Source organism: Balearica regulorum, chromosome 17, assembly GCF_011004875.1.
Source record: "Balearica regulorum gibbericeps isolate bBalReg1 chromosome 17, bBalReg1.pri, whole genome shotgun sequence".
In the NCBI taxonomy this organism is placed as follows: Eukaryota; Metazoa; Chordata; class Aves; order Gruiformes; family Gruidae; genus Balearica; species Balearica regulorum.
The window spans coordinates 14,821,231-15,056,213 of record NC_046200.1 but is presented as its reverse complement, the minus strand read 5'-3'; the positions used below and the strand labels follow the sequence as shown (position 1 = coordinate 15,056,213).

At 60.1% G+C, this 234,983-nt stretch overlaps 16 protein-coding genes and 1 non-coding gene across 41 annotated transcripts; 8 read left to right on the top strand and 9 right to left on the bottom strand.

Moving 5' to 3' along the window:
• Window positions 1-1,986: 1,986 nt before the first annotated feature.
• Window positions 1,987-3,918, bottom strand: UQCR10 (ubiquinol-cytochrome c reductase, complex III subunit X). Its single transcript, XM_075769381.1, has 2 exons — window positions 3,745-3,918; window positions 1,987-2,257 (listed from the first exon to the last, which is right to left on the bottom strand). The coding sequence occupies exons 1-2, from the start codon at window positions 3,883-3,885 to the stop codon at window positions 2,210-2,212; spliced, it is 189 nt and encodes a 62-aa protein (XP_075625496.1). The 5' UTR covers window positions 3,886-3,918; the 3' UTR covers window positions 1,987-2,209.
• Window positions 3,919-3,991: 73 nt separating this feature from the next.
• On the top strand, window positions 3,992-25,437 carry ZMAT5 (zinc finger matrin-type 5). Of its 3 annotated transcripts, none has more exons than XM_075769380.1 (6): window positions 3,992-4,078; window positions 8,632-8,885; window positions 10,624-10,686; window positions 10,916-10,996; window positions 17,642-17,753; window positions 25,119-25,437. In XM_075769380.1, the coding sequence occupies exons 2-6, from the start codon at window positions 8,759-8,761 to the stop codon at window positions 25,171-25,173; spliced, it is 438 nt and encodes a 145-aa protein (XP_075625495.1). In that variant the 5' UTR covers window positions 3,992-4,078; window positions 8,632-8,758; the 3' UTR covers window positions 25,174-25,437. The 3 variants fall into 3 exon arrangements, with proteins under 3 accessions (XP_075625495.1, XP_075625493.1, XP_075625494.1); XM_075769378.1 differs by lacking the exon at window positions 25,119-25,437 and adding an exon at window positions 21,402-21,626; XM_075769379.1 differs by lacking the exon at window positions 25,119-25,437 and adding an exon at window positions 21,402-21,626 and having other exon boundaries at window positions 4,010-4,078; window positions 8,635-8,885.
• A 1,770-nt stretch (window positions 25,438-27,207) lies between these two features.
• Window positions 27,208-34,734, bottom strand: CABP7 (calcium binding protein 7). Its single transcript, XM_075769636.1, has 5 exons — window positions 33,932-34,734; window positions 30,325-30,468; window positions 28,477-28,589; window positions 27,737-27,890; window positions 27,208-27,595 (listed from the first exon to the last, which is right to left on the bottom strand). Exons 1-5 carry the CDS (start codon window positions 34,038-34,040, stop codon window positions 27,468-27,470), a joined length of 648 nt encoding a protein of 215 aa, XP_075625751.1. The 5' UTR covers window positions 34,041-34,734; the 3' UTR covers window positions 27,208-27,467.
• An 8,907-nt stretch (window positions 34,735-43,641) lies between these two features.
• On the bottom strand, window positions 43,642-91,828 carry NF2 (NF2, moesin-ezrin-radixin like (MERLIN) tumor suppressor). Of its 7 annotated transcripts, none has more exons than XM_075770195.1 (17): window positions 91,620-91,827; window positions 80,314-80,439; window positions 79,142-79,264; window positions 76,821-76,904; window positions 72,544-72,612; window positions 71,990-72,072; window positions 71,227-71,302; window positions 70,783-70,917; window positions 68,472-68,546; window positions 67,055-67,168; window positions 64,621-64,743; window positions 64,027-64,244; window positions 62,534-62,639; window positions 57,156-57,286; window positions 55,193-55,352; window positions 53,330-53,389; window positions 43,642-45,080 (listed from the first exon to the last, which is right to left on the bottom strand). In XM_075770195.1, the coding sequence occupies exons 1-16, from the start codon at window positions 91,731-91,733 to the stop codon at window positions 53,354-53,356; spliced, it is 1,773 nt and encodes a 590-aa protein (XP_075626310.1). In that variant the 5' UTR covers window positions 91,734-91,827; the 3' UTR covers window positions 43,642-45,080; window positions 53,330-53,353. The 7 variants fall into 7 exon arrangements, with proteins under 7 accessions (XP_075626310.1, XP_075626309.1, XP_075626308.1 ...); XM_075770194.1 differs by having other exon boundaries at window positions 43,642-45,103; window positions 53,345-53,389; XM_075770193.1 differs by having other exon boundaries at window positions 53,345-53,389.
• On the top strand, window positions 91,732-97,635 carry LOC142604307 (uncharacterized). The gene is made up of 10 exons (XM_075769929.1): window positions 91,732-91,941; window positions 92,728-92,877; window positions 93,414-93,483; window positions 94,350-94,465; window positions 94,993-95,065; window positions 95,426-95,523; window positions 95,642-95,745; window positions 95,983-96,163; window positions 97,046-97,139; window positions 97,221-97,635. The coding sequence occupies exons 1-10, from the start codon at window positions 91,732-91,734 to the stop codon at window positions 97,547-97,549; spliced, it is 1,425 nt and encodes a 474-aa protein (XP_075626044.1). The 3' UTR covers window positions 97,550-97,635.
• A 76-nt stretch (window positions 97,636-97,711) lies between these two features.
• On the top strand, window positions 97,712-100,727 carry NIPSNAP1 (nipsnap homolog 1). 2 transcript variants are annotated; one of them, XM_075769569.1, is made up of 10 exons: window positions 97,712-97,822; window positions 98,569-98,696; window positions 98,838-98,883; window positions 99,166-99,260; window positions 99,440-99,510; window positions 99,606-99,746; window positions 99,944-99,975; window positions 100,099-100,193; window positions 100,290-100,373; window positions 100,455-100,724. In XM_075769569.1, exons 1-10 carry the CDS (start codon window positions 97,746-97,748, stop codon window positions 100,517-100,519), a joined length of 834 nt encoding a protein of 277 aa, XP_075625684.1. In that variant the 5' UTR covers window positions 97,712-97,745; the 3' UTR covers window positions 100,520-100,724. The 2 variants fall into 2 exon arrangements, with proteins under 2 accessions (XP_075625684.1, XP_075625683.1); XM_075769568.1 differs by lacking the exon at window positions 97,712-97,822 and having other exon boundaries at window positions 98,388-98,696; window positions 100,455-100,727.
• Window positions 100,728-101,271: 544 nt separating this feature from the next.
• THOC5 (THO complex subunit 5) lies at window positions 101,272-114,835 on the top strand. Its single transcript, XM_075769420.1, has 20 exons — window positions 101,272-101,376; window positions 102,048-102,161; window positions 102,774-102,917; window positions 103,554-103,667; window positions 104,341-104,438; window positions 105,024-105,170; window positions 106,988-107,102; window positions 107,607-107,739; window positions 108,828-108,905; window positions 109,290-109,330; window positions 110,188-110,287; window positions 110,592-110,700; window positions 112,155-112,256; window positions 112,499-112,595; window positions 112,900-113,014; window positions 113,534-113,637; window positions 113,720-113,807; window positions 113,908-114,023; window positions 114,234-114,424; window positions 114,631-114,835. Exons 2-20 carry the CDS (start codon window positions 102,066-102,068, stop codon window positions 114,692-114,694), a joined length of 2,052 nt encoding a protein of 683 aa, XP_075625535.1. The 5' UTR covers window positions 101,272-101,376; window positions 102,048-102,065; the 3' UTR covers window positions 114,695-114,835.
• Window positions 114,836-115,698: 863 nt separating this feature from the next.
• NEFH (neurofilament heavy chain) lies at window positions 115,699-121,303 on the bottom strand. Its single transcript, XM_075769634.1, has 4 exons — window positions 120,437-121,303; window positions 119,044-119,243; window positions 118,306-118,430; window positions 115,699-117,987 (listed from the first exon to the last, which is right to left on the bottom strand). The coding sequence occupies exons 1-4, from the start codon at window positions 121,218-121,220 to the stop codon at window positions 116,223-116,225; spliced, it is 2,874 nt and encodes a 957-aa protein (XP_075625749.1). The 5' UTR covers window positions 121,221-121,303; the 3' UTR covers window positions 115,699-116,222.
• Window positions 121,304-122,811: 1,508 nt separating this feature from the next.
• AP1B1 (adaptor related protein complex 1 subunit beta 1) lies at window positions 122,812-148,925 on the top strand. 5 transcript variants are annotated; one of them, XM_075769300.1, is made up of 24 exons: window positions 122,812-122,860; window positions 128,314-128,427; window positions 129,807-129,869; window positions 130,897-131,002; window positions 132,755-132,890; window positions 133,665-133,910; window positions 134,414-134,604; window positions 135,124-135,345; window positions 136,743-136,863; window positions 137,065-137,160; window positions 138,187-138,302; window positions 139,132-139,297; window positions 140,191-140,289; window positions 140,685-140,944; window positions 141,366-141,567; window positions 142,507-142,527; window positions 142,861-142,890; window positions 143,005-143,151; window positions 143,624-143,769; window positions 144,353-144,482; window positions 145,073-145,157; window positions 145,584-145,670; window positions 146,373-146,527; window positions 147,751-148,925. In XM_075769300.1, exons 3-24 carry the CDS (start codon window positions 129,833-129,835, stop codon window positions 147,823-147,825), a joined length of 2,874 nt encoding a protein of 957 aa, XP_075625415.1. In that variant the 5' UTR covers window positions 122,812-122,860; window positions 128,314-128,427; window positions 129,807-129,832; the 3' UTR covers window positions 147,826-148,925. The 5 variants fall into 5 exon arrangements, with proteins under 5 accessions (XP_075625415.1, XP_075625419.1, XP_075625420.1 ...); XM_075769304.1 differs by lacking the exons at window positions 142,507-142,527; window positions 142,861-142,890; XM_075769305.1 differs by lacking the exons at window positions 122,812-122,860; window positions 142,507-142,527 and having other exon boundaries at window positions 147,751-148,922.
• Window positions 143,887-143,989, top strand: LOC142604325 (small nucleolar RNA SNORD125). Its single transcript, XR_012838201.1, has one exon. It is a non-coding gene; the product is annotated as a small nucleolar RNA SNORD125 (small nucleolar RNA).
• Window positions 148,926-149,945: 1,020 nt separating the features above from the next.
• On the bottom strand, window positions 149,946-157,562 carry GAS2L1 (growth arrest specific 2 like 1). Of its 2 annotated transcripts, XM_075769365.1 has the most exons (6): window positions 157,275-157,562; window positions 155,574-156,228; window positions 153,154-153,261; window positions 152,816-152,912; window positions 152,163-152,490; window positions 149,946-151,656 (listed from the first exon to the last, which is right to left on the bottom strand). In XM_075769365.1, exons 2-6 carry the CDS (start codon window positions 156,216-156,218, stop codon window positions 150,432-150,434), a joined length of 2,403 nt encoding a protein of 800 aa, XP_075625480.1. In that variant the 5' UTR covers window positions 156,219-156,228; window positions 157,275-157,562; the 3' UTR covers window positions 149,946-150,431. The 2 variants fall into 2 exon arrangements, with proteins under 2 accessions (XP_075625480.1, XP_075625479.1); XM_075769364.1 differs by lacking the exon at window positions 153,154-153,261 and having other exon boundaries at window positions 157,275-157,410.
• A 332-nt stretch (window positions 157,563-157,894) lies between these two features.
• On the bottom strand, window positions 157,895-179,313 carry EWSR1 (EWS RNA binding protein 1). Of its 5 annotated transcripts, none has more exons than XR_012838195.1 (17): window positions 179,181-179,313; window positions 176,042-176,078; window positions 175,741-175,792; window positions 173,859-173,979; window positions 168,350-168,536; window positions 166,816-166,983; window positions 165,851-166,065; window positions 165,419-165,599; window positions 162,522-163,820; window positions 161,939-161,971; window positions 161,026-161,144; window positions 160,498-160,627; window positions 159,962-160,084; window positions 159,718-159,877; window positions 159,216-159,313; window positions 158,457-158,727; window positions 157,895-158,300 (listed from the first exon to the last, which is right to left on the bottom strand). XR_012838195.1 is itself a non-coding variant. In XM_075770190.1 (17 exons), the coding sequence occupies exons 1-17, from the start codon at window positions 179,254-179,256 to the stop codon at window positions 158,261-158,263; spliced, it is 2,052 nt and encodes a 683-aa protein (XP_075626305.1). In that variant the 5' UTR covers window positions 179,257-179,313; the 3' UTR covers window positions 157,895-158,260. The 5 variants fall into 5 exon arrangements, 4 of the variants coding, with proteins under 4 accessions (XP_075626305.1, XP_075626303.1, XP_075626302.1 ...); XM_075770190.1 differs by having other exon boundaries at window positions 162,522-162,559; window positions 173,859-173,982; XM_075770188.1 differs by having other exon boundaries at window positions 162,522-162,556; window positions 173,859-173,982; window positions 179,181-179,309.
• Window positions 179,314-180,455: 1,142 nt separating this feature from the next.
• EMID1 (EMI domain containing 1) lies at window positions 180,456-191,976 on the bottom strand. 6 transcript variants are annotated; one of them, XR_012838146.1, is made up of 16 exons: window positions 191,754-191,976; window positions 189,090-189,203; window positions 188,851-188,957; window positions 186,401-186,487; window positions 186,234-186,295; window positions 185,956-186,082; window positions 185,351-185,449; window positions 184,992-185,129; window positions 184,655-184,741; window positions 184,487-184,539; window positions 184,333-184,386; window positions 184,139-184,183; window positions 184,015-184,059; window positions 183,255-183,339; window positions 182,318-182,408; window positions 180,456-181,058 (listed from the first exon to the last, which is right to left on the bottom strand). XR_012838146.1 is itself a non-coding variant. In XM_075769655.1 (15 exons), exons 1-15 carry the CDS (start codon window positions 191,897-191,899, stop codon window positions 180,928-180,930), a joined length of 1,380 nt encoding a protein of 459 aa, XP_075625770.1. In that variant the 5' UTR covers window positions 191,900-191,976; the 3' UTR covers window positions 180,839-180,927. The 6 variants fall into 6 exon arrangements, 5 of the variants coding, with proteins under 5 accessions (XP_075625770.1, XP_075625768.1, XP_075625772.1 ...); XM_075769655.1 differs by lacking the exon at window positions 182,318-182,408 and having other exon boundaries at window positions 180,839-181,058; XM_075769653.1 differs by lacking the exon at window positions 183,255-183,339 and having other exon boundaries at window positions 180,839-181,058.
• A 5,324-nt stretch (window positions 191,977-197,300) lies between these two features.
• On the top strand, window positions 197,301-209,301 carry DTX1 (deltex E3 ubiquitin ligase 1). Its single transcript, XM_075769619.1, has 10 exons — window positions 197,301-197,447; window positions 198,633-199,397; window positions 203,281-203,941; window positions 206,182-206,243; window positions 206,403-206,564; window positions 206,825-206,886; window positions 207,074-207,232; window positions 207,346-207,507; window positions 207,601-207,690; window positions 208,693-209,301. Exons 2-10 carry the CDS (start codon window positions 199,139-199,141, stop codon window positions 208,915-208,917), a joined length of 1,842 nt encoding a protein of 613 aa, XP_075625734.1. The 5' UTR covers window positions 197,301-197,447; window positions 198,633-199,138; the 3' UTR covers window positions 208,918-209,301.
• Window positions 209,302-209,531: 230 nt separating this feature from the next.
• Window positions 209,532-219,250, bottom strand: RASAL1 (RAS protein activator like 1). 2 transcript variants are annotated; one of them, XM_075769618.1, is made up of 21 exons: window positions 218,763-219,250; window positions 217,130-217,186; window positions 216,914-217,027; window positions 216,739-216,800; window positions 216,516-216,645; window positions 215,587-215,668; window positions 215,369-215,506; window positions 215,004-215,092; window positions 214,711-214,828; window positions 214,465-214,618; window positions 214,194-214,258; window positions 213,939-214,051; window positions 213,576-213,768; window positions 213,349-213,486; window positions 212,355-212,466; window positions 211,911-212,086; window positions 211,684-211,821; window positions 211,056-211,191; window positions 210,853-210,973; window positions 210,673-210,737; window positions 209,532-209,804 (listed from the first exon to the last, which is right to left on the bottom strand). In XM_075769618.1, exons 1-21 carry the CDS (start codon window positions 218,825-218,827, stop codon window positions 209,662-209,664), a joined length of 2,409 nt encoding a protein of 802 aa, XP_075625733.1. In that variant the 5' UTR covers window positions 218,828-219,250; the 3' UTR covers window positions 209,532-209,661. The 2 variants fall into 2 exon arrangements, with proteins under 2 accessions (XP_075625733.1, XP_075625732.1); XM_075769617.1 differs by having other exon boundaries at window positions 212,355-212,499; window positions 218,763-219,248.
• A 1,653-nt stretch (window positions 219,251-220,903) lies between these two features.
• On the top strand, window positions 220,904-225,186 carry WSB2 (WD repeat and SOCS box containing 2). Its single transcript, XM_075769419.1, has 9 exons — window positions 220,904-221,417; window positions 221,583-221,754; window positions 221,873-222,099; window positions 222,320-222,451; window positions 222,810-222,910; window positions 223,155-223,327; window positions 223,572-223,685; window positions 224,179-224,286; window positions 224,504-225,186. Exons 1-9 carry the CDS (start codon window positions 221,402-221,404, stop codon window positions 224,664-224,666), a joined length of 1,206 nt encoding a protein of 401 aa, XP_075625534.1. The 5' UTR covers window positions 220,904-221,401; the 3' UTR covers window positions 224,667-225,186.
• An 842-nt stretch (window positions 225,187-226,028) lies between these two features.
• Window positions 226,029-228,864, bottom strand: RFC5 (replication factor C subunit 5). Its single transcript, XM_075769571.1, has 11 exons — window positions 228,794-228,864; window positions 228,605-228,669; window positions 228,360-228,496; window positions 228,195-228,274; window positions 227,774-227,847; window positions 227,501-227,660; window positions 227,281-227,362; window positions 227,026-227,155; window positions 226,740-226,817; window positions 226,584-226,638; window positions 226,029-226,320 (listed from the first exon to the last, which is right to left on the bottom strand). Exons 1-11 carry the CDS (start codon window positions 228,823-228,825, stop codon window positions 226,224-226,226), a joined length of 990 nt encoding a protein of 329 aa, XP_075625686.1. The 5' UTR covers window positions 228,826-228,864; the 3' UTR covers window positions 226,029-226,223.
• Window positions 228,865-234,983: the final 6,119 nt, after the last annotated feature.

Genomic DNA, 234,983 nt, shown 5'->3' with positions numbered 1-234,983 from the left:
TCTGGCCCCATCCTCTTGACCCCCACCCTTTAGACATTGATAAGCCTTGATCAGATCCCCTCTCAGTCTTCTGAGAGGCTCAACAGCCCCAGCTCTCTCAGCCTTTCCTCATCGCTGTTTTGGGTTGGTTTAGTGTAATGAGATCTAGCCACAACCACTGAGACTAAAAGGACTTGAAAATCAGGATCAAGGCATCCTAAACAAGATGACAGTAGTATGGAAAGCAGAGTTGAAGGCAGCAGGGTCAGAGTCCCTGGGGAGCTGCCTCCTCAATAACCGCCTGTCACACTCCGTGAAGCAGAACTGCCCTGATCATCACGTTTGCTGTTGGGAAGGCTGGGAGCTAATAGTAAACAGTAGTTTGTAGTTGCTGAAAGGACTTCTCCTGAGGGCTGTTTTTTGTGATGGAGTTGTTCCCTAGGCAGGGAGACACAAAATGACTGCATTTACTTTGTAACCTGTTTGTAAGGTGCTCAGATGCTGTGGCAATGGCTGCTACTCTGTGCCCAGGCCAGCCTGGAGTATCTGCCAGCGGCTGGTGATAAAACTGTTCCAGTTGCTGTTGTCATGGAGCGTTAGCCTGTTTTTGGAGTGGTGTCCCCATCATGGAGACGAATTTTGAGGTAATTAGGCTTTGCTCGGTTAATCTGCTCCAGGTGCCATCTCCCCACTACCATGCTCTGTGTGGTGGTTTTTTCCCCAGTACTGCTCTATAAATTAGAGCAGGCAAAGCTGCTGCTGGTCGTCGTCTGCATGCTGAGGAAATTAGCAGGGGGTTGCGTGGAAGCTACCCTTCCAGGGTAGATCTAACTCCGCAGGAGCAGCGCTCTGGTAAGAAGCTCCGCAGGCACGTAGGTTGCTGCCGAGTTTTACGCAGAGGGTGGGGACAACGGGGCTGTGTGATTAGTGCTGCCACCAAACATGATATTGTGCTGGTGCCGCTTTTGGTAAGCGTGGAAACGAGCATCACCGTTGTGCAAATAAGACAAAGTCCCGAGTGCTCCGAGGACAAGCTATTTCTTTGCGTCTCGGTACTGCCCAAACCTCCCGGTGACAAGGCATAGGAAAAAGGGAAATCACCTGCTAGGATAACTAACTCTGCCCTTTTATAGCTGCTGTTCTCTGGACTAATAGCTTCATTTGCTCTCTACCAGTGTGCTGCGGTGCTGCCTCCCCCTTCCTAATACTGTATTCAGCTTTAGTTCTGGCTCCTAAGAAGCTGCAAATCTCTGCCACCTGCTCAGCATAGTGTGAAGCTGGTGGGAGAGCAGGCAGACTTACACTGTACGAGATCATCCCAAGAAAGCTTAAAAATCTATAAAAAGCACAGCTGGGACTATAGTGAGGAGGGAGAGATGTGGCTGCTGGGTTCTACAGCGTCGGGGCTGGCAGGGGAGGAAGCAGAAGTCACTCAGCCAGATCTTCCTGCAGCCCCCTGAGAACCCAGAGGAATTAAGCGAATCGTTACCCCAAGCAGCACCTGAATAGCCCTTCCCTGCGAAGGAAGATGGGAGAACAGGGGAGGGCTCTTCCCTGGCTGCTCAGAATTACTCCTTCCCCCAACAGTCAGCTGCTGGAGCCGCACGCCTGGCATAGGGCCGAGCGCTCCTCACAGAGCAGGCTTGATGGGACGGGTCTGCCCCTCATGGCACAGAAATAGCTAGGAAGAGATCTACATCCCCTTTCAGTAGGTTCTGGACACTAAAAATGTGAAGGATTTTAAATCACTTTTCTCTGAACAAGACTAGAAGGGAGCGGACGCCTCCTTGCCCCTCTCAAAGTTCTCCTCAGGCAGAAGCCCAGGGTAGTGGCAGTAGACCACAGCTGTATAAACGCTTTCAAGTCTTTCAAATCATTTTTAGGATGTTGTGATTTCTTGAAGTGTCTTGAAACTAAGGTGTAGGGCCCCGTTTAAGCATTCTCCATCTCCTGGCTAAGGAGAAGTTACGAGCAGGCCAAAGGATAACTCAGGTGAACACACAGGCATGAGACATGAACCAAGAATTTTTTATTTAACACAGTAAGTTTGAGTACAGCAGCAGAACTCCTTGAGTCCATCTTGGTTTACATCATATCAGTAGGTGGCTGATATAATCTGGCTCGGAGCTGTTCAATCAGAAATCCATTTTGACAGCAGTAGTTTCAGGAGGCTGAATCCTTCTCTGCAGTGTCTTTTGCCACCCCAGGTTGGATCTTGCTGCTGAGCATTTCAGTCTTCATTTGTCTCATACTTGTGCTTGATGTGTTTCCACAGTTTCTGTACCCAAAACAAGGAAAGCAGAATAATTTAAAAAAAAAAAAAATCTTAGCCAGCTTTTCAGTGGTCCTGGGATAGAATTTCACTTTAAAATACAAGTTACCACAAAACCCACATCCGTTAACAGGCAACAGCAAGAGGGGAAAGAAGAGTTTGTATGAAAACACAGCCACAAATATAGCTGCTGTCATCTCGCTTCCCCTGTTCTACTCTGCAAGCCAGAGCTCAAGAGTATTCCATGCCTCGGCCTCCCGCTCAGACCAGAGAGGGCATCTCTGCCCCCAGAGATACGGGATGCACAGGAGAACCCTGCTCCGGGCACTGAAACCTGCTGGCACCATCGGGACCGAGGGAAGCGCTGCGCAAGGCGCGTGCCCGGCTTTGTAGACATTGTTGTAGACAATGCTTTAGATTAAAAAAAAAAAAAGAATTTCTTCTTCCACCCTTGCTTGAGAAAACATTAGCACACAGAAAATTAATGCTACAATTAAAAAAAATTTTTGAGTGCAAAGCTAAAGTTCAGATGTGATTTTATGTCAGATTTAACAAATGACTTGCTAAAAAGGAGAAGACCGGGCCCCTGGTTTTGCTCTTTACTGTATTTCCTCAGCTCACCCCAGCCCTGGTGAGGTACTTCGGGCGGTGAAGATGTCACTTTGTGCGGTATCAGCTTTGAGCTGGTTTCATGACCTGGTTCAGGAGGCCAAAGAGGTGCTGTCAGGGAAGGCGCAGGACAGCTCCTGCCAGCACCAGAGCCATTAAAGTGCTCTGGCTGTCCAGGGAAACTGGGCACTCCGAGAGACCCGAGGCAGGTCGGTGCTGCAGGACAGATGATCCATAAGCTGAGGCTGGGAACGTGCAACACACCAAGTTTTTTTTGTACTTGGTGCAAGATGGAAATGACAGCACCTCCTGCCTTTTCTTAGGGCATGCACTGCATCACCTCATCCTGTGCAGGACACCGTTACGTGCCCTGTCCAGGTGACAGTTATTATCCCATCACAGCTCTACTTCGACGCATAAGGACGACTTGACCCATCTCATCCAACGCTCAGGCCCGGGACCGCAGACTCCGCAGTTTGGGACAGCCGTTATCCCCTCCCGCTGCTAAGGGCGGGTCCTGAGAGCCGGAGGGCTACAGACAAGCAAGCTCAATCCATTTTAACCTTCCCGCACCCCACCGTCTTCGACACCTTTTCCCCAGCGGCCTTCGCAGCCAGAGAAGCCCAAGAACACACCGAAGCCGAGTACCGAGCAAAAGCCTCTACGGACAGGGCAGCGCTGACCTGCCGCCCTGCCCTCGGGACCTCCTCGGGGAAACCAAGGTCGCGATTCAGCCGGGGGAGCACCCGCCGCAGGCCCCGGGACACCGGGGGAGCAGCCTGAGGTGCGGGCCCCGGGACCAGGCCCACACGGGGCCGGCCTGACCTTCAGGGCCCAGGTCCGTGCCCGGGGCGGCCCCACGGTGCCGTACCGCCCTTCCTTACCCCCTCGTTGAGGTGCTCGAAGATGGCATCGGCGCCCTGGTCGAAGGCGCGCTCGAAGACGACGGCGCCCAGGACGATGGTGAGGGCGAAGGTGGAGGTGCGGCGGAACAGCGCGCTGTACGCCTGCCGCAGCAGCGCCATCTTGCCCGCGCGCTCTGCGCATGCACCGCGGTGGCGCTGAGCCTTCTGGGAGATGTAGGCACCGCCCCGGCCCAGCCGCTGAGCCTTCTGGGAGATGTAGGCACCGCCCCGGCCCAGCCGCTGAGCCTTCTGGGAGATGTAGGCGCCGCTCCCGGCAGGCGCCGCGCGGCCTAGGCCTGAGGCCTGGCGGGAGGTGAGTGCGGGGCGGCCGTGAGGGGCCTTGTCCGGGCGGCGGGTCAGAGCGCCGTCCCCTGCTTGTACCCCTGCTTGTACCCCTGCTTGTACCCCTGCTTGTACCCCTTCCTTCCCCTCAGCGGCTTCCGCTGGGCAACACGCGTCTTTATTTTCTGTTTTTTTCTTTTTTTTTTCCTTTTTTTTTTTTTTTTTTTTGAGGTGAAATCAGCCCATTTAGCGCAGGCTGGTGGGCTCAGCCCTCATTCCAGCTACAGCAAAATAAGGCGCGTTGGGGGAGCCCCTGCCCGGCTGAGAGCTGTGGGGGCAGCTGGGGGCCGTGGGCCTGGCTGGGGACAGCAGGCACCCCTTGCCCGGGGTGACCTGTGAGGGGCAAAATTGAGAAGAAAGAGGGTTTTGTGTTAATGTCCTTTTCTGCTCAGCCCCTTGGGGGAGAGCTGGGGGGTAACTGGGGGTTTACTTCTGGTTTGGGCCAGCTATGGAGGGCTGTAAGTGTCCTCAGCGTAGTCCGAGCGGGAGGTGGATACTGTGGCTCCCAAAAGCCGGAGGACGCTCGGACGGCTGCTCCAGAGGCCTCGGGATGAGCGTGACGTGGCACCGTGTGGCACAGCTGACGTGGAGATGTTCCCGTTCCTGCTTGTCACCTTCTCCTTGTGTTCATCTTTCTGTTTAACGCCATCGAGGGCAAAGGGGTCCCGGGGTGGCTCAAGCAGCGATGGGGAAGAGAGGGAGGTTTGGGGTTGGAAAGGGAGGACGGGCAAGGAGGGTGGGGGAATCTTTAAATTGAAGATTAAACCCTGGGTAGAATTCTTGTTAAACAAGCATCGACGTTAAATTTCAGAACAGATCCTCCAGTGACACTTGCTCTGTCGTTTCATTTGTCTCGGCCGTTCAGGAAGAGCGTGTAGTCTGGCTGCGTAGTCATTTCTCTTAATTTATTTATGTTTGGTTCCCTGCTTGCAGCTACTGTGGAGATCTGTGGGATCTCTGGGGTAGGGCAAAGCCCGTGCAGAGCCTGGAAGGTGCCCAACACACTCCCGTGCCCTGCGTATGGCGTTATCCCTTTGAAAAGCTCAATGATCGTTTTTCAAAGTTAACTGCTAGGGATTGTCTCTAAGACAAATCTCCCCAATAGCCTGTAAACCACTACCGCTAGGATGGGTTTGTGTAATGGTCAGGTCGGTGTTAATCCCAAATCGAGCGGCAGATTTACGTTGGGCGTAATGGAAATCAGAGTCTGTCCCTGTGTCATTGCAAAGGTGCTGGCAGACTCTGCCGGTGTTTTGCGTGTTCCCGTAGAGATAGGAGCACGTTTAAATTGGCAGCTGAGTATCATAAGCTTGACACTTGGATTTAATTAACTTCGCATCTATCTGGATACCCAAAGTGGCTGAAATGGCCCCGAGCCTGGGCTATAAGAAAGCAGAAAATTGAGGTCAAGCCCCAGCAGCAATTCTCAGGGTTCGGCGTGGGGAAAAGCAGTTACGCCCAGACGAAAACAAGTCTGCCGTGTGCCCGTTTCTGGGTCACCTTCTTCCCTCCCTCCACATTTTGGGGAAGACGGTGAAAGAACCCCCGGAGAGTCCTAAATAAAATCTGTAGCTAGTCGAGCGCAGTGTGGAAGTGTTTTGGCAGCTGTTTGAGAAGGGAAAATGTAGGATGGTGCGCGTGAGGTCTTGCCTGGAGTTTTACCAAGCACCTCAGCTCGATGAGCGAAACACCTGCTAGGTGTCTTAGAACATGCTCTTTCTTATAAAACGTTGCTCCGAGAGGCTTACAACAGAGGATTTATTTGTTAATACTTTTAAGCATCGAGATAGAAGACAAAGCCCTGGATTATTTTTCTTTTTCTTTTATTTTTTTCAATTTGGATTTATGCAGAAAGACTTTTAAGCTGGTACAAAGCTCGTCTGAAATCATTTGTGGCTGCCTGCGGGTTCAGGGGTCTGTTTGCCTGAATTCAATTGCAAATTAGGGTCTAGAAATGTTAAGAGGAAATGGCTGAGCTGAAGCGGTTCTTTATAAAGCAGCTACATTTACTTTATTTCATAATGACTAAGATGGATTTAATTAGAAAACATCTCTGTTTTCAACTAAATAATGCTCTTTGTTTACTGGTTGAGCCATTTGGGAAAATGGAAATAGGTTAGCCAGCGTTGCTCGGAAGCGGCTTTTATTCCTACGTACTAGTTCAGCACAAAGCGCTGTGGATTGCTGATACTGCAGAGGGTTGTCAGAATCCAGCCAAGATAATCCATGCAATTGAATTCTTAAAAAGATGGAAATAAGTGTTCAGTGTAATCTTCGGAGGGGGGCTGTCTCTGGGAGAATCTGATGCTCCTCTAATTGCCTTTTTTTTTAATTCCATTCATCCTCTGCAGTGGGAATTGCTAGGTGAATTTGGGAGCTGGCACCTCTGGGGTTTGGGATCTGGCAGCCTGAAATCTGTAGAAGCTTTCTGCCCTCGTTGTTGGGGACGGAAGGGGAAACGAGCTGCCGCAATTATTGCCGTCGGGGTGATGAAAGGAAAAGTTTGAAATACGATTTCAAAGGCTGGCTGCTGCTGGGCTTCTGCAGGCACAATTCCGTTGAGATCTGTGGAAACTTGTGTGGGACCACTGCAGAATCTCATTTGTTTTCCCTGTTCACAGCAGACGCTTCTGCAGAGATGGAGTGCAGGAGCCAGCAGCTTGAAGCAGGAAGCTTTTATGTTGCCAGAAACTTTGGGAGACTGTGGCATAAGATGCAGAAGGGGGATTTTTCAATGCTTAAAAGCCACAGCAGTCTGCCAGCAGGCCAGAGGCTGAGGGTAAGAGCCTTCCCTCTGGATTCCAGCAGCCCCACCACAGTGCAGCAAAGCTGGCTGCAAAACTCTGGGATGATCTGGTAAAACCAGGGGAGAAAATTACGCTTTAATGTTCATTAAGCAGCACTTGAATTTGGTTTCTTGGGCTGGAGTAGGACAGTTTCAGACCTCAAGCCCTCCAGATCGGAGTTAACGCCTTCCGAGCTGGAGCCAGGTCCGATTGCGTTTGCAGCACGGCCCACCGATGAGGTATTTCATCTGAAGATCAAGGAAAGGACCTTAAAATGAAGAGATTTCAAATTCAGTTGCATCTCTGAACGTTTTACCTTCAGCGTGAATATTTGCAAGCTGATTAAAAAAAAATAATCAGAAGATCTTTCCACTGAATGTAACCAGAGGCAGATGGAGGAGGCTGCATCTTAACTTGTGTCTTAACTCGTGGTGTGAGGCCCCAGAGATTTCCAGGGACTTGATTTTGAAGCGGCGGTTCTCGGGAGTGGGGGAAGGCCGGGACGGCTGGCTGGCAGGAGGTTTGGCAGAACTGCCTTAGCTCAGCGTGCTGGGCTCTGAGGGATTGCCTGTTGCTGCTGCTCTTCCCGCTGATTCTGAGGAATCGTTAGGGAGGCTGTGATTGATTCTGACCCTGTTTTATTTATAAAATCTTTATCTCTTGTGCTGGTCTCCATGCCATTTTTTAAATGCATTTGGCTGTCAAGGTGTCAAAAACTGGAGAATTGCTTTTGGAATTTATCTCCCGGTCCATCCATCTTTGGCATTTATCAGGTACCTTTATATCACTCAGGAGAGAACTTGTAGCTCTTTCAGGGTGTCTGTTGCACCTCCAGCCAGGACAGCAGCTGGGGACGGGGCTGAGCTTCATCACAAACCCCATCTGAGCTGCTCCAGGCCCAGCAGAGACAAGAGCACCCAAATTCTGTCCTGTTACCCCTCGATACTCACTGCAGAGTCTCCGGACCACAAACACATTTTGATAAAGCCCCTCTACCCTGTGGGAGGAGAAGGACCGAGCATCTCCAGGTTGTTTTCAGTGGCTGTGGGGTTGGGGGTTCTTTCCTCCTGGTTGTAAGGCTGTTGTGATCGTAGTTACTGCCGGTGCGGTACTTGGGGAAGCGGACACATCTTGCTGCCATAGGCTGGGGAGGATGAGGAGAGCAGTCCTTGATGGACAGGAGTGAATAGGTGAACCGAACGAAATGTTACGTCCTTTAGTGTTGGTTGTGCAGCTTCCTACTCGCAGTACAGGTGAGATCAGCTGGTTTAGCATCTTTCAGGAGTTCCTGAGTTTCTTTCTTACCCCGTAGAGATGGACATGGGGGAATTTCCTCCCTCTTGCCTGGCAGCGTGTGGTGGTTGCCTGTGGTCTGGGGTTAAAGTCCTGGGGCCCCAGGTGGAAGCTGTGGTATGGACCTCGAGTTCCTTCTCTTTGAACATTGGATGGTTTGTGCTGCACCTTCCCTGATGCAGGTGGTGGCTGGGAGCCGTTGGCTCTCTAGGGTCTCTGTTTTGTGTGGTCTGAACTCCAGGGCGCTCGGGGAAGGAGAATTTTTTCGGCAGAGCTGTTGTTCCTTTGGGCAACAGAGGTAAGAAAGGGAGATCCGAGCCTGCTCTCCCACGTATACGCAGGAGGCGCTGCCTTGCCAGTCTCTGATGGACAAGAATATATACTATTGGGTCTCACCTCTTTCTCTGTCTGCCAACCCCAAATGATTTGAGCTCTTCTCCTTTAGAAGCAGGCGCTGTAAATCTTGGATCCTTCGGCCCGTGCTTCCCCGTCCCCAGGGCAGGCATGGCTGGGCGCCGAGGATCTGTCTGATGGTTCCCAGGCTGTGCTGATGCTGCTCTGCCAGAAGAGAGATGGGGAAAAGATACTTCTGTGACTACTGTGACAGGTCCTTTCAGGACAACCTTCACAACAGGAAGAAACACCTCAACGGAGTGCAGCATCTCAGGGCTAAGAGAGTCTGGTATGACTTATTCCGAGGTGGGTACCACCGACTGACTCCTACTCCCTTTCTGGGACTGGGGAGGGGATGGATGAGCTGTGGCAGGGGGGAATAGAGAAAATAAATCAGCACTGATGATTTATGTTCAGATTGTCTGTGCCGGTAAATTGTGGACTCGGTATGTTGCTGTCAAGCGGTCTCAGAGGCAAAACCCTCATGTGTCTGGATGTGGGAAGGGGAAAGTGTAGACGTCAGCTGCAACTTGAGATGAGGTGGAAGAGATAGGGAGGTCATTTCTGCGAACAGGAGTTGCAGATAAAGCTCTCTTGGCATCGTGGGCAAATCTGAGACAGGAGATCCAAGAGAACAAACTGAGTCACAGTTTCTGAAGGTAAGTTAGGTGCCTTCTGCAAACCAGAGTTGACCTCTGATGCGCAAGGAGCAAGGTGTGTATGGGTGTAGAAGGAGAAAGCAGGCTGGAAGGCAGGCTGTACGCACGTGTTGTGTGCGCGGGCGGGAAGCTGGCCGCGGTTCTCCGTGCGGGGTGGAGGTGTCGGTTCTGAGGGCGGCCGTGGGAGAGGCTGAGGGTGCGGCTGCTTGACTGGAGATCCCAAAGGGTGAGGGTTGGGGAAGCGGCTCAAAGCACGGTATGCTCAAACCTGTCTTAGCCAAGGGCGTGGAGCAGAGGGGAGGGCTAGATGCACCAGGGCTTTGGCAGGGGAGGGATTGGAGTTCTGGGGCTGGGGGCTGTGTCAGGATGTGCTGGAGGCAAGCCCTGTGTCCTCTGCCTGTTGAACGACTCTTCTCACCCAGCTCAGCGCTCTGACCTGGCTCGCCGTGCAGTTACATGTGTTTTAATACCAGCACCAGCCCGAGGAGTATGGTGGGAATGTGTGTCCAGGGTGCTGAGAGCAGGACTGTGTATTTTGGTAGGAGCAAAGACTTAGTTTGGGTTAAACTGACTGTGAAACCATTGCCCGTATGTTCCTCTGCTTCCCCCTGGTTCCTCAGGATCAGGAGTTGCAGGCTGTGTCTTGGGCTAGCTAGGTGAGGAATACCCTGCGGAGCTCTGGGTGGCTCTGCTGTCTGCTTAACCGTACGTGGAAGCTGGAAAGGACCACCAGCCGCAGCCCAGTTCTCGCTGGGTCAGTGATGGTGAGGCAGATTACCTAGCACTTTTCTCCTCACCAGGCTGCAACCCTTGATTTCCCTCCAACTGATAAAATTCTTCATCCCGTCCCTGATTAGGGGGTTCATCTCCTCTTGTCTCCAGACTCTGTGACTTGGCATCAGGCAGTGCTGGTTCTTCCACAGTCTACGGGAGCTGCTGTATCTTTGGGGCTCATTGGTTCCCCAGGACGTCTCCAGGAGGTGAAGGACCATTTCGGTGGTGTCCACCGGAGACTCGGCACAGGGTTCTGTGCGGCATCGCACGGAGCTTTTCCGAGAGCTCTGTGAGTCTGCCTGGTCTTTCTCTGCCGCACAGAAGTGCTGCAGAGTCCTTGCTTTTCTGTCATGCTTCTTCTCCCCTACTGGCATGGGGAGAAAAAAACCCATGACGCAGAAAACAGAGGAGGTGATATTTGCAAGCCAGTGAAAAGCTGAAGCCAGGGGTGCCAACAGGGACTGAAAACTCTCGATTTGTCTGTGGTTTAAGTTCCTGGTTGTCGTGTGAAATGGTTTCCCGCTAGGTAACTGACCTGTTTGGGGCCACGATACGATGGGGTGTTGCTGCGCAAGAGATCTTTACCTTGGTTTGTCCTTTGTTTCCCCAAGATGCTGCCGCTATCCTGCAAGAGGAGCAAACCAAGAAACCTTGTCGGAAGTTTCTGCAAACAGGTGAGTTCTTCTGAGGTAGAAATAGCTGCCTGAGCTCTGGCAGCTCCTTCGTGAGCCAGCCCAAGGCTGTTCTGCAGAGCCCTGGGATGCGCGTTTGTCTTGGAGGGAGCGAAGGACTTGGGCCTGTGTGTCCGGTGTGCAGGTGTAGTGGATCTTGGGTTGTGTGCGCATTTACAAGGGAGGAGCTTGCGCGTGCGGCTCTCACGGAGCAACGTGACTTTTGTTCCAGGACAGTGTGATTTTGGGTCCAACTGCAGATTTTCCCACATGACGGAGCAGGACCTGGAGAAGCTGAGTGCCCAGGTGCAAGGTGAGTCCTTGAACAAGAAAATATTCGGGGGGGTCTCTGAGGAGGGGGGAGTTGCTGCAGGGAGTGTGGGCTGCGCAGGAGGGGTTGTGCAGCGAGAGCCTGCGGTCGTGTGCTGCCTGTACGCAGCAAGCTGAGCGTGGATCCCTTCCGCCTGCCTCTCGGTGCCGTGTGAGCCTGTAGCGTGGCTGTGAGTGCTGCAGTTTTTCAGATGCTTTCTGCTCTTGATCTGCTGGCACAGACACAAACCTAGAGTTGAGCAATGCTATTACTACTTAGCAGCAAGCATCTGAAGCAGAGAGTGGGCTTTCCGAGCCCTCGGGGGTTTGTTCAGTCAGGGAATAAAAACTGTCAGCAGCAGAGGGCACTGGTACATCATTTCCCCTTAAATTTATGGATTTGATTTCCCCCCACCTCTCTACTGTTAGCAGGGAGCTGCTGCTTCCACTCTTGGGAAGAGCTAGCCTGTTGTCAGTTGGGTTGTCCTGAGGAGAGGACATGGCGTCTTGGATCCAGAAATGGCCTCTGCTCACATGGCTTTGGGTGGAACTGAAGTTTGGGCAGAGGATGGATGGCAGCTGCTTCCCTGCCGTGAGTCTCCAGAGCACTTTGGAACTTTTTCAGTCTGGGAGTAGCACCTCCTTGCCCTAAAAGTGGTGGCAGCTCTGTTTTCCCTACAGGATTCATCACCTGAGAAAATGTGAGCGAGGTGTTGGCGAGAACTTGTGGAGTGGTTGAGGTTTCCGCTGGAGATGGTCTAGTCCCAACCCTACCTTGCTCAAAGTAAGGTAAACTAGAGCGGGCTGCTCAGGACCACGTCCAGTTGTGTTCTGAATATTTCCAAGACTGGAGACTCTGCAACCTCGATGGGCAACCTCTTCCAGTGCTTGCCCACACTTACAATAAAAATGTTGTGGGTTGGGGTTTTTTTAATAGTTAAATGGAAACTCCTTTATTTTGGTTTGTGCCTGTCATCTCTTGTCCTGTGAGTGGATACCATTAAGCAGAGTCTGGCTCCATCATCGTAACTCTTGGATATTTACACGTTATAAAATCCCCCCTGCTTGGCCTTCCCATGTCCAGGCTAAGCAGTCCTAGCTCTCTCAACCTCTCCTCATCTGTCAGATGCTCCAGTTCCTTCACCACCTTTGCTGGACCCCTTCCAGTATGTCCCTGTGGTACTGGGGAGCCCAGCACTGGACATAGTCCTCAGACGTGTCCTCACCGGTGTGGAACAGAGAGGAAGGATCGCTTCCTCGACCTGCTGGCAACGCTCTTCCTAATGCAGCCCAATTTCTGAGCAGATCTTGTGCCCACACTGCTAGCTGAAGCCAACTGTTGTTTTGCCAATAGTCTGGCAAAAAGAGGCTTAAGTGTTGAAAATGTGTGTGAATGCAATGAGATTTGGGGGGTGCGTGGGGTAGAGACTCTCTCCTGGCCTTCTGAGATTTGGGGAGGCAGGGCTCTGCTGAACCTGGGCAGCAGGAGGAAGGCAGGCGCTACCGAGCTATTCCAGTCCTCGCCGTTGCTGAGTCAGTCTGCGAGTCCCCGAGGTGACTCTGTGAATCAATCGCTAAACAGCGCTGGCAGTCAATAAAACCCATCTCATCGGGCTGTGCGGGAGGCAGAGCGCTCCAGCCAGCCCTTCTCGGAGCGACAGTCGTGCTCCTCTTCCCCTCTGCTAGCCCAGAACCTCTCCCCGACCCTTCTGCGCTGCGGGGTTTAAGTGCTGGGCTCCCGAGAGGTGGCACAGGATGTCAGCCTGTTTGCAGGAACCTGTAGCGTTTCCAGTCATTGAAGGCTGTTTATTAGAGGGGAAGTGAGAGCTCTTTGGAGCAGAGCGGGGCTGCGGGGGAAGGCTGGCAAGCTCCTCTGCGCTTGGGCAGGTTTCTTTGCCAATTACACTTGTTATTGAATATTGACTTCTGTCAAATGGGTCAGGTGTAAGTGGAGAATTGGCTAGTGAGAGAGCTGATTCCTGGGAGAGTACTTGGAAACCTTGCATTTGTATTACCAAGTCAAACATTTAATTAAACAATTAGACTTAAAGGAGCGGTGGCCAGGGGACGGCAGGGTGCCTTGTCCTTGGCTGTGCTGCTCTAACACGAATGCCTGGTTGTACGGTTAAATCCTGCTCACCTCTCTCATGCTGTTGCTCTGTGGAAATCCTGCGTGAGCCGAGCGAGCAGGCTGAGCATTTTAGACCTCTAAATCTGATCGGTTGAGCCCGCAGAGTGCTTGGAGGGATTTGATGGAGGGAAGAGCTTGGCAGGGCTTGGCGGAGAAGAGATGCAGCCCATAACAGAGTAGACTGGGTGGAAGGAACAGCTGCAAAAAGCCAAGCCGCCGTTCGGTGTGCCATGGGGACGCTTCCCCACTCCCTAGGCTACTGAAGCATCGGCGTCTCAGAGGGTGAGGCTTAGGGCAGAGTTTAAGGCAAGCTCGTGTGCGGGCAGGTTGGACTGTAGGTTGTGTCAGACCTGGTCCTGGTGGCGTGTCCGTCAGGAGCGTCCCTATATGCGTTGGCACCTAGTCCCGGTGTTTGTGTGCTCTGAGGCATCGCAGGCCACAGCCAGCGAGGTGACACGGTACAGCTTGGAGCCGTGCTCTGGATCAGGCTGCCTCTCACCAAATTGTCAGTGTCCGCAGAGATTTCCCGTCTGAACCTGCAGCGTCTGGGAGATTTTGACAGGCTTGCAGCCGGCGGGGGGGGTCAGGGATTTGAGATGAGATGAGCTGAGAGGCTGGAAGCTCCGGAGCCCTCTCACCGTGTTGTGCAGAGCCTTGTGTGGCCGTGCTGGAGATGACCACGCTCTGCCTCTGGCGGGGACGGTCTCTTGGTGGGTCCACGGTGCTGCTGAACTCCGCTTTCCTCAGCTCTGGTGCCTGGGCGTAGAAGCAGAGGAGCTGTCAGCCTGTGTTGTGTCCCCTTGTCCAGGGGCAGATGCTTCAGAAAAAGGTGCCAAGAAATCCTGTAGTGAAGCAGTGTAGCCCACTCACCCATGTTCAAGGGTGGCCTTGCATCCTAACCCACAGCAAAACCTTTTATTTAAAGCTGCTAAACCGTGATGGCACTTTCTTTGTCATGTAAATATTGAACCTGTCCCTGAATCCCCGTTGAGTGTTTGGTGTTGGTAGTTCTGTGTCAGGGAGCTTCCCTTGCTAATGACGCGTCTTTATTGCAGCCAAAAGAAGCATTACCTTATTCTTAACGTTTGGCCTTTTCCATGCAGGGAATTCACCCTGTTGTTTGTGTTAGTCTTGTGGGTTAAGTAGGAAAAATTCTGGACGATTCGCTGTTCCGTAACGGCTTAGAGCGTGTCCTAGTTTGGCTTCAGCATTTCTGCACCCCGTAGAATATACTCATCAAGAAGCAACAGTTTCCACCTTCAACAGGGAGGGAGGCATATTCCCAGCTGTTACCGCATCAAGGCATTAGCCTTCTGCATCTGCTGCATCATTCATCAGCGAGACACTTCCAGGCTGTCATTTTAAGCACAGTCATGTCAGGAAAAGTCACTGTCAAACTGCTATCTTCTTGCTTCAAGTTATTGGCTCCCCGCTAATCTGCGTCACTTCTGCAGGTAGTATTGACACAACCCGGGCTCTTCGGTGAGCTCCAGCCAGCCGGAGCTGCGAGGGGAGAGTAAGGGCACGGTTGGGTGAGTGTGTGCAATATATCCGTGTGATTGAAAGAATAGGAGTGACCCTGCTGGAGGTGGCTGTAGTCAACCAGTTTAACTCGGCGATGAGCAGGAGAAGGAGCGTCCTCGCAGTCGGCTGCCGCTTCTTAAGCCACTCATATTGCGGGGCCTCCTCAACAGCATCCCTCAGCCGCAGTTTGCTGCTGTTCATGTGCTCTGGAGGAGTTTGGGCTGCCACCTCTTCCTGCGCAGGGAGGGAGCTGAAGGATTACATGGCAGTCTCTGTGCTGGGTGACCTGCTCGGTACTGGTGGTTGCATCTCGCACACAGTCGTGCCACATTCAGGAAGAAAACTCATGCTGAAAGTTGCATAGGGAGAGAAGATAAATCTGGAGTCCCACTCTGGCGTCATTAGAGAGGCATTTCATGACTACAGACACTCTTTTAATTGGCTGTAATTAGATTTGAAACAAACACCCCAGTGAGAAGGAGGGGGGGAAGCACCTTCACACCTGGCTGGCTGACTGCACGGCCATGTATGAGGAGTAAGGGCTGGTAATTGTGTTTCAGAGAGACATCTTGGAATGCTTGTTGACATTCAGGGGGTATTTCCAGTCTCATGGTAGCTTTGGTGGTCCCTGGATGGGATGTGTTCGCTTCAGAGGAGGAAGAGATGAAAGATTTGCCTTTTTGATGGGCGTGTGTCAAGGTGGACAGAGCCAGAGAGTTGCCCGTACCTGCTGCCTTGTTTCTCAGCCTGAGAGTTGGAGTGCTTTGGAGCAGTAACTCGTGGAGCTGCGCGAAGGGGGACCCAGTTGGATGTCTTTCTAACCTGGACACCTGGGGCCTCATTTAGGCCAGCGTGAGCCTGGAGTCGTTCCGCTGCAGCCAGCGAGCTTTTCTGGATGAGACAGCGAGTTGTGGCTGCTCGAGTCCGTGGGTTCCCACCTGTTCCTGGTGTGGCCCTTTGAGGCTCCCTGCTCTAAACAGAGAGGCCTTGGCAGTTACTGATCTGTTCTGTGTTGGGGCTTGAACCGGGATGAAAAGGAATTCTCAGTGGTAGGTAGAGGTGGGAGAGGTTTCTCTCTGTGACTTTCTTCCCTGCCTCATCGAAGCCTCTCACAACCCCTCGCTGAGGTGGGATGTGCCCAGGCGCTCAATAGATGGAGGAACCTGGACCAAAGGGAAATAAGGTGGTCAAGGTTGCCACGGAAGTCTAACCTGCGAGCCGAATTCGGATTTCCTGAGTTTGAGCAGTGCCCAGCTCACCAAACTGAGCTTCTTGCCTCCCCGGTGCCCTCACCTGGCCAGGCTGTCGGGTTGGCCCCAGATAGCTCTGCTGCAGCTTTGCTCCTTGGAACCAACCGTAGGAGACTCAAACAGTCCCGTCTCCAACTGTGTCCTTATCGCCGGGTTGCAGAGCAGCACCTCGACATCAGGACCGCAGCAGGCTGTCTTTGCGGTGGCAGCGAGTACATCGTCGCTCCTCCCGGCAGCGGCAGATGAAAAGGCTGGATGACAAATTATCCATCTCCGGCTGCTCATTGTGTAGCACGTTTCTGCCATCCTTATTAATATTCAACAGGCAGATGAATAATTGGTTGCCACCACGAGGATGAAGTGATCCTTCACTCTGCCCAAGCAATATTAATTTCACACCCTGTCTGGAAACGTATAATATTTTCCTTAAACGTGTGACATATGGTGGGTAGGTGTGGAGCCGGCTCCTGGTGGGTACGGCTGCAGGTGGCTGCTGCCGGGGTGGGACTGCCGGCGGGTTGATCTCTAAATGGGATCAGGGATCCCCCAGAGCGCTCGTCCCCGGAGGGTTTGATGAGCAGGGCAAAGGGGAATGATACACAGCTGCTTCGGCTTCCTTTTTATTAATATCAGTGTTTGTTTTTCAAAGTATCACGTTCCCTTTTCTGTTAGGTGGGAACTTTCCACTGGGCTGGAGATCTAACAGCTCTGAGCATCCCAGCCCGCGCTGCCTGGCGTGCTGTCAGGAGTATGGCTGTGTCGTTCGTGTCAAGGACTCGTGCTAGACCCTGTTCTCCGCTAGCATCCCTTCCTGCTGTGTCACTTTGTCACCGGGGAGCTTTGCTAACTGGGCAGCTGCGGATTTCTGCCCAGTGGGAGGGACTGGTGAATGCTGGGCTGCCCCGCTGGCTCTGAGCCCTTCTGCCCGGAGAGGACAGTGCTGCAGGACGGGGCACCTGCAGGCATCTGCCCCACGCAACCCCCCCCAGAATGATGGAGGGGTCGAAAGCTTGAAAGGACCTCAGGCTGCCCTGTCTCTTGGTAGACAGCAGAGGTTTCCTACTGGTTTCCTTGCTCGTTCCTAACTTGCATGAGAAAATGCAGGAACTTGTTCCCCTGCGTCCCTCCGCTGCTGTGCTCTGCTCTGATTTTGCACCTAGGCTGAGCTGGGCTGGGCGACAGCCTCCCTCCCCGTCTCTGCAGGGGCTGGGGACGCATCACGCGGCGTGCGCCTTAAACAGACCTGACAGCATCTCTGAAATCCCGTCTCTTGGTTGTACGCGCACTCTGAACCTTTCAGACTCTCGCGGCCTGCCAAGTCTGCATCGATCCGGACAGACGTCCCTGTCACTCCCACCTAACTGGGCAGAGGTGGCAAAGTCCCTCCTGCCAGTTGGAGGGACGTGTCTTTGGAAACAGCTCAGGGCTCAGGGCCAGCAGAGGCTGTTTCAGGCGAGGATGAGGACGATCTGCCCCGGGGGGAGATGTCAGACTCCCCTCAGCTAAGCGCCCGAACTGCCGCCGTGCTCGCTGGCTTAGTTCTTGTTCCCGGCTCTGGCTGGCTGGAGCTGTCACCAGTGGGGAGGCCAAGCATCAGATGGCAGGTGGGCAGTGGAGGAGGAGGGGCCGCAGATTGCAAACTCTCCAGCATAAGAAACTATGCAGGGTAATGAGCAGCGGGTTTAATGGAGTGAAAGGACTGCAGCGCGAGCGTCTGATAGCCCTCTGTCTGTCTCTCGACCAGGGGAGCGGAGATCCAAGGAGCTGCAGCAGGAGGGAGCAGATGTCCCGCCTGGCGCCATCGAGGACTGGCTGGAGAAGAGAGCAAAGAGACTGAGCGCGGCTCAGAGTAACAGGTACTGGTGGCTGGGGAGCATCCGTGTGAGGGCTGGCCGCTGCTTCTGGCCCGCACGATGCAGAGGGAGATCCCACAAGAGGGGTGTGAGTGGGACGGGGAAGGCGCAGGTGATCAGAGGTCCCAACTCGATGGGACCCCCCGAGCTGTCATTTAACACCCTGCCAGCGCTGCGCACCTGCTCTCGGCACACGCCACGGACACGCGTATGGATCCGGTCTCGTGTGCCCGCGCCAGAGGTGCGTGCACGTGTCCTCCCGTGTGCCTGGGGGACAAGCCAGGCCTTGCTGCCAGCGGCTGCGTCCCTGGGGGAGGCAAGCAGAGGGGTGCTCCCCGCGGGGCACACAGGCATGGCTGGAGGGACGGTGCCACCGTGGTGCTGAGTTACTGACACCCGGAGTTCAGTGGCAGGAGCCCGGTCTCATCTGCTGACAGCTTCCCCATCCTCTGCCTGCCCTGTCTGCACGTCCCTGCCAGTGAGAGGGCGGAATTAGCTCCTCCTCGCGGCATTCATTCGGATTCGGGCGCCTGCCGGTGCCTGCTGCTTCCTTGCTCACCTGACTGTGCCGCAGGCTTAATTGGATGACATTTGGGCAGGTGCCAAATCTCTCTTTTGTTCTTTTTCCTGTTTGCTCCTGTCCTCTCTGCGTTTGGTCTGGGCAGGATCTTCCTTCTGGTGCTTGTCTGGGCTCGTTGCTTTCTGTTTGCTCCATCCATCAGCTTGGCTGCCCTTAGTCTGGCAGTGGTGCTTACTGACAGCCGTAACCTTCCTACCCCTGTACACATCGTGTGCCCCGTTTTGCTTGTTCTGTCCCTGAATCCCTTGATCTTGGAGTAGACCATCTTTTCCGGAAGAGAGAAGCATCGTCATACCCAGCAGAATTTCCAGACCTCTCTAACTAGTTGGTCCCTGCTGCCTCCAGAGATGCACAAGACTTTGAATTTGTAGGTTTGTTGCTTTCTGCCCGGCCTCTCTGCCCCTGCAGGCCCAGAAACCATCTGCTACAGGAACTAAACGCCAACTATTCAAAGCTTCTCTTCCTCTGTCTGGCCTCGCTGTCTGGCCTCGCTGATGCTCGTCCCTATCATTTCTCTTCTCCCCTTGTGCTCTCCAGCCCCAGCCTTGCCCTTCCGAGCAACTGTGTGTTTTGCCTTGTCTGCCAGAGAAGGTGTTTTGCCTTCCCGGGGAAGAGGGGCTGGTTTGGGCAGGTCCTGGTGCCTGGGGAGCCTGTGTTCCTCCTGAAAATGCTTTTAAGGACAAGGAGCTGCCTCTTCCTCCTGCAGTCCCAGACCTCGAGGTCCCTGAAATGTGGCAGAATCTCTTACAGGGTCTAACGGTGCTTTGGGGAATTTGTGGGTTTGGATGATGACCTGCCCAGGGGCTGCCTTGCCTGGCTGGTAACGTCAGTAAAGACCATTAGTCTGCACAAACCAGTAGAGAACGTGCTCTCGAGGGCACTCGTTTCCGAAAGAAGATGCTGGAGACCCCGCTCCACCTGTCTTCTCTGGCAGCGCTGAGGAGGAAGGATTCAAGCTGGGATGGAAGAGGTCTTGGAAGCGTGATGGGAAGCTCTCACTGCGTTAAGCCGCAGCCCGTGAGCGTAGCTGAGTTTCTGTCTCTGCCTTGCCGGGGGCTTTCCAGCAGGATACCTGGCAGGTGGTCCCAGGTGGAGCTGCTGCCTTGCGCAGTCTCCAAGCACACAACAGCATGAAGAAAACGCCGCGCTGGACTAGAAGTGGCCGCGTGGCCCGGCGTTGGCTTGGCCGAAGGGCAGCACTTTCTTCAAGGCAGTGACTTGGGCACCGTGTCTGTCTGTCACCTAAATAAGCCCCGTGGATGGAAAATTGCCAGGCTGCTTTCCACCCGCCGTTCATGCGGCCGCTCTCCCAGCCTGGCCGGGCTCAAGGGGACAAACTTCATCTGGAAACCTCCACCCGATGCGTCTTTTCAAAGTCACGCTGTGCCGTTGCTTTCTGGAGAGCTGGGACGGAGCTGGATGGAGTTCGTGTAGTTCTCTTAGCAGAGGAGCTCTGCCGGGGTGTGATTGATTTTTAAGCTGATTTCCAACGGAAACGGAGCATGTCCGTGCGCACGAGCGTGTGCTGCTGCCATAACTGCCACGGAGCCCACTGGCTGATTTCCATCAGAACGGGGTCTGAGGCCTCGAGGATAGTGAGATAGTACAGGTTTCATCAACGGGGAAGTGGGTAGAGGAGAGGGATCCCATTAATGCCTTCGGAAAGGCAATATTCTTCACCCTTGCTAGACACCGGAGAATCCACATGGGGCAGCCATGCTGAATGCTCCAGCTGTGGGTAAACCTTTGATAGCACTCGTATCTTACAAAACCCCAGGGAGCTGAGTACCCAGACAGCATCCTCCCTATTGATTAGTTCTGCTGCTCACAGAACAGCTCGTTAGTTGATAGCTGTGCTGTTCCACCTTGCAGCGTGCCTTGTCCTGCTCCCCGCCCCACCGAACTGCTCCTGCTCCCCAGCCTGCGCGAACGACGGTGCCTGGACGTACCGTAAGACGTTGCTGCCCGAGAGCGGCTTGGTGTGCGTCCTAGCATCTTGTCTCCCCCTTGGCTCTGAAGAATCCCCGTCAAGGGGGAGAAGCGTTAAACCAAATGACTTTGCTCCGTGCTAGTTGCCTGGATAACACCGCACTCAACTTCTGTAGCTGGCTTTTGGCCACGTCGTCGGCCCTGCGGGGAGAGGAGGGTGCCGCTTCTCTGGAGCATTATGTAAAGGAGTTTGATTAGATTTCTTCTGGCATAACAATTAAAAAGATTCATCAGGATCAGAGGTAGAGGCCTGAGAAGCTGGAAGGCTGCTGTCAGGGCTTGCGCTAAAGACAGATGAGTTTCCTGCACTCAGGAATTAATGGAAAAGGTATGTTTCCCATGAATTTAAACCTGCCCCGGCCAAGTGCTTTCTTCAGCTGGAGGGAGATGAGGGAGCGATGCTCCTTGCTTTTGCACTTCTTCGGTCAGGTGTGGTGTTTGCAGTGGCCTCAGCTAGTAAACGAGAGAGACAGAGACGAAGTGTTTCCCAGGCTGTGAGTTGGAGGAGGAAGCCTGTTCCCTCTGCTGAAGGGTGCTTCTGTGAAAACACCCCGTCGTTTTGGCAGCTCCTCCATTTCCGAGGGGTCCTTGTCCTTTGGGAAGTGCACAGCTGGCTTGGGATTCAGGCTGCTCGGAAAGAAACATCTGCTGATTTTGTTTGTTCTTCTCAAAACTCAGCTGTGTGAAGAGGCGAGAGCAGCTGGGGCTGGGAGGGGACGGGGCCAGCCCTGCTCCCAGCAGCGGTGCCTGGGGCTGCCGCCCCTCTTGGGGGGCTGCGCCTGCTTCCCCCCCCCCCAGACCCCCTCACCTGAGTGCTCCCACCTTATTTTTCCACGGCGTGCACTACGTTAGGAAGCACCAGCTGCTCAAATGGGCTTGGGGGGTGGTTCTGGACCAGTTCTGCTGCTGGATTTGGTGTGGGAGGGGTGAATATATCTGCTTGCTGATAACCAAACCCTCCTCTGCTGGACCCCCCCTCTTTTGGGGGCTAGCGGAGGGGGCACAGGGAAGCTCAGGGCTGTGGTATCAAACTGAGATGGCCCCGTCTCACCGCTGCCCCTTCCATTTCCCCACCTCCGCAGTGCTCTGCCCGAGAAACCAGCGCCGTTCCAGTACCCGCCGGGCTGGCCACCAGTGCAGGATCTGCCCCCGTCCCTGCAGGCCCCCCCACCCGGAGGGTGGCCAGTGCCCCCCAACCTGCAGTGGGGCTGAGGTTGTGCTGGAGATGGACTTCTTCCTCGCTCTGACAAAGGGACAGAATTATTTATATACATTTTTATATCAATAAAAGCCTTCCCCCCGCTGCAGCCTGCGTGTGTCGTGTTATTCCTCACCGGGTGGGCGGCTGTCTCCCTGTCTCTGGAACGGGGATCTGCACTCAGCAGAGCTCCAGCCCCGTGTGGAGGGGCTGTCTGCTGTCAGCCCGAGCACCCCCCAGTTCCCGGGGCAGGATCCGTCCCCTCGGACCGCGGCTGCCTGTGCTGTGCCCTGCCGGGCTCTATGCGGCTGATCCGGACCGGGGAAAGAAGCTGTAACCAGGCTTTTAAAATTGGTGTTTATTATTTCCTCCAGTGTTCATGAGTTATGTTTGCTTCTGTTAAATTCAGGGTGTAAAACTGCTTTGGTTCAGGTGCCGGAGCTCCTAATGAAGAGCTCGGGGAGCTCCTGTAAGCCCTCCGCTCCTGCTCCCGCTCGGCTGGCGGTGAGAAGCAAGGAAGAAAAAAATATCCGGAGGTTTCTCTTTCTCCAGGAAACTAAGTAAATGGTGAGGGCAAATACCTCCGTGGGTTGCTCCCCGCCGTGGGAGCTGGGAGGTCGCGAGGAAGGACTTGGCAGCCCTCCTGCTCGCTGCGGGGCTGCGCTGGGAGCCGCGGGCCAGGCGCTCTACCTGCCTCCAGCTTCTCTTTGCTGCCCTGGAGAAGACTTTTGGGGTGCTTTTAGGGCGCAGCTTCGGTATGGCCGAGCTCTGGCAGCAGGTCCGCCCAGGACGGCTGCACCCCCTGCCAGTGCATTCCAGGTTTGGCCGCGCACGGAGGCGGTGGGGCCAGATTCATGAAGAGCGCCGGCGGCAGCCAGCTGCCTTTGGCCAGATCTCGCCTGGATCACGTCGGCGTTGGGCTGCCCGGGACGGGGCAGAGCTCCCGCCTCGGGACGCGTGGGGAGCCGTCAGCCCGAGCACGCCCCGTCCTGGGACGACGCAGCTTTCACACAAGCAGGGGCTGGACGTGACCGCAGCGTGGCTGGGTGCGGAGCTGCGGCAGCCCTGCTGTGGCTGGTTGAGCTTTAAGCGAAGCTGAAGGGTGTTTTTACCCTTCCCGGTGTGACTGCCGTGGCTCTCGGCTTGTTGGTCTTTGGAGAGAGCGGAGCCCGGGGCTTGGGCTCGGAGAATGCGGCGTCAGCCCCGTGCCCCATCCTCGCCTCCCCTCGCAGGAGCCGGCACGTGCGGGTGAACAGGAGCGCCCGCGTGGCACCTATCTGGGGGTAAATCGGAGGCCCCGAATGCAGGAGACCAAAGGTGGGAGGAACCCAAAGGGGCTGCGGGATGCTCCGGAGCGGGGCGCAGCCGCCGGGCTCTGCTCTCAGCCATCGCAGGAGCAGCTTTGGCTGCGCTCTCCACCCGGCTCTGACGCCCATCCCTGTGCCCCCAGCACGGCGCAGGGGGAGAGCCCCGGGGAGCTGGGGGGCGGCCGAGGGGGCTCAGCCCATCACCGCTCCCCTGACTTCAAGGGGTGACAAACGGCTTCGCTCCGAGTCTGAGCCGTGGCGGCCAGGCCACGCGCTGGGGCACCTTCCTACCGAGGAATTCAGGGCTGCCGGCAGAGGCAAATCAAAGAACAACCGCTCCCGTCTCTCCCGCAGACATTTTGAGGACGAAGCGTGTGCTGGCTGTTTTGCAATCGACCATCAAAATACTTCACGGTTCCTCGCCCGTGTTTGGGGACGTGCTCTCATCAGCCCCCAGATCCCTTCCCTGCTCCGTGTGCTCCGGTCCCGGTGCGTTTTGGAGCATCCCCGGGAGAGCAGCTGCTCCGGGAGGTGTTGCTTTACCCAACGCCCGCAACCTTCACGGCTCCAAAACCGCTCCCCAGATCCAGCTTAAATCTGGTGGAGAAACACGTCTCCGGCCGAGGAGGCTGGAGCACCAGGCAGCTCCCTGGACGAGCTGCAAAACCGAACCGTAAATGAAAATTACAGTTTAAAACACGAGCACAGCCGCAGCCCCTCCGCGCTTCTCCTCGCTCCCCAAGAGCCGAGCTGCTTGTGACGCAGAAACTCCCGGTAAAGCCTGAAAGCCGAGAGCGGGAGCGTTCCCTGCCAAGCACCGGCCTGTCCGGGGGATGCTGAGAGGGGCTGGCGAGGGGCTTCCACTTAAAATCGGGTTTTCCTACCAAAGCTCGTGCAATCTCCGGCCGTCGGGGCTGAATGGAGCACGGCTCGCAGGGTGTCGTGTGTTCACGGAGCCGTGTAACTCCCAGGTACTTGTAGGAGCCTGTAAATTCCAGGGGTTTATGGGGGTGTATTTTACAGCGCGGTGTCAGGAGACGTAACGATGGCATGTATCACTGCCGGGGACGCGACGCAGCCGGTGTGGGCTGACCCGGGGAGAAAGGCTGGGTGCGGAGAGCCGCACGGCGGGGAGGGAAACGCCGAAGGGGGACAGGGCCGGTACCGGGGGGGACGGCTGGTACCCGGCTCCCAAAGGATGCTGCGGGGATGTGCGCAGCCTCAGCATCCTCGGCAGGTCCGGGGTGGGCGGTGAGGAGCTGCAGCCCGTTAGCGATGGCACGAGCCAAAGTGCCTTTTATAGAGCGGGAGCGGGAGTAATTTCTCGGGAAGCTTTTAGGGAAATGAGCAGCTCCTGGGGCCCTGCCAAGGCGCAGCCCTGCTGGGCTCTGCCCGCCGTCCTCTGGCAGCTCTTGCTGGGAGGGGAGCGGGGAACGGGGACGGGGGTGGGAATGGGGATGGGGATGGGACAGGGGTGGGGGTGGGGATGGGATGGGGATGGGGTGGGGATGGGGATGGGGATTGGATGGAGATGGGATGGGGATGGGATGGGGATGGGGATGGGAAGGGGTGGGGATGGGATGGGGATGGGATGGGATGGGATGGGGATGGGATGGGGATGGGATGGGATGGGGATGGGAAGGGGTGGGGATGGGATGGGATGGGATGGGGATGGGGATGGGATGGGATGAGATGGGATGGGGATGGGATGGGATAGGGGTGGGGATGGGATGGGATGGGGATGGGATGGGGATGGGACGGGATGGGGATGGGATGGGGATGGGACGGGATGGGATGGGGATGGGGATGGGAAGGGGTGGGGATGGGATGGGATGGGGATGGGATGGGGATGGGATGGGATGGGATGGGGTGGGGATGGGGTGGGGATGGGGATGGGATGGGATGGGGATGTCTCACAGGGCTGGGAACGGGGGTGAGGACAGGGACAGGGATGGAAACAAGGATGGGAATGGGAACGGGGACTGGGGTGGGCATGGGACAGGGACAGGGATGGAGCTGAGACCATCCCATACCGCTTGCAGCACCGGAGAGAGAAAGACCCCTCACCAACTTCCCCTCCTGTCCCAAAACGCTTCTCAGTGCTGCGGCACTCTCAGCCCTGCAAACCCCAGTGGTTTTGCTGCCGGATTTGCTCTGTCCGGCGGGGACCGACGGCAGCACCCGCGCAGGGTCCTTCTCCCTCCCACGGCACCCTGCGCCTCCCCGGCACCTTCCCCTCATCCCGCTGCAGCGCTCGCGTTGTAAGATTTATTTTTTTTTTTTTCCTTTCCTAGCGAGCGTTTAATTAAATTAGCGAGGAGCATCTCTGTCTCGCGGCAGCCGCAATGAGCCGTCCCCGGCTGCGGCAGAGCGGCGTGAAGCCGGCACGCGGGGAACGTGGCCGGGACCCCGTGCTGCCCACCCGCAGCCCCGCTGCTCCTGAATCGGGAGCCGCGATCTCCAAACCTGCCTGAAGAAATCCGTTCTCCCAATTCCCATTAAAATTAATTGAGCAGCTTTGAAAAGCTGAGCTTGGGGGATCGCGTTATTCCTTTTATCTAATTTTTCTTTTATGTTATTGTATTTTCTAGCAAATTAAATTGTCCTCTTTTTGGCCCACTTATGTTTATTCACAGCGTCTATAATAGACCTGGTTAAAAAAAAAAATTTATATATATATATGTGTACACACACACGCATCTCTGAGGCCGCGTGGCTTCTTTTGGAAATGCCAGTTCATAAAAAATCAAAACTTTCCACGGGGAGATGGATGCAATTTCATTACGGGCGCAGAGCCTCCCCCACTTTGCAAGGCAGCCGAAATGATTTCATTGCCGTGGAGCACTTCCCATTTTCATTTCTCATTTGGACATTCGGTTCAATTTGTTTGATAAATTATAAGAGATTTAAAAAAAAAAAAAACCTAAAAAAAAAACATTTTAAAAAAAAAAACCCAACCCCCAAATTAATAAAATGCAGCCGATTGCTTCTGGGATCCCAAAAATGGGGTGTCCCCCGTCTCGGTGCTGGGGAGGGTGGGAAATCCGTGGGAAACGCCAGGCAGGAGCCTGGCAACGTGTTTTCCCCACGTGGGGGTCGAACAGGGCTCCGGGGAGATGACGCCCGGGGTTGCCGCAGCCCCGACGCCCCGAGGATGGTCTCCTCCAGCCCCGTTCCCCGCGGCGGGGGGAACCCCCCAGCACCGCCCGTGACGGGGGGCAGCAGCTTTGCCCGATACGCTCGCGGCACCAAGAGCTTCCCCTGGTTTTATTTATTATTTTAATCTATTTGCCATTAAAAATGCATCATTCGGGGGCTCGGGGAGGGCGAGCCATCGGGCGGGCACGGGCCCCCCCCGCGCGCACGGGGCTGTGCGTGAGCACACCGGGTTTTCACGAGCAGGACGGCGTCGCTCAGCGCCGGGGGGAATTACACCCAGGGCCAGAGCCCACCGTGGTGTAAATAAGGAGTACCAGGGGAGCTCCCCCCCCCCCGCCAGCCTCGGGGTGGGATCCCCAACCCCGGGATGCTGGAGAGGCCGCAGACCCCCGGCTATTGCCCACCCCCCTCGCCAGGAGGACTCGGCCACACGCTGGCAGCGGCTCGGCAGCGCCCATGGGTGCTCCCACGGCCCTACACCCACCTGGCACCCATCACCCCGCCCCTGCCCCATCGCATCCCCCCGCATGACCCCGCGTCGCCAGGAGCCCCAGCAGCCCAGAGCGCTTCAGAAATCCCAGTTTTATTTCAGATCGGAAACAACCAACCAGGAAGAAAGGAAAAAAAAAAACAAACAAAAAACCCACAAAAACCAAAAAACCCAAAAACCCAAAAACAATTCCAAAGAATGAGAAAACGGCCCCAAATCTGAACCAGTCCGGTGCCCAGGTGGGTGCTACATACAGGCTGGGGGGGCTCGGGGGGGTGCAGGGCGGGTGGCCCCGGCCGGCGCAGGCTCCCCAGCCTCGGGGTCACTCCAGCTCTCCCTGGGGGTGTGGGGAGGGGGTTCGGCTCAAAGTGCATCAAGCAGGAGGTCAGCGTCGTCCCCCCAGTCTGGCAGGTGGGGAAACCGAGGCATGGGGCCGGGGCGGGGGGACAGGCGGGGGGACGGGGGGTGAAATCCAGCCCTTGGCAGCCAAGTCCATGCAAACGCTCCCGTCTCAAACTAGAAACCACCTCAGGCGCGCGTATTGCTTAGGGGATGATTTGGTTTTGATCATAAATATAGAGCTATAGCCGCTAGTATCGGTGTATCCGACGGGATCCCACGCCCGGGGGGGGCAATCCGCCCCCGGCGCGGGGAGGGGGCAGCACACGGGGCTCCATGCACGTTACATGCACTTACGGGTTGGGGCGGTTTGGGGTTGTTTATTTTTCCCCTCCTGGCGAGGTGGGGGGGGGGTCGGTTTGGGTGTTCGTGTGTGTCTTTATCAGGGGTCCCACAGTCTGCAAACAGCCATGTGGGCGCGTCGCCCGGGCACAGCAGGGACCCGGCGCGGGTCTTCCCCCCTCGGGTTTGCCCCCCTCCCAGGGGGGGTTGCGTGTCCCATTTGTATATGGATATATAGATACAGATCTCTGCTCCTCGCTATAGGTGCGGCTCCCCGCCGGGGGCCGGAGGCAGGCGCTCGGCGCGGCCCCCGCTACTTCATGCCGCTGCGCAGCACCTGGTTGGCGGCGATGAGCATCACGCTGATGATGAAGGCGATGGCGAAGGCGCAGATGAGGCTCTTCCGCACGCAGGTCTGTCGGATCTGCTGGCTGGAGCAGGCTGGGGGGGGATGCGGAGCCGGAGGGTTACCCCAACGCCAGCTCCCCCCCCCCACACACACACCCCCCGTACCCCCGGTACCATCCCCGCGGCGTCGGGGCTGGGGTGCGTATTGGGCATCCCCGGCCGCCTGGCACTCACTCTCCACGTCGACGGGGCACTCCTCGGCCGTGCCCATGTGGCTCTCCTCCTCCGTCATGATGATGTTCTCGATGTCCTTCATGGAGAGGTGCTCGCAGAAGGTGTCGTACAGCAGCCGCTTCAGCTCGTCCACCGTCAGCTTCTGCATGTCGCACTGCGGGGAGCGGGCAGGGCCTGACCCCCGCGGTCGGGGGGGGGCACGGCGATGCTGTGGGGTCGCCCCGGCACCCTTGGGTGCTGCGTTTTGGCTGGATGTCCCCAGTTTTGATGGGGAAAGGGCTGGCGTCCTGCTGACGCCCTGGCAGAGCGGGGCCGGTGGCTCCCAAGAAGGGCACCCAGTGGGTGCCCGGCCTCACACCACCTGCCGCCCCGGGCCGCGGCAGCGACAGAAAAGCCTCAGGCTGTCGTATCCTAAACCTGATCCTGACCCTGACCCTGACCCTAAGCCTAACGCATCCACTAACCCTAACCTGGAGCCTGAGCCTAAGCCAGACGCTCACCCTAACCCCGACCCCGGCCCTGAGCCCGGCTCTGACCCCAGCCCTGACCCCTACACCGAGTCGAATCCTGGCCCTAACCCAGAGCCTGACCTTAACCTTCCCCCTAACCCCAACCTTGCCCCTGACCTTAACCCCGATCCTGACCCCAACCCCGACCCTGACCCCGAGCCGTCCCCTGGGGCTCTTGGCACCAGACCTGGGGGCGCTGGACCCCTGGGGGGGAGGGGGGGGGGTCCCTACCTTCCAGAAGACGGTGTCGAAATCCGTGCCGTGGAACTTCTCCGGGATGCCCGAGGTGGACAGCTTGGGCCCCAGTAACGTCACAAACTCCTCGAAGTCCACCTGCCCGTCACCTGGGGGACACGGTGGCGGCCGTCACCCCCTGCCTGGGCATGGGGACACGTGCGACTCCTCCTGCCCCCGCCCCCCCCAAAGGGTCCCCATGGGCTGTTTGGGGCGGGGGGGCGGGGGGCACCCCCCTGCCTGGACTCGGTGATGCTCAGAGGTGCACCCCTGCGCAGCGTGGGGGGCCCCACTCCAAACCTCGGTGTGGTTTTGGGGGGACCCCACTCCTGGGCCTGGCACTGCTGGGGACACCCTGCCCCGGGGGGCTGTCTGGGGGGGTCCCTGCTCCTGGGCACGGCACTTGGGGGGGCTCAGGCAGCTCCCAGAGCCCCCCCTGGTCTTGCCCATCCACCCCCCAACGGCCCGGGGCAGCAGCCGGTACTACGGGACCTTGGGCTCTCAGGCTGCAGCAGCCAGGGACCCCCAAACTGCCTGGGGGACCCCCAGTACCAACCAGGACCCCATTGCTGGCCGGAGACCCCCAAAACGAGCCAGGGACCCCAACACCAGCTGGGGACCTCCAGCAAAGCTAGGGGGTCCTCCAACATTGGCCCAGATGCCCAACACTGGCTGGGGTCCCCAGTGCCAGCTGGCACCCCAATGCCATCTGGGGAGCCCCTAGTGCCACCTGGGGACCCCCAGTGTTGGCTGGGGACCCTCAAAACCAGCCAGGTGCCTCAACACTGGCTGAGGACCTCCGACAAACTTTGGGGTTCCCCCAACAGCAGCCAGGATGCTGAACACTGGCTGGGGTCCCCGGTGCTGGACAGGAGCCCCAATGCCATCTGGGGACCCCCAGTGTTGGCTGGAGACCCCCAAAACTAACCGGGTACCCCAACACTGGCTGGGGACCTCCCACCAAGTTTGGGGTCCACCAACACCAGCTGGGATGCCTAACACTGGCTGGGGTCTCCAGTGCCAACTGGGGACCCCCGACGTCTACTGGGGACCCCCAATACTGGCTGGAGCCCCCCCAATGCCATCTGGGGACTCCCGACATCTACTGGGGCCCCCCAATGCTGGCTGGGGCCCCCCAATGCTGGCTGGGGATCCCCAACACCATCCAGGACCCCGAACACCAGCTGGAACCCTCATTCCAGCTGGGACCCCAATGCCAGTTGGGGACCCCCGTGGCGGCTGTGACCCCGGGGCGGGGGGACACAGTGGGCAGGGGCCCGGGCAGGGTGCGGCCGGGCTGGCCGTATCCTGCGGCTGCGGAGGATGCTGGTGTCGGGGCTGGCAGCCCAGCGCTAACGATGAGTAATGAAGGGAGCAGCGGCTTGGCAGCGCCGCCAGAAAGGCTTTTAAATGGGGGAGAAAAAAGGGACCCAATAAATTAACGAGCTCTTGAAGGTCCCAATGAGCGCGGGAGCGACGGAGACAGGCCGGCGGTGGCAGCGAGGGCTGGAGGTGCACGGCCAGCCTGGCCTGCTGGGTGCTGAGGGCACGGCCTGGGGTGCAGGATCCGACCCGGGGTGCAGGATGCGGCCCCAGCAGCCGGGTCCCGGCAGGTTTGCCGAGCTGGGAGAGGTGCCGTTCCCACCTCCAAGCGCTCCAGGATCATTAACTCCTGCTAAACGAAGCTGCGGTGGTGATGATGAGGATGATGATGGATGAGCCTGGATCAGGCCCCCCCCCCCCATCCCACGTCAGGTCCGGCAGCCACCCCTCGGTGGGGTGGAAACGGGGCAAACTGGGGGTTTTAACCGAGGGGGAGCAGGGGATCCCGCCCCGGGGTCCTACCGTCCATGTCGAGGCGCTGGATGATGACCTCCAGCTCCACCTCGTTGGGCATGTAGCCCAGGGAGCGCATGGCCGTGCCCAGCTCCTGCTTGGAGATGAAGCCGTTGCCGTCCCGGTCGAACACCTTGAAGGCTTCGCGGATCTCTGCGGGGGGAGAGGGGAACAGTTCGGTCACACCCCCCCCCCCAACACCACCCCCCCCCCCCCCCGGTCCCCACAGCCCCTCCATGAACCACCCGTCCCTCCGGCCATAGCGGGGTCCCCCTTACAGAGGGGAAACTGAGGCACGGCTGGAGGGGCTGCCAGACACACCCCCCCCCCCCAAAGCGTGTGTGTGCTGGGGGGGTCTTATGGGCTGGGGTGTGGCGGGGGTGCTGGGCTCTGGGTGTTGGGGGGGTGCGGGTGGGGGTACCAGGAGGGGTGTGCGAGGCAGCGCAGGCAGTGTGCACGCACACGGACACACACACACACACACACACGGTACCTCCAGCCGCTCGTGCTCCCACAACCCCCCGAAGGGTCTGACCTCCCCAAGGGGACACCGACACACCCCAAGGTCCCTGCTCCAACTCTGCCCCCCCCCCAGCACCCACCCTGCCCCTGCCACCGCCCAGCCCTCTGCACCTCAAAACCTGACATCCTGCCCCAAAACCACCCTCCTGGGACACGGTCCAGCTTGGGGCACCCACCAGGCGGGGGCTGAGGGTGGGGAGACCCCCACACCCCCCGCCCAATGCTGCAGCACCCGGCTGGGAGCATCCCCAAGGCCTGCACCCCGGGCGCTGGCACGGGGAGGGTGCTGGGTGCCGGGTGTGCCAGCACCCACGTCCTCCCTGGGGGGGCTTTGCACCCATCACGGGGGGGGGGGGTTACAGGGTGGGTGCCGGAGCTGCACCGCGCTTCAGCCAAAAACCGTACCGGCTCTCACCAGGGTTCAGCCCCCTCCTGCGCAGAGGGAGAAGGGAGGAAAGTGGGGGGATTTGGGGTTTCTGGCTCAAAACGAGCCCTGGGGCGCGGGGCAAGAGCCCTGCGGGGTGGCAGGGAGAGGCAGCGGGGAAACTGAGGCACGGCGCCTGCCACGCCGTGTGGTCATGGCCCACCCAAAAATCCTCGCGGTGCCCATCGGCTCCATCCCGCCTCCCGCTTGGGGCTTTGCTCCTTTTTTTTTGGGGGGGGGGGGGGAGTTTCTGCCTTTTTGATGCCCCCCCGACACGCGGGACCCAGCCCGGGCTGACGGGGAAGAGGGGACCAGGCGAGTTCATGGGGGACCAGCGGGGACCAGCGGGCTGCCGATGCCCTCTTCCATCGCCCGGCGGCAAACCTGCCGGCACCGGGCAGCACAAACCTGCGGGTCCTCGCCGGCTGCCGGAAGGATCCGTGTTGGAGGAGCCGGGCAGGAGAACCAGGGGCTAATTTTATTTTTTTTGGGGGGGGAACCCCCCCACTTAGGGTTGTGCTATCGAGTCCCAGCGCTTGGGGATGTCCCTGCCCGATGACGGCCCGTCGGTGACGACTTTCCGAGGTGTTTTGGGAGAGTTTTGGGGGTTTTTGGCCTGCTGGCACAACGGGTAAAGCTTTTCCGTGGCCGGCAGCGCTGCCTGGGCAAGGGGCTGCTCCTGGTCCCCCTGCGCTCGCCGGGAGCCCCGCTCCGGTCAGGGCACCCCCAGAATTCATCCGTCAGGGGTGCTCGTCCCTGTGCACGGCACCCACACCCCCCCCCCAGCCGCGCGGGTGTCCGGCACCTTGCGGGGTCACCTTGGGGCTCCCGGCGCCGCCATCGATCCCCGCGGCCGCGCGGCACAGCGGGCGGGTGGCCACAGGTGGGGTGCTGGGGGGGGGGGCAGGCTGCTGCCGGGGGAGCCCTGGGCTGGGACGGCGGCACCCATGGGTGCACCGCCACAGCGCCCCGCTGCACGCACACACACGCAGAGTGAGCATGCGCACACGCCGCAGCGAGGCTGTGCACGTGCACACGCACCAACACCTCGGGGCAACGGGCTTGCGCACGCGCACGCACGCGCGCGCACAACTTGCAGCAATGCCGTGCTTGTGCGTGGACACACGTGGACGCACGCGCAACCGCGTTGCAGCGATGCTGTGTTTGGGCGTGCACGCACAACCACCTTGCAGTGATGTACTGGTGCTTGCACACACACACACACATCCCCCTTGCAGTGATGTACTTGTGCATGCACACACACACACACACACACACACCTTGCAGTGACGCTGTACTTGTGCATGCACACACGCAGACGCGCACACACCCCCCCCAGCCCCAGTGCAGCCATGTGCTTGTGCGTGCACACCCCCCCCTTGCAGTGACGCTGTGCTTGTGCGCACACACACACACACACACACACACCCCCACCCCCCCCGCAGCAGGGCTGTGCACGTGAACCCGTCCTGCTCTGATGCCGTACGTGTGCACACACACACACACCCCGCAGCGAGGCTGTACACGTGCACACGCGCGCTGCAGTGATGCTGCTTGTGTGTACACACACGGGCTCACCCAGACGCCTTGCAGCGAGGCTCTGCGTGTGCACAGAAATGCACACGCGCACACACACACGCCCTGCAGTGAGGCTCCGCGCGTGCATAAAAACACGCGTGCACGCGCGCGCCCACCATGTGCGGTGGGGCCGTACGAAGGTGCGCGCGTGCACACTCGTGCGCACACAACCCCTGCAGTGAGGCAGTAAACGGGCACGTCAGCACACACCCCGCAGAGCTGTGGCCGCACTCCCACGCGCTCGCACCCCCAGCGTGAGCCCGTCCCTCTGGGGGCCCCTCACCCCCCGCCAGCCTTGGGGCTCCGTGCCTCAGTTTCCCCAGTTGCAGGCCTGATGCCGAGCCCCCTCCAACCTCTCCCGGGGGGGGGGGGGGGGGGGGGGGTCGCCCCGCGCCTCAGTTTCCCCTGTGGTGCCGGTGCGGGGGTGGCAGTGGGGGGTCGGGACCCATGGGTGCCGCTCTCCGCGGCAGAGCGGGGTTCCCAGGGGACACCCCGAGCCGGGGCGGCCTGGGGGGGGGACGACACACACCGGCAGCGCCCGTCCCGCCACCCCGGCAAACTTTTGGGGTGGAAAAAGCCATTCTGGTGACAGCGAGCTGAGCTCGGCCCTGCTCATCGCACGGGTGGGCAGAGCTCCGGAGGCCGCTCCTCCCGGCCGGAGCCCGGTGGCACCGGGACCGCGTGGGGCTGCCGTGACCCGGGTGGGGTGCCCCGGGTGACAGCCGCCCCCCCCGCCCCCAGCCACTGTCATATTATGACAGCGGGGGGGGGGGGGGGGGGGGGGCCCGCCACGCCGGGGGGGGGGTCCAGCCCCGCGCCGCCACCGCCGGTCCCTGCTGTGTCATTTTGTCACAACGGCGACACCGGGGCCGGGACCCCCCCCCCACTGCCCCGTTCTCCCCCACGCTTTCCTTCCTCCCCTCCTCCTCCTCCTCCTCCCCAGCCAGCCGCATCCCGTTCGCCTTCAACCTCCCCACGGCGCCGGAGGGGGGGGGGGGGGGCGGGCGGGTACCCCAACTTCCCCCCGCCCCCCCCCACGGGATGGGGTGTCCCCCCCCGGCCCGCAGCCCCCCCCCCCCCCGGCCCGCTCACCCTCCAGCTCGTCCTCGGGGATCTCCACGGGGTGCTGCTCGGCGAGGATGTTGGGGACGGTGTAGATCCCCCGGTACATCAAAGCCGCCGTCACCGGGTGGAAAGGCATCTTCGGGGCTTCCCAAAAGCCAAAGTTTCAACCCAAATCTCCTCGGGAGGGGTGTCCCAGCCGGTACCGGGGTACGCTAAAAACAAGTTACCGGTGCCCGCCGCCCCCCCCCGCCCGGCACCCACCGGCCAAGGTAGGGGGGGGGGCCAGGGCGGGCTCTGCCCCGTCCTCCGGGGCCGGTGGCGGGACGGGGCTGGCGGCGGAGCCCCTCACCGGGGAGTCAGGGCGCGGGGGGGATCCGCGCCGGAGGAGGCTGGGGGCGGCCCGGTTCCCCCGCGCACATGCCCGCCCGAAGTGGAAACGGGAGCCGAAAGCATCCAGGCACCGGCTAAATCCCGGCGGCGGCGGCGGGGACGGGGCTGGCCATGCCGCTACCGGGCGCCCCCCCCCAACCCCCCCCGCCCCGCTCCGCCAGCCCCGGGCCGCTCACAGTCCCCGGGGGGCCGCTGCCACCGGGCCACGCTCCCCGGTGGGGCCCGGCATGGCGGGGCCGAGGCCGAGGGCGGCCTCTTCTCCTTCCTCCTCCCTCCTCCTCCTCCTCTTCTTCCTCCCCGTTAAGTGTCCCGGGCAGGGCCGGGGCTCGGCTCCCCGCCGCTGGCTCAGCCCCCGGCGCCGCGCACCCGCTGCCCCCCCGCCGCCGCCGGCAGACGGAGCATCCTCGGCCGCGGCCCCGGGGAAGCGGCGGCGGAATCCGGGGAGCAGCGGCGGGGCCGGGCGGGTTTTGAATGGTCCCGCCTGGAAAATGGGGCTGGGGGGGCGGGGGGGGGTGGGGGGGGGGTGGTGCCTCCCCCCCCCCCCCATCGGGCCGGGGGGGGGGGTGGGGGGGGGCCGGGGGGGGTGGGGGGGTTGCGGCAGTGAGGGTGGCACAGGCACCCCGGAGCGTCCCGGGCCGGAGTGGTGCTGGGTGGTGGAGCACAGAGACGGCGGGTCCCTGGGGCACCCCGTGTCCGGGCAGCGGTCACCCCAGGGTGCCCACACGCACGCCCCAGGCTGCCGTCGCCCCAAAGTCCCCGCGGGCAGCACCCCAGGCCAGGGCAGCCCTCGCCCCAAGGTCCCCGCCCGTGGCACCCCATGCCCGGGCAGTCGCCATCCCAGGGTCCCTGTACTTGGCACCCCAGGCCGCCATCACCCCAAGGCCCCTGCGCGCAGCACCCCGGGCCAGGGCGGTGGTCACGCCGAGGTCCCCAGGGTGCTGCGGGGTGGCAGGGCCACCAGGGCCGGACCTCGTGCGCTGGCACCCGGGGCCAAGCTGAGCTGTGGGAGAGGAGCGAAGCGGGGTCGGGAGCAAAGCCCTTCACCCCCATCCCCCTTTCCAGTTGCCCCCCGCTTCCCCCTGAGCCCTGATCCCATTTTCCGCCTTATTTCGCACTTTATCCTTGATTATTGACGGTTGGGCTGACCATCGGGGGTGGCTCCCTGCCGTGCCACGTCCCTGCGGCACCCACGTCCCCGTCCGTGCCCCGGTACCCGGGCAGGAATGCTGCCCAGGAGCTGGGACCTCTCTCCTCCCAGGTCCCACCGTCCGCCTTGTCGGGTTTGTCTCCCTGGCTGGGGCTGGCCCCGGCAGACCCCGGCCCATTGGGAGATGGGGGGCCACGCTGTCCCCCGTGCCCGGGTGGCATCTCTCCGGCAGGGCACGGCGGCGTGGGGAGGCTGCCAAAGCCCCTGCTCCCCGCCGGAGATGCCTTTGGAGGGGCTGCGGTGGGAGGGAAGAGGGCAAATGTCCCCAGAGCCGTAACGGGGTGGGAAAGAAAAAGGGGGGGACGGTCGGCACCTCTCGGGTGCTCGTCTGAACCCCAAAGATGCTCAAGAGCAATGGGGAAACTGAGGCACAGCTGGACAGGCCCCAGATGTGCTTCTCATGTTGGGACTGTCACGAGAACCCCCAAAATTTCAGAACCAGGTTTCCGCCACTCCAACCCCACCATTAAAATCCCCCGCGGCGTCCCGCAGCCCCCCCGGCCACGTGCTCGTGAGCCGTCGCCTCATTCCTTTCAACGCCACCGGGAATTTTCGGGCAGGTCCAACCTGCCCCTGCGTTAAACCTTCCGCCTCCGGCGGGATCATCGGCCGGGACCCCGCACCGGGGCTCCCCAAAACCCGTCGTCCTTTCCCGGGTGCTCCCGGCAGCGCTGCCTGTGCAGCCACCCGTCGGTTTTAACCAGCTGGGGTCTCCTTTAAGCTATTTTTTAGCTGGGAGAAATTTCCTTCTCCGACAGCGGAAAACCACCACGGCCGCGCTCCCGAGCTGGGGAATGTCAGGGACCGTGGGATCCCCGCTGCTCCGGGCTGTCGGCTCCCAGGGCAGGATCCTTCCTCCCGGGATGTCACGGATCAGGGGTGGCTTTTGCCAGCTCCGATAAAACTCCATGCTCCGGCGGGGCTCGGGACGGTGTTGGGGTACGTGGCCCTGCACCCCCCGGGGAGTCTCCGGTGTCTGATACTGCGGTTGAGCTCACGGCCCGGCCCTGACGGGGAGGATGCTGATAATAAGAAGTGACTTTTAGGGCGAAAGAAGCCCAAAAAGGCTAAGTAGCCTAATTGAAAATCTTCTCCTTTTTTTTTTCTTAGCACATCAATTTGCTTCTTGATGTTAACGAAGTCACCCTCCCAATTAATCCTCTGTTTGCCCACCAGAGGCCCCGGGGTGGAAACTCATTAATTTCTCACCACCTCAACCCCGGCAGGAATAATACGGCAAATTTCTGGGCTTTTTCCCACAAATCCCGGCAGGAGATCTCCACGCTCCGCAGCAACAGGGACCTGTCGGAGCATCCTTCCCCGCGGATGGCGGAGGCAGCCGGTCCATCCCGGCTCCTGTTGCTTCGTCCCTCGGGACAGAGGGCACGAGCGTGCGGTGGCGCGGGGGAAAAAATAAGAATTAAACAGCCGCTTAATTGCATTTGAAGTCGTGATTGGTTTTTTTGTTCGTTAGGGATTATCGGCAGAGCGGTCTCGGTGTTTCGCCTGAGCCTGGCTGGAGACCCCCCCCCGCCGGTCCTGCTCAGCTGCACCATCCTCTTCCTCACGGGATGAAGGCTGGGACCTACAGCCCTCCTCCCAGTATCTCCCAGTACAGTCTGCGCCATCTCCCACCGCCCTGCCCCGCAGCCCCTGTGCTCCAATTTCCTCACTTATTTTGGGGCGAGAAGCCCTAAATGATTCTCCTCGGATCTCGGTCCATCACCGCACGCGGGGGTGACAGGGTGGAGGCCGCGGCGTCCCCAAACCCCGGGGATTTCAGGCGAAAAGCCCAGCCGCAGCCAGGTGATTTACCCATTTCCCGCACCGCTGGGACGTTGCAAATGTTCCTCTGCGTAATTCCCCCGTTATTTTATTAGCTGTTCCCCTTCCTAATTCTCCCTCTAGGTCGTTAGGGGCTGGGGCCAGCCTCGCCCACGGGTCAACGCCGCCTCTCCTCTCCGTCCCGTCGTCCTTCCCGTGACGGCAGCACCTTCCCGATACTCGCGGGTGGTACCCTAATTAGCCGATCCCACTAACGAGGCAGGAGAAGCGCGATCCGGGACCAGCAAAGACGTCGCTCTCAAAAGTTCTGGATTTCGCATCCCAATGTCAAGATCTTTATTTCTCTCAGGAACGTTGGGGGGGGGGGATTAAAAGGCACAGAGACGGTGCTGATGTATCTTTAATTTCATCTTCTCCGGCTCCTTCGTTACTGAGCTGCGTCCTGAGCCTGCCCGGCAGGGCCGCGGTGCCCTCCTCGCTCCCCGCCACCCCCCTGCCCGCAGGACCCCTGGGCTGGCCTCTGTCCCTGCCCGGAGCGTATCCTGACAACTCCATTTATCCGGGCGTTTGCGAGTCCGGTCTCTGCCACGTCCCCCAGCTGAAATTCCCAATTGTACTTGTGGAGGAGACAGGGATGGGGATGGGATGGGGATGGGATGGGGATGGGGATGGGATGGGATGGGATGGGGATGGGATGGGATTGGGATGGGATGGGATGGGGATGGGATGGGGATGGGATGGGGATGGGATGGGATTGGGATGGGATGGGATGGGGATGGGATGGGGATGGGATGGGATGGGATGGGGATGGGATGGGGATGGGGATGGGATGGGATGGGATGGGGATGGGATGGGATGGGATGGGGATGGGGATGGGGATGGGATGGGATGGGATGGGGATGGGATGGGGATGGGGATGGGATGGGATGGGGATGGGATGGGGATGGGATGGGATGGGGATGTCTCACAGGAATGGGAAAGCTCATGGGCATGGGGAAACCTGGCAGAGCCGGGATGGTGCAACCTGGTCTCGGTGCCCTCAAACCCCCCAGGACAACCCTGCGGATAACCCACCCCGGGGCAGCGTGAGGATGCTGGGGTCGGGGCGGCACCACGGCATCCTCCGGGATATAACATCGCTCACGCTGAGCACGGGGAGGGGACGTGAGTGGCCCAGGGTGGCCGTTGTGTCATTTTAAAGTCACCCGCTGGCACAGAGCCCTCGGAGGCGCTGGAGGCATCAATCTCCCAGGGCTGTTGCTGTCAGCCGGGTATTTAGTGAAATGTTTCTTAAATGAACGCTTGATGGAAGAAGAGGGATGGCTGCAACGTACCGAGCCGCAAGGTTATCCCTGCCGCCGCGCCGGCTGCCGGCTCCCAGCACCCGCTATTAAATCCGGGGGGGGGCGGCTGCAATAACCCGCCGGGGAGGTTTTGGGAGCTGCTGCCCGGCACGGCCGTGGCCGGTCCCGCGCTGGGATGCATTTCAGAGCAAATCACCCCCAGGATGGGGGAAACGCTGGGTAAAGCTCCAGGCAGCAGGTGGGCAGGGAAAGGAGAGTGGGAAAGGCTTTGAGACCCCCGGTTAATTTGGGTTTGCGAGGAGGAAAATAGCCCCTCTGTGGGAGGAGGCAGGACGTCTACTTAGGAGACATTTTTCTTTATGACAACTGGGAAAAATTGAAACGAGCCTGTTCTTAGCATCCCTCCGAGCGGATGCGGTCCGGGATGCCGAGGGCAGCGGTGACTCCGCTTGCTCTGGCCAAGAGACCGAGCCAGGAGATAACTCCCAGAGACCTCAGTCAAGGACCTTCTTGAACTCATTAACAGCGTAAAAAATGATTCGTGGGAAGGGCAGCCTGCCCGGGAAGGAGTGCGGTAGCGCGGGGTGGGATCCAGCTTTTCACAAGGGGTACACGAGGGGGGAGCCAAGGGGGGGGGGCTCCGGCAGAGCCCAGAGGCACCACGCGAGGCTGAGGCCACCCCCGACCCCACCTGGCTGAACTTCAGCCCGTGCCCTCAGTGATAGGGCAGGAAGAGGAATAAATGCAACAAAATCCACGTTCTAGCGCCTGTGCTTCTGCGAGAGGGCGGGTGCTGGTGCCGGGCAGGTCACCCAGCGGCTTTTCTTTGCTGCAGCCGACGCTGAAGTCAGGCTCCAAACCAAAACCCTTGGCTGAGCTTTCAAACCGTTCAGAAGCCGCTTCCACGCCTCCCTCGCAGCATCCCCGCAGCTTTCCTCTCTGTGCGGAGAAACACGTCACCCCAGAACCTCCCTGCACCGAGCTTTACCTTCAGGACGTGGCTGTGCCGGGCCAGGCCCTGCTCCCACCCTGCCATCGGTGCGCAGGCGATGCTCGCCAAGAGGCACCGGCAATCGGCCGTGCCGCGCCGGCACAGCGACCTCGGGTAGCGACACCGGCTCCATCTCTCCAGGATGCTGGAAGCTGCTGTGCTGGGATGACCTGGTGCCATGATGCCAGGACCCGGTGGCACCCAGTGCCATGATGCCAGGACCTGGCCGAGGCAGCGTCTCCTTCCCCAGGGCCGTGTCCCCGTCAGGGTGAGCCGTGTGCTGCTGGGCAGTGCCTGCTCGCTCTCCTCCGTGCCCGGGGAGATGCCGGCCCTTGTGCTCTCAGGGCAGCAGCTCCCAGGATCTCCTGGGCACCGGCTGGTCCCAGGCACGTTGGATGGTCCCACACCAAACCACACGGTCCTGCAGCAGACTGCGAGCTCCCACTCCCCACCGCGTGGCCCTGCACCCCACTGCATGGCCCTGCACCCCACCGCGTGGCCCTGCACCCCATCACACCTCACCCAGCATCCCCCCGCTCGGCCCGAGCAGCCTCCAGCAATTCATCCTCCGCTCACAGGGAAACCGTGGTGGCTGGAGCAGCTCCACGTGCTTTTTATTTTATAGCACCCATGTATTATCCCCTCGCCAGGGCTCTGCCTCGGTGGCTGAGTGGGCACCTCTGGTACCAGCCAGAGGTTTCGGAGCTGTGGCAATCCTTCCTCTTCACCCGTTAAGTCCCTAAATAAGCCAAGACACACATCAGGCTTTTAATCACAGCTTTGCGGTGGCTGTCCCAGGAGAGGTGCCGGGGCAGGGGGAGATGCACCGAGCTCGCCAGGTCTCTGCTGGGAGCAGGACCCCCTGGGTGCCATCCCCTGGGTGCCATCCCCTGGGTGCCATCCCCCCGGCGAGGCTGCCTCTCCCCTCTGCTCTCCCTCCTCATTTCATTTTCTTTCCCCTTTTCCTCCCTGGAAGACAAAGGGCCGGGAAGAGAAGGTGGAGGGAGGCAGACGGCAGCGCTGTGCCGGCCACCAGCCCGTGCCGGCGGTGATGGATGGGGACGGATGGGGACGGCGCGGGGCTGGCAGCCACCGGCCAAGGAAGGAAAAAGGCCCCACGGCCCCAGGGTGTCCCTGAAGAGCAGGACCCCGGCCGGCTTCGCCCCCGGGGAGCAGTGTTTTACGTTGGCATCCTACAACCCGGCCCCAAACCACGTGGGAGCTGAGCACCCATGGGTGCCCCGAGCTCCCCAGGGTGCCTGAGAGCAGGGACGGGGCAGCCCATCAGCTGCACCCCCCGATTCCCGCCCTGTGCCGGGTCCCCATTGCCGGTGGGCAGAGGGTGACCCCGCAGAGCCACCCGCAGCCCTGAGGTGCGCTGGTCCCCCCAGCTCCAGCCTGCACCCATGGTGGCCCGTGGCCAGGCACCCTCCGTGCCGTGGCGTGCCGTGGCGTGCCATGCTGTGCCGTGCCATGCCGTGCCGTGCCGTGCCAGCCTGCAGCCATTAAGCGGTGAGTCAGAGCCAGGTCGGTGCTGACTAACGCCCGCGTGCCGGCTCCAAGCACCCATCCCGTGTGCCAGGATGGCCGCAGCACCCCGACATCGCTGGGGTGCACGAGTGCACTTCCCCGCTTCACTTCGCCGTGCAAACACACCTCCCCGGGCACATGCGCCCCACGCGTGCGGAGGCCCTTCCCTTGTGCACACCTCCCCTTGATGCAGATGCACCTCTCGTGCAAACGCCTTCCCCCCCGCCCCGTGCACACGCGTCCCCCGTACGAGCCCACACGTGCAGGAGCACCCCAGGCCCAGCCCTGCGCGGGGCTGAGCCAGCGTCCCCCCACCAGCCCCCGCTGACCCCCACCCCCTGCTCCTCCTCCCACCCCCCCGAGGCACCCAGCGCTGGGGGCAGCACCCCGGGGTGCAGGGGGGCAGCTGGGGGGGCGGCGGCCCATGAGTGGGGGGAGGCTCGGGCGCCACCGGGCCTCCAGCACCGCCGGACGAGGTCGGCGTACCGATCGGCAGCCCCCAGGGCCGGACAGCTTCAACAGCGCCATCCCTGCCTCAGTTTCCCCAGCCGCCTCCGGGGCACTGGCTTCCTGCTACAAGTCGGGGTTTGGGGACAGGGACGCTTATGGCAGCAAGAAATCGTCCCCAAGTCACCCCAACCATGGAGAATCGCCGCCGAAATGCTCAGTCGCTGCCTTGGGTTCGCCAAACCTCTCCGACGTCCTTCCCAGGGCAGGAGGGCGGCCTTGGGAGGGGTACATGGCAGACACTGTTTGATGGGGTTTTTTTGGTTTTTTCCTTGGGCAAAGTCATCTCGAGCCAACCCACACCCGCTCCGCTGCCGCCGCCTCGGCTCTGATGAATTTAATTTTGCTAAAGAGGGAAAAAAAAAAAAAAATCAGACTGAGATTTCCTTTGAAAGCGGAGGAAGGGCCCAGGCGGGAGGGCGGGCAGGGAGCGGGCAGGGAGCGGGCAGGGAGCGGGCACGGGGCTGCCCGCTGCAGCACGGGGGCTGCGCGGCCGCAACGCTGCCGGGGCGCGAGGCTGCACGCGTGCAATGCTGCGAGTGTGAGGCTGTGAGCGTGCGAGGCCCTGAGCACGGGGAGCTGGGAGCGTGGGAGGCTGCAAGCGTACGAGGCTGCAAGCGTGCAACGCCGTGAGCGTGCAACGCGGCGGGCGCGTGGTGCCGCAAGCGTGCGGTGATGCAAGAGTGCAATGCTGTGAGCATGTGGGGATGCAGGCGTGCGATGCTGTGAGCGTGCAAGGCTGCGAGCGTGCAAGGCTGTGAGCGTGCAAGGCTGTAGGCATGCAAGGCCGCACGCATGCAACATTGTGAGCGTGCGACGCTGCAGGCGCGCGGTGCTGTGAGTGTGCAAGGCTGTACGCGTGCAAGGCCGCGAGCATGCCACGCCGTGAGCGTGCAACGCTGCAGGCGCACGGTTCTGCGAGCGTGCAGGGCTCCTGGGGCGCGTGGCACCCGGCACATCCCCCTGCGCTGCCGCCCCCGGCCCCGCAGCCAGAGCTGGGAAAAGCCTCTTCAGCTTCACTTTAGGGCCGAATCCCCCGGCCGGGGGCTCTGCCCGTCCCACGCAGGCAGCGCAGGCAGCGCAGGCAGCGCAGGCAGCGCAGGCAACACACCAGCTGCGTTATCAACACCGGCAGCTGCGGGCAGCACTCCCGCCCCACGCACGGGAAATCAGGTCACCCTCCGCTTCCCTCGCACGCTGCCTCCCAGCAGCCCCGAAATCTCCCCCGTTTCCCATCAGCATCCCTTTGCCCAAAAAAAAACCCCAAACCCAAAAAAACCCCCCATCCCACCTCCATCAGCCCTGCTTAAAACAACAAAAAAGGGGGGGGAAACAGCCCCCCCAAACCCCCCACCCCCCAGCCCACCCGGCGCTCGAGGACGAGCCCTGGCCAGGAGCTGCACGTAATCTCCCGGGATTCTGCTGCCGGTGAGCAGATAAACAAGCGCATCCATCGCTGAGCGCATCGAGTCGCAGCGGGGCCGGGGCGGGGGAGACGGGAGCAGCCCCCCCGGGTTGGGGCTTGCCCGGCCTCGGTGATATTCGGCACGGCCGGCGGTTTGGTGAAGCCCCACCGGCAGCTCCGGTTTGGGGCCGGCAGCTCAGCCGGATCCTCAGGTCCCCAAAGGGGTTTTATCCGCAATTAATTAAAAAATTGAGGTCAATGCAGCGTATCGTTTTATTTATTCCAGGCATGCCGAGATCAGGCAGCGTCGGGCAGAGCCCCAGGGATGGCTCAGCACCCCCCCCGTCCCCAGGGCACCCCAAACCCCGGGACGGAAAAGGGGTCCCTGCTGCAAGCGGGGACGGAGGAGCCCCGAGGGTGCGGGGATGGGGGGACCCCCAGAGCGATGGGGGGGGGGGTGAAGCCATCCCAGCCCCGCAGGGAGCTGCCGGAGGGATCCCAGGGCCGCAGACGTGCTTCCCATTAAAACCTCCCCCTGCCTTTGGCTGCAGCAGCGCAGGGCTCCGTGAGGTTTTTCCCAAAGAAAAAAAAAGAAGAAAAGACCAAACAAGTCCCAGCTCCCCTAGTCCTAGTGCTTTGAATTTTTATTAAAACAATGAGAAAACGGTTATTTCTTCTGCGTACGACAGTCCAGGGGAACGGGAAAACCGGCCGTGCCAGGCCACAGCCATCCCAATCGCAGCCACGCGCGGGGAGTCGATCCCAGGCAGAGTGGTTTTAAATAAAAAGGTTCCGGATGCGACCGACCGCGCGCTGAGCCCCGCGCTGCCCCTCCGGCCGTGGCTCGGGTAAAGTTGTGGGAGGGAGGAATTGGGGGGTCCCCAGGGGATGCCCCGGGCAAATCGCAGCTGGAAGGGAGGTCTCCTCCGGAGCCTGCCTGGGTGGGCGAGGAAGAGGCAGGGCAGGATTTGGGCTGGACGCGGGGAAAGGTCCGGGCGTCCCCTGTGATGGGGCAGAGCTGTGAGCAAAGATGCCCGCTTCAGGACAGGCAGGAGCAGGCAGGAGCAGGCAGCCCCGGCAGGACACAGGGAGCCCCTGGCTCAGCCCGGAGGAGCTGGGGGGGGCCCCCACGCCGCGTTGGGGGGTGCCGGACCTGGGCACCCAGCGAGAGTGGGGCCGTGCCGGCTCCCTGCCCGGCCCCGAGCAACCCTCTGGCCTCAAGCTGCCCAGGTTTGTCACAGTTTGCAGCACAAAAAAAAAAAAAAAAAAAAAGGTTTCATTTGGTTGGCACTAGCTGTTCTCCTGCTCTTTATCCCTTGCAGAGAGAAGGAAGAGGAGGAGGAGGAGGCCTTCCTCCCCACCTCCTGCCCCTGCCTCCTCTCCCCAGAGAAGCAGGACCTAACCCGCACAGAGCGAGGTCCCTGCAGCCGCTGCAATCCCGCTCCCTGCCCGCTGCCTCCCACCTCTGCCGGGCGCTGGGAGAGCCGGCGCGACGGCCCCTGATTTACAGCACTCTACTAGAACATGCTCTGTGTTCCTAATGGAGCTCCAGGCACCGCCGGCGCGGGGCTCCGGGGCCGGCACACCGCTGCCGGCGGGAGAAGGCAGCCCGGAGGGATGGCATCCCTGCCACGGGAGACCCTTCGGCACGGTCCTTCGCTGGCTGCCAGGCTGGGGGGCACAGCAGCAGCCCCGACCCCGGCACCGCGGGAAAGCCTGGAAGGCCGAGCCAAAAAAACTACGCTAGAAAAAGAAGAAAAAGGCTGGGAAAAAAAGGCAAAAAAGAGGGGCAGGGAGGAAGATGAATGGACACTAAGCTAGAGAACATCACACAGTCCGTGGGTAGCCAGGCCCCGAGTCCGTCGGTGTACGGAGGTTGGCGGGGACCGGAGGGCGATGCCCCGCTCCCCGGCCCCGGTTGGGGCTCACCGGTCCTGGGGGAGAGGCTCCGGCGGGCGGGGGAGCCGGCCGGCGGGCAGCAGCGGCGCGGAGCGGCTGGTCGCTTCCTAGAGCTCCTCGAAGAAGGCCACGCGGGACTTGGTGCTCTGTAGGGTGAGCTGCAAGAGAGCAGAGGGGGCGGCTGAAGGGGGACGGGGCTGACCCCCTCTGTCCCGCAAGGCACCCAGCCCCGGCTTCACCCGGCCGAGGGGGGCACCGGGCTGAGCAGGAGGGAGCCGCTGCCTTTACCCCCCTCCTGGCCCGGCCAGTTTTCCCCGGAAAAGGGGAAAGGGAAGGCAGAAGCAGGGAATGTCGTGCACAGCCTCAGCAGCCGAGCCCAGGGACCTCCGCCGGTCCCCGGGTGCAAGAAGCACAGCCCGGAGGCAAAGCACAGGGCGAGGGGAGGCAGGCTGGGCTGGGGGAGCGCGCCCGCTCTCTGCTGCCGACGCCACCTTCCCCCCCGAAGCAAAGGCTGCCGAGGGACCGCAGATCCCGTCGACGTAGGGAGCGCGGCTGCGGGGTTCAGGTTGTGGGGTACAGAGGAGCCCGGCCCAACGGTGCCAGTCCTGGGCAGAGGGTTCCAGCGTGCTCCTTCCTCTCCTTGCCCTGACGGTGGGGGAACACAAAGCTGGAGGAGAAACAGCCTCCGTCAGCTGAGGACAGAGGGAGAACCCCTCTCATCTCTCAACCTACAGCTCCTCCAAGGCGTCTGGGCCAGCCGGGCACGTGCAACCTCTGTCCCCAGTTTGGGACCGTCGTCTGTCCCACGCTCCAACCCCAAACCACCACCTGCGGTGGGATGACGTGGTCCAAGCAGCCGCAACGCGTGGGGCGGAGGTGATCATCCCCCTGCCCCGGGACCTCACCCCAGACCTGCTCCCTCCATCCCAGAGGATGGGGCTGGAGAGCCCTTCGCTCGCAGGACCGCGTCCTTGGAGCCAAAGCTCTGCAGGACTTGGAAAGTCGGCCCAGAAAAGCTTTTTGCAGCGCCAGCAAGGCTATCCGAAAAATAATACCCTACGGAGGAGCCGCGAGCCTGTTTTCTAACGGGCCAAACGAGAGATGAAACATTCTCGGTGGCAAGAAAGAAATCACAGTATTTACAGATAACCACCCAAAGGAGCGCGGTGGGAGAAGTGCCACCTTCCAACCAGCTGCTGAATCACCGCAAGAGTTTGCCAAAGCAGCTGGCTAATTGCGAAGGCTTCATTTCAGCTGGATTAAGCAGCGGTACCTTCCGCCGGGGACGCCGGTTTTGCTGAAACAGGAATCCTCGGATCACGTTACAGCGAGTTAAGCCCCAGACAGAGCTGCCAAGCGCTTCCCCCTCCCCGCCTCCCCCCACGGCCTTTCCTCGGTAATTCCTTCACAGCTCTAACGCCATTCTGAAAAAAAATATCTGTATTGCAGAGGAAATTTCTGCAAGGGCTTAATACCCTTTGCTGGCAGCATCTCCTGGGCCAGGGCTGGCTCTCCTCCTCCTCAGCATCCCCCCCAGAGCTGGATGGAGGGTGGATGAGACGGGACAGGGGCTCCGTGTGCTACGGGCAGTTCTTTGCCTCTCTTTCAAGGTTGGAAAGGGAAAAAAAGGGGGGAAAAAACCAAAGGAGCAGGCAGCTCCAGCCTGCTGCCAACCCCACCGACGGCCTCGGCATAGGCTTCGCTTTGGCTCTTCCAGCAGAAATCCCACCTGTGACCCAAGCAGACACCTGGCTGGGTCACGGCCCAGAGAACTCGGCGTATAAATCCCGGGCGGACATCACGGCACGCAGCATCTCCCTTCCCTTCGAGCAGGGCTGCTGCCCCCCACCGCAACGACCTGCTGCACGGACGGGGGCTGCGGTTCCTCGGCAGAGAAGGGTGATGGGGGCTGGGGGGGGGGGGGTGAGGCTGAGCCGTCCCACGCATTTGCACGAGTGCCGGGGCTCACACCAGAGCCCGTCCGCCCGCCGCAGCCCGAGATGAGGCAGCTTCGCTTTCCCATTTCACCCAGGGAGCCCTTAGAGAGGCCAGACGCCCCCAAGGAGGAACACCCGCCCACCAGCTACCTCCTTCGTAACACCCCGGCTCTAAAGCCATCGCTCCTGCAGGCTGGATGGTCCATCGAAGCACCCCAGCACCTCCCCAGCCCGCGGCAGCTCCCGGTGCCGCTCCATTCGAGCCCCCAGGTCCCCCCCCAGCAAACTCGGCGCTCCGACGGAGAAATGAAAGGAGCCAGCTACAACCGCTGATGAGGCAGAGAGGGAAGATGTTTCCCCCCAGGCTTATAAGGGAGATTCAACTATTTTGAGTCTGCTCTCTGCTTTCAGCAGCTCTCCGTTAATCCCTCGCACGCTTTCGCGGTGCCGGGGTACCGCAGAGCAGCCTCCGTGCCCAGAGCTGCGCCTTCCCGAACAGATGCTGCTGCGGTGTCGGGGGAAGCACGCGGAGACAAAGCTCTGAGGACACCCAGCACGGGCACGAGGAGAAAGGAGAGACGCAGCCCTGCTCCTTCACCAGGGACTTCCATCCGTGACCTTCAAAGGCTCCCTGAGCTCCTCGAGGTTACTTTTTTACCTATCCAGGGAAACTGAGGCACGGGAAGAGCAGCCCAGCTGGGGGCACACAGGGAGCAAAGATGGGTCTCGGTGAGATGGGGTCCTGCAGAGAGGTGCGAGCGCTGAGTTTCCGTGAGGGCCGTGCCCTGCTGCTCGGTGGCACTCGGCACCGGCCAGATTTTGGCGTCTGAAAGGGAAGAGCGCAGGGATTTCAACGTGGGAGGCACCCCCACCTCTCATCACCCCCACGCCACGATCTGGCCCTTTCCAAGACCGCCAGAGGCTTGTGCAGTGCCGGCGTCGGGGCAGGAGGATTTCTTCCCGTTTAGGCTCCCTGAAGAGCAGCCTCTGGCCGTCTCTTCTCCCCGGTAACCCGGAGGGTGTTAGAAAAGCACCACACGGGATATGGGCACAGCTGCCGTCAGCAGGAGCTGGGTTAGCACCAAGGCCTCGGCAACGGCTTCGGCAGAGGAAGGGGACCGTAACTTCAGGCTGCTCTGCCTCCGCTGTCCCCGGAGCAAAGGCACGGCCGGCAGCCACCGGCGGGACCTCCCGCACCGGGAATCGGGGCTGCGCGGCAGCTCTCAGGCAGCTGCCTTCTCACATCCGATTACAGTCAGGCGCATGAATAAATAGAGAGGAAATTAAGATTGCTCTTGACTGCACACTGACTCTCCACCACCGATGCTCCGCTGTGCCGGGAGAGACGACTCTCCCCCCCTCCCTTTTTCTTTCTTTTATTCTTGTTTTTCTTGCTGTTCAGTAATTGCAGGCAGGGCTATCCTCACTCCCGGTGCAGGCAGCGCTCAGGTGAGGGGCGGCAGGAGAGCTCCGCCGCAGGGAACAACTGGGTTTGCTCTTTTCTTTTTTTACAGCTGGCCATGAAAGCGAGGAGGAGAGCACAGCCCTGCTCCGGCCTCTCCCCTCTCTGCCGGGGGAAAAGCACCTCTGCAAACTCTCCGTACCCTCTGCCTCCTCCCTTTGCCCGGCCAGGCGAGGAGAAATAAATATATAGACCCGTACCGTAACGTTGCACAGGCGAGGCAGAGTGATTAAGAGCGAGTTACATTCTCGTCAGTGCGGAGAGAGGAAAAAAAAAAAAATTGATTTACAAGCAGTATTATGATAATCTCCTTCCTGCAGGAGGGAGGGTGGGCTCCACAATGCACTACCAGAGCCATCAAAGAAAATTTACAGAGAGAGAGAGAGAGAGAGCGCGCAATTAAGCGGCCAGAGCTCGAATGACTCAAGATATGAGAAAGGGACGAATCCCAGTCCCTGCATTCCTACGCTGGGGTTCCTCTGAGCTCTGCTTTTACCCAGGGCTGCAGGGCTGATTTGATTTAAGAAAAACAAACAAACAAAAGCAACCCAATAAGTTCCTCATAGCCAAACACATTTTAGAGGGGCTAACCCAATAACTGCAGGCACATAAGGACAAACCGAATAGAGAGAAACCGCCGGGGCTCCCAGCAAGCCCTCCGGAGCCGGTGCCCTCCCCACGCACCGGAGACGGGGCACGGGCAGGAGAAGGGGGCTGCAAATCAAATCACAGCAACCTTCCCCCATCTTCCCCGGTCCCGAGGAACTGGGAAAGGTTTAAAATGTCTCAGTTCCTTGTCGTTTCCATGTTTATCCTGCAGCCTGGAGGAGAGGGGGACCCCCAGCGCCTCACCCCATGCCACGCTGGGGACATCTTCCTGCTGCTGGGAGGGAGATCTACGGTCCCTGGTACATCATCACCCGGGCGCTGCATACCATAAATCCTCTCTATTTCCCCCCCTCCTCGCTCCCCTGAACGTCCTTCTCCATCCCTGCCCAATCTCCAGCCCCCCACGGGCTAGGTGGACCCTTCAATTCCCACATTTACTTTTCGAACCAAAACCTTGCTATTTTTCCCTCCCCACCCCTCGCCGTTTCTCTCTTCCTCCCACGCTGCCGTTTATTCTCTCCCAAGCACAACTTTCCCCCAGCCTCCAACGCTTTGATGAGCGTGTTTAAAAGAGAGAAGATGACGCTCCATTTGAAGGAAACGCTTTTCAAAGGCCGCCACAAAAATAGCTGATAGGCCTGACGTTTCCCAGTTTCCTTTCGCTCCTTGTAAACAAGGAAAGGAGGCTGCCGTGTCCCAGTTTAGCTGCCAGGGAGTTTCACTTCCCAGCCTCGAGGAAAACCAGGGCAGAAAGAAAATGAATCGAGCAGGGACACGGCCTTGTACGCACAGGGACATGTGGGCAAGACCCACGTGGGATGCGTCTCCGTCTCCTCCTGCGCTCGGATAATTGGTGCCTAGAGGTGTCTAGAGCTGCTCGGCTCACCGGGTATCTCCCGGCTCTCGCCTGCATCCCAGCCGGGCGCCAGGCAGGGCGAGAAGCCAGCATCCTTGCTCATCTTTTCTCTCTACCCTCACAGCTCCCGAGGGGATGGGAAACACCGGTGCTGCTCCTCCTGGGAAGTCCCTCGCTGGTCATGTGCCCGCTCTGTGGCACGCAGCCTTCTCCTCTCCTGGTGGGAGCGGATTATACAGCGATGCCACGGCAATGCCGCAGTTCTGTGTGAGACTCGAGCACCTCACCCGTGCCCGGGCTGTCAGAGGACGCACAGGAAAGGACGGACCCACCTGCGTGCAGCTCAGCCTGCTCTGTACCACCCAGGCTCCCTCCTTTTGCCCTTCCCAGAGTAAAAGTATTTCTTGTGCTGGTCCCTTCCCTCTACAGGATGCAGCTCCAGAGCCACAATAACATCCTCCTTCCCTGACATGGCCACGGTTCTCCATCTCCCCGGCAAGGAAAGCGGGCCCATTTCATGCAGGGGAGTCTGCAGGTCCCAGAAGGGGAGAAGTGAGGAAGGGAGCCCCCAGGAGATGACAAAGAGACCCCACAAGACATGTTGAAGTCCTTGAGGGACACGGTTCAGTCATCCCCAGCAAGATGCCAGCCAGGCACAGCTGGAAAGCGGGCAGAGAAGCCGTCTGCCCCAGCGCAGCCTCCCAAAAACCTTCAGCCTGTCCAGATGATGAAAGAGCCGCATGACATTTGGTGATGGCACAGCAGCTTCGTATCTGCATCACGAGAGACTCAGATGGCAGCGCCCATCACTAACTCACCGGCGTCCTTACGCTGCTGCAGAGGACAGACCACAGCATATCTTGAAGGTGAGAGGAGTGACGACAAGCCTGCAGAAGTCCACTTTGCTCGGCCTCGCTCGCCCCTCTGTGCTTCGCAGCCAGGAGCTGCTCACTGCCTAAACCCAAAAGGAGACGATGCTGCGTCCATAGGAACGCGGTAGAACGTGACTGTTCCTGGCCCAACGACACAAGAAACCCCGACTAGTCTACCGGTGATAAACAAGCAGATGTGAAGTAGCTTATCCAAATTCCAAGTGCCTCAATGACAAGAAAAAATCCTGCGTTACCTGAGTTGAGGGCAACGCTGCACCACAACCAGGATCAGCCAGGAGAGCAGCAGTCAAGCGCCATCAGCACCAGCTCACCCCACCACCGATGTCCACACCAGTCCCTGCGGGCAACAAGAGCACCTGAGCCCCAGAGAAACTCTTGTGTCCGAGAAAAAGCCGAGAGCCTGGCAGGGAAGGGCCAAGCCTGCCTGTCGAAGGACCAGAGCGCGGCTCAAGGACAAAGCCGCTTGTCTGGGAACAGGCATGGAGATTTGCTCCTTGTCTGGATACTTCAAAGAGCTTAAATCACAGTAAATAAGCATGACTGTGCAAGAAGAAAGCAACTGGAATGAAAGACCCGATTGTGTTTTAGAGCAGCAGCCTGTCCTGGGAGCCCTCCTACACTGGAGGATGCGAGGAAGAAGTGGGTTTTTTCATCTTCTACCAGAGCTGAAGTGGCAAACCCTCCCGAAGCCGAGCCAGCTGCAGTCAGCAGCGCCAGCCCACGGCAGAGCGCGCTACGGAGAAGGGAAATCAGTTTCCAGATGAGGTGCTTGTGCTGTGCCCACAGAGCCCATAAAAAAGGATTAGCATGTTAACCACGTAATTAAACATGAAAAACTTAGCAGGCGTCTTCAAAGGCAAGCAACAAAACCCAGAGGTCACACCGCAGCACTTGCTGTGCATCTGGTTTAATTATGGGGGCTCCTCCCAGGCACCGAATCTCTCCCAGCTGCTGGATAAGTCTTTTCACAAATTGCCAGGGCTTCGTTTCACCTCCTCTTGCTGCAGCCACAAGTGGATTTCGCCCTAATTTCACCTGCCACGGAGCTCCTCGAGCCAATCAGGAAAGACAGCAGGTTTCAACCACAGCCAGCCTGCCCCAGAGAGACATCCAATGTCTCCCCCAAGGTGGGCCAGACCCACAGGGTCACCCCTTGTTTTCGTCTATTCCCCAAGGAAATGCTTAATGCCGAGAGCAGCCCCTCTTGGGAACAGCCGCAGCCCCCCAGAGCACAGCTGGCAGCAGCCAGCCGGTTCAAAACCCTGACTCGTGTGATTTGTGGCACTGCCTGCAGCCCTGAAAGGACTGGTCCGTTCAAGAACGGCACAAACCTGCGCTGACGGCTTCTGGGCACCAGCCGGGGAGACGCCTGCATCTAAAGCATCCTTCTGCCTCTGCTACAGAGCTCCAGAGGTGCTGAGAAATTGCTCCACAGCCGGCTGTACGCGTCCACCGTGCAGGCAGGGCTGTGCAAGCCCTCAGAGTAACTTTTAAGAAAAGTGTTTTCCAAAAGGCGCTTGCCACCCACCTTTGTGAGCGCTGCTAACCGCAGCACCTGTGCTGTTTCCTCCCTTAGCACTACCGCTCAAAACTCGCTAAACCCTGTGGGTGTGCAAGAACCACGGTCGAGGAAAGAGCAAAAAAACATTCCCAAACGTGTCCTCCCGAAGGAGGGAGTCAATGCTCTGCACACACACGCAGCCTGCGGACCGAGGGCAAATCCTCGGAGGAAAGCAGGCTCCTGAAAGAAGAGACGTGGCGTTAAGAGAGCGGGAGTCACCAGCGTGCTGCAGGAGGCAGAGGACAGGCAGAGGCATCGCAGGCAGGAAGGAGAGCGGCTCTGACAGCCGGTGTCCCCAGGCGCGACGGTGACCAACAGCGTTACCTCCAGCACAGTCTCCCTGTGCCACCCCAGCTGCAGCCTTGCCCGAGAGCTACCTGCAGACGCCAGCCGTCCTCAACCGTCTGCTTTACGTTCCTGTGACACTTCTCAAACAGGCAGACGCCAACAACACGTCCACGCGCCGCGCCGCTCCAAGACGGAGGTGTGCATTTTTAGCCTGCTGTGACAGTTTTGGCAGCAAAGAGTTGATGGGGTTTGTGTGGTGGTTTGTTGTTTTGGTTTTTTTTAAATCCTGAATTTTTTTCTAAATCCTGAATTTTTTTCTGCAGCAAACAAGGGGGAAGGTCCTGGTTTACTTCATTAAAGAAATCTTCAAAGGCCACCCCGCACCTCCAATAGATTCCCAGCCACCGGCAGCAGAGCAAAACCAGGCATGTTTAATTATTTAAGCACCTACGCCTGCACTCCCCCACTGATGTTGCCAACTCAACTTCTGCCAAGAAAGATGCTTCCCAGCACGGAGGATCAGGTGCAAAAACGAATGCAGGAAGGCTGCGAACGCTACCGAGAGAGCGAGAGCCGGGCAGGGCGGCTGCCTGCGACATGCTGCACGGGTTCACTGCAGGGATGGGCAGGGTGCTGCACCACGGCGAGCCCGGTCTCACCGGCACTGTACCCCGCTGCGGCGCGTAAGGAGCATTTAAGGGGTGGCAGCGACGGGAGCTGGCTCGAGCGGTGCGTATCGCAGGCAAGCTCATGCACGGGTTAGTATTCCAGCCAGCGATCCCATCACCCCACGCAGAGTACCTTGGAATAACCTACTTTGAAGTCTCAAATGCAGATAGGTCTTCTGCCCTGGGCTTGAGGCTAAACCAGCAAAATAAAATGAACAACAGTAACAACAACAACAACAAAAATCCTCTGTGATACGGGTAATGTCGTTTGTGCAATCTGTACAGTTTGCCCAGAGCACCGAAGCCATCAGCGGCTTCCAGGTGGGGCAGAGGGTTGGTATTATTTAAGTATTGCCAAACTGCTATCCCCTTTTCCATTTCCAGCATCTTGCATTTTCCTTTCCGTCACAACTGCAAAGACAAAAGCTCTCCTGACCTCCTGGTGGCATGAACAAAAGCAGTCTGTAATTTTATTCTGATGTGCTCCACTAATAGACTGTTATTTCAAAACCTTTGCTCCTCCGGCTGAGCTGCAGGAGCCGGGCAGCCTCGGTCCCCTCCTGAAGGGGGGGGGACAGGACAAGTCTCCAGCTTCAAAGGAACAAAGACTGACCGCACAGTCCCAATTACAGCGATGAGCCCTGACAGACATCGAAATGATTGCCCAGCCACCTTCTTTAAGTGAGACAAATGGGACCATCAGCTCTCTATGAACTCATCTCAAAAGCTACTGTCAGAAGTGAAAATTTAGCATTTTCCATTTAAACTGAGGACTCTGAGCACGGAGACAAAACCTAACAAAACCTACTGGGAGCAGAAATGTCTTCCAATTCTACAATGACAAAAGGGTCTGTGAAGATTTTTATATTCTCCGCTCTGGAGGGACAGGAACCCGAATCGCTCAGGGCTAGCACGGGGAAACTGGGAAGGGAGACCCGCTAAATTCATTTTCCTGCCCCAGTTCCGTGACGATAAACTCCCAGCCACAGACGTTGGCATGAACCGATATTTTCAAATCCTTCCTGATGTAACTCTCAGCTGGGAGCAGTAAAGAGAGAAGGATTTGTTTTTAAATCCTGAAGTTGTTACCACAACCTGCAACCCATGCCATACAGCTTTCCAAGTCTTTCACAAGGACTGACAGCCCAGGTAAAAGCCTTTGCAGGTCGTTGGAGGTGACCACTACATCCCACCGTACCGATTACGGATGCGTCCCCAGCCTCTCCTTACGCGGAGCCCAGCTGGGAGAACAGCAGAGCTACTAAGCAAAAGGAAAAGGACGGGATGTAAAAATAAAGAACGGGACTTTGTCGCGACCTTTCAGGTACGACTCCCGAGCCAGCAGACCCAGGCGTCCTAACTTTTTGGCTAAGTTATTTGTCTCAAAGGCATTTCTAGAGGCAGGTGGCAGCGGGGTCCACAGCAGAGAGAGCAGACACCTCACACACACCCTGCTAGCGAAAAGATTTTGCTGTTAGTATTTGAAGCTGCACTACAGGTTACTCGAGAACAGATTAAAAGAGAGGATGAGGTTTTTGGCTTTTTCTACTGAGAGCCCGTAAGTCAGGAGTGGTTTTGCCCTTATTATTCACCAGATGAGCTCAATGCTGCTTCCTCGTAATGCCTGTAGGGAATGGCTGCAATAGGCAGGGAGGGCTTTTCCTCTTCCTGGGGTCTCTAGGGTAGCAGACCCCTTCTAACAGCATCCCTGTACAGCTTTTAAGGTTCAACAAGACCTTCCGACCTCAAGACCTTTGCATCCCCTCACACAGCACTGAAGACACAAGGTTTGGTTGTGGCAAATATAAACCAGGAGCCACCAGAAGCTGAAATTCTCTGTACCCTGGTTCGAAGCTAAGCAGCCGGGGAAGAAAGCCTAGATCAAACAATTTTATTATAACAATTTGTGCAAAAGCTAAACCAAACAGAAAGGTTATTTCCTTGTTGTTTTGAAAGGATTTCATCAGGCAAGATACAAACTGGAGCCTTCCGATACCTTTTTAATAGTGTTGTGCTTGCTGTTGCCTCGGCTGGCATTCTCGTTGTGCAATATATCCAGAGCTGTCTCTCTCTCCTTTAGCTTCAGTGCCTCAATTTCTGTCTTCAGCTCATTCAGCTGCTCCTGCAGGTGCTTGCTTTTCTCCATGTACTCTACCCTAGCACACACAAAAAAAGTCCTGGGTTAGTACAGGCTAGCTGCACGCGGTGACATGGTACAGTGGCAGCCGATAACGGAATTATAACAGAAAAAAACCCTTATCTTCATCATTTCTAGTCCGTGGAACTGATGACATTAGTTTGCAGCACACAGTAAACTACTCTGAGCAATGATTTGTTTGTTATTAAAAAGAGGAGCCAGACAGCTGACCCAAGAACAACACTGTAAGTTATGCTACTATAAAAAAACCAAAACCAAACTAGATGATATTTGTAAGTCTCCCCATTTCTGAGTGAAGCTGCACCGCGACATCAGTTAACATTACACAGCTTCAGTCTACAAGACAGAGATTTAAGCAGTGCTGCTCGCTCTCAAACCCAGCTCACAAACTCAAAAGCATGAATTCTTCCACTAAGGAAGGACCCTGATGTACTGACTTCTCATGTTTTAGAGGGATTTAGCTTGTAAACCGTGTGGGAGCAAGCACTGCCCCCAAAACATCAGGTATCTTTTAGACACACAGCATCCCTGGGAGAGAGAAAGGTCTCCCAAAATAAATAAAGAAAAAAACCCAACAAACTCAGCCATTCTCAGGACTCAGCCCTAACTGCCTTCCGCAATGAAGCATCGACTGGAGGGAAAAAAATAAAATTTAAAAAAAAAAAATTAAAAAAAATCACACCACGCCAGCCCTGTACTTGTGATTAAACACCAAGACCCAGGTCGAAGTACCAGCAGACTAACAAGAACCTTTCCAGAGTGCCAGAATTTGTAGCGAGGTTTATCTCAGCACCCGAGGAAGGCGAACAGTCCCGGAGAAGTCAGCAAAAGCTCGTTATTGCTTTCAGCATTTGGCAGAGCCAAGCTTTTCCTGCTTAGGAGAGTGGGATGACCTAGTTAGCAACACGGGTACAGAACCAGGAATTATCCTGTTATTTTCAGCTTCTATCTTTTTCCTTCCGGCTTTAAGGAAAAGTTTTTATCCTCTGCCTCTCACGAAGTGGTCTGTTATTTCATACACGGGAGAGGGTACTCAGCAGAGGCAAAACAAACCACCCTCTGGGGTCCAGGGGCATTTTATTCCAGCCCCAGGAAGTTTTGGCCGGAGCGTTATGGCAGAGCCCTTCTAGCTTTGATCTACTACCCAATCAATGAATAAAGCACATTATTACTACAGAGATTAAAATCTGATCTGCTTTGATTTCTGCTAAATTTGTAATTTTGAAGGCTATACTTACACCCTCAGGAAAACACAAGATCAAAGCTCATAATCACATCCAAACTTGCTTGCGCACACTTTTTATATATAAACATGACACAGATTCCAAGAAAAAGGGGTTAAAGCCCTAACACGGGACCTTAGCGCAGACTCCAGCTATCTTGACGTGGTCTGGAGACGCTGCAAACGCACAAGGACCAGCCTGCAATGGCTCCGTGCCCCAGCAGTCATGCCGCTGTTAACTCTTTCTACCGACACGGACAATTCAAGCCCAAACAAGAGCTGGATTAACCATATGGAGAGGAACTGACTGCTCCAGGGCTCGGCGTGCTTAAATTCGCCTTTAAGCAAGAGGTAGGGATGTATCTGTGACATCAGGTGTCCACCTAGGTCAACCAGCAGCTACATCATGCTCTGGGCAGAACGACTAACGACCTGGTAAATGCCAACCCAAAAGCCTTCTCCCCCTTTCACCTCACACCGGTGCTCATCTGGAACATAAAATTCACATTTCAGCCCCGGCACGATTCCTCCCACTGCAACCGAGGCACAAACCCCCAGCCCTGGACGCATGCCACGTACTTCTCTTTCTCAATTTCCATTGAAAGTCTCTTCATGTCCGTATCCTTGAAGTCAAAGGAAAGGCTCTCGCTGATGAGGTTGAAGCTTGGCAAGTCGGTAGGCAGTGCTGTCGTACTTGAGTTCATGGACTGCTAAAGGGAGAGAGTACAAATTAATCACTTTTGGCCGCACAAGTGTTCCTATAGCAAATGTTCTGTAACAGAGAGGTAAAATCAGAGCACCACCTAAGCAGAGATTACAAGGTGGTACTTCCTAAAGCTGTAATAAGGCCCTGATCAGCTACTCACACAGGTAACAGCACGCTCGTCTTGGAGTTGGGTGTACTCTACCTTGCAGCAGCGCTGAACTGGAAGGATCTCATCATTTGCACGGGGAAGGGGCACCTGTATTCCTGAGGCAACACTACTCACCACCTCATTTCTCTAAACCAGCCTCAAACTTTCTGGAGAGCAGATTACAAAGCTCTTTTTTCAGCTGGTGATCTTTTAACGCAGAAGATGACAAGCATTCCAACGCGCTGCGGATGTAGAGCAGCCAACAAGCCCAGCGTCCCAAGCACCAGATCAGCCTGAACATCCCCTTGCTCCATTCCCAATTTGCTCTTCAATTCAGAGCTACTGCTCCTCTGGGTCCTCGCTCTTTGCGGTAGTAAAGAGGAGACAAAACACTACCTGCCTTCAAAATCTATTGCCAAAACTTCGTAAAATCTAGGTTTTATCGCTGCTGTGGCACTTAAAACAACACCAGACAGAAGCTGCCTCTTGGGAGACATCTGACAGCTATTTAACATTAAATCAAGTTTAAAAAGTGCAAGCTGCAAACAGGGACAAGGTGAGACCCTGTGTGACAAGAGAGTCCTGCACTCTGCTGCTCCCCAAAGTGTGAGCAAAGAGTAACGTAACCCCAAGGGTTAACTTGGGATGCAATTTCTGTAAGGCCCAAGGAGATGAACCCATACATTTTTATCTTTGCAGTAATTTACAGTTCCAAGTGTTTAGGACCGACTGCCAGATCTGGCTGGAAATGCAGAGATACCACAGGGAATCACTCCTATCGCACCTGAGCGAGGATTTGGGACTTTCTTCCTCCTGCAAAACGCTGGGATATCCCCCACCGACACACTGCAGGCCCTCAGGTTTTATCTTCCTCTGAAAAAAACGGCCCTTCTCTCAGTCAAAAATTCTGCCTCACCTCTAATAAATGGGCTCGTTACCAGTAGAGGAAAAGCATCCTGACTCAAATCATCACTCTGCTGCTCTTGCAGTCCGTTAGATGAGGTCACAAGCAGTGGCACACGTCAAGGATGGCACAGTGGCCGCAGATGGCAAGCTGCGCTCGTGGATCTGAGTCAGAACTGCTGCCAGCGTGCTTAGCCCTCATTTTAGATAGGAGAAATCCAGCCCAGCACCCAAAAGGTCACCCACCTCTCTGCTAGATGCTCCTTCTTGCTTTAAGAAGGGATTCTTGTAATGAAAACAATGTGCCCAAACCAGCCCGGACTGGGGGACAGGAGGCAGGAGACGGCACTACAGAGACAGGCTGCTCCGGCACCACGCACCAAAAGCTGCTGGGATGGTTCTAGGGTTCCTGCCCCGACAAACGAGATCTTGAGCTTCGGCTGGCTCGTTCGTTCTTTCCCTCAGTTCTTCTATTTGGGATACTCCAGGGATTGTTTGCAGCTAGCTCTGCTTCAACAAGAACCGCTAGCACCGGGGTGGTGACAGATTTACTCTGCACAATAACCTGCCTCTTCCCTCACCGCCAGCCTGGAATTCACAAACAGCCAGGGCTCATCCCCCACCCGCTCTTCGGCTGGACAAACCTGAGAGGGACGACATTTCATTTACCCTGCAGAAGCAAGCTGCAAAGCAGGAACGCAAACACCCAGTACAAGCACAAACAAGGCGGCACCCGAAACGGCGCTGCTCGGCCTGGCTGGAGCGTTACAGGTAAGTTAGACTCACGCGACAAGGAAACACGATTTCTTACTCCCCCTTTGCGATTGCTGCTAGCGCAGAACACAGCCGCATTAATTCTGCGGCAGGTGCTGAAAGGGACAGCCGAGTACCTAAATTCCAGTCTCGAAGGAAAGGGGACAGGTCTGCCAAAGCACTTAACCGATTTAAATACTTGCATCCCATTGACATTCAAGTCCCTTCCCTGTAAGGCACACCGGTGTTCAAAAAGCCCTTCCCACGTGAGGTTCTACGATCTCTGCTGCGCCGGGGAGCCAGGATCATCAGAACCAGCCTGCTGGCCTTCAAACAACCTTTAGCATTTTTTTTCAGCACAAGCTTGTTGGGTTTTGTTCTTTAAAAAAATCCACCCACCCAAACAGCAGCAGTAACAGTTGAGCAGGAATTTCAGTTACTGCAGTCGTTAAGTCCAGATGCCAATTTGTCAGGGTTACTACAGCCACTTCCTCGCCCTTCCTCAGCACCGCTCTTTCACGAAGCAACAAAAAATTGGTGGAGCAGTCAGAGAGCAGCAGCAGCAGCGATGAAGGATAAGGAAAGAGCGAAGAAAGAGCACGCTGAGGGCTTTCAAAGGCATGGGCTTAGCATGTGGAGCAAAGCATTTCCCTGCCATTTGCGGGTCTTTTGCACAAGGTACAGAGATTTTTAATCCAGGGGACATGGGATGTCACAGGATGATAAAGGGGACACAGACCTTTTCCCTTGTGTGTTTCCTCACCTGGAACAAACCGCATAACCCTGTTACTGCATTAAAGCAATTTCCTGCCGTTAACAGAGGCAAGCACCATGCTGACAGTGGTCATCCCTCTGCGGTACAGAGTGAGCACGGAGGAAGCACAGAGCAAGTCATGTCAGGAGGCTTCCCCCGCAGGGAGAGCTCCTCCTGTTGCTGCTGCTGCCTTTACTTCGCTGCTAAAGAATTTGGGCAAGCCAAAGACAGCCACTTACTACTAAAAGGATCAGACATGACTGCCTTTAGTCTTGCCATGAGTGGTACCTGAAGGGCAATGAAGGAGGCAAAGAGCCGTTGCCAAGTCAGTAAAGAATGAATTGTTCTCCCAGCCCTGATGGCCTGAGACTCAGATTCACGTCGTCTTTCTCATGCATCACCTACCAGTCCCATCACAAAAGCAGCTTGGGCTTCAAGGACTAAAAAGACACTGAAACAAGCTTTAAAGAAGCAAGATGGGAGACTGGAAAGTTCCAAGAAAGAAAAAAAAAAACCCCAACCAAAAACAACTTAACTGTTTCTTGCCTTTTCTGCAACACATCCATCCACTCCCCCCTTCCTCTCCTGCTCTTGTTCCCCCAGAGGGAAGTCCTGTCTAGCTCTCAGCACCAGGGGATGACACAGCACAAGTACTGGGACCACAGAAAAGAACAACCTCAGCGTTACGTCCTCATTAAGGAAAAGAGCAGCTGGAATCCTGCACCGTTGGCAGAGCTGCCATTCACCTGAGGGACACAAGTCTCCCAAAAGCAGCTTTCAAAATCGCTTCATCCCTCAGGCCACCCTGGGCTTATTCCCTCCCTTGGGCCGCGCTTGCCTGCCGGTTGCCTCCGTGCGCTGGCAGGGGAGGCAGGCTCGCCAGAATCCAGCTCTCTGAAGTGGTGCGCAGGAACAGGATCTCAGCACATCTCACTTGTCTGAGCCCAAAGACACACGCGGCAGAGCGACGAGAGAGGCCACAGGAGAAGGGAGAAGCGAGGCAGGCGTAACAGGGGACGGAAGAGCCCAGCAAGGTGTTGTCACCTGGATACGGGCACAATGGTCACACTTGCATCCTCCTGACCTTGGAAAACAACAGCCATCGAGTCTGTGCGACGTGGAGCTCCTCCCAGGGCTACAAGGGGGGCAGGAAGAGCGGCAGCTGCATGAGGAGACCCTGCCACCTAACTGGGGAGGAAAAAAGCATGTTCCCTTCCCTCCTGGCACCAAGAGCCATATCAGGAAGGCCAAGGCTCTTTAGGGAAGGGAGAGGACGCAGCACCATGTGTCTGGACGAGGCAGTTCTGCATGGATTGCCTCCAGGCAGATGCAGCTGGAGGGGTGGAGCTGAGCTCCATGCAACCCAGACAACATTCCCACTAACGAGGCTTTAACTCCGCAGGCAGGAACGCAGTCACGCGGCTGCCCACCAGCACCGGCACGGGGATTTAGGCAGAAGGGCTGGCTCACTAGGGTTCTGCCCGTTTGACTAAGGATGGACACAGCAACACGAGGGAACATGGACGTGTAAGTGCTGCCCAAACATCAACACCGATGTAGCCATGCAGCAGTTTCAACGAGGACGCTCCACCCTGTGCATAACTTAAACCCCGAATTAAAGAACTGGTGGATCCCAGAAAGCTAGTGACTGCAAAGTAAGAGCAGTCAAAAGCTAAGCTTTATAAAGCGCTGGGGTACCTAGCACTCGACTTAGTGTCCCATGGCTCAGAGCACCTGACTGTTTTCCATCAGGGCCATTCTTAAACGCTTCTGAATATTTTTGCAGGGAACTTCAGAGAACTGGAATGAAAAGTTACTACTTGTCAAACTCTCTTCGATCTGCTCCTTAAAAGTTTCCAGAGGGGCAGGCGGGGGGAGAAGGAGCCTGCAGGTACAAATTAAAACTTCAGTACTAGGCGGGTCATAACTCCCACGTACGTCTGTTGAGTCTATTCCTGAAGCTGTTGAGCTCTTCCCCCTTCACCCCTCAGGACAGCGAGGCAGCCGAACCGGCAGCCGTGGCAGGTGTGAGCTGCAGGGAAGGGAGCTCTTGATGGGTTTTGCAGGCCCTGCAGCACAATTAGAGAAGTTGAGAATAGGAACTGCCAGACGGATCGGAGCAATGGTCATTTAGTCTGGTGTTTCAGTCCCCGGCAGCAACTGGGACCAGATGCTTCAGAGGAAGGTGTGAAATCCTCTTAATGGGCAATTATGGAATAATCTCCCTTCAAGGAAGTTGGGGTTTTTTTCCAGCACACAGACGCACAGTGGCCGGTTTATGCCCAAAGAATGAATTTACAGGTTCTGAACAATGTTTATCCCACCTAACAAGAATAAGCACATCCTCCATTTCGTAAGTATTTAACCCTATTTTAAAAGCTATTACTGAGCTGGCACATTCCACACGTGCTAGCAAAGCATGGCTCTGACATGGTGATTAAACTGGCTTAAAATTTGCTGCCTTCAATGTCACCAGCAGCTCCCTTGCTCTTTTACCATGAGAGGGGGTGGAAAGAGAAGAGCGGTCTTCTGCTGGACAGGGTGCCTGGATGAAAAGGGCAAACACTGCTGCGGGTTCCTGAGCTACTGAGCAATGCGATGAGAGCTCACACCCCTCCACCGACGGGATGGAGATAAGAGACTCCTCCAGGGCACATTCACTGGCTGGGAACTACAATACAGATCGCTCTTACCGTGTAGGACGACTTGCTGGTGATCTCCAAAAGCTTCTGCTTTGCTCTCCGCTCAGACTCGCGAGCCTCCTGAAGGTCTTGCTTCAGCTGATCAGCCTCCTTCGCTCTAGAAAGAAAAACAGCAAACGGCAAATATCAGATTGAAGTTGAGAGGAATGAGAAGATGGAGAAGCAGGATTACAGTGTAGGGGCAGAACAGGTTGAAATTTGTCCCACAAGAAGACTAAAGAAACCCTAAGAACTAAACTAAAACTAAAAAATTGTTTGAGTGAGGGAAATGCCAGAACCTCCGACAGGTGGGATGTTTTAATTAGCACGAAAATCCTAGCCATGGAAGGGCAGCTCTGACACGGGCTCTGCATGAGCATCGGTGAGCAAGGCTAAGGACTGGAGAAGTGCGCCGAGATGCCAGAATGGAGAGAATGACTTCAAAACTAAAGCTCAGACTTACAGCAGGAGAGGCAATTTTCTGACAAGTAAGCCTCTACTAACTATTACTTACTACAGTCACAAAGGAAAAAGCACCCAAGACCGCGCAGCTTGCCTACTCACAGGGCTCAACAATTCTAAAACCAGTATTTACCCTTGAGGCTCAAGGACTCCCTGCAAGGAGAAAGCCAAAGGAGGGAAGGAAGCTTTCTCTGCCGGACTGAAATTTGAGCAGAGACTTCACAAGATAGAGACCAAGGCAAGAAGAGATGGACAAGGGCAGTGTCCATCCAAGCAGAAGGGCTGACCCCAAGCAAGGTTTCACACACAAGGAAGGAAACAAGAACGATCTTTTCCTTGCTCACTACCAAACGCCCCATGGGACCCAGGCTCTGCTATCAGGAGGATGGAAACACCAGTTTTAACAAGAAGCAAGGACTCCAGGAGCCAGGGAGACCTCAAGGCTAACCTGAAACAGAGACTGCCCAACTGGTAAGGAGAACTAAACAGCTGAGAGGAAAATTGAGGAATAAAGAAAAAATAGGGAATGTAGATCTATCATCCAGAAGAAAAAAAAAAACAAAACCAAGTGTTATTAATGCTGTCCAATACTTTGGGGAATGCAGCGATGTTTGCAGAAATCACCCAAAAGTAGAGCTGGCTTCTGCTGCTGCCGTCAGGGCACGGAAGGCAGAGTGCCAAGGACCACAGTACCTCCTGGCCCGCTAGCTGACAGCCCCTTCCCTGCTGCTCTCACCACAGCGTCTCTCCCAAAGAAGGCTTCAGAGAAGGGTCTCCAGCTCCAATCCAGGGAAAGATCAGGGCCACCGCTGCTCTACCAGCACCGTTTCCCACTCGGGGACAGCCCAGCTGTGGCAAACAGTGAGATGGAGAGAGAAACCAGCTGAGCCTTGGGGCCGTTTGCTGTTGTGCACGCACGGGAGGCCAAGGGCTCACTGCAAACCCTCGGACGGACTAACTCAAGGCAGGAGCTGCTCTTTCAGCTAAGTCAGAAGGGGGTTGGAAAGCAAAGCAGAGGCAGCTGCAAGGTTGTACCCTCTGACCTCCTCTCCGACTCCTCCGCCATTTTCAGTGCCAACATCTCTGCCTCTAGCACCTTCTGTTCCATCAGTCGCTTCTCCTCCTCCGTCCGGATGGCCGTGGCTTTGATTCGCTGCATCTCCTGTTCAGCCTCAGCTGCTTTCTGAGCCAGGAGCTTGGCCTCCTCCTCCGTGATCTGAGCCTTCTCAGCCAGCAAGTCTGCTGTCTCTTCAGACCTCATCTGAGAATTAAGGCACATTAAACCGTCAAGCGCACCGAACGTCTCCCTGAACGTGCTTACAAACCCCGGAGCAGGGCCCTGAGCCGCTCGCTCCGCACAGCCCAGAGTGTCTCTCCCTTCCATGAAAGCCTGCAGCCTTCTGCAGCCAAGACCCGGATGTGCCCAGGCTCCCTCCCAAATCATCCTCCTCTGTGCTCCTGCCACAGCAGGCTAGCACGATAAAATCAACTCCATCCAGCCTCCTGATCACTGTCCACCAGCAGCAGTTTGAGAATAGCCATAGGACAGCGTCACTTTGCTTCCTAAAACGCTTCAGCAGTGGAAGAGAGTGAGGAACAGCTGCAGTGCCTCGGGAAACAACCTCCCAGAGACTCACCAGAGCCTCGTTGGCCATCGTTGCCTCTTCCTTTAACTGCATCAATCTTCTCTCCAGCTCATCCCTCGTCCTCTCAGCCTCTTCTCTCATTTGCTTCTCTCGGGCCAAGCGCTGCCGTTCCATCTAGGAAAAAGGTATTGGGGAAAGCAAGGAGAAATAACACACATCAGAAAGGCTTTGCACACTGCGAGAAAGGGTCACTAGGTGGGGGCTAGAGCACAGGACTGCGCTGCTGCCTCCTCTCTGCTTATCCACACAGGGAACTTCACTACATGGGGTGATCTGACGCACCCTGCTCCCTTGAGCAGTGCCGTTCCCAAGACAATCCCCTACCCTCTGATCAGGCTGTCACCCACAGCGCTGCGCCACAAGCTGCCTCCAGATGATTACGTCCCCAGACAGTACCCTCCTACGCCAACTCAGATAAGTTGGGTCCCAAGAGCTCCAGCTATGCCTAGAGCTTCTTACGGCAAGACTGGGCTTAAGGGCATCTTCAAAATATCAAGTATAGACACACCACAAGGCAGGACTTTGAAGGACGTGGATAGCTGCTACTTTTGATCAGACATTTATCCCAGCATGCTGGAAACTTCACTTCCACTCCTTTATAGGGGAGGTCATCTCCTAGATACAATAAACTACTCTCTCCCTCCAGCTCGGTCCGCAGGAAATAGCAATGCTTCTCCTGGGGCAGGGGGGGAAGATCCAAGCCACGCTGAGGCAGCCCACCAGAATCCTGCCACCTCTTCCCAGAAGATGCCTAGAGTGTTGTGCAGACAGAGCGTGCCCAACTACCTCTCCGCTAGCCAAGCGCCCAAAGGGAGCCATTGGGCTAATTAACACACCAACTTTAAGCACTCCAGTACGACCGAGATGGGTGCGTTATAAATATCCACGCTACAGCAAGGGCTCGCAGCATTGCACAGGCCACCTGCTGGGTTTAATAAGGGAAATAAGTGCGACAAGACACATTTCTCCGCTCCTTGGACACCAACTGTGTTCTGAAAGCGGGACGCCTACTGCTCTAACGGCTCTGCTTCCTTCTATTAAAGGTTCCCCTCATTAATTATCATTACGATCTGCATCCCACTCAGGAGTTCCATTACCAAGAAGTCCCCATATAAAAGGACTATCTGGAACCAGTTAACAACGGTGGATCCTGGGGAGGGAGAAGAGAGCTGGCGAGGCAGCAGTGTGGCCAGCCAACCCAAGCAGAAGCCCGACCTTTCCCGTAGAGCACAAGCGCTCTGGATTCGAGAGCTCATGCGAAGCGATAAGCTTCTGCTCGCTCTCAGCGCCCTCACCTCTCCCGGCAGCCCAGCTAAGCTGGAGGTCTTGCTGGCACGATTCAAACGCACCAAAAACTCACAAGATTCTAAAACCTGTCCCTTGGACACCATGCTGCTCCTTCCAAGGAGGACTTTTTCCTCCACGAATGCCAACTCTTTACTGACCAGAGAAATCCCTGTGGGAAGCAGAATGTCCCTCTTCCCCAGAGGAGCTGCCCCAGTTACCCTTGTAGTGACTCACGTCCCGTCCTCTCCTGCCACCCCAGAAGCCACAGGAAGGAGAGTTGCTTCAGGAGGTGCCTGCAAGACAAGCTACATCACATCTCCAGGCTAGCTGAGCACCTCAACCCCAACTCCAGCACCACGCAGGAACCTCTGTGGACACGCTCCAATCCATTAACTTAGCAGTCCCTTGAGCATAAGACCCTCCTGGGTGCAAGTGACTGCTTTGGTTTCTTCTGCTGCTATCTAGCGGCTTTATTGCGAAAGGGACATTTATATTCTAAGCACCAGTACTCAGATTAGCTGTGCGGGTTTCAGTGAGTAGAAAAGGTCCATGAGCAGAAAACAATGATTCATACAATCCAATTTGCTGATATATGCTCATCGGCTACACACTGCTGCCTCCAAAGAGCCATTTTTGCTGCCTGGGCTGACCTGCGGCAGATAAAGGAGGCCAGCACCGAATTAGCATGCAGGCTGCACAACCCCGAAATGTCGGCGTGCATTCCATCACCATGTAATTAGAAAACGAGGCGAAGAACTACGGCAAAGCACAGCTCCCCCTCACAGCCCCTGCTTTAATTACAAGCAACTACCCCAACGTACTGCATCTTTCCAGCTATGGCACCCAGGCATAGACCGAGGCGGGGAAGATGCACGCACACTGGTAGGACATCCAGATTAGCTCTTCCCTCCCGTCCTCCCAGTTTTGCTCCCGAGCGTGGGGGCTGGACTCGGGCTGCAAAGCCAAGTTGAGAATGACTGGCAAGGTGGGAGCGGGCTACTAAAAAGAGATGTTCAGCTGGACCGTCCCTCAAAGCTGCTCCATGTGCTTGATGTCATTCTGGAGACTGCTCCTTCCCAAGTTCATTTGCATTTCTGATTTTGGCTCATGGTCTAGTTATATGAGATATGTCTCTCACCTGCTTCCTGGCTTTCTCCTCCCTGGCCTGCGCTTTCATTTGCTGGACCTCCAACGAGTCTGCCTTTCTCCTCCTCATGAAGAGGTCATGGTTTCCAATACACAGCTGAAGAATCTGTTCCAGTCAAGGGTGAAGAAAAACAGCTGTACGCATGATGACGGTGAGGCAGTTTGTATTCTTGACACACAAAACCATTAGAACTGCTTTGGTTTGGTGCTTGTCAGCACTTCCACCCACTGGTCTCAAACCCTATGAGCTCTCATACCAGGTCCCCTTTAAGTTCAAGATGAACTTGCACCTTCTCCCAACTGCATGTTCAAAGCATTGAGATTAAATAAAAAAAAAAAAAAAAAAAAAAAAAAGATGGAAAACCACGTTCTGTCTTGGACAAGACTCCATACAAACAGAAGGCTTATCAAAAACTTCCTTGGACATCTTCAGATACCTGTGCTGAAGGGTTTCGAGCACCAGTGGGGTTTCCTCTGGCACTCAAGGAGGAAGATAAGGAAGGTGGCGATACTAGAGGAGGGTTAGCAAAGGGGTGAGGACACAGAAGAGTGAAAGCTCTTTTCGACAATAAAAGCAGGTTTCTGAACTCAGATTCTTTTCTACTAAAGGACTGATTCACGTGCCCGACTTGCATTTCACAAGTCACAAATGACTCCTCTGGCGTCAGAGGAGCTACAGCAGCATGAACCTGACGAGTGCAGTGAACGAGGCCTTTGCCAGGAAGCTCCACTTCCCTACAGCATGTGAAGTACAGGACAGCCTATAACCAGGACAGCAAAGGTCCCTTCCCTCTCTTATAAGGATGGGAAAAATATCGCCTTCTGCAGGTCCCTTGTGCAACCTAACACAGTGCACAGCTACTACAGAATCTGGATCAAAGCTCCTCCAGATTCCAAATCCAGAACAGTAGCTAAAGCTGGACTTTAACACGGATGCTGAACAGAACAGCTCAATGGTAGCCCCCTCCATCCTTGTACAAGGAGAGAGTCCTCAGAGGGGATCAGCCTCGGAAAAGCCAGGACTGCGACTCTGATAACGGTGCATCCCGAAACAGGGAGACCTCTTCACAGGGCAGAATGGAAAAGATCCGCAGGAGAAGAAAGGGGGTGACAAGAAAGTTGTACTTACTAAGTGCTTCTGCCATGCAGGTCAGTTATAACCCCAGAGCTTGGAAAGGGAGCACAAAAACAGGAGAGGGGGAAGAGGTTCTGTGAAGGAGTTTGACTTGAGCTTCCCCCTTCTCTACTAGAGGTTATGACCGAGTAGTAACTGTTACGCCAAATCACATCTACAGTCCAGCACGCTCCCTCCAGCTGCTCAGAGGAAAAGCCCCCAAAGAACACTGTCTCGTACTGCCTGCAGAAACTACTGCTGCAGGCAATAAAAATTACTCTGTCTGTAGACTTACCAGCTTATTCACACGCAGCTTTGATGAATTGAATTTAAAAACATCAATCTTTTTGTCCAATGGCTTAATCGTAAACTGAAAAGGAAAAAATAAAGAGGGAGAGAGTTATCAGAGAGCAGTGCGTTTAATAAAACCACGGCTATAAAAGTCTTACTGAAAGCTTTGGCTCAGAGGAGGTCAGCAGTGTCAGACAAACAAGGCTGAGAGTTGTCCCCGTGGCTTTTAGCCAAGCAAGAGAACGGGTATCAAAAGCAACCAAGGAGACCACTGTTCCTCCGGTCAGAAAAACACGAGTGCCACAAAGAAGCAACGAGAGTGCTGTCCACCTACAGACTGCAATGCTCAAGAGCCAGCGTCCTCTGCAGAGCACCTCCTGAGGCAAGATGCTGCTCTCCTGGCAGCTGTAGAGAACGGAGAAGGTACAGCAGGAATTCATGGCACTTCTGAAGGGAGGAAGAACCAGCTCAGCTGCCCGATGGATGGGCAGGAGGTTTGCATTAAGAACACAGCAACACGAGCTGCTGCCCTTCCCCTTGACACCTCTACTCGCAAGGGCTCCCCAAAAAGATTTTCCATGTGTTTAGTTCTCCAGAAGTAAGCCATATCACAAGACTGCTCTGCAATTCAAAATATTATTCCCTCGCTCTAACTCGCATTTACACTCCACGTGCCAACCGAACAGCAGCCTGGGTTTTCCCCCTCCAAAGAGCTTTGCCACAGCGGGTCTCTCAAGAGGACAGAGGCGGCATCGCCAGACTTGAGACTGTGTTGGTAATACAGCCCCTGGGCAGAGAGAAAACTCTGAACTAACAAAAGGCTACTTGAAGAGATGGAGTGCTCCACAACACCGCATTTTTTAGAAGGCATGCATATATTCCATCACTCCCCCACACTCTACAAAAATAACCAGCTGAAGAGATAGCGCTCGAGCAGGCAGTCTGTGTCCATTAAAGTAGGTCTATTTGTCAATACATTGTACTGCCTGAAAAGGGCTCAGCAGAACTTGCCCTGGCAGTGTTTTGTTTTGTCAGTTTAAGAGCCAATCTTTTAAGACTTTCACACAGGCAGACGTGTGTGAATGTCCCTGGACCCGGGCGCTGGCAGCACCCCACCACTCATTGAGAGCAACAGCAGAAATACGCCACGAGAGGAATTTCAGTTCCACGTAGAGAGTCAATCTTTGTTAGGACAGATTAAACCCCTCTGTTGTGTCGACGTAGCTGTCATACCCAGCTATTAAGCCTGTTTACTACCACGTCAGGTCTACTTGCGGTCATCTTACTACACAGATGATTGACCTGATGGAAGGTGGCAGTCCTTTCCCCCAAGAGAAAGCTCTATTACAGTCTCGTGTCAAGGCCTGGTTACGGAGGCTTCAATCCCCAGATTTCTGAGGCAATCCCTGATCAGACAGCTTCCACCGCACTCATCTGTCACGGGCAGGAAAGCCTTCGGAAGTCACCAAGCACTGGGCTCTTCTGCTCTTTAGTTTTAAGAAGTAAAACAAGCGAAGAGAATTCCAGTGCAGCCTTGTTACTTATAAAACTTCACAAGACATGCAATAAAGGCAGCCGATGAGAAACCTTTAGCTTTTACCCTGATCAATATCACGTTTAGATTGGAAAACAATTTTTAATTAAAAAGTTAATTTTCTGCCTTACCATGAAGGTAGCTGGTTTTCTTTGAGCAGCTCTCACAGACCGAAAATTGAGCAGATCAGTTTCCCCTCCACAGCCAATTTCACTGCTGTTCTCAGCTAGCTTTGGTGGGCAATGATTCAGAAGATTCGTATTTACGGTCTGGATTTAATAAATATCTACCCAATAGCGGGCTTAAATTACTCAACTTCCTAAAAAGATTCCAGCTGTTATGCCAAGCCTGGCAGCCTGAAAACTCAAGATGATGTAATGATGTGGCAAGAGCTCTTCTCACCAGGAATACATCTCCCTATATTTCATAATACTGTGTATATACAGAATAATATATCCAGTAAAGCACAGATCTCAGCTTCTGAACTTTGATATTTGGGCAAAGCACACCAACAGCAATTTTGGGTTGGGGTTTTTTTGGGGAAAAAAATTACATAGAGGGTTTGAACACTCTCTAAAACCAGAGGAATAGCTCCCCGTTGACCTCTTGTATGCCCACTCCTGGCAGGTTTTGGAAAGGCTTGGAAATAAGGTTTCAATCGAAGCTGCCCTGAGCCAAGCTGCTGATAGCGAGCACAGCAGACAGAGAAGCTAAGAGAAATTATTTTAAACTGCAATTGTGTTCTTACTGCTCTCAGGGAAGAGGGGAGATGTATCCATACCTCTTTATCGCTGTAAGAGATGTTCCGGATCTCGTTCCATGGGAAGGAGATTTTAGGGGTCAACCTGTTGTCTGGGTCATAAATGTGAAGACCCAAGGCGTCAACTCCAAGGAGCAGTTCCGTGCCCTTTTTATTCTATGGGAGGAAAAAAAAAAAAAAAAAAAGAGCAGAAACCCCTTTTATTCCACTCAGAGGGTCTGATGTGAACCATTATTGGCTTCATTGGGCCCTGAGCCAGCACTGTGTATTAAAAGAGCTTCTGCCTCCCTGGCAGCTAGCAGCGAAGCACACTGCGGCAGGGACTCTCACCAAGGCACCGCAGCCATCTCCCAGGTCTGCTGGCTCTCCAAGGCTCCACTCACCCAATCTCACAGCAACACAAAAGATAGAGACTAACACAAGAGCTACGCCGGCAAGAAAACACAACCCACGACCTACACTCACCCTAATCGCAAAATAGTTCACTCCGTACATCTCCAAGTCCTGAGCTATCTTCAAATACTCCATTTCAGCTTCATCTCTGTCAGACAAAAAAAAAAAGCCAGCATTACGATGTTTGGTAGGATCAGAGAGAGGGGGGTGACTGCTCTTTCTGATCCTAAGCACACACAAGGCTTTAAAGGCTGGACTGTCTCTGTCGCACAGGTCAAGCTTCGCTTTGCCGGCAGGATCAATAAAGTCCAGCAGCAAATCCCACTCTGCAGCTTGCCAGCATCTTAATGGCCACCGAGGCCTGCCTAAGGAGACGCAGCACGTCAGGCCTTGCTTTGCCCATCTCCCAATCCCTACGGCATATATCGGAAATCCCTGGCTGGGAGGCCCCTGCTTCAGATCCATCTCGCTTCAGGCTTATCCCCCGCAAGGAGCATTTTGCCACCCAAAGCAGGAAAACACCTCATCGGTCCGAATTCTGTTCCTGCCCCAAAAGGCACCCTGACCCCCCTTCCCACCTCCCTGCCCCTTTGCAGGCGGTCCCCTCCTCAGCATCAGTCCAAAATTCTCTCGAGGACCCCACCAGCGACCAGGGGACAGCAGGGCACACGCGGAGCACAGAAAGCCCTTTCCCTTCGTGATTCTGCCCCAGAGGCGTGCTGGATTAACCCTGCTGTCAGCAGAGCGCATCCATCACCTGCCCGAGCTCCCAAAACCCCAGCGACTCTTTGGGGGAAGGGACTGACCCTGACCCACCACTCCAGCACACACTCACCTCGCTCTGCCTCGGTGCTCTGCGTACCAGGCTGTTATCCTTTCCTCCCACATCTCTGGAGTCATCTGGTACAGGTTTATTACCTGAGATACATGGGGAGACAGTAACCAGGTCATAGTTGCTCTTGTCACAGTCTCCCTAGCCAGCAAGCAAGCCAGAACCACCCCAGCCCCAAGCAACCCCTCCCCAGCACCACATCCGACCTCAGGACGCCCGACAGGCGACTCTCAGCCCCGCACCAGCATCGCCCAGTGCTTGCTCAACCCTCCCAAGCACGCAGCACAGGCAAACTGTCCCCAGGCCACCACGAGGAGACACAGGCAGGATGAAACCGTGAAAAGAAAACGTTTGCTTCTGGTTTCATTAAAATATGTCACAAAGAGATTGAGTTCTCCTCCCTCGATGCATCCTTTTTGGATTGTTTGCCTTGGTAAGGAAGCCCAAGGAAAGTGAAGCAGGGTGCACCCTGCAGGCAGTCCCGCAGAGAAGGTCTCTGCTGCACGAAACACAACCAGGCTTGGAAATCTCTTCCTCTGCCCGGCCGAGATCCTTACCCGCTTTGGAAGCAGCTCCTCTTGCGCCAAGAAGCCTCGCTTGTGGACGTTGGGATCGTAATCGCCGTACTGGAAAGAAGCACAGACATCGTGCCCGCCCCACATTAACAACACAGGCAAGTAAAACTCGTCACCCTTACACATCCACCCCTCAGGGAGCGAGCAAAGGCAGACTGTTACACCCTTCACGTCACAACCTGTTAGAGCAGAGAACATATGCTGCTCTGTAAATTTAATAACTGTATTTTCTTTGTCATTTGATTGCTAATAGAAACTAACACTCTCCTTCTACTCATGCAGCAGAGGGAGAAGCAGAGCAAAACTTCCCATCACCAGTTGACGTCCACCACCAGTTGGACTAGATGATTGCTGTAGGTCCCTTCCAACGGAACAATTCTATTCTACTCTAATTACCGTGCCCAGAAAACACGTCCTCCGACGAAGGGAAAGACTCACTCTATAGCAGGGCGGTCCTTGCCTTCCCACCGGTAGTGGGACAGGGAGTTAAGATATGGACAAAGACCAGTCCCCAAAGACTGATGGATAGCAGTAATTCGGGTGAGGCAGATGGTGGTTTCTCTGTCGCTGCTCACCACCCTAATGAACAAATATAAAAAAAAATTACAGGAGTTTGACAGCCTCCTCTCAGGCAGGGGTCGGCTTTTCTGCCAGAGGGTCTATGGCTCAACCGGGCAGTGGAATCCAATTCAGATTTGTTAAATCCATCCAGTAATTACTAGTATTTGTTTAGATTTACATCTTTTTGAGCAGGATATAAAGTGACTGAGAAATAAAACTGCTTATTAACAGACTGAAAAGCCGAGTGTCCCTGCGGTGCATGTGAAAATGAATTTACCTCCTGTACAGCTCAGGAGGGCAGGAAACCGCCAGAAAACGGCACCTCAAATAACCTAGCAAGTTCAAGAGAAGAGGACGACGGATGTGAGGCACGTACGCGAAATGCTGCGATTTTCATTCACCTGGCAGACAGGACTTCTGCAGTGACATTACCCAATTACACGAGACACAGCAACGTTTGCTCAAGTCACTCATTTTGCAAGGGAGACAGCCCTTCCCTCCCTGCTTTTCTGAAGAACCTCTGCTCAGAAAGTACAAAATGGTGACAATTTTTAAAGCCAAGACCAAGACGCACAAGGTGGTCATGTAATAAGGCAGGAAGCTTTCCGTATCAGCCTCCTTTTAATGCCAGAACCATCACGTTGTACACTAAAACCAGAGCTCAGCATCAAAAGCCTACACATACATCCTCTCCGCAGCCCAGCAAGCGACGTTTCATAGACGACAAGCGGGGATTAAAGCCGCAGATATTGATTTGGAGCCAATGCAGATGCAAAGGAAGCATGCAACAATCAACACTGACTCAAACTTCAATTAATATAACAAAACCGCCACGGATTTCATTCAGGAGGGTGCTGAGCAGCGGCAACTGTCTGTCTTCCAAGGTCTATAGGTGCTCGGAGCTCCTCAGAAAGCAGCGCGCTGCAGGTACACGTCCCTCGAACCCACATCAAAAGGGAACAGCAATAAAAACATGGCACTGGCAAAGGAAACAACTCCAATAACCTTGGAGAGGCAGAAAATAAATCATTTTTAAGTGATGAGAATAATAGCAAATTGGATTAACACGATTATTTTTTTGTTGCAATCTACCACGGAGATCCAAGACTAAGTATGGATTATGTGATTTTCATGTGGTGAAAAATATTGCCACATCCCAAAGGAATATTTGTACCGAGAGGGAGTCTGGATGAGAACATTAATAATTCACAAGTCAAAAATCAACAAATGGCTTAAGTATTGCGGTATATGTTGGCTCAAATGATTCGGCAAATATACTTTAAAGACCTTTTCAATTAAATCATTACTTCAAAACTGTCATGGAATTTCAGCTCCTGTTAATTGAACTATGTGATTAATATCCACAGTTACGCACGGAAGTTGCCTTTACCTCATTCATACACCTGGCTTACACAGTCCTGGACAAAGACAGGCATGTTCAGCTTCAAACTGTTAACACCACATACCGGGTTTTTTTGAGGGGAAAAAATACCAAAATAAGAGAGATCTTTGCTAGTGCTGCAAGATTTGAAGGGCTGAGAGGGCTGGGGCATGGTAGCAATCTGCATTTAAGGGGCAAGAAATGGAAGAACCTCCTGGCCGTTACCATTTTCTGCTGGGACGTGTTTTTCCGTAGATTCTACATCTCTCCCGGCTATTTAAAACCTGAACCGCCTCCAAGATCTGAAAGCAGTGTGGGTGGTTTGAATGCAGGGCTAGAGGGGAAAACACATAGTAATTCCCCAAATAAACACAAAGATATAGAAATAAATAAGCTTTTATTTTTATGACCCACACGCTTACTTTGTTATTGCAGGTAGGTGTGCGACAACAGCACAAACCAACCTGGCTGTCAATCAAATGGCTGCAAACACACCGCTATGTCAGGCTATTATGCCCCTAATCATGCAAATCAGCACGTTATTAGTGAAATTACTGTGCTCAGTGGCTGCTTTCTTGTCCAGAAAGGACATCATTATCCTATTTAACTGGAAGGAGATGACCTGCAACATCTTTCTTCCCAGCTCCGTACCAAAGATATGCTTTCAGCTTTCTCCTTTGCTGAAAAAAAACAACCCAAACCCAAAAACCAAACACAGCAGAAGGGGAAACCCTGCCTGGGGGCTGGCAATGTCTGCTGCAGACATGAAAGCACATTAGTGAAGATCAGAAAAGGCATTTCTCCTTCCACCTTTCTCACAATCTCCGTGCAGAATCAAGACGTGCAAGGTTAGAACTGCTCTAACTCCAGCTGCCCTCCTCCAGACGACCGAGCGTCGAGCACATCGAGCGTGCTGCCGAGCGCAAGGTCAGCGGCCACGCTGCAAGAAGAGAAAGAGGACGGCACAACAGTCCCGTACCAAATTACAGCCTGTTCCCGCAGAAGCCGTCACGGCCAAGAGTTAACAGCGCTCAGTATTTACCCAATGGTTTATTCATTTTGGCAACAGCAAAAGTCATCCCCTATGTATCCTCAGCTCAGCAGGTCAACGGAGAAAAAGCCAAGTAAGTGTTTACTCATGCACTCTAATAAGAGTGATGAATGTTTCAAACAAATAAAAACATTTCTAAAAGCAACTCATCTCTCCCTGGCTGACGAGTCTCTCAAACAAAATACGGTTTCATCAATATTCTGACTACAAGGAGAAAAATGTCCTTTTCTAGTAAATTCAAACATTCATCATCAAAGAACACCGCTGCACATCACCTACGGCTGTACTCAGACAAACCGGGCACGGACTAAAGGGCTACGAGGAAGATTATACAGGAACCCAGAAAAAGCGACGGTGAAACACCGAGGACCGGACTGTGTTTCCAACCAGCCTGGATCAGGCTGTCTCTTCAGAGCCAAATCCCCCCTCCTGCGAGCCTCTTCCAAAGACATTCTATTTACGCACATAAACTGGAGATTAGCTAGAAGACTCGTTAATTGAGCAGCAGTACATGTTATGTGTATACAGGGATAAATTACTTCCTCTCCTGCAAGAGCATCCTCGCTTCTGAACCTCAGGCTGCTCCCTCTATCCCAGGAGTCCCTCTGCTGCAAGCTGTCCAGGGCTGCGTGCTCCAGACTGGAAAAGGGTGTTCTCTTAAAAAAGCCCTCAGCAAAACACATCAACTCTGGCTCTAGAGCAGAATTCGGCCAAGGAACGAGGGGAACTTAATACCCATTGAGTTTTTCCTCTGCCTAGTGAGGCCAAACACCCAAGATCAAACCCAAAATAAAGGGAGAAGCCAGACAGAGCCCTTTAACACTGCAATAACATTTACGCGGCAAGCTGTAGCACTCAAAATAAAGCAGTTATCATGATGACAAGTATTCTGGGGAAGCAGTGGAGCTGCGAGTGCCATGGTTGGTTTGCCTCTGGCTACAACGGCAAGAACAGGGAGGAGATCCAAAAAAGCACAGGCATGGGGAATTCACCTGCTCCAGCGGCAAGCCACACTTGAGCAGGCACTGCGGCTCATAAGCTGAGTGCTTGTTAGAGAGTCCTGGAAAGAGAAAGCAAAAATCTGTCCAACGTCTGAAGGCAGCCAGGAACCAGCAGCACAGCGAAGGCAACATCGCTAGCATAGTCCCCAAGTTTTAACAACTTTCCCTGCCCTCCTCTTCCTCGGGAAGCGGCTATCGCTTCCCAGGAGCAACGTTAACCCACCGCCAATGTCAGCGGGTCCCCGGAGAATCCCCCTGTGCCTACCTTGGCTTGGACGGCGTAAGAGGCCAGCAGGACAGAAGCTTCAGGAGGACAGTAGATCTTCTCATCCAAAATCTGCTTCTTCACCTGCACGTAGCAGAAAAGGACACATAACACACATTTAGTGGAGCAGTGCAAAGCACGACTGTCACAGCAGATGGTTGCAGTTTGTTTTAACTTGAGTTGTCAACCACATAGTTAACAATTTTCCTAACACTAATTACAATTCGGGCCCAGGAAGTCTCCGGTGGCTCGGAAGGCTCAGGCTTTCGCGGGCCACCTTTCTGAGACAGCTTTGCGAGAAGAGCTAAATTTATACAAGGAATATGACAGAACCTAAAGGCAAGGAGAGGGGGGAGAAATCTTCCGTGTAAACACAGAGATAAAACCTCTTAAGGCATAAGCTATGGATTGATACAACAGCTATACACACCGCTAAATTAAAAAAGAAGTTTGCAGCCGAGTCTCTGAGCACACAAAGGTTTTGCTCTGGGATATTCAGGTCTCACTGTGAGTCAGTGCTCACCTGCGCTCGAGGCCAATTCCCTCCAATCCCACCGGCAGCAAGGAGAGCTGCCAGTCACCTCCGCGGCAGTGCTTTTAGCAGCAGGCAAAGCCCCGCGCACGCTCCCAGGAGAACCAACGTGCAGTTCCCAAAAGCCACAGCTTTACGTTTCCTGGCTTTTGCGCATTAAAAAATTAAACCTGTCATGTTCGATATTTTTTGGTTTTGCACACTTAATTTTCCTGAATAAAGATAGGGGGGAAAAAAAAAGCACATTATTTCCTGGGAGACTTAACTGGATTGTCACAGAGATGCAGTAACATCAATTTGAATTTATAACGTGCTTTGAGTCCTCAAAGTTGCTTACAACATAATCACAGAAGATACTCTCCTGCATTAAGATAAAAACAGGAGAGTTTGCAGGCTTATGTGTGCTCCCGTTTCCCATACGCATTACAGGAGCCCAGGCTCCTCTCACCATCAGAAATCCTAGTAGAAAAGTCACAGGCCGCATTTATAAAACGTGTCTTTAACTGCTTTTCCTCCCCGATTTTCCTTTTCAAAGATGCCAACAGCATTCCTCCTCATCGAGGATAAAGCCCGTGGCAAATCGAGCATTTAAAAACAGCCCTATGGAGACACTAACGCATGAGACAGACCTTAGAAATTAACAGTGATACTTTGCTCTTCAGAGCTGAAGGACTTCTAAATGCAAAGAGGAACTTTGGAAGAGCACCAAGAAGCTGGTGAGCTCACTTGGATATCCATCTGAAAGGGCAGGGCAGGCTGAAGCCTACAGTGGTATTTCTAAGAGCATCCAGATCCAGGTTGCCTCTAACGTTGGTGTAACAAACATAAGAATGAGTGTCTTTTATTTTTGTAACTTATTTATTTTAGAAACTTCAAATTAACAGCCACAGAGCAGCTGAAACGTCCCAATAAGGGATACCTAAGAGGCTGACTAGGACTACCCTACTCCCTGTAACCATGGCTGGCACAACTCTTTCCAGGACAGAGTTTCAGAAAATTGATCCTGTCTGAAAGAGAGCTCCTGTGATAGAAACTCTTCGTTACCAGCCGTGAAGCACTGCTACATCATCATCAGCTAGGCTGATTTCTCAGGACACAAAGTTTTGTAGCATACTTTAAATAAAGGAAAAAAGCCTGATGCTGCGTTCACCACAGTTTCCAAATGCTTAACATAAGGGCACGAGTTACTGGGGCAGGTGGGACCCGCAGGTTTCCCCTTCTCCTCGGCTTTTGCCGTCAGTCTCTGACAGAGCCGTGCTTCTGGGATTTTCTTCTGCTCCAGTTATCTGAAGGCTGTTTTGCGAAGAGCCGAACCTTGCTGTACAGCCTGAACACAAAACAGGTTGGCTGCATTCTGTTCTTGAGGATGAAATTCCCCTGCTTCCCCTAACGACGCTATCATGTACAAAGGCAATCGCCATCCCTCAGCACAACTGATATCCACACCCTGCAGAGAGGTGGACTCCAAGGCTCTGTGTGTCATTCAAGCCCACATCTGACAGATTCATTTCCCCTAGCTACCACACACTAATATTACAAATCACCTAATCATTCCTGACAGCCAGTTTACGAGGTCTGCGAGTCTGGGCATCTGTGACGGCTTCATCCAGACAAAGCATCTTTGACCTATTTTAAGAAGTTTTTGTTGTTGAAGACAACTCCCTTCAGAGAGGTGTGAACATAACGATGAGGATCCACGCTCTGCTGACCCTGGAACCTTCTCGCACGTCTGCTCATCCTAGCTCCTTCTCCCTCGGGTTGGAAAACAGTGTACTGACACCGCTCCTACCTGCAGGAAGAACAAGTGCTGTGTGATTTCCTGGACCAGTTCCTCCTCTGCGTTCTCAGGATAAAATTTGGCCAGGAAGTGAAAGGTGACGGGCTCCTCTGTTGGAACATCGTGATCCAGAACCTGTGGGATACAAGAGCCATTCAGCTACTCCTTCCAGCTTCTTCAGCACCCTGTCTCTTGGAGGCAAGATACAGTTCCCGCCTGTTCAGATCAGCACATCTTTTGTCAAGCATTTTAGACATCTAGAACAGACGAACCAACCTAAGTAGTTCGGAAACGAGGGTTAAAAAAAGAAAACAGACAAACATTTCTGACACTCATAAGGATGCAAGAAAACAAACAAGGCAGAAACAAACAGCATGCGAAATGAGACAGCAGAGGTTGATCCTGATCTGCTATGCGCACATTGCCTCTTCCGAACCTCACAGAGCGATGCTATGTCCTGCTACGCCACCATTCGACTTTCACGTTGTCTCCCTGCAATGCCTCCTCTCGTATTTCAGTGTTGTGCCTCGCTACCCTGCCACCACGCTGGCACCGTCCAGTTCAGATTCGCGTTAGTTTAAAGCCTTGGCATGACACGCGAGACACCCAGACCTCCCTCGCAGTCTCGATTACAGTCCGGTTTGAGCGTAGCATCTTTTGGATGCAAACAGAACCACATCTATCACTTCTCCAACCCAACCCTCAGCAACCTGGAGGTCACAAATTTGGGAAGTGTCTCCTCCCTTATCTCCATCTCCCTTTCACTCCTCTAGTTTTCCTCCTCCCTAACTCTTTGTACATCTCAACGACAAAAGAAGCTAAGATGCAACCTCGCTTTTCTGGGTTTTGTCCCTCAGGGGCATAGAAGAGAGACTTTTAGGTTTCATTTACATTACAGGCACTGGGAAGCCCGGCATCCCAGCATGGCTGTCTCCCAAAATGCCTCCAGGAGATTCAGCGTGCCCAGTCTGAGGCCTCACGGCTCAGAAGGAGCTGGGGTGGGGTATCTCTGCCAACTCTTCCCAGTTTGACCTACAGATGTCATGGGGATGAGATTCAAATACACGTCACCCAGTTCACTTCGATACCACACATAACACAACCTCGGGAAAGCAAAGAAAGAGGAAAACATATTCTCCTCTGTGTCATCCCACACGCCCTCTCAAGGGAAATTTGGTTCCAACCTTCTTGTCCATTTTGAGCCAAGCCACCGTATCCTTGATAGTGTACTGAAGCCCGAAGAACCAGGTTTCTCGGAGTCCTAGTGTCCTGCATACTAGATCAAACAGGTCCTTCCCTTTCCACTTCACCTGCAGGAAAGCAAACAGAAAGCAGAGTTATAAAGATGGATTTTAGAACTTCAGCTCCATTCAACTGTATCCACTCTTTTTTCACTTCACAAGGTCTTTGAGAGTGTGGAAAAGGCAGCTGGTACCAACAAGAACACATCCTAACGAAGCATACTTTATATCCTTCCATCTGATGTCATCTGCAGATCACCAGCTCTTCCCTCAGCAGGAAACAGATGTGATTTCCCCCCACCCAACAATGACATGTAAAGCCCTATTTCTTCCTCTGGCAACCCACCAGCATTCAACAGAGGACCTGAAGGGTCCATTTAGGTTCCTTTTGAGCCGTGCACTGCTATGAGCAGCCTGTTTCCAGCAAGAAAGGAAAAACCCGCTTAACTGCCCCTTTAACATCTCTACCTATAACCCCCGAGAAACCCTGCGCAAAGTCCAGTATCAGCAACGGGGTTTCATAGACAAGGGCGCAACACGCTCCCCAAAATCCAAAGTGAAATGATCTACGTATGAAGCGCATTCATCCAGAGCTACCGACCCTGCAAAAAGGGTAAAAGGGAAAAAGAGCTCAGGGAAAAAAAAAAAATATCACTGAAGTCAGCGGTTCTCTCCGAGCACGTTTTGATAGAGTCAAACTGCATTTTCTGCTGAAAATGTTGGTGACAAAAGCAGCTCAGGAGCAGAGAAAATTGGTCCTGCTCAAAGACCATGTCCTTCGAGCAATCTTGCAGCTGCATCTATGTTGTTACTGAAGTTCGCTCATAAAAACAGAAGGCGTTGGGAGGCAGAAAGGTGAAGAGGGACATAAAACAGATGAATCTAATATGCCAAAGCCACTTTGGTCTTCCATCTGCACGGTGGAAACAATTGCTGGACCGAGACATATGGCCATTACTCTAAAGCCCTAGGGCGAAAGGATCTCGGCACATTCTCTTGTCACTACAACTCAATCTTGGTGCCACCTGGACAGCATCAATATTAATGCTCAGGCACGGCAGGACGGCTGGTGCGGGTGACACGCCGCTCTCGCTGTCACCCACTGCCGCCTTGTGGGCAAAGCTGCTGAGGACAAGCTCATTGCCGTTCTGCTGGCTTCGATTAAATGAGTATATCGCTATTTTCTCCCCATCCCAGGGCACACACACGCATGCTGACAGTCCCAGAACAGAATAAAACCGACGCTACCCTCCAAAAAAAAGAACAAAACACCACCCCCGGACAGCTCGCCACAGCCTCTCCGCAATTCATATCAAGCGCTGTCAACACCTCGAGGTCAAAAACACCAGGAGGAGCAAGTTTTGCAGTGTTGTAATTATAAAACTCTAATTTCACACATTTAGCTAGCCTCCAGTCCCCTTGATGAGCTCCAGCTCGGCACAGGATGGTTCAGATTGCGGAAGATCTTTTCCCGACTATTATTTTAAGAGGGAGGTTAATTTAAGGGTTCAGACAAAACAGAGCGAGACACATTTAAACAGCTATTTCGTACCATTTCTGTAGGCACATAAAACCAGGCTGCCATCAAAGGGCTATTTCTTAACTAGAATTAAACAGCTTTGCATAAAGCGTTATTGGCTTTCCCCCCCCCCCCTTCTGCAAAGGACCACGTTTCAGCCTATTGCTTTAAAGGAGCGATCGGTGCCTGCACGCACACAGCCCTGCACCAAACCTTTCCCAGGACAGGCTCCTGGGAGCGCTTCCTCCCCAGACATCGCTCCACATCCCGTGGGATCGGGGTTTTGAAGCTCCAGCCATGCTGAGGACTGCAATCCCACCGAGCTCCCCTCCTCCCAGGCTGGGATTTCCCCACCAAACCGCCTCTGCAGAGTTTTTCATGCCGGCACCCAAACCAGATCTTCATTCACCACGCTGCGTCAGCTGGCACGACCCAAAGATTTCCTCCCTAAAAGCAAGCCAGCAGTTAGTTTCCAAGACCCGCAGCGAACATTAAAGCAAGAGCTTTGTGTGGTTTTCCCCCCACCCTGCAATTTAAATTTGGTCACGGGAATATTTTAAGCAATTGCTTTTGCTGCTAGATTTTACGCCGCCGCTCTGTCATTGCACGCGTACGTTATGGCAGAAATATATATTTAACATTCCTGCCTGCACAGTGCTAAAGTCTCTAACCATAACATCGCACAGACATCCTCCCCGACTGTGTTGAATTACCTTCATTAAATATATAAATGGAACAGCAGCCACGTTTATTTCAACATACATGATTTCATTCCACACTTCGGTACTTAAAGTAACGATCTGCATTCAAGTAGTAGCTTTTGACAGCCGAACTCCAACTGTTTTACAGACATTCAGGACCTCAGCCCTCCTTACCCTTACTTGATAGGCCTTGTATCATTAACTACCACATTTCCTGGCCATAAAACACAAAAAGACCCCCCCAGGCACAGGGAAATGGAGAGAGCTGCTGTCCAAGGCTGGGCAGAAAGCCTGGGAGAAAGCCAGGACACGCTGGCAGTTCCCCATCCCGTCCTCGCTCTGCACTGAAGTGACACCTGAAGCACAAAGACGATTTTGCAAGCCGTTACGAGCTTCTGAAAACAAAACAAAGAGGCTTAGACAAGAAAAATCCCCTCTCAGCCATATGCCAGAGCGGTTGGCACGATGCTATAATAAAACTCAATTTCCCAATAAAAAGCTACATCACGATAAGCTTAATCCGACACAGCCACTACCCACAGGACGGAGCAGGATGGGACGATGTTGCTTCAGCATCCTCCATCAGCTGCAGGCATCACCTCTTACACTTGCAGCTTTGCGTTCCCCCAGTAGCACGACGGCAACACGGGCTGTTAGATATATTCGGCGAGACGTTGAAGGAATATGTGGACGAGCTGCTTTACAAACAGGGTAAGCGCTGCAAGGCTGTTATTCTGCAGAGCTGGAATTTATGTTCTTTACTAAGTACAGAGTGCTTACGATTTATCAGCAGAGCATTTTAAGTGAACAGCACTAAACACTTAAAACTCAGCAGCCAGTGGCTAGAATAGAGTACTTTTAGTAGAGGTTATTGGCATCATCTTTTTCTCCAGCGGAGACATCGCATTTGGCATCTATTAACAGGGTTTGCATTATTTATTAACCTGCACCGAGTCATTTCCAACTAGCAGGCAACTGGACAATTTATTTCAGTGCTGAACCTTTCCGTCAAGTTTCACAACTGCTCCTTAGCTAACGAGTCGATAAACCAGCCGCCAAAACAAGCGGAAGAGTTATGAGATCCCCTCGTCGTGGGGTGACAAAGAGGGAGGACAAGTGCACAAGAGGGTGCAACCATCCTGCACAGAGCAGGGGGTCTACGCAGAAAAAGCGACTCCCAAAACCCACTGGCATAGGCTGATGCTTTTCTTCCAACGATGTCAAATTGAATTTACACCAGCTACGTGGAAAAGGGGAGGAAAAAAAAGGACATTTTTTAAACATTTAAGATAGTTAAGATATTTAAGATTAAAGTTCCTCACGTGAGAAGCTCTCCTCAGACAACACAGAGGTGCCCAGACTCCAGGGGACAGAACTCGGCTCTGCCAGGGCGGCAGACAGAGATCTCGCCTCCTTGTCGTCACAAATACAAACCACCGGAGCTTCAGCCATCCCTGGGGTCAGGCTGGGGAATAAGGGCACAAAGAAGTGACCGAGGGACATTAAGGCTGCGCTCGCCGGCTCAGCCCAGGCACGCTGCTTCCCAAAGCAAACCCAGTCCCTCCGTACCCCACACACGTATCCCGCTCCGCGGGAAGCACGGTATTGGGTTAAAACATGACCTTGAAGAAATGGCCAACATCTATAAAATATTTTATTGCACCAATTTATCCTGCAATAATGCTGAAAATGGCTTTTCACCTTAACAGATCATTTTATTAAGTGTTAGTTCTGTGCTAGAGATGAGAAGAGAGCACAGGCCCCCTGTTGTGATGACACGACCAGGCAGAAAAGGGGACCGAGCCCCAGAAGCAGCACTCACCTTCCACCGCGTGACATTACTCCCATTTAGAAGAAAGCTTTAACAGGAGGATGTGACACCTCTGCACTGAAACAGGGAGGGAGATGGCAGGAGGGAGAGAGCAGGGACTGAGCGGAGCATCCCTCCACTAACCACCTGGGAAACAATAAAGGTTTCTGTTGTCTCTGTTTCTGGCTGTATCTGTTCCTCATCCCACCAGGAGATGCCCAAACAAACCACCCGCAACAGTTTGCGACTGAAACAGAGACAACTTTGAGACCATAGAGCACATTTATTTCTCCTTCTGGACTTGAAGGATAACGGGAGTGCCACAGACAACCATTTATTTGGATTTAAAGCCCATTTGGAGCAAATGGGGAATCAAATATACAATATTCTTCCATTTTTTAAAAAATAAAGTGATGTCAAATACTTTCAATTGCCACTTACTGAGCCACAAGACAGGTCCGTTAAAGTTATTTTTATTTACTAATGCTACACGACAACTCGATAATGAGCTTTTAATTAAAATCTATTTCTGTTAACCACCAAGGAGGCCAAAAACGCGCCCAGGCGTAACAAGGCAGATGGTGCAGCCAAGCACATTTCGTGGTGTCTGCCCACGACAGAGACAGAACGGGGTACACGGGAGAACAAGCTGCTGCAGCTCCGGCCAGTCGGCACCGAAGTGACCGGGAAAGGCGGAGGGGACAACAACCGATGATGTCCCAAAGCCTCACCTTACCCCATAAGCTGGGGTTGTGCAGTTTAAGAGTTAAAGTGTCAAGCAGCGGCTCGATGCAGGGGAAGAAGCTCCAAGAGGCTGAGAGAAGGATCCTGCTCCTGCAGGAACCTCTGGCCTTCCCGTGCCAAGGATGCACAGAGATATAACGTTAGACGGAGCCGTCTCCGTGCTGCTGTCGCACGGTCTGCGGTACAGCACACTCCTCCTCACCCCAGGAAGGGCCAGGCAGGGTGGCGATCCCAGAGCCGAGCCTTACCTCTGTGTGGGAGCTGGCTTTGCTGACAGACACGGGGTATTTCACAAGCCTGAATTGCTCTGATGGTCTTTTACACGCTGATGCACTCTGAAAACAGACTGTTTAACCCAGGGAAAGCCAAGCTAGGCTTTAAGAAGCCACCGTCGCCAGCCTTAGGAAAGAGGGTTAGCCTTGCCCCGGCAACAGCAAGTTTACCTCTGAAGGAAGCAAGGCTAAACCCCGTATGCTTAAGGGCTGTTTGATTTCCTAACAAAGTGCTGCCTCCCAGCTTCAAGTAGATTGTTTCCAGGGCTGCTTCCCTGTTCAAGTACTTTTAATTTCAAAAACTACCTACTTGAAAGCCACTGCCTGTACAAAGAAAAAAAAAAAAAGAGGTATTAAATGGCATCAAAACTGGAGTACATACACCAAAAGAGAAAGATTTTCTGTCCCAAATGCCTTCCCTGCTTCCCTTTTGCATCAACACACCTCCTTTGGATTAACCACAGAGACTGAGGACCGACAGCGGTTTTGAATCATCCCTGGACGGAACTGGATAACACAGAGTTTCATAACCGGCTTAGAAAAGGCTGCAGTGGGACGCAGGGGATCCAGAGAGCGTTTCAGATGCAGGGTGCAGGCAGAGAGAAGCCAAAGAGGATCTGCGTTCATCATAAGTCTCATGTGACTTGCGCACAGCTTAAGGGAATGCAGAACTGAACCACACCAAGCAAGGCATCTCTGAAAAATTAATTCCCAAATGACACCATTGTCAATCAGCAGAATTTCTTTTTTTTTTTTTTTTTTGGCATAAACCCCTCCAAGACATGAAGTGAGAAAACAGCCCTTACCTGCTGCATCTCATATTTAAAGAGAGAGATCAGCAGCCACCAAACAGCACAAACTCCCAAGCGCTTGCAGAGAGTTGACGCAGGATTGGGGCAGATGGGTGCGCTAAGGAACCAGAGCATTGACTTGACAGCTGGTATCCCAACAGTTTACTGCAGATCATTTCATAGCTGAGGGGGATTATTTCTTTCAGCTTTTTAAAATAGCTGTTACTGCCCACAGATTCGTCTTTTCCAGTTAACTTTCTGCCTGCTTGCAGAAGCTTAGCAGCACCGAGAGAGGTCACTACCCCTACTAGCATCACTGAGCTGCTGCTAAACATTTAACTGGGGATGGAAGGATCCTTATAAAACCCCTTCCAAGTATTTGGCAACGCAGAAGGAACCTGGGGGCACCCCGCTCCCTGGTTTCCTTCTCTTGCGTTTTTATTTTCTAGTGATTGGACAGAGCTCAAAACTCAAACCCAATTTACTGCACCAGCTCTTACTCAAAAAACTTATTTGGCCCCTGATTTTCACCGTCAAATCTTCACTTTCTCCTGTTTCAGAGGATGAGCTTTTGCAGCTCAGCTACATAACTCCTTACGTCTGTTAAAGAGACTAACGCTTGGCCACGTCCTACTGAAATTGGGTCTCATCTACTTACGAGAGAACAGGAAAGCTTTACAACCAGCCTCATCCAACTGGCCCTGCACCGAGCGGGGCACCGGGCGAAAAAGATCCCTTCCAACCAAGATTATTCTCTGGACAGAGAGGAACAGCTTAAGCACTGAAGCAGTAACAGGATGCATGTTTAGACCAGCAAATACATCGGTCCAAACTTGCCTCTTCTTGCTGCTTGAATGCTTATGCTCTTTCTCTAGGTTGGTTGCAAAGCTTTTTTGTTCATTTTTAATTCAAGACCCACAGAAGCTGCTGGTGTCAAAGGATTATGGCTGGGAAGCAGCTGGGCGGCTAACTGCACCTCAGCGGAGTAACCAGCCCCGCAGGAGTTTCAGGCTGAAGATGGCAGGCATGACAGAAAGGGCTAAAGAAAAAAAGAGGAAGAAACGTGCAAAGCCACAAACAAGACCAAAAGAAAGATCGATAGGTCCTCCCTATCAAGCAGGAACTTGGTTCTTGGAGGGAAAAAACCTGCACGTCGGAGTGCGACAGACCAACCTGACAGCAGCCGCACTACAGCCCCGCCATCCTGCCGGAGGGAGAGGATGCACCGTGCCTTGGAAGACATGGACTCAAAAATACCACGGGGTTTTAAGATGTTACACCAAAGATAATGGCTAACCGACTACCTCATCTAGAGAGGCACCACCAAAATCACATTACCTTTGCCACGTCGACTACTTTAATTTGGTTCAGAGCCACCATCAGCAAGTTGCACCATCGGGGTGGCAACGGCAGAGGAAACCATCAGCCACGACAGCCTCCTGGCACCGCGCTCTGAACTGACATCAAGCCATCAGCGCAAGTACCACACCCTGGCAAGCTCTGCTTTACACCACTGCTGCCTAAAATAGCTTCCCGAATCATTACTCGGGCAGCGTACCGCCTATCACGGTGTTAATTGCGGGAGATGGTCAACATTAAATGTCTTTCAACACGATTTCTCTTGCGCTGCGCTTCAAGCACAGAAAGCTGAGGGACCGCATGGGCTATTCGAGGGGTTCTCGGGATGGTGGGGCAGCTAGGGATTGGGTTAACACGGGGATTTTAGGAGCTAGGCAAATGTCTATCCTTCCTCAAGATGCTGTCAATTAATTAGGTACCAGGCTCAAACAGCCGCGATGGAAGTAAAAAAAAGGGAAGACACGCACTTTGTGCCTTCAAGATTTCCCCAAACAAATTATAAGTCTTTAAAGTGAAACCCCAACTGTGATTATTAACCTTCATCGCCGTGTTAGAGAGATTAAGATTTCATTTCTATGAATTATTTTAGATTTAGGCTCAATTTAGAGACATCGTTTGCAGAGTAAACAGATGCAAAGCAGGTTTAATCTCTTAAAATACACAGCTGGGAATTTCTACGGGGCAGATTGAAAAATTAACACAGAAAACCGAGGTGTGTGTCCCCAGGTCTGGCGGTGTTGGTGGGGTCAGAAGAAGAGGGACTGCTGGGACAGGAGCTGGGGCTCTACAGTTTGCACGGAGCGACCTTCAGTCCAGCCCCGAGAGCCAGCCATCAAGTCAGAGCAGGTTACAGATTCAGATCTCTCGGTGACAACACAGCACGCCTCAAGAGCCCCGCAACAAAAGTTTGAAGAAAAAGTTATATTAATCCCACACAGAAAAGCACTGGTCACTCAAACATGTTTACCAGCAACACGATCAACACCCCCCATCGGTTAAGCCATCGGTTAAGCCCTGCTGAAGACCAGCACACGTTGTGTCAGCCTCCCCAGAATGGGCACGCGTGCCCCGGACCACTCACCGGCTGGGCACCCGGCTTCTGGAGAAGGAAAAGCGGGGAGAAAGCAACACGGCAGTGCTAAGAGCAAGGCTGGCAGGGCTGAGGTAGGGCACGGGGACGAGCGGTGGTGATTTGCAATGGGGTGGAAGGAGGATGGAGGCTTCTGGAAGTGGATGGGACCAAGGGCGTGGTAAGATGGCACAGCAGGATGCTCTGCCTGGACCACAGCCTCTCCTCCACAGGGACCTGCGGCGCTGGCACAGAGAAGAGCAGGAGGGAGCAGGAATTTCCCGCTCCCCCATCCTGTTCCAAACACCCACCTCACCGCTCCCGAGGCTCAAGCAAACCGCGCTCCCCAGGACAGCCGCTGAGCGGGCAGGACCCCCGGGCAAGGCCATTTAGACGGGCAGCCTGGGGTGAAGCTGAGGTGTCAGCGTGGATTAGGCAGCAAAACGTTCCTGCATTCCTTCCTCCGCCTGCTCGGCTGCTATTTATCCTGGGGTTTGAAGCCCGAGGCAGGGAGCAGGCTCCAGCACACCAGGTACGCAACAAAACCCAACCAGAGGAACAACCCCAGGACTGCTGGCCTTGCGGAGGACTTGCAGAATCCCCAGCTCATTCCCTTGGCGGAGCCAGGGGGTACCCGTGGCCGGAGAGCAGCAATGACAGAAAGGGAGGGGACGAGCACAGACAGAAGCCAAAAGGCAGCGGTGGTTCCCCGTGCCCGGCTACCAACAAGACCTCCAACAAGCCATCCTCTCTCCATCCCTGTCAGCACAAGGTAGCATTCATGGGTTGCAAAAACACATCTCAAGAGCTCCCCAAACAGCACGGCAGCCAGACTCCTGCTGCAGCTCCTTCCACTAACCCTGCAAAGTGTGTTTCTGCAGCAGAGGTTTCACCCTCCGCAGCCTCCTGCTCGGGTCAGCGGTCCTCCTTCCCGCCTGAAGGAGCCCACCGCAACTCACACGGAGATGTTCGGGCAAACAGCGCTGCTCGCTCCTCTCCCATCTCGCCCCTCCAGGGCCTCAGGGATCTTTGGACAGGGCAGGATCCTTTCAGGGAGGAGCGTGGTCCTCCCCAGATCATCGACTCTCTCACCCCTTTGACTTTCAGACGGGGAAACCGTGACCACCACAGGCACAAACTCTGCTCCTGGCTCCAGGTCTAACCATGGGCTACTGCGGCAAGGACCAAGCCAAGCCCTTCCCTGGGCCACCTTCCCATCCCCTCCCTCGCATCAGCCCCAGCAACAGGAGGCCACAGGGTGTGTCTGATCCGTCTGCAACGTCAGGTTGCAAACGTTGGGCTCGGTGCATTTCTGCAGAGTCAGCAAGCCAAGGAGCTTTCCCCAGAGCCGTACGTACAACTACAAGACGGGGGCAGAGACCAGGCCTGCTTCAATAAAGCTTCAATAAAACTCACACCTCGCCCGCACGAAGCACGGTATGAAACAGCCCCATCACCCACCCGCATCCGACCGCTTCCCTCCCCTCCGCTCGAGCATTCTGCGCCGAAGGACAACACTTGACAACACCCCCGTGCCAGGACGACACCTGAATTCCCACGTGCCTCCTTCGCGCACCGGCTCTGACAAGACACAGGAGACCTGAGCAGGACCATACGCGCAGCTCGTGAGCTTCTTCCTGCGCTTCCACAAGGGCTGGAGAAGTCTATCTGCAGTGACAAGCTTTTTTTCTTTTTGGCAGGAACCTCCCTGAAAAATCATCTGAAGACACACAAGTTGCACGGTCAAATCCCACCCGAGAGCATTGCCTTACCACTGTGCAAACGCTCTAATCCCAACATGAAACAACAAGCGGCCGCACCATTAAAAAAAAAAAAAAAAGAATTCTTTACTTCTCATCATACATTATTACTGGCAGCCTCAGAAAAACATGCAAGAACGGAGCCAGGACACTTAAACTCTCCTGGCAGCACAACGGTGGGAAGCTCGCGTGACTACTGTCTAAAATAAATCCTTAATCCCTGGGAAAGGCAGAAAGTTCTTCAGAGCTGACAGCAGATGTTAAGAACAAGAAAATTTACAACGACAAACACCCCTCAGCGCTGGAATTCCATCCACCCTTATGGGCACTGGAATTCCTTCAAGATTGGGATCAGACTAATGAAATATAAACTCTTAAATAAAAAAGTTAGACTGGGTAGAGATGGCTTGCAATGTTTGTGTGTCCAGTCCCTCTAGATCAGCTCAAAACCCAGCAACAACGAACCAGACCCTGACAGCAACCGCCCAGGGGAGAACGTTTAAGAACCCCCAAAGACCTAAGGAAAGGAAACTATCAGAGAAATCCAGGCGCAATGGGAGCGGGCACCAGGACGCAGCCCCCCAGGAACACCCCTCGTCCTCGGGACGGAGCTAATAAGTTCCAAAAGCAGAAAAATTTCAATCCCATGCGTTTGCAGAGCGCTTGGAGTTGAACCCTCGTGGATTCAAGCCTCGCCGCCCGGGATAGCTCCAGCCCCGGCCTCCTCACAGCAGCTACTGCGCAGCGGGCGACGTTAGCCGTGACGGCAAAGCGAAGCTGAATTATAGAGAAAAGAATTACTTGAATTATTCTGAATTATAACCAGAACCAAGCAGAATTACAACCAGGGCAAAGCCGACTCGCACGCAGCCCGCTGTCCCCCCCTGCAGCCCCCCCCCCCGCCCCGAGGGTCGCTCCGTGACCGCGTACCTCCCACGGGCGGCCGTGGAGTCGTGTGTCCCGTCCCGCCCCCCCCAGCCCCCGCTTCCCCGCCGCGGGGCACCGGGCACCGGGCCCCAGCCCCCCCCCACAGCTCCCGGCGGCCGCCCGGCCCCACAGCCGGCTTTAAACCCGCTGCCGGCCCAGGGGAAACCCCCGGGCAAGCGGGAGAGGCCGCGGAAACCGGCGGGCGGTGCGGGGGGGGGGGGGTGCGGCCCACCTCAGCGGGACCCCTCCCACCGCCACCACCGCCCCGGGAGCCCCGGCCCGTCCCGCCGCCGTCACCTCACAGCTGAACTCCATCTCGGCGTCCATGGTGGCGATGCGCACGGTGAAGGTCTTGGGCTGCTTCCTCTTCAGCGAGCTGAAGCTCATGCGGGACGCGATGGCCCCGGCCATGGCGGGGGAGGCGGCTCAGCGCGGAGGCAGCGCCATGGCGGTGGGGAGGGCCCGGGCCCCCGCCGCTCCGGGCCGCGCCGAGCTGCGCCCGCCCCCAGCGCCTCGCCATTGGTCCAGCACCGGTATGATCCCGCCCCCGCCACACGAGTCGCACGGTGACACCGCCAACGGGGAGGCCTGTGATGGAGGAGAGGGAGCGGGAGCGGCTGTGACTGGGGAAGGAGGATGCCGCTCAATGGAAGGGGGCGGGACGGCACCGCCTCTCAGAGGGAGGGGGAGCAGGAGGGGGCAGGGGCGGTGGCGTCCCCTGGCGGCGGGCGGAGCGGGCGCCCTCTAGGCGCATGCGTGACAGAGGGTGGGCGGAGCGGGGACGGGCACTAGGACCCTGCAGCGCGAGCGGCCCGGGCTGCCCCACGGGGTGTCCGCGTTCCGTGGGGTGTCCGCGATGCTGCGGGCGTCCACGTGGGCGTGGGACACGTGACCTGCCGTGGGGTGTCCCCATTACCGTCAGTGTCCCCATTACCGTCAGTGTCCCCGCTGCCGTGGGGTGTCCCCGCTGCCGTGGGGTGTTCCCGCTGCCGTGGGGTGTCCCCGCAGGACGGGCTGTGCGTGGGTGACGTGGAGACAGGGGTGCTGCCCCCCCCCCCCCCGCGGTGTGGGTGCCCTCCCGGGGTCCCGCGGGGACCCTCCGCTCCGAGTTCCGTGGGCAGCGCCGCGGGTCCCGGGTGGGAGGTGCCCGCGTGGGGGACCCGGGCGTTCCCGGGGGGACCACGGGGTCCGGGCCCGTCCCGCCCCCGGCGGACGCTGCCCAGTTCGGCCCCGGGGCGGGCGGGGACACGGGGCGGGACTGGGACCAGTATCGGGACAACGGGACCGGCACTGGGATAACGGGACTGGGACCAGTATCGGGACAACGGGACCGGCACTGGGATAACGGACTGGGACCAGTATCGGGACAACGGGACCGGCACTGGGATAACGGGACTGGGACCAGTATCGGGACAATGGGACCGGCACTGGGATAACGGGACCGGGACCAGTATCGGGACAACGGGACCGGCACTGGGATAACGGACTGGGACCAGTATCGGGACAACGGGACCGGCACTGGGATAACGGGACTGGGACCAGGACTGGGATAGTGGTATGGGACTGGGATTGGGACTGGGACTGGGATTAGCGCTGGGTAATGGGACAGGACTGGGAGCAGAACCAGTGCTGCGGTAAGGGAACTGGGAGCGGGGAATGGGGACAGGCACCGGGGAACAGGACTGGGATAACAGGACGGGACTGGGACCAGCACTGGGATAATGGGACAAGGACTGGGACCAGCACTGGGATAACAGGACGGGACTGGGACCAGCACTGGGATAATGGGACAAGGACTGGGACCAGCACCGGGATAACGGGGCGGGACTGGGACCAGCACTGGGATAACGGGACAAGGACTGGGACCAGCACCGGGATAACGGGGCGGGACTGGGACCAGCTCAGGGTTACTGGGACGGTAACTGGGACCAGTTCGGGGTCAGGGGACGGAGCTGAACCCCGCAGCGGGCAGGTGAGCAGAGCCCCCCCCGGCCCCCGGCCCGGCCGCCCCCGCAGCGGGAAGAACGGGGCCTCTGTCCCCGCGGGGACAATGGCGACATTGACGGGCCCCCCCCGCCGCTGCCCCCGCAGCACCCCCATGGCAGACGGCGAGGAGCCCCCCCGCCAGGCCCCCGCCGGGCCCCGCGGCCCGGGCACCCAGGTGGGCACGGGGGGGGACGGGGGGTACGGGGGGTATTGGGGTACGGGGGGGTACGGGGGGGTATGGGGGGTATTGGGGTACGGGGGGTATTGGGGTACGGGGGGTACGGGGGGCGTGGGGGGTACAGGGGGTACGGGGGGTACGGGGGGCGTGGGGGGGTACGGGGGTATTGGGGTACGGGGGGGTACGGGGGGGTATGGGGGGCATGGGGGTACGGGGGGCATGAGGGGCACGGGGGGTATTGGGGTACGGGGGGGTACGGGGGGGTATGGGCGGGTACGGGGGGTACGGGGGGTACAGGGGGTATTGGGGTACGGGGGGTACGGGGGAGTACGGGGGGGTACGGGGGGCATGGGGGGTACAGGGGGCTATGGGGGGGTACGGGGGGCCAAGGGAGCCCAGGGGGGCTGGGGGCAGTCTGGGGAGCTGGGGGGGGTCATGGGGGGCCCAAGGGTGACCAGGGGGCTGGGGGGGGCCACAGGCGGCTGGGGGGGGTCATGGGGAGCTGGGGGGGGGGCATCCCAGAGAGCCCCGGGGGGCTCGGGGGCCATGGGGAGCTGGGGGGGGGGCAAGGGGGACCACTGGGGACCCAAGAGAGCTCGGGGGGGGGCATGGGGGCTGGGGGGGGCGTAGTGAGAACCGAGGGGGGGCAGGGGAGCTGGGGGGGCCCGTGGGGAGCTAATGGGGGGGTCCATGAGGGGCCCAAGGGAGCCCAGGGGAGCTGGGGGGGGGCGTTGTGGGGTGTAGAGGTGAATTGGGGGGGGCTGGCAGGGACCCTGGGTGCCCCCCGGCCATGGGGGGGGGGGGAATTGGGGCAGCTCGGGGGGGGCAGGGGGGACCCCTCGGAGCCCCCGCTCTGGGTGAAGCCCCTGCCCAGCCCTGCCGGCCGGTGCCGCGGGTCCACGCCTTCGGGAAGGGGGGGCAGGCGCTGCGCAGGGACCCCCGCGCCCCCCCCGCCATGCGGGGCTGGCTGCACAAGCAGGTGGGGAGTCCCGGGAGGGTGGGGGGGTTTGGGGGGGTCTGGGGTGCTGGGGTGCTGGGGGGGTCTGGGGTGGGGGGTGCTGGGGGGGTCATGGGGTTTGGGGGGGTCTGGGGTGGGGGGTGCTGGGGGGGGTCATGGGGTTTGGGGGGGTCTGGGGTGGGGGTGCTGGGGGGGTTATGGGGTTTGGGGGGGTCTGGGGTGCTGGGGGGGTGTTATGGGGTTTGGGGGGTCTGGGGTGGGGGGTGCTGGGGGGGTCATGGGGTTTGGGGGGTCTGGGGTGGGGGGTGCTGGGGGGGTCATGGGGTTTGGGGGGGTCTGGGGTGCTGGGGTGCTGGAGGGGGTTATGGGGTTTGGGGGGTGCTGGGGGGGAGTTATGGGAATTGGGGGGTCTGGGGTGGTGGGGGTGCAGATGGGATTATGGGGTTTGGGGGATCAGAAGGGTTGGGGGGTGTGGGGCAGCAGGAGGCCCCGGGACAGGGGGGTGGTGATGGGCTGGGGGGGGGCTCAGCCCCGTCCCGCTCCCCCAGGACAGCTCAGGGCTGCGGCTCTGGAAGCGCCGCTGGTTTGTGCTGGTCGATCTCTGCCTCTACTACTACCGAGGTGAGGGGGGGCCGGGGGGGCCGGGGGGGCAGCCCACCCTGGGGGCGCGGGCACCTGGGGGTGATGGGAGGGCTTGGGTGACCTGGGGTCCCTGGGGCAGTTGGGGGTCCCTGGGGGGTCAGGAATCCTGGGGGGATCAGGGGTTCCTGGGGGGGCTGAAGGGGTTCCTGGGGAGGGGTATGAGGTCCAGGGGTCTTGGGAGGTTTGGGGGCAGCCAGGGGGACTCACTGGGGGTCCTGGGCAGCCCCCGAGGGTGCTGGGCATCTGGGGGAGGGAAGGTCAGCATGCCAGGGGTGTCCCTGGGGGTGCCAGGGGTGTCTCTGGGGGCTCCCCCCACTGAGACCCCTCTGCCCCCCCCAGACAGCAGCGAGCAGCGAGTGCGGGGTGGCCTCCCCCTGCCCGGCTACGAGATCCGCGTCCTGCCCCTCGCCGCCCGTGCCCCCCGATTCCTCTTCACGGTCAGCCCTGACCCCCTGGGTCCCTGGATCTGGGGGTGCTCCGAGCGAGGGTGGAGGAAATGGAGCCCGGACGCCTGGGTCCCCTCCACCATGGCCCCCCCCGTCCCCCCATCCGCAGGCCGAGCACCCCGGGATGCGAACGTACTGCCTGGGGGCCGAGACCCCCGAGGAGCTGAACGCCTGGGTCTGCGCCCTGCGTCGGGGCGCATCGCCCCTGCCCGGGTGAGCAGGGCACCAGGGGCATGGGGGGGGAGCACTGGGGAGGCACCGGGGGGCACCGGGGGCTTGGGCCCATGGGGAGGGTATGGGGGGCCTGGGTGGATCCCAGGGGGCAGGAGGGAGTCGGGGGGTTTGGGGGGTCACAGAGGGTTTGGGGGATCTGGGGGAGGGGGTCACAGAGGGTTTGGAGGGGTCTGGGGGAGCAGCTAACCCTTTAACCCCTGTTTTGTCCCCCCTCAGCTCTCCCCGCTCCCTCTCCCTGCAGGCCCCCCAGGACCACTGGAGTGCGGGTCCCCCCTCTCCCCCATTGCCCACTCGCTCCCCTGGCTGCTTCTCCCTGTGCCCCCCGGGTGAGGAGCTGGGGGCCCCCCCCACGCCCCCTCCCCGCCGTCCCCTGGTTCCTCCGCTGCCCCCCAGCCAGGTGAGCTCGGGGGGGGGGGGGGGAATTGGGGGGTGACCCCCTGTTTAACCCTCCCCACCAGGGTGACCCCCAAACCAGCCTCCTCCCCCCCATCCCGTGGCATTTGGGGACTGGGGGGCGAGGTGGACTAGGTACCCCCAACTCCCAGCCTGAGCCCAGGTGCCCCCCAAGCTGCTCCAACACCCTCTGTCCTGGGGTCCCGTGGGTGCCGGGGTCCCCGCGGGTGCCAGTGGGTGCTGTGGTGCCCTCAGGAGCAGCAGCTGTGGGGTCTGGCCAGGGTGGCACCCCTATATGCTGGGGACCCCCATGCCCCACTGTGGGGGATTCTGGGGGCCCCTGTTACCCCCCTGAGCAGAGTACCTGGGGGAACCCAAACACCCCAGGGCAGGGCAACCCACGGGGCTATGGGGCAGGCTGGGGGGGCAATGGGGCTGTGTGGGCTATGGGGCTGGGGGGGCTATGGGGTAGCCTAGGGGGGCAATGGGACAGGAGGGGCAATGGGGTAGGAGGGACAATGGGGCTGGGGGGGCTATGGGGCAGGAGGGGCTATGGGGCTGGGGGGGCTATGGGGCAGGCTGGGGGGGCAATGGGGCTGGGGGGGCTATGGGGCTGGGGGGGCTATGGGGCTGGGGGGCTATGGGGCAGGCTGGGGGGGCTATGGGGCTGGGGGGCTATGGGGTAGCCTAGGGGGGCAATGGGGCAGGAGGGGCAATGGGGCTGGCTGGGGGGGGCAATGGAGCAGGAGGGGCAATGGGGCAGGAGGGGCTATGGGGCTGGCTGGGGGGGGCAATGGGGCAGGCTGGGGGGGGCAATGGGGGAAGCTGCGGGACAGGACGGAGCAGCAGGTGCCCCACGCCCTCATCGCAGGCGTCCCCACCGCAGGAGGAGGCCCCGGCCCGGGCGGGGCCCTGCGGGACGGGGGAGCCCCGGGAGCAGCCGCGGGAACCCGCCGTGGGCGCCGCTGCCGCCGCAGCAGGTGGGTCCCGGCCCCGCCCCCGCCCCCGCAGGCTCCGCCCACCGCCCCGGCCCCGCCCCCTCGTGACCACGCCTCCCCTAGGGAGGAGTCCGCAGAAGCTCCGCCTCCCTGGAGCAACGACCAACCAGCAGCTGCCCCCTCTGGACGGCAGAGGACCTGATACGGAGGAGGAAGACGTCGCGGCCAATCAGACTCTACTCTCTCCATCTGGCTTTTTTGATTGGCTGCTGGCATCCGAGGGCTCAGATGGAGCCCTGCCCTCCTCGGGCAACGCTTCCCCACCGGCAGCCAATGAGGCCTCGCCTTGGCCGCGGGCGGGGGCGAGCGGGCGGGGTTTGACGCGAGAAGGTGTGGCCGGCCACGGGGCGCAGCGGCCAATCAGAATCACCCTTCTCCAGGCCAGCTTCTGAGGGAAGGGGCGGGGACGCCACGCCCTGGAGGCGTGGCTGGACCGAGGGGGGCGTGTCTTTACAGGCCCCGCCCCTCCGCCAGGCCCCGCCCCTCCGCCAGGCCCCGCCCCTCCGCCAGGCTCCGCCCCTCCGCCAGGCCCCGCCCCTCCGCCAGGCCCCGCCCCTCCGCCAGGCCCCGCCCCCGCTGCAGGGGAAGATGGCGGCGGCGCGGGCAGCGGGGAGCGCGGTGCTGCGGCGGCTGCGGGGCGGCGGCGGGGCCCCCGGCGGAGCGCGGTGAGCGGGGCCGGCCCGGGCCTTCCCCCGGCCCTTCCCCCGGCCAGCCCCCCGCCCCTAGTTCCACCCCAAGGCCCCGCTTACCCCCCCCCCCTCAGACCCCGCCGTGTCCCCCCGGTTCCCCTCAGCTGGGCCGCAGCCGGCGGGCGGGCCCCGGGCCCTGGCGCGGTGCCGGGCGGGCGGGGGCCGCGCTGTTAATGCCTCACCAGGCGGGACAGCCCGGCGGGCAAAGGTCCGGCCGGTAGCGCTGCACCCCCACCGTGCCTCCCTGGGGAGGGCCCGGCCCGGCCCCGGCCCCCGCGGCCTCCGGTGGGTGTGGGGGGGGGAACCACCGGCCCGGCTGCGGCGGTGCTGTGGGGCAGCGGGTCTGCCCCGCCGCGGAGGGGGTCACCAGCGGCTCCTGGGGCTGGGGGGGTCCCTGGGGGGGGGGGGGGGGGCTGTCCCCCTGGAGCCAGCCCCGGAGCCGGGGGGTGGGGGGACGCACCCTCGTTTTTCCGCCATCCCCCCTCCAAAGCCGGGCAGGCGGTGCCGTACCCCCCGGCCGCCGTCCCCCTGAGCGGACCTGCCTGAAGCCCACCTGCCCCCCCCGAGATGGACGGTGCTCCCCAGGAGCCGGCCGAGGCAGGACCGGCAACGCGGCCTCTGGTTCCCTCCGGCCCGTCGTTCCCAGGACAGAGCCGCCGGTGTTTCCTCCAGCGAGGGGGTGTCGGCGGGAGCCCCCCCCGCACTGACCCGCTGTCTCGCAGGGGGTACTCCAGGGATGCCGAGGGCAGCTGGTTCCGCTCCCTCTTTGTGCACAAGGTGGATCCCCGCAAGGACGCCCATTCCAACCTCCTCTCCAAGAAGGAGACCAGCAACCTCTACAAGATCCAGTGTGAGTGGCCCCGCTGGGAAGAAGGAGCTGGGGGTGACTGCAGATGGGGTGCACCCCGCTGTACTGAGCCCCCCCCATCTCTGGGGATCCCCCCAGGGCCTCGGCTCCCGCCCTGGCAGCCCCCCTCTCCTCTCCCTGCAGTTCACAACGTGAAGCCGGAGTGTCTGGATGCCTACAACAGCCTGACGTGAGCCCCGCCGTGTGTCACGGGGGGCTGCCCGGGGTCCCAGCGGGGTGTTGGGGTGCTGCTGTGGAGGGAGGGGGGTGGCAGGGCTTGTGCAGAGCTCCTCGAGTCCCCGGGCAGGTCTGTGTCCCTGCTGTTTGCCTCAGTTTCCCTCCCTGTGAAATGGGTGCATGTCTGTCCCGTTAGGGCAGACCCCTCGTGCTGGGCTGGAAGGGCAAGTGGGGGTATTGGGAGTGTTTTGGGGTGGCTGCCTGCCCCCCAGCTGCCTTCCCTGTGCCCCCGCAGAGAGGAGGTGCTGCCCAAGCTTCACTCGGACGCCGACTACCCCTGCGACCTGGTGGGGAACTGGAACACGTGGTACGGCGAGCAGGACCAGGCAGGTGAGGGCAGGCAGGCAGCGGCTCCGGTGCCTCCGCTGCTGGAGGGGCTGAGAGCGAAGGCGAAGACCTCGGCTTGTGCTGGGGGGGATGGCTGTCACGGGGGGGAAAAGGGGTGGGAGCTGCCGGGTGCGCTTTTGGGGTGCTGCTTCCCCGCTCCCAGCCCTGTGCTCTCCTTCCAGTGCACCTCTGGCGCTTCTCCGGTGGGTACCCAGCCCTCATGGACTGCATGAACAAGCTCAAACAGAACAAGGTACCGAGCTCTGCCCCTCGCCTCTGCCTGACCCCCACCCCGGCCCGGGTCGTGCTCACCCCCACCCCGAAACCCCCGGCTGGGGCTGTCCCCAGGAGTACCTGGACTTCCGCAAAGAGAGGAGCCGGATGCTGCTGTCCCGCAGGAACCAGCTGCTCCTGGAGTTCAGCTTCTGGAACGAGCCCCTGCCGCGCCGGGGACCAAACATTTACGAGCTGAGGACCTACAAGCTGAAGGTGAGCAGCTGAGCGGGGGCAGCCCGCGCCTCGGGGCGGCTCTCGGATCAATATACCCCCAGGGTGGGGGTCCTGCCTGATGTTTTGGGGGGCAGCCCCCCAAATTCCTCCCTCCTTGGTGAGGAGACCCCAAGCAGGGGAGGAGCAGGCAGGATCTGGCTGCTCGCTCACTCTGTTTCTTCCTCCTCTGTTTCCAGCCAGGGACCATGATCGAATGGGGCAACAACTGGTAAGCGACCGTTTTCCCGGCGCGGAGGGAGCCAAGGTGGGAAAAGGTCGCCACGGAGCGGGGGGTGGGGGGGGAGCCCCTCGGGCAACTCCTTCCCCCCGTGTTTCTCCCGCTGCGTGCCAGGGCTCGGGCCATTAAGTACCGTCAGGAGAACCAGGAGGCGGTCGGTGGGTTCTTCTCCCAGATCGGGGAGCTGTACGTCGTGCACCACCTCTGGGGTAAGCGGGCTGCCCGCAGCATCCCCCGGGTACCCCCACCGTGGGGCTGGGGTGGTGGGGGGGGGCCCAGGTGCCATCCCCATCCCCTCCCCGCAGCCTACAAGGACCTGCAGTCCCGGGAGGAGACGAGGAACGCGGCCTGGAGGAAGAGGGGCTGGGACGAGAACGTGTACTACACGGGTGAGCAGGACCCCCTGCCATCGCCGGGGACCCCGTGCCCGGGACCCCCTGCCCTCACCTCTCTCTCATTTCCTTTTCCAGTCCCGCTGATCCGGACCATGGAGTCGCGGATAATGATTCCCCTGAAGATCTCGCCCCTGCAGTGAGCGGGGGTCCGCGTCGGGGTGTCTGCCTGCACCCGGAGGGGGTCGCTCCCCGCCTGCGCCCCAGCCCTGCTGGGGAAGGGTGGGGGGGTGTCTCTGCTCCCCCACGGCTCCTGGCTCTCCTTCACCTCCCCACCCCATTTTGGGGTGCTCTGTGGGGGATGAGAGTGGGGAGGGCTCTGTGGGTGGGAAGGGGGAGGGTGGGAGCCCCCCATCCTGCAGAGGGTCCCCAGGTGCAGCTGCCCGGGGGGGGCTGGACAGGCTGGGGGGGGGGGTCTTAATGATTCCTGATGGGCCCGGTGGGGGCCTTTCCTGCCAATTAAATATTGAATATGCCAACGCCTGACCCTCTCTGGGGAGTGGGGAGGGGGACCTGGGGGTGCTCGGCCCCCCCCGCCCCGCACAGGGAACAGACCCCCCAGCGTGCTGTCACCCAGGGGTGCCCCCTGCACCCAAAGACCCCCCCACCCATGGGTGCCCTGATACACTGAGGTCCCCCCCAAAGCCCATGGATACCCCCGGTGCCACCGGGGACCCCCCAGCCAAGCGGGGACAGACAGACAGACACACAGACACACACACACAGACACACACACACACACACCCCTCCGCCCACGCGTGTCCCCGCTCCCCAGGGCTGGCCCCGCCCCCCGCCAGGCAGCGCGTGGTGATGGCGGCTCTGGCTCCGCCCCCTTGCCGAAGCCACGCCCCCTTGTCGAAGCCACGCCCTCTGTCGCGCCTTTCTCGCGGTCCTCCGGAAGGAGTGTCCGCTAGGGGGCGCCTTTACCGGCTGCCGCTCTGCGCCGCGCTCCCTTGCTCTGTTGGCGTCATTTCCGGGCGGCGCTGAGGCGGGCGGTGCGGTGAGGGGCCCGGTCGGAGCCGAGGTGGGGGAACGGCCCTGGGCCCCGTGTGCCGGGGGTGTGGGGGGCTCCGGAGGGACAGGGACCCCTGGGCCCCGTGTGCCGGGGGGTTTGGGGGGGGTTCTGGAGGAGCGGAGGCCCCTGGGCCCCGTGTGCTGGAGGTCTGGGCGGGCTCTGGAGGAGCGGAGGCCCCCGGGTTCGGTGTGCTGGGGTCTGGGGGGGCTCTGGAGGAGCAGAGAGCCCTGGGCCCCGTGTGAAGGGGGCCTGGGGGATGGTGTGGAGGAGCAGACCCCCCCGGTCCGGTTTGATGGGGGTCTGGGCGGGCTCCGGAGGGACAGAGGCCCCCGGGTTCGGTGTGCTGGGGTCTGGGAGGGCTCCGGAGGAGCAGAGAGCCCTGGGCCTGGTGTTTTGGGGGCCTGGGGGGGGGGCTCTGGAGGAGCAGAGGCCCCCGGGCGCGGTGTGCTGGGGGTCTGTGGTGGGACTCAGAGCCGGGAGCGGGGGAAGCAGACAGGGAGAAGGCCTGGGACCGGGCGGGTGGAGGGGGGGCTGGGGTTCGCTGGGCTGGCAGGCTGCGGAGTCCGAGGCAGGCTGGCGGAAGGGAGCCCGGGATCGCCCTGATCCCAGGAGGCCGTGTCCCCCCACGGACGATGGTTTTGCCTCTTCTCCCCCAGCCCTTGACTGGCAGCACCATGTCATCGGACTCCAGTAAGAAGAGGAAACCCAAAGTGATCCGCACGGATGGGGGCCCGCAGGAGGGCAAGCGGGGCAAGGCCGATGCCGACCAGGTAGGGCTGCCCACGTGCACGGGCAGAGCCTGCCTGCTACGATGGGGTGCTTGTGTCCTCCTGCCTTACTAAGGGCTGTTCTCACACCTGCTCTTTGTTGGCCTTATTCTCCCTCTTGGGAGGTTGTGGGACAGCTACCCCAGAGCTGAGCTGGCTCTCAGTGCCTCTGAAACTCCCGCTCTGAATTTTTGAACCCGTTTGCGGCTCCTTCAGGAAACACAGGGTCTGAAAGATCCCTCGGGGGTTTGCAGGTTGTCTTAAAACGCTCCCACAGGCATCAGGGTAACTGGGGTTCAGCCAAAGTGGGGATAAGGGTTGAAGTAATCACCTTCCCGGTTCATTCTCTGCAGTCACATAGGTACACCAGTGCAGGATGGGTACCAGTTTAAATTCGTAATAACTATATAAAAGACAGTCTGAACTTCCCAGACATTGTAACGCGTGGTGGTGTTTGCGTCTGGGATTGTTAACCGAGTCCTTTCCCGTGTGTGTAAAGTCTCCTCGGATGTGGGATTAACAGACAGAGCCAGGAATCGAGATGCAGCAGTTTGTTTCCCAGTGCCCTTTCCAGAGGAAGGAACGAGGTGCAGAAGGTGTTTTCTGCTGTTGCAGGACGTTAGGTACTACAGCGAGGAGTGCGAGGTGGATCTCCGTGACCCTATCAAAGACTACGAACTCTACAGAGAGACTTGCCAGGAGCTTCAGAGACTGATGGCAGAAATCCAGGAGCTGAAGAGCAGGGGCATCAAGGACAACGTAAGGAGAAGCCTCGGTGCTTGATTTAATGTGTTCTGCTCTTTGATGTTTTCCCTTAATTTGAGAGGAACGGGAGCAGAAGCCGTGACGTCTTCTGGGGAGTCAGGAAAATGGAACAGCCCCCCTTAAATAAAGTAAAATACGATTCAGCAGGGGCATTGATCTTAACTGAGCAGATATTATGCAGACCGAGTTCTTCTAAAGCATTTTTGGGCTCCTCATGGGGGGCTCCTGCGGGGAGGAATGGAGCCCCTGCTGACTGCAGTGGGGGTGGCCGGGCTCTCGCTGTCCCACAGAGGCCCGGCAGCCTCGGCTGTGGCCGGGGAAGGCTTGTGCTGCGACCACCCGCCCTGTCCTCTGCACAGCAGGGTCGCGCTTCAGGCTCAAACGCTTCTGTCCTACTGCTGAGAAAAATTGCTAGAGTGACCCCTGAGCACCCCCAGGTTATTTCCAGTGGGTGACCTGCGAGTCTGGCAGCGGGAGGTTCCCTCAGAAGCCCTGGTGACATTAATTGTGGCTCCTTAGCGACGTGCAGAGCCCCATTTGTGACAGGACTCGCAGGAAGTCCCTGCAGCAAAAGGATTTTGTGGCCAGAGTCGTCTTTCCTGCTTCTAACACCTCTCTCCCGCTGCTCAGGCTTTGGAGATCGATGAGCGGCGCATTCAGAGCTGTGTCCACTTCATGACCCTGAAGAAGCTCAACCGGTTGGCTCATATTCGGCTGAAGAAAGGGAGAGATCAAACCCACGAGGTACAGTGGGGTCGGGGAGTGACAAATACAGGCTGGGATTTAGTGGGATCAGAGACGGTGCCGTTTCGGTCTGGTCTGTGTATGGATGGGTGAGAGGAATTAAACATCAGCTGGGTTGTGGGTTTTGAGCTTGAGGTTTATCAGGAGACTACTGTGACGAGGGGGAGGGTGTAATTATAAGGAATGATGAAGGAGCGATGGCTGCTTCTGCCTCAAATGTGTCGGGGAGTCAGAAAGCTCTGTCTCAAGTCTGGTGTGCTGCAGGCCTGAGAAACGCGTACACGGTTGGCCCCAAAGCTCCTTACCCAGACTTTTCAGAGAGCTTTTCACAGTCTGTGAGCAACGCTCACTTTCGTTGTACCACCGAGGAACCTGAGGCACAGGGACGCGAGGGGACTCGGTCTGTGTGCCCCAGCAGGTCTGCCCTGTCCTGTGCCTCGTCCCCAAAACGTGCTGGAAGGGAGCAGCATCAGTTTGATGTCGTCATCGTTTGGCTTCCCAGCCCTTGAAAATGTCTTTTTTTCCCCCCGCAAAAAATTGTTGCGTACCTTAAACCCCACCATCCCTAACTGTTACGGTGTGGGGGGGTGTTGGCAACTCTCTCGCGGGGTGTGTTTGCTGGGAGGAAGGTAACAGAGCTTCATCCCCCGCTCTGCCCATGTCTCTGCTTCAGGCAAAGCAGAAGGTCGACGCGTATCACCTGCAGCTCCAGAACTTGCTCTATGAGGTGATGCACCTGCAGAAAGAGATCACCAAATGCCTGGAGTTCAAGTGAGTTTGGCTGGGGAGGAGAGAGCATGATGGTGTGTCTGAGATGGGGTGGAGGCCTCGAACATTTGGAATCTTTTGTCGCATCACCTGAGCCCGCTGTGGGAGGAGAGTGGCTCCAGGCGCCACCACGCAGGAGAGACCGAGTGTGCCAGACATGGGACACGGGGGAGGAGGCTCGTGTAGGGAGGAGGGAAGAAGGCATCTATTGTGATAGAGGGACAGTGGAAGAGAAAACAGGTAAATATAAAAGTCGTGGCCACAATGGTCTCTTCCAGGACTCTATATCAAGAGTTTTCTTCGAAAAGTCGAGCCCTCCGTCGTGCCTGTTGCATAGGCAGTGCTCCGAGCTGCTCCCCCCCGTGCGGGGCAGGTGTCTCCAGGAAAGGAAGGACCCTGTTGAGACCTTTCTGTCCTCTGCCGAGCTCTGCTGCCGTTCAGCTGGCTGATGCTGTGGGGTTTCGCGTAGCAGAGTGAAGCAGGGGCAAGGGGCGTTGGCATGGACCGCTCTCCTGTGAGACACGGTGGAGTTTGACCCTGCTGCACCATTTCCCACCCTTCCCCAATCTGATCCGTCTGTCCTTGCAGGTCAAAACATGAGGAGATCGAACTGGTGAGCCTGGAGGAGTTTTACAAAGAGGCCCCCCCTGAAATCAGCCGGCCTGCCGTCACCCTGTCTGAGCCCCACCAGCAGACCCTGGCTCGCCTGGACTGGGAGCTGGAGCAGCGCAAGAGGTGGGTCAGCGGCGTTTCGGTTTGGTGTCAGCAGCGTTTCGGTTCGGTGTCGGCCTGCTGTCCTCTTGACAGACCCCCAGAGTGAGCTGCACAGCTACTGGGTGAAACAAACGTGGGTGACAAAGGTTTTAACCCCCCCTTTGAAATAGTCAGCTTGGAACAAGTGACAGATTTGTTGCGTAACTGAGCCCTTGGTGCAGAGGATCGCTCTTTGTGTAGAGCTGGGCTTGGTAGGACCCTTGTTTCATGGATCGGGGAGTTTTCTTTTACCCGCTTGATGACGGAGAGCCCTGGGGAGCAGAGCAACCTCCAAAGCAGAGTGAGAGAAGCCCCGAGCCAGCCGCAGCCAGGTGATGACAGCAAGGCATCTTGGCTCTCCTGATAAACCCACTGAGGCAGTGAACGTCAGCACTGGCTCTTGGGTATCAAAGGAAGAAAATGAATTTTCTCACTTGATATTTCCCTGGTGTCTGCTTGGAGGCTCTTGCAGCAGGGAACGGGGACGCTGCCCCGCTGTAGGGGTGATATTGAAGCATGGGCGGTTATGTGCTTCCATCCAGAACCTGGTTCTGTGAGATGTGCCACGTAGGGCAAAGCCATCCCTGTTCTGTCTGCCACGCTGCGGCGCAAGGAGCAAAATGAAGCTGGCTTGGCTCGGTGACGCAGCCCCGGTGCTGCTGCCGTTCCTGCCTGTGCTCCTAACTCTCGCCACGGTGTGGAGCTGCCTGCACGGCGCTCGTCTCTGCCGCGCTGCCCTGCGACGGGCGCTGGTGTCCTGGCGCTGGCAGCCACCAGCTTGGCGCAGGCCCTGACCCCTGAGGTCCCTCAGCTGACACGGGCAGCCCAGGTGGTTCAGCTGCTCTGTCTGCTCTTGCCCTGTGCGAAAAGCAAACGTGATGCAACGTTCCTGTGTTTTGATAACGGCCAACAGCTTTTTGCAGCTGAGACCAGCCTTCTGGAAAGATCAGCCTGAACCTGACAGGAGGTGCTGCGTGGCTCTAGCGCCTCGTGCTTTGCCTCCCCCTTCACGTCACACCCGACTTCTTTTGCCTAGTGGAAGGTACCCGTTTGTGCTGCAGCCGGGATCCTCCGGATGGCTTTGCCTGCAGCGCACACTCGCAGAGGAGCGTTCAGCCTCGAGGTCTCTCGAGGGTTCTCCTTAAAAACAGTTGTTTACTGCAAACTGTGTAAGGGGCCAAGACGAATTGAGCCTGACCCGCGGTTGCACTGCGGGTGCTCTCGTCCGGTGGGGAGCAGGATCCTCTCTCCTGCTGGGCGAAAAGTTGCAGTCGGCAGCAATAAGGAGATGTAACGTGTTCTCTCCCAACAAGAGTGTATCCAGGGCTCGGAGGGTTGTGGTGAACTTGCATTTTCCTGGGCTTTCTACCCAGTTTCAGAGGAGCACTTGCTAGCGTAGCACGAGGTTAACTAAGGAGTTGATGTGGCATGAAGTGACTCTGGTGATACAAAGTGGAAAAGCCTCTTCGGGAGCTTAGCGAGGTTGGCAGGGCTCTGTCGGCATGGCTGCTGGCAGCAGAGGCGGGGGGGAGCAGATCTGCTGAGGGAAGATCCGGTTGCTGTCCCTTCTTGGAGCACAACCCAAGGCTGAGCTTCCACTTTCTCTCCCTGTTTTCCATCTCTAATCCATTCCTTTCTGCCTCCTCTTGCCTTTGGCATTAAGAGTTCTTCGTTTGTCACGATGTCTGAGCTCTCCTGGTTCCTGCAGTGACTTTTGTCAGGCCAGGAGAGCTGCGGCCCATGACCCAGGCAGGCTTTGTTGCTGTGATGTGTGGCAGTAACCAAATTCCCACCCCTAGGCTGGCAGAGAGGTACAAGGAGTGCCTGACCAGCAAGGAGAAGATCCTGAAGGAGATCGAGGTGAAGAAGGAATATCTGAGCAGCCTCCAGCCTCGACTCAACAGCATCATGCAGGTACTGGAGCTCTGCAGGAAGGGGAGAAATCCTTCGGGGCCGAGCTGAGTTCACACTCCGAGGGCTGTGTTAGGTGCAATGCCTGGGCTGATTCTGCTTTGGAGATATTTTGTTCCCAGCGTGGACGAGGGGCAGATCTGCCTCGTGCCGAGACTCCTCCGGAGTCTCCTTGTTTATGCGGCAATTCCTGCAGAACTGCGGGTGGAGGAGTCGTTAAATGGGCCTTTCCCTGGAGAGCAATACGCAGGTCCAGCCCCTTGTGATTGCCTGGGGAGGGAAGAATAGGAGAAGGAACTGGGTTATTTTCAGATCCGAAAGTTTTCCAGCAAAGGAGAGCTGCCAGCCCTTCCCTGGGGGCTCGCCGTGCCCGTGGCTGCCTTTAACCCTGCACCACGGCTGCTCTGCTGGTTTCCAGGCTCCCGCTTACCAGCTTGGGGTGAAGGAGGGAGTGAGGAGGGCACAGCGTTCTCTTCCCAGCGATGAAGGTTCCTGCTTTTCCCCCAGGCCTCCCTGCCCGTCCAGGAGTATCTCTTCATGCCTTTCGACCAGGCGCACAAACAGTACGAGACAGCCCGACACCTCCCGCCGCCTCTCTACGTCCTCTTCGTTCAAGCCAGTGCCTACGGTCAGGCCTGCGGTGAGCACCGAGGGGGGAGCGCAGGCCTCGGTGACACCGTGGGGGGGCTGTCACCAGCTTTGAGGGGTGGCAGCGCTCCCTCCGTGGGCCAGATTTCACTCCGAGCGCTGCTTTGGGGACACTTTGGGAGGTCTGTTTCGTCCCATCTGCTCTGCAGCCGGATTCTGCTGAGCCCAGAGCAGCAGGGCGACCCTGGGGCCAGCACAATGAGGCAGCAGGATTTGAAACCTTGTTTGCTCAGCTCCCTCGCTGGAAGAACTGCTTGGGAAGCTCGCTTCCCACCTCTGCCCCCCCTTCTCAAGGTCGGCAGGGACGTCCCTGCAGCCTGCGAGCCGGCTCGGTGCTGACGCGGCCTCCCGAGAGCTGTCACCCTGTGGGGTGGGTGCTATGTTGTGCCACCCGTGGGCGGTGGTGACTCCAGAGCAGGCGGTACCTCTGCCTGTCCTCGTGGAGGCCCTTTCCCAGCAGCTCACTGGAAAGCCCTCATCTCCTCAGGCAGCTTTGCATTTCGAGGGGCTTTCTGAAGCCTCCCTGAGTTGGGAGGGATTTCCCAGCAGGGCTCAGCATCCCCTGGGCTGTTCTGTCCGCATCGCCTGCACGGAGAGGGTTGTAGCATAGCGTGAGAGCTGCTGTCCCACCTGCTCTCACACCGCTCTGGGAGAGGGGCAGGCAGCAGAGGAGCATAGAAGGGCCGCACTGTGGCACTTGGCTGCACCAGGTCCCTGCTGTTGAGTTCTTGCAGCCCTTGTGACCCAGCTCCTCACTCCCTGCTTGTGCCAGCCAGACCCCAGCCCCTCTGGGCTCTTGGTAAAGATTTGGCCTTTACGGTTTCCAGGGACAGTCCCTCAAAGCCTAGCGTTTTCCCTCCTCTGACCCCAACCTACCCAGGAGATCCAGCCCTGCGGTGGCCCCATAGAGCCCTCTGGACAACTGCCACTTCCCACTGACCCTTCCTTTGAGCTTCCTCTGCCACGGAGCTCTTCCTCGTGCAGCTCTGCAGGGGGAACTTGCTGGGGCAGGGATATTTCTGACTGCTTTTCCCATACAGAAGTGGGGTTCGTAGCTTAGTTTTCATGTCTCCTCCATAGATAAGAAGCTTGTGGTGGCTATTGAAGGGAGCGTAGAAGAAGCCAAAGCCCTGTACAAGCCACCTGAGGACTCGCAGGGTGAGTTGGGGTGCTGTTGCCGCAGGCAGGCTGCCTGATGCTGTGCGTAGGCAGAGGAGTCGGGTAGAGAAGTGGATGGGTTCTGGGGTGGGTGCTGAAATGGCACGGTGCCTGGCGTCTGCCCAAAGTCCCTGGCAGCTGATCCCCTCTGTCCCCATGTCCTCCTTCCTGAGAGACGTTCACAGTTCCTCGTCTGTCGGAGCGTCCCCTAGCAGCGGGGATGTGTTCCTGTGTGTCTGCATCCTGCTAGGGCCCTGCTTTTGGGGGACGGTGATGTCTGGGGGAGCTGTGATCTGGGAGAAAGGGCTGGTAGTCCTTTCCCCCGGTTGGGGGAAAACTGCTGAGCCCTGGGTGGTCCCCGCTTACACCCCTCTCTTTGCACAGACGATGAAAGCGATTCTGACGCGGAGGAGGAGCAGACCACGGTAAGGGATGGCGTTGTCCCTTCCTGGGTCCTCTCCCAATGCCGTATTGTGGGCAAACGGATCTGTGCCTGCTAACTGGGAGGTGCTGGGCCTGAGCAGGTCTGGGAACTGGTCCCCACACGCTCAGTGTGTGTGGGTGCACTGATGTTAAATCCAGCTGTTTCTTGGGAGGAGAGAGGTACCATTTCCAGTTTCCTGTCCTGAATGCAGGAGAGCCAGGGTACAAATCTGCCCCGGTCACGTCCCACCACGCTCGCATCCCTTGCAGCTCTCCGGCTGGAGCTGTTCCACTTTGTATAAATAGCCTCAGGCTGGGGAGGCTGGCTGGAGACTGGCGTCCGGCATGGAGGGATCCATGTCCCTTCTGCCAAAAGCGTTGAGCTGAGGTCTGCACCGGGGGTGGCTCAGCGTTCCCTTGGTCCTACAGGTTGTACCTGCGGGATGTTGGGGAGAGGCTGGAGGCGCTGGCTGCCCCCCAGCATCGAAGCCCACAGGAGATCCACTCCCCAGCGGCAGCACCTGGGCTGTTGTAGTCAGGAAGAGTAAAGGGAAGGGCCTCAGCTTCTGCCCTCATGGTGGGGAAGCTTTTAGGGCCAGCAGGTCCTTGGTCCCATCTCGCAGGGGCAGGGACGCTCCCAGGAGCCGAAGGAACACCAGGAACTGGAGCTACTTTGTCCTCACCCAGCAGCAGGGCAAGGGTTTCCTGCTCCCCTCTCCCCAGGGCTACTCCGGCCATGGCGCTGGGGGGTTGGGGAACTCGACTGGAAGGAAAGAGCAGTGGGAGAGGAGGGTGGGGGCCATGGGTTGCCGAGGAGAGGGAGGAGAAGGGTCTGACAGCTCTGATTTGCCCTCCCCAGAAACGGCGCAGGCCCACCCTGGGCGTGCAGCTGGACGACAAGCGCAAGGAGATGCTCAAGCGGCACCCCTTGTCTGTCACTGTTGACCTGAAGTGCAAAGGTAAGCGGGGCCTGGTGGCCCTTGGCAGGGAGCACAAGGCACAAGGGTGTGTGATGGCAGGTCAGGGAGCAGCCTGTCTCCTCCATCCACTTGGGAGCTTTTCTCTTTTGGGGGGGGGTCTTGGATCTGACCCTGATCTAGCCTGGCAAACGTGATGGGGCGGCACTGGAGGCTGCCAGTTCCTCCCCATGTTGCCCCTCGGCCCCATTTGCTGTTGTCCTAGCAGGGGGGCACATATATCCCCCTCTGCAGAGCGCTCCGAGCTGGAGCAGACAGCAGTGTTGCCCCTTCTCTGTTGGCGCAGATGAGAATGTGCTTCACCTGACCTTCCACTACCTGATGAACCTCAACGTCATGACGGTGAAAGCCAAGGTGACCACTGCCGTCGAGATGACAACGGCCATCAGTGCCGGGTAAGGAGAGCCCCGGGGGCGCTGAGCCTGGAGCTCATCGGGCAGCGACCCCTCCGCTGGCCACCAACGCCCTGCCCTGGTGTCCTGCCCTGCTCTGTTCAAAGCGACCCGTTGGTGGAGCGGTGTAGTGCCAAGGGCAGCGTGTGGTGGCCGTGTCCCTGTGCCCAGTGGGCCGGGGCCACTCTCTGCCCGGTGAGTGAGGTTTTAACCTCGGTCCCTTATCCCGCCCTGCCTGGGGCACCTTAAGAGTCTTTGTGGAGAGGTGCAGTTTCAAAATGCTGTCTTGGCTTGTCCTTTGACAAAGCAGACCCCAAGAGATCCGTTTCTGTTCCGTATCTGCCTCCGGGGAGCGCTTTCAAGGTGATCCCCTCCTTTGCCCTGCGGTATCCTTCCCCTTAGCTCCAGGGCCCTGCCAGGCAGCAGCATCCTCCTCTTCCTCAGTCATGACAAGCCAGGAGCCAGGGAGGTTGGAAACCTCTTAGTGGTACCAGACCTGTCAGGAGCTGGAGGAGAACCTCTCCTCCTTGTCGCATTCAGTCGCCCTCTTGCAGCCGAACTGCTTTCCTTCTGCTGCAGCCTGTGCCTGGCAGCTCCCTTCACCCGCTTGCTCTGCAGGTCACCTTGTCTCAAGCGCTGGAGATGCGGCTGCTTCTCCCTGGGCTCCCCAGGGACGGCTGGAGCTTGATTTATGGGAGGATTGGCTGAAACGGCAGCTGAGGGAGCCTGCCCAGGGAGCTCCGATCAGCTGCCAGCGCTCCGGTGGCAATTCCCGGGCCACGAGAAGGTGCCTGAGGAAGAGGGAGGTGGGAGAAGCTGTGCCTGGGCTACCTGGAAGCAGCTGCTGCCTCCCAGCCTGTCCCATACGAGGCCTTCCAATCCTCTTGGGGTTCTTTTTGCCCTGTGGGTACCCAAAACCTTCTGTGACAGCAGTTAGAGTCTCTCCGCAGGGTTTCCGTGCAGGCTGCTCCCTCCCTCGCAGCTGCCCTTCCCTGTATTGCCCCAAACCAGTGAGGCTCTGACTTGAGCCAAACCCCGAATCCTACAGCACTTTATGCTCCGTCGGGCTTGTGAGTACAGTCAGACGTGAAGAATTTTATTCCATTAAGCAGAATTCCTCTGCTGAAGCTTGTTGGGTGGCAAACAGCTGTCAGGCCATGCCCTGCCTATGGCGGCGACGTTTTCTCCACGTGCGTCAGCAGGTTTTGGAGTTAATGCACTGGAGTGAGCAGCTGCCTGGGAAACCGGGAGCTGCTGCCCTGTGATTTTTATGTTCTTCGCAGCCAGGGAGGAGACAGATCTCCTTTCGGAGCGGAACTAGGGGAAAGCCACTCTGGTCTTGAAACCTAACTCATGGAACTCGTAATCCCCTTCTCTGGGCTCAGAACCTGTTAGTGGCCGCCCCAGAGAGACATGGAGCCCAGGCCGCTGCTGACTGATTTCTTCCCTCCTGGCAGTGACCTGCTGTCCCCAGACTCCCTCCTGAACTGCCTTTATCCAGGAGACCACGGGAGGAAAACGCCCAACCCAGCCAACCAGTTCCAGTTTGATAAAGTGGGGTGAGTCCGGCTCTGGGACAGCTTTGTCCGGGCGGTTGGTGCGAGCATCCCGGCACGGCACGTCCCTCCCCGGCTTGTCAGGGAGAGCTCGGTGGCTGGGCAGCCGGTGTCCTGCCAGTTGGCATGGGGTGGGCTCACCGGGTATGACTTGGGGTGCAGTGCTCCCTCGGCCTGGGTGGTGGGGGAACAGGGACGGGGGGAATTGCTCTGGGGTGACGTAACCTTCCTCATTGTCCCCACAGCATCCTGACCTTGAGCGACTACGTGACAGAGCTGGGACACCCCTATGTGTGGGTGCAGAAGCTGGGCGGCCTGCATTTCCCCAAGGATCAGCCTCAGGCATGTCACACCTCCTTCCCTCTTCCCCCAGAATGTCAAGCTGGGGTTTGGGGAGGTTTTGGGGACAGTTGTCCAGTCCTGTCCCCTCAGACCAGCACCAGCCCTGCCAAACCATGGCGCACACTTGGCTGCGCCAACGTGTTTTATTTCCTGTGTGTGATAGTCTAAGCCCTGTTACGGGCACCGAGCGGCGACTCAAGCACGTACCTGTCTCCATGGCTGGGTGGGGTGACTCCTGGAGCATGGGGTCACCAGTGGGGTCCCCCAGGCTGGCGTTGATGGTGGTGGTCCCTCCTGCCCACAGCACACGGTCACTGCGGACAACTCGCTGAGCGCCAGCCACATGGAGCTGACGGTGAAGCTCCTGCGGACGAGGCTGCAGTCCCGCCTGGCTCTCCACAAGCAGTTTGCGTCGCTCGGTGAGTGCCTGGCTCCCCACGCCGTGCCTGGGGACAGGGGGTGCAGTAGGAGGGTCGTCTTGCACAGGAGCTGGCTGATGTCACCTTTAACGGTGCTACAGATCTGCAGTGCCGCTTTCAGCATTCCCAGCGGTGGTAGCAGAGCTCCGAGGGATGCCCTGTTTTGGGTAGGAGAGGGAGGCTGTGCCTCCTCCCGATGCCCAGCACCACTTTGGGACTGACCATTCCTGCGCTGGGAACCGATTTGGGCCATGGTGGGAGGTGAACCACACACCCATGCATGTTGTGTGCCTGTTGAGCAGGCCAGGGCGTGCGCCGCAGAGGCTGCGAGCTCCAGTGGGATTGCAGCCCAGGCCTCCACTGCTCCTCTCTGGGCACCCCACGAAGGTGTCGGAAGGATAACGATGTCCCCAGGTCCTGGTTTTGCTGCGACCTGGAGCATCTCCCCTGCTGCTGCAAGACAGTGACAGCTCTGTCCCCAGCCCTGCCCTGCTCAGGTGGCCTTGTCCTTGGTTTCAGAGCACGGTGTTGTGCCGGTCTCCAGCGAGTGCCAGCACCTCTTCCCTGCCAAGATTGTCTCGCGCCTGGTGAAGTGGGCTGCCATTCCCTACGAAGATTACGCGGTAGGTGCCGAATCCGAAGCCGTATCCCTCCCGTCTCCCGTGCGGCGCCGGCAGCTGCTCACTCTCTTGTCTCTCCTCGCAGGAGCTCCCTTACACTAAAGATGTGATAGAGGCCGGCTTGGCTGAAGACACTCACCTCTACTACATGGCCCTGATAGAAAGGGGGACAGGTAGGCACGTGTCCTTCCCCTGGCAGCTGCTAAGTCCCTCACCAGAACCCCCAGGGTTGGAGGCCCCGTGGGCTGCGGGTGACGTTTCTTCCCTGCCCAGCCAAGCTCCAGGCTGCCGTGGTCCTCAACCCCGGTTACTCCACGCTGCCGCCCGTCTTCAGCCTGTGCCTGAACTGGAAAGGAGAGCGAACCAGCAGCAACGACGACAACATTCGGGTAACTCAGGGCAGGGGGGGAGAGGAGGTTGGATAACTGCTGGCTTTTTGGGGGTGTTCCCAGCGGCTCTGTGTCCATGAGAAGCGAGCCGTTGGGGTGAGCTGGTGGCCGGGCAGCTCAGGACAGACCTGTGAGACCTGCTGGATGCAGCAAGGGAGGGCAGAGCAGAGACCCAAGCCTGCGCTGTACTGATCCCTCTGCCTCTGCTAGGCCATGGAGAGCGAGGTCAACGTGAACTACAAGGAGCTGTGGGGACCCAAACCAGGCTACCAGCTCCTCACCAACCAGCTGCAGCGTCTCTGCATGGTGCTGGATGTCTATCTGGAGACAGAACCCCACGACACCAGCGTGGAGGGGCCCAAGGAGTTTCCCCAGGAGAAGATGTGTCTGCGCTTGGTCAGGTGAGAGACCGTGGGGTACCCTGGGGCGGTGAGTTGCTGGCAGGGACCCTGGTGGCACTGCTGTCTTCCTGCAGCCTCCTTGAAGCCTCTCCTTTAGCTGCCTGTGGGGATCGGCTCCCCACAGCTGGGCAGTACCCCGGGACTGGGCCCTTTCCGTGGGCTTCCTGACTCCCGTGGGTCAGTGTCTCCCTCTTCTCCTCTTCCAGGGGGCCCATGCGCCTGAAGCCCTTCAAGTTCAACTACCCTCAGGGGTTCTTCAGCCATCGCTGAGCGCCACCGGGCTCTCCTGCCTGGGCGTCGCTGTGGGATGGGCCTCGTCCCCATCTCACCATTCCAGTTTCTTTTCCGGGGTTTTGGGTTTCGTTTGAAGGTTTTGTAGTCGAAGGGATTAAATGCTGAACTGAAGCAAAAGCGTTTGCGTGCCCTGTCTGCGCGGAGGGCTGTGATGGGGGCTATGGGGGGGCTGCGGCAAGCCCTGTCCCGTGTCTCTGGCAGGCATCTGGCTGCGGGTACGTCCCCTGCCCCCCCTCCCCACCGCGGGGCCTCGGGACCGCGGAACTGAGATGGCTAAAAACTGAGATGGCTAAAAATAGCCCCTTTCCTGAGTCTGCACTGCAGCCCTGGCCTCTCCCTGCCTGTACTGGCTGCCAGCCAGCTGACTCGGCACAAACCCCCTGCAACGAGGAGCAGGGGGGGCCCTTCGCCGCTTCCCTGGGCTTGGGGTGGGAATCCCAGCACCCCAGCTTGGTGGGGGGGAAGTTGGGATGTGCCCCCTCTCCCCTCTGCGGTTCCTGTCCCACAGCCAGGGTGGCAGAGTTGGGCTCCATCCCCATTCCCAAGGTCATCCTCCTGTCTCCTGGGGAGGTTTCTTCCCCCAGGAAGGCTGACAGACCCTCTCAGTGCTGCAGCGCTCGGGTGACACCAGGCCCTACCAGCCCCCCCGGAAGCCATGCTTTAAAAACAGAAGGAAGGCGAAACCCAAACCACTAAAATCTTTTGCAGAGCGGGGGGGGGGGGGGGGGGGGGGGGGGGGGGGGCTGGCCCTGTTTCCAGCCCCTGCGCAGGCAGGGGTGGTGCGGGCAGCCCCCCCAGCCACGGAGTCCTTTGTACCTGCCCTGGGGTGGGCAGGAAAGCCCTGTGTCAGCTCCCCAGCTCTGGTGACAGATCCCAGCGCCCCCCTCCCTCCAAGGCCAGGCTTTCCTGCCTGCCTTCATCATCTCTTCCTCCTCCCGCCCCCCCCCCAGACAGGAGCCCAGCAGAGCCAAGGTGTCTCTGTAAGCACTTTATTTGGTTATTGCACAGAAAGCAAACAACAGTGAGCTGAGGTTCCTAGTGCACGTGTGCCTGGGAGCGTTCCTCCAGCGCCCAGCCTCTTCCGCTGAAGCCGGCTGCAGCCTGGGTCACCGCTCGGAGGGACAGTCCTCACCCCCAGGTCAGGGAAAGACCCCCCCGGGACCCCGCCAGCCCCCATCCCAAGCAGCTAGAGCTCTGCGTTGCACTCATCCATCGATTGCACATACATTAAATAAATGCACTTATTGGAGAAGGGCGGTCGGTTCCCCCGGGGTCTCTTCTCCTCGGCTATAATTCAAGTGTTTAAGTGTGGCGCTCGGCGTATATCACATTCTGCTAGGGAAGCTATCGGCCAAACCGCCGGGGCAGGGCTGCGTCTCTCACACGGACATATTGCTAAGGTAAAGCCTGGCCTGGCGGGGGGTCCCCACCCCGGGCCCGGCCGTCGGAGGGGAGCGGAGCAGCTCCCATGCCCAGAGGTGCTCTGCGGCGCCCGGGGCTCCGCTCACTTCTTCTCCGCGGCAGGTGCCGGCTCCGGGGCTTTGCCCTCCTTGCTGGAGGGGGCCTCGGCCTTGGGGGGCTCTTTACTGCCTTTGGGCTCATCTTTGGGTTTTGCTTGAGCTTTGGGCTCCTCCACCTTCTCCTTCTTGGGCTCCTCCACCTTCTCCTCAGCCTTTGGCTTCTCGGCCTCCTTCGCAGCCACTTTACTGACCTCCTGCTGAGCTTTTGGTGGAGCCTCCTTCTCCTTTCCTTCTTCTGCAGGTTTGGGGCTCGGCTTGGTGGTCTCCTTCACCTGTGGGGCGGGAGGCTCTGCCGCAGCAGCTGCCTTCTCTTTGGGCTTTTCCTCCACCTTAGCCGGGATATCTTTCTTGGGAGCTTCCTCTTTCCTGCCCTCCTCGGCTCTGGGCTCGGAGGGAGCCTTCACCTCCTTGGGCTGTGCGTCCTTCACAGGGGCTTTCGGCCCCTTTGGAGGGGATGGGGTGGGCTCCTTGGCAGGGGCCGCTTCCTTCTGCGGAGACTTGGCCTCCTCCTTCAGAGGAGATTTTACTTTCTCAGGGGACTTCACGGTTGGAGTCTTGGCCTCCTCCTTTGAGGGGGTTGGGGGTTTCTCAGGGGACTTCACAGCTGGGGTCTTGGCCTCCTCTTTAGAGGGGGTTGGGGGTTTCTCTGGGGATTTGACAGGTGGAGTTTTGACCTCTTTTGAGGGGGGTGTAGGTTTCTCTGGGGACTTCACAGCTGGGGTCTTGGCCTCCTCTTTTGAGGGGGTCGGGGGCTTCTCTGGGGACTTCACAGCTGGGGTCTTGGCCTCCTCTTTTGAGGGGGTCGGGGGCTTCTCTGGGGACTTCACAGCTGGGGTCTTGGCCTCCTCCTTTGAGGGGGTTGGGGCCTTCTCTGGGGATTTGACAGCTGGGGTCTTGGCCTCCTCTTTTGAGGGGGTCGGGGGCTTCTCTGGGGACTTCACCGCTGGGCTCTTGGCCTCTTCTTTTGCGGGGGTTGGGGGTTTCTCTGGAGACTTCACCGCTGGGCTCTTGGCCTCTTCTTTTGTAGGGGTTGGGGGTTTCTCTGGAGACTTCACCGCTGGGCTCTTGGCTTCTTCTTTTGTGGGGGTTGGGGGTTTCTCTGGAGACTTCACCGCTGGGCTCTTGGCCTCTTCTTTTGTGGGGGTTGGGGGTTTCTCCGGAGACTTCACTGCTGGGCTCTTGGCCTCCTCCTTTGAGGGGGTCGGGGGTTTCTCTGGAGACTTCACCACTGGGCTCTTGGCCTCCTCCTTTGAGGGGGTTGGGGGCTTCTCTGGGGATTTGACAGTTGGGGTCTTGGCCTCCTCTTTTGAGGGGGGTGAAGGTTTCTCTGGAGACTTCACCACTGGGCTCTTGGCCTCCTCTTTTGAGGGGGTCGGGGGCTTTTCAGGGGACTTGACAGCGGGGGTTTTGGCCTCCTCTTTTGAGGGGGACTCAGGTTTCTCTGGGGACTTGGCCTCCTCTTTTGCAGGAGACTTGGCCTCCTCTTCTTCACCCTCTGCTTCAGCTTTCTCCTCTTCAGCCTCTTTCTCAGCCTCATCCTCCTCTGTGACCTCCTCAGTCACCTGGATTTCCTCTGTCTGCTCCTCCACAATCACCGTCTCCTTCTCTGACTTTTCCACCACCTTGATCTTCTCCTCACTCTTCACCTTGATGTCGGTGGTGATGCTGGGAGCCTTGGGGACCACCTCAGGGAAGGAGATCATCCCAAAGCCAGACTCGATCCGATATTCCTCCCCTTCCAAGAGCTTTCTGCCAGGAAGAGACCAGGGCAGGGCAGTCAGTGATTGCTTCTCACCTCCTCCCATGACCAGAAGCTTCCAGCCATGCCCTGCACCTCCATCTCCCTCCTTGCCCAGCTTTTTGAGATGTTGGCTGCTCCTTCCTGCTCCTTCACCCTGGATGTGCAGATTTCCTCACCCTTCCCTCTGCAAGCCATGCTCTGTGCTGGGCCTCCCAGTTGGACATTGCCCACCACAATCTTGGGATGGAAATGTCCCTTTCTCACAGAGGAGGGCCCAGGTGTCACTAGAGGCTGGCTGAGACCCTCCCACCTTCCCCACCCCATACCTATAGGCAGCAATTTCAATGTCCAGGGCCATTTTGACGTTGAGCAGATCCTGGTACTCCCGGAGCTGAGCTGCCATCTCCCACTTGGCGTTCCTCAGCTCACTGTCAAGCTGCTGGATGGTTTCCTATGGGCAGACAGAACAAGTAGTAACACGGGGGGGCCAGCTCCAAGGAGCAAGGGGACACAGAGCACCCCTAAACAGTCCCCTGGGGTGCACTCACAGAGAGGTCTGTGGCCAGAGGCTGTTTCAGTGTGCCCAGGTCCCTTTGGGGAGCTGCCAGGAGCTCTATGCCACCTCAGCTGAGCTGCACTGCGGCCAGCCGAGCCCCCGGTCCCCTGCAGGCACAAGCTGTAGGAACGTTTCTAGGACTTGGGTGAGTCTGGTGGCCACCAAACCCCAGTCTGAGGCTGATGGGGCATCACCCTGGGGACAGGGTTGCAGTCCATGGCCACCGCATTACACAGCAGCTCCCAACTCTGGGTCCCTGGGCACGGTTCAGTGGTGTCTTTGGCAGCTTAAAGTCAGGCAGAGACGTGGGTGAGGGACACAACAGTCTGAATGCAACCTCAGGCTCTGGGTACCTGATCACCAGGAGCTGGGGAAGGCCCCTGTGTCATTTACGGCTGGTCATCCCCATCTCTGAAGCCGAAGCACCAGTGCTGCTCCTCCTTAGCAACTGGATGGTCCCTCCCCACCAAAGGACAGGGCTGGGACACTGCCCACTGCGGCACGTTACCTGGTAGGACAGGACGTCTGCATGATGGCGCTCTTCAGAGTCCTGTCTCTGCCTCTCCAGTGACTCCTGGGTCCCTTTGAGGGCTTCGAGCTCGGTGGTCTTGGACTGGAGCTGGCGGCGGTACTCGGAGATCTCCTCCTGGGCCAAGCGGATGGCATCCGTGTTCACCTTGGCAACCTCCGAGAGCTTGTCCAGCCTCACTGCAACAGGGGAACGGAGAAGCTGCAGGGAGGGTGGGAGGGAAGCAGGGGGGCTGCGGCCTCCCCTTTTTGGGGAGCCTCCCATCCCTCTGTGCTCATTCAATGCTGGGGGAGGTGAAGGTGCCCAGGCGGGTCAAGCTCGGTGGGTCTTTTCGCCATCCTGGACTTTTTCCAGGACAACCCCAGGCTGCAAACCTCCCTCTCCCATCACCTCCTGCCACGGCCCCATGCCCTAAGGAGCTGCCTGCTCCCTGGGGACACCGCCGTGCCGTGCCCCGCTCCAGCCAGACGCATCGTCCTGGGGTGAGGCGGGGGGGTGTGTGTGTGTGGGGGGGGGTGGTGTTTGCCGCAGTGCCTCGAAGCCACCCCGGGGGACGTGGGCGGGACACGCGGGACAGAGACCGCTGCTCGGGGCAGCCTCCGCCCCGGGGGCACAGGGCGCCCGTGGGTGCCGCGCCCGCCGCTGTCCAGGGTGCTGACCGGCCTCTGTCCGTGGTGCTGAACCCCGCCCGCAGACGCCCGGCGCACCTATGGGTGCTGAGCCCCGGGGTGCCGATCCTTCCCCCCCCCCCCCCCCCGGTACCGTAGTGCCGCACCCACAGCGCGGCAGGGACACTCCCTGCTCCCCCCGGGGCGGGGGGGCTGCGGCACCCCCCGCACTGCGCTGCCATCCCCTCCCTGCAGCGCACCCCAAACACGCCTGGCCTCGCTCCAGGGGCGGGCACCGGGGCCGCACCCCGCAGCGCTACGGAGGGTCCGGCACCCCGAAAGTTTTCGGGGTGCCGGGGCAGTGACCGTACCACCCTACCACCCTCACCGAAACGCACTGTGAGGCGGTGGGGGGGAGCCCACCGGGGAGCTGGAGGCAGGGGTGGGGGTTACCATAATGCCCTCCTAGAGCACAGTATCTATGGGGGGCTCCCTGCACCCCCTAGGGTGGGGTACCCTAATGGTGTCCCAGAGCACCGTATACATGGGGGGCTCCCCGCTCCCCCCGGGGTAGGGTTACCCTGACACCCTCCCAAGCACAGTATATCTGGGGGATCCTCGCCCCCCCGGGGCGGGGTTGCCCTGACTCCCTCCCTGCCCCGGGCACGCAGCCGGGTCCCCGTAGCCCGGGGGAAGGGGGGGACGGGGGCTGCCGGCCGAGCCCTCCACGGGGCGTGGCGGGACACACACACACGCACACTCACCGCGGAACCACTCCTCGGCCTGCAGGGTGCTGCGGACAGCCGTGCCCTCCAGCTGGGCGCGTAGGTCGCGGAGGGCGGCGGTGACACCGGGGCGCAGAGCGGCGGGGGGCTCGGCGGGGGGCTCGGGGCGGGCCACTCGTAGCAGCGCACCCACCTCGGCCCGGTGCTGCTTCCGCAGCAGCTCCGCCTCCTCCCGCAGGGCTCGGGCTCGCTCCTCCAGCGGTCCCCGCGCCCGTTCCGCCTGCGCGGAGCGCTGAGCCAACCCGCGGGCCGCCGCTTCCAGCTCGGTTCTCTGCCGGGCCTCTTCTTCCAGCCGCCCCCGGAGAGCGGCCACGTCTTCGGCGAGGCGCGATCGTTCCAACCGCAGCTGCCCCTTCTCGGCGCCCAGCCGCAGGACGGTCCCACGCATGTCGCGCAACTCCCGCGCGTACAGCTCGCCCATGGCCGAGCGCCCCGCCTGCTGCTGCCGCAGCGCCGCCGCCTCCGCCGCCAGCGCCCGGTTCTGCTGCTCCAGCGCCCGAACCCGTTCGATGTACCCGGCGAAACGATCGTTCAGCACCTGCAGCAGCTCTTTCTCGTTCCGCGCCCGCGGTTCACCGTTCAGCGAATCCAGGCTCTCGGTGGAGGAAGCGGCCGCGCTGCCGCCGCCCCCTCCCCGAGCTCGCCCCACCGGTCCCGGCCACGAGTGGAAGCCGCTGGAGGTGGCGGAGCGCGGGGCGGCGCGGCCCGGTTCCTTGCGGAGCCCCCCCGGGGGGCCCAGCAGCGTCTCCAGCATCAGGCTCATGGTGACCCCGGTCCTCGCTGCGGCACCGCTGCCGCCGCCGCCCGTTTTATAGGGCTCGGCGCGGCCGCTCCGCCCCGCCACCGCCGACGGGGATGGGCACCGGCACCGCCCCGCGCCGCCGCCGCAGCCCCGCGGGTGCGGGGGGAGCCCCACGGCCACGCCCCGGGTGGGGAGCGGGCACAGGGAGCCATCCGAGGGGGGAGTGGGGACCAGCCGGGAGGAGCAAGGGACCCCCCAGGGCAGAGCGGGGACCCCCGGGAAGGGAGCGGGGACCCCCCCCCCGAGGGAGCACGGACACCCCCCCCCCCGCCCGACCCCCGAGAAGGGAACCGGGACCCCCCAGGGCAGAGCGGGGCCCCACCGCCGGGTGAAGGAGAGTGGGGGGACCCCCCGGGGGGGGCACAGGCACCCCCCTCCCACGGGCAGGGACCCCCGGCAGGGCCCGGACACCCACCCACCCACCCCGCCCGGGGGGTCGGGCACTGCTCGGAGGGTCCCCCGGGGGCCGGGGCCGCCCCTGCAGGGTGCCGGGGGGTCGGGGCGGGGGGGGGGAACAGGGTATCTGCAGGCACGAACGGCCCAGCCAATCAGCACTCGCGGACAGCCTGGCCAGTCGGCACACATCGGCCACCCAGCCAATCAGCACGCAGAGAGCGCGACCACTCAGCAGGTGCCTCCGGCCCAGCCATCCTGCAGGTAAGCATAGCTCAGCCAATCAACAGCCGGGTGCATAACCCTAGCCAATGAAAACTCAGGTACGTGCAATCCAACCAATCAACGACCGTGTTCATCCAGCCCAGCCAATCAGCGCTCCCGCAGCACCCTGGCAGGGCTCCCCGGGGCCGCGCTGTCCCCTGCGTCCCGCAGAGCCCCGGCCCGGGTGGGTGCGCGGGGGCGGCCCCGGCGCCTGCTCCCCTCTGCCGGGGCACCGTGTCCGCGCCACCGGCACAAACCCGCCCGTTTAACCCCCCCCCCCCCCAAAAAAACCGGCTTTGGAGGCGGCGGGAGGAGGAAGGCTGAGCACCCTCATCCTCGGCGGTGTTCCGGGGGGGGGGGCGGGCAGCGGTCCCGCGGGTTTAAGGCAGCGGGGACCGGCGGGGACACGGGGACCGCCGGCCGCCGCGGGGGAGCAGAGCCGCTGACGGTGACCCGCTCCCGGTCACTCGCCCGGCGATGCCCCGTGGGGTCCCCCCCCCCCAAACCCCGCGGACCCTCCCAGGAGCGGGAGGTGGCTGCGCTGCCCGCCCGGCCCGGGGCACCCGGCTCAGGAAGGGGGTTACGGCTTGTGGGGCTGGCGGGCTGGGCTCCCGTCCGCCGACCCGGCCCCGGCCCCGTGTCCCAGGCCCAGTCCCCGTGTCCCAGTCCCAGTCCCAGTCCCCGCGTCCCAGTCCCAGTCCCAGTCCCAGTCCCCGTGTCCCCGGCCCCGTGTCCCCGGCCCCGTGTCCCCCCGCTCCCGCGCCCCGCCCCGCCGTAGCCCCGCCCCTCCCCGCCGTAGCCCCGCCCTCCCCGCAGTGGCCACGCCCCTCCTGCTGTGGCCACGCCCCTCCCCGCCCTAGCCCCGCCCTTTCCCCCGCCCCGGAAGTGCTCCCCCGCTCGGCGCTCACTTCCGCTGGGCCGGTGGCAGCGGGCGGCGGTAGCAGGTACGGGCCGGGCCGGGCCGGGGGCGGCGGGGCTGGGTCCAGCCGGCGGCCGCCGCCGCTGCAGGTGACCCCGCTGCACGGCCCTTCCCGGCGGTGGGTGCTGCTGGCCGTGCGCATCCCGGGCTAGGCTACCCCACCGGCGGGCCCCGCTCCGGGCCGGGCCGTTCCCCCGGGCCTGGGCCTGTCCTGCCCCCCCCCCCGCCCCCAGCGCAGCCTCCCCACCTCGGCCCCTGCCCGGACGCGGCAGCACACGGGGCACCTGCAGCCAGAAGCCCCGGGCAGCGGTGCGGAGCCCCCAAGGTGTCGTGTCCCCCCGGGCCAGGGCCGCAGCCCGCCGTGGGTGCAGCCCGGGTGGGTGCCGGGGGGGGGGGGTGTGAGCAGACACCCGGGCCTCTCCCCGTGCCCTCCTGTAGCTCCGTGTCCCAGCCCTGCCCTCCGGGTCCATCCCGGGTGGGTGCCCGGGGTCAGCCCCGGTGCCTGCTCCCCTCTGCCCGGGGCACCGTGTCCTCGCCAGCAGCCGGAGCCAGCGCCGGGCATCGCGCCTGGCCGCAGAGCCCCTCGGAGCGCGGGGTTCCTGCCTGCGGCGGCTGCCAGGGCCGCGGCCCTTTCCCTGCCGCTTGGCTATAGCAGGTATGGCCGGGGCAGCCCCCGTGGCACGGCGGGGCCTGGAGCCGCACGGCTCTGGGGCAGGACGGGGAAGGACTCGGGAGCTGGCGGGCACAACGGCCCGGGGGCTGTGGGTGCCTGGGGAAAGGGGGAACCCGCTCCTGCTCCCCGCCCTGCCGCTGCTTTTGGGTGGAGGAGGCTGGGGCTGCTGCGGGGCTGGGGCGGCTTTGGGGGCTGAAAGCCATTGCTGCCGGCGGTGCCCGCTTCGTGGGGCCCGGCATCCGCGCGGGCAGCGCCGTGGCTCGGAGCGCGGCAAGACACCGTGCGGAGCCGTGGGAAGAGGTCGGTACCAGGCTCTGCTGAGCCACGGAAGAGCTGGGATCTGGCCACGCATCGGACAGGGAGGCACCTGGGTGGATATCCAGTGCTCGCTGCCTCCTCCGTGGAGGTTTTAGGGGGAAGAAAATCCTAAACTTGATAAAAAGGAGTCTGTGAAACAGCTTAAGGTTAGATAGGAGGTCAAGTAGGTGCCTTGGATAAGCAGTTGGTTCAATCTAGTTTGCCTCCGAACGAGGTCCTTGGCGTCTCTGTGTTTGGGTTTGACGCCAGAGGCGTTATCCCGCTCTGGGCTCGTGCTGCCTGAAATCCCCGCCCGGCTCCCCGGAGCACGATGCTTTGGGCCCCGCAGCGCTGGGATCCCCCCGTGCGGCTTTGCCCGGCAGCGTGTGGTGCAGGGAACGCCTCAGGACTTCCCTTTGTCTGTGGGTTTTATTCCCCGATTGTTGGTTGATGGGATGTATCAGTTGTGACTCCTTTGCTCTGCGTACAGCCGCTCTCGTGGCCCTTCTGCCATCTGGGTTAATTAAATCTGGGTTAATTAAAAGGGGTTTTGGGTGGCTCAAGTGGTGGCTCAGCAAATTAATTGATCCGTCACGATTGTGAGCACCTTGCTAACAGCACAGTAGCTCTGGCAGGGCTTTTAGCCCTTACTTACTAACCGGGGGCACCTTAACCTGTTGGTTGGCGGGAAACGGACCCTCTCGGAAAGCCTGCGGGTCACTCGGTAACTCGGATTTGCGAGAGGACGCGCTGGCTGCCAGCCCGCTGGGTTCACAGACTGTCGTCTGCGCTCGGCGCTGCTCTTAATCGGTGGCTTTTATTCTCCAAGATGCAGGATAATTTGTGGTGCTTGCTGGCTTTGGGAAGTTCCTGCTGGGAGAGGAGGGCTGGGGGGTATTTTTACTACTCGCTCTACTTTCGGCGGGAGCCGCAGGGTCTTGCCAACCCTCGGGGTGGTGCCTGTGCCGTGGCAGCGCAGGTGGGTTGTTCTGCGGCAGGGCACGGCGGATGGAACGGTCCTGGGCCCTTCCGCGGGGAGATGCGAAGGGCTGAGCCGAGCTCGGGATGCAGCAGCAGGCTCACAGCCCCGCGTTGCTGCGTGCCGCAGGGCTGAGCACGAGCTAGGACTGGCTTAAGTCAGGCCAGTCCTTAGCAAAAATATCTTTTGCCCTACGGAGTGTGCGTGGGGCTCACGTGAGCCCCTGGGGCTTTGTGCCGGGGAGAGGTGTGGGGCAGAGGTATGGTCGAGCACGGGGAGGGAGCTGTGCCCACGGCTACGCACCGTCTGCAGGACGGGGATATTCCACGGCACTTTGCTGCTGTGAGTAAGGAGGAAAAAATAATTGGGATCAGCACGAGGCTCTTTAGCTGCCAGCTCTCGCATTCTCAGCCGCTTGTTCTCCTCTTCCACGCTTTTTATCTTCCACGGTTTTTATCTTTCCCCAGTGGTGTCTGTCCCGGCTCCAGGGGGTTTATTCGCTGAGGCCGGGGACGTGCAGTGCTGCTCGGAGGTGTGGGGAGCCATCACCCTCTCACGCCTGCCTGGCCTTTTGTGTTGGCTTGAAGTCGCTTCGTATCAACGGGGAATAGCTACGTGACGTCCCCACGGCTTTGGTTACCAGTCTCGATATTTAGGGGGTTTTCTTAGCCTGCCTTAGTTTTGTTTACCTGTGCCGCCTTCGGGTTTTCCTGATCCACCTCACGTGTTTTATTTGCAGCTGCGAGAGGGAGCGTTGCTCGCTCGTGGGAGTTTTCCGTCCCTGGTAACCCTCAGCCGACCTGCTGTTTTCTTGATGAGCTGTTTCCTAGAAGCTTGCCCTTCGAGTTCCCGCTCCTCTTTGCCTCTCCCTCCGCTGTGGGTGCCAACGCATGCTCCCCGACGCACGGAGGGCGCGTGTTTGCGCGGGGCTGGGGCGGATGCGTCTCCCTGCGTTTGCTTCCTTCCTTCCCTTCCCGCTTGCCTCGTTGGACCCTCCTGAGGACACACGCCAGGCTGGGTAGATCTAAACTTACTGTCAGCCAGTAAATTCCTGTTCTGGGCTGTCACAGAGTCTGGAGAGGGATCGGTGGAGCTACGGCGAGCCCTCTCGCCGTAATAACCAGGCACCCAGGTTGTCCTGGGCACGGTTTGAATGCTCGCGTGGTGCTCGGATGGCTCGTTCCTCTGGAAGAGCGGCAGCAGCAGCGCTTTCCCCGCATCCCTTCCCAGGCGGCGGCTTTCTACTGCAGGCAGCTGAAAACCTCCTGTCAGCAACATCTCAGCCTTCAAGGATGGAGGAATTGGCCTAAAACAGGGTGGTAGAAGTAGCTGGGGGTCGCTAACGAGTTTTCTTCTTCCCCTCACCGTAAGAGAAAATGAGTAGCACCAGTGATGGCTTATTTGGCATCGGTGTCATCCCCGGGAACCCGCTGGCAGCGCCCGCCTCGGCGAGCAGCACCGTGCCACGTTTGCTGCTGTATCTCGGCTTTAGGAGCGTCTTATTCACCCGGGATGGCTGAATTTTGGGAGCCCGCTGGTGTGGCAGCCGGGAGGAAGGGGACGGCTGAGCTCTGCCGCGTTCCTGCCCCAAGGGGCTGAGGTCGAGGAGGGGGTTTGGACCGTGCTGTGCCCGTACGGGTGCATCACCGGGCAGCTCTGACAGGCGGGTCCTGGGGGGAACGGGCTGTCCCACCTTTAGCCGTGTGTGCTCAGCCGCAGGAGCGCTGGCTTCTCCTTCAGCCTCAAAGCGCTTCGTGAGCAGCAGCAAATCGGCTCTTCCAAACCTCGGTGCTTCTTCCAGCTGGACCACGGGTTCCTTGGTGCCGCTGACAGGAGCGAAATAACCCGGTTAAAGCTGCGTCCGTCAGGGAAGGTGTCTGTGGCAGCACCTGGCAGGACCCTGCTGCTGCGTGCTGTGTGAACGTGGACGGTGTTTGGCACCCCGAGACAGGTGGAGGGGGAGCGTGGGAGGTAGAACGACGTGGCCGTGGTCATGCCGGGGGTCTCAGGAGAGCAGTGTTGCTCTGGGTCTTCTGGGGCTCCTGAATTCGGTCGTCCCGGGTGAATACGATCGGGATCAAACGCCTGGGAGGGTGCAGGTTTGGGCCACTGCAAAGGCACAAAATGGACCCGAGGCGCCTGAGCGAGGTGTGGGTGAGCTCTGGGTGCTCCACCGCCCAGCCGCTCTTTTGCTACCAAATCCTTACAAATGCTTTCAACCCCTTGAATCCAGTTGGCAAGACCAGCTTAAAATACATTTGGCAAGAAGATAAAGGGTAAAATTTGAGCCGCCACAAGGTCAGGGGCTTTTTGTCTTCTGCCTTTTGTCACTGCAAATCTTGCATCCAGTCCCACCCTGCTTTTTCTGAGAGCTGGCCTTGCTCCCGGCTGTTGGAGCCGCTGCTCCGCTCAGCCCCTCGCCGGGAGATCAGTAAGTGCCGGGACATTTTTCCCAGCCTGGAAAGGAGCTCGGTGGGGATTGCTGGAGCTGGGGGGGGGGAGCAAACACCTGTGCTCGGCTCCCAGCTCTGTGCCACGCAGCGAACGCTTGCTGCCATCTCCCTGCCTGGTTGCTATGAGCTCCTGCCGCCCGTTTTTGCTTGCGAGGTGTTTAGCAAGGGCAGAGTGTTTGCAACTCTCCGTAACGACTCTAAATGATCAGATTTGCCCAAATGAGATGATCGAGGCTGTTGGCTCTGGATCTGACACCCCCTCCCGCTCCTACGTGCCAGAAATCTTCCTTATTTACTGTCGGGCTTGGGAGAGGGGGGCCTGGCACCCCATCCATCCCTTTGCCCAGTTCAAGCTGGCTGAAGAGATGGGGTAACGCAAGAGCTGCTCTGCAGTCCCTGAACCGTTTCCTTTGCCATCCTTAAAACTGGAGCCAGGCAGCAGCGTTGGACCCTGCCCAAGGGCTGAGCTCAGGGGAATTCACCTTCAGCAGGGCTGTGCCAGCGGCAGTCGCATCCCGGGGCTGGCGGGCAGCCCTGCCTCGTCGCCCTTGGTCAGCCTGGGGGAACGCAGACGGTGCGGGGTGCTGAGCACCCAGCTTTGGCGGGTGTTTGGAGCCTTGCTCGGCTTCTCGTCACCCTGCTCGAGGCGCTGGGTTGCTTCAAGTCTGGTCCTGCCCCCAGCAAGGTTGAGGTGTTGGTGTGGGGAGCAAGGAGCGCGCCTTAATTCTCGAGCTCAGGCTGGAGGAGGAGGCGGCGGTGGCGGCGATTTGTTTTTTGGAGGCTGCCGTCGGCACTGCAGGGCTTAAAGGAGCGTGGGAGATGAGTGGCCAGCTCCGTCTCTGAAATTAGTGGGGTTTTGGATGGCTAAAACACACTGCGGTACCCGGGGGCTCTGGGAAACCGAGAAGCTGCAGGAAAGCAGCAGACGTGATTCATGTCTCTGAGCCGGCTGCAGAAATTCCCTGGTAGGCTTCAAGTTTGCTTTCCAGGCACTTCTGCAGAGCAGGGCTGACTGTGAGCCAGGTCGGTGGAATCGGAGGGACTGCAGTAAATCCTCCTTCCTCCCTCTCTCGCAGGACGGGATCTGCAGTGAGGCGCAGAGAGCTGCTGCGGCGCAGCCTGGGAGCTCCCGCTGTTCGCTGGAGAGCCGTCGACCTAGGGGGGGAAAAAAGGCTCTGAATAAATCCCAGGTAACTGAAGCAGAGAGGAGTGTCGTGTCTTAGACGAGGCTGCCCGGGAAGCGGTTTGCTCACGGGGCAGCCTCGGCAGGGCTGGGGTAACACGGTGGCAGACTTGCCCCCTCTGTAACAGCGTTGGAAACGCGCTGCCAACACCCAAAGCGAGCCCCGAACCGACGCAAATCCTTTCTTTCTTACTGCCCACCAGGCTGGCTCTGGCTGTGTGCTCTGCCTGGCGGGCTCAGCCCCCAGATTTTCCCCAGATTTTCTTTTTATCCCTGTTGGGGATCCCTATCCCAGCTTGGACAGGGAACAGAGGACACAGTTTCTCTGGCCGCATCTTGTGCGCTTGCAGGGGATTGCTGCATTTGGCTTTCAAGATGCTCATTTACATTTTAAAACCATTTGCAAGCTCTTTTTTTTTTTTTTTTGTTTTTTTTTTTCCACTTGGCTTTGCTTTCTGTGCTCCTGCCCCTCCAAAACAGCAAGGCCACTGCGGGCTTTCAAGGACGCTCCTCTGGTTTCTTTGCTGTTGAAGGAAAGATGGGTGAAACGGCCGTCGGCGACAAATCCCCGCTGACCTTTAAGAAGTGCTATCTGCCGCCTGCATGTCGGGCTTCTTCAGCCGGCCAAGCCGTAAATCTGCCCTAAACTGCCTGAATTATATAATATAGCCCCAAGCGCTGGGCAGAAACCTCACGCCTTTTGAATTTAAAGCAAAGCTGCTGGAGCAGGGAGGGTTTCTGGAAGAGGCTCCTTTTGATCTTGTTGGCGTGCTCGGTCAGGCTCTGGCAGACTCGTGGCCCTCTCGGCTGCGCTGTTCCCTCGCTCCGGCGTTGGTCTGAGCCTTGGGTTTCTCTTCCCATCCCAGAGCTGTTCCCTGTGCAGGTGTGAGGGAGGGCTGGGGGTAAGTTTTCCCCTAGAAAAGTGTTTCTCGGATGAGGAGGCACAAACCCGGGGGAGACTGGCTGAGCCCTCGCTGCGGGGACGAGGGCTGCCCAGCTCCGCGTGGGATGGGGCGAGCAAAGCGGCTGCTGCTGCTGCTGGTGAGAGAAGCAAATGGGGCTGGAGCCTAAGCAGGGGTGAACGCTGGAGTGTTCAGCAACTGCCTTCCTCCTCCTCCTCCTCCTCCACATCCTTGTTAGCGAACCAGCTGATTCCTCACTCATCGGCAGAGCCCGCGGCGTGCCGGCGTGGCTGCGAGGCGCTCACCCTCCCCTGGGGACCAGGCTCCCCCAGCAGCGCAGTAGCCGAGGGCTTCTCCGGGTGTTTCATCTCCTTGTGACTCTTCCCATGAGATCCCAAGCTCTTTTCCTTCCTGGAGCTCTCCGTAGCGACCTCAGCAAGGAAATTATCAACTCTCAACCTCTCTGATCTGCCTCTCCTCCCAGGGACGTGCGGCTAGCTGGAGACCACCATGACGGACTCGAAGTACTTCACCACCACAAAGAAAGGTAAGAGAAGGAACGGGAAGGTCACTCAATTTTCCCCCAAATAATCAGGCTTTTCTTTCAGCTGTATGAGCCAGGCGGGGAGGGCTGTCCCTGCAGTGGGAAGCTGTGGCTGACACCCTGCTCCTTGCTCCCATGCTGCCAGGGTGGCTCCTGGGCTGTCGTGGGGTCAGAGCACCTTGTCACCAGCCCCCTGAACCCAGACGAGGTGGCTGGCAGCTGGGTTATCGGCTTTAGCAGCTCAGGAGCGGCTGTGGGGCATGACCTCGAGCTCCCCTGGGCTGGGAGATAAGCGCTTGGGGTGTTTGACTTGATTCCTTGGTCTGCAAAGTGCTTAATGTGGAGGAAACCATGTGGCATCTTCCTTTTCAATCCGCCCGCCCGGGAGTGAATAAATTGCTCGGGGTGGGAGCCGATGCCCTTTGGCTGGGTCCAGAGCCCGCTGGTCACCCCCAGCGAGGTGCTGGGCTGGGGGATTGCTGCTGCGTGCGGAGCAGGATTTGGGAGCCACCATCCCTTGCAGGGGCTTGAGGAGCAGTTCCCAAAATCCACCTGGGTTCACCGTCACCCAGGCTGCGGTGGGCTCTGCGGGTAGGCGAGGGCCTCCTCAGAGCTGTGTGTGGGGCTGGGGCTTCGCTGCGTGCTGGGATAACTGCCCCGCAGCCAAAAATACCCGCCAGATAAACCCTGTGTCCTGTGCTTGAGGTGTGGGGTGCTCGTGCTCATCATCCTGCAGCATCTCCCATCCCTAAAGCCCTCTGGGGCTCTCGTGGGGCTGAAGAAGCTGCAGGGATGCACCAGCACGCTCGTCTCCGTTTCTGCGGGTGAGAGCTCAGCCCCCAGAGCGGCCCCGGCCCTTGGCGAGAGACATTTGGGAAGTTAAATCTCCCTTTCCAGCTCCTGGCACCCTGGAGCTGGCAAAGGAGCCCCGGCACGCAGCGGGTGGGAGCTGTGCTCACCCTCCCCTGGGAGCAGCACCCGGTGGGTGGGTGCCCCGTACCCTGAGCTCCCCCTTTTCCCCTTCCTCCAGGGGAGATTTTTGAGCTGAAAGCCGAACTGAACAGCGACAAGAAGGAGAAGAAGAAGGAGGCCGTGAAGAAGGTGATCGCGTCCATGACTGTCGGCAAAGATGTCAGGTGCGTGGCGGTGCTGTGCCGGGCATGCCTGGGCCAAATCATACCGGGAGCGTGCTCGGATGGCTTGTGGGCTCCTGTTTTCCCTTCTTGCCTCCAGTGGGGCTTTCGTGCTGGTTTTTTGTCTCTGGTGAGGACCGAGGGAGCTCCTGGCCGCAGCTATTCCTCCTGCTAGGGGAGGAAAACGTTTGTGTAAGCGTGGCCGTCTGGCCGGCGGGGACTTGCCTGGCTTTGGTAGTAATCTGGCTAAAAGAGGATTGGTCTGGCTGCTGCTAAGTTTGTTGGGATTATTGCTGCTTCGTTCAAGTGTTACTAAAAACAAGCAGAAACCCCCTCTGAGCCTTTATGGCAGAGAGTCGGTGTCTCTGCCTTGGTGTCGATAAGCTTTTTTGCAACCACTCCAGTCCAAAAGGTCAGACGGCTGCTTTTCCCTCTTCTCCTTTATCCGTCTGAGCAGCACGTGGCCCCTCCGTCCCCTCCTCCCCGCGCGGGCCCGTCCCCGCACACCTTTGGCATTACACGCAACATCAGCGCTTGGCTTTTAATGGTGCGTTTGAGAGTAGATGGAGGAGGAAAAGCACAGCCTGGGCTCTGTGTTTGGAAAACCGGCGCACCCTCGGCTCCCAGAGCACTTGCAGCAGCAGGTAACGCTCTGTCTTGGCGCCACCGTGGAGAAGATGACACCGGACGTGGCAGGGACTTGCCCGAGGCTGGTCAGTGCTCAGCAGCAGCTACGTTGATTGGAAAGGAAATATCGGTTGTGGCAGCCCATTTTTATTTTTTTTGGGGGGGGGTGTGTGTATTTTAGGCTGCAAGAAAGCAGTCTACAAAGTTCCCCCCTCCCTGGGAGGTGCCAGGGAAGCCTGGTTGAACCTGGGGTAAGAGCAGCCGAGGTGGGTGCCGGCAGCGGAAGCTCTGCGAGAGAAGTAGCAAAGCGCAGCACCCCAGGTTTAGGGGACCCCGGCTTTGATCCAGTAAGCGATGGCTGGGTTTGCAGCAGCAGAGAAGCTTCCAGGAGCCAAGGGACATCTGTCGGGGTGGGATAACTCCTGCGTTAGCCCTCTGATCTTGATTGCCTCTCCTCAGGTGGTTTAATTGGTCTGTCTCTGTCTTTAATAGTCTAATTGGCCTGACTTTATCGCCTGTGGTGAAACAGCATCTCTGGCATCCCGCAGTTGTAGGGCACTTGGTACTCACCGGGATGAGGTTTGAGAAGGGGAAAGCCCCCAGCTCCGTGCAGGCAGCTCCGCTCCGTCCTGGGCGTTTACTTCTCTAACGTGATGTTTCTAGCGTGGGACGTGGGGCGAGCGCTCAGCAGTTTGCAGCAGGACAGGTTTAACGTCCGCAAAAGCAGAGGAGGGTTTTGGTAGGGCCGCGTGGAAGGGGTTGTGCAGAAGGCGAGGGGGGGAACGGCTCGTCTTCCACGTCCGGGGCGGCTGAGTGATGTTGCGCTTTCTCCTGGGGCAGCGGGCACGCACTGGAACTGGGATACAGCAGAGCCGCGCGGGAGAGCTCAGTTTCTGTCCGTCAGGGGCCGTTTTGAGCTGATTGGGATCCAGATCCATTAACAAACCCCGCTGGGGATGGGTAATTTAACCACATCTGCTGCAGGGTGGGCTCAGGTCCTGGGAGAGCCTGGGGTTCTGTGGCTTCAGCAGAGGGTTCAGCTCTGGGAAGGGGACGGCCTGGGGAAGCGTGGGGTGCCGTGGGCAGCGTGGCCGTGTCCCGCCTTCACGGAGGTGCTTTGTGTTTCAGCGCTCTCTTCCCGGACGTGGTGAACTGCATGCAGACGGACAACCTGGAGCTGAAGAAGCTGGTTTACCTCTACCTGATGAACTATGCCAAGAGCCAGCCGGACATGGCCATCATGGCGGTGAACACCTTCGTGAAGGTGAGAGGGGAGGGCCGCGTGCCTGAGCGCCGCACGCTGCAGCGGGTCGCTTCAGCCCACTGTGTGCATCCCCGCTTTCACTAAGCTGCTCTGTACCCCGCTCCAAAGAAGGGAGCAGGTTTCCAAAACCTCTCCCTTCAGGAGTTAAAGGCTCCACTAGTTCTAAATAACTGAGTAAATTTGTCGGGTAATGCAGAAGAAAAACACTTTCTTGGCAGCCGAACTGTGCCACTTGATCTGTCAGTGGTGGGTTCGGTTGTGGGCAGCTCCCGTGATCAAACTGCCATCATGTGAGCTTACACGTTGAAGTCTCTGCAGCTGGAAAAGCCCTTGTGATCTTCCAGTTGGAGCTGGGGACTGAAGAACATGTTTGTTAGGAGCCAAGATATTGCCAAATGACTTTGTGAAAAGGTTTGGTGGGCATTAGAGGGAGTTTTGGCTTTTTAGGAAGAAAAAACCCCACACAATAAACCCCATAGATGCATTTCCCAGGTGAGATGGCTGTTCTGCAGGGTGGCAGCTGACTTCAGATCCTCGGTGTAAGTGATGTAGGCATCAGATTCCTGGAGGTGTGTTTGGAGTGATGGCATTAAAACTGAGTGCCAGATGGCAGAACAAGCGATCGAACCTCTCACTTGGGTGACTTACTCTTCAGAGCTGAGTGATAAAACCTGTAGACTTCGGGTACCCAAATGAGAATGGAGGTCCCGAAGCCACTACTTGATGCCTGTGATTCAAGGAGAGGAAATCTAACCTTCCTCTCTCACCCCACAGGACTGCGAGGACCCAAACCCTCTGATCCGGGCTCTGGCTGTGCGGACCATGGGCTGCATCCGCGTGGACAAGATAACGGAGTATCTCTGTGAGCCCCTGCGGAAGTGCCTGAAGGACGAGGACCCTTATGTACGCAAGACAGCAGCCGTCTGTGTGGCGAAGCTCCACGACATCAATGCCCAGCTGGTGGAGGACCAGGGCTTCCTGGACACCCTTAAGGACCTCATCTCGGACTCCAACCCCATGGTGATTATTTTTTGCCCTCTCCATCCTCTCTTCTCTTCATTTGAGCAGCAGTTCCCCAGATGTGAGTGACTTTAAAGCCTGCTTTCCCCAGGGTTTCTCTTCCCCCAGCCTTTACTGCTCTTCAGATCTTGCCACAGGCGTAACTGCCAGCCCGGGAGCTGCCGCGGAAAGCGATGGGGCTCTGCGGAGCTGCCTGGGGAAGGGGAGCGAGAGGGGGCTCCTCCACGCCGGGCACGGGGCCAAGGCTGACTCCTGCTCAACATGTGCGAACTGTTGGAGATGTGGCGTGGGTGGTGGGACCGCACTGGTGATGATTGCTCATCTTCTGAGGATCAGCTGGTGGGGAAGAGAAGCTGGTGCCCAGATGTCGCTGGGATGCGAGGTGCCGATACCGAGGATGCAGCTCGTCCTCTCGCACCAGCTTTCCCCCAGGCTCTTGAACCGCATTTGGTGTCACCTAACGCTTGCTGTCACCTAATGTGTGCCCCTGTCCCCCCTGGCAGGTAGTGGCCAACGCAGTAGCAGCTCTCTCGGAGATAGCGGAGTCTCACCCAAGCAGTAACCTCCTGGACCTCAACCCCCAGTCCATCAACAAGCTGCTCACTGCCTTGAACGAATGCACCGAGTGGGGCCAGATCTTCATCCTGGACTGCCTGGCGAACTACATGCCAAAGGATGACCGGGAAGCCCAGAGGTGAGGGAGGCTCTGGGTGCTGCTGGGGCAGCGCTGCCATCAGGGCACCACAGACCAGCCAGAGCGCGGCTGGAAAGGGTCAGGGGATGGATGGTATCGCTACGGCCCGTTCTCCACATATCTTCGTGTTCCTGATCCTCGGCATCCCGCTGCAGGAGGTGGGACTTGGGCAGAACCACCCGGGGACTACCATGGTCCCTGTCCCCTTCCTGGCACTGGGATCGTGCTTCTCGAGACGCTTAAAATGTGGCCTTACCGCGCAGCAGGGGAGGACGGGCACTAGGGAGCTCGGAAAGGGGGTCACTGCGATAGGGTTTTGTAAAGGCCAGGACATAACTGTCACCGGGGTGTTGAAGAGCCATTTCAGCACCTCTTGGGAAGGTCTTGAGCACCGCTCAGGTGTCCTGCTGCAAACTCTGCCAGTGCCTTGTTCTTCATCGGTACGAGCAGCAATCTTTAAGCAGGGAGACGGGCCGTGATCGTTTCCTTTCCCTTCTCCTTCCCCTCCGACACCGCCAGCATTTGCGAGCGGGTGACGCCCCGGCTGTCCCACGCCAACTCGGCGGTGGTGCTCTCGGCGGTGAAGGTGCTGATGAAGTTCATGGAGATGCTCTCGAAGGACCTGGATTATTACGGCACGCTACTAAAGAAGCTGGCCCCGCCGCTGGTCACCTTGCTGTCCGCAGAGCCCGAGCTGCAGTACGTGGCTCTCCGCAACATCAACCTCATCGTGCAGAAGAGGTGGGTGCCCCGGCGTGGCAGGAGGGACGGCCTGGCTCGGGCTTCCCCTCTTCTCTACGGGTCCTGCTTCTCAGTGCTTCAACCCCTCTGACTGCAGCGGTGTCGAGGCTTTGCCGACACAACCCGTTGTATGAGGGTTTTTTTTTTTTTAATTCTCTATTTAAAATCCGAGGGCTGGGAGCACAGAATCGGCAACGGGCAGGGAGCTAAGCCAGGATCTCCAGGAGGGGTTTATTTTAATTTATTGGTTGTTTAGGGGAGCAAAGGATGGAAAGGCAAAAAGCTGAGGCTTTGGTTTAGTCATTAAATGTTTAGTGAGGAATTTTTGTGGTGTCAGCTTGTCTCTATGCAGTCATCCGCTTTGAATAAGTGCTGAGAATCCTTCTGTCCCTTTGATCTAAACTTGCTGGTGGGCAGGAGGTGTCCGAGGCCCCACACGTGTGCCCCGAGCGGAACTGGCCAGCTGGAGAGCCACGCTCCGCAGCGACAGCCCCAGTCAGATGATTTGTTGTCCTACCGGTTATCACCGTGGTTGTCTATTAAAAATAGCAGCAATTTCTGAGAGAAGTGGAAAGCAATTAGTGTCCCTGGGAGCGGGAATGTGGAAGGCAGGTTGGCTCCTTGGAGCCGGACCTGGCCTATCTCTGTCCCAGCTTAGAGAGAGGAGGATCTGGTGAGAAAGGTCCAGCCTAGCCCTGGGGTCTGGGTTTACATCCCTGCTCCCCCCGAGACATCCCTTCCAACCTTGGCAAGACAACCGTCCCCTGTTGCCTTGCGTCTGGGCTTTGTTTGCGGCAAGGTTATGTTCTGTCCCCTGTGCGTCAGCGAAGGGGAGCCAAGGGACAGAGTTCTGGGAGAGGAAAATCACGGTATCTTGGATTCCTTGGTATTGAACGGGCCCCCAAAACGTTGTGCTTACGGCCAAGGAGCCTTGTCCTCCTGGCTCAGAGCTGCTCTGGCTCTGAGTTTCCCCAGTTTGTGTCCTCGGTGACCTCAAGCCTTCATCCCCGCTCCAGCCTCGACCGGGGAGTGATGATTCATGCTTATAGCTGGCTAATGGAGTAACAAATTTGCAGGGAGTCAGGGCATTAGCTGGCTGCAGGGTCAGGCCAATGAATCCCCCTCCGTCTCCTGAGCGGTGTGCAGCTTTTTGGGGAGGACAGCTCCCTTTTTGCACTGCTTTGTCTGCTGATCGCTGCCTGGGTCAGAGCCTGGAGGTGGGAGCAGAGCTCAGATCTTGCATCTGCCGCAAGAGAAATCATCCAATGGCAGTATCAAGTGTCCAGAAAGCTCTGGAAAAACCCCCACATGTTTTCTGGAAGATTTTTCATGCCTTTTTGTGGTCAAAGTGAAGGAGTGTGTGTCTCCCTGAATCGCTGCCTCTCGTTGTCCTCCAGGCCCGAGATCCTGAAGCACGAGATGAAGGTCTTCTTTGTGAAGTACAACGACCCCATCTACGTCAAACTAGAGAAGCTGGACATCATGATCCGCCTGGCTTCTCAGGCCAACATTGCTCAGGTCAGGGTCTGCCAGACCGTGCTGGGTGGGCACTGAGGGGGGTGCGGAGAGGGGATTTGCTCGAGAAATCCTCGACCCAGCTTTGCCGGATGCCAACGGGAGTAGCTGTACCACCCAGGCTGCTTCTGCTGGGTCACCGCCCTGCTTTTCTGGTGGCTTTTTCTTGCTGCCGGACTCTCACTGCCTTGTCCCCTCCGGCAGGTGCTGGCAGAGCTGAAGGAATACGCCACGGAGGTGGATGTGGACTTTGTGAGGAAGGCGGTTCGAGCCATCGGCCGCTGTGCCATCAAGGTGGAGGTGAGGGTCGGGTCGCTTCGGGTGCCGATGGCAGCTGTGGCTACGGCAAGGCATCGCGCTCCAGCGTGTGTTGGATGAGCTGGAGGTCATCCTGCCCCAGGAGTGAGGGCTGCCCTGTCGAGCTGGAGTCTTTGTGGGCCTGGGGCTGAGCCACAGTAGTTCCATGGAGCACGTATGGGGTGTGAGGAGGGTATTTCATCCCCTTACCCCTTGCAGCTGGAGCTGGTTTAGGATCCCTGCCTGCCCTGTGCTCCATTGCAGACCCAGCTGCCTGCGGCCGTGCCCGATGTTGTAATGCAGCGGATGATACGAGTGGATTTGGGGACCATGGGGGGGCTGGGAGGGAGCTAATCCCTTCCTGGGGCGCTAGGAGACTTTACTTCCCCTCGGGGGTAGTTTGAAGAAGGGGATTGTTAAAAACTCTGCGTGGCCCAGGTTCAGGCAGGCGCACAGGCGAGGTCGCGTGGCTTTCGGCCGGTTGATACTGCGCCGGGTTTATGCAGAGCGTCCTCGCTCACCTGAGACAAACCGCTCGACACCGGTGAGAGGCAGGAGGAGACGCGCTGGAGCTTTGCTGAGCTGGCCTGGCTCTGCCGTTAGAGCGATCCCTCCTTTCCACAGTGAAGCCAGCCTCTCCCGGGGGGATTTATCACCATGGCACTAGCTCTGTTTTTCCCTCTCTGGTAACGCTGAGCCATGTAGCTGTGCAGATCCAAACCAAGGCAAGGTGGAAGATGCTGCTGCCCCCGCAAGCTGAGGTCTGGGCTTGCTGCTGTGCTCCTGCACCCTCTGGCCTGAAATGCATCCCGTGGGGGAAAAGGGAGGCTCTGGGGGCGTGTGAGTGGGATGAGGAGGAGCCAGACCTGGCTGGAAAGGGGAGACCACGCTTGTGTGTCCCCCGTTCTGGTCTGGGTTGTGTTTGGGGGAGCTATGGAGGGGATAAGGCATCAAGGAGGGGGTGCAAGGTGGGCTTTGGGATGGGGACGTAAGAGCATCGCCGCTTGACTGACCCTGTACCTCCTACAGCAATCGGCTGAGCGCTGTGTCAGCACCCTGCTCGACCTCATCCAGACCAAAGTCAACTACGTGGTGCAGGAGGCCATTGTCGTCATCAAGGACATCTTCCGCAAGTACCCCAACAAGTGCGTGGCGGCTGCCTGCGAGCCTCGGGGGGGATGCTCCCGGTCCTAGACGGGCTCTTTCTGCCCCTCTGTGCTTGGGGGGGCCCTACAAGGACCCCGGCATGGGCGAGGGATGGGCTGCTGCTCCCTCCTGGTGGGATGCTTGGTGGTGAAGCCACTTGGAGCCTCCCTGCAGTGAAGGTGGCTTTTGTTTTTTGCCAGTCGGGGTTGAGATCATGGGTCAGTGCAGCCCCGAGAGTTAAGCTGGGGGCAGGAAAGCCATCCCCAGCCCAGGGGACGTCCCCAGCCCCACGATGGCAATCCCAGATCCAGACACCCAAACGGACAGGGGTTGCCAGAGACTTTGAGGTCCCTCACGTCAGCATAAACCACCTCTGGCTCTTAATTCAGCCATCCTGATGCTGGAGCGAGGGTGACAGGAGGAGGGGAGTGCTGAGCCAGGATGAATAGGCAACTGCGTGATCAGGAAGTCGTGTGCTAATAGTGGTAATAAATACTAATGAACTGAATTAGTAATGAATGGGAGCTCTGTGTGAGTAGCCGGTGACTCAGAGCTGCTGCAGAGACAGCAGAGGCCAGATGAGCGGGGCCGAGAAGTTAATTCACCAGTGGGGCTGGCAAGCAGGGGAACACACTGGAGAGGGATCAGCATGGGCAGTGTCACGCTGTGCTGCAGCTCTGGGGAGAGGGGACAGTGCCCACAGCTCTTGGCAGCGCCCTCGGCGATGTCCTGGTTCTGCTGAGGGTGATGGGATGTGGTTTGGAGTTAGAGCGGAGCTCGGATTCAAGTTTCTTGCTGTTGGTGAATGCGTGTCCTCTCCTCGGGAAGGTACGAGAGCGTGATCGCCACCCTCTGCGAGAACCTCGACTCCCTGGACGAGCCCGAGGCCCGGGCTGCCATGATCTGGATCGTGGGAGAGTACGCCGAGCGGATTGACAACGCCGACGAGCTGCTGGAGAGCTTCCTGGAGGGCTTCCATGATGAGAGCACCCAGGTGCGGTGGGACGGTGGGACAGCCCCCTACGCGATGGAGGGGCATCTGGCTGCCAGCAGGACCAGCTGCTTGAGGGGTGACACTGTGACAAAGCTTGTGCTAATCGGGGTGTAACGAAGCAATTTGCTCTAGCAGGGTCATGAAGGTGTTTTTTCTTGCAGGTGCTTGGGGCAGAGGTGTCCCATCGTGGCTTTGGGTGTAGAATGTGGCCCATGAAATGCCACCACAATGGTGCCCTTAATTGTTGGGAAGGACCAACTGGTCATTCCTCTGTGCCAGGACAGGATCAGCCCTTTGGAGCTGGAAAGCAGACAACTGAAATGAGCAGAGGGACGTGCCTGCTCCTTTTGTCAGGGCAGCTGAGGTTTTGCCTTTGGAAATTCTGGGGGGTTTCATCTATGGAAACTTCCTACAACTCCTTGTGCAAAAAAACCATGAAACTAAGTCACGGCGAACAGGGGAAAGTCTGTAAATGCAAAATAGCAAAGCCAGTGATCCTGGCCGCTGTGTCTCAGGTCCAAAGGGACCGTCGGAGGTGAATCGCTGCTGCTTATCCTCATAGAAGTCCGAGGATGCTCTGGCCTTCACCCTTGTGGGACCGTGTAACCCAGTCCCAAGATCTTGCCCAGTAACCTCTGTGTCAACCTGTGGCTCTGCCGGTCTGAGGGTGCGTTAATCGGCTTGAAACGAGCTGCAGACCTGGCTGGGAGCCATGCAAGTGTGCCCTGACACTTGTCACCGCTGCTTAAGTGGTCACCGTGTGTTTGGTGCCTTGAGAGGTAGGTTGGGGTTATGTCCTTGTAGCATATTCAGGGGAAAACTCGTGTGTTCTTGCACAAAAACGGTGCGATTTGTCTGTCTGTCTGTCGCTAACGCTGTTTGTCCACCCGCAGGTTCAGCTGCAGCTGCTGACGGCCATCGTGAAGCTGTTTCTGAAGAAGCCCACCGAGACGCAGGAGCTGGTGCAGCAGGTGCTGAGCCTGGCCACGCAGGTGGGTCACGGCTCCTGCACGGGGGAAGAGCTTCCCGTGGGCTTCGCCATCCCCCCCGAGGCAGCGGGAGTGGCTTGGTAATGCAGCGCCCGTGGTGGGAGGCAGATAATTGGAGCTTAATTCTGGAAAAGATGATAGTTAAAGTCCTGGAGAGCGAGGACACGGTCTGCCATAGCGCAGGAGGCATCTTGTGCTGTTTCCCTGCTCAGGCTGGAGTAGCAAAGCAGCGTAGCCTCTGTACAGCAGAGGTGTGACATAAATAGCTTTAACTTTTATCCTTGTGATCCCTCTAATACTACAGCAGGACTTGGACAGGGCCAGGGTGCTCTGAGTAGCTCTGTAGTAGCTGCAGGTTTCCCTGGCTTCGGCACTAACCCCCGTGCTTCCCCTCGAAGGACTCCGACAACCCCGACCTGCGGGACCGCGGCTACATCTACTGGCGCCTGCTCTCCACCGACCCCGTGGCCGCCAAGGAGGTGGTGCTGGCGGAGAAACCCCTCATCTCTGAGGAGACGGATCTGATTGAGCCGACGCTGCTGGACGAGCTGATCTGCTACATCGGGACGCTGGCCTCCGTCTATCACAAACCTCCCAGCGCCTTCGTGGAGGGGAGCAGAGGGGTCGTGCACAAGAGCTTGCCTCCGCGAACGGGCTCGTGAGTATCTCCGCGTCCCCGCGGTGATTCCCCACTCCGTGCAGGGAGTTTCAGGGCTGGATCCCTGCGATGGGCAATGAGCCAAGCAGCCGTGGGACTGCCACGGCCATGCACAGCACCGTGTGGAGCTGGCTGTGTTCGCTGTGCTCTGAGCTGAGGCCCCCCCCTCCCAAGGAGAGGTTCCCCCATAGGAGCAGGGCTGTATGGATTCAATACTGTCCTTACAAGGCTGAAGGAGTGATCTCAGACTGAAGTGGAATGTGATCTTGATGAGAATGTGTTGAAGTGTTGGGAGCCATGCTGGCATGGGGTATCTGTTTGAACTCTTGCCGCAAAGCCCAGCTGGGCGACCCCCAGCCCTCGCGTCGGCTCAGCTGGAGCCCCTCAGGGTCTCACGTCTCTCCCTCGTCCTTCCCTCTAGGAGCGAGAGCACCGAGAGCCCCGACGCAGCTCCCTCGGCGGTGCAGGCGGCGGAGCAGCCGGCCGTCATCCCCACTCAGGGCGACCTGCTGGGTGACCTGCTGAACCTGGACCTGGGCCCACCGGTGAGTGGGCCTCCCATCGCCACCTCCTCCGTGCAGATGGGCGCTGTGGACCTCCTCGGAGGCGGCTTGGACAGCCTGGTACGTCGCAGCCCCGCGCGCTCCTTCCCCGATGCCCAGCTGTACTGGTGGCATCGTGCCGGGTTTGATGCTGGCTCCTGTCTGGAGCTCCTGGGGGTGGGACAGGCTTGTCCACCTGGAGACATCTGGGCTAGTCCTCTCCTCCTACAGCTGGTGAAGACGGAGGGGCACTGCGCCCTAATTTATCTCATCATCATCAGATGGCTGGAGAGGGGTGGGGGGTTAGTGCTCCTGAGTGCCTTTTCTCTCGGTACATGAGGTCTGTGTAGGCGCTCCCACTGTCTGTGCTGTGCCGCAGGGGTGACTCCTCTTCCTGGGTTCCCCTGTGAACCCCAGAGACACACGTTAAACCACCCTGTGGGGTCGGGACGTGCCCGCTCCCAGCCCATGGGATGCTTTAACAGGCATCTCCTGTGCTGAAAGATCTGGCGGTGACACCTTGTCCTCCTGGGAACACAAACCAAGAAGTGGTTTAGCTGCAGGTTGAGGAGGGATGGAAACCTCTCCTGGTTGTGATCACCTGCCCCACGGGTGCCGGTGATGGTCCGAGCTCCTCAAAGGAAAAGAGTTTGGAGTTTTCTCCACTGCTGATAAAATCCAGCAGATATTTCCCTAAGGAGAAGCAGCACTGATGGCTCTTCACCTGCTGCCTCTCCTGCTCCATCATCCCCCAAGTGCTCCCTGGCTCTTTGCTGGGCGTGCAGAGTTTGGGAACGGGCTGGTGCTGAGCGTGGGGACGAGACACCGCAGTCACGCTCTGTCCCAGGGCTCCAGGACAGCCACGGATGGACAGATGGATGTGTTGGCAGTGCGGTGGGACTAACCTCTCTTCCCTCCTCCCCTTCTCTTGTCTCTCTGGTTTTTTTGTCTCTTCTCTCCTGTGGCTTGTCTCTGCATGCGGCTGGCTCTTCTCTCCACCTTGCCTGCTTCTGCTTGGAGATGGGGGACGAGTCGGAAGGGGTATGGATCAGCCCTTTTCTTAGTCCTTTTGGCCATGCGTAGCCCCAGCGCCCGTGTCTGCCCCCAGCCACCCCTGCTCCCCTCGTGCAGCCTGAGCCCTCCTGTTTGGTGCTCCAGTGACACCTCGCTTCCCTCTGGGGACAGCCAGACCCCCAAACAGCTCCTGGCACGCCAGCTCTGGGACCACTGGAGCATCCCTATTGACCCTGGGCCCTCGCTAGCTCATGCTGATGCTTCTAGAAAGCGCCCTTGACGATGGGGCGCGTCGTGAGACCCCTGTGCCCTTGGCGCGCTGGCCCCTGCCCCTGCTGACGCCCCTTTCTTCTCTTGCAGCTGCGAAGCGATGTGGGAGGCAGCCCTGCCGTGAGTGTGCCCTTCGTGCCCGTACCCTTCTCTCACCCTCTGCATCCTCCTCCTCCTCCTCCTCTCCCCCGCCCCGCGGTGCTCCCCGTAACCCGTTCCCTTTGTCCCCCGCAGATGGGTGGCAGCGCTGGCTTCGCACCGGCCCCCAGCACGGCGATGCCCGCGAACCTGGGGGCACCCCTCGGCAGCGGCCTGGGAGACCTCTTCGACCTCACTGGTGGGGTGGGGACCCTGTCAGGATCCTACGTGGCACCCAAAACGGTGAGTGGGGCAGCTGAGCCCCAGCTGCAGCATTAGGGAGGGCAGAGACCCCGATCCCCGGGGCGGGGAGGCAGAAGACAAGCGTGGTAGCAAGCTGGGTGAGGGCGGTGGTCTGCAGATGGAGGATGCTGTAGCGCTTGGCTGGGTGCGGGGATAGGGGCAGAGGCGATTTGTGGGTTCCCCCTGGGTGGCCCAGAGCCCTAAGCAGAGGGGAGCGCAGGGATCTGTCAGGTTACGTCTCTGATTTTTGGGGTCGTGCTGTTTCCCGGTGTGTGGGGTAAGGTTTAGAGGAGGTGGCAGGAGCATCCTGCAGCCCTGGCTGGGGCGAGGGTGACTCTGCCTGTACCCACTGTGTCTCAGTAGCCACGATCTGCCCTGCTTTACCAACACCCTGCCGGCTCTGCCAGGCTGGAAAGCACCGAAGGGTTTGCTTTGGGTAAAAACCCAAGGGTTTCTTGTCTCCTTAACCCAGGTCTGGCTCCCCGCCATGAAAGCCAAGGGGCTGGAGATCTCCGGCACCTTCAGCCGGCAGGTGGGCTCCATCTCCATGGACCTGGTGCTAACAAACAAGGCTCTGCAGGTCATGTCCGACTTCGCCATCCAGTTCAACCGTAACAGGTGAGGTCCCTCCTGGGCTTGCTCTGCAGCGACCAGTGAAGATGCTGCGTGACACCTCCGAGCTCAGCCCTGGAGCGGTTGCGTGTGGAAAAGGGTGGGAGGATGGGGGCTGCGAGGGCTGGGAACAGCCTCACGTGATGACCCTTCTCTCTGATGGCTGTGGTGGTGATGATCATGAAACCAAAGCCTCTAAGAAGTTGACTGAAGAGGCCGTTCCTCTGGGGTCTGTCCACCGTCCCATTATTTGTCCTCCTGGTGAACCGATGCTTCCTTTTCCCTCGGAGGGACGTAACAAGGGATGGCCCTGAGAGAATTGTGCAGGAACGCTAAAAATGGTGTGAATCTGCATAGGAGGAAGGGGTGAGATTTTTGGGGCTACCTGTTATTGGCCCAGGGTGGGCAGGGCAGGAGCCAGCCCGGTCCTGGACTGCGCAGGGACAGCAAGATGAGCTGGGGTGTTCCTGGGGTGTGTGTGGAGGAAGGCAGGGAGTACTGAGGTTGGCCCGGAGCGGATGGGCAGTGCCTTCTGCCCTCAGCTGCTGCCCCCCACCCTGACCCCCTGCCCTCCTCGGTGTTCCCCCAGCTTTGGCCTGGCCCCGGCGGCTCCTCTCCAGGTCCATGCGCCTCTTGCCCCCAACCAGTCCGTGGAGATCTCCCTTCCGCTGAACACTGTTGGCTCTGTCATGAAGATGGACCCCCTGAACAATCTCCAGGTGGGTCATGCCCGGGGGTCTCTTCCCCTCCTGGGGAGCTGGGGATGAGGCAGAGGATGCCCCGGGGTGAGTGTGCTCCCTCGGGCAGCAGCTGGAGGGAAGGAGGTCCGATGGCAGGAACCAGGCGAGAAGAAACGCTCAGCTCATCACCTCTCTGCTGTCAGAGCTCAGCCTGACTCCGATTTGACATCCAGCTCCACGCAGACTGCTTCATCCACGGCGGAGGATGCTCGCTGACACGCGGCAGAGCCGCTGAGCATCTGCTGGCGGTGTCCCAGCGCGGGGGGAGGTGGTGGAGCTGTGGCTCCTAGGAGGGAGCGGGGAGGGCGGGCTAAGGGGGTGCAGCCCCCACAGCTCCCACGTTTCCCTTACACACTGGGGACAGCAGCACACCTGGGAGCGCCCTGGGCATGGGTGCTGGCCTCTCTGGCTCCTTCAGGCAGCTGTCACTCTCCTGCCTCTGATAATGGCTGGGTGACACTCGGCTCGAGAGGGATCGGTGGTGTACGGTGGGATGTGATCCTCGGTTTGGGAACTGCTCGCCTGCTGTAGGTCGGAGGTGTTGACGTCCACGTGTCCTTCCATCCCAGGTCGCTGTGAAAAACAACATTGACGTCTTCTACTTCAGCACCCTGTACCCGTTGCACATCCTCTTCGTGGAGGACGGGAAGATGGGTGAGTTGTGACTGCTGCAAGGGGCACTTCTGCCACCAGTCTGTAGGTGCCATCCCAGCCCGGCCATCAGAGCGGGGAGCTGTGAGGAGCCAGATGCCCCTGGCCAGGACATTGCCATGCCAACACGACCGAGCTATGGCTACCTGAGATGGCCTGAGCCACCTTCTAACTCCTCACTGCTGCTTTTGCCTTCTCTGGTACTCACCAGCCCATTCCCTGAGCCAGCGTAGCTTGCTAACCCCCCAAAGCAGGCAGCAGGAACGTGGTTGATCTTGGGAAGCTGCTGGAGGGGGTGGCAGCGTGGCAGGATGAGATCCCTTGAGCCGCCGGTGATGTGGCAGCGTGACCCTTGTATTGTACCACCCTTGGGGGAGGGCGGCTGATCTCGTAGCTTCATCACTGTGTTGGTCTCATTCCTTGCCGCAGAGCGGCAGATGTTCCTGGCCACTTGGAAGGACATTCCCAACGAGAACGAGGCGCAGTTCCAGATCAAAGACTGTTCCCTCAACACAGGTGGGTCCAAACCCTTCAGAAGGACGTGGCTTGCGGCTGGTGACCAGCTCATCCCAGTTATCCCAGCTCAGACTGCTGGGAGACGGGAGCTCTTTCCCCCTGTGCCCACCCCATGTCTCCGGGAAGGAGCTGCTGCTTTGCTTGCCGTTAGCTAGTTCTAGAAACTTGGCCACCGGTCTAGCTGCAGCAAGAAGCAGCTGAACTGGATCATGCAGCCCCGACGCTGCCCAGCCTTGCAGCAGCCTCTCCTGGCCAACCCACGGGCAGGGCAGCGGTCCCGTGCTCGCAGGCAGAGCAGGCAGCAGTGGGCAGGAGCTGCGGCCAGGCTCTCCGGCGCTTCCTGGCTCTCCCAGCTCTTTCTCCGGGAGATCTGGTGCCAAGCGGGGCGTGCAAACCCTGGGCAGGGACAGCCAAGTCCTTTCAGTCCCGCTGGCAGCAGCGAGCTGACCTTTGTGGAGCAAAGCGGGGCGGCTCCGCTTGTGAATTGAGGTCTGGGCTGTTGCCCGCTCTCCCCGGGGAGGGCCCGGGAGCCCGGTTGAATAGAGCCCTTCTCCTCGCTGCGAGGGGCTGGCGGGTTTTGGATGTGCTGTGTGGTAAGGTGGGGAAGGGGGGGGAGGAGATGGGGTGGGAGCAGGTCCGAAGGGAGCTGATGCTCAGCCTGGCGCCGAGCAGCCCCCGCAGCAGCTCTCTCCTCCCGCGCAGATGCCGTTAGCAGCAAGCTCCAAGGCAGCAACATCTTCACCATCGCCAAGAGGAACGTGGAGGGCCAAGACATGCTCTACCAGTCCCTGAAGCTCACCAACGGCATCTGGGTGCTGGCAGAGCTCAGGATCCAGCCCGGCAATCCCAGCTTCACGGTATGCCCTTTTCCCTGCCTGCCTCCGAAACAGCCCCGAGCCGAGATTGCTGCCCGCCCTGCTGCCCTCCCTGCCTTCCCCGCTCAGAGCTTGGGTCGGGCCAGGTGGTCCTGCGGGCTGCCCTCCCAGCACCGGGGAGGCACCGTGGTGGCAGCTAAAGGAAGCAGAGAGGTCCCAGCCCACCGACACATCTCCATTACGATAAGAAACCCCCAAGTCCGTTCCCTTCCCGGGGCATGCCCGGCTCCACCTGGGGTGCGGGGCAGCGTGACCGCAGCTGCAAACAGCCTCGGAGCAGAGGTCCGTCCTCGTGTCAGGCACAAACCGTTTCGATGTCCTGCTCTCCCCATCCCGTCCCCTTCGTCGCAGCCTGTTTTCTTTGGGTTGGGATGAGCTGTGTCGCCTTGACTCACCTCTCTCTGTATCTCCATCCCTGCTGCCTGCCCGCCCTCGCCGCCCTGCGCGCTCTTGCAGGATTTGGAGGTTAGCAGACTGGTTTTTACCCCGGCTTTGGGCTGTCTCTGGCTGCTGCCTGATTATTTCTCCCCCGATGTTTTTACCTGCCTGCCGGCTGCCCTGCCAGCCCCGCGTGTCTCCCGGTGCTTCTGGCCTCTCCCTCCTGGCAGGGCTGGCACGGGGCCGGCGCCGAGGGCGCAGCTTCGTTGGAGGTGAACGTTTCGGAGGGTCGGGGTGTTCCTGCCACCCTCCTGGGCTCACTTGGGATGAGGATAGCTGCAAGTCCCGGAGGATTCCCTGCCCAGCACCTCTGTGCTGAGCTGTCCCTGCTCGCCTGTGGGCTGAGGAACTAATTGAGTTCAGGGTCGTTTAATATTTAATTTCTGAGCAAATAACCAAAGGGGGCTTGTACCACCTAAGAGAGGGAAGATGCCTTTGGCGGAACCGTTCACCCTCGAGCTACGGGCAGTGAATCAAACCCCAAGAGATGAAGCGTGTGCACGCCTCTGCCTGCTCCCTGCCCTCCCTGCCTGCGCTGCATGTGGATGTTTCCGCTCCTCAGCCGGGCGGAGGGAGCACCAGCAGCCCGGGGAGGGCGGTTAGGGGGCTCGTTGCCTTTTAATATCTTCTTTTATCCAGCCGAAAGAAGGAGCTGAGGCCGCTCCGTGCCCCGTAGGGGGGTTGCTGCAGCATGCAGGGCTTTGTGCTTTGGGGCTGGTGGCTCACCGGCGTGGGGCAAGAGGCCGTGACCTCCTCTCTCCCCACAGTTGTCCCTGAAATGCCGAGCGCCGGAGGTGTCCCAGTACATCTACCAAGCCTACGAAACCATCCTGAAGAACTAAGGTGCTGTTGCAGCCCATCCTCCTCCTCTCCTCCCTTTCCCGCCCGAGGAAGCGGGGCAGGACCCGTGTGCATGTCTCCTTTCCTTTCTGCCAAGGAACCAGCCCCTGGGAAATCTCCTTCCAGCCCTGGGGCTCTGAAAATGGAGCCGGTGTTCCCATCTCTGGCGGGGAGGAGGGCAGGGGTGTCCCGGCCAGTCCCTGCATCCCTGTAGAAATCTGTGTGTGAGTAATGCGGTGTCCTCCTTGCTCATGTCTCCCCCTCAAGAGCCCTTGTTTCACCCTCCAAGTCCTTGTGACTGCTTTTTTTTTTTTTTTTTTTTTAATCAAGCTGCCGTGCATGGGGAGCTGCTCTCTTCCTCCCCCACGTGCCCCCCCCACCCTGCAAAAATCCACCTCCCCACTGGTGCTGGGTCCGGTGGAGGGTTCAGCACCCCTCAGCCCTGGGATCAGCACCCTGGGGCTCGCTCGGAGCCTGTTTGGTGCCGGTGGGCTTGAGTGGCTCTGGCTGCAGATCCCACCGGAGCCCTGGGGGGGCTCAGGGCTTGGTGCACCCCGGAGCACGTGGGGAAACAGCTTTGGTTTCTTCCCGCTGCTGCGGCAGCTCCTGGCTGTCCCTCGTTTTGTCCCCTGGTTCAGGGGAGCTGTGGGTGAGCCCCCATCCCTTTGGAGGGGGTCTTCCTCTGTGCCCCCAGGAGCTGTTTCCAAAGGTCCCAGAAGGGCTCGAGGATCCCAAATTTGAGCCATGTGCAGTAAAAAAAAAAAGGGCTTTTCCAGCCCCATCCAGCCCCTGCAGCAGGGCTGGGAGGGCTCTGAGCATCAACTCACGCTACCCTCACCCCACTCTGCCCCCCAAACTGGGGCAGCCACTCCTCCATCCAGCCCCACAGCTCCCTCTGTCACCCATGGGTGCTGGTGTGGATGCCCTGCCTTCCCCAGCAGTGACACTACTCCTTTTCCCCCTTTTCCCCAGAAATAAAGCCATGGGTCACCCCTAACTAGAAGCGTTGGGTGCAGGAAATACCTAATATATAAAATATAAATATATTGTATGTTCACTTGTTTTAAGCGAACGTTGAATAAAGGTGACATCTGCCCACGGAGCTGCTGTCAGGTGGGTCAGGGCAGGGACCCAGCTCGGGGTACCCCAGGTTGGGGATGCTGTGAGCTTCCTCTGGGCAGTGCCCTGCCCTCCCAGGCAGGAGATACACCCTCTCCGGGGCTGGGGGCCAGGGACCGAAGGGACAGGATGGTCCTGGGAGAGGTCGAGCAGCAGCTCTCGGTCCTGTGCTCAGAACCTCCCTGGCTGTGGGGTCCTGCCCCGGTCCGGGAGTCCCTCCTGGGCTTGGGGACAAGTGCAGGGTCCCCAGGAGGTGCAGCCGGTCCCCATGGGGTGACAGCTGTGGCACCAGGCACCCCCCTGGGCACTGGCACTGCTTTGGGACACCCCTCTCCCAGGGGAGATGCAGGCAGGCATGGGGTGGGGGGGGGGGGCTGTGGTGGGCACCCTGCTTTGGGACCCCCACAGTCAGAGCAGGACGGCCCCCACCAGCAGGTCTGTGACCCACAACCACGGCCGACCCCACTTGGGCAGCGCAGAGCGTGGCCGTGCCCCGGGGTGAGCAGCTCTCAGCAGCCCCGAGGGCTTTGGGGATGCGGAGGGGTCCCCACGGCTGCAGCGTTGGGGCCAACCTTCACCCCAGCTCTTCCCTCCCTGGTCCCACAGAACCCCCTTCCCTCAGACTTGGGGGTCTCTGCTCACCGCTGGCTCCCCCTCAGCAGGTCCTAATTCCTCCCCCCCCAGGGTTTTGCACCCCCAGGACAGATGCGAGCAGACGTGGTGGGTTCAGCTCCATTGGTCTTTACTGGCATGGGGGGGCACGCTGGAGGGGTGGGGGTCACAGCAGCCTGGGTGGGGGGCTCGGTGCACAGCCCCATCCCACCTCACGGCCACCAGCACACGCCACAGACAGCGCCGTGGTTGGCTGGGGAGGAACAAGGAACACCCCTTCCCGCCCCAAAATACAGCTGCGTGTCCCCGAGTCATCTTGGAGGTGGAGAGGAAGAGGAGGACGTGAGGAGGAGGACATGACATGAAGGTGGCTGAGGAGGAGGACAGGAAGAGGACAAGAGAAGGCCAAGAAGAGAAGGGGGAGAAGGAGAAGAAAGGGAAGATGATGTAAAGAGGAGGAGAAGGCCAAGAAGATGAGAAAAACCAAGAGAGGATGACAAAAAGAGAAGAACAGGAAGAGGAAGAGAAGAGCTGGTTGCTATCCAGCCCTCTTCCTGGGGGCCGGGACGCAGCCCTCTGCTCCAGCCGCCCCCACGGAGCTGCTCCCCCACGGGACCGGGGTGCGTCTGGGCCCTTCGCACTGGGCTGGAGCTGGGGGGGTCCTTGCAGAGCCCACCCCCAACTGCCAACAGTCCCCAAGCGCAGGACTCCCAGCTGCCCGGCCACCCCGGGTCCGTGGCCATCGCCTAGCCAGGGCTTCTCCATCCGGGTGCCATCACCAGCGGCAGCTCTGTGACGTCCCTGGGGGTGGCCGGGGGCGAGTGCTGGGGGCTTGTCCCCATCCTGCCTGCCACCCATGGCCACCGAGCTGGGTGTCTCATGGCCAGGCGTCCTCGTCCAGCCCGTCGTGCTCCCGTGGGACCCAGGCGGGCTCCAGGAAGGAGGAGAGGACGCTCTGCAGAGCCCCCCAGGGCTTGGGGCTGCCGGTGGGGGGCCGGGGGGCCGCCCCATAGCCCCGTGGGGTGGGGATCCTGGAGGGCTTCTTGTGGGGCTGCGTGTCCAGCCGGGGCTTGGCCAGGGGGTGCAGGGAAGGCACTGGATCGGGGATCCCCGGGGGGCCGTCTGCCATGGCCGGGGTCTCTTCCGTCTCCGTCAGCTCGTCCTCCCCCGGTGCCCAGTCGGTGTCAGACTCGAGGCCCCCCCGCATCTCCCGGGCATCCCAGGAGGCCGGGAAGCAGCTGCTCTCGTCGGAGGAGCTGGAGAGGGCCGGCCGGCGCCTCGTGTCCGCCATTTCGGGGGCTGCCGACGGTGGGGGGCCGACCCCGTTCCCGCTCCGCCGGCCGTCCTCGGTGGGGAGGCTGTGCTTGCCGAAGATGTTGAGAGAGGACGAGGAGGAGCTGGAGGAGCAGTAGGCCGAGTCGGCGGCGGTGCCGTGGGGTGGCGGCGGGGGCACGGTGGGGGTCTCCCCATCCTCCAGCTCCTCCATCATCCGCGTGTTGGCCAGGAATTCCTCCTCCAGCCGACGGAAGAGCTGCTGCTCCTGGCCGGGCTCCAGCCTCAACGGTGCCCGCAGCCGCCGCGCCAGCTCCTCCAGCTCCCGCTGCAAGGCCTCCTCGGCCTCTCCGCCATGGGGGGCTTCCCCGGGCACCCCCGCCCGCCGTCCCCCAACACCTTCCTCCAGGGACGAGCGGCGTGGGGTGGCCGCGGGGCTACGGGCGGCCGGGCGGGAGGGGGTCCGGCTGCGGGCAGGACTGCCGGGCCGGGAGGGGGTCTCTGCCCGCGCCCAGGAGTGCTGCCCGTCCCGCCGGCGGCTGATGAGCAGCAGGGGCTGGGGACCGGGGCGACCATGGCTGCGGGGCCGCGGTGGGGTACGGCCAGGGCCGTTGGGTACCCGTGAGCGACCCCGCTCCTCCGGAACCGTTCTCCCAGCCGGGGAGGACCCGGCATCGCGGGGCGGCTGTTGGGGCACCCCCCGGTTGGGGTCTCGGCGGCGGGGGGTGCCCCCATCCCGCGGAGCCGGGGGGCCGCTCTGCACGGAGGAGGCCGAGGAGTCGCTGTCACCGGAGCAGCGGCGGGAGCGGGCGGGAGCGGGGTCGCGGGGCCTGGGAGGGGGGAAAAACACGACATCCCCCCGTTGCACACCCATTGCACACCCGTTGCACGCCCATTGCACGCCCGTTCCCGCTCTCCCAGCGCTGCCCCGCCATGTCAATCATCCGAAGGGGGCGTGGCTACGCCATGCCCCGCCCTATCCCCCTCACCGTGCGCACTGCGCCTGCGCGGCGGCAGCGGCGTGAGGCGACGGCGAGGGGGGGGGACCCCACAGTCGTAAACCCTCCCCTAAAAATCACGGGTGGCGTGGGGCAGGGATGGGCTGGGGGCCTGCCAGGGCTGGTTTCCTCACGGGGGAGGAGGTCTTGGCCCCACGGTAGGCCCCGGCCCCACGGCGGGGCGAATGCCCCGCCGTGGGGCCGGGGCCTGCCGTGGGGCTGAGGCCTTGCTGTGGGGGTTCCTCAGCTTCCTTCCCCTGACACAGGGTGACAGCAGGCGATTGTGTGCGGTGTCCCCCTCCCCCCCCCATCCCAAGCAGCACCCATGGGTGCCCTACCTGAGCGTGCCGGCTGCCCGTGGCTCAGCAGGGCTCCTTGAAGGGCTGGCAGAGCCAGGCAGGGAGGTCAGACCCCCCCGTGGGGGCAAACCCTCCTGCTTGGCACCGGACGGTGGCTTCGGGATCCCCGTGTCCCCGACACCCTTCGGCTGATGGCCGCCCCGCTCCGTCCTGGTGTGGCTGCTGTCCCCCCCGCCCGAGGGGTGGCCCGTTGCACGGGAGCGGCGGGGGGTGCTGGGGCTGCGGGCGCGGGGTGCGGGGGAGAAGCTGCCAGGAGCTGGTTTTTGCGGGGAGAAGCCTGGGGTGCGAGGCTGGGGCAGGCGGTGAGCTGGAAACAGAGACTCCAGTGGGTCGGGGGGGGCGGCATCCCTCGCCACCCATCCCACCCTCATGTCATGCCGGCACCCGCCTTTTCGAGCTGGGGTTTCCCAGGCTATGGGTTAATCACCTCAGGAATTAATTTGGCTGCAAACCTGCCTTTCCTCACTCCCCTTTTCCCGTTTCAGCCGGATCAGTACCCCAAGCAGCCCAGCCCCAGGGAAAGGAGCCCCGTGGAGAGCCAGGAACGGTGAAACATGGTGAGGTGGGGTGACACCGGCTAGGGGGGGTGGGTGTGGGTGGGGGTCCCTGGTGTCCCCAGGGGGGGAACTCACAGAGAGAGGAGCAGCGGCACGGGTCGTGCTTGTCCAGGTAATGTTCCAGTGTGTCCCAGCCGCCACCGACGCGCACCATCACATGGCTCCTCAGCACCTGTGGACAGCCCGTCACCCTGCCTGCCCTGCCTGCTCCCCAGGACGTGGCCAAAGAGGGACCACTCCTGGGGAGGGGGTGGGAAACGGCCCCCAGGTCCCCGACATAAATTCAGCTCAGGGCCCACCCCACCGCGGGGTCCCTCAGGATGGGTCCCCACCACGCCAAGGAGTGGGGGAAGGAGGAGAGTGGGGGGTCCCGGTGTGGGGAGGGGGGGGAGAGGCACGGTGACAGCTCTTACTCTGACGAAGATGAGGGTGCTGGAGTCGCCCACTTTGTATTTACCCTCAGAGACCTTGACCATGGGGAACTGGGAGGGGCAGGAGCAGCAGCCCAGGATCTCCCGCACCTGCCGGCAGAGAGGGGAGGGGTCGGTGGGGCACAGACCCCCAGCTATAGGGCAGCCCCTATAGATGGATGCATGCAGAGGGGCTGTATAGACACCCCGGAGACAGGGAAGCTGGCTTGGCCCTGGCCTCTTGGCTGCACCCCTGCAGGGGGGATGCTGTGCCCCCCCCACTCTGGCAGCTGCCCTCCTCCTGCCTGTGCTTGCTTGAGGGGCAGGCCTGTGGGCAGTGTGCTGCCTGTACCTGCCGAGAAGCAGCTGGGTGGGTTTGTGTGGGAGCCCAAACCGGCATCTCCCACCACAGCCCCAGGCAGTGGGGAGCACCCACAGCACCCACACGCCGTGGGAGGGGGGCCCGGGGGGCTTCCCATGGCCAGCCACCCCCGAGAAGGCTGAGAACAAGCACAACTCTCTTCATCTGCCGCCAGCCCCGTGCTCTGGGACCCCCCCGCTCCGGGACCCCCCTGCCTGTGGGGAGCTCAGAGCCACCCCGACACTGGGAAGGAGGAGGAAATGCCCCCCCTGCCCCCAGCCCTGCAAACCCCCAAACCGTGGGGGATTTGCCCCCCCCAAGCACCCCGCTATGGGGCAGGGACCTCCAGCGCCCTGCTGCACCCCACATCCACCACCAGAAAAGGGTTAAAAAAAACTTTTTTTTTTTTTCTCTTTTTTTTCTGTCCCCCTAAAACTTTAACATCTGCCACCAATAAAAAGCCAAAGGGAGGATTTGGGGGGGGGGCTGGCCAGGGGACCCCCCCATTGCCAGGGGGCTGCCAGACTGTGCTGCCTGCCCTGCTGCCTGCCCTGCTGCCTGCCTGCCAGCCAGCTGCCTGCTCTATCTGGGGCGGCCGCCCTGCCCACGGCCTGGCCAGGGCTGACGTCAGGGATTAGGCAGGGAGCCACGGGGGGACGTGGGGATGCGGCTGCATCCTGCCCCGGCCCGGGGAGGGGGGGGGACACGACACACCGCTGCCTCCCCCAACCCTAAATTTGTTGTGTTGGTCCTTTTTATAATTCCTCTTTTTGGGGGGTTCTTTTTTTTTTTTTTTTTTTCCCCCTCAGTTCTGCCTTTCTGCCCATCGGGTCCAGCCAGGATCCGGCCGCTCCGGTTCCCATCCGGGGCAGCAGCTGGGTGGCAAGGTCAGCCCCAACTGGGGAAACTGAGGCACGGGGTTGGGGGGGGGGATAGCTGCGGGGGGGGGTGTGGGGTGTGTGTGGGGGTGTCCTGACCCTGCTGCCATCGGGGCGAGGGACACGGGGACCAACCGGGCCGGATCCGGCACCGTCAGGCTCCTCCCCAGCTCCAGCGCTGCCCATAAAAGCCGATGGCGAGGAATTACGCAGCCCGGAAAAATGCAGCCGGGGTTGGCAGCGCCCGGACCGGGGGGGCTGGGGGAGGTTTGGGGGGGCAACAGCGGGGTAGAGGGGTGTGTGTGTGTGTGTGTGGGGGGGGGGGTTCCTCTGCAGCGGCGCTGGGTGGAGGGTGGGTGCAGGATTCCCCCCCCCCCGCCCGCCCCGGGTATGGCGGCCACGGGACTTAATGAGGAATGGGGGTTTCAATTAAAAACCGACTTTGAGCTTAGGGAGTCAGGGGAGGGCAGACCCGCCCCCCCCGGTGCCCCCCCGTACCCCCCTCCCTCCCCGCATTAATCCACTGCCTCGCACGCGGGCCGGATCCTGCACCCAGCCCATTAATCCCTCCTGAGCCTCCCGGCCCCGGGGAGGGGGTCCCTGCACCCCAGCTTGTGGAGGGGACACCCCCCCCCCCCCTTCTCAACACCCCGAACAGTGGCCGCGAGCGGCCGGCTGTCCCCACGTCTGTCTGTCCATCCCCAGGGACACCAACCCCAAGGTGCTGGGAGGAAGAGGGGCAGCTGCAGGAGCAGGTTCCCGGGGTGGGGACCACTGTGTGCGTCCCCGGCAGGGAGGAAGTGGCAAGGGCGGAGGTGACGCCCACGTTCCCCCCCCTGTGATTATGGCCATGGCCACCAAAATAACCCATCCTGACGTCAGGAGGCTCCACAGGCTGGGTGGCTGAGGATCGGCCACGGAGAGCCTGGTTGGATGGACAGAGGGGACCTCCCATGGGCCACAGAGAGCCTGGCTGGATGGGTGGCAAAGGACATCTCGTGGCTGGGCGGACAGAGAGGACGCAGGCCACAGAGCACCCCGTTGGGTGGCCAGACAGGACCTGCTATGGGCCATAGAGCATCCCCGTTGGGTGGCCAGACAGGACCTGCTATGGGCCATAGAGCATCCCCGTTGGGTGGCCAGACAGGACCCAAGCACAAGGCTCCCAGGGGAGTGGGTCTCACCAGCTCATCCAGGTTCTTCAGGTCGCAGAGGGCGATGGGCCGGGCCCTGCCGGGGTAAGCAGGCACCTGGGGGTCCCGGCTCTCCTGGCGCGTGCCCAGCATGCCGTAGGCCATTTGGTCCCTCATCTCCTCCTCGATCTCCTCCTCCATCTGGATCAGCATGGGGGCCAGCATGCCAAACTTGGAGCCCCTCCTGGCCACCTCCAACAAGCAGAGGACAAAGTTCTTCTCATTCTTCTTCAGCACCAAGTCATTGGTCTCGAACATGAGGACATCCTGGATGCCGAGGTCCTGCCGGCACCACTGGATGAAGTTGGAGACGTTATCCCGGGCGATGAAGGAACCAGGCACCACGTTCTTGGCTTGGAAGACGACCTCATTCTGGGGGACGCGCATACGGGCGGCCACCTCGGGGTGCTGCTGCTGGAAGTCCATGGCGATACGGTTGACGTTGTTGGCGTGTCGGCAGAGGTGGCAGCCCGTCTCCAGGCTCTCCAGGAAGGTGTCCACCTGGATGTCCAGGTCGTAGAGGGTGTTGAACCACTCGGCCAGGTCCTCCTTCATGGCCTCCAGGTACTCCTCGCTGGAGCGGAAGGGACGGATGCTCTTGGAGGCGGCTGACTGGATGTGGCTTGGGTCAGCCATGGCGACCTGCCTGCAGGGGGGGGGGGGGGGGTGGATGCCGTTACAGGCAGATGCGGGCAGGTAGCACCCTGCAACCCCTGCCCGTCCCCCCCCGCCTGTCCCCCCCCCCCCAGCAGCTCCTCCCCAACAGAGTTTGGCTGCCCAGTGTCCCCCAGCCCTGGTGCCCTCTCCTGCCTCAGTTTCCCCCATCCCTTACCTGTGGGCAGGAGGGTGTTCCCCCCCCCCATCCCCTCCCAGGATACACCCCCCCCCCCCCGTGTGTCCCCTCTGCCCCTCCCCGGGTTAAGGAGGCACTTGGCACCGATGCCCCCCCCCCCCCAAAAGCTGCCCAGTCATGGTGGGTGTCACCACCGTGGGAGCAGGTGACGCCCTGCGGTGCCAGCCAGGGTGGCCCACAGCAGGGACAGGGACACCCCCAACCCCAGCGCTACCAGCCCGGGGGGTGTTGGGCCCCAGTGCTCAGCCATGGTGGGAATTGGGGGGGGGGCGGCCTGCCCCTGGGAAGCCCCCCCTGCCCTCCCTGCCCTGGTGACCCCCCCCAGCCCTGCTGGGGGGAGCCCCGGTGACCCCACTGCTGCCCACCCCACCGCCCCGCCCCACACGTCCGGGGGGGCGCGGGGGTCCCTTCCCCTGAGGGGTCCCTGCTCCCGAGGGAGGGGGGTCTGTCCTCGGGGGGCGGGAGGGTGTTGCTCTGCTGGGGGGGGGGGGGGCACTGTGGGGAGCTCCGCCCTGGGGGGGGTAGCTATAATCGGGGGGGGGGGTGTCCCCTTTCCCTTGGGGGATGCTGGCTTTGGGGGGGGTGGTGGTGGGGTGTCTGTTTCTTGGCGGAGGGGGCCTCTCTGCCGGGGGGTCTCCGGCGCTGAGGGGGGTCCCTGCCGCGGGGCGGTCGGTCTGTCTGCCTGGGCGGGGGGGGGGGGGGGAGCGGGTCAGCACCTGCGGAGCAGATGCCGACTTGTGCGGGAGACACGCGGGGAGGGGACACGGGGGGGGGGGTGGCACAGGGACAGGGACAGCCGCAAACCCCCCTGCACCCACCCCCCCACCCCCCGCACTCACCGCCGGCTCCGCGTTCCGCTACCGCCGGGCCGGGCCGCGCCGCCCGCCCGCTCCCCGCTCCGGGCCGGGCCGCGGCTTTGAGCGTCGGGGGGGCCCCGCCGCCGCCCGGCCCCGCGCAGCCCCCGCCGCCATCCGCCGCCGGGAGCGGAGGGGCCGGAGCGGAGGGACCGGGATGGAGCGCAGGGACCGGGAGCGGAGAGCGCCCGCCCGCCCGCAGCCCCGCGCTGCCGCCGCCGCCGCGCCCCGGCCGGGAAGTTGGAGGCGGCCCAGAAAGGGCCGGGACGGGAGCGGCGGGCGGGGGCAGGAGGGGACGGACCGACACGCGGGACACGGACACGGGGGGGGGGCGACACACAAACACCGCGACACCAGCCCGGGTGAGATTTGACACGGGGGGGGGGGGGGGGGCAGGCGCACGGCAGCGTCCCCGCACCCCGCCCGGGATGGGGGGGGCAGGATCGGGCCCTTCCCCCAGCTCCGGCAGGGAAACAGGCGGGGTGAGGGGCGGCTCCCCCCCCCCCCCCCGCCCCGGGGACAATGTCGCATCCATCGCCCGGCTCTGTGTGTGTGTGTGCGTCCCCCCCCCAGGCAGGGATGCTCTCAAGAGAGGCCAGAAGTGGTACGGTTATAAACATCGGGAATTTTATTTTTTAAAAAAAAAAACCATCACAACCATTAACATCGTTACAGCTCCTCGCCGCCTCCGGGGTTTGCGCACAGCATGCTCACGACAGGGGGGTCGCGCGGGTTTAGTTTTCGTTAAACAACCGTTTTTAAAAGGGGGTGTGGGTGGGAAAGATAACTCGGCACGCTACCGTTGAACTTGGTTTTAATGTTTCTCCACAAACGGTGAAAAATACTAAAGTACAGACAAGGAATAATCATAATGTTGTGGCCAACATTATAAATATGGAATTATAAATTTAAAACATTTTCTGGTTTAAAAAATAAATCTGGTAGTAAATGCAGCTCTGCGGTGTCGGTCTCTAGTAGGGCCGGTCTCGGCGCTCCTGGCGGTGCTCACCCCTGCGAGCGGAGGGACAGGCCGAGTCAGTCGCGGCACCCCAGGGTGTGTGTGTCCCCCCCCGCCCAGGGACAGGTTCTCACCTCCCCCCCAACCCCCCCCATCCCCCTTCCCCGGTGACCGAGGTCCCCCCACCCCGCCCCGCTCCCCGTACGTACTTGTCCATCTTTCCCGGTCCTCCGCGCCGTCCGCCTCTGCCTCCGCCTCCCATCTGTTCCATCAGGGGTCCCGGGGGGCCCCCGGGTCCTCCCCCTCCTCGCCGGCCACCTCCTCCGTAGCCACCTCGATCCATACCCCGGCCTCCTCTGAATCCGCCTCTGTCACCACCGCGGCCACCTCTGAACATGCCACCGGGTCCCCCACGGTCCATCAGGCCACCTCCTCGCCCGCCTCGCATCCCCCCGGGGCCGCCTCTACCGCGGTCTCCGCCTGGGAGAGAGGAGAAGACCCTCAGAGCGCTCCAAGGGGACAGCCAGCCCCCTGCCCGCCCCATCCACCCGGCACATCCCGGCACTGCTGACCGGAGAAGATCCGGGAGCAGCTGGGAACCCCGAGGGCGACCAACGCCGCAGGGGAGCGCAGCGAGCGCTCCTCACCCAGCTCCTCCTCGGGGCCAGGAGAGACGGGGTTCGTTAGGAGGGCACCGCCTAACGAGGTGAAAGCGGCGCTTTGGGGAAGCCAAGGGCTGAAGTTGGCCCCAAGGAGGAGCCCCGGGGGTTCGAGCGGGACTGGAAAGCGCGGGAGGGCCCGAGGGCAGAGCGGTCCCGACTCCGTTTTGCAGCTCCAGGAGGGATGAAGCCCCAGTAGCTCTCGGGGCTGGAAAGCGCCGCTCCCCGAGGAGCCCAAAACCGGGCGTGAGGCAGCTCGCTGGAAAGCCGGTGCCTCCGGCCCCACCGGGAACTCAACCAGACACGCACCTGGGGGGGGGAAAGGGGGCGGAAGAAACCCCTCCGGTTTAGGAGCCTTGCACTGGTTACACTCCGTTCTCCAGGCGAAGTTCTGGTTTCCGCATCCCCTGGGTAAAAACACCAGTTAGCAAAGAGCGGGAGCAGCGTTCCGGGCTGCGTGGCATCAGGAAGCGCCGCGTGGCCGTCAGCAGAAGGGCATGCAGGAGACACCAAAGCCGGTCAGCGGGGCCTGGAGAACGTCGGCCGGGCTGCTTGTTCAGCCACAGCCCCCCAGCAGCGACACCCGCCCTCCCTCCCGGCTCTGGACCGGAGAAAGGAACTTCCTCAGAAGGCCCAGCGAGTAATTTTGGGGAAGGTCTGCACATCCTGGGCAGCACCTCAGACAAAAGACCCCTCCTCAGGGCTCTGAGGTAGGAGTCGGCTGTTGTCACCACGTGGAGTGACCAGAGGTGCCAGGCTGACGCGGAGCTGCCGCGACGCGTGGAAGAGGTGGGCGACATGGGATACTCACGGATTGGGACACTGCCAGTCGCCAGCTCGGTGCTGGACGCTCCCGCTGGAGGGGTTTCCCCTGGATCCCCGCGGTCCTCTTGAGGAGAAGCCACCCCTGTCTCCACCTCTGCCTCCCATCCGGCCCATGGGGCCGCTCGGGCCGCCGGGCCCGCCCGGACCTGCAGGGAAAGCTCCGTTAGCTGCACGGGGCACCGGCCACGGCTGCAGGACAGGGCTGTGCCTCTGGCCGTGCTGAACGTTACCTCCGCGCAGCGGGGGAGGCATTCCTCGCTGCTCGCGTGGGGGCATCCCGCCTCGCATGCTGTTCATCGGGCCCTTCTTCCGTGCGAGGGTAACTTTGAGCTTGCTCCCCTGGAAATCCTTCCCTAGGAGAAATACAAGGGCAAGAGCATCACTCTCTGCCACGAGTTTACACTGCTCACCAGATCCTGGGATCGCACGCGACTGCACCGAGTCAGCAGCAGCAGGGGAAGTTTTTATCTGAGCGCCAAAGACAGCACAAGGGCACAAATTCCACCCGTGGGACTGCGACAGGCCCTGGCCACAGGAGGCAACAGGCCGGGGCAGCTGAGGCCAACCACAACCCAAGCACCGCCCTTCTCTCTTCCAGGTAAAACCAGAACTTCTTAGGCAAAAGCCTGACCACCTAGAGGTAGCCTAAAATGACTACCATCCTCCACAGGCTGAGGACGGAAATGCTGACTTCTATCGGACAAGAATTCAGTTCCAAAATCTAGACCAAAGGGATTCTACCCCAAAACACTCCCCCCATACTCACCATCAAACCATTCAACAGCTGTTTTGGCAGTAGACGGGTCATCGTAAGATACCGTGGCATCTCCTTTGGGTTTGCCCGTTTCTTTGTCAATGTAGAGGTTTATCATAGGCTGCCCGGTCCTCTTGTTCATCTAACAGGACAGCAAAACGTCACCTCAAGTCACATCTCCCTGTAAGCTGAGTGGGGATTTACTCTCCTTTGTTCTGCTTCTGACTCGAGACAACTGCGCTTCATTCTGGCGACTCCGTGGCAGAAGAAAGGGCCCCTCTGGCTTACCAGGGGCAGCAGCTACTCTGCCCGGACCACCTCTGCTCTCCCCACCACCCCGAGCCCTCACGCTGTCACACACGGTGCTTCTGCGAGTCTAATCACGCCGCCGAGGGAGAAATTTTGTGTTGGGGAAAGCTTGAGCCAGGCCGTGGCCACCCGTGGCCCATCCAGCCAGCTCCTGGAAACGAAGGGCCGAGACGAGCAACGTGCAGGCGGGGAGGAGGCGGGCAATCCCTTTCCCCCACACCTCCCTCTCACCTTGACAACACCGCATTGTTTGAAGAAATCTGCCAGATCCTCCAGGGTCACGTTATCACTGAGTCCCTGCACATAAACTGAACTGTTGTCCGAGTCCTCATCTGGGTCCATAGGTGGGCCTAGGAGATAATTCACCGTGTCATTGCAGGGAGAGGAACGGCAGCGATACAACCCGATGGAGTACTTTTCATGACGTCATCCCCTCAGCCAGCTGCGGCTTTGCTCTCAACGAGCGGATTTACGAAGCGACCCGAAAACCCGGGCATCGAGAGCGGCGACGCTCCGCCACCTCCTCCAGGCAGGCGGGCAGGCAGGCCCGCGCCGCACCTCGCTGCTCCTGCCACAGACAGACACCCCCACCCACCCAGCGCGAGGAGAACCGCCTGGTGAAACCGCTCGCTTATCACAGGAACACCCATCGGTCCCCCTGCGCTGACCCCCCCCCCCTCCTTTTCCGCAGCGACGTGCCAACGTGGGAAGGTTGACGCATAACTTCCAGACACGCCTGTGCAACAGGAAGGAAAAAGTCGCAAGGCGACAGGCCAGGGGTGGCACGAGAGGCGGCTACCGGACCAGCGCAGGCAAGCTCCAGGCTACAGCTGCCTGAAAAGGGCTTTTTGCAGAGCAGCTCCCCCAGAAAAGCCCCTCTAGTTCCCACGGAGAAGGGGAAGCATCTCACAAACACGTGCGGTTTTCCAACGGTCTGGCTGTTCTGATGAAATCGGGAATCGAGAAATAAATGAAATGGCCGGAAAGAGACCACGAATGGCAGAGCATCCTTGTGCTCCTACGGCAGGGCACGCCGCGGGGCTACGTCTCCCGTGGCTACGGCCCTCGTCCGGAGCAGAGAACGAGCGCAGAAATCTCCATTTCAGGAGCTCGGGAGAGAACGCCAGCAGTTATCGGCAATTACCTAAATCAAGGTCCGGTCCTTCTTCCATGTGTCCTGCCAGTCGGGAAAGAATCATAAGAAGCTGTGTTAGTGCACGCCTTGCAGGCTGAAGAGCCGACACACACAATACTATCTACTTATAACCACCGTTCGATGGCGCTGGTTAAACTCAAATTGACCTGCATTGCAAAAAAACATCAGCAATGCACCTCTTACTTGGTGATCGGTTTGCTATTTTTAGCAGCCTTTCAAACCATTAACCACTATTACGCTTTTTTTTTTTTTTTAAATGCTTTACCAGGCCAATCAGTTTTATGTTCATTAATAAAAAGTTACTTTACAAAAAAAAAAAAATATTTATTAAATCCAAACCATTTATTTTCCCCAAATTACAGAAGTGGTTGCTCAATTCTTCCAAGTTACCCTGTGTCCTGTAACCGCATACCCCTAGGCATTGCCGGCAGTACCCATTACAGTCTTGTTGCATATGTCATTTTAACCACTTAAAACTAATAAAAATTACACTTTGTTCTAAAAACTGACTGCAATTTTTTTTTTTTTTTTTTTTTTTTAACACTATCCATTGTAATGCTCAAAAACTTACCACCAGGCTTATTGAAGCCACCTCGCTCTCCAGCGCTGCTGGGGGGATAAACGAAGAAATGAAGGCCTTTCCCTTTACAAAGCCAGTACCGCTCTGAGCCTCTGCGGCTCACTGGGAAGAAGGGCACTGGCTAAAACATCTCCAAACAATGCATCTGTCTCTCTCTCTCTCATCTCGGCACTATGCCTTTCTTCAGGGCAGCTCGCTCAAATTTCCTTTACATATACGCAACCTCGCTTGTCTGGTTTTAGACACCGCTTTGCTGTCGGTACCCTTGCATTATTTGTATGGGTATTAGCGGTGCAATACTTGGCCAAAAAAAAAAAAAATATATATCTGGTTTTTGAGCGTTATAAATTGGGCTTTTCGCTTCAGAGAAATCGTGAGGTCGTTCGCTGGTCAACTCCCTCCCCTCTGTGTGTACATAAAGGTGCACCCTCAGCCTCTCGCAGCACGAGAGCGAAACGAGCCCGCGGGTCCCTGACATTAACAGTTAAAAAGGTAGGAGACAACCACACGCGATACCTACAATACAGTTCAGATGACATTTCCGCTAAAAACCTCGGTATAAAGCCATACATTCAGGTCGTTACTGAATTTAACAAGTCTCTGTGGAGGGAGAACTTACAGAATACAGCGGAGGCTCGAAGGCCTGGGGTGCAGCTTTGTGGACACAGCCCAGAACGGAAGATTTCGGCACGCGCCAATGCAAACCGAACGGCCGCAGCTTTCGTCGAAAGCTTTGGCTGAAGCGTTCAGCTAAGACCGCTTTCAAAAGCTGGTTAATTAGGAAAATGCCACCTGAAAAGGATTTCGATGTTTCTCGCTCTTTTTTGGAGAGACGAAAAAAAAAAAGCTGTTTGGAAGGAGACGAGCAGAGGAGGGAGAGCACCGCCTGTTTTCTAGCAAGTATTGCACCTCTAATACTGGAAAAAAAAAAGTCGTCAATACACAGTTTCAAGCTGTTGCATGCAGCTTTGCCTCCTTTTGTTAAAGTACACACCATTTACGTAATGTCTCTCTTTTTAAACACAGACGTTTACACTTTTTAACGTTACACAATTCTAAAGTAGTATACCTCCTCTGGTTTTATTACCAAACAACAAGTACGCAGTTACCAAAGTTACAGAAGGATTCCATTTATACAATGAATACATTTGGTTAAAAATATTCTATGTATATTTTTCCTCTCCATATGGACACCGTGTCTAGTCCCACTTTTCATTATGCTGCCGGCTGAGTACTGAGTACGGGTACTTTTTAAGTATTGAAGTGTATACAAGGCTCTCACTTTGTAACCTGTAGCATATAAATGCGACAAAGCATGTTAAAAAGTTTCCATGTTTAACAGCCAATGAAAATATAAAATAATTGAGTCAATGAAAAAGGGCACGTTAATAACATCGAGCTCCTTACCTGCCGGAGACACTGAAATCCATCACCACAGCATGATAAGAAGGGCCGAGTTCCCCTACCTGCCCCTTGGCGTTCATAGGAAGGCCGCCTTTTCTATGGACAGCAGAAAGTCTACGTCCATAAAGCAGGGGAGCCTTTGTAATGGTCTACTCAGGTGGAAATCACTACGTACGCAATTTAAGCTCGGATTAGGGCGTGAAATCAGAGACAGATGACAAATCTTTTGCATGAGAAGCTCCGAAGGGGCTAGAAATTTGAAGATGTGATGATAGACATTTCAGGTGTCTACATCTACTTTAAACCATTAGAGATAAATACATCATGGGTGAAATCTTTATGCAGAACCGTGGAACTCTGTTCCGCTCGAGCCAATTCAAGCCACATGTGGTCCAACACAGGCCAGTCTTTTTTCTTGTATTTCCGTACACCGGTAGTTGTATTTCTCCGATAAAGATTTCATGCCACTTCAATACATTTCGACAGAGCTATGCAGAATGGGACTATCGATTGCCAAACTCTGGTTGCCACCAGGTTGTCAAAGACCTTTAAGAAGTTGCCTAGGGAGGAGAAGCTGCCATTCCGTTTGCAACGCAAACGCTGTTCACCCCACGCCACATATCCAGCGTGCGCACCTAGGGACACTCTGCATAGCTCTGAACGACGGTGCGAAGGGATGGAACACACACAAAGCTACATCTTCCTTCTCTTAGGAGCCTTTGGGATTAGTCCTCCTTCCTCGCCGCTAGCAAAACGAACATCACAGACAGGGAGACACACTGCTGACCTGAAGGCACAGGTTTCCCAAACCAGATTTTGCCATCAGTTAAAATGGCCAAACTGATTTAGACCACCCGAAAGCTCCAAGGGGGAGCAGTCCTGGGAGCCAAGCCACATCTCTTGACTTTCTCGGGGTCTTTCTTTCACGCTCCAACCAAGCTCTAAGTGTTCTGGGCCACTCAGAGTCATGGCTTCGACAGCAGCGATCTGCCCCGGGGCATACACTTACAGACGTAGCTCCACGTGCTACTGCTAAGGTGAAGAGGCTGACGGCAGAAGACGGGGCTGACGCGAGGCCTCTGCCTTGTACATACCTGAACTGTCAAGGTCCCCACTGCCGAGGCACAGGGAGTGACTCCCGGACCTGGCGGAAGGTTTGTGTGTGTTCGATCCGGAGTTACTGTTAAACCCCACAGAGGATTTCACCTCTGTGCGACCACGAAGGGAGCTGAAAGTTCCAGGTTTAGCAATACCCCAAACTTCCCCCCGCCCAGGGCCCAACCAGCCGCAGGACATAAAAAAATAAACAGATCCTGCTCCTATTTCCCCTAGGATAATATTTCCATGGATTAGAAGCAATGATGGTACAGAGATGGTCCCCATGGAAGTACCGTTGTGAATGTCAACCTTTCAGTCCCTTCTTTCCATTTCAAATCCTATGGGTAAAACAGAATTAGATAAAAGGAGAAAAGATTTGCTCTTACCCCATTCCACCGCGTCCTCCTCCCCGCCCACCTCTGCTCATGCCTCCGCGATCATATCCCCCTCTTCCCCTGCCCCGGTTATCAGGGCCGCTCATATTCCGATTCTCTCCCGGGCCTGAAAAGCCTCCGGATTCCTGTCCATACACGTTCATGCTGCTAGGATGGTCCTGACGGAACGAGCCTGAGAAAGTTCGTAACAAAAATGTTAGGGAGCTGCAGATAAGAGGGGGTCGAAGCTGCCTGTCCCCTTTTTCAGCCCTGCCTTCAGCACCAGAACAGAATCACAGCAATCATTTCCCACAGCGCTCACAGCGACAGCGTTAATTTAAGGAGAACGACGCCAAACTTCCTTCAGAGACATCCCACCCCGCAAGGGCAAGGGACACCGGCCCTCTTCCTCCACGAGCACGCGGCTCTGCTGAGCACACTCACTCTGTTGGCCGTAGCTGCTGCTCTGCTGGCTGTACTGGCTCGGGGCCTGGCTGTAGGATCCCGTCTGGGGAGGGTAACTGGTCGGCGGCGGCTGCTGCCCGTAGCTGCTCTGCTGGCCATAGCTGGTCTGTTGTCCGTAGGTGCTCTGTTGCCCGTAGGTGCTCTGCTGGGAGTAAGTGCTCTGATCGTAACTGCTTGGCTGTGTGGAGGAATAGCTGGAAGACAAAAGCGTTGAAAAGATGGCAAGATGAGCCAATTCACTGGCAACGTGCATTAGGCTGCGGAAGTGGCTCACACTAGATGGTAATGCAATTATAAGCCATATGTCGCGTTGTAAACCATTTAAAAAGGTGAAGTCATTCTACGGAGGCTTGTCTGGCGGCAGGAGACAAAATAAACCTGGTCGACTGCTAAAAGCAAAGCCCATGCAGCCATTCACGATTTATTCATACTGCTAGAAAGAGGCAGAAGCGCCAGGGAGTGGCAAGGCAGGTAACAGGCTCCCTTCTGCCTCAGCACTGAAATATTTTCAGCCGATGGATAACAGAACAGTTGCCCCTCACACATCTCAGGCTTTGGGAATTTCAAAATAGAGACTTTAGAAATCAGCACGTTAAAGACATCAGAGGGGAAGAGGTGAGCTCCTTGTCAAAGGCACGTGTAAGGAGGCAGCAAAGGGTCCGTGTAACACACTCCCTACCTAGGAAAACATCTTAAAACCCTTTGCCATCGTTACACCTTGCTACTGCAGGTACGTACGCAGAGACAATTACGCACTCCATCACAGCCACATCTTCCCTGTGACAAGAAGTACCCCAATAAGAACCACACCTTCCTCCTCCCAGGACACCGAACCTCCTTTTACATCTGTTCGTTTAAAATCCCTGGAGAAAACCCCCTTTGCCCAAGCTGACCTGACAGTTCCCAGGCTAGCTGTGCGAGGCTTAGCCCGCTGGGAGAGTTACCTGGTAGGAGGATAGGAGGGAGGCGCAGTGACCGGCTGCATGGGGTAGCTGGCAGGCACCTGAGGATAGCTGTAGTTGCTCTGTCCATACCCTAGGCTGGGCTGGCTGTAGCCTGTCGTACTCGACGGCGGCTGGCTGGTCTCTGCTGGTTTGCTGCCATCCTGGGGTCTACGGAGCAATATTGAACAAGAAGGAAAGATTGGTGTGAACCCCCACCTCTGGAAGTAACGAAGGCGCTCGGATCCCACCCCCCCCCAAGACAGAACGGCACTACCTATGTCTTTGGGAAGTGTTACAAGCTGGCACTGCGTCGGTGTCAGTTGCTCCGGCAGAAGCCAACGTAGGTTTATTAAACACTAAACATTTTAGCGCATGCTGACTGGGCATTTGCACGCTCCTCTGCCATCAGGAAAGGCCCGGGCAGCATCCTGAACAGAGAGCACTACAGCTTCTGTTCACCAGCTGCGTTACGAAACCGAAGGCGAGGGATGTAGACTTTGGCTCTAGAATTGAGTCGAGGATGTGAAATGGCCAGGAAAGCAGCCAGCAGCACTGCCCCTGCGCTTGAGCTGGTTTTGCACAACGCTTGGAAACGATGAGCTCAAAAGCAGCCAGAAACGCTGTCAGTTAAATGCACCATTGTTTGGTTTAGAATTCAGTGCAAACAGACATTGCCCCATATACGTTATCCGATGAAAGGGAAAGGACGTTGGGGGTTGGACTAGATGACCTTTAAAGGTCCCTTCCAACCCAAACTATTCTACGATTCTATGTTTAGTGTTAACTCTCAAGACCTGAAAATAAAGAGAACCACGTGATTTGCATGTCTCCTTCTTTTATATTTGTCCCATACTGTTTATAATCTCTAAGTGTTTATCAGAGCGGAGTAAAAAGAGTTAAAGCTACTTTTGTTGTACAAGCCAGGAAAAAAATATTTTAAACGATGTCAGGATTCATACTTAAAAGTATAATCTGGAAGATACAGAGCTGTGCCAGGCTCCGCCTTTCCTTACTGGAGTGGTTGCTATAAACATCAGGTAAACCAAAAAAGCAGTTTTTACTGACTATTAAACAAGTTTCCATTACGTACGCTAAACCTTTCATATCCTGAGCAAACAATTAAACTAAATATACTATTGACAGCGCCCAGATTGAAAAAGGAAATTGTCTTCAGCATCTGCATCCACTCCAGAAGTCAGAGTATGTAAGAGCACCCTGCCTGACCCAGTGACTCAAGATGAGATCAGACTGGTCCATTTTCTGTTCTACGTTGTGAGTCAAGAGCCCATTTTTGCCGCTGGGTTGCTCTCCGCAGCTCTCAGTAACGGTGCTGACTCACCGCGCCGGAGCAGAACCTACCTACGCTGCTTCCTCCAGCCCTGAAACGCGAAGAGATCAGATGCAGCGAGAGCAAAGCTCAAGCGCGACAGGCAGAGAAAAGGTGTAAACAAAACCAGCAGGCCCCAGTTCAGCTGGTGGTGGCGCTGGGGTTCTCCCCAACAGCCTTAGGAGGAAGAGAGGAATCGGATGTTACCTTGCGGGAGCGGACGCTGCTGGCTGCTGCCCGTAGGCTGGGTAGGCAGGCTGGGTGCCGTAAGCGGACGGTGCTGCGTAAGAAGCCTGGGTGGTGGTAACCGTAGCGGTGCTAGTATCGTAGGTGGCTGTGCCGTACCCCTGGACGGGCTGACTGTATGCTGGGGGAGCAGTTGGGGTGGTATAACCTAGAAGAGACGACAGCTTCATCAGATTAGATTGGTGACCTTTGCTCGTCACGTTTCGGACTACTGCGCTTCTGTTGACGGCATATCAGACCTCGGGTGCAGCACCAATTTTACCACTGCAAAAATACCACAGATAACCTTAAAATGATGAACTAACTCACCCCACCCCTTCGCCTTCCTCAGAGAAACCCTCTGCCTTGGGAAGCCTCAGTCTGCAGCCCCAGCTCTACCCTCACCACCCAAAAACCACGCTCCGCGGAGCTTTCTGGAAGCCACTCTTCAATCAGCATCCAAAGGCTGTTTGTTTACAGCTACTGAAGCTCATGGCTAATGTAATAAAGTGCATGCAGGGCAAGCTGAGGCATGCAGCGTCTTCTGAACGCAGGAAGACTAAACAAAGCTCCTGTCGGCCCTAAAGTGAAAGAAATCCAATCATTTAAGAAGTATGGTCCCATCCTTTCAGCTTTTCTGAAAAATAAAAGCACAAAATGGCACCAGGCTGACTTGACAAGTCTTTCTGAGCCATTTATGAAGTCTTGTTTTAAATCAGTAATTCTGGAAACAAAAGAAAAGCACTTTGCATTTGCTTTAACTTAAGAGAAAGGTCAAAAAAGAGACGTAAGGTAGCTCCTGATGTTTTCTTAGAATTTCAGTTTGCTTTAGTAAAAAGCTTAGAGCTCATGCATTTATTTTTGAACAGTTTTACAAGAATATCGAAGATCCCGAAACAGCTCCATTTAAATTAGTCTTTCCAGCAGCCGCCGCTGTATAATTTAGCCAACCGTTTGGCTTGTCACAAAGGTGAAATATAAACCCGGTATTAACACGGTGGCTTTTTATAGTTAAGAACCTTGCGAGCAGATTTTCAGATTATGAAACAGAGATTTAAGTGAAAAAAAGATCAATTAAAGATCTTGTTAGCAAAAGCTGACTTACTAAAAATATAAAACATTGATTGCCAAAGAGGAGCCAACTGGTCTCAGTCTTATTGATGTGATCTTAATTGCATCAATTAAAGTAACAGCTTCTCCATCGCTTCTTATTTTTAATAAACATTGGACACTTTTGACATATTCTTCCTTCTAATGATACAACATTTTACGCAAACTGTGCGGTAGCTTTTTATTTCAATTCCCTAATTTGCAAAACCAAATGTATTTCCAGCGGAATATAGCATGCCTTCCCAAAAGCACCGCAGAACTTCCACATCCTGCTGTCCCTGCTACAAAATCAGGACCCTTCCCTACGGCTCTCTGAATCAGCGAGTAAAGAGGAAGAGAAGCGAGAAGAGGAAGTTTGCACAGAACGTTAATTAAAAAAAAAACAATCTGCAGCTTTCTGTCCCGAGTGTCGCTCTTGAGCTTTCTGGTTAGCCTCAGGATCCTGACGAAGGGACAGGAGCCTGTCTGCTTTCGTCACCTGCAACAGCTAGCTTAGGAGCCCCTGCCCGCTCCCACAAGCCTCATTCCTCCTGCCCTCGCCCCCCCTACGCTACCGCCCTCCTGCTGAACGCCGCAGGCTGGAAACATCAAAGCGAGAGAGTAAGCTGGTCTCCCACCAGGAAGTAACTTGCACGAATCACAAGCAAATTGGTTTTCATGGTCATTATTCCTTTTTTGCTGAAAGGTTCTCTGAAAAGTAAAGTCCTGTTCCGAGTGTTGCCAAGCAGGGTGAATGGGATGATGTCAAATGGGAAAAAATGAGCATGATTTTTAGAGGCTCAGACAAATTTAAACAGTCGAAACACTTAAATGTGAGCAACCACAGCATTTCCACAGAAAGCACCGACACCAGAAGTTAAAGGAATCCTTATTTGAACTGGCCAAAGCCTGACCACATTCTACAACAGTCGGCAGTGAGCGCTGCTGAAGCCACAGCCCTGCCCTGGGCTGTTCTCGTCAGACCCAGAGCCACAGGGTGGTTCTGCCACATCCGGGTCCCCTTTCTCGGCACTGTTACCAGCAGCACTAACCTCTCCGATCAAGCAAGCAAGCAGGTTTGCTAACGCCTGGCTCTGCACAGTCAATAGAATAAAAAGGAGGAAAAAAAAAAAAAATCCTGAATTTTAATGCTTCAGCTCTAGATGGAGTGTTTCCCTTGTGCAAGTGTGCTCAGCAGGAAGGGTTTGTACCAGAAAAAGAAAAGCCAGCGATTTAACATCCCACTGGTTTGAATTTTCATTTCAACAACTTCATTTACTCTGAAAATCCTCAAGAACTGTATTTTTGAGGGGGCCATTCAGGTTACATCACTTCTCTCTCCTCCCCCCTCCCCAGTTAGTAAGATAAACGGCGAGTCTGCAAAATAGCTACTGTAAGAAAAAGGTAACAGAAGAACTTTGACAACCTGTTTTAAGAAGTCCAGTTACGTGGCTCAGTTTCCTCTCAAAGGCTGCAAGAAAAACCCTTACTCAAGTCTAGGAATTCTTCAGGTGGAGGGGAAGCTTGCAGGATTTGGTCCTCAGAGCACATCAACTGAAAATACTGGATTCAAAGAGATTTATTCCGAAATAAGCAGGCTTTACGTCAGCTAGGACAAGTTTTTGAAGGCTTCTCTCTGATGCAAGCAGCATGAAAACCTACCCATGGGGTCTGCGTGCCAACTCGCGTTTGGCACGTGTATTTTCTCTGCTCCATTTTGGTGCAACAGATTGATGTGGTAGCCAAGACACCGATGGGTGCATTCATTTCAAATCCTGAAACATCAGAAACTTAAAATATACATAACCCTAAATTTCACAGGTAAAAAGAGAAGTGGGAGCTGGCTGTCTTTAGAGAGTAATTCCCAGTTAGCTGCTTAAAGGAGATTCATACTTGGACCTTTGAAATGATGTTTTTGCCCCCAAATGACGTTGTTAGAAAGCCAATAACCCTAACAGATGCAGCTCTTTATTTACTCTTGTAATTTGTGCTTCTACACCGCAGCAATTAAAGAGCAAACCATGACCACAGATCCGACGGTGCCGATTAATCCCCTAATCCAGTTGGCGTCCAGGGAGCCGCAGAGGAGCCCGCAGAGGAGCCCGCAGGCTCCCGAGTAACAAAGGGACGAGGTGACTCCAAGAGACCTTTCCCTACAGCCCCGGGGAGGGAAGAAACGCAACCTGGGCGGTAAGTGTCACCTCGGGCAGCCCAGGAGTTGATGGCAGAGTGCTTGGGACAGAAAGGTGCCCGGGCAGGCTAAACCAGTCCTCCTTGGAGGCTCTGAGGTGACGCAGAGGAACCGTCTCTGCCGTTCCTGCAGAGTCCCGAGAGTGTATACCTGCACAGGACTTCTATTTCCCTGACAAAAATAACATTTTAACCAAAAAATAGGTTGTTAAGACAAAAAAAGGCGCTTTGCTTTTAAGTCATTGCAGACATTCTCCTACTACAAAAAGGCGATGCCTAGGAAAAATAAATTCAGGTTCAACTGTAAAAATTGTACTTCTCTTACGGCACAAAGATGTATGCTCCAGGCAACACCCCGGGCTTTATTTAGTATGAAAGGCAGAGCCGGAGAGAGGGAGACAGGCTTTAAGCACTACGAGTCTCATTTGCACAGCTCTGGCTCCTCAAGGAGAGGCAGGTGTAGGAAGAATAAACACAACCTGGCACTCTGTCTGGAGAATAACATCAACAGTTCTGCCACACACCAGCGCTACGTGGACTGAGGCAAATCGTACTCGAAGGTCTGATAGGATCTTTTGTCTGACCACTTCTTTTCTTTTTTTTTTTTTTGATAAAAAGAAAATGAAGCTTTTCATCCAAAAAAAGGGAACCTGTGCAGAAAAGGTGACAAATATTATTCCTCCAGCAAATATACTCCTAAGGGAGAAGCAAACACATAAACAGCGCAGCTTCCTGTGACCCCTGCAGGGCTGGAGTCAGTGGTAGGGATTAAAGGACTCAAACATTTCTAAGAAAGAAATTTTGCAAGTCCACAAATCCTTTTTGCTGCTGATTTATGTCTATATACTTTTAAAGGAAAGAAAAATAAACACCCTGCAGATAACTCTCAGCAACGCTGGCTAATGGCTACTGGCTCTCATTCTGCAGGACATGTGCTAATTACCAGGCAGAAATTTTCCTCATCTGCGTACAGATGTTCAATATTTGAAGTGCCATATAACTGGCTAACTATAGGGTATAGACTATAGGTTACAGACTATAGGATAACATTTTCTCTCCACCTCTTCCTTGTGAAGCATTCTCCAACGGCTTCTGCAGCCAGAGACCACATTGCCTGTCTGTTCTGGTATTCCCTTGCTTTGGGAAGTGTTTAAGAAAGCTCCCACTCTAACAGACATTTAGAACATCTCTCATAACAAAGGATGAATCTGCAGAAAACAGCACCCAAGGCATTACTTAGAGGAAAATGCGTTTTCTTTTTCAAAGCCTCCTGAATATTCAGCCCGAACATACCAGAATCGAACGATGTCTCAATAGTTTTTTTCAGACATTAAGACACTCGTACGTACAAAACTCCAGTTCAAAGAGCACACGTTGGAATAGTTTACAGCGTGTTAACGAACATGTGACGTATGCGTCTGCACTGGAAATCCAACGACAACATGGAACATGCAAAGGTGGTGGCTGGGACGTTTGGACGTGTCCAACCGTGCTGTTTACCCTTTAGGGTAGGACAGTGGGATTAGATTCACCCAAAATGCCTGGGCCTGGCTGTCATTAGCGCTCAGGAAGTTTGATCCATAAAGTACGCCACTCGGAGACTTTACAGACGCGGAGATGGCAAACAGCATCGCAGCCCAGCAAATTCTTACTGACATTGTGCGGGCGTGCTCTGACGTTGGACGTTTTTAGAGCTAAAACCAAGTGACACCTAAAGGGTTAACACCACAAGTTTAGACAGGATGAGACAGCATTTTCCATGCAAGAGTGAGCAGGATAGTCAAACCTGTACTGGTCCCTTCTACTGTGGGAAGCACAAGACAAAAAGTAGAGGGTAAACTATCAGAACAGGCATACATCACTTCCACTGATTTGATTTTCAGGCAACCAAAGCGCTGAGGACACCGGTTCTCAAGAGCAGCCAGAGCACACACGCCCAGGGCTCTGAGCACAGTACGCTCTGCAGCCACGCTCAGTTCCGCAGCGTGAACCAGCACCCAAAACGTCCCCTGAAAAAATTAAACGGGCATGTTTTCTTCGCATCATTTGAAACTGCCCTTCGCTGAAGGCAGGCTCTTGAGGAAGGAAGCTCTTTCCACATCAGAGCTGCCCAGACTAATTCAGTATGGCTTGGCTCGGAGTTCCCCAACGCTGACTTGAGCTCAAGTCTCTCCCCAGGTAAGTCAAGCCTTGCAGGCATGGGGGCTCTTACCGGTAGGAGGCTGCCCGTAGGACGTCGCATACGCAGTCTGCCCGTACGTCGCAGTCGTCTGGGGCTGTGTGTAGCTGACATCGGTGGGTTGTCCGTAGGTTCCGTAACTCTGCCCATACGTCTGCTCCAAAGATAATACAAAATTTAATTTGTGACCAGAAGTGACTCACAGGTGTTGCAGAGGTACACACAGACTGTTTCGGTGATGTACACAGACTGGGGGACCTGTGTTACCTGATGTACTGAAAGCAATCAGAGTCAAGCCAAGGCTACTGTGAAAGTTTGAGCGCTACTGCAAATTTCAGTTCAGATCTGTAACGAAGTTACAAACGCAGTTTTTCAATGCCAGGATCAGAGGGGCAGCCTCTTACATTTTCACAATACACTTCTGCTTTATGTAAAGCGAAGCATGAAAGCGTCCAGCGCTTCATAACTGCCTGGGCACCCATCAACACTCGCAGGTACCTCCCGAGGGCTAACTTGAAACGCGAGGAGTGGGACTACTCAGAGGGCAGAACTACACGAATTAAAACAAGTCAGCTACTTCAGCATAAAACTGCTTTAGCGTTCAGTAGAGGAAACCTACTTAAGCTTTCAACGAAGTTACTCTGATTATTCCTCATGTCCACTGGCCAATAGTTTCAAAAATAGGAGCTTATGTAGGCACCCGAGGATGAGATCAGTGGGAGCACCCGAGTGCTCGCCATCGCCAAACTGTCCCCGTTACTGCTCCTCCCGTCCCGGTGCCTTTGCATTCAGCGAGAGATCAGCGCCCAACTCGCACCTTACCCGGAGCTCATTTTCATGCCTAGACTATCACTAAACAACCAGTTTAGCGATACACTTGCCAGCCTGCTCACATTTGTCCTTCCGCGTAACCTGCGGAGTTGTTAGCAGTTCTTGCAATTGTTCTGTCTCAAGACGCTTATTCAAAATAAAAATCGCCATCGCCTTCATTTAAGCCGAACCAAATGCCAAGACTGAAGCTGTGCTCCTCCTGCAACGCTGGTATTTTTCACAAAGGGCTTTCTTACCCTGCCACAGGAACAAGCAAGCGCAGTATTCATGCAGCCTCACCTGCCTCGGACCGGCTAGCGCAGGCAGGTGCAGGCAGCAGCAGGCAGCGTGGCAGAGGCAGCCCCAGCAGGCACGGGAAGGCAGCTCCCGCTCAGCCGAGCTGTTGCCACAACCAGAATTGACCGATTTGAAGCTGCTCAGTAATGCTCCAACATGACAACGCGGTGGGTTTTATCTCCGTAATACAGACATACTTTTGGGTGGATGGATTTTCCCTTCAAAAACCTCTGTGGAGAGGCAGGGGAAAATTAACCTACACCACTTCTAAGGACAAAAGTTTACTTTTGAAAACATACTTGGAGTGCGTATACAAATGTGTTTTTAGTAACTTGTATTCTAAGGATTAAAAATAAGCATGGTTTAATTAATCTCTTAAAGATCATCACCATTTTGCAGTCTAGCCAACTGAGAGTATTAACAGTTTTAGCAACAATACCTCCGTGAAAAAATCTAATGGCAATTTAACCCCCCATTCTAAGCTTTTTCTCTCCTACACACTGCTGAGTAAACACCCACCAACACGGTGGTGTCAAACATACACCGCGAATTAGGCTCTTAGAACCCTCTGGACAACAACCACCTTAGGCTAGGATATATTAACAAAGCAGGGGACTGTTGAGGCTCCTCGACATTCAGATTGTTTTCACTTTAAGAAAGCAGTTCAGGCTGCGTGGGAAGCTCCAAGACAACTTTTAATGACAGATTTTGACGCTGCCACTCAGCGTTTTTCATGGCCGGCAGAGCCCCGTGTAGTTTACTGGAAGACGTGATTCAGCAACAATTATAAAACTATCTCGTGTTTTACCTGGGTGGTCTGTGCGTATCCTTGAGCTGGCTGAGGTGCATATGCGCTGTAGCTGTAAAATGAATTTAAAGACATTTATAATTCATCCCCGTGTTCCTGACTTGTGCAAAACATATATCTCAAGGCAATTTCCATATATCCAAATGATTTCTGCTGAAATACTATGGTAATACAATATCTAGAAGCTAAAGGTAAACCATAGGATTTGCAGACATACCTGAGTTAAGACTAAACCACAATTATTATATACGTATATTACATCTTTTTAAAACAGAGAGGATAAGACCGTAATGCTACTTACCCCTGCTGAGCTGCGGCTTGACTATAGGTACTATAATCTGCAAGAAAAGAGAAAAAAAAAAAAAAAGGAGGGGAAAAAGGTTGACAAAGGCTTAACAAAATTAACAGTGTAAGAACACAGCAGCTGGAATTTCCTCCTGCAGCTTGAAAGAACTGCTATAAACCGCTGGAAATCCAGTTTCAAAAGAGTGTAAGGTAAATGCACTTTTTCAGTCTTTCTGAAGGAAACAAAACCTCTCTTCCCTTCATTGTTACTGCTGTTTGCAGCAGCAACTTTGATCTCAAATGACCCTACTTTAATTTAACTGCCACCTTGGATAACACCCAAGGGGGCTGGCAGGAGGGTGTTTTGTTTTGGAACAAAAGAAACACTGGGGCTGACACAAGCCCCTCGCCCTGGTTTCAAAGGGCCAGGTTGCAAGCTTTTGGGTCTGTAGAAACCACACCACACTTCACTCTCTCTATTTAACTTTCAAGGACACAAACAAATGGCTGAAAAGTTTTAACACTTGTCCCCTAGCAGGGTTTGAGATGGGCAGCTAGCAGTAATTCCTTTCTTAAAGCCCCAGTCCATGCCAACACCCTGATTTAGAGAACTGGAATTCTGAAAATCCAAGCAGAAAAGTCTACGCTGAACTGGTCTGCTGGCGGGAACGGAAAATGCGTCCCCATGGCAATTACAAGGCTGTATTTTAAATGATTACAGCCCCTCAATGTACACTTTCCCTCAAAGTCACCAAGTTACTCCAGTTCCCATCCAAACGTCTAGAGCAAACGATGAATTCATCACTCAGACCAGACCTTGACAGCCAAATTCCAGCTCTCCCGGGACCAGAAAAATCCTGAAGACAGAGATAAGCAATGAGTTCAGACCTTGGTCGTATCTGCTGTTCGGGCCATGGCATTTGCCTCAGCTGGAGGCAGAAGTCGGACATTAGTAGAGATTTTCTCAGGCAGAGCCAGACAGTCCCACGGGGGAAGAGGTTTCAGTGTTTCTATCGCGATCACATCTCGAGATACGCTGATCTCAGTCAGAAAACTGAATTTGAGGAACCTGACACCTCCCTACACCCTTCAGTTATCCCTAGGTTGTAAGGATCGCTTTAATGCCTTTATCAAGGCATTCGAGCAAAAGGCTGTTCGCAAACAACGGTGAAGCAGCACCAGGAATAATTTTGAAAATACTCTTTTCATCCACCAGCAGCCCCTGTTTCTTGGGGCTGTGGATTCATCTCTAATACAGCTTTCCTCTCCTCCTCCTAATCCCTCTACGCGAGCTCGCAGCTTTTCCTCCTTTGCACTTCCCTCCGCTGATACCAGAGCTCAGACCCTGGAGTGCATGTTGATGGACAAGGAAAGGAAATGTCATGACTCTGGTAGTGATTTTTGACAGATATTAATTACTTCGACCTTGCACCAGAGCGCAGGAATCAGTACAAGTACAGAAGGAAGATGACTGAAATATCATGTACAATAAAAAGACGCCAAACTGCTAACCAAAAGCTTCTACGCTCCTGAGACGCACCGCACAAGTTGTTAAACTACTTTGGCACCGCTCCTGCTTTCCTTACAGGTTGTCATGTTTAATATTGAAAAATCTCGCTTGTTAAATTCAGGGGCGCTGCTCTTTTTTTTTTTTCCGTCTACACGTGGCTCCAAGCCCGCTAAATCCTGAGTGTTAAAAACCATTAACGCCCATTCCCCCTCATCCATCTTCTCTCTCCTCCTGCCTCCTTGTACCAGCACCGCTCCATCCTCCCCCACATCTCGCCGTACGCCCTCCTCTACCCTTGCCTCCTCTTTTCCTAGCCTCTGGCTACCAAATCCTCCCTATTCCTCGTTTAAGTCTCATTTTCCGCACCCTGTTGGGTTATCTCCCCAACCTTCGGCCCTCGCTTGTAGACCCCCAGCAACCTACCACCCTCCTGAAGAGTGGCCAGGACCTTGAGTTACGTATGTGGTCTTCAATTACAGACCCATCGCCCATCCCTTTGTACAGCCTTCCCCCAGTCCTACCCAGACATGACGTTTTCCCCTTTCTAAGATTTAAATCCAGGTGTTGAATTTGCAATTTATCTCCGGTAACCTTCTAATTCGCTCGAATTTAGATTAACGCAAAACATTTAAAAAAAAATATTATGGTTCATTTAGTTAAAACCATCTCCGAGCCTTTATTTCCAGTGGGAAATTAATCTTCATCCTTCTATTTCACGAGGCTCAAGAGCACAATAGCGCAGCCGAAAATAGCAGCTCCCACGGAAGAACATTTCCATGTATTAAGTGGAAAGACAGCTGTATTTTTAAACCCCATTTTGACAATTCCACTGGCACATGTTTCTTTAGTAACTGTTTGGTTTTTTTTTCTTTAAAACCTCTCCAAGGTGATATTACTCATATTCCCTCACACTCCGTGGCCTGTGACATTTTCCTCTGCAGAGAGGTCCAACCTTCAGCTGTTGGGCTTTAAGGCTACTTTAAAGACCGATGTTGCCACGGTTGGTACATCTTAATTTTAACCTATTTGCATCCAGTCGGAGCCCTCCTGTAAGAGTACGTTTCCTTCTATGATGCTTCACCGGCTTTATTAAAAAAAAATTACATTTACACCAGAAACCATCCTGAAGAGCCACCAGAAAAGCCAAAGGCACGGAGGAAGCCTTCAGCAAGGGCAGCGATCTCCTGAAAGAGCGTAACTCAAAGAACCTTCTGGGGCTGGAGCACCAAGGATCCGCTATCGCAAACGACCCTTTAACAAACACCCAGGAGGGAGAATCCGGGCGCTGCAACCCCAGGGAGGCACCGGAGGCTCCCGGCCACCGCGGGGACTGCGGAGAGACGGGCTGGGTGCGGGCCAGGACGGCCACGAAGCCCGCAGCCCGGCCGGGAGGGAGCCCGCCACCACAGCGCGGGAGGGCCGGGCCCGGCGCCTCGCCCCGCCGTGACAGGGCCGCGGCCCGGCCCCGAGGCGCTGCCCCCGCCCCGCTCCCCTCAGCCCGGGCGGCCTCGGGACGCCGCCGGTGGTCCCAGCCCCAGGCTTAGGCTCAGCCCGTCCTGACGGGCGCCGGTGCAGGAGGCCGCTCCGGCTTCAGCCGCTCCCGCGGAGGCCCCGGGCCGACCCGACCCCCCCCGGCCCCGCTCACCCGTCGACGCCATTTTCTCGCCTTCCTCCTCCGCGCTCCCAACGTCCGGCCGCCGCCGCTGCCCCGCACTGCGCATGCGCCGCCCGGCCCCGGCGGGCCGTACCACGGTGGCGGCGGGGAGGGCACTGAGGGCGACCGCGCACCGAGGGCTCGTCTTGACCCGCCCCGCCGCTCTCCCGACGGTTCCCGCGAAGAACCGAGACCGTCTCGAGCCGGAGCGACTGCTGCTGGGGAGGGCAGTTCTCCCGCGGCGGTGGGCGCTCCCTCCCTCCCCCCCCCGCCGGGCCGCGGGATGGTACGGCCCGAGGCGGTTAGGGACCGTCGCGCAAGAGCCGTTCGGGCCGGGAGGCGGAGCGCAGGGCGGGGCTGAGGGGGCGTGATGTCATCGCCGGGCGTCACGCGGCAGCGAGCGGCGCTGCTGGGCCGTGCGTGGGGCGGCTCCTGACGTCACGCACCAGCAAGCGGCGCCACGCGCTGCACGTGCCGTCAGCGCCCGAGGGCACGCGGTGTAATACCACCTGACATCACGCTCCAGCGGGCGACACCGCGGGCCGCACATGATGTCACCAGGTGTCACACGTCACGCGCTAGCAAGTGACGCCGCAGGCCAAGTCTGCCGGCGTGCGGTACCCCGCACTGTGCCTGGCATTACGCGCTGCCCGTGCAACGTCACGGCGTGAGCGTGATGGAGTGATGTCACCCCACTGCGCCGCCGGCGGCGTGGTCTCATGAGGCCGGGGGTGGCCCCAGGGGTGGCCCCGTCCCCGGCAGCTGCCACCCCCCGTGTGCCCCCCCCAGCACCCAGCCCCACCCTGCCTGCGGGCCCTGCCCGTGGGCACCCTCCTGCGCCCCAGTGGGTGATGGGGGGCTGCGGCGTGTCCTGCAACGCCTGCGTGGCGTGGGTGGGCGTCCCACGGGTGGCGTGGCGTGGGTGGGTGTCCCATGGATGGGGTGGGTGTCCCGTGGGTGGGTGTCCCATGGGTGGCACTGCATGGGTGGGTGTCCCACGGGTGGTGTGGAGTTGCATGGGTGGCACAGCACGGTGTGGGTGGGTGTCCCACGGGTGGCACGGCACAGCCACGTGTCCCCTGGGTCCCCCGCCCCGTCCCACCCCCCAGCAGCCCCAGGGTCTCCCCGCGGGACCCCACCCCATCCCCCCGTCCCGCACCCACTCCAGCCCCCCGCATCCCCGTGGCAGCACCCACCCCCCACCCACGGGCGCAGCTTCACCCGAGGGGGTCCCCGGGGCGCTGAGCGACGCCGCCGCAGGACGCAGGTTCAGGAGGCGTTTAATGACCTCGGGGGTCCCAAAGCAGCGAGATGAAGCGCGCGGAGCAGGGGGGTCCCCACGCGGGGGGGGGTCCCCCACAGCCGGCCCCCCCCAGAGCCCCTTTCCCGGCACGGGGGTGGCCGGGGGGCTCGGGCCGGGGAAGGAACGAAGCACCCCCAGAGCTGCACGTTGGGGTGGGGGCAGAAAAGGGGCGGGGGGGCCATGGCACCCCTTTGCCCCCCACCCTCAGAAGGGGGGTTCAAGCAGCAGCGATGGGGGGGCAAAGCGTGGCGGGGGGGGGGGTGGCCGGTGCTGTGCCACCGGCTAGCACCAAATGCCCTGCGGGGGCTGGGGGGGACACAGGGGGGTGACCCCCATCCTGCCCCCCCCCAGGGACGATGCTCCTGCCTGTACCGGCGCGGTGGTGGGCAGAGGGTGGGGGGTGACGGTGGGTGATCTCCCCCCCCCCCGGCTCCGTCACTGCTTGCCGGGGGGCCGCTGGTGGGGGGCCACGATGCGGTAGGGGGGCTGGCCGCTGCCACGCTTGCCGCGGGGGGGTCCGGGCACCGCCGTGCCGGGGGGGCCGCTGCCCGAGCCGGGCTCTGGTTCTGCAGGGGGGGGGAAAGGAGAGAGACATCAGGCAGTGGGGGGACGTCAGAACTGCCCCCCCCCCCCCCGTCCCCAAAAAGTCACCCTGACATTGGGTGCTGCGGGTGGGGGGTCCCCTGCCCCCCAGAAATGGGTTCTGCTGCTCTCCGGCCAGGCGGCGGCATCGAGCCCCGCGGCTCTGGCTGCGCCCAGGGACCCCCCCGCTGGGACCAGGGAGGGGGACACACACACACACAAGGACCCCCCGGCTGGCACCCCTGCCTGGCACCCCCGTTGGCACCCCGAGACCTGGGGTCCCCCCTGCAGGAAAGCACAGCTGCAAAGTGGAGGCAGAGGGAGGGGAAAGGGGGGGGGGGGGGCACCCACCGCCCCCCCGCTGGGCACCGGGGCACAGCACGCACCAGGCACCGGGGTCTCCCTTGGGCCAAGGGGGGGTCCAGGGGCTCCCTCCATCCTTGGGGAGCTCCGGGGTTCCCTTGGCCCAAGAGGGGCTCCATGGGTCTGCCCCTGGCCCTGGGGGGCGCTGGGGGCTCCCTTGGGCCAAGGAGCTCCAGGATTTCTCTTGGACCAAGAGAGTCTCCATGATCTCCCTTGGTTTGAAAGAGGCTCCAGGTGCTCCCTTGAACCTTGGGGAGCTTCAGGGCCTCTCTCAATCCAAGAGGACCTCCATGGTTGTCTCTCTCAATCCAAGAGGGTCTCCACAGTCTCCCTTGGCCCAAGAGGACCTCCATGGTTGTCTCTCAATCCAAGAGGACCTCCATGGTTGTCTCTCAATCCAAGAGGATCTCCATGGTTGTTTCTCAATCCAAGAGGATCTCCATGGTTGTTTCTCAATCCAAGAGGATCTCCATGGTTGTTTCTCAATCCAAGAGGATCTCTGTGGTCTCTCTTGGCCCAAGAGGACCTCCATGGCTGTCTCTCTCAATCCAAGAGGACCTCCATGGTTGTTTCTCAATCCAAGAGGGTCTGCACGGTCTCCCTTGGCCCAAGAGGGTCTCCATGGTCTCCCTTGGCCCAAGAGGACCTCCATGGTTGTCTCTCAATCCAAGAGGATCTCCGTGGTCTCCCTTGGCCCAAGAGGACCTCCATGGCTGTCTCTCTCAGTCCAAGAGGGCCTCCATGGTCTCCCTTGGCTCTGGAGGGCTCCAGGGACCTGCTCCCAGGAGCTCCAGCCCCCGGTGCTCCATGCCCGCTCCCGGGGGGGCCGCGGCGCGCCCAGCTCATGCGGGGAGGGGAGGAGGGAAGGCGGCGCGGTTACCTGGCCAGATGATGGCTTCCAGCAAGGTGACCCTTCTAGCCAGGACCTCCAGCCGGGCCTGCTGCCGCAGGAGGGTTTGGAAGCTACTGGCCTGGGGGAGAGTGAGAGAGCAGAGCAGAGCGCGCGTTCGCCCCGCAGCGGGCACGGCACGGGTGGCACGGCACGGGTGGCACGGCACGGGTGGCACGGCACGGCGCGGGTGACACGGGGCGGGTGGCATAGCACGGCGCGGGTGGCATAGCACGGGTGCAGCCCTGGCGGAGGGGGGGTGGGGGGTGTGCCGGTGCAATGGGTGGGGGGTGCCAGGTCTCCCAGGAGGGTGCTCCCCCCCTGGTCTCAGAGGGGTGCCGGGGGCTCCCGTGGCCCCGGGGGGATGCGAGGGGCTCCCCCATCCCCCTGGGGCCATGGAGGGGGGCAGGGGGTCCCTTGCGCTGACCCCGCAGCAGCCGCGGCTGCCTTGATGTCCCCGGCAGCGTCCCGATGGGGACACGGCTGTCCCCTGCCCGGGCAGGTCCCAGCGGGGTGCTCCCTCTGCCAGCCCCCCGCACGTCAGGGTTGGGGGGGACACACACACGTCCCCAACCTGCCTGGGGGGCCACCAGCTTGTCCCCGAGACGGAGACTGTAACGGGGGTACCCAGCCGTGGGTGCAGGCAGGGGGTGCCCCGGTGGCCCTCGCCCTACGAGCGGTCCCCAGTGCTGGCCATGATGCCACAGTGTGGGTGATGACATCGTGCGCGGCTGATGACATCACACCGCAGCCAAGGCACGGCCAACGCCTTGCCCCCGTGCCTGAGCCCCAGCGAGCCAAGGGCCACCGTGACGTCATAGGGACCTGGTGACCTGCCGGCGGGGATGGGGGCCACCCCATGGAGCGGGGGGTCACCCCGGGGGTCCCCGTCCCCTCCCACGGCCCGGGCTGGCCCCCCCCTACTCACCATAGAGCCCAATCATTGTTTCCAAGATTAAAACCCTCTCCGCTAAAATCTTCAGCGCCTCACGGAGCTGGTGCAAACCCTCCCCCTGGGGAGAAGAGAGGGACGGGGGTGAGGGGGGGGGGCCGGACCCCCACATAGCCCTGGGCCGCCTCCCCTGGAGCGGGGGGCACGGAGGGGACGCGGGTACCCCCCCACCTCCCGGCACCCCCGACTCACTGTGACACCAGGGAAGGAGTGGGGGTACCCTGGGGGGGGGGTGAGCCCGCCCTGTGCCCCCCCGTGCTGGGGGTTCCCGGGGGGGGCTGGTTCTGCACCCCATCGCCCAGGTGCAATCGGGGGGGGCGGGGAGGGTCGTGGTGATTGTGTGACCCCCCCCCGCTATGGGAGGGGACCCCGTGCGGCAGTGGTACCCCCCTGCTCCAGAATCGGGGGGGGGGCGGGCACGACACATGACACAAGCACGGCCGGGGACCCCCGTTCCATCACGAGGGTCCCAGGGACGGGACGTGGGCGCAGCCGGGAGCCCCCATGCCACCGCGGGGGTCCTGGGGATGAGCCGGGGCCCTGGGCAGCACTGGGGACCCCCGCGCCATCATTGGGGTCCCAGGGACGAGACCTGGGGGGGGGGGGGGTAGGAGCAGAGGAGGGGGCTGGGGGTCCCCCCCATACCCATCACCGCCCCCCCCGCACCCACGGGTGGCCGGACCCCCCGTCAGTAGCTGTGTTCCCGTTCCTGTCCCCGGTGCCACCCACCACTCACCCAAGCGCCCTTCTCGCCCGGCTCGCCCCTGGGGCCCGGCTCGCCCTGAAACACAGAAAGGAGAGGGGGTGGCGGGGGGAGCACGGGGGGCTGCACCCCGGGGGGGCCTGACCCACCCACGTACCTGTGCCCCGTCCTGGCCGTGGCTGCCCGGGTGGCCCTGGGGACCCTGCGGGGAGGAAGAGCCTGTCAGCACCGGGGGGGGGCACGGCCGGACCCCCCACTGCAGGAGAGGCTGGCAGACCCCCCCCCCCCGTCACCCCCCCAAGCTGAGACCTCCCCAACTCGTGTCATAGCGCTGGGCTGGTGAGGACTCACCCTGTCTCCCTTCTCCCCGGGGGGGCCGGCAGCTCCGGGTGCCCCGGCTCTACCCTGCGCAAGGACGAGACGGGTGCCATCAGGCGTGGGGCGGGGGGGTCTGGGGGGGCTCAGCCCGTCCCGTGCCCCCCACCCCGGTGCTCCCAGCACTTACGTCAGGTCCTGGGGGGCCGGGTGGCCCGATGGGACCCGGGGGGCCGGGGGGACCTGCGAGGAGAGGGGGCACAGCTCAGCTCGGCCCTGGCAGAGTGCCCCCCACTGCTGCACCCCCCCAGGGTGCTGGGGGGGGGGGGGGGGAGGGAGGTGGGGAGGGGGCACTCACCCATCGGCCCCACAGGTCCAGGGGGTCCGGCGGGCCCCACGATGCCCCCGGCGGTGTCAGTGAAGGTGTTGGAGAGGAGCGGGTCCCCTGGGGGGGCAGAGCATGGAGGGTGGGCAGGGGCCAGACCCCCCCCGGGGCTCCCAGCACCACCCAGCCGGGCAGGATCCGGCCATGCCACCCCCAGCCCCCCCCCCCCCCAGCCCCCTCAGCCCCATCACTGGGACAGGGATGCTCTGTCGTGGTACAGCATCCTCCCCTCAGCCCCATCCTGGGGGTCAGCTCGGGGAGGGGACCCCCCCCCAGCACCCCAGCCCCCCCCACCCCAGCCCCTCCTTACTGGGCTCGGCTCGGCGGGGTATCGCTGGCCCCACGGGGGCAGGGGGGCCTGGGGGGCCGGGCAGCCCGGGTAACCCCTTCTCTCCAGGGAGGCCCCTGGCTCCATCCCGGCCGGGCGGGCCTGGGGGGCCAGGGGGACCTGCAGGGAGGAAGAGGAGGGTGAAGACTGGGGGGTCCCTGTTAAACTCCCGACGCCCTAAGCTGGGTGGCGCTGGAGCCCTTCCGAGCCCCAAAATCGCTGCATCGACATCCCCCCGCCCCCCGAAATCTGCCTGCCAGGAGAGGGGTGCTCAGCCAGAGCTGGGCACCAGGCTGGGACCACCCCCCTGCCCCGCAGCAAGACACCCCGTCCCCCCTTACCTGGTGGCCCCATTGGCCCCTTCGCCCCCGGAATGCCCGACGGTCCCCGTCCTCCTGCGTCTCCCTTGGGGCCGGAGGGCCCCCGCACGCCGGGTCTCCCTGCAGCCGAGCAGCACGCTCAGGGGAGCACCCCGGGGACCCCATGGACAGCCCCTCGGCGGGTGCCCCCCACCCACGCCCGGTCCCCACCTACCGTCGTGCCCGGCACGGCTCCCTGCTGCGCCCCTGGTGCGGGTGGGCAAAGCATCGGTCCGGGGGGGGGTGGGGGGGAGCACCCCAAGGGCAGCAGCCCCACGCCGGTGCCCCCACCCTGCCCCAAACCAAAGCACTGGGGGGGGGGGGCAAAAGCCCTTCAGACCCTCCCCGGAGCTGGCCTGGTCCCCACATGTGGCTCAATGTCACCGCCGTCCCCCGAGGACAGCAGGGGTGGGACTGCAGCCTCTTCCCCCCCAAGGTGAGGGGCTCCACGAGGGGTTCTGCCAGGTGCCCCCCCCCCAAATATTGAGAACCCCCGGGTACTTTTCCTGGGCATTGTCACCGCCGGTGCCGCAGGATGCGGGTGGTTGGGGGGGGCGTGGGGCAGCTGCCTGCGCTGCCTGCCTTACCGTCATCACCGGGGCTCCCCCGGGCAGCTGGGGACCCCCAGAGCTGCCCGGTCTCCGGCCCCCTGCCCAGGGTGCTGCCTTTGGGTGCCAGGGAGGTGGGGGGCTCGGCCACCGACAGCCGGGCCACCTGCAAAGAGATGGGAGGGTTGGGTGCCACAGCAAGGGGGGGACACACACCATAAAGTGACACCCCACGGGCTCCTGCGCCCCTCGAGGGGTGGCATGGTGAGCTGGGGAGGTGGCCAGACCGGGGGTCGGTGGCACTTTGGGGGGCTCACCTGCGCCTCGAGGGTGGTGAGCCGGGCCGTCAGCTCCCCGACGCGGCTGCAGTTCAGACACCCTGCGGGGAGAAAACGGGGCGCACAGGTGGTTGGGTGGGGGGCACCCACCCCTCTTTGCCCATGCCGATGCAGTATGTGATGGCAAGGGCGGGGATGACACCCACCTGAGAAAGCCGTGGGGCGCAGGGGGGGCCGACGTGGGGCAGTGCTGGGGCGCCCAGCGTCCCGCAGGGCGAGGAAGGCATGAGCCTCTGCCAAGGGAAGGGGGGGTCAGGGAGGGGGGTCAGGAAGGGGACACCCCTCCCCGGTGCATTGCCTCTGGTGGGAGATCCCCCCCCCAAGGGCCATGGGGCTGGGAAAGCCTGCTGCCCCTCACCCCAAAATAGGGGGGATGTTGCAGGGGCTCCTGCTGCTTCTGCTCCGTCCTCGCTCCTGGGGAGCCTCAGCGCCCCAAACCCACCCGTGGCCCCAGGGCAGATCCCCCCCAAACCCACCCATGGCCCCAGGGCAGATCCCCCTTGAACCCACGTGTGACCAGCCAGATCCCCCCAAACCCACCCATGGTCCTGAACTGGACCCCCCCGAACCCAGCCATGACCACCCACCAGTTGCCCCCCCAACCCACCCCCTAACCCTGAGCCAGACCACCCAAACCCACCCATGACCACATGCCAGATCCCCCCCCAAACCCACCCATGGTCCTGAACCAGACCCCCCCAAACCCACCCATGACCACACGCCAGATCCCCCCCAACCCACCCCCTAACCCCGAGGCCCCCCCAAACCCTCCCTGATCCTGAACCCCATCCTCCCAAACACCCCTGTGGCCCCCAGCGAGACCCCCCAGCCCCGGCTCAGGGGTGGCTTTGGGTGGGGGGGGGGGCACATTCCTGGGGACACTGCCCACATCCACGACCCATCGCGGGGTCCCAGCACCTCGTGCCCACCGAGGAACCCCGGGGACAGCAGCTCGGGGCCACCCAGCGCGGCAGGAAAGGGGTGTCTGGAGCAGAGCTGGCGGCATCGTGCCCCCCCCACCCCCACCCCCGCTCCCCCCGCGCTGCCACCCCACCCCGGCACAGCCACCGCCATGCTGCAGGGGACAGCCAGTGCCGCCCTAAGCGGGCCCAGATGTGGGGCACCCGGCCAAGCACGCACGGAGCAGGAGGAGGAGGAGGAGGAGGAGGAAGAAGCCTCCCTCCGTGCTGCTGCCACCCAGCTGGCTCCGGAGCCCCTCGTGCCAGCCACTGTCCTGGAGACCCTCGGTGCCACCCCGCTGTCCCCAGGGTGCACCCACCCCTGGGTGCCACCCGCTGCCCCTACAGCCCCCGATCCCCCTGTGCCCCACAGAGCTGGGGCCGGGCTGGGACTCACAGCTGGGGTCCCGGGGGAGAGGGAGGGAGGAGGATGAGGGTGACGATGGGGACAGAGACACCCACCCCCCGGTAAGGAGGCAGGCTGGGGAGCAGCTGCCGAGGCGGCAGCGCCCGTCCCACCACGCACGGCACAGCCTTGCACCCATTCATCCACCCACGCGCAGGCAGCTGCCCACCCGCCATCCAGCCGCGCGCAGGGACGGCAGGCAGGCAGGCAGGCAGGCAGGCAGGCAGGCAGGCAGGCCGGCCTCCCCTCGCGGGCACAGCCACAGCCACAGCCACGCACCCACCCAGACAGGACCGGCCATCCCCACCCCGTGCATTTATCGACCTTTCCAGTTACCCGCCCCTGGGCACAGCCAGCCGGGCATCCATCTGCCCACCCACCCCTGCACCCACCCAGCCAGCCAAACACAGCACCATCTGCCCGTCTGTCCAGCCAGCCACAGGAATCTCTGTCTACCCACCCACCTACTGACACAAGAACATCCAGCTGGACATCTATCCACTTATCCATTCATCCATCCATGGGCACAGCCACCCACCCACAGGAACGAACATCCATCCATCCATCCATCCATCCATCCACCCACCCACCCACAGGAACATCCTTCCATCCATCCTTCCATCCTTCCATCCATCCTTCCATCTACCCACAGGAACATCCTTCCATCCATCCTTCCATCCATCCACCCACCCATCCACAGTAACATCCTTCCATCCATCCATCCATCCATCCACCCACCCACCCACAGGAACATCCTTCCATCCACCCATCCTTCCATCCACCCACAGGAACATCCTTCCATCCATCCTTCCATCCATCCATCTACCCACAGTAACATCCTTCCATCCATCCTTCCATCCATCCTCCCACCCACCCACAGGAACATCCTTCCATCCCTCCATCCATCCTTCCATCCATCCTCTCACCCACAGGAACATCCTTCCATCCTTCCATCCATCCGTCCATCCATCCATCTACCCACAGGAACATCCTTCCATCCCTCCATCCATCCTTCCATCCCTCCATCCTTCCTCTCACCCACAGAAACATCCACCCATGGGTCCCTCTCTCCACCCAGCCCACCCCACCGTGCCCATCCCCAGCAGCGATGCCGATGACCAGCCCAGGCACAGCCCCTGGGTGACACCACGCCACCCCGACCTCGGAGAGGACCAGAAGCCCAGCACCGGGGCAGGATGAGGCCCCTTCCCACAGCCGTGCCGGCTCCCACCTTCCTCGCAGTTGGCCCCGGCGTGCCCGGGGCAGCACCTCCACTCCAGCGCCGTGAGCGTCTTGTAGGTCACCCTGTAGATGGGCCGGACGATGGTGCGGTAGCTGCTGGCACAGAGCAGGGCAGCGATTTCAGACCCATCCCGGGTCCGAAACCCTGGGGGGTGGCGGAGCACCCCAGGGTGCTGGGGCGGGATGCCGGGTGCCCTGCTCCCAGGGGACGCCGGTGGCACCGCTCACCTGCCCCCGCTGCAGGCCAGGGGCCAGCGGCAGCCCTGGAAGACCCGCTGGAGGAAGGTGCCGTTCTGGACGTGGCACGACACCGTCCGTGTCACCGTGTAGGAGCACCAGTTGCTGGAAGGGAAACCGCCGGCACCGTCAGCCCTGCCCGGGGGACGCTGCGGTGCTGGCGGTGCCACCTGGGGTGTTGTGTGTGTCCCCCCCCCCCTCCATCCCAGGGGTTCTGCTGCCCAAATTACCCCGGGAGATGCCCACCCCCAGCTTTTGGGGTGCCAGTGGGGGACCCTCTCGGGCACGGGCTGCCCTGGCACGCCGGGGGGGAGCTGGGGCCCCGCATTCCTGCCGCATTCCCGGCCCGGCACAGCGCTGGCGCCGGCTGGCCTGGAGCGGGGCCCGGAGCCCCCCCCTGCGCCCCCGGCCCACCCCGCACAAAGGCTCCTTTCTTTGGGCGCCCGCCTGCCCCACGCCAGCTCCTCGTGCCAGGCTCTGCCCCCCCCCGCCTGCCCCGGGCAGCCCCCCCCTGCCTCAGTTTCCCCCTGCCGTGGCAGGCAGGGCTCGCTCTGCCCTCGGCATCTCCAAACTCCAAGGCTGCGCAATTTGGGTCAAAACCCAAGCTTTTTGGGACCGCCGCAGCGCTGCACGGCCCCTGCAAGCAGGGAGGCGGTGGCGGCGGGGACGAGTGGGCGCCGCGGGGGGACAATTGTCTGGGAGGTGCCGGGGGTGGTGGGTGGGTGGGGGGGGGCACAGCAGGGTGGCACAGGGCTTTCCGGCCGGGCAGCGTCCCAGGCGGGCGCCGTGCCAGGGCCACGAAAGCGCCGAGCGCGCCGGAGCTGTCTCCACACTACTGCTGCCACCCCTCCCGATGCCAAGCGGGGTGCCGGGGCTGGTGGGGGGACAGCGGCACCTCCGGCCCCCCCCATACCCAGGGGCCCATACAGCCCCCCAGCATCATTCTCCCGGGTGGGCTACCAGCTCCCGGGCGATGCTCCCCGCGCACGCGGGGACGGCACGAGCGCTGTGTCGGGAAGCGGCCGCGCTGTTTCGGGGTGCGGATGCAGCAGCGGTGCCAGCCCCGGCTGCGGCGGGTGCCCGCGGGGATGGGGATGGGTCCCAGCTCGTTTCGCCTCCCGCCTGGCAGAGGGAGGACGTGGGGGAATGCCCTCCCGGGGAGCGGGGCAGGAGCTGGCGGGCATCGGCGTGCGAGCGCTCGCATGGCCTGGCCTGACCCGGCCCACCCGCTGCCAGGCCGGCACTCGTGCACCGAGCGGGCCCGGGCTCTGCTGCCGGGGCATGCGTGAACCTGGGGCAAAGCCCACATGGGGTTGGCTCCAAATCCCACCCCCCTTCCCAAAACCAGCTCGTTGGCTTCCTGCCCCCCCACCCTTAAAACCCCCCCACCACCACCTCTTGGGCACGTGGGACCCCAGTGATGCGTTAGCGCAACGAGAGGGATGGGGTGGGGGCTTGCGGGCCCCCCCAACGGCAACAGCAGGGTGGTGGGTGCTGGGCTGGGGGATGTTGGGGTGGGGGGTGCACGGCAGGGTGGTGCCAAGGTGCTGGGGGCTTCCTGGGCTTGGCCAGGAGGGGAAGGGGAAACGAGGCGGCTTCTGCCCGTCGCCTCGCCGACCCGAGCGGAACCGGGAGGTCCCGGCAATCCGGTGCCGGAGACACGGCCAGAGCCAAAGATTTCCTGTAAACAACCCCCCCACACCCCGCCTGCCGCTCCGGCGGGACAGCGTGGGACTGTGGGGACAGGGACCGCAGCCCCCCCCAAACCAGGCAGCGGGGTGCCCCAGCCCCTGCCATCTCCCAGGGATGAGCAGAACCCCGGGGCCAGCGCCGCTCACCGTGCTCCAGCCCCAGCAGCCCCAGTGTGCTCAGGGGGCCCCAGTAGCCCCAGTAGCCCCAGTGTGCCCAGGCAGCCCCTGCAGCCCCAGTAGCCCCAGTGTGCCCAGGCAGCCCCCGCAGCCCCAGTAGCCCCAGTGTGCCCAGGCAGCCCCCGCAGCCCCAGTAACCCCAGTAGCCCCAGTGTGCCCAGGCAGCCCCCGCAGCCCCAGTAACCCCAGTAGCCCCAGTGTGCCCAGGCAGCCCCTGCAGCCCCAGTAGCCCCAGTGTGCCCAGGCAGCCCCCGCAGCCCCTGCAGCCCCAGTAGCCCCAGTGTGCCCAGGCAGCCCCTGCAGCCCCAGTATGTCCCAGTAGCCCCGGTAGCTCGCGTAACCCCAGTGCTGCCGCTTGCCCCAGGAAGTCCTGCTAGCCCCAGTAACCCCCAGTAAGTCCAGCTAGCCCCAGTAACCCCCAGTAAGTCCAGCTAGCCCCAGTACCCCCCCAGTAAGTCCAGCTAGCCCCAGTAGCCCCCAGTAAGCCCCAGCTCCTGCAGCCCCCCGCAGCCCCAGCAGCACAGACCGAGCAGCCCCTGCCCCGCCGTCCCCAGCAGCCGGTGCCCGCCCCCCCCCCGGTACCCGCCGCCTCCCGAGCCCGGTACCCGCTGCACCCCGGTACCCCCTCGGCTCCCGCAGCCCCCCGTGCCCGGTGCCCGCATCCTCATCTCCCCGGTGCCCCCCCCCCCCCCATACCCGGACTCCCCCTCCCCGGTGCCTGCGCTCCATCTCCCCGGTGCTTCCCGCTCCCCGTCCCGCAGCCCCCCCCCCTCCCCGGTGCCGGTACCTGCGGGCGGCGGGCTGTAGCACGGCCGGGCTCCAGGAGCCGGCGGCGGGCGGCGGCAGCAGCAGGCAGCAGAGGCACAGGCAGAGCCCCAGGGGTACAGGCAGGGGCAGGCAGCGGCGGCAAGGCCCCCGGGCACGGCCCGCCATTACCGCTCCGCTGGGCACGGCGTGGGGCCGCGCTGCCCGGGCACCGGCACCGGCACCGGCACCGAGCGGGGCGGCGGAGGGGGAGGGGAGGAGGGGGAGGGAGGGGGGAGGGAGGGGGAGGGACCCCCCGTCCGTCACACCCCACCCCCCCCCGCCTTCCGCCCCGCCGGCACGGGGGGTCCCGCCATGGGGGGCGGGGGGGCGTAACCGGGGACACACGGACACACGGACACGGACATGGACACACGGACACACGGACACACACACAGACACACGGACACACGGACACACACGGACATGGACACACACACGGACACATGGACACACACATGGACACACGGACACGGACACACACAGACACACACGGACACACACAGACATGGACACACACACGGACACATGGACACACACACGGACACACGGACACACGGACATGGACACACAGACACACGGACACACGGACACACACGGACACACAGACACACGGACACACACGGACACACAGACATGGACACACACACGGACGCACGGATACACGGACACACACGCACGGACACACGCACGGACACACACACACGGACACACAGACACATGCACAGACACACAGGCGCACACACACGGACACACGGGCACACACACACGGACACACACACGGACACACAGACACACACACGGGCACACACACACGGACACACGCACGGACACATGGGCACACGCACAGCCGGGGGGGCAGGATCGGGGGCAGGACCGGGGGACAGTGGGGATGAGGCTGGGGGGGCCCGGTCCCCGTGTGAGCCAGCGTGTCCCCGGTGTGAGCCCCTCCACTGCCTCTGCGTGGGTACACACGCGTGTGTGTCTGTGTGTGCGTGCGTATGCTTGCGCAGGGGTGCGCAGGCATGTGTGCTCCTGTGTGTGTGCGTGGATGTGCACGGGTACACATGTGTGCGTCCCTGCGTGTGCATGGGTACACACCCATGTGTGTGCTTTTGCGTGTGCATGGGCACACACGTGTGCATCCCTGTGTATGTGTGAGTACACACGTGTGTGTGCACGGGTACATGTGTGCGTGCATCTGCGTGTGCATGGGTTCACACATATGTGTGCTTCTGTGTGTGCACATGTACACATGTGTGCATGTGTACATACGTGTGTGTGCGTGAAGGCATGCATGGGTACACATGTTGGTACACAAATGTGTGTGCAGCTGTGTGTGCATGATTACACACACGTGTGTGCATGTGCGTGCACGTCTGTGTGTCCTCGTGTGCGCACCCGCGTGCCTATGTGCCTGTCCGCGTGCGATGTGCTGTAGGTCCATGTGTCTCTGTGCACACGCAAGCGTGTTTGTGTCTGTGTGTGTCGCGGTGTGTGCGCATCCGCCTGTCTGTCTGTCTGTCTGTCCCCGGCTGTTCTTCCGCCTGCCTCTTCCGTGTGCGTGTGCGTGTGTGTGCGTGTGTGGTCTCTGTGCTGGGGCGTGCAAGGAGGCCGGGGGGGTGTGTGTGCATGGGCGTGCGTGGGTGGTCCCTCCCGGGGGTGTGGGTGGGGGGGGTCCTGCAGGCAGAGTGTGTGTGTGTGTGTGTGTGTGTGCGCGCGCGTGTGTCTGGGGACACATCCTCACACCAGCAGCACCCCGGGACCCCCCCGGCTCCTCTTCGGGGTACGGGTGGGGACCTCAGCCCCCTGATCAAGGCTGTCAGCACCCACCCCCCCCCACCCACAGGGGCGTCCGGGTGGTCGCTGTCAGCTCATCTGCCGACCCGCTGTGTCCCTTCCCACGGAGCCAGCGGGGAACCAGGGGGTCTGGGCCCCCCGTCCGTGGGGTGGGGGTGTGCAAGGGGGACCCGCACTCTGTCCCCCCCCCCCCCAGGCATGGGGACAGCCCGGATGGCCTGGAGCTGGGCTGGGGGGGGGGACACAAGCGGGGCAGGAGGACTTTGCGCTGGAGTGGATGAGGGAGCGCTCCCACAAGGCCCCCCCACCCATGGGTGCCACCTTCCTCTGGGTGGGGAGAGGGGAGTGAGGAGCTGGCACAGCACAGGCAGGGGGGATGCACCCCCAAAGCACGTCCCCACACCTGGGGGGCCCTGTCCCCCCAGCTCCCCAGGGGGAGTCCTGTCGGCCCCCCTTGGTGCTTAGAGAAGAGGGGTGTCCCCCAACCCCTCCGCGCCCCCCCCGCAGCACCGCTGGCAGCCTGGCCCCTGCCGTGTCCTTCCCGCAGGGCCCAGGACGTGCTGTTTACCCTCGTGGGTGCTTGGAGGAGCCGAAGGTCACCCGCACTCCTCCTCAGACTAAACACGGCTGCGGTCGGGCGCCCCGGGGTCCGGCAGGGGCCCTTGGGTGGGGGCGGGCGGCTATCGCACCGGATGATGCACCCCAGGTCTGGGTGGGCTCCCCCCACGCACGGTGAGGACAGGGCTGGGGTGCTGCGAGGGCTCAGCGCTGGAGGGACGGATCCTGCTTGGCTTTGGCAGGCCAGGGGCTGGGGCTTTGGGGGGGGGCTGCAGGCGCTGGGGTCCCCCGTCCCGTGTCCCAAAGCGGGGCAGCCCTGCTCCCGCTGCTCCCTGATGGCTGTCCCAGGCTGTCCCCAGCCCAGAGCTGAGCACGCGGGGCCCAGCCTCGGGCTGCACGGGACCTTGTCCCCACAGCTCCCCTGAGTGACCCCCACCCGGTCCTGGGGTCCCCTCACCTGTGCCCACCCCCTGCTTGATGGCTTGGATCCCTCCAGGGCTCCTCAGCTGTGTTTCAGCCTGGTTCCACGTCCCCATGCCATGTCCCCGTCCCAGTCCCAGCTCCATGTCTCCATGCCATGTCCCCGTCCCAGTCCCAGCTCCATGTCTCCACACCGTGTCCCTGTCCCAGCTCCATGTCCCCACACCATGGCCCAGCTCCAGGTCCCTGTCCCAGCTCCACATCCCCATGCCATGTCCCCGTCCCAGTCCCAGGTCCCCACGCCATGGCCCAGCTCCAGGTCCCCGTCCCAGCTCCCTGTCCCCACGCCACGGCCCAGCTCCAGGTCCCCGTCCCAGCTCCCTGTCCCCACGCCATGGCCCAGGCAGGGACCAGGGCTCAGAGCTGAGCTTAAATGAGGCTCCTGAGCCGGGGAGGGCTGGGGACGGGGACGGGGACGGGGCGGATGGGGCCGCTCAGGGCAATTACAGCCTATCAGTGCCCACAGGGCCCTGCCCCGTGTCCCCACCAATGTCCCCAGCTCTACGTCCCCCCAATTACCTCCGTGACCCCATCAGTTCCCCCCAAACAGCACGTGCTCTCCCAGACCGGCTCCTGGCGAGGCGTGGGGTGCACCGGGATGGGGAGAGGCTGCTGGTGGGTCCCAAGGGTGCTGATGGGGCTCGCAGGGACCCCCAGCCCCACCTGAACCGTGGCATAGGGTGCCAGCCCCCAGCCCCATTTGCCCTGGGGCCGGCTCCTGGCATGAGACCTGGGTGCAGTTCGTTACACGGATGGGGCAGTGGGTGGCTCCCGCCCGTGTGGGCGGACAGGGAACCGAGTCCCCCGCTGCGGGGACGGGGACAGGTGGGTGTCCCCACGCTCGACCCCTGGGGGTGGGTGCTCGGGGCAGGGCCCGATCCGGGGGGGTCGGTGCCCGGCTCGGTAGGGACTCCCCGCGGTGCCACCCCGGGTTGCCAAGGCGGGTGGCCGAGGCCACCAGGTGGCACTGCGAGGCCACCGTGGCCATCGCTGCCTGGTCCCTGGCCACCCCCGGGGCCAGCCCCGGTCCCCGGCGGTCCCGGCCGGCCAGCCCCGCGGCCCGTGAGTGTCCCCTTCCCCGGGGACGGGGGGATGCGGCCGGAGAACGGGAGGAACAACCCCTCTGTCCCCAGATCTGGCCCCAGATCTGTCCCTCCACGGGCACGGCCAGAGTGACATCCCCCCGTCCCCAGATCTGTCCCTCCACGGGCACAGCCAGAGTGACATCCCCCTGTCCCCAGATCTGTCCCTCCACGGGCACGGCCACAGTGGCAACCCCTCTGTCCCCCAATCTGTCCCTCCACGGGCATGGCCAGAGTGACATCCCCCCTGTCCCCTCTGCAAGCATGGTCAGAGCGACAGCCCCTCCGTCCCCAGATCTGTCCCCAAATCTACCACTCCGCAGGCAGACCTGAGTGACACCCCCCCGTCCCCAGATCTGTCCCCAAATCTGCCCCTTGGCAGGCAGAGCCACGAGCCCCCGGGGCAAGGGGGGTGGTGATGGGGGCGAGTGACACTGGGGTGTCCCCGTGGGTCAGGGCCTCTTGCCACTTCCCGTGCCTCAGTTTCCCCACGGGGCTGTGGGAACCGCATGTCCTAAAGGAGACAAAGTCCCCCCCAACAGCCAGGCTGGTCAACCCGGGGCACCCCACTCCGCGTGTGTGTGTGAGCCCAGGCACGCTCACCCCTCGGACACGCCTGTGTGCCCACGGCCCAGGGCTGGGTCACCTGTGGGTGCCACTGCCTGGCCCTGCGCTGGGTGCAGGTTCCTGACGTGGGTGCTGAGTGCTCGCCGTCGGTGGGGGTCCCCAGTGTGGGTCCCTGGTGTGGGTGTGGGTCCTAGCCTCGTGCCTGGTGCGGGTGTGGGTGTACGGTGCGTTGGGTCCCCGGTGTGGGTGCTGGCTGTGGGTGCTCATCCCCACTGTGGGTTCCCCAATGCACGGCACTGGTGTGTGTCCCCAGTGCGTGTCCCCGGTGTGGGTGCCCAGTCCCCTGTGCACATCCCCAGTGTGGGTGCCTGGCCCTGGTGTGTGGCCCTGGTGTGGGTGCCCAGCCCCGGTGCAGATGCCCGGTCCCCTACGTGTCACAAGTGCGTGTCCCCAGCCACCCATGCGTGTCCCTGGTGTGGGTGCCCAGCCCTGGTGCAGATGCCCGGTCCCCTACGTGTCACAAGTGCGTGTCCCCAGCCACCCATGCGTGTCCCTGGTGTGGGTGCCTGGTCCCCTACGTGTCCCCAGTGTGTGTCCCTGGTCCTCCACACGTGTCCCTGGTGCGTGTGCCCGGTGTGGGTGCCCAGCCCTGCTGTGGGTGCCCAGTCCCAGTACAGGTCCCCAGTGCGTGTTCCCAGTCCCCTACGTGTCCCCAGTGCAGATGCCCGGTCCCGGTGCGTGTCCCCGGTGCGGGTGCCCGGTCCCCCCCCGTGTGTCCCCGGGTGCAGATGCCCGGTCCCGGTGCGTGTCCCCGGGTGCGGGTGCCCGGTCCCGGTCCGTGTCCCCGGGTGCAGATGCCTGGTCCCCCCCGTGTGTCCCCGGGTGCGGGTGCCCGGTCCCCCCCGTGTGTCCCCGGGTGCGTGTGCCCGGTCCCGGTGCGTGTGTCCCCGGGTGCGGGTGCCCGGTCCCCCCCGTGTGTCCCCGGGTGCGGGTGCCCGGTCCCGGTGCGTGTCCCCGGTGCGGGTTCCCGCGCGGCCGTGCGCGCCGCCGCCGCCGGTGCCCGTGGCTGCCTGGCGCTGCCGGAGAGCTGCCGCCGCCCGGCCCCGCTCCCGCTCCCGCTCCCGCTCCCGCTCCCACCGCCGCTGCTCCCGGTGCGGCTGCGGGTCCCGCTGCGGCTGCGGCTGCCGGAGGTAGCGGCGCGGGGAGCGGGCGATGCCGGGCGGCGGTGGCGGCCATGGCGGGGCGGGGGGTGCCGGGGAGAGGCGGGGGGGGGGCGGCGGGACCGTGCACCGGGGGGGGTGTGTGTGTGGGGGGGGACGGACAACCGTGCACCGGGGGGGCTGGGGGCAGCCGTGCAGCGGGGAAGGGGGGAACCGTGCACCGGGGGCTGCCGTGCACCGGGGGGTATCGTGCACCGGGGGCTGGTGTGCACCGGGGGGGGGGGGACCGTGCACCGGGGGCCGGGCCTGGTGTTTCCACCCCTCCCCGGAGCAACCGGGCCCCGGGAAGGGTTCGGGGGGGGCCGGCACCGGGGCTCGTCCCCACAGCCCGGTACCGTGGGGGGCCCCGGGGTTGGGGCGAGGGTCCCTCCAGCTCCGGCGGCACTTGGGGTCACGGCGGGCGCTGGGTGAGCGTGAGGGTGCACACGCGTGTAGAGGTGTGAGGGTGCGCGTGTGCACGCCTGTGTCAGTGCTTGTGCGTTCGTCCCTGGTTGGGGGGGGGGTGGTGTTGTGCTGCCGTGGGTCCCCGTGTCTGTCTGTCCGTCTGTCTCAGTCCCACTGTCCGTCTGTGTCACCGGCTGTGCGTGTGCCAGCGCTGTGCCCGTGCGTGCGTCTCTGTGTCAGTGTGTCTGTGTGTGCCTGGCCGCATCCGTGCGTCTGTCTGTCTACGGCGGCCGTGCGGCGTAACCGGCCCCCCCACCCCCCCGACCTCCCACCCGTGGGGCTGGGGGCTGCCGTAGGTGGGCGAGGGGCTGGGCGGGGGGGAGCGGGGGGCCGGGGCTGGCGGCCTGGGATCACCCCCAGCCCGATGCCTGCAGTGCAGATCATAAATCAGCGGCGGCTGGAGCGGGCTCGGGGGGACGCGGGCTCCCCCAGCACCCAGACCGCCTGGGCAGGGAGCGATGGGGTTCCCTGGCCTTGCGGAGCCCCCGCCGGCACCCCGAGGCTGTGAGCAGGATCTCCTGTCCCCCCATTCCTGCTGTCACGTTGGAGGCCAGCAGCCGGCCGGGGCTGGCAGGCAGCCCACGCTGCCAGGGCTGAGGGCACAGCGGCCTCGCTGCCCGCCAGCTCCGTGGGGGGTGATGGGGACGGTCCCCCAGCTGCCACCCGCCTGGCGGTACCTGGGGTGACCAGCGTCGTGGCCCTGTTTTGCAGGTGACACCCCCCTCATTTGCCACCGGTGACGTGCTGGGCGGCGGGGACAGCCGCGGAGCCACCGAGGACATAGGCTGAGCAGCAGGACACGTGGAGGAAGAGGAGGGGGTGTCTTGGGGACAGCACCGTGGTTGTGTCCCCTCAGCATCGTCTGCACCCACCAGTCACCCTTGAGCCGACGCAGCCCCGGGGGGGGGTCCCGGTGGCTTTTTGGAGCCTGAGCCCTGCCAGCGCTGCGGGGAGGAGGAAGGGCCGAGGAAGACGTGCCGGGTGATGGATGGCCCCAGCCCGGCGCGGCAGCCCCAGGGGAGCGGGACCGGGCAGCTCAGGGACCTCGGGGACCTGGCCGGCAACACCCGCCTCTGCAGAGCCCCACAGCGTTTGCTTTGCTGAGCTCTGGAGCCCGCAGCCCGCAGGCACCGGGAGGAGGATTCGGAGGGGCTCTGGGTGAGCCCCGCGTCCCTGTGCCGGGGTATGGCACGGGGCTGAGCCGCTGTACCCCCGGCATGGCGCGGCAGGGCTCAGGGGCCATGCTGGCCTCCAGTGGCCTGGGCTTCCCCCCCCAAAATCTGGCCCGCGTAGTGGTGTGGGAGTGGCTGAACGAGCACGGGCGCTGGCGGCCCTACTCGGCTGCCGTCTGCCACCACATCGAGAACGTGCTGAAGGAGGACGCCCGCGGCAGCGTGGTGCTGGGCCAGGTTGACGTCCAGCTGGCACCCTATGTCATCGACCTCCAGTCCATGCACCAGTTCCGGCAGGACACAGGTAAGGGGCTGGCGCTGAGCTGGGAACATCCATCCACCCATCCACCCATCCATGCATCCATTATCCATCCATCCATCCATCCTTCCATCCACCCCAGGGTGTATCTGTTTATCTGCCTGTTGTTCCATTCATCTGTCTGTCCAGCTGTCCATTCATCCATGCATCTGTCTCACTGCATATCTGTTTGTCTGTCATGCCATCCATCCACCCATCCATCCATCCATCCATCCATCCACCCATCCATCCATCCATCCATCCATCCACCCATCCATCCATCCACCCATCCATCCACCCATCCACACATCCATCCATCCATCCATCCACCCACCCATCCATCCATCCACACATCCATCCATCCATCCATCCACCCATCCATCCACCCATCCATCCATCCACCCATCCATCCATCCATCCACCCATCCATCCATCCATCCATCCACACATCCATCCACCCACCCATCCATCCATCCACACATCCATCCACCCATCCATCCATCCATCCATCCATCCATCCATCCACCCATCCATCCATCCACCCATCCATCCACCCATCCATCCATCCACCCATCCACACATCCATCCATCCGTCCATCCATCCACCCATCCATCCACCCATCCATCCTTCCTTCGTCCCTTCCATCCTTCCACCCCCGTGTGTGTGTATTTATCTGCCTGTTGTTCTGTCTGTCTGTCCAGCTGTCCGTTCATCCATGAATCTATCTCATTGTGTGTCTGTTTGTCTGTCCGTCCTCCCTGTGTATCTCTACTTACTTATCTGTCACTTCATCCCTCCATCCATCCCTCCATCCATCCCTCCATCCATCCCTCCATCCGTCCCTCCATCTGTCCCTCCATCCCATTGCGCACACCTTCCTCTCCATCCACCTGTCCCTCCCGTTCCTCCTCTCGTCCCCTCGCCCTCTGCTCCCCCCGTGGCCCCCCCGAGGCTCCTCCTGGCCTCTCCCTTCCCCCTCCGCCTCGGACCCCTGCCCTGGAGGGACGTGTCCCAAGTCCCTCTATCCCCTCCCACCCCCCTGGGGGGTGCTGTGGTGGGTTCCACTCTCACCCCGGTCACCCCACCCGTCTGCCCCACAAAGCTGCTCCGTTCGGGGTCCCCAAGGAACTGGGGAGGCCCCAGTTTGGGCGCTGGGAGCTGCGGTGGGCGCTGGGCTGGTTGCAGCCATGCAGCTGCGGCGCGCATCCAGGCCACGTATCCTCGGGGGAAATCAAAGCCGGTCCCGTGCCGGCACCGAGCCCAGACCCCATTAAATGCGTCCTCGTCGCGGTGTGACCCATTAAATCGGCGCGTGCCGGCTGTGCCGCAGGGGACTCGCCGGTTCGGGTGCTTTCCTGGCCGTCCCCGCATCCCTGCCTGCCGGGAATGCGTGGGGCTGCCGAGGGCAGGGTTGGCCCCAGGCCAGGCAGAGCAGGCAGGGGACCTGCCACGCACTGGGTGACACCCCCAGCCCCCCCAAGCTTCCCTGGGGACACCCAGGGGGCCACCCCAGAGCAGGATTCCCATGGCTGTGCCCCCCCTCACCCGGCCACCGATGCCACCATTCCCGGTCACCGGCGATGGCGAATGACCCTGCGTGTGGATGTGGCTCCCGCCACGGGCTGGGGACCAAAATGGGGACCAAGCCAGGGACCTGTCCCCCTGTCTCTGCCATCAAGCCTGGCTCCAAATCGGTCTCCAGCCGGTCACGGGTTTGGCAAGGGGCAACTTGGCACCCGCAGCCCTGAGTCAGCGCGGCCGCGGTCGCCGGCACAGTCGTGCCGGCGACCGCGGCCGCGCTGACTCAGGGCTGCGGGTGCCACCAGGACACCCTGGCTGACCCCGTGCCACCTCCTGCCAGCTTTGGCCAGGACCCATCGTCCCCTGACAGCGGGCACTTGGCATCGCGTCCCATGGTCATGGGTGCTCTCTGCCGGGAGCGAAATCGCTCTTCCCGGGATGTCTCTGGGTACCGCAGTCCCCGTGCCAGCGGGGCTTGGGGACAGGGATGCTGAGAAAGGGACCTCGCTGTCCCCAGGGGTGTCACAGGAGGGGACGTGGCCATCTCTTTGGCTTCATCCCGTAGATCATCCTTGGTATTGGCGTCTCCGTGTGCCCCATCCCCGTATCCGCCTCCATCCATCATCTCTGCCCTCGGACGTGGCCTGGGGACAGCTGGGTTTGGAGGCTGCGAAATGTCTCTGGGGTCCCGTGGTGCTTGGGGACACGAGGGTCCCCTGTGCTGAGGGTGCTCCTGGTGCCTGCTGTGGCATGGGGACACAGGGAAGGTGGGGCAGGAGGCTGGGGGTGAGGGGGGGCAGAAACTCAAGCGGAACCAGCGACGGTGCGAAATGAGGTGACCCCATTCTGAGCAGCGGGGACGCGCGTCCCCTCCCTGTGGCCCTGGGGACACTGGCTCGGCCCTGCGGCTCCATCACGGCTGGCGGGGGGGCAGGGGCTGTGGGGCTGGGGGCAGCTGGTGGCCCTCAGGGACCTGGAGCTGCATGTGCCCACACGCACGGGCTGGGGTGTCCCCCCGCCTCGTCCCCGTCTGCTCGTGGCAGCGGGATGCGGGACGCGGATGTGAGCGGGATGCGGGACATGGGATGCAGATGCAAGGACCAGCGGGATGTGGGACGCGGGACGCGGATGTGAGCGGGATGCGGGACGCGGGCATGAGCGGGCAGCAGGATGGGGGACACGGGCGCGAGGAGGCAGGCACGGATGTGAGCACCAGCGGGACGCAGGGCAGGGGGGTGAGCGGGACGGGGATGTGAGTGGGCAGAGGGACGGGGACGTGAGTGGGCAGAGGGATGGGGACGTGAGTGGGCAGTGGGAGGGGGACGTGAGTGGGCAGAGGGACGGGGATGTGAGTGGGCAGAGGGATGGGGATGTGAGTGGGCAGAGGGATGGGGATGTGAGTGGGCAGAGGGATGGGGATGTAAGCCGGCAGTGGGATTCAGGATGGGGGCAGGAGCGGGCAGCAGGGACGAGCAGTTCTCCGTGGGGTGCCGGAGCGGGGCGAGCAGCCTCTCCACCTCCCTCCCGTGGGGCCGCCGGCAGAGCTGCCTCAGCACAAGCCGGCAGCTGGGGCCGGGCTCCGCTGCCTGACGCGGCCTATGATTAATGACCGTTATTAGCGTCGTTAATCGGGCTGGGCAAACGGTGCTGGCGAGGGGATAGAAGGGCACGGTGCTGCGGGGGCACTGCCGGGGCTGCGGCTCGAGGAGGGGGCTGCGATGCCTCCCCCCACCGCGGAGCTTCAGAGGCAGCTGCGGCGTCCGACTCGCTCGCAAACAAGCAGCGAGGGGCCGGGATTTGGCCGTGCGCGGGGGACAACGCCTCGCTCCCGTTGACTGTCCGCGCCGGCCGGAGCCGTGGCAGCTGTGAGGAAACCCCTCCTGACCGGGAAACGCTCCCCCCGCCCCGGGGATGGCGAGGGGACCCCGGCTGAGGAGACCGGAGATGGACCTGGACCAGAGGGATGGAAAGAGGCGCCGGGAGCTGAGCGCCATCACCCACGGCTGATCCCGACTGCCAACAGCCCGGCCGGCGGCCAAGCCGCCGCCGCTAACGGAAGGTTGTTGAGCCTCACGAGTCCCCGGGGAGGCGCAGCCCTGCAGACACGCCGATCGATCCGTCGCACGCCGCGGCCGCCGCTGCTCGGCAGAGGGGAGGCGGGTGCTGCCTGGTGGGGTGCAGTGGTTGTCGCCCCTTCGGCACCCTGGGGTGCTTTATGGAGGGTGAGAATGGCCACTTGCACCCCAAAGTGCCTCTGCATCCCCATCCCTGGGGGGTGCCGGGCTGGGAACCGGCCACGCACATGTGCATGCAGGTGTGGGTCCCTCCGGTGGCACCCTGGGGTGCTCACCCCCGCTGTCTCCCCAGGGACCATGCGCCCCGTACGGAGGAACTTCTACGACCCGTCCTCGGCCCCGGGGAAGGGCATCGTGTGGGAGTGGGAGAACGACAACAGCTCCTGGACGCCCTACGACATGGACATCTGCATCACCATCCAGAACGCCTACGAGAAGCAGCACCCCTGGCTGGACCTCTCCTCCCTGGGCTTCTGCTACCTCATCTACTTCAGCAGCATGTCCCAAATGAACCGGCAAACCCAACGCAAGCGCCGGCTCCGGCGTCGCATGGACTTGGCGTATCCCCTCACCATGGGCTCCATCCCCAAGTCACAGTCGTGGCCGGTGGGCACCAGCACGGGGACACCCTGCTCCTGCCCGCAGTGCCTGCTGGTCAACAGCACCCGTGCCGCCTCCAATGCCATCCTGGCGTCCCAACGCCGCAAGCTCTACCCGGGCGCCGTCCGTCAGAGCAGCACCTTCGCCGGGGCAGCTCTGTGGCCGGTGGGGACGGGGACGGCGGCGGTGACGGGTGGCACGGCCAAGGGCGAGGGGCTGCGGGTGCCTGGCGGGGCGTTCGCCCCCAGCCAGAGTGTGCCCGGCGGGGCACTGCTGCCCGGGCTCAACAACCTCAACCGGCCCGGCACGCAGCGGGGGGCTGGACTCGGCGCCCGTGCCACCGTCCCCCCGGGGTAAGCTGGCTGGGGGAGGGTGGCCTGGGGAAGGGGACAGTGGCACCGAGGTCTGGGGATGCCGGGCGAGATGGGCGCGGGGATGGGCACACAGGGCGGGGGGAAAGGAGAGATGGAGGTGCCTTGTCCCCTGCTGTCACCTGGCACAAGCAGCCCTGGTGCTTCTGGCACGGTGTCACCTCCAGCCCCAGGCAGCCCACCCTGGGGATGTGGTGACAGGGGGGACAGCCCCAGCAGCTGGCTCGTCCCAGGTGGTTCCCTGGATCCCAGAGGGGCTGCGGTGATTTGTGCAGCGTGCCGTGCCGTGCCGTGCCGTGCCGTGCCGTGCCATGCCGTGCCGTGCCGGCTGGAGGAGACGGAGTGCCTGGTCCCAGGGCGCTTGTGTCCCCGCTGGCCACCATGGGCTGTATGACTCCAGCTCGTGGCCCGACGCCACCAGTCGTGGTGACCACAGCCTCAGTGTCCCCTCCATGGATGGGAAGAACTTGCCGAGGGGATGCGGGTGGGGGAGCAGACCCCCAGTGGGGTGTCCCAGTGGGTGTCCCTGTCCCAGCACTCAAGCCCCCACGGCCGGACCCCTCGGTGGGTCGGCCTGCTGTCCCCTCGGGACTCTGGACACCAGGCTGTCACCGGCCAAAGGACAGGCAGGGCAGGCAGGAGCGGCCATGGCCCCAAGCCCGACCTGACGAGCAGCTGTGATGGCGCGGCTGGCAGCCTGCCGGCGTGGGAACGCCCTGGTGCCGCTCGCTCGGCTACATCCAGCCCTGGGGTCTTTGGTCAGAGCCCCCCCGGAGGGGAGCGAACGCCCCGGCTGCAGCGAGCCATCCCCAGGGAGAAGGGGACAGCCTGTCCCATGGCTCCCAGCTCCCTGCCGCGGCGGCAGGATCCGGTCCCAGGCTGGGGGACGCGGCGGGGGGCAGAGGGGTCCCAGCTGGGGCTGGGAGGTGGGGGCTGGGGGGGGGGCAGGCAGGTTCACCGAGCCCCCGGCAGGTCCTGGCGCGTTTCCTTCCCCCGCTGACGTGCTGCTTTCGCTTCCGCGTGCCGGGCGCTGGGCCAAGCGGTCCCCGTCCCCATCAGTGTCCCTGTCCCCGTCCCGGCTCGCAGGTCCCATCCCCCGCGTCCCCATGGACAGGTAGGAGAGGGCCAGGAAGAGCCTGGGGGGGCTGGGCCGGGACCTCCACCACTGCCCCGGCCGTGGTGTGGGTAAGGGCGGCTTTGGGAACGGGAGGGAAAATACCCGCAGAGGGGCTGAGCGCTGCCGAATTCGTCACCGCGATGGCTGTGTGCGTGGGGGGCTTTCGGGATTGGGGAGGGGGATGTCACTGCTGGCAGGGGCTGCTGTCCAGGCTGCCGAGCTGAGGCAGCCCCCGCCGGGGAAGGAGAGCACTCGGGCACTACACAGGGCTCCTCGGCTGGGCTTCTGTGCTCGTCCTCCATCCCAGTGTGTGCTCTGTTCCATCCCTCCATCCCTCCCTCCATCCGTCCCTCCATCCCTCCCTCCATCCGTCCCTCCATCCCTCCATCCCTCCCTCCATCCATCCCTCCCTCCCTCCCTCCATCCCTCCATCCCTCCCTCCCTCCATCCATCCATCCATCCATCCCTCCCTCCATCCCTCCATCCCTCCACACTCTTGCTCGGCCACACTTCCATCCATCCCTCCCTCCCTCCCTCTGCCCATCCCTCCCTCCGTCCACCCCCCCGGGTGGGCACAGCCCCATCCGTCCCTGCCCACACCCAGCTCCCACCCAGATCTGCCTGCACACGCCTCTGCTTGCGCTCCCAGCCGCGCACCCAGCTTTGCACGCATGGGTGCACACCCAGCGCCGTGCACACACCAGCGCGCACCCAGCCGTGGGTGCACCCACCCGTGGGAGGTGCCGTGGGTCAGCGGGGACGAGCAGGCGGGAGGTGACGGGTGGGCTGCCGAGGCACGGGGCTGGTCCCCATGGGGGAACGTGGGACACAGGACATGGCCAGGGACATCCCGGTGAGGCACCCTCCCCGGGTGATGGAGGAGGAGGTGATGTCCCCAGCACCATCGTGTCCCCAGGGATGGGCACACGGCTCTGGGTGACATCCCCGTGGGATGGGACACAACCCCCCAGGGCTGGCGAGGGGTCACCCTGTCCCGTGCCCCCCCCCCCGGGAAGGATGCTGCCCTGGGGACGTGCCGTACGCGGGGGCGATGTGCCAGCCCTGCCAGCACGGCTGAGCCCCTTCCCCTCCGGTCTCTGCGCAGGGTGCCAGCCCTCCCGGTCAAGAACCTGAACAGCACCGGCCCCGTCCATCCTGCCCTCGCAGGTAAGGGGGGTCCTGCCACCGGCCGGGTGTCACTGTGGGGCGACATCGGGGGTCTGGGGGGCAAGAGGGGCAGGGCACGGGGCTGGGACACGGCCGGGTGGTGGGAAGGACGGGCAGATGTTGGGCAGACGGATGGACAGCACCTCTTCCCCGGCACAGGGATGACGGGCATCCTCATGTGCGCCGCCGGGCTGCCCGTCTGCCTGACCCGCGCCCCCAAACCCATCCTGCACCCGCCGCCCGTCAGCAAGAGTGACATCAAACCTGTGCCCGGTGTCAACGGCATCTGCAGGAAAACCAAAAAGAAACATCTCAAAAAGAGTAAGGAGCTGCCGGTGTCCCCACGCGCCCTCGGCCACGCCAGCCCCTGCCGGAGGGGAAACTGAGGCACGGGCAGTGCTGCCGCCCGCAGGGGTGGGGTTTGCCCGAGGGTTTTGGGGTGATGCCCACAGCTCCTCCGTGCCACATGCTGGCACCCCCTCTTCCTCGTGCTGTGCCCATCCTGGCAGCAGGGGTGGCGGGGCGCTGGGGGCACCGCGGGCAGGCTCTGATGGCGTCCCCCCCACCTCTGCCCGCGGCAGGCAAGACCCCCGAGGACGTGGTGCGCCGCTACATCCAGAAAGTGAAGAACCCTCCGGACGAGGTGAGTGGGCATCCCCGGGCACCGCGGCTCGGCCCACGGGCTCACCCCGGGGCCGCTGGAGGTTCGCGGGGCTGGGGCAGGGGGAGAGGGGCAGGCAGGGGATGGGCAGCCACCCGTGGCGGGCAGAGAGCCCGGGGTGACACCCCCCCCCCCCGCCCCATCCCACCCGGGTGCTGGTGCCCGGCAGGATTGCACCATCTGCATGGAGCGGCTGGTCACCTCCTCGGGCTACGAGGGCGTCCTGAGCCACAGGGGCATCAAGCCGGAGCTGGTGGGCAAGCTGGGCAAGTGCGGGCACATGTACCACCTCCTCTGCCTCCTCGCCATGTACAACAACGGCAACAAGGTGAGCCGGGACCGCCCCGGCCGGCACGACACCCTCCCCGCCGTCACCCGTCCCCACGGGTGGGTGCCGTGGGGTGGGCGCTGTCCCTGACGCCGGCCCGGGTGCCCACGCAGGACGGCAGCCTGCAGTGCCCCACCTGTAAGGCCATTTACGGGGAGAAGACGGGCACGCAGCCCCCCGGGAAGATGGAGTTTCACCTCATTCCCCACTCCCTCCCGGGTTACACCGACTCCAAAACCATCCGGATCGTCTACGACATCCCCACCGGCATCCAGGTGAGGTACCTGTGCCCGCCGCCCCCGGGACCCCCGCCGGGCTGGGTGCCCCCTCCCTGAGCCACCCACTCACCCCGTTGCCCTCCCACCCAGGGCCCGGAGCACCCCAATCCCGGCAAGAAGTTCACGGCACGCGGCTTCCCGCGGCACTGCTACCTGCCCGACAACGAGAAGGGCAGGAAGGTGAGTGTCCCTGATGGCACCAGGGTGGGATGGGATGGGGATGGGGATGGAATGGGGATGGGATCGGATGGGGATGGGATGGGGATGGGATCGGATGGGGATGGGATGGGGATGGGGATGGGGATGGGATGGGATGGGGATGGGATGGGATGGGGATGGGATGGGGATGGGATGGGATGGGATGGGATGGGGATGGGATGGGGATGTGGATGGGGATGGGATGGGATGGGATGGGATGGGGATGCGGATGGGATGGGGATGGGATGGGGATGGGATGGGATGGGATGCGGATGGGATGGGGATGGGATGGGATGGGGATGGGATGGGGATGGGATGGGATGGGATGGGGATGGGATGGGGATGTGATCGGATGGGGATGGGATGGGGATGGGATGGGGATGGGATGGAATGGAATGGGATGGAATGGAATGGGATGGGATGGGGATGGGGAGGGGATGGGATGGGATGTGATGGGGATGGGACGGGATGGGGATGGGATGGGACAGGATAGAATGGGACAGGTGGGACAGGATGGGACGGGGATGGGGATGGGATGGGATGGGGATGGGGATGGGGACGGGATGGGGATGGGGACGGGATGTGGATGGGGATGGGATGGGGATGGGGATGGGATGGGGACGGGATGGGGAAGGGATGGGACGGGATGGAATGGGACAGGATGGGACAGGATGGGATGGGACGGGATGGGACAGGATGAGAAGGGATGGGATGGGATGGGACAGGATGGGACGGGATGGGACGCAATGGGACAGGATGGGACAGGATGGAATGGGATGAGATGGGAAGGGATGGGATGGGATGAGGAGGATGCAGCAGTGTAGGGGTGGGGCTGGGGTGTGCCACAGGGAAGGGTGGCACCATGCGGACACCACGCCGGCTCTGAATCCTGCCCCCTGGGGTGCTGGGGCCTGTGCTGTGCCGGGCGGGAGGATGGCTGCGGGTGCGGGGTGGGCAAGCGATGGCCGTGCCCGCCCGCCGCAGGTGCTGAAGCTGCTGATTGTGGCCTGGGACCGGCGGCTCATTTTCACCATCGGCACCTCCAACACCACGGGGGAGTCGGACACGGTGGTGTGGAACGAGATCCACCACAAGACCGAGTTTGGCTCCAACCTGACGGGCCACGGCTACCCCGACCCCAACTACCTGGACAACGTCCTGGCCGAGCTGCTGGCCCAGGGCGTCTCTGAGGCCACCCTGAAGGACTGAGGCAAGGGTGAGGGGCTCCCCACCCCGCCCCCCGCCCCGTGTCCCCTCCCGTGCCGCTGCCGCCCGCGCCGCTTCGCTGCCGATGCCGCAGCCCTGCCCATGGGCTCGTCTCTCCCATCCTGGGCCACCCGGTGCCACCCGCCACGTGTCCCCGTTGTCCGTCTCCCCCTTTCCCCGTCCCGGTTTGCCCCGCTCCCGTGGCGATAGCATCGTGGGCTGGTGCTTTTCTTTTTCTACCCGCGGCCTCTTTGCGCGTCAGCCGCCGCGTGCCACCCGTGCCACCCGTGCCACCCGTGCCACCCGCCGCCGCCCCACGGAGCTGCGTACAGCCGGTGCCGTGTGTACATCTCTGTGTTACAGAATACACCCCGCGCCGGGCCAGTGTCCCCGTGTCCCCACCGTGTCCCCCGCCCCGTGTCCCCACTCGTGTCTCTGCACCTCCCTCCAGTCCCTCCCGGGGCGGCATCGCCCAGTGGGGTGTCACTGAGGGTGGGTGTCGGTGGGGGGGAAGAGAAGAGCGTGTGTGTGTGTGCGTTTGCACACGCGTGTGCTGGAGGGCACTCCCCGCGGGACACGGGCCCCGGGTGGAATGACACCCCCACCGAGAGGGGGGGAGGCGGGGGGCAGCGGGAGGGGGGATGACAAGGACTACAGCTCCCAGCAGGCCCCGCGGCGCGGGCAGGCCGGGCTGGGCGGGGAGGCGGCGCAGGGCACGCTGGGAGCTGTAGTCCCAGCCGCCGCCGTTCATGTGGTGGGCGCCGGGGCCAGGCTCGGGGGCGGCGGGGGCGGCGGGGGCGGCCCCGGGGCGCTGTCCCGGCGGGCGAAGGCGTCGTGGGCGATGTCCAGGTCCCGCAGCACCGCCTGCAGCCGCCCCTCGAAGGGCTCCCCTGCGCCCCGCGGCAGGGTCAGCGCCGCGCCCGGCACCCACCCTCCCCCGGCACCCACCCGCGACATCCATCCCCGGCACCCACTCGCGGTACGCCCCCGGCACCCGTCCGGGGCATGCCCTCGTCACCCACTCCCAGCGACTACCCCAGCACCCACCTATCCCCGCTACCCGCCCCCGGCACCCACCCGTGACACCCACCCACGGACCAGCACCCCACTCCCATTATGTCCCACCCCGTGTCCCCGTGTCCCCCCATCCCAGCCTGTCCCACCGGCCCTCATCCACCCCCCCACGTCCCGGTCTGCGCCCCCATCCCCCCACTGCCCCACGGACACGGACAGGCACTGCTGTGTGTGTGTGTGTGTGCGTGTGTGCGTGCGTGGGGAGTGTGTATGCGGGCGTGGGGGGGGCGTGGGGATGGGGGGGGGTGTTTGGGGGGGGGGCTATGTGTCTGAAGCTCGGCGTGGCCGTACCCACGCACGCACCCGGCCGTGCACATCCGTGTGTGCGCACGCGTGTCTGGGCGTGTGCATCGAGCCGGGCGTGTGGCCGTGGCCGCGTGTATTTGCTGTCCCCTGGTGGAGGGAACCAGCTGAGTGCTGGCGGGTGTGTGTGCAAGCGTGTGCATGCGTGTGCAAGCGTGTGCATGCGTGTGCAAGTGTGAGCATGCACATGCGTCTGTGTGCATGAGTGTGCGAGTGTAAGCATGCATGTGCATGTGTGTGTATGAGTGTGCGAGTGTAAGCATGCATGTGCATGCGTGTGCATGCGTGTGCAAGTGTGAGCATGCGTGTGCCTGCGTGTGCCGGCTGCCCCAGGCAGCACCCTAGGGTGCAGTGTCCCCCCCGCGGCAGGGCTGCCCGTACCTGCCTGCCCCGGGCAGGGGGGCTCGGACGCCGCGCCGCCCTCGGGACCCTCGGCCCCCGCCGCCCTGCGGGAGAGGGACCCTCAGCACGCTCCCACCCTGCCCGCCAGCACCCAGGGTCCCCTGGGATCCCCTTGGGACCCCCTTGGGACCCCCCCGGGACCCCCACCCCCAGCCTCACCGCAGCCGGGCCCCCGCCTGCCGGAGGTGCCCGTAGAGGGTCTGCGCCGCCGCCGCGGGGTCCAGGGGGTCGCTCCACTCGCCCAGCGCCACGGTGCTGTGGGTCCGGCTGCACCCGGGCGCTGCCGACGACAACCGTGGTTGGGGGACCCCCGAACCCCCTGCCCGGGGGAACCCCCACCCCAGGGTGCCCGCCGGCCTTACCGGTGCAGGCAGGCTGCAGGCAGCAGGTCCAGCGGCCGGCGCGGAAGGTGCCCGGGTGGCAAGTGGGCAGCATGGCCTCGTTGGCGCTGCTGGCCTGCCGCACCGCCCAGAGCCACTGCCACAGCTCCTGGGCGCTCTGCGGGGACACGCGGGGGGGGGGTGGCACCCCGCCGGGGCACCCATGGGCACCCTGCGCTGGGCACCGCTGGCGGGGAGCGGGAGGAGGAGGAGGAGGAGGAGGGTGGAGGTGGCACAGGTGATGCCAATGGGGTCACTGGCAGGGGTGGGCACCAGGGATGTGACCGGGAGTGACAGTTTGATGGCAAAACTGCCCAGGTAGGACCTGGTGGGGAGGTGGCACCGCAGGAGCCAGGGTATCCCAGTGATCCCAGTGCAAATAGGGCTGGTACACCAGTGATCCCAGTACAGATATGGCTGGATATCCCACTGATCCCAGTTCAGCCAGGGCTGGGCACCCCAGTGTTCCCAGTACAGCCGGTGCCTGGCTATAGCTGGATTTGGGACCAGGACCATTCCCATTGTCCCCATGGGCCCCAGGGGTGCCCCACGGCTGGGTGCTGTGGAGGGGGCTCCCGGGGTGCCCGAGGTAGGGTGGGGGGGCACCCACCTTGCACTGGATGTAGGTGGTGTGGAGCTGCCCGGCGTCATCCTGCGCCACGATCTGCATGACGTGGGGGTGCTGGAAGGTGCCCTCGTCCACCCGCTCCACCGCCCGCATCCACGGCACGGGGATGGAACAGCGCACCTGGGGACCCCGAAACACTGCGACTCACTGCACCCACGTCCCCCCCACAGGACACCCAGTGTGGGGTGTGGGTCCCGGGTGGTACCCACCTGCCACTCGGGGGACTTGGAGTAGGTCAGGGCCTCGCTGCTGAGCCAGAAGTATCTCTTCTTGAAGGCGAAGCGGGGCAGCAGGGCGGCCCCCCCCGCCACGCGGGTGTGCAGGTACCCCTCCTTGATGGTGGCCGAGGGGTGGAAAAGTGCCGGCGGCATCGGCCCCTCGCCCGCTGCGGCCGTGGCGAGGCCAGGCAGGGAGGCAGAGGCGTCACCCCAAGTGCCGCCGCCTCCCCCAGCCGGAGGATGCCCATCCCCGGCCGTCCTGGCACCATCCGCACGGCACCGAGCGCGTCCCCCTCCCCGGGCACGCTCCCAGGGTGCGGGGCAGAGCAAGGATGATGCCCTCCCTTCCGTGTCGGGTGCTGGCACGGCCGGACCCAGCACCAGCGGTGCTCCCCCCCGTGCCCCCCGCGGTGCCCGGCGTGCCCGCTCACCCACCCTCGGTGCTCTCCGCCGTGACCAGGCTGTCCAGGAAGGCTTTGACGCGGGTGACGCTGGGCAGCAGGACGGCGTGCAGCGGGGCCATCCACGGCTCCTTGCCCTGCCCCAGCTGCAGCCCCAGGTTGCCGATGCTCTGCAGCGCCTGCCCCGCGTGGGGAAGGGCTCACGCTGCTGTACCTACACCCCCCCCCCCCCGCCCCGTGGCGTGGGGGGGCTAGGGAGGGGGACCCCACCTCTGGCTGCTCTCTTGCACCCCAGGGGCTTGGGAATTGGGGAGCAGCCAGGAGGGCGATGGGAGCTGTGCCCGACGCGCGGTGGCGTGGCCCGGTGACGGGCAGGGCTGGCCTCGAGTGGAGTGGGAAGGAGCCAGCCCGTGACACGCGGCATGGGGGCAGGAGTGGCTCTGCCCTCCTCGGGGTCCCCGTCATTCCCTGGGGTCACTGTCCCTCCCCAGGTTCCCCATTCCTCCCCAGCATCCCCATCCCTCCTCTGGGTCCCCACCTCTCCCCAGGGTCTCCCTGCCTTTCTGGGGTCCCTGTCCCTCCTTGGCATCCCCATCCCTCACGGGTCCCCATCTCTCCACAGGGTCCGCATCCCTCCCTGAAGTCTCTGTCCTTTCTGGGGTCCCGCTCTGGAGTCTGTGCATCCCTCCCCAGGCTCCCCATCTCTCCTTGAGACCCTTGTCCCTCCTCAGGGTCCTCGTCCTTCCCAAGGTGCCCATCTCTTCCCTGGGTCCCCGTCCCTCCCCAAGGTTCCTGCCCTTCTCCAGGTTCCCCATCCCCCCTGGGGTCCCCAACTCTCCCCGGGGTCCCCATCTTTTTCCCAAGGGTGTCCATCCCTCCCTGGGCTCTCCATCCCTCTCCAGGCATCCCCATCCCTCCTCAGCATTCCCATCCCTCTCCAAGTTCCCCATCCCTCCCCCAGGTCCCCATCTCTCCCAGTGGTCCCCATCCCTCCCCGGGGTCCCCGTCCCTCCTCGGGCTCCCCGCACCTTGGCGAGCAGCAGGAGCGTGCGGCCGGTGCGGGGGTCGGCGTGCTGCTCCCGGAGGCTGAAGAGCTTCGGGGTGAGGACGGCGGGGGCGAAGAAGCGGAGGAAGAGAAACCCGCTGATGGAGAAGTACCGCACCTCCTGGCCAGGGCGGGGGGACAGCTCAGGGCTCGGGGCGGAGGTCCCGGTGACGTGCGGATCCCCAGCCCCGGCCTCGCCGCGTGTCCCACCTCGTGCTGTGCCGAGGGGAACCGCTCCTCCACCCGCCTGCGGAGCTGCTTGAAGGCCATCCTCATGACGACGGGACACTTCTCCACCGAACCCACGATGGCATCGACGATGTCCCCCAGGTAGCCCTTCAGCAGCTCCAGGCTGCTCTCCCGCACCCACGCCTCCGACAGGGACCCCTTGAAGGAGATCCTCCTGCAGGGACACCGCCGGCTCAGGGGGCACCCGATGCCCAGGAACGGGCCAAAAGCCACCGAGGTGACCTGTGAGCTCAGCAGCAATGGGTGACCCACTCCTTCAGGGGACATCGGGATGGGGATGGCTTTGGACATGCCAGGCCCCCCAGCCGTCGCCCCCTCACTCGCCTGCTGCGGCTCAGGTCCATCTTGCCGGGGTCCAGCTCCACGTACTTCTTCTCCTCGAAGATGCGGTTCACCACGGGCTTCAGGACCTCGTGCAGGTAGGGCAGCCCCACCACCTGCAAGGGATGGGAAGTCACCGTTGTCGTCCCCAAACTGTTCCCAGATGCCCTGCTGGGACACAACCCAGCTCTGGGTCCCGATGCCATCACGGGAGGGCGCAGCGGGGACCCGGCTGGTGTCCCCTCCCACACCGCTCACCTTCATGAACTGCTCCACGGACTTGGAGGCCAGCGAGTTGGAGCGGAAGAGAGTGTTGGGGTCCGCTGGAAGAGCGCAGAGGCCGTGGCAAGGCGGGCATGGGGCGATGCCCCAGCCGCCCCTGGTGTGCCCGACCCCACGGACGCGCGGCACCTTTCCTGTCTCCCCCTCGGTGGCACCGCTCTTCTCCCCATGGGAGTCTGGGGGGACACTGGCCACCCAGTTTCCTGGCTGGGGGGGTGCAGGTGGTGCCCCCAGCCCTGGCACTTACTGGTCCTGGCCAGCTCGCGGGAGATGAGATAGTCCAGGAGGGGCACGGCCAGCCCCTGCCCCAAGAAGATCTTCACCAGCTTGGTGGCCACGTCCTGCCGGCTCTCCCCCAAGGTCACCTCCTCCAGGATGGCCAGAGCTGTGCCGGCGGGGGGCTGTGGGGAGGGCAGGGTGGGCACGGCAAAGCCCCCACGCCGGGGTGGTCCCGGGCTGCCCCCCGAGGGTCCTCCCACCCCAGAGCACCCACCTGGCCTGGGCAGAGGATTGGCTCGGTGAGGAGCTGGATGAGGGGCTGGTAGTAGGGGGGGGGCAGGACCCTGTCCTCCACCAGCTGCACCGCCAGCCGCAGGGCGCCCAGCTGCCCCCTGCAACGACACGGGAGGGGCTCGGCCGAATCCTGCACCCGCTGCCCCCCCATCGCCCCAGCTCCTTCCCAGCCAGGATGGGGGGACCACCCCGTGCTGCCCTGGGCACAGCCGCCCTGGGGGAGCCGCTCACGCAGGGTGCAGGCAGCTGCCTGGCCCTGCTGCCTGCACTCACCCGTGGTCCTCGGTGGTGCTGGGGAAGGGCAGGAGCTGGAACCAGCCCTTGGTGGGGTCCGTGCAGATGGTGTCCAGGGGGAACTCGACCTGGAGGGCCGGAGGTCTAAACGTGTGTGGGGGCACGTGCCAGCACCCTGTGCTGCACCCCGCTTCCCCTGCCAGCGGGGACCCCTCTTCGGGGGAGAGCCCAGGACACGCAGGATGCCTGGATGCGGCACTGCCCCGGGCTCAGCGGGTGCACAGACCCCTGTCCCCATCCCTGCGGGTCCTGACCCTGTGGTCACCCGGACCCTGAGCACGGGGAGGGGGTGTGGAGGTGCCCCCGGGACCCTGCCCCGTGCCAGCGTGCCCTGAGCTCCTCACCCGTCCCAAGAAGTCGTTCTTGCCCACGATGTCCCAGTCCCACACCTCCACGCTCAGCACCGTCTCCCCCGGCTCACCCTCCGCCAGCTCGAACTCCAGCACCTCATCCCAGTGCGGGAAACGGGTTTTCTTAATCACCTGCTGGGGACAGGGACCGGTGGCCGCGGGGGACGAGGTGCCCGAGCCTTTGGGTCCCAGCATCCAGCACCCCGACTCACGGCTGTCTCCAACGTGTGCCCGCAGCACGACACTCGGGCGAAGGGGTCCGAGGTGCCCGAGAGGTCCCGGGGGGCCAGGTCTCTGCAGGGAGGTGGGGGTCAGCGGGGGCACAGCGGGCAAGGAGCCAGCACGGTCCCTGCACCCCTGTACCCCCTCTTTCTCCCGACTCGCCTGGGCACCCGTGGGGCAGCCAGCAGGTGCCGGGGGGGATGCTGGTGAGAGTGGGTCCCCATTCCCCAGTGCTCCTGCCCCGAACCCCTTCCTCCTCCGGTCCCTGGGGGGCCAAATGGCACAGTGGGGGGGCTCTGCTGGCCCTTCTGGCTGCCCCAGTGGCCATCCCGTTGCCTTGGTACCCGCTTCGGTTGCCATGGCAGCGGGATGCTGCCTCTGCTGCCTGCTCCTCTACCAGCAGCCTGCTGTCTGGCAGCCGCGTGTGTGGGCACACACGTGGGCACACACACACACACACATGCAGGCACACGTGCACACACATGCACGCACACGCTCACACACCAGAGCAAAGCGGAGGGGCGGCCCGGGACGTGCCTCAGTTTCCCCCAGTTTTGAAGCCAAAGGGGAGAATTGCAGTGCAAGAGGCGGCTGGTCTGGTGGGGACCGTCCCCAGGTACCCCAAGGCCCTCTGGGCCACCCAGCTCTGCCCTTCGTCGTCACCCCCCCCCCCCCCGTCCTCATCCTCACGCAGGGCTGGCAGTGTCCGAGGCAGCGCGTTCCCTGCTGAGACCCCACGGCATCTTGACACGCGAGTTGGCATCATCGATGTCCCCAAGCAGGACACAGTGAGGGTCCTTCCCCGTGCCACCGCTGTCCCCATCACCTCCCCTCCTCCCAACTGCTCACGCCCCACCAGCCAAAAATAAGACGCCGGGGGCGGCCGCACCACCGTTGTGCCCCGCCAGCCCCCCCTTACCTGGCTTCGATGAGGTGGCAGCGCAGCACCCGTGGGTGGCCCTGCTCGGGGACCCACAGCTCCAGGTGGATCTCACCCTGCACCTCCTTGTCGGGGTCCACGGGCGCCAGGCTGAGCCAGCTGTCAACGCCTGCCGAGGGGGACAGGGTGGGTGTCCCACCGTGCCAGGATGGGCCCCGCCGCCCCCCCACCCAGCCCCCCCGCCGTGCCCCCCCCCACTCACCCCGCGGCTCGGCCGAGATCTGTTGGCGGCTGAGCGAGACCTTGCCGATAACGTCATCCTGCCTGCGAGGGCAGAGACACGGCGGGTGCTGAGGCCACCGGCAGGGACATGCCACCCTTCGGGGGTCACCCCACGGGTGGCTGGTGCCCCCCCGTGCCCCCTGCGTCCCCCCTACCCGATGATGTCTTCATCCAGCACGTAGACGGCGAGGCTGTGGAAGCCGCGGGGCAGGCGCAGGGTGTATTCCTCGCCCCAAAAAGGGTTCAGGCTCTTCCACACCGTGGCCGTCCTGTCGGTGACGGGAGCGGTGGCTGCACCCCCAGGGAGAGCGCCCGGCCCCGCACGTCCCCTCCCCGGGGTGGCACGACGTGTGTGTGTCCCCCCCCCGTACCTGGCCACCACTTCGTTGTCCACCTTCACCACGCAGTAGGGATCGCTGGAGCCGGACCTGGGCGGGGAACGTGGGTGCTCGGGGTCAGCACCCCACCTGGGGGTCCCACCCGCCCTCGGGGATGCTGCTGGGGGGGCTCAGGGGGCTGGATCGGAGCTTCGCTTCAAACCCCGCCAGCGAGGCACCAGCCCCAGCAAGTGAGATGAGTTGCCAGGTCTCAGCTGGGCCCTGCAGCCAACACCGGGATGGGGACAACACCTTTTCCCGGGAACCCCACTACGGGCCACCCCGAGCCATCGCTGTGTGTCCCCGTGCCCCCACCCATGGGTACCAGTGTCTTGTCAGCGGCACAGCTGAGCCTGAGTTTCTGTGGCAACCCACAGTGTCACGGTGACACCGGCCTGTCCCAGGGCTTGTCCCAGGCTTAACCCCTTCCGCGGGGGAGGACGGATCGAGGGGACGAGGGCGGGATCCGGGGCTCTTCCACCTGCTCCCCCACAAAGCCCCTTCCCCGCTCATTTACGGCAGCCGGACCAGCACCGAGGGATGCCAGTCCCGGGGTGGCGTAGCGGGGCGATGCTGGAGCCCCGAATCCCCAGCTGCTGGAGGCAGGGGATGATGGGCTTCAGCAAAGAGACCCCAAGCGGGGCAGGGGAGGGGACCCCAGCCCCTGTCCCAGCCACAGACTGGGGGACGGGGAGGTCCTGGCTGAGGCCGGGGGCTCAGCACCGCTTGCCTGGGCGATGTTGCGTGCTGGCTAACGAACGGCTTTGTTAATCGCCGAGGGTATCTCACCGCGTCCCGGCAGAGCAAAGCCCACGGCCCGGCTGGTCTGGCGGGGACGGGCAGGCAGACCTCGGCCGCATGACCCCCTCAAGAGTCCGGATGAGAGCGGGTCACCCCGAGCCCCTCCGCAGCCCCAGGACATCCCCAAGCTGGGTTTGGGGGGCTGGGAGCGGCAGCGGGCACCTCACCCCCATACTGGTGGGTCTGGATCACCCCACTGTGCCCGGACACCCCCGTGCGGGACACCCAGCATGGTGCCAGGACCCCCACCGGGTGGGGAAACTGAGGCAGGGACCCCCCCCACACTGCCCGCAGCCCGCAGCTGATCCCAGCTGCCCGGCCCTGGGAGCGGCCGGCGGTGCCAGGCTGGCACATCCGGAGGAGCCCGGAGCTGCCAGCTCCGCCGAGGCGTATCCGTGGGGCAGGAGCAGGGAGGGGTCTCCCCATCCTCCTCCCCCCCCCCCCCCCCGCTCAGCCCCCCCCGAGGGTGCGGATCCCAGCAGGTTATGTGGGGGTGCGAGGGGCTGTGCCCCCCCAGTGCTACCCTCAGCCTTGGGGGGGTCCCCACCCTGCTGGGGGACAGCAGGGGGATGCCAAAGGGGTTGGGGGGGCTTGTAAACCTCCGGGGGGAAGGGAGGGCGCCCGAGGGGGCTGGCAGTTCCCCACGACCCCCAGACCCCCCCTTTGGGGCAACAGGTCCCTGTCAGCAAGGGTGCAAGGAGGGACCCCAAAAGCTGTAGGGAGAGCAGAGCACCCAGGGCTCCCAGCCCTCCTCGCCACGTCTCCCAGGGTGGGGGGCCAGGGGGAAAGGGGGGGCGGGGGGCCGAGAGCCCCCCAAGCCACTCACACGTCCTTGGCGGGCAGGTCCTTCCCCTCCACCACCCGGCAGCGCAGGGAGGTGGTTTTGGCCATGCCGGCGAACTTCAGGGCGGGCACCTAGGAGTCCATGGGGGGCTGCGATGGGTGCCCGTGGGGTGCCCCGAGCCCCCCCTGCCCCTCACCGCTGCTGGGGTTGCCGACACCTGCCTCCTCCTCCTCCTCCCCGACCGCTTCTCACTGTCGCTTCTTCCTTTTTCCTCTTCTCGGTTGTTTTTCTCGCTGCTTCGCTCCCCACCTGCGTCGGAGCAGCGGGCGAGAACAAGCGAGCCGGAGCGCGCGGGCACGCGGCGGCGGGCGGGCGAGCTCGGGTGGGCTGGCCTCGTGCCCACCGGCCCACCGGCCCAGCGGCTCGTCGTGGGGCTCCCACCGCGGCCCAGCGACCACCGGCGTGGGCAAGGCCTCCTCCGTTCCAGCGATGGGGAAACTGAGGCACAGGCCCCTCAGTGGGGGGTGGCGGTTGGGGGAGGATGCCTTCTGTCCGGTCACACCCGGGTGGCACAGGGGACTGTCCCCAGGCTGGGGGGGGGCTCTGTCTGTACCCCAAAGACCCCCGTGGGACCTTGCCTCCCCCCTCCCAGCCAGACCAGGGAGACTTCAGCAGATCGCGGGGTGCCTGTGGGTGCAGCACCGCAGTGCTCCCCCGATCCACACGCACCCCGAAGCCGGGGGGAGATGGAGGGGGACAAGAAGTGGGGGGTGAGGGCCCCCCTGCCCCCCCCCGCCCTGTTGGTGTGTGGCCCCCCTGCTGCCAGGAATGGGGGGGCGCTGGGGGGGGCTGGCGAATTCGGGGGGGGTGTGGGGGTGGGCTGGCCAGATGTCTCCTGCGGTGACTCACAGCAGGTATTGCCAGGGCGGGCGTCACCGAGTGGGTGCTGGGTCCCTGGGGTGCCACTGCTGGGGGGGGCACTGTGTGGGTGCTGGGTCCCTGGGGTGCCACTGCTGGGGGGGGCACTGTGTGGGTGCTGGGTCCTTGGGGTGCCACTGCCGAGGGGGGGGGGAGGGCATCATGTGGGTGCTGGATCCCCAGGGGGGCTGGTCACTGCCAGGGGGTGTCACCATGTGGGTGCTGGGTCCCCGGAGGGGGGGGTGTGACTGCCAGGGGGGTGTCACTGTATGGGTGCTGGGCCCCTGGGGGGGAGGTCACTTTCAGGGGATGTCACCGTGTGGGTGCAGAATCCCTGGGGGAGATCACTTCTGGGGGTTGTCACTGTGTGGGTGCTGGGTCCTTGGGGTGCCACCGCTGGGGGGGGGGGCATCATGTGGGTGCTGGGTCCTTGGGGTGCCACTGTGTGGGTGCTGGATCCCTGGGGGTGCCACTGCTCGGGGGTGTCACCATGTGGGTGGTGGGTCCCTGGGGGGGAGGTCACTTTCAGGCGGTGTCACCGTGTGGGTGCTGAATCCCTGAGGGGGGGTCACTGCTGGGGGGTGACACCATGTGGGTGCTGGGTCCCTGGGGCTTCATGCCAGGGGGGTGTCACTGTGTGGGTGCTGGGTCCTTGGGGTGCCACTGCCGGGGGCGGGGGGAGGGCATCATGTGGGTGCTGGGTCCTTCGTGCCACTGTGTGGGTGCTGGATCCCTGGGGGCTGGTCACTGCCAGGGGGTGTCACCATGTGGGTGCTGGGTCCCCGGGGGGGGTGTGACTGCCAGGGGGGTGTCACTGTGTGGGTGCTGGGTCCTTGGGGTGCCACTGTGTGGGTGCTGGATCCCCGGCAGGGGTCACTTTCAGGGGGTGTCACTGTCTGGGTGCTGGATCCCTGGGGGTGCCACTGCTCGGGGGTGTCACCATGTGGGTGCTGGGTCCCTGGGGGGGGTGTGACTGCCAGGGGGGTGTCACTGTGTGGGTGCTGGGTCCTTGGGGTGCCACTGCCGGGGGGTGTCACCGTGTGGGTGACCTGGGGGCGTCATGCCAGGGGGATGTCACCATGTGGGTGCTGGGTCCTTGGGGTGTCACCGTGTGGGTGCTGGGTCCCTGGGGGCGGGTGTCACTGCCAGGGGGTGTCACCGTGTGGGTGCTGGGTGCCCGGGGGTGTGCGCGGGGCACTGGGCGCTGTTGGTGCACCCCCGCCGCCAGCCCCACAGCACCGGGGGGCCACGGGTGACAGGGCTGTCCCCACACGCAGGCCTTGGCGCGGCCCGGCGCTTTGTTTGCGGTCCGGCCTGTTCCCCGGGTCCCTCCCTGCTGCTGCTGCTGCCCCGGGGAGCGGCAGAGCCCCGGGACCGGGGGAGCCCCCGGGTCCGGCGGGGAAGCTGAGGCCGTGCGGCCGCTCCCCCTGCCCGGGGGCCTGTGCCTGCTCGTCCCCGGCGGGGGTTCGTCCCCGGGCACCTTCCACCCCCCCGCAGCACCCCGGTACCCCCGGCCCCCCTTGCCCAGGCCCAGGCCCCGGGCGGGCCGCGGCGGGGCGGTGCCGCCGGAGGAGGAGGAGGAGGAGGAGGAGGAGGAGGAGGAGGAGGAGGCAGCCGGGCTCCCCTCCCCGCGCCGCCGCCGCCGCTGCTACCGCCACCCTGGGCCTGGGCCTGGGCCCGTGCAGGCCGCGCCCGGCCCGGCGGGGCTTTGCCGTGGCCGGGCGGAGGCGGCGGGGCCGGGCCGGGCGGTTCGCGGAGCCACCATGAAGCCGAGCGGAGGTGAGGGGAGGCCGGGCTCCGCGGTGACCGGGGCCGCCTCGGTGTGGGCCGGGGCAGCGGGTACCCCCCGTCCTCCGGGACACCCCCCCATCCCCGTGGGGAGGGCGGGAGGAGCGGGGTGAGGCCCAGGCCGGGGGGGGATAACGTGGCCGTCCCGCCGCCCAGAGGAGCCGGTCCTGCTGGCGGAGCTGAAGCCGGGTCGTCCCCAGCGCTACGACTGGAAATCCAGCTGCGAGACCTGGAGCGTGGCCTTCTCCCCCGATGGCGCCTGGTTCGCCTGGTCGCAGGGACACTGTGTGGTCAAGCTGATCCCCTGGCCCCTGGAGGAGGCCGAGCTGTGAGTTAGGGGAGCGGCTGGAGGGAGAAGGGGGTTGCACGGAGCCGGGGCGCGGGGAATGCTGGGGGGGCCAGGCCGCCCCGGGGGGTAAACGTGCACCCCTCCTTTCTCCCGGCAGTTGCAAAACCTCGGAGCGCAAGAGCCGCGGCGGCAAAGCGGAGGGAAGGAGCCGAGGGGCGGCCAAGGAGAAGACGCTGGAGTGCGGCCAGATCGTGTGGGGCCTGGCCTTCAGCGCCTGGCCGGCGGCAGAGGAGACGGACCCCGCCTGCGCCGTGGCTCTTCCCTGCCTGATCCTGGCCACCGGGCTCAACGACGGGCAGATCAAGGTCTGGGAGGTGCAGACAGGTGAGCGGCCCTTGCCGACGGCGGAAGCAGCCATGGCTTCAGGCTGGTTTCTCTCTCCTTGCTCCCCTTTGGAAGGAGATCCCGTCTTCAGCCTTCCCCGAATACTTCCCTGGGATGAGCGGGAGCCCCCTGCCCCGTCCCAAGCAGGGCTGCCTGCGCGTGAGGGTCACTGTCTCGTTCCCCATGGCGGGACAGCACTCAGCGCGTCCCCTCTCTGCAGGACACCTCCTCTTCAGCCTCTTGGGGCACCAGGACGTCGTCAGAGACCTGAGCTTCGCTCCCAATGGAAGCCTCATCCTGGTGTCGGCCTCACGGGACAAGACCTTGCGTGTCTGGGACCTGAGCAGAGATGGTAGGAGCGTGCGGGGACGTCCCTGGTGCGCGGTCACCCCGGGCTGAGGCTGAGCTCTGCTGCGGGAAAGAGGAGGGAGAAACCCACCCTAGTTGGGGAGATGGTGGGAGAGGATCTTTGGGGACAGTGTTCAAGGAAGAAGGGGCGAGTCCTGTGACATGGAGCAGAGCTGTCCTCTTCCAGGTGGGGCTTGGGAGGTACAGGAGGGGTTGCAGGTAGACAGAGCTCGGGATCTGCCCAGGGGAACCCCCCAGCCCCACGTGGATTCCCTCTCAGGAAAGGGAGAGGAGAGCAGGGGCAGGGCCCAGCGCTGTCTCTCGTGCTCCCCTCTTGTGACTCACGTGTCTGCCGTCCCCAGGGCGGCAGGTCCAGGTGCTGTCAGGCCACGTGCAGTGGGTGTACTGCTGCTCCATCTCCCCAGACTGCAGCATGCTCTGCTCCGCTGCCGGAGAGAAGTCGGTGAGTCCTGTGGGATGGGAGCCATCCCGTGTCCTGCTGAATCCAGACCTCCGTGTCCCCCCCAATGCGAGAAGCCCCCCTTGGCAAGCCAGGCCAGAGCCGCCCTCGCTCCTCAGCCCTTCTGGTTCTGCCTGGAGGAGCTGCGACCAGAGCCCACGTGCCTTAAACCCCAGCGGGGAGATGCTTCTCCTCCGTTCCCACCCCAGGGATGCTCCCAGCCTCAGCCCCTGCCTGTGTCCCGCAGGCGCTGCTGTGGAGCATGCGGTCCTACACCCTCATCCGAAGGCTGGAGGGACACCAGAGCAGCGTGGTATCGTGCGACTTCTCGCCGGACGCGGCGCTCCTCGTCACCGCCTCCTACGATGCCTGTGTCATCATGTGGGACCCCTACACCGGGGAGCAGCTGAGGACACTGCGGTACGGAGCTGGTGGGGCCAATAAGGGACCGTGGAAGGGGGACAGAGCGATGCTGTGGGGGTTTGTCAGGGCCAAGCGTGGCCTTCCCTTCTAGTTGGGCACAGCCAGCACCTCTCCCCCGTCTCCGGCAGCTGAAGGGGGGCTCTGACTTGCCGGGTTGGGCCCCTCCACCAGCCCTGGAGCTCTGGGGATGGGGCTTACGGCAGCCTGGGGCTAATGCTGGGCTCCGTCTCCCCACCCGCAGCCACGTCCCCTTGCACTCGGCGGTGGACTACAGCAGCGAGGTCCACACCAGCTCCCTGCGCTCCGTCTGCTTCTCTCCTGAGGGCCTCTACCTGGCCACGGTGGCGGATGACAGGTGAGTGAAGCCCCTTGGGGACCTCCAGCGGGAAGAGGGTCCCCAGGAGGGCACCACCAAAACGAACCGGGAGCTCAGGACATGCCGGGGGGAGCAGACCTCGCGTGCCAGGTCCCCCACCAGTGCCCGGCGTAAGGAGAAAGGGGTGACTGCCTGGGACACCGCGGCTCAGCTGCGGCAAGGGGTAGCAAGGTCAGGGGCCTGTCACCCCTCTGAGCGACGAGCCGGGCCCCTGTCCTCCTGTGTGCTGTGCCACCCTCGCCGCGCTCCTCGGCGCGGTCACTAGCTCTGTCTGCGTCCCGCTCGGCTCTACAGGGGACAGCGCCTCTCGACTCGCTGCCGTGTTCTGACACTCCTGGGATGCTCTAAGCCCAAGGGAAGAAAATCCCCCTCCAGAGTTTGCATGCGTTCAGGGGAACCCAGAGGCTTTATTTTAGCTGCAGGCACTGCGCGGATGTGGTCCTGGCATCATGTCCCCTCCCTTTCTCCTCAGGCTCCTAAGGATCTGGGCGTTAGAGCTGCGGTCTCCGGTTGCGTTTGCTCCCATGACCAACGGCCTGTGCTGCATGTACTTTCCACACGGCGGTTTCATTGCCACAGGGTGCGTACGTGGGAGAAGAGAGCGGAGGAACACGTGGTTGCTCCCTCCTCCTGCAGCTCCGCAGCTGCTCAGCGAATTCTGGGCTTCCCTGGGGGTGCAGGCTGGTTTCCTGGGCTGGGGAATGCGTGGTTGCTGCAAGCTCGGGATGTTTAAGGGTGATTGAGTTTTGTCGCGTTGCTCTGCCCTGTGCTCACGGCTTGTTTGGGTCCCGTTGCAGGACCAGAGATGGCCACGTCCAATTCTGGACTGCTCCAAGGGTCCTCTCGTCGCTAAAGCACTTGTGTCGCAAAGCTCTGCGCACCTTCCTGACAACGTACCAGGTCCTCGCGCTCCCCATTCCCAGGAAGCTGAAGGAATTCCTTACTTACCGGACCTTTTAAGGCAGCGCGGAAAGCAGAGGGATGGAGGTGACAGCCCTCTGCCTGGTGACGGGGCTTGGCCTGGGTCAGAGGAGGCACCGCAGCAACGACGTCTCGCTGATTCGTGAGCCGTGGGGCAGGAGGATTGCTGCTCCCCTTGTTTTGGGGCTGCGTCCGTGAACGTGGAGGGATTTTTTGGTATAATAATACTAGAACCCAGCAAAACTGCACGCAGAGGATGCGAGGGACACAGCTCCCCCTATCCCCCTGTTATCCGCAAGTTTTGGGTGAGGTGCTTTTGCTCCCAAGTGCAACGTTGTGGGTTGAGGGTTAGAAGCCGCAGTCTGAGCGGAGCTTTTGCTGTTTGTACGAATACGGGGGCTATAACCGTCCCTGACAAAACCGACCCTCACCGGGACCGGCTCGTACTGTAGCTTAGTTCCCGGAGGAACACGGGCTCTGTGCGAGCTGGACAAACCTGAGCAGGTCTCTGCGGACTAGACGGCAGCGATGACAGAATAAAAAAAAAAAAAATAAAAAATTGGTTCCTCACATCTTTCCTCTTGGCTTGTAGAGGTGACCTGGGGATACCTGGCAGGGCAGGGCTCCAGCCCGGGGCCTCCAGCCCTCCTGCCGCGGCTGCTGGGGTGGCAGCGAGCGCTCGCTGGGCTCTGACATGCGGCAAACCAGTGAGCGTGCAGCGGAGGGTGCTGGGGAGGATCAGTCCACCACGAAGGCGGGACACGGAGCTTTGCACGGCCCCCAGCTCCCGTTCCTCCGTGGCTTGCTTTCCCCGCTGGAGCTCCAGCAGCCCCGGTATCCAGACGTGCTGTGCACGAAGCGGTCTCGTGCGCTTGTCTCCATCCCGCTTGGTTGGCGTCTGGAGCGACAGCCCGTGCTTTGAGCCCCCTGCGTGCTAGAGGGCTCGGTCCGTCTCCCCAGTTGATGGAGAAGACGGGGAACATCTCCTCTAAACTGCTCCCCGGGATGTTTTCCCCCTTGAGCAGCCGAACCCGGAAAGCCTGGTGTTTCCCTAACCCATACCGGTATCACCCACAGCCGTGTTCCCTCTTGTAACAGGGGGATGTCCCCTGTTAAACCGCGCTGTCCCCGCGCAGCTCGCTGTGCACGGCTGCCCCGCTTGGCTGCACGGGGAGGGGGGGGTGGCACAAGCTGCAGTTGTGCTCCTCGGCGTGTAAACGCCCGGGGCAGCGCTGCCCTGCAAGGACGGGAGGTTTTGCAGGCAGGTGACAGCAGCTGGGCGTCAGCCAGCCTGGTGCGACGGCTTTGCAGCGGGACAGCGGGGACAGGGGGTGAGGTTTGACCCACCGCCCTCCGCTCCTCGCCGTACGGGAGGGAAAAGAAAAGACAAGTGCAACCCGGTGGGCTTTAGAGGCGCCTGTATTTCCCGGTGAAGCTGTGAAACAACGCTGCCCGACTCTCGCGTCACGGCTGCAGGCTCAAGGCTTGCAAAAAGGGAAGGAAAAGCTGGATGGGGCGGGTGCGGGCGTGGGGCTGACGATCCCTCCCAGCTCCTGCCAGGTCTGGCTTTGCAAGCAAGGATCCGCCCAGCAGGACTCAGGCTTCGGCCACGATCAGGTCCCTGGTGACTTGGAAAGCCGCGATGAGGGAGCTCAGCTGAATCTTTTCGCTGGTCCCAGCGGCCAGCCGGTACCTGGAGCAGGGGGTAAGGGCAGGTTTGGGTGTTTACGCCACCGTCCGCGTCCTGACAAAGCGACAGAGCAAGCTAAGCGCAGCGCTGGCAGGTTTATGCAGTGGGGACGGATGCACGGGGGGCTGCGGGCGTCTGCCAGCGGTGTCCACCGGCTGCCAGGACTCGGCGCAACGCGGTAGCGGTGACCCCCACAGGGTGGGCACGCTGGCACCCCCCCAGCCGGGGTGTTTCGGGGCAAGGAGCTGGGGTGAGCGGACACTTACTCGATGTCTGCCATTTTGATCAGCAGCTGGATGCGGACCGAGGGTGGGAAATCAACTGCGGAGAGAAGGAGATGGCGTGCGTCAGTGCGGGCTGGGGGGAGACGGACGGTTGTGCCCCCCCAGGGTGAGCCAGCAGCCGACCCCGCGAGCCCCCACCTCTGTGCACAAACAGGTGGATCTCGGTGAGGATGTCCTGCAGGGCCAAACCCTTCAGCGTCTTCAGCTCCGTGATTTCTGAGATGAGAGCGAGTCAAGAGCTTTCTTCCAGGCCTTTTCCTGTGAGCTCCCACTCCTCACCCCCGCCACAACCCCGGGGGCCCTCCCCAGTGAGCAGCACCCACCCCAGCCGGAGCAGGAGGTCGCAGGACGGGAAGGCCCGGCAAAGGGGAGGGTTTATAATGGTGGGAATGAAACGCCGGGGCCAGCGGAGGGAAAAGGATACTGCGGTAGGCGGTGGAAAAGTCCTGGTTCAGCATCCAGTCGAGGATGTTGGCGATGTCAGACTTGAGGGGGTGTCCCGTGCAGGTGTAGACGTTCTCCTCTGTCACCTTCCCGAAGGCCATTGTGGTGCTCTGAGGAAGAGGAGGGTGGAGGAAGGATGAAGAGCTCGGCCCTTCCTCCACTGGCCCCTCCAGGGCAGCTGCCGGCGTGGGGCCGGCTCGCACAAGGGGAGAGCGGCCGTGGCCACGCTCCGAACCTGCAAGATATTGAGGGCTCTGCGCATGTCACCGCTCGAGAGGGTCACCAGAGCCTTCATCCCGTCCTCCGTCACATCCACCCTGGAAGACAACACCTGGGGCTGCCGGAGGGCAATATAACCGTGGAAAAGCAAACCCGCTGCTCCTCCTTGCACACAGGGGAATGGGGAGAAGGGGGGCGCGACCCCCCCCCCGTCCTGCGCTGTCCCCCCAGCTCACCCCTCCTGCTGTATGACGTGCTGCAGCCGGGGCACCATCAGCTCCGGGGTGAGGGGTCCGAATCGGAAGCGCGTGCAGCGGGACTGCAGGGCGGGGATGATCTTGGAGAGGTAGTTGCAGATGAGGCAAAAGCGGGTGTTTTCGGTGAATTTCTCGATCACTGCAAAGAGGGAGGAGGAGAGGCTGGTCCTTGTCTGCCGCCTCGGACAGGCTGCCACCCCCCCGGGAAAAGTTAAGCGGTGCCAAGGGTGTGGGGTCCCCAGCGCCCCTCACCTCGCCTCAGGGCGTTCTGAGCATCCTGGGTCATGGCATCGGCTTCATCCAGGATGACGAGCTTGAAGCCTTTCCTTGAAAAGGGAGAAAAAAAGGGGGTGGCTGTGGCTGTGGCCCCGGCTGCTGGCTTGGTGCCGGAGAAGGGGGAGCGAGGGGGCACTTATTGCCAGCCTGACCCCCACGAATGCTCCCAGGGAGCCCTCCCTTCCCCTCCAGACCGACACCCTTACCACCCTCATCCTCCCCGCCCCCGGGCACCCCTGGCCCCTTCTCATCCGCACCGGCACGCCGCCCACCCCAGCAGCCCCCCCCCCCCCCCCAAGCCAAACGCCGGGGCAGGCAGTGTCGGGGTGCGTGTGTGTGTGAGTGTGGGGGTGCCGAACGGACGGGGAGCTATGGGAAGCGCAGACCCGTCGCTTACTTAAAGATGGTCCTGGTGCTGGCGAAGCTCAGGATGGGTCCTCGGACGATGTCGATACCCCGGTCATCGGAAGCGTTGAGCTGGAGGGAGACGGCGTGGATCCGCATCCCTGCCTAAGGATGCTCCTAGGGGTGTAGGGGGGGGAACCCCTCCATTCCCACTTACCTCCAGCACCATGGAACCAAACTCCCGTTCCCGGTAGAGCTGCTTTGCGCAGGCAAGGATGGTCGAAGTCTTACCGGTACCGGGAGGACCGTAGAGGAGAAGATGCGGAAGCCGATCCTCACTGATAAACCTCTGCACTGGAGAAGTGATAACAGGATTTGGGGTGTGTGTGTGTGGGGGGATGCTGGCATGCCCGATAACCCCCCCCTTGGGTGGTTTTAGAGGCTTGGGGGGGGTTTATTTACCGGTGCTGAGGATATCCCGATGAGACACCAACTCCGACAGTGCCTGCGGCCGGTATTTCTCCACCCTGCAACCGGAGGAGGAGGAGGAGGAGGAAGGAGGGGGTGTCAGCTTGGGGTAGTGCCCACCGATATCCCCCCCCCCCCCCCCAAATTCTCCTCCCAGCTTCTTTTCGCCGATCCCGATCGTACCACGGAAGATTCCCGCCAGCGGAGCGCGCCATTATCACGATATCTCGCGAGAACACCCGGGATGGGGCGGAACGAGCGGGGCGGCCGTACGGCCGCCCCGCTCGTTCCGCCCCATCCCGGGTGCAATAGCTTAAAAAAACCCCAAAAACCCCAAAACCGGGAGCAATAAACCCCCCCCCCCAAAAAAAAGAGATGCCGTGGGGTGAAAAAACTCGCGGGGAAAATCCCCACGCTGGTAAGGGACGGAAAAACATCCAGAGCCGCAGGAGAAATCTTCTAGAAACGTGCAAAGTTGCTTTCTTAAATTTTTTTTTATTTTTTTTTTTTTTCCAGCCTAGATATTCCTCACGGGGCCATTTCCCTTCTTTCTTGACCAGATTACTTTAAATATTTTTTTTAAAATATTTATTTATTTATTTATTTTTTTTACTAGTTGTTGTTTAACGTTGTTAAAATTAATGGGCGCATCCCCCTGCGACGATTCCGCGTCGTTAGGACCGGCTGAATTATTAACCAGCGTCTGAGCTGCCTGTTTGGGTTTATTTACCCGTTACACCTCTCGGGTAGGGGACCAGTAGGTCACATCAGACTTGGTAAACATCAATTTATAGCGTTATCGATGGGTTCGTTAACAGCCCTGAGGAATCAGGCGCATCCCTTCGGAAGAGGACGCGGGAATTCCGGGTAACTGATGGGTAGGGATGCTCTTTCACAAGGAAGGGAGCCGGGGCGGCTCCTCCAGAGGTGAAGTCCAAGAGATGGATCCGTCCATCGCGGAGGTGGAGATGCTGTTTGGCATGTTACTAATAAAGAAATAAAAATGCTGATGGCGGAAAGGCCCCTTGTCTGCGGAGCGGCACCGCAGCCTTTGAGATGAAGGGAGGCAACCCTGGATTTAAGGGGTCGGCAACAAGCCTGGGCAACGATTTAGCACCCGTGGCCGATGGGCAACGGCATGTAAAAGCTTCCTGGGGTGGTTTTATGGGGAATTTGGTGGGAAAAGCCTTGTGTGACGCTGCGGGGACTCTCCAGCCAGCGAAGGGTTGGTTTCACAAAGGAGGGTTTGGTTGGGTTTGCCCGGAGCCGGCCGTGCCGAGGGGATGTCCTCTCCCTTCCCAGCGGGATGCTGTGCCCCGGGAGAGCGTCGTCCTTGCTAGGCGCGAGGAAAAATGAAAATGAACCTGATTTCAAGGGACTCTCTGTAGCTCTGAGCTCACGGACGTGCAAGAAAACCAGCATAGGTGAATTAAATCATGACAAAATACATTTTATCGAAACCAATTGTGCCAAAACCGACTTGTGTTTAAGAAATGAAGTAGTTAATGGTGCTGGGTAACAACGCGCACAGCTAGCCCGCGTACGAAATCCAGGCACTGATAACGAAGGAAATGAATAATTGAAGCCATCCGAGGCTGTAGAATAGAAAAGCACAGGTCTTCTTCTTGATCTCGGGCCCGTTCCCGCTGTCCGTGATGTGCATCTGCTCAAGCGCGTGAGTCGTCCCACTGACTGCAGCAGGGTTTTTTGGGGAGCGTGAGGTTCGGCGCGCACCCCAAATCACTGCAGGGCTGCTGCTGCTGCTGGTGCCTTTGGTTTCGGGGTTGGTTTTTTTTCTCTTCCAGCGGAATCTCCCTGGTTGCATTTTATTTTGACTCGACTCCACTCGACTTGACTTTACTTTAAAGGGCAGATACTGGGATTGTGGGATTTTTTTTTTTTTTTTGCCCTGGAAGCTGCCGGAGTCGTGGGGAGGGGGAGCAGCAGCATGGTCAAAAGATGCCAGGAGGGATCCACTTGCTCCCCAGTACCCTAATTTTGAGCCGGTGCTCTCAGCAACCTTCCTCCTCCGAGTACCATCCCATCCTTCCCTCCCTGGAATCCGGGAACAACGGGCTGAGAAACGGCTGGGCCGGTAGCTTGGATGTTTTAGGGAAAAAAAAATAAAAAATCTGTTGTTGCAAATGCGCTGAGTACAGAGTACAGAGAGTGCCTTGGCCTCTTATCTCTGGTTTGGTTATTGAAAGATTTGATTAACCACAGAAGCCATCAGGAGAGAAAATTTCCAGCGTGGTGGTTGGTGTTTTTTGGTTGGGTTTTTTTTTTTTGTTTTTTTGTTTTCCTGTGCTCCGGTTAATGACAGGAATCGCATCGCATTTCCAACACGGGCGATAGTTCCATATCTGGCGATTACTGCCTTCCCCAAGCGCCTGCCGCAGCAGTCAAGCGAATGCCGGCCTTTCCGGAGGGCTCTTTCCGCAGAGCCGGAGGATGCTTCTCCCGGGGGACCCCCACAGCCCCCCCCGGGGCTGCACCAGTGCCCACCAGTGCAACCCAGCCGCTGCAGTGCTGCTTCCTCCCATCCAGCCCAGCTGAAGCGTATGAATATAAATACGCAACCAAATTGAGACGGCAGCCCAGCTACAATGGGATCCCCCGTATTACGGGATCGCACCAGGGTTTCCCTCCCAGCTGCCCGCTCCTCGCTCAGGCGGGTTTTCACCGCCCGGCCCCGCTCTGGTTTGCAAAGTGTCTGAGTCCTGGCCTGGGCAGAAGGGTCTGGCATCCCCTTTCTATTCTATTCTATTCTATTCTATTCTATTCTATTCTATTCTATTCTATTCTATTCTATTCTGTTCTGTTCTGTTCTGTTCTGTTCTGTTCTGTTCTGTTCTGTTCTGTTCTGTTCTGTTCTGTTCCGTTCCGTTCCGTTCCGTTCCGTTCCGTTCCGTTCCGTTCCATTCTATTCTATTCTATTCTATTCTATTCTATTCTATTCCATTCCATTCCTGTTCTTGTTCTTGTTCTTGTTCTTGTTCTTGTTCTTGTTCTTGTTCTTGTTCTTGTTCTTGTTCTTGTTCTTTTCAGTTTGGGTATGGCTTTTCCTTTTCCTTTTCTTTTTCCTCTTCTTTTCCCTTTCTCTATATTCTATATTCTATTCTATATTCTATTCTATTTTCTTTTCAGTTCAGGTATGATAGTCTGGCATATTTTATTTTATTTTAATCATATAATCTTCTTTCTTCTTCCTTTCTTCTCCTTCCTTTCTTCTTCTCCCTTCTGTTTTTTGGAATTGGCTTTTGGAACCCTTTTGATATATTTTCCTCCCCTTTATCACCCCTCCCAACCCCAAGTCCCTCGGAGGCTCCCCGGGCCGGCGGCAGCGGGGCCAGGCAGGGTCCTGCCCTCGGCCACTGCCCCGCTCTCCCCCGGGGGAGCTGCTGGCGTTTCCCATCTGGGGGGGCCCCTCTGACTCCCCCTTACAGACGGGGTTGGGGACACCCTGCAGAGCCAGGGTGGCTGCAGCTTTGGGTCCCTTCCTGGCGGGATAGCACAAAACCGACCACAACAGTAAAATTCCAAAAATTTCTGTAAAATCCCCTAACTTGCTTCTTCCCACCCTCAGAGAGGGTTTTTGTCGGTCAGCAAATGGCTCGTTAGGAGAGGGAGGAAAAGGGACGTGCGTGGTCACCCCAACGTGGGGGCAAGCCTGGAAATTAAATCATCTGATTAAAAAAAAAAAAGCCAAAAATCAGCAAATTTCAAACTTTTTTAGCCATAGCCTGACTCGGAGTGAGATGACCACTGCAAGCGCCGTGGATAAAGGTCTTGGAGGTTTGGTTTGTGTTCTCCGTGGAGTTGATATGGACTGGGATGGGTACGTCAACTGGGCATAAAGTCAAATATCCAACACCAAGGAGGTCACGGGTGAGAAGAAGCTTTGCTGGGGGGAAATGGGACAGGCGGAATTTCTTGCAGCATCGTCCTGGTTCCATCACTCCCAAATAACTGTTGAGCTTGTTGGCCAGGTTGGCCATTCTTGGCTGCCTCCAGGTACCTTTTTTATAAATATATATATTAAAAAATATAAAAATTATATTAACATATTTAAAATTATATATAAAATTATATATACACACACACACATATAATATGTATATAAAATGTTTTCTATGCAGACAGGAAGCTCCTGTAAAGCTTTTCAAGCACGGCAGCCGGCAGAGGGAAAGGCTCTTCTTCAAGGGAAGGGCTTCAGCACTGGGGGAGTCAGTGCGTGCCGCCTGCACCCCCTTTCCTCTGCCGCTCCCTGGGGCTGGGCTGAACCCCAAAATATCTGAGCGTGCTAGAGAGGAACGGGGTTCATCCCCTGTGTGTGGGGTTAGTGCTTCTATAGGGACTCTGGATGCTGGGACATGGAGATCCAGGGGTGCACGCCGGGCTGGGGGGGCTTTTTTTGGCTTCTGGACAATGTGGGCCTGAGCATGGGGCTATCACCGTGGCTTCTGGGCGAGGGGCAGCGGAGGGGTGTCTGGGTGCCGTCCTTCTCCCCTGCACTCTGCTGCTCCCCCAAACTGCATCCTCCATGTTGTAACCCCCTTTTGTGGCAGCTGGAGCCGCGCTGGGAGGGGGGGGTGGGAGGGGGGGGGTGGGGGGGGCACGCTGCGGTGCAGCATCTTGATTTTTATTTGGTTTTGCTCCCTTTCGGGCTAAATTCTGTCACCAGGGCAGGGACCGCAGGGTCTGTCCTCGGCTTCTCCCAGCTCCCGCTGGAGAGTTCCGTCCTGGCTGCCCCCCGCGCTCGTCCTCTTCTGTGTGACCCTTGGGGTCTGTGGAGCGAGGCAGGGTTTGGCTGCCCCTCCTGCCCCCCAGTGATGTGAATCCTTCCTCCCTGCCTTCCGCAGTGGGGGTACAGCGCAGTACCCCCTTGCACCCCAGTATCGCTTCCTTAGGGCTTTGGGGGTGCACATCCCCTGTACCCCCCCCCGCTGCACCTGCCCTGCAGCCACACCCCACACCCCCTCGCAGCAGGAGCCCCAATTGCACCAGGGCCCCCCAGTTGCAGTAAGGCCCCCATGCAGTAGGCTCCCCCATTGCAGCAGGGACCCCCCCATTACACCAGAGTTCCCCCAAGGACCCCTACTGCAGTTGGGCCCCCATGACACCAGTCCCCCCATTGCAGCAAGTCCCCCCCATTGCACCAGGGTCCCCCATTGCGCCTGCACCCCCATGACACCAGCGTGTGTCCCCACTTCAGCAGGGCCCCCTATTCCACAAGGCCCCCATATTGCCCCAGGATCCCCCATTGCACCAGGGTCCCCCCATTGCACTAGTCCCCCCATTGCACCAGGGTCCCCCCCATTGCAGCAGACCCCCCCCATTGCACTAGTCCCCCCATTGCACTAGTCCCCCCCATTGCCCCAGGATCCCCCATTGCAGCAGGGCCCCCCATTGCACCAGGCCCCCCCCATTGCACTAATGCCCCCTCATTGCACCAGGGTGTCCCCCATTGCAGCAGACCCCCCCCCCCCCATTGCACTAGTTCCCCCCATTGCCCCAGGATCCCCCATTGCAGCAGGGTCCCCCCCATTGCACTAGTCCCCCCCATTGCACCAGGGTCCCCCCCATTGCAGCAGACCCCCCCCATTGCACTAATGCCCCCTCATTGCACCAGGGTCCCCCATCGCAGCAGACCCCCCCATTGCACTAGTCCCCCCCATTGCCCCAGGCCCCCCCATTGCACCAGACCCCCCCATTGCACTAATGCCCCCTCATTGCACCAGGGTCCCCCATCGCAGCAGACCCCCCCATTGCACTAGTCCCCTCCATTGCAGCAGGGTCCCCCCATTGCAGCAGGGTCCCCCCATTGCACTAGTGCCCCCTCATTGCAGCAGACCCCCCCCCATTGCAGCAGGGCCCCCATTGCACCAGCACCCCCCCCGTTGTACTAGTCCCCCCCATTGCACCAGGCCCCCCCCATTGCACTAATGCCCCCTCATTGCACCAGGGTCCCCCCCATTGCAGCAGACCCCCCCCCATTGCACTAGTCCCCCCCATTGCCCCAGGCCCCCCCATTGCAGCAGACCCCCCCATTGCAGCAGACCCCCCCCATTGCAGCAGACCCCCCCAATGCCCCTGCCCCCCCCATTGCCCCTGCCCCCCCCCCCCCCCCCCCCCCTCCCCGGGGGCTCCCCCCGCCGCACCGTGCCCGGGGCGGGGGCAGGTGCCGGTACGCGGTGGCGGAGAGATGGCGGGGGGGGGTGTGTGTGTGTGTGGGGGGGGGGGTGTGTGTGGGGGGGTGTGTGTGTGGGTGTCTGCGGGGGGTGTATCGGGGGGGGGGGACGTTTCACGGCGCGCAGCGAGCGCGGCCCCGCGGTGCCGGAGCGCGCCGCCCCCGCCCCCGCCCCGCCGCGCC

Bases quoted from the DNA above. Each gene is read 5' to 3' on its own strand.
- UQCR10 (XM_075769381.1), bottom strand. From the start codon at position 3,885: ATGGCGCTGCTGCGGCAGGCGTACAGCGCGCTGTTCCGCCGCACCTCC. The intron at 2,258-3,744 runs GTAAGGAAGGGC...TTTTGGGTACAG, and splicing joins TCGAGCACCTCAACGAGGGG to AAACTGTGGAAACACATCAA.
- ZMAT5 (XM_075769378.1), top strand. From the start codon at position 8,759: ATGGGGAAAAGATACTTCTGTGACTACTGTGACAGGTCCTTTCAGGAC. The intron at 10,687-10,915 runs GTGAGTTCTTCT...CTTTTGTTCCAG, and splicing joins TCGGAAGTTTCTGCAAACAG to GACAGTGTGATTTTGGGTCC. The intron at 17,754-21,401 runs GTACTGGTGGCT...CCACCTCCGCAG, and splicing joins AGCGCGGCTCAGAGTAACAG to TGCTCTGCCCGAGAAACCAG.
- CABP7 (XM_075769636.1), bottom strand. From the start codon at position 34,040: ATGCCTTTCCACCCGGTGACGGCGGCTTTGATGTACCGGGGGATCTAC. The intron at 30,469-33,931 runs GTGAGCGGGCCG...CTCCCCCCGCAG, and splicing joins CCCCGAGGACGAGCTGGAGG to AGATCCGCGAAGCCTTCAAG. The intron at 28,590-30,324 runs GTAGGACCCCGG...CGTGTCCCCCAG, and splicing joins CCAGCGCCTCGACATGGACG to GTGACGGGCAGGTGGACTTC.
- LOC142604307 (XM_075769929.1), top strand. From the start codon at position 91,732: ATGGCGGGGGAGGCGGCTCAGCGCGGAGGCAGCGCCATGGCGGTGGGG. The intron at 95,066-95,425 runs GTGAGGGGGGGC...TGCCCCCCCCAG, and splicing joins CTGCCTCTACTACTACCGAG to ACAGCAGCGAGCAGCGAGTG. The intron at 95,524-95,641 runs GTCAGCCCTGAC...CCCCATCCGCAG, and splicing joins CCCCCCGATTCCTCTTCACG to GCCGAGCACCCCGGGATGCG.
- NF2 (XM_075770197.1), bottom strand. From the start codon at position 91,733: ATGGCCGGGGCCATCGCGTCCCGCATGAGCTTCAGCTCGCTGAAGAGG. The intron at 79,265-80,313 runs GTTGGAACCAAA...TGTATCCCACAG, and splicing joins GGCTCAAAATGGACAAGAAG to GTTCTGGATCACGATGTTCC. The intron at 67,169-68,471 runs GTAAGTCTACAG...TGACTGGAACAG, and splicing joins AGCTGCGTGTGAATAAGCTG to ATTCTTCAGCTGTGTATTGG.
- NIPSNAP1 (XM_075769568.1), top strand. From the start codon at position 98,414: ATGGACGGTGCTCCCCAGGAGCCGGCCGAGGCAGGACCGGCAACGCGG. The intron at 100,194-100,289 runs GTAAGCGGGCTG...CCCTCCCCGCAG, and splicing joins CGTCGTGCACCACCTCTGGG to CCTACAAGGACCTGCAGTCC. The intron at 100,374-100,454 runs GTGAGCAGGACC...TTCCTTTTCCAG, and splicing joins CGAGAACGTGTACTACACGG to TCCCGCTGATCCGGACCATG.
- THOC5 (XM_075769420.1), top strand. From the start codon at position 102,066: ATGTCATCGGACTCCAGTAAGAAGAGGAAACCCAAAGTGATCCGCACG. The intron at 102,918-103,553 runs GTAAGGAGAAGC...CCCGCTGCTCAG, and splicing joins GCAGGGGCATCAAGGACAAC to GCTTTGGAGATCGATGAGCG. The intron at 110,701-112,154 runs GTAAGGAGAGCC...CCCTCCTGGCAG, and splicing joins ACAACGGCCATCAGTGCCGG to TGACCTGCTGTCCCCAGACT.
- NEFH (XM_075769634.1), bottom strand. From the start codon at position 121,220: ATGAGCCTGATGCTGGAGACGCTGCTGGGCCCCCCGGGGGGGCTCCGC. The intron at 119,244-120,436 runs GTGAGTGTGCGT...CCCCTGTTGCAG, and splicing joins GGCCGAGGAGTGGTTCCGCG to TGAGGCTGGACAAGCTCTCG. The intron at 117,988-118,305 runs GTATGGGGTGGG...TCTTCCTGGCAG, and splicing joins ATTGAAATTGCTGCCTATAG to AAAGCTCTTGGAAGGGGAGG.
- AP1B1 (XM_075769300.1), top strand. From the start codon at position 129,833: ATGACGGACTCGAAGTACTTCACCACCACAAAGAAAG. The intron at 133,911-134,413 runs GTGATTATTTTT...CCCCCCTGGCAG, and splicing joins TCTCGGACTCCAACCCCATG to GTAGTGGCCAACGCAGTAGC. The intron at 137,161-138,186 runs GTGAGGGTCGGG...TACCTCCTACAG, and splicing joins GCTGTGCCATCAAGGTGGAG to CAATCGGCTGAGCGCTGTGT.
- GAS2L1 (XM_075769365.1), bottom strand. From the start codon at position 156,218: ATGGCTGACCCAAGCCACATCCAGTCAGCCGCCTCCAAGAGCATCCGT. The intron at 152,913-153,153 runs GTAAGAGCTGTC...GGCTGTCCACAG, and splicing joins GCACCCTCATCTTCGTCAGA to GTGCTGAGGAGCCATGTGAT. The intron at 152,491-152,815 runs GTGAGTTCCCCC...CTCTGTTTCCAG, and splicing joins GTGCCGCTGCTCCTCTCTCT to CTCACCGCCTGCCCCAGCCT.
- EWSR1 (XM_075770190.1), bottom strand. From the start codon at position 179,256: ATGCGCAGTGCGGGGCAGCGGCGGCGGCCGGACGTTGGGAGCGCGGAG. The intron at 168,537-173,858 runs GTAAGAGCCCCC...CGTCTCTTCTAG, and splicing joins CTACGGGCAGCCTCCTACCG to GTTATACCACCCCAACTGCT. The intron at 165,600-165,850 runs GTGAGTGTGCTC...GAACTTTCTCAG, and splicing joins CAGCAGCTACGGCCAACAGA to GCTCGTTCCGTCAGGACCAT.
- EMID1 (XM_075769653.1), bottom strand. From the start codon at position 191,899: ATGGCGGGCCGTGCCCGGGGGCCTTGCCGCCGCTGCCTGCCCCTGCCT. The intron at 184,742-184,991 runs GTAAGGAGGGGC...CTGCCCCCCCAG, and splicing joins ACCCCGCCGAGCCGAGCCCA to GGGACCCGCTCCTCTCCAAC. The intron at 184,387-184,486 runs GTAAGTGCTGGG...GTCCTTGCGCAG, and splicing joins CCGGCCCCCCAGGACCTGAC to GGTAGAGCCGGGGCACCCGG.
- DTX1 (XM_075769619.1), top strand. From the start codon at position 199,139: ATGGCGCGGCAGGGCTCAGGGGCCATGCTGGCCTCCAGTGGCCTGGGC. The intron at 206,565-206,824 runs GTAAGGAGCTGC...TGCCCGCGGCAG, and splicing joins AAAGAAACATCTCAAAAAGA to GCAAGACCCCCGAGGACGTG. The intron at 206,887-207,073 runs GTGAGTGGGCAT...GGTGCCCGGCAG, and splicing joins TGAAGAACCCTCCGGACGAG to GATTGCACCATCTGCATGGA.
- RASAL1 (XM_075769617.1), bottom strand. From the start codon at position 218,827: ATGGCCAAAACCACCTCCCTGCGCTGCCGGGTGGTGGAGGGGAAGGAC. The intron at 212,087-212,354 runs GTGGGTGAGCGG...CCACGGCCGCAG, and splicing joins CACGGCGGAGAGCACCGAGG to CGGGCGAGGGGCCGATGCCG. The intron at 210,738-210,852 runs GTGAGGCTGGGG...CCTCTCCCGCAG, and splicing joins CAGGCGGGGGCCCGGCTGCG to GGCGGCGGGGGCCGAGGGTC.
- WSB2 (XM_075769419.1), top strand. The intron at 223,328-223,571 runs GTACGGAGCTGG...CCCCACCCGCAG, and splicing joins GAGCAGCTGAGGACACTGCG to CCACGTCCCCTTGCACTCGG. The intron at 223,686-224,178 runs GTGAGTGAAGCC...CTTTCTCCTCAG, and splicing joins GCCACGGTGGCGGATGACAG to GCTCCTAAGGATCTGGGCGT.
- RFC5 (XM_075769571.1), bottom strand. From the start codon at position 228,825: ATGGCGCGCTCCGCTGGCGGGAATCTTCCGTG. The intron at 226,818-227,025 runs GTATCCTTTTCC...CTCTCATCTCAG, and splicing joins CTTTTCCACCGCCTACCGCA to AAATCACGGAGCTGAAGACG. The intron at 226,639-226,739 runs GTGGGGGCTCGC...TTCTCTCCGCAG, and splicing joins CCACCTGTTTGTGCACAGAG to TTGATTTCCCACCCTCGGTC.